The sequence below is a fragment of the Somniosus microcephalus genome, unplaced genomic scaffold (genome assembly GCF_052327205.1).
Source record: "Somniosus microcephalus isolate GS21.2 unplaced genomic scaffold, FLI_Smic_1.0 unresolved_chr3, whole genome shotgun sequence".
In the NCBI taxonomy this organism is placed as follows: Eukaryota; Metazoa; Chordata; class Chondrichthyes; order Squaliformes; family Somniosidae; genus Somniosus; species Somniosus microcephalus.
Window position 1 is genome coordinate 72,171,823 of NW_028225181.1, and position 257,371 is coordinate 72,429,193.

Here is a 257,371-nt window from a genome sequence, read left to right on the forward strand (position 1 = left end):
CAATTATGCGGACAAAGCCAGACCCCTCATGAAGTCCACCTCCTTCCCCCTGACGGCAGAAGCATGCGCAGCCTTCTCCCTCATAAAAAATGGAGACATTGCTAAGGCCACAATGCACGCGGTGGATGAGTCTATCCCTTTCCAAGTGGAGAGCGATGCATCCGACTTCGCCCTAGCTGCAACCCTTAACCAGGCGGGGAGACCTGTGGCCTTCTTCTCAAGGACCCTACAGGGCCCTGAGATCCGACACTTTTTGGTCGAGAAGGAGGCCCAGGCGATCGTGGAGGCAGTACGACGCTGGAGGCATTACCTGGCGGGCAAACGATTTACCCTCCTCACCGACTAGCGCTCGGTCGCTTTTATGTTTAATAACAAGCTGAGGGGCAAAATCAAGAATGACAAGATCTTGAGGTGGAGAATCGAGCTCTCCACCTACGATTATGATATCTTGTACCGGCCTGGTAAACTGAACGAACCCCCAGATGCTCTATCACGAAGTACATGCGCCAACGCGCAAATTGATAGACTGCAGACCCTCCACAACGACCTCTGCCACCCCGGGGTCACCAGACTTTACCACTTCATTAAGGCCCGCAACCTGCCCTACTCCATCGAGGAGGTCAGGACCATGACCAGGAACTGCCAAACCTGTGCCGAATGCAAACCGCATTTCTTTAGGCCGGACAGAGCAAGCCTGATCAAGGCCACCCGCCCCTTCGAGCGCTTGAGCATCGATTTTAAGGGGCCCCTCCCGTCCTCTGACCGTAATGTGTACTTCCTCAACATTATTGATGAGTACTCCCGTTTCCCCTTTGCCTTCCCCTGCCCAGACATGACCAGTACCACGGTCATCAAATGCCTGAATGACCTCTTCGCCTTGTTCGGGTTCCCGAACTATATACATAGCGACCGGGGCTCATCATTCATGAGCGAGGAACTTCGCCAGTTCCTACTAGCGAGAGGTATTGCTGCAAGCAGGACCACCAGCTACAACCCCCGAGGGAACGGCCAGGTGGAAAGAGAGAATGCGACTGTCTGGAAGGCCGTTCTCTTAGCCTTAAAGTCTAAGGGCCTGCCAACCTCTCGCTGGCAGGAAGTCCTCCCGGCAGCGCTGCATTCCATCCGGTCACTGCTTTGCACTGCCATTAACGCCACCCCCCATGAACGAATGTTTGTTTTCCCCAGGAAGTCGACTACGGGAACCTCGCTACCAACATGGCTGACTTCTCCGGGGCCTGTCTTGCTGCGAAAGCATGTGAGGGCCCATAAAACGGACCCCCTGGTAGAAAGGGTGGACCTCCTGCACGCCAACCCCCAGTACGCCTATGTGGCATACCCAGACGGGCGGGAGGACAGTCTCCTTACGAGACCTCGCACCCTCGGGCACCCCTGAAACACCACCGTTACCCCCCACCACCCCCCCCCCCCCAAATCCAGCCCAGGTAGACGGCATGCCGGAACCCCACGAGCCTTCGCCGACCACGCAGACACCAGCATTAACATCGGATACTGCACCACCGCCGCCGCTGCTGCGCCGATCAGAAAGGCTTACGAGGCCTCCGGACAGACTGACATACCCGAACTGGTAGTACACTTCACTCCGCCGGACTCAAATCTAAACAAGGGGTGAATGTGGTAAACCACTTTTATCGTTCACTATCGTTACACTATGGTTATCACTGTTTATATCGTTACACTATGGTTATCACTGTTTACACTGTTGTATCACTACACAAGGTCACCTCTTGCCACGCTGTTATACCTGGGCTGACCACAGCTGACTCCGCCCATGGCTCCGCCTGCTTGCCCGGGTATAAAGGTGGTCGACTGGCTGGTATTCCTCCTTGTTGGATCCGATCACCCACGAGGGTGGCCTCTGTTATTTAGCCAATAAAAACCAATAGTTACTAACTTAACTCGTCGCTTTTCATGAACTGAATTGATAGGTATATCACAAGCCTCAACTATTTCCTGATTGATACTCCGTCCAACAGAGTTGCCACTGTTCGGAGGCCTATAGACTACGCCCACTAGTGTTTTTTTCCCCTTATTATTCCTTACCTCCACCCAAACTGTTTCATTATCCTGATCTTTTGACCCAATATCATTTCTCTGTATTAGTGATTCCTTCCTTTATTAACATAGCCACCCCACCTCCCCTTCCTTCCTGCCTGTCCTTCCTGATCGTTAAATAACCTGGTATGTTTAATTCCCAGGCATTGTCACCCTGCAGCCATGTTTCTGTAATGGCCACAAGATCATACCCATATGTAGTTATTTGTGCCATTAACTCGTCTATTTTGTTACGAATGCTACGTGCATTCAGATAGAGAACTTTCAAAGATGTTTTGTGACACTTAGTTCCTGCTTTTGCCCTTTTTATTACTTTACCTTTTACTCCATACCTTCTGCCCCTTCCTGACACGCTCTGGTTTTTAATTTCCCCACTGCTACCTAAGTCTATTACCTTCTCTGTTGTCATTTTTATTATTTGCGCTCTAGGAACCACCCCCCCACTAGTTAGTTTAAAACCCTCTCTACAGCCCTAGTTATATGAAAGGGAAATCGTGTTTGACAAATTTATTAGAGTTATTTGAGGATGTAACTAGCAGGGTATATAAAGGGGAACCAGTGGATGTAGTATATTTGGATTTCCAAAAGGCATTCGACAAGGTGCCACATAAAATATTATTACACAAGATTAGGGCTCACGGGGTTGGGGGTAATATAGTAGCATGGATAGAGGATTGGTTAACAGGCAGAAAACAGAGAGTAGGGATAAACGGACCTTTGTCAGGTTGGCAGGCTGTAACTAGTGGGGTGCCGCAAGGATCAGTGTTGGGGCCTCAGCTATTTACAATCTACATTATTTACAGCTACTTGTAGGAAAATCCGCATCGGAGCAATGGGAGGCTTTCAGAAGGGAGATTGAGATCATACAATGGCAACATGTTCCCGTAAAGGTCAAGGGTGGTTCCAAAAACCACAGGGAACCTTGGATGTCAGGGGATATACGAGAATGGATTAGGAAAAAAAGGAGGGCTTTTGGCAGATACAAAAGGCTAAAGACGGAGGAAGCCCTAGAGGAGTGCAAAAAGTGCAGGGAGATACTTAAAAAAGAAATTAGGAGATCAAGGAGGGGCCATGAAATAACACTGGCGAGCAAAATAAAGGAAAATCCTAAGATGTTTTATAAGTATATTAAGGGTAAGAGGATAACTAGGGAAAAAATAGGGCCCATTAGGGACAAAAGTGGCAATCTGTGTGTGGAGCCGGAAGATGTAGGAGGGGTTCTAAATGAATTTTTTGCATCTGTTTTCACTATGGAGAAGGACGATGTAGACATAGAAATAGGGCGGGGGGACTGTGATATGCTCGAACATATTAACATCGAGAGGGAGGAGGGTATTGGCGGTTTTAGCTGGCCTAAAAATGGATAAATCACCAGGCCCGGATGAAATGTATCCCAGGCTGCTGTGTGAGGCAAAGGAAGAGATTGCGGGGGCTCTAACACATATATTCAGGACCTCTCTGGCCACAGGGGATGTGCCAGAGGACTGGAGAACCGCTAATGTAGTACCATTATTCAAGAAGGGAAGTAGGGAAAAACCGGGGAACTACAGGCCAGTGAGCCTAACATCAGTGGTAGGAAAATTATTGGAAAAAATTCTGAGGGACAAAATTTGTCTCCACTTGGAGAGGCAAGGATTAATCAGGGATAGTCAACATGGCTTTGTCAAGGGAAGATCATGTCTGACTAATTTGATTGAATTTTTTGAGGGGGTGACTAGGTGTGTGGATGAGGGTAACGCAGTGGATGTGGTATACATGGATTTCAGTAAGGCCTTCGATAAAGTCCCGCACAGGAGACTGGTCAAGAAGGTAAGAGCCCATGGAATCCAGGGTGCCTTGGCACATTGGATACAAAACTGGCTTAGTGGCAGAAGGCAGAGGGTGATGGTCGAAGGTTGTTTTTGTGACTGGAAGCCTGTGGCCAGTGGGGTACCACAGGGATCGGTGCTGGGTCCCTTGCTGTTTGTGGTCTACATTAATGACTTGGATATGAATGTAAAAGGTATGATCAGTAAGTTCGCGGATGATACAAAAATTGGTAGGGTGGTAAATAGCGAGGAGGGTAGCCTCAGTCTGCAGGACGATATAGATGGGCTGGTCAGATGGGCGGAACAGTGGCAAATGGAATTTAACCCGGAAAAGTGCGAGGTGATGCACTTTGGGGGGACTAACAAGGCAAGGGAATACACAATGAATGTTAAGACCCTAGGCAAGACGGAGGGTCAAAGGGATCTGGGTGTGCAAGTACACAGATCCCTGAAGGTGGCGGAACAGGTGGATAAGGTGGTTAAAAAAGGCATATGGGATACTTGCCTTCATTAGCCGAGGCATTGAATATAAGAGCAAGGAGGTTATGATGGAGCTGTATAAAACACTGGTTAGGCCACAGCTGGAATACTGTGTGCAGTTCTGGTCGCCACACTACAGGAAGGATGTGATCGCGTTGGAGAGGGTGCAGAGGAGGTTCACCAGGATGTTGCCAGGGCTGGAGCGCTTCAGCTATGAAGAGAGACTGGGCAGATTGGGTTTGTTTTCCTTGGAGCAGAGGAGGCTGAGGGGGGACATGATTGAGGTATACAAAATTATGAGGGGCATAGATAGGATGGATGCTGAGGAGCTTTTTCCCTTAGTAGAGGGGTCAATAACTAGGGAGCATAGATTCAAGGTAAAGGGCGGGAGGTTTAGAGGGGATTTGAGAAAGAACTTTTTCACCCAGAGGGTGGTTGGAGTCTGGAACTCACTGCCTGAAAGGATTGTGGAGGCAGGAACCCTCACAACATTTAAGAAGCATTTGGATGAGCACTTGAAATGCCACAGCATACAAGGCTACGGACCAAATGCTGGAATATGGGATTAGATTAGACAGGGCTTGATGGCCGGCGCGGACACGATGGGCCGAAGGGCCTCTATCCGTGCTGTATAACTCTGACTCTCTATGACTCTAATGACCTAGATGAAGGGACCGAGTGTAATGTATCCAAGTTTGCTGATGATACAAAGCTAGGTGGGACAGTAAGCTGTGAGGAGAACACAAAGACTCTGCAAAGGGATATAGATAGACTCAGTGAGTGGGCAGTAAGGTGGCAGATGGAGTGTAATGTGGGGAAATGTGAGGTTATTCACTTTGGTAGGAAGAATAGAAAAACAGAATATTTTTTAAATGGTGAGAAACTTTCAAATGTTGGTGTTCAGAGAGATTTGGGTGTCCTCGTGCAAGAAACACAGAAAGCTAGCGTGCAGGTACAGCAAGCAATAAGGAAGGCAAGTGGCATGTTGGCCTTTATTGCAAGGGGGTTGGAGTATAAGAGTAAGGAAGTCTTGCTCCAATTGTACAGGGCCTTGGTGAGACCACACCTGGAGTACTGGGCACAGTTTTGGTCTCCTTATCTAAGGAAGGATATACTTGCCTTGGAGGCGGTGCAACGAAGGTTCACTAGATTGATTCCTGGGATGAGAGGGCTGTCCGATGATGAGAGATTGTGTAGAATGTGCCGATACTCTCTGGAGTTTAGAAGAATGAGAGGTGATCTCATTGAAACATACAAGATTCTGAAGGGGATTGACAGTGTAGATGCTGCGAGGTTGTTTCCCTTGGCTGGAGTGTCTAGAACTAGGGGGCACAGTCTCAGGATAAGGGGTCAGCCATTTAAGACTGAGATGAGGAGGAATTTCTTCACTCAGAGGGTTGTGAATCTTTGTAATTCTCTGCCCCAGAGGGCTGTGAATGCTGAGTCTTTGAGTATATTCAAGGCTGAGATCGATAGATTGTTGGACTCTAGGGGAATCATGGGATATGGAGATCGATGATCAGCCATGATCTTATTGAATGGTGGAGCAAGCTCGAGGGGCCAAATGGCCCACTCCTGCTAATTGGCTAAGGGAGAGGAGGCAGTGAGCTGTGCTGAGGGATGTTTTTCTGACTGGAGGGAAGTATGCAGTGGGTTCCCCCAGGGGTCGGGATTAGGACCATTGCTTTTCTTGTTATATATATAACTGACCTGGACTTGGGTATAGGTGTACAATTTTGAAGTTTGCAGATGATACAAAACTTGGCAACGTAGTAAATAGTGAGCATAGTAGTAGCAGACTTCAGGAGGACAGAGACAGACTGTGAAATAAGCAGACACAAGGCAGATGAAATTAAATGAGGATAAGTGTGAAGTGATGCACTTTGGGAGAAACAACAGGGAGAGGCTGTATAATCTAAATGGGACTATTTTGAGGGGGTGCAAGAGCAGAGGGACCTGGGGGTCCATATTCACAAATCTTTGAAAGTGCCACGGCAAGTTGGTGAGGCGGTTCAGAAAGCGTATGGGATACTTGGCTTTGTAAATAGGGCCATTGAATACAAAAACAAGGAAGTTACACTAAACCTTTACAAATCACTAGTGAGAAACATAGGACAGGAGGAGGCCATTCAGCCCTTTGAGCCTGTTCCGCCTTTCAATGAGATCATGGCTGATCTGCGACCTAACTCCATACACCCGCCTTTGGCCCATATCCCTTAATACCTTTGGGTAACAAAAACCTATCAATCTCAGATTGAAAATTAACAATTGATCGAGCATCAATTGCTGTTTGCGGAAGAGAGTTCCAAACTTCTACCACCCTTTGTGTGTAGAAGTGTTTCCTAATTTCACTCCTGAAAGGTCTGGTTCTAATTTTTAGACTATGCCCCCAGTCCTAGAATCCCCAACCAGCAGAAATAGTTTCTCTCTATCTACCCTATCTGTTCCCCTTAATATCCTGAAAACTTCGATCAGGTCACACCTTAATTTTCTAAATTCCAGGGAATACACCCCTAATTTATATAATCTCTCCCCGTAACTTAACCCTTGAAGTCCGGGCATCATTCTGGTAAACCTACGCTGCACTCCCTCCAAGGCCAATATATCCTTCCTAAGGTGTGGTGCCCAGAACTGCTCACAGTGCTCCAGGTGTGGTCTAACCAGGGTGTTGTACAGCTGCAGGGTTTTGGCCTCAGCTGGAGTCTTGGGTACAGTTCTGGGCACCACACTTTAGGAAGGATGTCAAGGCCTTGGAGAGGGTGCAGAGGAGGTTGACCAGGATGGTACCAGGGATGAGGGACTTCAGTTATGTGGAGAGATTGGAGAAGCTGGGATTGTTCCCCTTAGAGCAGAGAAGGTTAAGAGGAGACCTAATAGAGGGGTTCAAAATGATGAGGGGTTTTGATCGAGCACGTAGGGAGAAACTGTTCACTCTGGCAAGTGGGTCGGTAACCAAAGGTCACAGATTTAAAATAGTTGCTAAAAGAACTAGAGGGGAATGAGGAGAATTGTTTTCACACAGAGGGTTGTTAAGATCTGGAACGCACCATCTGAAAGGATGCTGGAATCAGGTTCCACAGGAACTTTCAAACAGTAATTGGACATGTCCTTGAAGAGGACTAGTTTGCAGAGTTCTGGGGATAAAGCCGGGGTTTGGGACTAAATTGGACAGCTCTTTCAAAGAGCCGGCACAGGCTCGATGGGCTGAATCACCTCCTTCTGTGCTGTTAGATTCTATGATCAGTGTGAACACGCTGGTGTCTCTTAAGGCTCTTCGAGCTTTTATTGCTCTTCCCACAAGTCAGAACATTTAAAGGGTCTCTCGTCAGTGTGAACAAGCTGATGTGACAGGAGGGTGGATGACTGAGCGAATCCCTTCCCACACACGGATCAGGTGAACGGTCTCTCCCCAGTGTGCAGGTGTTGGTGTCTCTTCAGCTCCCCAGGGCTTTTAAAGCTCTTCCCACAGTCAGAACATTTAAAGGTTCTCATCAGTGTGAACTCGCTGTTGTGTCTGCAGGGTGGATAACTGAGTGAATCCCTTCCCACACACGAAGCAGGTGAACGGCCTCTCCCCAGTGTGAACTCGCTTGTGTTGCTTGAGCTCCTGGGGGATTTTAAAGCTCTTCCCACAGTCAGAACCTGTAAATGGCCTCTCATCAGTGTGAACAAGCTGGTGTCGCTTCAGATGCCCGGGGCTTTTAAAGCTCTTCCCACAGTCAGGACATTAAAATGGTCTCTGCCCAGTGTGAACTCGCTGGTGTGTTTGCAGGTGGGAAGAACAAACAAATCCCTTTCCACACACGGAGCAGGTGAATGGACTGTCCCTGGTGTGACTGCGCCGTTGAACTTCCAATGCAGACGGGGAACTGACTCCCTTCCCACTGTCCCCACCTTTACCCAGTTTCTCCCCGGTGTGACGGTGCACGTGTCCCACCAGGTCAGGCGATCGGCTGAATCTGTGTCTACACACTGAACATGTGTGCGGTTTGTCATCGCTGCTTTCTCCTTCCATGTGCAAAGGCCGATGATATTCAGGTCCTGATGAATCGAGTGACTCTGTCAGATTTTGACGTGATGTTTGGTCTGAGCTTCCCGCCTGTAACTGCTCCACTTCTATAACCCTGTAAATCGAGTTCAGAAAAGGATCAGAGGCAAACTGTTGTTTAATTTTCCCCTTTCCGAACCTAGGGGCAGTGAAGCTGATTTTCAGGCCCCAGCTGCTGCACAGGTTGGTTGAAAGGATCAGCAGTAATGGCGGCTGTAATACCCACAAGCCCCCGGCACTGCAGAAAGCGTTCTGTTGACTCTGAGTCCCGCGCATGTGCTCATGGCCCCCACGCTCTCCCTCCTGCTCCACAATCGCCCATCCCGATCGGTCCGCAATGCGCATGCTCAGCGCACAAAACCCCGCGGTTGGAACATCGGGCACGCATGCGGAGCCGCAACATCTGGTATGCATGCGCGGCTCAGGTGGGGGCGAGTCGGTGTTTCGCCTCAGCCGCCAGGGAGGTGCGCATGCGCAGGGCGACCCAACATTCTTCCCATCAGCAATCACTCCCTCGTTTCTTTAATAAAAACAGAAAATGCTGGAAAAACTCAGCACGTCAGGCAGCATCTGTGGAGAGAGAAACAGAGGTAACGTTTCAGGTCGATGACCTTTCGTCAGAACTGCTTCGTCTTTAGTGTCAGCTGTGGCTCAGGTGGTAGCACTCTCGCCTCTGAGTCAGAAAGTTGTGGGTTCAAGTCCCACTCCAGAGATTTGAGCACAAAAATCTACGCTGGCACTGCAGTGCAGTACTGAGGGAGTGCGGCACTGTCAGAGGTGGCATCTTTCAGATGAGACGTTAAACTGAGGCCCCGTCTGCTCCCGCAGGTGGACGTCAATGATCCTATGGCACTATTTCAAGAAAGAAAGGCTTGCGTTTATATAGTGCCTTTCATGACCACCAGACGTCTTGAAGTGCTTTACAACCAATGAAGTACTTTTGGAGTGTAGTCGCTGTTGTAATGTGGGAAAGAGCAGGGAAATTATCCCCGGTGTCCAAGTCAATGTTTATCCCTCAATCAATGTAAGAAAATGATAGATTATCTGGTCATCACATTGCTGTTTGTGGGAGCTTGTGCGCTAATTGGCTGCCGCGTTTCCTACATTACAACAGTGACAGCACTTCATTGGCTGTAAAGCACTTTGGGATGTCCGGTGGTGGTGAAAGGCGCTACAGAAATGCAAGTGTTTCTTTCTTCACTAGTCTCACCAGCGACCTCTTCTGGCTGTTGGTTGATTGACAGCCAAGAGTCCACGCATGCGCACAGGGAGCGGCGGTTTGGGCCGAGTCCGGCACAGCGACCCCTCCCGGTCACCAAGGGTAATAACCGCGCATGCCCAGAGGACACCAACCCCCTCCCCCACTCGGAGCTGCGCCTGCGCACTCGGATCCTGCCGGACGGAGTCGGCGCGGGCCATTCCAGGGAAAGGCCTTGGTGTCAGTTCCAGAGTCGCGATCGGTGACGCAAAGTGAGTTTTCTCCGCTCCGATTGGGTGGAGAATCGCGCGGGGTAGGGGGGAGGGGTGGATCAGGAGAGAATAAAGAGAAATAGAAAAACCTGAGAGTCCGCGAGGCCCCGGACCGAGCGCCATCAGTTGGACGGAGCACGTGATCTCCTCGGGGACACGTGACCCGGGATTGACGGGAGCTTCTGACCAATAGGGAACGAGCGGGGCTGGAAGAGCGTTCCGGTGGCGGGTCCTCCAACCAATCGGTGAGCCCGAGGGGCGGGACTAGCGCCGGCTGATAGTCTGATCCGCAGGGCAGCGAGTTTCTCCAGTCCCTTGTTCAGGGCCCGGGGCCAGGGGAGGCTGTGGGCCTTTATTCCCCTCATTGGACACAAGGCTCTTTGGCTCACAACACACTGGCTCAGGTTTTAATAGAGACTTTTTAAATTCATCAATAAAAGCAGATAAACCTCGTGCTTCTGTGGAACAAACTCTAATATTTTATAAAATCATAGAATGGTTACAGCACAGAAGGAGGCCATTCGGCCCATCGAGCCCATGCCGGCTCTCTGCAAGACCACTTCAGCTAGTCCCACTCCCCGCCCTTTCCCCGTAAACCTGCAAATTTCTTTCCTTCAGGTACTCGAGGGGCCGAATGGCCAACTCCTGCTCCTATCTTCTATGTATCTATTATCCGAGGCACAGGTAGGCCCCACAGCGGCGGTGGCGGCGGACCTGTGAGGAGCGGCGGTGCTGATATAAAGTGAGGTGGTGGAGCAGGTAGGCCCCACAGCAGCGGACCTGTGAGGAGCGGCGGCGGTGATATAAAGAGTGAGGCGGCGGAGTTTATAGGGTGTCTGTAATTCTTGTGACACTTCCTGTGTCCCTGATAACCATGTGTGCGGGAAGTGTATTCAGCTGCAGCCTCTGACAGAACACATTGCAGCACTGGAGCTGCGAGTGGATACATACTGGAGCATTCACAATGCTGAGGACATCGTGGATAGCACGTTTAGGGAGTTGGTCACACCGCAGGTAAAGGCTGCACAGGCAGGAAGAGAATGATTGACCACCAAGCAGAGTAGTAGGCGCAGGCAGGTAGTGCAGGGGTCCCCTGTGACCATCCCCTTCTCAAACAGATATACCACTTTGGATATTGTTGCGGAAGATGGCTTATCAGGGGAAGGCAGCAGCAGCCAACTTCCTGGCACCATGGGTGGTTCTGCTGCACAGGACGGGAGGATAAAGAGTGGGAGAGCTGTAGTAATAAGGGATTCTATTGTAAGGGGAATAGATAGGCGTTTCTGCGGCCATAAACGTGACTCCAGGATGGTATGTTGCCTTCCTGGTGCAAGGGTCAAGGATGTCTCAGAGCAGCTGCAGAACATTTTGGAAGGGGAGGGTGAACAGCCAATTGTTGTGGTGCATGTAGGTACCAACGATATAGGTAAAAAAACGGGATGAGGTCCTAAAAGCTGAATATAGGGGGTTAGGAGGTAAATTAAAAAATAGGACCTCCAAGGTAGTAATCTCAGGATTGCTACCAGTGCCACGTGCTAGTCAGAGTAGAAATAGAAGGATATTTCAGATGACTACGTGGCTAGAGGAATGGTGCAAGGGGGAGGGATTCAAATTCCTGGGACATTGGAACCGGTTCTGGGGGAGGTGGGGCTAGTACAAACTGGACGGTTTGCACCTGGGCAGGACCGGGACCGATGTCCTAGGGGGAGTGTTTGCTAGTGCTCTGGGGGAGGGTTTAAACTAAAATGGCAGGGGGTTGGGAACCTGAGCAAGGAGACAGAGGAAAGGGAAACAAGGATAGAAGCAAAAGACAGGAAGGAGAAAAACAAAGGTGGCGGTCAGAGAAATCATGGGTTTAAATCAAACATAGCCACAGTAAATAATAATTCTAAAAGGTGTAAGAGTGTTAAAAAAACAAGCCTGAAGGCCTTGTGTCTTAATGCGAGGAGCATTCGTAATAAGGTGGATGAATTAGTTGCGCAAATAGAGGGAAACGGATATGATCTGATTGGGATTCCGGAAACATGGCTCCAGGGTGACCAAGGCTGGGAACTCAGCATCCAGGGGTATTCAATATTCAGGAAAGATAGGCAAAAAGGAAAGGGAGGTGGGGTACCATTGCTTTTTAAAGAGGAGATTAACACAATTGAAAGGAAGGATATTGGCTGTGATGATGTGGAATCTGTATGGGTAGAGCTGAGAAATACCAAGGGGCAGAAAACGTTAGTGGGAGTGTTATACAGACCGCCAAACAGTAATGCGGAGGTTGGGGATGGCATTAAATGGGAAATTAGAGACGCGTGCAATAAGGGCACAGCAGTTATCATGGGTGACTTTAATCTACATATAGATTGGGCTAATCAAATTAGTAACCATATACTGTGGAGGAGGAATTCCTGGATGGTTTCCTGGACCAATATGTCGAGGAACCAACTCGAGATCAGGCCATCTTAGACTGGGTATTATGTAATGAGAAAGGATTAATTAGCAATCTTGTTGTGCGAGGCCCCTTGAGTCAGAGCGATCATAATATGATAGAATTCTTCATTAAGATGGAGAGTGAAGTAGTTGACTCAGAGACTAGGGTCCTGAATTTAAATAAAGCAAACTACAATGGTATGAGGCGCGAGTTGGGTAGGATTGATTGGGGAATGTTACTCAGGGTTGATGGTGGATAGGCAATGGCAAACATTCAAAGATCGCATGGATGAACGACAGAATTTGTTCATCCCTGTTTCGCATAAAAATAAAACAAAAAATGTGACTCAACTGTGGCTAACAAGGGAAATTAGGGATAGCATAAGATCCAAGGAGAGGAGATATAAATTGGCCAGAAAAAGTAGTAAAGCTGAGGATTGGGAGCAGTTTAGGATTCAGCAAAGGAGGACAAAGGGATTAATTAAGAGGGGGCAAATAGAGTATGTTAGTAAGCTTTCAGGGAACATAAAAACTAACTAGATATGTGAAGAGAAAGAGATTGGTGAAGTCAAGCATAGGTCCCTTGCAGTCAGAATCAGGGGAATTTATAATGGGGAACAAAGAAATGGCTGGCCTATTGAATACATACTTTGGTTCTGTCTTCACAAAGGAGGACACAAATAACCTCCCAGAGATGTTGGAGTAACATAGGGTCTAATGAGAGGGAGGAACTGAAAGAAATCAGTATTTGTAGGGAAATGGTGTTAGGGAAATTGACGGGATTGAAGACCGATAAATCCCCAGGGCCTGATAATCGACATCCTAGGGTACTTAAGGAAGTAGCCCTAGAAATAGTAGATGCATTGCTGGTCATCTTCCAAAATTCGATAGACTCTGGAACAGTTCCCATGGGTTGGAGGGTAGCTAATATTACCCCACTATTCAAAAAAGGTGGTAGAGAGAAAACGGGGAATTATATCGGTAGTGGGGAAAATGCTAGAGTCCATTATAAAAGATGTAATAGCAGAGCACTTGGAAAACAGTGACGGGATCGGACAAAGTCAACATGGATTTACAAAAGGTAAATCATGTTTAACTAATCTACTGGAATTTTTTGAGGATGTAACTGGTAGAATAGATAAGGGAGAACCAGTGAATGTGGTGAATTTGGACTTTCAGAAGGCTTTCGATAAGGTACCCTATAAGAGATTAGCGTGTAAAGTTAAGGCACATGGGATTGGGGGCAAGGTATTGACTTGGATAGAGAACTGGTTGGCAGACAGGAAGCAAAGAGTTGGAATAAACGGGTCTTTTTCCGAGTGGCAGGCAGTGACTAGTGGGGTACCGCACGGATTGGTCCTAGGACCCCAGCTATTCACAATATATATAAATGATCTAGACGAGGGAACTAGATGTAACATCTCCAAGTTTGCAGACGACACAAAGCAGGGTGGGCGTGTGTGAGGAGGATGCCGAAAAACTCCAGTATGATTTGGACAGGTTGGGTGATTAGGCAGAAGCATGGCAGATGCAGTATAATGTGGATAAATGCGAGGTTATCCACTTTGGTGGCAAAAACAGGAAGGCATATTATCTGAATAGCAATAGATTGGGAGAAGGGGAAGTGCAACGAGACCTGGGTGTCCTTGTGCACCAGTCGCTGAAGGTAAGCATGCAGGTGCAGCAGGTGGTTAAGAAGGCAAATGGTATGTTGGCCTTCATAGCGAGAGGGTTTGAGTACAGGAACAAAGATGTCTTGCTGCAGTTGTACAGGGCCTTGGTGAGACCACATCGTGAGTATTGTGTGCAGTTTTGTTTGCCTTATTTGAGGAAGGATGTTCTTGCCGTGGAAGGAGTTCAATGAAGATTCACCAGGCTGATACCTGGGATGGCAGGAATGACGTATGAGGAGAGATTGGGGCTGTACTCACTGGAGTTTAGAAGAATGAGGGGATCTCATTGAAACTTATAAAAATCTGACAGGACTGGACAGACTAGATGCAGGATGGATGTTGCCGATGGTCGGGGAGTCCAGAAGTAGGGGTCACAGTCTAAGGATACGGAGTAAGCCATTTAGGACAGAAATGAGGAGGAATTTCTTCACCCAGAGTGGAGAACCTGTGGAATTCTGTACCACAGAAGGCAGTAGAGGCCAATACATTAAGTATATTCAAGAAGGAGTTGGATATATTTCTTACAGCTAAAGGGATCAAGGGGTATGGGGAGAAAGCAGGGACCGGGTACTGAATTTTGATGATCAGCCATGATCGCATTGAATGGCGGAGCAGGCTAGAGGGGTCGAATGGCCTACTCCTGCTCCTATCTTCTATGTTTCTATGTTTCAGTTTGAGATGGAGGAGAAGCTGCCGGGTTTAACCCCCAGTACTTCTGAGCCCAGGAGGGCCCAAAAATTTCCAATGTGAGACTGTCAAGGGAGGTGGATTCTAGGGGAGATTAGGTTGTTACACAGACACTGTCCGTACAATGTAAAAGAGTATTGTTTTAGGAACAAGTATTTCTGCACAGGCTTTTAATCCAGTTTACATCTACAGATTTGTTTTAATTCATTCTTGGGATGAGGGCGTAGCTCGCAAGAGCAGCAAATATTGCCAATCCCCAGTTTCCCATTGAGAAGGGGGTGGTGAGTCACCTTCTTGAACTACTGCAGTCCGTGTGGTGATGGTATTCCCACAACGTTGTTCGGTAAGGAGTTCCAGGATTATGACCCAGCAACGATGAATATATCTGAGTCAGGATGATGTGTGACTTGGAGGGGAACTTGGATGTGATGGTGCTCCCATACAACAGCTGCCCTTGTCCTTCTAGGTGGTGGACGTTGTGGGTTTTGGAGGTTTTATCAAAGTTCTGGTCGAGTTGCAGATGTATAAATTTCCTTTCCTTCGCCCCCTCCCCTTCCCCCTCCCACCCCTCTCTCTCTCTCTCTCTCTCCTCCCATAGAGGCCAGAGTCTTGTGTAGGCCCAGACCAGGTGGCAGATTCCCTTCCCTGAAGGACAGTAGTGAACCAGTTGGGTTTTTATGGCAATCCGGCAGCTTTCATGGTCACTTTTTTCTAGTGCCGGCCCCACAAATGACCAGATTCACTGAGCTCAATTTCACAACCTGCCTTTGTTTTCTTGTGGGTTGTCTCTCACGCTCCCTGTTTTAAATTAATTTTACAGGGAACTGGAAGGGGAGGATTTACAGACGGTAAGCTCAAACCAAACATCACTTCAAGATCTGACAGAGTCACTCGACTCATCGGATCTGAATACCACCGGCCTCTGAACATGGAAGCAAAAAGCACCGTTCACAGCGGGGAGAAACCATACACGTGTTCTGTGTGTGGACGAAGCTTCAGCCAACCCTCTGACCTATCGAGACACAAGCGCATTCACACAGGGGAGAGGCCGTTCACCTGCTCTGAGTGTGGGAAGGGATTCACTCAGTCATCCCACCTACTGACACACAAGCAAGTTCACACTGGAGAGAGGCCATTCACCTGCTCTGAGTGTGGGAAGGGATTCACTCGGTTATCCACCCTGCTGACACACCAGCGAGTTCACACTGGGGAGAGACCGTTCACCTGCTCTGAGTGTGGGAAGGGATTCACTGATTCATCCAACCTGCTGAGACACCAGCGAGTTCACACTGGGGAGAGACCGTTCACCTGCTCTGAGTGTGGGAAGGGATTCACTGAGTCATCCACCCTGCTGAGACACCAGCGAGTTCACTCTGACGAGAGACCTTTTAACTGCTCGGACTGTGGGATGTGCTTTAAAAGTTCCGGGGATCTGATACGCCATCAACGTGTTCACACTGGGGAAAGACCATTCATGTGCACGCACTGTGGGACTGGGTTCAGGCTGTCATCTGAGCTCACTGTACACCAGCGCACTCACACTGGGGAGAGGCCGCTCACCTGCCCTGAGTGTGGGAAGAGATTCCCTTGTTCATCCACCCTGCTGAGACACAAGCGCATTCACACTGGGGAGAGACCGTTCACCTGCTCGGAGTGTGGGAAGAGATTCACTCAGTCATCCAACCTGCTGAAACACCAGCGAGTTCACACTGGGGAGAGGCCGTTCACCTGCTCGGAGTGTGGGAAGGGATTTACTCAGTCATCCATCCTGCTGAGACACCAGCGAGTTCACAACTGACTGCAGGGGTTGGACTCTGTTGTTGCTGCTGTTAATCACATCCAGGACTGAACCATGTTCATTCTGACAGTTGGGGTTTGTTTCTGCTGATGTTAATAACCCCTATAACTGGGCTGGAGTTTAATATTTTGGATAGATGTCAAATAAATCAACTTTGTTTTAAACACATTGTTGTAGATTTTTGTCTTTCCCACCTGAGTGTTTAGCATCACTTGGCTTGAGCTCAGAAAGGACAATCTTGGGAAGGATCGTACGGCGGGAACAGAACTCTAGCCTGGACACAGTCCTTCAGGGCCACACTGAGAGGGGCAAACGGCAGTTTGGTCTTTCTCATCTCTCTTCACTGACAGCAAAGTCCCCATGAGGGTTAATCTCGAGACGTGTGAGAAATGTGTCCCAGCCGCTCTCTGCCATGGTTCAGAGCTCCTAGGCACGGAACAGAAGGCTCCTTTAGGAATGTACCCCAGTCCCTTTTTTTTAATGGCCTTTTTAACCTGTGTTGCTACTTTTAGTGATTTGTGTATCTGTATCCCTGGATCCCTCTGCTCCTCCAGCCCATTTAGCACTGCGCACACCGGGGTCCTGCTGGACCACCGGGGAGCGGGATGTCGGATCAAGAGGAGCGCCGGGCTGAGCGATCGCGGCCGACACCCCGAAGAAGAAAGGGGAAGGGGGTTGCAGCCGGGGTGCTGCGCATGGCGATGACATCATTGCCGGCGGTGCAGTGCTGCGGGGTGCTACCGGCTACCGCCGCCACTAACCTCCCATTGAATATTGCGGGAGGCACAAAGCAACCCAATTTCACCCCCTTGTCCAAGTAGTGTGTGGCCTCCTTATTCTTCCCACCAAAACACACCACCTCACACTGATCTATAGTGACATTCATTAACACACCACCTCACACTGATCTATAGTGTAATTCATTTGCCAATTACACGGCCATTCTGAAATTTATTAATGTCTTCTTGCATTTTGTCTTCCTCAGGATTAACTCTCCCTCCCAATTTGGTGTCATCGACAAATTTTGAAATTGTACCTCTGATTCCCGAGTCCAAATCGTTTCTGTAAATGGTGAACAAAACTGGTCCCAGCGCCAATCCCTGTGGAACACCACTTCCCACCTTTTGCTAGTCTGAGTAGCTAGTCCCAACCCCTACTCTCTGTTTTCTGTTTTGTAACCAGCTTGCTATCCATAAACAGTATGTAAGATCGACAAGATGACCCAGGTCAGTCTGTGTGGAGGGAAGGGCCAGGCAGCAGAATGGATGGAAAGCTGGCTACAAAACAGAAATCAGAGGGTTGGAGTTAAGGGAAGTTTGTTGCGATCTTTCCATCCATTCTGCTGCCTGGCCCTTGACTCCACACGGCCTGACCGTGGTCGTCTTGTAGACCGTACATACTGCAGACACAGTGCACCAGTGGTGGAGGGGGTGGATATTGAGTCCTGTGGCAGGGGCGCTGATGAAGTGGATTTCTCTGTCCGTGAGTTTTGAGGCATCGCTAGTTGCATTTTTCACCACTTTCCACCTTTTTAAAAAAAAAACCTTGCTGCCAGTTTATTAAAGCCATTAACAGCCGCTCGGGTGGGACACACCAATAAATGAGGCCTTGTTTCCCTCAGAATGACAGGCCTGAACCTGAGTTAGAAAACATTTAGTAATTAAACCAGACTGGGTGGGGCCTGAGGTGTGAGTTAGTAACGGAAAATTGGTGGCCAGCGTACTTCACACCAGGGCTGAGGACCCGGGGACTTGGGTTTCTGTATAATTTATTGATTAATTTTGTTTATTGCCCAATCTCAATCAGACGGGCGGGTCATCTTGCTGTCCGGCGGAGGCGAGGTTCCCCAGTGGAGGGCTCTCTATGCGGGAGTCCTTCCCTGCACCATTGCAAGTCCAGATGTGTTTTTTGCGGCCTAGAGGAGTCCACGGGCCGTGTATATATTTAGCGTGAGAGGTTACAGCCCCTGTGTAGTTACCTGAAGGGGCTGCTCCTCAACTCTTGGTTACACTTTAGCCCCACGCTCCTAATCTTTGCCCGCCCGGTGCGGAGGCGGGTGGGTAAGTGGGAGGATCTTCTCCTGGACCTGCTCTTGGGCCTGGTGAAAACAGCAATTTGTAGGTCCAGGATGGGCAGGGCCCATGGGGTGGGGTCACTCTGGCTGCCTGCCTCTCTCCCGTGGTCTTGTCCGTGCGTGGGTGGCCCTGGAGAGGGAGCAGGCGGTGTTTTGACCGGTACGCTTGATGCCTTCCGTGACTGATGGGCGCCTCAGGTTAAAGAGGGTATGAGTAAGAAGTTTGCAGATGATACTAAAATTGGCTGTGTGGTTGATACTGAAGAAGGAAGCTGTAGACTGCAGGAAGATATCAATAAATTGGTCAGGTGGGCAGAACAGTGGCAAATGGAATTCAATCCGGGGAAGTGTGAGGTAATGCATTTGGGGAGGACTAACAAGGAAAGGGAATACACATTAAATGTTAGGACACTGAGTAGTGTAGAGGAGCAAAGGGACCTTGGAGTGCATGTCCACAGATCCCTGAAGGTAGCAGGCCAGGTAGATAAGGTGGTTAAGAAGGCATACGGAATGCTTGCCTTTATTAGCCATGGCATCGAATACAAGAGCAGGGAGGTTATGCTTCAACTGTATAAAACACTATTTAGGCCTCAGCTAGAGTACTGCGTGCAGTTCTGGTCACCACATTACAGGAAAGATGTGATTGCACTCGAGAGGGTACAGAGGAGATTTACAAGGATGTTGCCGGGAGTAGAGAATCTTAGCTCTGAGGAAAGACTGGATAGGCTGGGTCTGTTTTCCTTGGAACAGTGGAGGCTGAGGGGAGACCTTATTGAGGTGTATAAATTTATGAGGGGCATAGATAAAGTGGATAGAAAGGACCTATTTCCCTTAGCAGAGGGGTCAAAAACCAGGGGGCACAGATTTAAAGTAATTGGGGGAAGGTTTAGAGGGGATTTGAGGGGAAATGTCTTCACCCAGAGGGTGGTGGGGGTCTGGAACTCACTGCCTGAAAGGGTGGTAGAGGCAGGAACCCTAACCACATTTAAAAAGTACTTGGATGTGCACTTGGGATGCTTTACCCTGCAGGGCTACGGACCAAGAGCTGGGAAGTGAGATTAGGCTGGATCGCTCTTTGTTGGCTGGCGCGGACACGATGGGCTGAAATGGCCTCCTTCCGTGCTGTAACTTTCTATGATTCTAAGTGGCAATAATCGATCCTCACAGTCACATTATGATTGAATTATTATTTGTGAGTGTCGCTGTATTGTACAGTTATTATTCATAGAATAGATTCACAGAGACTTACAGCACAGAAGGAGGCCATTCGGCCCATCGTGCCTGTGCCGGCTCTTTGAAAGAGTCGTCGTGTTTAGTCCCACATCCTCACTTTTTGTCCGTAACCCTGTCAGTTGCTCAAGTTCCCGTCCAACTCTGCTTTACAATTATTAACGGAATCAGCTTCCACCATCTTTTCAGGTCGAGTGTTCCCGATCCCCACAACTCTGAGTGGAAACATTTCTCCTCATCTCTCCTCTAGATCTTTTGCCAATATTTTTGAATCTTTGACCTCTAGTTATTGACCCACTCACCAGAGCGAATGCTTCTTTCCCAATTTATTCTATCAAACTCGCTCACCATCTTGAAAACCTCTATTAAATGACCTCTGAACCTTCTCTGTTCCAAGGAGGACAGTCCGAACTTAGAACATAAGAAGTAGGAGCAGGAGTCGGCCATACGGCCCCTCGGGCCTGCTCCGCCATTCAATAGGATCATGGCTGATCCGAACCTAGACTCACGTCCACTTCCCTGCCAGCTCCCCGTAACCCCTAGTTCCCTTATCAGCTAGGAAACTGTCTATCTCTGTTTTAAATTTATTTAATGTCGCAGCTTCCACAACTCTCTAAGGTAGCAAATTCCATAGATTTACTACCCTCTGAGTGAAGAAGTTTCTCCTCATCTCAGTTTTGAAAGGGCAGCCCCTTATTCTAAGATTATGCCCCCTAGTTCTAATCTCACCCATCAGTGGAAGGATCCTCACCGCATCCACCCGATCAAGCCCCCTCACAATCCTATATGTTTCGATAAGATCGCCTCTCATTCTTCTGAACTGCAATGAGTAGGGGCCCAACCTACTCAACCTTTCCTCATAAGTCAACCCCCTCATCTCCAGAATCAACCGAGTGAACCTTCTCTGAACTGCCTCGAGAGCAAGTATATCTTTTCTTAAATATGGAAACCAAAACTGTACGCAGTATTCCAGGTGTGGCCTCACCAGTCTGTCAATATGCTTCTATTATGATCTCTTGATCTGAGGCCATAAAAACCTTCAGTCTCAGCCCTTATTATAGAATAATAGATGGAGTATATTCTTTGTGGCTTACACAGTACTGCTTGAGTAATTTGGACTTCTGCTTAAAGCCCAAATCATAAGGCAGTAGAATGTACCAGGACAACCCTACCGGATTATTAATTTCAATTAATTTTATTACTTTTCCTCAAGTGTGGGGCCCAGACTTGTCCACAACACTCCAGCTGAGGCCTAACCTGTGATTTATGAAGTTCCAGCATCATCTCTTTGCTTTTATATTCTATTCCTCTGTTTATAAACCCAAGTAACCGGTTATTGGTTGTTTAATATCTGTGGGGCACTGGGGCACTTGGCTTTGCTCCAGTCTGGTGTCACTGGGGCAACTCAGAGTCACCCCTACAGGTGGTGAACAATGGCACAATCTCAATCGGATGACAAACATGAGGAGAAATGTTTTCACTCAGAGAGTTGTTGGGATCTGGAACGCTCAGGGAACGGGTTAATGAACCCCGGGATCCCTGATAGCCAGCCAGGATCTTGTGCTGCTGCTGTGCCAGAAGAGAGGAGAGGAGAGGACAGGTGAGGTCTCTCTCTCTCTCTCTGTGTCCAGGAGGAGAGACCACATCAGTTGCTGCTGCAGCTACTATTGGGGTGCCAGAGGAGAGGAGAGACCAGGAGACTAGACCAGAGCTAACAACAAAGGGAAGCCATCCCATCATTGTTTCCCCAACTGGTCTCCATTAGAGGAGAGGGAGAGAGGGGAGAGAAACGAACATCCTACATCTGCTCAGAAGGAGGGAGAGCCGTTGGAGAACTTCTACAGGTGGGTGTCTCATGGTGCACTCTCATAAAGACTTTGTATTTAAGTGGGGGGAGGAAAGAAGAAGGAGAAGAAAACATCTAGGGGTGAGTGTGTGTGGCTCTTGTAAAAACTAGGCCACACACACCACTAGCAAACACCCCTCCCTATTGCTTGACTTGGGACAGCTGGAGCTGCCCAGGCAAAGTCATCATTTAATTATCACATCGTTAAGACCTGGTGGTGGACTGAGCCTGGGCATCTCCAGCTTTATTTTCGAAGGTGAAGACATCTTCTCCCCCCACAAGAAGACCATCAATAGAGACTTATTTTTCGGAGAGTGCACCCCTGCGAACACCCACCCACCATCTTGAGTGGCGACCCAGCCCCTGCGGCCCCTGCGTCATCTGTATTCGGCAGGAGTTGCCTGTCCCTCGGGAGGGTACGACAAATGAGTCTGTCCCGCCTGCGCCTCCTGGGGATGGGGAAGAGACCCTGCGCATGGGGGGGACCGCGGATCTACCCGCGGAGGAAATAACAGAAGAACCGTTACATCTCGCCATGTTGGCACGCTCGAGACTGGGGTGGGCGAGGCCAGTGAGGCTGGGCTCGCGCAGTACAGTACAGACCATTCCCAGCCGCTGCTCGACGTGGCCGATGAATGTATTCAAGCTCCCCAGTCTGCTGGGTTGGTGGCTGATGGCGGTGAGGGGGAAGAACCCCTGACACCGTCTCCGATGCTGTCGCCGGGGATGTTGGTGGAAATGGGGATAGTGTTCTCCCTGGTTTCCCCGTGCACCGCAGTGCCTGGGGCAGAGGGGGGCACCGAACCACTGCCGCCTCCTGACCTGGCACCTCCGGAGGAGCCCAGGGAGGAATCCTCTGCTGCCGATCCTGGGGGTGGGATCGAGACAGAGGCAGGGCTGGCTGATGACGACCTCCCGGCGGAGAGCACCGGGGACGAGTCAGACTCCGTCGCCAGTGAGGTGGCAGATACCCTCGTGCCCCCCTCCGGGTACCCCCTCATCCCCGTTGTGGAACTCCAGGACTTTCTGGCTGCATGCCAGGGTCGCCCTGGCAAAATCCGGCTGGCCCTAGACAGATGGTCAGATCTGGCGCTGCTCGTCGGCTCCGTCCGTGCCACTGTCAAATCCATGGGCGCGGACGAGAGAGCGGGGCCACGCGAGCAGCATCGCATCAACAAGTTCCTCGCTGGGCTGCTGAGGGAGTGGCAGTCGAATAGTGGCCACTCTCCCTCCTCCCATTAGGTTAAGTAGAGGTTGCACTATGCTCTTGTCATGAAGATAACCATCGCCAGCCTCAACATCAACGGCAGCAGAGATGCACGCCGTAGATTTAATAACTTCTCGGTCCTCCGGGATGGGAGGTATGCGGTGTGCTTCCTGCAAGAAACCCACACCATTCCGGAGGATGAGGCCACGTGGCTCCTGGAGTGGCAAGGAGGGGTCAGCATGAGTCACCTCTCCAACTATTCCAGTGGGGTGGCTATCTTGCTGGCCCCGCATTTTCAGCCAGAGATCTTGGGGGTCAAGGAGTACGTGCCGGGCCGTTTGCTCCAGGTCACTGTTCACCTGGGGGGCATGCCGCTCCATCTAGTGAACATGTATGCCCCCGCGGCCGGTGCGAAGCAAGTGCGATTCTTTGAAGAAGTGTCCGTTCTTCTGGGCTCCATCGACGTCGGCGAGTGCGTCATCCTCGGGGGGGATTTTAATTGTACCCTCGAGGCGAGGAACCGTTCAGGTCCCCCATACAGCCTGGCGGTGATGGAGAAGTTGAGGGACCTGGTCGGGTCCTTCGACTTGGTGGACGTCTGGCGAAATCTCCATCCCGACTCCAGCGCCTTCACTTATGTGAGGTCTGGAGGAGGAAGGTCCAGAATCGACCGCCTTTACATTTCCCGGGCGTACGTCTCCTGCATTCCGGCGGCTTCCATGCGGCTGGTGCCATGCACGGACCACCACCTGGTGTGGGCGGAGCTCGTTCTGTTACACACACGGGGGGGTGGCCTGCGTACTGGCATTTTAACAAACTGCTGCTGGAGGACGAGCGGTTCCGGGATTCGTTTCGTCAGTTCTGGGCCGACTGGAGAAGGAAGCGGGGGGGGCTTCCCCTCCTTGAGGCTATGGTGGGACATGGGCAAGGCTCACGTCCATCTCTTCTGTCAGGAGTATGGGAGGGAGTCGACCAAGAGGCGGGAGGCCCAGGTCGGGCGGTTGGAGAGGGTGGTGCTCGACCTGGAGTCCCGTCTCGGTCAAGTCGTCGAGGACTCAGCCCTGCGGAAGGTGTACGAAGAGAAGAAGGGCGCACTGAAGGACCTGCAGCCCGTCGGGTCCCGAGGCGCGTATGTGAAGTCGTGGATCCAGATCCTCCGGGACCTGGACCGCGGCTCCCCCTTCTTCTACTCGCTGGAAAAAAGACGGGGGGTCCGTAAGCAGCTCTTGGGGCTGCTGGCCGATGATGGATCTCTTGTCTCGGATCCGGAGGAGATCAGTGTGGAGACCCGGGCCTATTACGGTACTCTGTTCTCTCCGGATCCATCCAGCGAGGATGCGCGCAGAATTTTGTGGGAGGACCCACTGAAGGTCGGCCCGGAGGGCGCCGAAAAATTGGATGCTCCGCTAAGCTTGGCGGAGCTGACCGGTGCCCTCGGCCAGCTCTCGAGTGGAAAGTCCCCAGGGCTGGACGGGCTGGCTGTGGAGTTCCACAGGGCATTCTGGGATGTCCTGGGGGGCGACAATGCGTGGGTCCTGGGGGAAAGTCTGGCGACCGGGGAGATGCCCCTCTCGTGGTGCAGGGCCTGCTGCATAAGAGGGGTGATCTCCGCTTTTTAAAAACTGGCCCCCGGTCTCCCTCCTTAGAATGGATTATAAAATTTTTGCCAGGGCCATGTCCGCCTGCCTTGGCACCGTGCTGGCCCACATGATCCACCCCGACCAGTCCTACACGGTCTCGGGCCGGACTATCCACGATAACATCCATCTGGTTCGGGAACTTGTCCACCATTACCAGAGGGCTGGTCTGTCGGTTGCCTTCCTTTCCCTGGATCAGGAGAAGGCATTCAACAGGGTGGATCACGAGTATCTCTTCGGGACTCTGCGCGCATTCTGGTTCGGGACGCATTTTGTCACCCGGATCTGACTTCTGTACGCCGCCACGGAGTGTCTGATAAAAGTTAACGGGTCTTTGACGGCGACCCTTCGCTTCGGGAGGGGGGTGCGTTAGGGATGCCCCATGTCCGGTCAGTTATATGCCGTCTGCGTGGAGCCTTTCCGGCGTCTCTTGCCGAAGAGGTTGACGGGACTGGCTCTGCAAGGGCCGGGCATGGAAGTCGTCCTCTCGGCGTACGCCGATGATGTGCTCCTCATGGTCACAGATCCTGCTGACTTGCGGAGGATGCGAGAATGCCAGCAGATTTACTCGGACGCATTCTCCGCCAGGATCAACTGGGAGAAATGTTCTGGACTCCTGGTGGGCCAGTGGCGGGTGGACTCCCTGCCGGGGGAGTTCAGGCCCTTCGCCTGGAGCACCACGCACCTCCTCTACTTGGGAGTCTACCTCAGCCCCGCTGAGGATGCCTGGCCAGTGAACTGGCAGGAGCTGGTGGCCAAAGTCACCGCTCGCCTAGGGCGCTGGACAGAACTGCTCCGAGTGTTGTCCTACAGGGGTCGAGCACTGGTCATAAACCAACTGGTGGCCGCCATGTTGTGGTACCGGTTGGTCACTTTGATCCTGCCCCCTGCGTTTGTCACCAAGATGTAGAAGAAGCTCATCGACTTCTTCTGGGACAGAGGGAAGCACTGGGTCTCTGCCGCGGTTCTGAGTCTCCCGCTTAGGGAGGGCGGTCAGGCGCTGGTGTGCCTTTGCACCTGGGCGGTGACTTTCCATCTTCAGACCCTGCAGAGATGCCTGTACGTCGAGAATCTTCCTCGATGGTGTGCGCTGGTGACGTATTTCTTCCGCCAGCTGCACGGCCTCAACTATGACACACAGCTCCTGTTTGTGGAGTTGGGCTGTACCCGTGCCTACCTGTGGGAGTTGCCTGTCTTCTACCAGGAACTGCTATGGGTCTGGAACAGCATCGCCTCCAGGCGGAGTTCTCCCCCGTCAGGAGTGGCGGCTCTCCTTCAGGAGCCACTGCTCAGGAATCCGCACCTCCGTGACCGCTGGATCGGGCAGCTGGCGGAGGGCAGGGCTGTGCCTGGTAAGGTGACCAGGTTCGGGGACCTGCTCGATGGCGGAGGAGCGGGCTGGATGGTGCCGGGGGAGCTGGCACAGCGCCTGTCCTGGGCCAACGTCCGGCTCGTGGCCAAAGCCATCGAGACGCTGAAAGTGGCGCTGGGCCCCGACTCCAATAGGTGTATCGAGGAGGCTCAGGCATGTGGGGCGATCCCGTCCGAACTGACCCCTGTTCGGACGGAATTCCTCATCGGCGCACGGCCCTGAAACCCCTCTCGGGAACTGGCGCCTCACAACTTGAGCCATCTCGAGGAAATGCCCTCCGTGCCTTTTAGTTCTGCGCGGAGGGGTTTCCTGTACGGGCTGCTCCTGCACACTCTCCACTTTGTCATCTTTGCCTGCCGTCCGGACACGCCTTGGCGTGCCATTTTGCCATCAGGCGGAGGTCCCCAATGGGGGTCGCTCTATGCGGGAGTCCTCCCTTTATCTATTGGGGACTTGGCCTGGACGGTGTTGCATGGTGCAGTCCCGTGCAATAAGATTTTAGATAAGTTCACGGACTCCCAGGCCTCTTGCTATTTTTGCGGCCTAGAGGAGTCCGTGTTCCATGTTTATGTGGAATGTGAGAGTTTCCAGCCCCTGTTCCATTATTTGAAGTGGCTGCTTCTCGGTTTTTGGCTGCACTTCAATCCCACGCTCCTGATCTACGGCCACCCAGTGCGGAGGAGAGAGGGCAGGTCAGAGGACCTCCTTGTGGGATTGCTCCTGGGCCTGGCCAAAGTGACCATAAACAGGTCCAGGCAGCGGGCGGTCGGGGGGGGGGTCGTTCGGCCCGATTGCCTGCCTCTCTTCCGCGGCTATGTTCGCGCCCGTTGGCCCTGGAGATGGAGCACGCGGTGTCTGCCGGCACACTTGAGACCTTCCGAGAGCAGTGGGTGCCGCGGAGACTGGATTGCATCATCACCCTGGCCAATGTGATTTTAATTTAATTTGCTAAGTTTTTTTAATTAATCCAGTGTTTTTAAGCTTCTTTACAGTCCATTTGTTCGGCTGGGAGAGTGGGAGGCTGCGCTCAGCGATGCAGTGAGCCCTGCAGATGGAGAAGAATGTCGACCAGAGTCTGCTGGATCTGCACAAACTCTCCATTGGGAGCGCCGACCCTCAACTGTGTGAATTCCTGGAGACCCACTATCTGGATGAACAAGTGAAGATGATCAAGAAGCTTGGAGATCACATCATTAACTTGAAGAGGCTGGGACCCCTGCCTTGCAGGCATGAGGCCTTGTGACTTTGTACCAAGAGCCGAGACTTGAGCTCTGTGAATGTCATTAAAATAAATAAATAAATAAACAAACTGCGGGTAGGCCGCTCCGCAGGGTTAATAAAGTTGGAGAGCGGTCTCAGGCCCGAATGAGATCCAGCGGCCGAATGTGTTCCGCCGGACGGCAGCGGTGAGGCTTTTTCTCAGTGACAGGCCTGGGTTACGCGCCGCCATCTTGGTGAAGGAAAGACAGACCGGTTCTACCTGCAGCAGGGTGCATGCACGGCCATCTTTGTACAGGAACAGAGAGTGGGCAGGGCTTCAGGGTCCCAGTGACCAAGAGAGGCAATCATTGACTCATTGATTTTATTCTCACTCTGCACACAGCGGGTGGAGAACTGAACCCAACCAGAGTAGAGGGAGGGGGAAAACTGGGAGTGGAGGAAAGAAATGTTGGAGATGGTGCGATGGGTTTGGATTTCAGCACAGGGAGGAGGGAGAGTGTGTGGGACAGGGATTTACAGCTTTGGGGTCAAATGTGTTATTTTGGTCATATTTCTAGATTTGCCATTTTCTGCCCACAGGGCAATCACAGTGCACTGACCAACACCTCAGCTTGTCAGAATAGGGCAGGTGGAACCGAGCCAGAGGCAGCTCTGGGACTTCATCTTCTGAGCATTGGGTTGGGAAAGAAGAATTCCATTTTTTATTGGGCCCTGGCGAGCACTGACCCCCCTCCCACAATTTTAATATTTTGATGCATCTGTCTATTTATATACTAGGAATGTTTTAATTGCTTTCACAGCAAAATGCATTTATTATTAAACCTCCACAGAAACAACTGTGGTAACAATTGAATAAAACTCAGAGAGTTGTCAGGATCTGGAACGCTCGACCTGAAAAGGTCATGAGCTGATTCCATCAATGAGTTTAAAAGGGAGTTGGGCGGGTACTTGGGGATGAGGATCTTACAGGGTTACGGACAACAAGCAGGGATGTGGGACTAAGCACGAGTGCTCTTTCTAAGAGCCAGCACAGGCACGATGGGCCGAATGGCCTCCTTCATGCTGTACTTTTCAATGATTCTATGAAAACTAACAGAACCAAACAAAGAAATGATCTTCCTTGGTTATTGATCATTTCACTAAATTTCAACAGAGTTCTCTATACACCAACAACAACTTACCTTTATATAGAGCTTTTAAAACATCTTGTTGCAGTTGTACAGGGCCTTGGTGAGACCGCACCTTGAGTATTGTGTGCAGTTTTGGTCACCTTATCTGGGGAAGGACGTTCTTGCCATGGAAGGAGTGCTGCGAAGATTCACCAGGCTGATACCTGGGATGGCAGGAATGACGTATGAGGAGAGATTGAGTCGATTGGGTTTATACTCACTGGAGTTTAGAAGATTGAGAGGGGATCTCATGGAAACCTATAAAATTCTGTCAGGCCTGGACAGGCTAGATGCAGGAAGGATGTTTCTGATGGCCGGGGAGTCCAGAACCAGGGGTCATAGTCTAAGGATAAGGGGTAAGCCATGTAGGACTGAAATGAGGAGGAATTTCTTCACCCAGAGTGGTGAACCTGTGGAATTCTCTGCCACAGAGGGCGGTGGAGGCCAGTTCATTAAATATATTCAAAAAGGAGTTGGATATATTTCTTAAGGCTAAAGGGATCAAGGGATATGGGGAGAAGGCAGGGACAGGGTACTGAATTTGGATGATCAGCCATGATCTCTTTGAATGGCGGAGCAGGCTCGAGGGGCCGAATGACCTACTCCTGCTCCTATCTTCTATGTTTCTATATAGAGCTTTTAAAACATCTCAAGGCACTTTACAGTAGGGTAATAAGACAATAATTGACACACATACTTTGTTTGTGGTCCAGTGCACTGACACAAAGTTCCTTCACAACTGTAACAATTTTATTGCAGTTGCTGTGAAGGCTGCGCTCACTCTGCTCGTACACCTGGTCTCCAAAGGAGGCAAAACAGGACTAATGCTGCCGAGCTCAGCTCTTTTTGATCAGAAAATATCAACTGTTTCGCCTCGCCAGGAAATGCACAAAAGAGGCAGCAGTGCTGATTGGCTGCCCAGGAAAGTCCTATTTAGATTAAACTCCTTCACCCAGAGGGTGCTGAGAATGTGGAACTTGCTGCCACAGGGAGTAGTTGAGGTGAAGAGCATGGATGTATTTAAGGGGAAGCTGGATAAACACATGGGAGCAAGGAATAGAAGGAGATGCTGATAGGGTGAGATGAAGAGAGATGGGAGGAGGCTCGTGTGGAGCATAAACACCACATGGACCAGTTGGGCCGATTGGCCTGTTTCTGTGCTGTACAATCTGTGTAATTCTATGTAATAAGAGAGGAGAGAATGTTCCATGGAAACTAGAATTATCTGTTCTGAATTTTAATCCTGAACTTACAGTGATGTCTTTTGTAAACTACTTTTACAGGGAATATCATCGGCCTTTGAATGTGGAAGGAGAAATGTTTGCCTGTTCTGTCTGTGGGAAAAGATTTCAAAGATCGGTGTGACTGGAAAAGCACCGAGACACACACACCCGAGTGAGAGTGTTCCAGTGCACTGACTGTGGAAAGAGCTTTAACCAGTTACACAGTCTGAAAAAACATCACACCGTTCACAGCGGGGAGAAACCATACACGTGTTGTGTGTGGATGAGGCTTCAACCGATTGTCCAACCTGGAGAGACACAAGGACACCCACACCACGGAGAAACTGTGGGAATGTGGGGACTGCGGGAAGGGATTCAGCTCCCCGTCCTGGCTGGAAACTCATCGATGCTGTCACACCAGGGAGAGGCTGTTCACCTGCTCCAAGTGTGGGAAGGGATTTAGTCAGTCATCCCACCTTCTGACACACCAGTGACTTCACACTGAGGAGAGACCATTCAATTGCTCTCACTGTGGGAAGAGGTTCAGCCAGTCATCTCACCTCATTGAGCACCAGTGCATTCACACTGGGGAGAGGCCATTCACCTGCCCTGTGTGTGAGAAGGGATTCACTAATTCATCCACCCTTCTGATACACCAGCTCATTCACACTGCAGAGAGGCCATTCACCTGCCCCGTGTGTGAGAAGGGATTCACTAATTCCTCTGACCTTCTGAGACACGAGCGCATTCACACTGGGGAGAGGCCATTCACATGCTCCGTGTGTGGGAAGGGATTCAATCAGTCATCCAACCTGCTGACACACCAGCGAGCTCACACTGGGGTGAGGCCGTTCACCTGCTCCATGTGTGGGAAGGGATTCACTCAGTCATCCAACCTGCTGACACACCAGCGAGTTCACACCGTGGAGAGGCCGTTCACCTGCTCAGTGTGTGAGAGGGATTCAATCAGTCATGCAACCTGCTGAGACACCAGCAAGTTCACAAGTGACTGCAGAGGTTCGATTCTGCTGTTATTGCTGCTGTTAATCACATCCAGGACTGAACCATGTTCATTCTGACAGTTGGGGTTTGTTTCTGCTGATGTTAATAACCCCTATAAATGGGCTGGATTTTAATATTCTGGATATATAGCTGATTGAGTTGTCGGGGCTGCAGTGTCCCTTTAAGTACTGCTGTCTGAACTTTCCCCTTAATTTCTGATGAGTGTTCCTGAAATATTTTACAATAAAATTATGAACTTTTACTTCAATCGTATATTAATCTTTGCTATAAAATCTATAATTCATTGTCTGAAAGATTCCATTGATTATCATCTCCAATTAGAAAGTGCTGATTAATCCTCGCTGACAACTCTTACTCACTTGCACATTACACACAGTGGACCTCCATTATCCACCAGAAAGAAGGGGAATGGGAATTGGTGGAGAATCGAGAGTCCCCAAATGTTGCCCCTCCCGTCTGGTACAGCAATCCCCTCGGCACGGGAATAGAGACAAGTCCAGTTATAGTGATGGGATGAGTTAAAGGTATTTACTCAGACGGGCGGAAGGTGGGAAGTGATGTTCCATGGGGATTGGTGCTGGGACCACTGTTGTTCACCATTTACATGAATGATTTGGACTTGGGAATCAGAAGTACAATTTCAAAATTTGCTGATGACACTAAATTGGGGGGTGTATTTAATACTGAGGAAGACTGCGTTAGCATCCTTGTAGAATTATTCAGTTGTGTTCAGTAAATAGCACCATCTTTTAATTTGCTTTGACTGATCACATCACTATATAGTTATGTGAAAAACAGAAATCATTAAAAGCTCCCAATTTCAGAATTGTTAGATTCAAACTCAACTTCTTCCAAGTATAATCTAAAATTTCAAAAATTGTAATGGATGTAGGCGAGATATTAGGACTGTTGTCTAACACAATCCAAACACAGTGACACACAGACAGATGGGCAGGTGTAGCTTCACAGCAAATCCTTTCAAGCCTCAGTAAAAAGTGGCAGACTGGCAATCCATTGTTCACTAATGGAATTGTGATCTTTGTAAATTAAGAAATGGAAATGTGTCAAAGAGTTGATTAACAGAGTGGGGCATCATCTTCCTTTGATTTCTATTTCTGACACCAGGCAACAGAAAAAGGTCATTACAACACGACAGAAACAGACTCTTCAGGTGTGAGACATCAGACTTCAGAACAACACGTCTGCCAGCTCTGGCCACTAACCCCAGTACAGTCAACCTTTCAGCAGCTGCAGCCCTGATTAAATAACTAGTAGTTTAACATGTCTAGTAGAGCTTTTGTATCAAAATAGAAGAAATGTATTTGTGACACACACACAATTAATAATTAAATCACAATGTGATTGTGAGGATCGATTATCGCCTCTTCATACCTTCCGTGTCCACCGGTCGAGGAAGGTATCAAGTGAACCGGTGGACACCGCCTGCCCCCTCTCCAGGGCCACCCAGGCAGGGGCAAGACCATGGGAGAGAGGCAGGCAGCCAGAGTGACCCCCCATGGGACCCGCCCATCCTGAGTCTACAAATTGCTGTTTTTGCCAGGCCCAAGAGCAGGTCCAGGAGAAGATCCTCCCATTTACCCACCCAACTCCGCACCGGGCGGCCAAAGATTAGGAGCGTGGGGCTAAAGTGTAACCAAGAGTTGAGGAGCAGCCCCTTCAGGTAACTACACGAGCTGCAACCTCTCACACTGAATATATAAACGGCCCGTGGACTCCTCTAGGCCGCAAAAAACACATCTGGCCTTGGAGTCTGGAAAGGAGCTTATAATCTGTTGCACACGACAGCTCCCTGCAACAGTCTCCACCCCAGATCCCCAATGGTGCTGGGAAGGACTCCCGCATAGAGAGCCCTCCATTGGGGACACTCGCCTCCGTCAGACAGCAAGATGACCCGCCAGTCTGATTGAGATTGGGCAATAAACTAAATTAATCAATAAATGACACAGAAACCCCAGTCCCCGGGTCCTCAGCCCTGGTGTGAAGTACGCTGGCCACCAATTTTCCGTTACTAACTCGCACTTCAGGCCCCACCCAGTCTGGTTTAATTACTAAATGTTTTCTAACTCGGGTTCAGGCCTGTCATTCTGAGGGAAACAAGGCCTCATTTATTGGTGTGTCCCACCTGAGCGGCTGTTAATGGCTTTAATAAACTGGCAGCAAGATTTTTTTTAAAGGTGGAAAGAGGTGAAAAACGCAACTAGCGATGCCTCAAAACTCATGGACAGAGAAATCCACTTCATCAGCGCCCCTGCCACAGGACTCAATATCCACCCCCTCCACCACTGGTGCACTGTGTCTGCAGTATGTACGGTCTACAAGATGACCACGGTCAGGCCGTGTGGAGTCAAGGGCCAGGCAACAGAATGGATGGAAAGATCGCAACAAACTTCCCTTAACTCCAACCCTCTGATTTATGTTTTGTAGCCATCTTTCCATCCATTCTGCTGCCGGGCCCTTCACTCCACACGGCCTGACCTGGGTCATCTTGTCGATCTTACATACTGTTATGGATAGCAAGCTGGTCACAAAACAGAAAGCAGAGAGTAGGGGTTGGGAGCAGCTACTCAGACTGGCAAAAGTTGGGAAGTGGTGTTCCACAGGGATCGGAGCTGGGATCACTGTTGTTCACCATTTACAGAAACGATTTGGACTCGGGAATCAGCACAATTTCAAAATTTGTCGATGACACCAAATTGGGAGGTAGAGTTAATCCTGAGGAAGACAAAATGCAAGAAGATATTAATAAATTTCAGAATGGGCGTGTAATTGGCAAATGAATTTCACTGTAGCTCAGTGTGAGGTGGTGTGTTAATGAATTTCACTATAGATCAGTGTGAGGTGGTGTGTTAATGAATTTCACTGTAGATCAGTGCGAGGGGGTGTGTTTGGTGGGAAGAATAAGGAGGCCACTCACTACTTGGACAAGGGGGTGAAATTGGGTTGCTTTGTGCCTCCCGCGAATTTCAGCGGGAGGTTAGCGGCGGAGCTAGTCAGTAGCTCCCCGTGGCACTGCACCGCCGGCAATGACGTCATCGCCACGCGCAGCACCCCGGCTGCAAACTTGGGTTGCAACCCCTGACCTATCGCCGGACGATATGACTGACAGAGTCAGGGGTCCTTTCTGCAGCCGCGGCGACGCCACTTAAAGGGCAGGTGTCGGGCGGCAACTTTCTATTTTGGCCGACTGGCAGCACCTGCCCCCTTCCCCTTTCTTCTTCGGGGTGTCGGCCGTGATCGCACAGCCCGGCGCTCCTCTTGAACCGACACCCCACTCCCCGATGGTCCAGCAGGGCCCCGGCGTGCGCAGTGCTAGGCCCCTCCCCTTTAATCAGGGAGGGAGGTCTGCTATGACACGGTGCTTTGTGCCGATGGGTGTGGCACTTTTACACGAAGAGCCGTGAAATTCACTGGTAGCGCCTCAAGACGGAGGGGAGCGCTTCCAGTAGCACCCTGCCTCCTGCTTGGGGCGCTACCGCTGAATTTAATGCGCTGGGGCGCTAACTTTTTCAGGGCGCTAAAATTAGCCGTGGTGACGTTAGCGACCCAAAGGGGGCGCCACCGAATTTCCCCCTAAGAGTCTAAATGGGCTGGAGGAGCAGAGGGATCCAGGGACACAGATACACAAATCACTAAAAGTAGCAACACAGGTTAATAAGGCCATTAAAAAAAAAAGCACTGGGGTACATTCCTAAAGGAGCCTTCTGTTCCGTGCCTAGGAGCTCTGAACCATGGCAGAGAGCGGCTGGGACAAGTTTCTCACACACCTCGAGATCAACCCGCACGGCAACTTTGCTGTCAGTGAAGAGAGACAAGAAAGACCAAAGTGCCGTTTGCCCCTCTCAGTGTGGCCCTGAAGGACTGTGTCCAGGCTGGAGTTCTGTTCCCACCGTATGATCCTCTCCCAGATTGTCCTTTCTGAGCTTCGGCCAGGTGATGCTAAACACTCAGGTGGGAAAGACAAAAATCTACAACAATGTGTTTGAAACAAAGTTGATTTATTTGACTTCTATCCAGAATATTACACTCCAGCCCAGTTCCCGGAGTTAATAACATCAGCAGAAACAATCCCAAACTGTCAGAATTAACATGGTTCAGTCCTGGATGTGATTAACAGCAGCAACAACAACAGAATCCAACCCCTGCAGTCACTTGTGAACTTGCTGGTGTCTCAGCAGGTTGGATGAATTAGTGAATCCCTTCCCACACACGGAGCAGGTGAACGGCCTCTCCCCAGTGTGAACTCGCTGGTGTCTCAGCAGGTGGGATGACTGAGTGAATCCCTTCCCACACATGGAGCAGGTGAACGGCTTCTCCCCAGTGTGAGTGCGCTGGTGGACAGTGAGCGCAGATGACTGCCTGAACCCAGTCCCGCAGTGAGAGCACCTGAACGGCATCTCCCCAGTGTGAGTGCGCTGGTGTACAATGAGCTCAGATGATCGCCTGAACTCAGTCCCGCAGTGAGAGCAGGTGAACGGTCTCTCCCCAGTGTGAACACGTTGATGGCGTATCAGTTCCCCGGAACCTTTATAGCACTTCCCACAGTCCGAGCAGTTAAAAGGTCTCTCCTCAGTGTGAACTCGCTGGTGATTCAGCAGGGTGGATGAATCAGTGAATCCCTTACCACACTCTGAGCAGGTGAACGGCCTCTGCCCGGTGTGAACACGCTGGTGTGTCAGCAGGTTGGATGAATTAGTGAATCCCTTCCCACACTCAGAGCAGGTGAACGGCCTCTCCCCGGTGTGAATGCGCTTGTGTCTTGATAGGCCAGAGGAATGGCTGAAGCCTCGTCCACACACAGAACACGTGTACGGTTTCTCCCTGCTGTGAACGGTGCTCTTTGCTTTCATGTTCAGAGGCCCGTGATGTTCAAATCCAATGAGTCGAGTGACTCGGTCAGATCTTGAAGTGAGGTTTGGTTTGAGCTTACCATCTGTAAATCCTCCCCTTCCAGTGTCCTGTAAAATTAATTTAAAACAGGGAGCGTGAGAGACAACCCACAAAGGTAGGTTGTGAAATTGAGCTCATTGAATCTGGTCATTTGGTGGGCCGGCACTAGAAAAAAGTGACCATGAAAGCTGCCGGATTGTCATAAAAACCCAACTGGTTCACTAATGTCCTGCAGAGAAGGGAATCCACCACCTGGTCTGGGCCTACACAAGACTCTGGCCTCTATGGGAGGAGAGAGGTGGGAGGGGGAGGGGGCGAAGGAAAGGAACTTTATACATCTGCAACTCGACCAGAACTTTGATAGAACCTCCAAAACCCGCAACCTCCACCACCTAGAAGGACAAGGGCAGCTGTTGTAGGGGAGCACCATCACATTCAAGTTCCCCTCCAAGTCACACATCATCCTGACTCAGATATATTCATCGTTGCTGGGTCATAATCCTGGAACTCCTTACCGAACAACATTTTGGGAATACCTTCACCACACGGACTGCAGCAGTTCAAGAAGGCGACTCACCACCCCCTTCTCAATGGGAGACTGGGGATTGGCAATATTTGCTGCTTTTGCGAGCGACACCCACATCCCAAGAATGAATTAAAACAAATCTGCAGATGTAAACTGGATTAAAAGCCTGTACAGAAATACTTGTTCCTAAAACAATACTCTTTTACATTGTACGGACAGTGTCGGTGTAACAACCTAATCTCCCCTCGAATCCACCTCCCTTGACAGTCTCACATTGGAAATTGTTGGGTCCTCCTGGGCTCAGAAGTACTGGGGGTTAAACCCAACACCTTCTCCTCCATCTCCACTCCAGTTCAAACTGAAGCATAGAAACATACAAACATAGAAACATAGAAGATAGGAGCAGGAGTAGGCCATTTGGCCCCTCTAGCCTGCTCCGCCATTCAATGCGATCATGGCTGATCATCAAAATTCAGTAACCGGTCCCTACTTTCTCCCCACACCCCTTGATCCCTTTAGCCTTAAGAAATATATCCAACTTCTTCTTGAATATATATTAATGTATCGGCCTCTACTGCCTTCTGTGGGAGAGAATTCCACAGGTTCACCACTCTCTGGGTGAAGAAATTCCTCCTAATTTCTGTCCTAAATGGCTTACCCCGTATCCTTAGACTGTGACCACTGATTCTGGACTCCCCGACCATCGGGAACATCCTTCCTGCATCTAGTCTGTCCAGTCCTGTCAGAATTTTATAAGTTTCAATGAGACCCCCTCTCATTCTTCTAAACTCCAGTGAGTACAAGCCCAATCCTCCCAATCTCTCCTCATACGTCATTCCTGCCATCCCAGGTATCAGCCTGGTGACTCTTCGTTGAACTACTTCCCCGGCAAGGACATCCTTCCTCAGATAAGGCGACCAAAACTGCACACAATACTCACGATGTGGTCTCACCAAGGCCCTGTACAACTGCAGCAAGACATCCTTGTTCCTGTGCTCAAACCCTCTTGCTATGAAGGCCAACATACCATTTGCCTTCTTAACCGCCTGCTGCACCTGCATGCTTACCTTCAGCGAGTGGTGCACAAGGACACCCAGGTCTCGTTGCACTTCCCCTTCTCCCAATCTATTGCCATTCAGATAATAATCCGCCTTCCTGTTTTTGCCACCAAAGTGGATAACCTCGCATTTATCCACATAATACTGCATCTGCCATGCTTCTGCCTAATCACCCAACCTGTCCAAATCATACTGGAGTTTTTCGGCATCCTCCTCACACACGCCCACCCTGCTTTGTGTCGTCTGCAAACTTGGAGATGTTACATCTAGTTCCCTCGTCTAGATCATTTATATATATTGTGAATAGCTGGGGTCCTAGGACCGATCCCTGCGGTGCCCCACTAGTCACTGCCTGCCACTCAGAAAAAGACCCGTTTAATCCAACTCTTTGCTTCCTGTCTGCCAACCAGTTGTCTATCCAAGTCAGTACCTTGCCCCCAATCCCATGTGCCTTAACTTTACATGCTAATCTCTTATACGGTACCTTATCGAAAGCCTTCTGAAAGTCCAAATACACCACATCCACTGGTTCTCCCTTATCTATTCTACCAGTTACATCCTCAAAATATTCCAGTAGATTAGTCAAGCATGATTTACCTTTTGCAAATCCATGTTGACTTTGTCCGATCCTGTCACTGTTTTCCAAGTGCTCTGCTATTACATCTTTTATAATGGACTCTAGCATTTTCCCCACTACCGATATAATTCCCCGTTTTCTCTCTACCACCTTTTTTGAATAGTGGGGTAATATTAGCAACCCTCCAACCCATGGGAACTGTTCCAGAGTCTATTGAATTTTGGAAGATGACCAGCAATGCATCTACTATTTCTTGGGCCACTTCCTTAAGTACCCTAGGATGTCGATTATCAGGCCCTGGGGATTTATCGGCCTTCAATCCCATCAATTTCCCTAACACCATTTCCCTACAAATACTGATTTCTTTCAGTTCCTCCCTCTCATTAGACCCGATGTTCCCCGACATCTCTGGGAGGTTATTTGTGTCCTCCTTTGTGAAGATAGAACCAAAGAATGTATTTAATTGGCCTGCCATTTCTTTGTTCCCCATTCTAAATTCCCCTGATTCTGACTGCAAGGGACCTATGCTTGACTTCACCAATCTTTTTCTCTTCACATATCGACAGTTAGTTTTTATGTTCCCTGAAAGCTTACTCTCATACTCTATTTCCCCCCTCTTAATTAATCCCTTTGTCCACCTTTGCTGAATCCTAAACTGCTCCCAATCCTCAGGTTTACTACTTTTTCTGGCCAATTTATATGTCCTCTCATTGGATCTTATGCTATCCCTAATTTCCCTTGTTAGCCACGGTTGAGTCACATTTTTTGTTTTATTTTTATGCCAAACAGGGATGAACAAATTCTGTAGTTCATCCATGCGATCTTTGAATGTTTGCCATTGCCTATCCACCATCAAGCCTTTGAGTAACATTCCCCAATCAATCCAACCGAACTCGCGCCTCATACCATCGTAGTTTCCTTTATTTAAATTCAGGACCCTAGTCTCTGAGTCAACTACTTCACTCTCCATCTTAATGAAAATTACTATCATATTATGATCGCTCTGACCGAAGGGGCCTCGCACAACATGATTGCAAATTAATCCTTTCTCATTACATAATACCCAGTCTAAGATGGCCTGATCTCTAGTTGGTTTCTCGACATATTGGTCCAGGAAACCATCCCGTAAACACTCCAGGAATTCCTCCTCCACAGTATGGTTACTAATTTGGTTAGCCCAATCTATATGTAGATTAAAGTCACCCATGATAACTGCTGTGCCCTTATTGCACGCATCTCTAATTTCCCATTTAATGCCATCCCCAACCTCCGCATTACTGTTTGGAGGTCTGTATAACACTCCCACTAACGTTTTCTGCCCCTTGGTATTTCTCAGCTCTACCCATACAGATTCCACATCATCAGAGCTAATATCCTTTCTTTCAATTGTGTTAATCTCCTCTTTAAAAAGCAATGCTACCCCACCTCCTTTTCCTTTTTGCCTATCTTTCCTGAATATTGAATACCCCTGGATGTTAAGTTCCCAGCCTTGGTCACCCTGGAGCCATGTTTCCGGAATCCCAATCATATCATATCCGTTTACCTCTATTTGCGCAACTAATTCATCCACCTTATTACGAATGCTCTTCGCATTAAGACACAAGGCCTTCAGGCTTGTTTTTTAAACACTCTTACACCTTTTAGAATTATTATTTACTGTGGCTATGTTTGATTTAAAACCATGATTTCTCTGACCGCCACCTTTGTTTTTCTCCTTCCTGTCTTTTGCTTCTTTCCTTGTTTCCCTTTCCTCTGTCTCCCTGCTCAGGTTCCCAACCCTCTGCCATTTTAGTTTAAACCCTCCCCCAGAGCACTAGCAAACACTCCCCCTAGGACATCGGTCCCGGTCCTGCCCAGGTGCAGACCGTCCAGTTTGTACTAGCCCCACCTCCCCCAGAACCGGTTCCAATGTCCCAGGAATTTGAATCCCTCCCCCTTGCACCATTCCTCTAGCCACGTAGTCATCTGAAATATCCTTCTATTTCTACTCTGACTAGCACGTGGCACTGGTAGCAATCCTGAGATTACTACCTTGGAGGTCCTATTTTTTAATTTACCTCCTAACCCCCTATATTCAGCTTTTAGGACCTCATCCTGTTTTTTTACCTATATCATTGGTACCTATATACACCACGACAATTGGCTGTTCACCCTCCCCTTCCAAAATGTTCTGCAGCCGCTCTGAGACATCCTTGATCCTTGCACCAGGAAGGCAACATACCATCCTGGAGTCACATTTGCGGTCGCAGAAACGCCTATCTATTCCCTTTACAATAGAATCCATTATTACTATAGCTCTCCCACTCTTTTTCCTCCCGTCCTGTGCAGCAGAACCACCCACGTTGCCAGGAAATTGGCTGCTGCTGCCTTCCCCTGATAAGCCACCCTCCGCAACAATATCCAAAATAGTATATCTTTTTGAGAGGGGGATGCCCACAGGGGACCCCTGCACTACCTGCCTGCGCCTACTACTCTGCCTGGTGGTCACCCATTCTCTCCCTGCCTGCGCAGCCTTTACCTGTGGTGTGACCAACTCCCTAAACGTGCTATCCACGATGTCCTCAGCATTGCGAATGCTCCAGTATGTATCCACTCGCAGCTCCAGTGCCACAATGCGGTCTGTCAGTAGCTGCAGCTGGATACACTTCCCGCACACATGGTTATCAGGGACACAGGAAGTGTCAAAAGAACTACAGACACCCAATAAACTCTGCCACCTCGCTCTTTATATCACCGCCGCCGCTCCTCACAGGTCCGCTGCTGTGGGGCCTACCTGCTCCACCACCTCGCTTTATATCACCGCCACCGCTCCTCGCAGGTCTGCCGCCGCCGCCACTGTGGGGCCTACCTGTGCCTCGGATAAGATACATAGAAGATAGGAGCAGGAGTTGGCCATTCGGCCCCTCAAGTACTTAGAGGAAAGAAATTTGCAGGGTTACGGGGAAAGGGCGGGGAGTGGGACTCACTTAAGTGGTCTTGCAGAGAGCTGGCACGGGCTCGACGGGCCGAATGGACTCCTTCTGTGCTGTAACCATTCTATGATTCTATAAAATATTAGAAAGTTTGTTCCACAGAAGCACGGGGTTTATCTGCTTTTATTGATGAACTTAAAAAGTCTCTATTAAAACCTGAGCCAGTGTGTTGTGAGCTAAAGAGCCTTGTGTCCAATGAGGGGAATAAAGGCCCACAGCCTCCCCTGGCCATGAACAAGGGACTGGAGAAACTCGCTGCCCTGCGGATCAGACAATCAGCCGGCGCTAGTCCTGCCCCTCAGGCTCCCCGATTGGTTGGAGGACCCGCCGCCGGCTCGCTCCGCCAGCCCCGCCCCGCTCGCTCCCTATTGGTCGGAAGCTCCTGTCAATCAGGCCGCGAGCCCGGGTCACGTGTCCCTGAGGACATCACGTGGACCGTCCAACTGACGCCGCTTGGTCCGGGGCCTCGTGGATTCTCAGGTTTTTCTATTTCTCTTTATTCTCTCCTGATCCACCCCTCCCCCCCACACCGCGCGATTCTCCACCCAATCGGAGCGGAGAAAACTCACTTTGCATCACCGATCGCGACTCTGGAACCGACGCCAAGGCCTTTCCCCGGAATGGCCTGCGCCGACTCCGTCTGGCAGGATCCGAGTGCACAGGCGTAGCTCTGAATCGGGGAGGGGGGTTGGTGTCCTCTGGGCATGCACGGTTATTACCCTTGGTGACCGGGAGGGGTCGCTGTGCCGGACTCGGTCCAAACCGCCGCTCCTTGTGCGCATGCACGGACGCTCGGCTGTCAATCAACCATCAGCCAGAAGAGGTCACTAGTGAGACCAGTGAAGGAAGAAAGACTTGCATTTCTATAGCGCCTTTCACCACCACCGGATGTCCCAAAGCGTTTTACAGCCAATGAAGTAGTCACTGTTGTAATGTAGGAAACGCAGCAGCCAATTAGCGCACAGCGCGCTCCCACAAACAGCAATCTGATAATGACCAGATAATCTATGTTTTTTGTTATGTTGATTGAGGGATAAACGCATTGGCTAGGACACCAGGGATAACTCCCCTGCTCTTATTCAAATAGTGCCATAGGATCGTTGACGTCCACCTGAGAGAGCAGACAGGGCCTCGGTTTAACGTCTCCTCCAAAAAACAGCACCTCCAGCAGTGCCGCACTCCCTCAGTACTGTACTGCAGTGTCAGCCTAGATTTTTGTGCTCAAGTCTCTGGAGTGGGACTTGAACCCACAACTTTCTGACTCAGAGGCGAGAGTGCTACCCACTGAGCCACTGGCTGACACTAAAGAACAAGCAGTTCTGATGAAGGGTCATCGACCTGAAACGTTAACTCTGTTTCTGTCTCCACAGATGCTGCCTGACCTGCTGAGTATTTCCAGCATATTCTGTTTTTATTAAAGAAACGAGGGAGTGATTGCTGACAGGAAGAATGTTGGGTTGTCCTGCACATGCGTACCTCCCTGGCGGCTGAGGCAAAACACCGACTCGCCCCCACCTGAGCCGCGCACGTGTACCAGATGTTGCGGCTTCGCATGCGCGCCCGATGTTCCAACCGTGGGGTTTTGTGCGCTGAGCATGCGCGTCGTGGACCGATCAGGATGGGCGATTGTAGAGCAGGAGGGAGAGCGCGGGGGCCATGAGCACATGCGTGGGACTCAGAGTCAACAGAGCGCTTTCTGCAGCGCCGGGGGCTTGTGGGTATTACAGCCGCCATTACTGCTGATCCTTTCAAGCAACCTGTACAGCAGCTGGGGCCTGAAAATCAGCTTCACTGTCCCTAGGTTCGGAAAGAGGAAAATTAAACAACAGTTTGCCTCTGATCCTTTTCTGAACTCGATTTACAGGGTTATAGAAGTGGAGCAGTTACAGGCAGGAAGCTCAGACCAAACATCACGTCAAAATCTGACAGAGTCGCTCGATTCATCAGGACCTGAATATCATCGGCCTTTGCATATGGAAGGAGAAAGCAGCGATGACAAACCGCACACCTGTTCAGTGTGTAGACATGGATTCAGCCGATCGCCTGACCTGGTGAGACACGTGCACCGTCACACCGGGGAGAAACCGGGTAAAGGTGGGGGACAGTGGGGAGTCAGTTCCCCGTCTGCATTGGAAGTTCAACGGCGCAGTCACACCAGGAACAGTCCATTCACCTGCTCCGTGTGTGGAAAGGGATTTGTTTGTTCATCCCACCTGCAAACACACCAGCGAGTTCACACTGGGGAGAGACCATTTCAATGTCCTGACTGTGGGAAGAGCTTTAAAAGCCCCGGGGAACTGAAGTGACACCAACTTGTTCACACTGATGAGAGGCCATTTACAGGTTCTGACTGTGGGAAGAGCTTTAAAAGCCCCGGGATCTGAAGGGACACCAGTGCCTCCACACTGTGGAGTGGCCATTCACCTGCTCCGTGTGTGGGAAGGGATTCTTGCAGTCTGTTCACACTGCAGACACACCAGCTTGTTCACACTGATGAAAGGCCATTTAAATGTTCTCACTGTGGGAAGAGCTTTAAAATCCCCCGGGAGCTCAAGCAACATCAGCGAGTTCACACTGGGGAGATACTGTTCACCTGCTTCATGTGTGGGAAGGGATTCACTCAGTCATCCACCCTGCAGACACACCAGCTTGTTCACACTGACGAGAGACCCTTGAAATGTTTTGACTGTGGGAAGAGCTTTAAAAGCTCCTTGGAGCTGAAGAGACACCAACACCTACACACTAGGGAAAGGCCATTCACCTGCTCCGTGTGAGGGAAGGGATTCGCTCAGCCCTCCAACCTGCTGATACACCAGCGAATTCACACTGACGAGAGACCCTTTAAATGTTCTGACTGTGGGAAAAGCTTTAAAAGCCCTGGGGAGCTGAAGAGACACCGGCTCCTACACGCTGGGGAGAGGCCGTTCACCTGATCCGTGTGTGGGAAGGGATTCGCTCGGTCCTCCAACCTGCTGGCCCATCAGCGAGTTCACACTGGAGAGAACCCCTTTAAATGTTCTGGCTGTGGGAAAAGCTTTAAAAGCTCCAGGGAGCTGAAGAGACACCGGCTCCTATACACTGGTGAGAGGACTTTCACCTGCTCCATGTGTGGGAAGGGATTCACGCAGTCATCCCACCTGCTGATACACCAGCGAGTTCACATTGACGCGAGACCCTTTAAATGTTCTGACTGTGGGAAGAGCTTTAAAATCCCGAAATGCCTTAAGAGACACCACCGTGTTCACACTGATCGTAGAATCTAACAGCACAGAAGGAGGTGATTCGGCCCATCGTGTCTGTGCCGGCTCTTTGAAAGAGCTGTCCAATTTAGTCCCACACCCCAGCTTTATCCCCAGAACTCTGCAAACTAGTCCTCTTCAAGGACATGTCCAATTACTGTTTGAAAGTTCCTGTGGAACCTGATTCCAGCATCCTTTCAGATGGTGCGTTCCAGATCTTAACAACCCTCTGTGTGAAAACAATTCTCCTCATTTCCCTCTAGTTCTTTTAGCAACTATTTTAAATCTGTGACCTTTGGTTACCAACCCACTTGCCAGAGTGAACAGTTTCTCCCTACTTGCTCGATCAAAATCCCTCATCATTTTGAACACCTCTATTAGGTCTCCTCTTAACCTTCTCTGCTCTAAGGGGAAGAATCCCAGCTTCTCCAATCTCTCCACATAACTGAAGTCCCTCATCCCTGGTACCATCCTGGTCAACCTCCTCTGTATCCTCTCCAAGGCCTTGACATCCTTCCTAAAGTGTGGTGCCCAGAACTGTACACAATACTCCAGATGAGGCCAAAACCCTGCAGCTTTACAACACCCTGGTTAGGCCACACCTGGAGTACTGTGAGCAGTTCTGGGCATCACAGCTTAGGAAGGATATATTGGCCTTGGAGGGAGTGCAGCGTAGGTTTACCAGAATGATACCCAGACTTCAAGGGTTAAGTTACGAGGAGGGATTACACAAATTAGGGTTGTATTCCCTTGAATTTAGAAGGTTAAGGTGTGATCTGATTGAAGTTTTCAGGATATTAAGGGGAACAGAGGGTAGATAGAGATAAACTATTTCCGCTGGTTGGGGATTCTCGGACTGGGGGCATCGTCTAAAAATTAGAGCCAGACCTTTCAGGAGTGAAATTAGGAAACACTTCTACACACAAAGGGTGGTAGCAGTTTGGAACTCTCTTCTGCAAATGGCAATTGATGCGAGATCAATTGTTAATTTTCAATCTGAGATTGATAGGTTTTTGTTACCCAAAGGTATTAAGAGATATGGGCCAAAGGCGGGTGTATGGAGTTAGATCGCAGATCAGCCATGATCACATTGAATGGCAGAACAGGCTCGAGGGGCTGAATGGCCTCCTCCTGTCCTATGTTCCTAACTAGTGATTTGTAAAGGTTTAGTGTAACTTCCTTGTTTTTCTATTCAATGGCCCTATTTACAAAGCCAAGTATCCCATACGCTTTCTGAACCACCTCCCCAACTTCCGTGGCACTTTCAAAGATTTGTGAATATGGAGCCCCAGGTCCCTCTGCTCTTGCACCCCCTCAAAATAGTCCCATTCAGATTATACGGCCTCTCCCTGTTGTTTCTCCCAAAGTGCGTCACTTCAAACTTATCCTCATTTAATTTCATCTGCCTTGTGTCTGCTCATTTCACAGTCTGTCTCTGTCCTTCTGAAGTCTGCTACTACTATGCTCACTATTTACTACATTGCCAAGTTTTGTATCATCCGTAAACTTCAAAATTGTACACCTAATCCCAATTCCAGGTCAGTTATATATAACAAGAAAAGCAATGGTCCTAATCCCGACCTCTGGGGGAACCCACTGCATATTTCCCTCCAGTCAGAAAAACATCCCTTAGCACTGCTCACTGTCTCCTATCCCTCAGCCAATTATATACCCAAATTACCATCATCCCTTTAATTTCCTGTGCTTCTATTTTCCGAATAAGTCTCTTATGTGGTACTTTGTCAAATGCCTTTAGAAAGTCCATGTATACAACATTTGCTGCACTACCTTCATCAACCCTCTGTTACTTCATCAAAGAACTCAATCAGGTTAGTCAGACACGATTTACCTTTAACAAATCCATACTGGCTGCCCCTTATTAACTCATGCTTCTCCAAGTGAGAATTAATTTTGACCTTGACAATGGTCTCTCGTCGTTCACCCACACTGACATTAGACTGATTGGCTTGTAGTTACCAGGTTTATCCCTCTCCCCTTTTTTAAACAGGGTGTAACATTTGCAATCCTCCAGTCCTCTGGCACCCCTCCCATATAACTGAGGGAGATTGAAAGATTGTGGTCGGAGCTTCTGCTATCTCCACCCTAGCTTCCCTCAACAACCTAGGATGCATCCCATCCGGACCGGGTGACTTTTTAACTTTGAGTGATGACAACCTATTTAGCACTGCCTTTTATCCATTTTTATCCAATTTCTCTACTCCCCCCTCCTCTACTGCGACATGAACTTCATCCTCTTCTTTTGTGGAGACAGATGCTAAGTACTCATTCAGTACCTCAGCCATGCCCTCTGCCTCCGTATGATGTGCTCCTATTTGGTCCCGAATCGGCCTCACCATTCATTTAACTATCCTTTTACTTTTCATATGTTTATAGAAGATTTTTGTGTTCTCTTTTATGTTACCCGCTAATCTTTTCTCATATTCTCTTTGCCCTTATATCCTGCTTCAATTTCCCCTGCACTCTCTGTATTCTCCTGGTTTTTGACTGTATTCTGTACCTGACTGATACGCTTATCAATTATTCCATAAAAGGCGATGAATTAGGATAGTAATGAGAAGGTTTTTATTAACTAAAGAACAGAGCATGCCTCTCGTGGACGACTGGTTCCAAGAAAGAAGTGGGTTACCGAGCAGCCACCTTTATACCAGGTCATGTAGGCGGAGCCATGGGTGGAGCCAGCTGAGGCATGCATTGGTACACAGTGAGTAGCAAGAGGTAACAATGTGCAATAACAATAACAGTAGTGAACAACAGTGAAAACAATAACAGTGGTTTACCACATTCACCCCTTGTTTAAAATTGAGTCCGGCGGGGTGAAGTGTACAAAAAGTTCGTGTAGGTAAGTCTGTCAGGAGGCCTTGTATGCCGTCCTGATCGTCGGAGCAGCGGCGGCGGTGGTGCAGTATCCAACATCGAATCTGGTGTCTGAGTGGTCGACGAAGGGTCCTGGGGCTCATGCATGCTGTCTACAGGGGTTGGGTTGGGAGAAGTGGTGGAGAATAACGGTGGTGAATCGGGTGCGCCCGAGGGTGCGAGGTCTCGTATGGAGACCGTGTCCTCCCGCCCGTCTGGGTATGCCACATAGGCATACTGGGGGTTGGCATGTAAGAGGTTCACCCTCTCGACCAGGGGGTCCATTTTATGGGTCCTCACGTGCCTCCGCAGTAGGACGGGCCCAGGAGAAGTCAGCCATGTTGGTAGCGAGGTTCCCGATGTGGACTTCCTGGGGAAAACGAACATTTGCTCATGAGGGGTGGCATTAGTGGCAGTACAAAGCAGTGACCAGATGGAGTGGAGCGCCGCAGGGAGGGCCTCCTGCCAGCGAGAGGTCGGAAGGCCCTTAGATTTTAAGGCTAAGAGGGCGGCCTTCCAAACCGTCACGTTCTCTCTTTCCACCTGGCCGTTCCCCCGGGGGTTGTAGCTGGTGGTCCTGCTCATAGCAATACCTCTCGTGAGCAGGTACTGATGAAGTTCGTCGCTCATTAAAGATGAGCCCCGGTCGCTATGTATATAGCTAGGGAACCCGAACAAGGCGAAGAGGTCATTCAGACATTTGATGACCGTGGTACTGGTCATGTCTGGGCAAGGGATGGCAAAAGGGAAACGGGAGTACTCATCAACTATGTTGAGGAAGTACACGTTGCGGTCAGAGGAAGGGAGAGGCCCCTTAAAGTCGATGCTCAAGCGCTCGAAGGGGCGAGTGGCCTTGATCAGGCGTGCTCTGTCTGGCCTATAAAAATGCGGTTTGCATTCGGCACAGATTTGGCAGTTCCTGGTCATAGTCCTGACCTCCTCAATGGAGTAGGGCAGGTTGCGGGACTTAATGAAGTGGCAGAATCTGGTGACCCCGGGGTGGCAGAGGTCATTGTGGAGGGTCCGCAGTCTATCAACTTGCGCGTTGGCGCATGTACCTCATGATAGAGCATCTGGGGGCTCATTGAGTTTCCCGGGCCGGTACAAGATATCGTAATTGTAGGTGGAGAGTTCGATTCTCCACCTCAAGATCTTGTCGTTCTTGATTTTGCCCCTCTGCTTATTATTGAACATAAAAGCAACTGAACGCTGGTCAGTGAGAAGGGTAAATCGTTTTCCGGCCAGGTAATGCCTCCAGTGTCGCACTGCTTCCACAATAGCCTGGGCCTCCTTTTCGACAGAGGAGTGTCGAATCTCGGGGCCCTGGAGGGTCCTTGAGAAAAAAGCCATGGGTCTCCCCGCCTGGTTAAGGGTTGCAGCTAGGGCGAAGTCGGATGCATTGCTCTCCACTTGGAAAGGGATGGACTCATCCACTGCATGCATTGTGGCCTTCGCAATATCACTCTTGATAAGAGTGAAGGCTGCACCCGCCTCTGATGTCAGGGGGAAGGAGGTGGACCTGATGAGGGGTCTGGCTTTGTCCGCATAGTTGGGCACCCACTGAGCATAGTAGGAGAAAAACCCCAGGCATCTCTTCAGTGCTTTTTGGCAGTGGGGGAGGGGGAGCTCCATAAGGGGGTGCATTCTGTCGGGGTCGGGCCCGATGACTCCGTTCTCCACTACGCAGCCGAGAATGGCAAGGCGCGTGGTGCAAAACATACATTTCTCCTTATTGTATGTTAGATTCAGCCGCTGGGCCGTACGGAGGAATTTCGCTAGATTAACGTCATGGTCCTGCTGGTCGTGGCCACAGATGGTGACGTTATCCAGATAGGGAAAAGTGGCCTGCAGCGTGTTCTGGTCAACCATCCGGTCCATCTCCCTTTGGAAGACCGAAACCCCGTTGGTGACGCCGAAGGGAACCCTAAGGAAGTGGTAGAGGCGGCCGTTTGCCTCGAAGGCAGTATACTGGCGGTCCTCATGGCGGATAGGGAGTTGGTGGTATGCTGACTTAAGGTCAATGGTGGAGAATACCCTGTATTGCGCAATCTGATTGACCATATCAGATATGCGGGGGAGGGGGTATGCGTCCAGCTGAGTGTACCGGTTTATGGTTTGGCTGTAGTCAATGACCAGGCGGCGTTTATCGGCGGTCTTAACGACCACAACCTGGGCTCGCCAGGGGCTGGTGCTCCCTTCGATAATGCCCTCCTTCAGGAGCCGCTCCACCTCAGCGCTAATAAAAGCTCTGTCCCCGGCGCTGTACCGCCTGCTCTTGGTAGCGATGGGTTTACAGTCGCGGGTGAGGTTAGCGAACAAGGGAGGGGGGGTACTTTGAGTGTGGAAAGACTGCAAGTGGTGCGCGGCGGGCGATTTAAAAGCTGTTGGTTGCAGACTGTGAGTGGGGGGAGGGGTCCACCGTATGCCAATGTGACACTTTTGAGGTGGCACTGAAAATCCAACCCTAGCAGAATGGCAGCGCAAAGACGGGGCAGGACAAGAAGTTTAAAATTTTTATATTCAGTGTCCCTAACCGAAAGGGTCACCACACAGTAGCCGCCGACATCCGTTGAATGGGACTTGGACACCATAGAAATCTGATGGCACATTGGCAGGACCGTGAGGGAGTGGCTACGCACCGTGTCGGGGTGAATAAAACTCTCCATGCTCCCGCTGTCAAACAGGCAAGTAGTGGCGCGGCCGTTTACCGTGATGTCCATCATGGACCTGGACAGATGATGAGGGAGAGCTTGATCCAGCGTAACGGAGGCCAGTGTATGGCTGAGTGAGTCGATATGGTCGTCCGACGAGACGGTGGTCGAGTCCGGAGACAAATTGGCGGTTGAGTGCGGCGGGCAAAATGGCGGCGGCCATGATTCCGATCCCCACGCGGCCGGAGGTGCACGAAATGGCGGAGAAGGTGGCTGCCCCCACGGTTCACATGTGGCGCTGCTGGCGTTCACGGGTTTCCCTCTGCAGGCGGTGGCGTAATGGCCTTTCTTCCCGCAGCCAGAGCAGGTAGCGGTCTTCGCCGGGCAGCACGCTCTAGGGTGTTTTAACTGGCCACAGAAATAGCATTTTTGGGCCTGGTTACGGGACATCGTTGCAGTAGTTGGTACCGGGGGCGGCGGTCCCAGTTGATTTCGGGACATCACTGCAGCAGTTGGTACTGGGGGCGGCGGTCCCATGTCCCAAGGTCGCGATGACCATGGCGCGGCCCCGTTACGTGAGTGTGCTTCGAGGTTTCGGTGGGCCACATCTAGTGAGAGCGTGAGGGCTACGGCTGTCTTCAGGTCGAGCTCCTTGCTTTCGAGCAGTCTCTGCCGGGAGTAGTCGGACTGGAGGCCCTTAACGAAGGCATCACAGATAAGTCCCTCCGCGTGCGCCGCAGCCGTTACCACCTTACAGTCGCAGTCCCTGCAGAGCATCTGCAACGCCCGTAAAAATGCCTCTACCGATTCCCCCGGTTGCTGCCTGCGGGATCCCAGGAGGTGTCTGGCGTAAATCGTATTCACTGGGCGCGTGTATTGCCCTTTTAGCAGGTCGAGAGCCGCCGTGTACATAGTAGCATCCCGGATGAGGGTATATACTTGAGGGCTCACCTGGGCGGTCAGAACTTTTAATTTGTTCTCCTCTGATATCACGGCGGAGGCTTCTAGGAAGGATTCAAAGCAGCTCAGCCAGTGCTCGAAATTGGTAGCTGAACCCGCCGCTTGAGGGTTGAGGTCCAGGCATGCTGGTCTGAGGGCTCGCAGCAACGCCTGCTGCTGTTGCTGTTGTTGCTGCTCCGATCCCGACATTTTAATTTTAGTTAATAAAATTGATACGCTTATCAATTATTCCATAAAAGGCGATGAATTAGGATAGCAATGAAAAGGTTTTTATTGACTAAAGAACAGAGCATGCCTCTCGTGGACGACTGGTTCCAAGAAGGAAGTGGGTTGCCGAGCAGCCACCTTTATACCAGGTCATGTAGGCGGAGCCATGGGTGGAGCCAGCTGAGGCATGCATTGGTACACAGTGAGTAGCAAGAGGTAACAATGTGCAATAACAATAACAGTAGTGAACAACAGTGAAAACAATAACAGTGGTTTACCACACTGACATTTGTCGTAAACCTCCTTTCTCTGTTTTATTCTAACTTCGATATCCTTTGTCATCGGGAGCTCAAGCTTTGTCATAGAGTCATAGAGTCATAGAGTCATAGAGTAATACAGCACGGATAGAGGCCCTTCGGCCCATCGTGTCCGCGCCGGCCATCAAGCCCTGTCTAATCTAATCCCATATTCCAGCATTTGGCCCGTAGCCTTGTATGCTATGGCATTTCAAGTGCACATCCAAATGCTTCTTAAATGTTGTGAGGGTTTCTGCCTCCACAACCCTTTCAGGCAGTGAGTTCCAGACTCCAACCACCCTCTGGGTGAAAAAGTTCTTTCTCAAATCCCCTCTAAACCTCCCGCCCTTTACCTTGAATCTATGCCCCCTAGTTATCGACCCCTCTACTAAGGGAAAAAGCTCCTCAGCATCCATCCTATCTATGCCCCTCATAATATTGTACACCTCAATCATGTCCCCCCTCAGCCTCCTCAGCTCCAAGGAAAACAAACCCAACCTGCCCAGTCTCTCTTCATAGCTGAAGCGCTCCAGCCCTGGTAACATCCTGGTGAACCTCCTCTGCACCCTCTCTAACGCGATCACATCCTTCCTGTAGTGTGGCGACCAGAACTGCACACAATATTCCAGCTGTGGCCTAACCAGTGTTTTATACAGCTCCATCATAACCTCCTTGCTCTTATATTCAATGCCTCGGCTAATGAAGGCAAGTATCCCATATGCCTTTTTTACCACCTTATCCACCTGTTCCGCCGCCTTCAGGGATCTGTGTACTTGCACACCCAGATCCCTCTGACCCTCCGTCTTGCCTAGGGTCTTTCCATTCATTGTGTATTCCTTTGCCTTGTTAGTCCCCCCAAAGTGCATCACCTCGCACTTTTCCGGGTTAAATTCCATTTGCCACTGTTCCGCCCATCTGACCAACCCATCTATATCGTCCTGCAGACTGAGGCTACCCTCCTCGCTATTTACCACCCGACCAATTTTTGTATCATCCGCGAACTTACTGATCATACCCTTTACATTCATATCCAAGTCATTAATGTAGACCACAAACAGCAAGGGACCCAGCACCGATCCCTGTGGTACCCCACTGGCCACAGGCTTCCAGTCACAAAAACAACCTTCGACCATCACCCTCTGCCTTCTGCCACTAAGCCAGTTTTGTATCCAATGTGCCAAGGCACCCTGGATTCCATGGGCTCTTACCTTCTTGACCAGTCTCCTGTGCGGGACTTTATCGAAGGCCTTACTGAAATCCATGTATACCACATCCACTGCGTTACCCTCATCCACACACCTAGTCACCCCCTCAAAAAATTCAATCAAATTAGTCAGACATGATCTTCCCTTGACAAAGCCATGTTGACTATCCCTGATTAATCCTTGCCTCTCCAAGTGGAGACACATTTTGTCCCTCAGGATTTTTTCCAATAATTTTCCTACCACTGATGTTAGGCTCACTGGCCTGTAGTTCCCCGGTTTTTCCCTACTACCCTTCTTGAATAATGGTACTACATTAGCGGTTCTCCAGTCCTCTGGCACATCCCCTGTGGCCAGAGAGGTCCTGAATATATGTGTTAGAGCCCCCGCAATCTCCTCCTTTGCCTCACACAGCAGCCTGGGATACATTTCATCCGGGCCTGGGGATTTATCCATTTTTAGGCCAGCTAAAACCGCCAATACCTCCCCCCGCTCGATGTTAATATGTTCGAGCATATCACAGTCCCCCCGCCCTATTTCTATGTCTACATCGTCCTTCTCCATAGTGAAAACAGACGCAAAAAATTCATTCAGAACCCCTCCTACATCTTCCGGCTCCACACACAGATTGCCACTTTTGTCCCTAATGGGCCCTATTTTTTCCCTAGTTATCCTCTTACCCTTAATATACTTATAAAACATCTTCGGATTTTCCTTTATTTTGCTTGCCAGTGTTATTTCATGGCCCCTCCTTGATCTCCTAATTTCTTTTTTAAGTATCCCCCTGCACTTTTTGTACTCCTCTAGGGCTTCCTCCGTCTTTAGCCTTTTGTATCTACCAAAAGCCCTCCTTTTTTTCCTAATCCATTCCCGTATATCCCCTGACATCCAAGGTTCCCTGTGGTTTTTGGAACCACCCTTGACCTTTACGGGAACATGTTGCCATTGTATGTTCTCAATCTCCCTTCTGAAAGCCTCCCATTGCTCCGATGCGGATTTTCCTACAAGTAGCTGATCCCAGTCCATTTTGGCCAGATCCTGCCTTATCCTATTAAAATCGGCCTTCCCCCAATTTAGAACCTTTATTTCCGGCCCATCCCTGTCCTTTTCCATGGCCACCTTAAATCTTACCATATTATGGTCACTATCACCAAAGTGCTCACCTACTAGCACTTTTTCCACTTGGCCGGCCACATTCCCGAGAATTAGGTCCAGTACCGCCCCCTCTCTTGTAGGACTTTCTACATGCTGGCTCAAAAAGCTCTCCTGGATGCACTTTAAGAATTCTACACCCTCTGAGCCTTTCACACTCTGACTATCCCAGTTAATATTGGGGAAGTTGAAATCCCCCATTATTATTACCCTATTATTTGCACATTTCTCTGAGATTTGCCTACATATCTGTTCCTCTATCTCCCCCTGACTGTTTGGAGGCCTATAGTACACTCCCAGCAAAGTGCTTGCCCCCTTTTTGTTTTTAAGCTCCACCCATATGGCCTCATTAGAGGACCCTGCTAATATATCATCCCTCCTTACTGCAGTAATTGACTCCTTAATTAATATTGCGACACCCCCTCCTCTTATACCTCCCCCTCTGTCTCGCCTGAAGATTCTGTACCCCGGAATATTGAGCTGCCAGTCTTGCCCTTCCCTCAACCATGTCTCCGTGATAGCAACAATATCATACTCCCATGTGTTTATCAACACCTTCAGTTCATCCACCTTATTCGCAAGACTCCTTGCATTAAAATAGATGCCATCCAGCCTTGCCCTTATATATTTGCCCTGTCTACCAAGCTGACTTGTTTTTTTCTCTATAATTGGCAGCACATCCCCCCCTATTTCAGCTCCCCTCTGTATCCCATCCCCCTGCCAAGTTAGTTTAAACCCCCCCCAACAGTGCTAGCAAACCTCCCCGCAAGGATATTTGTCCCGCTCTGGTTCAGGTGCAACCCGTCCGACTTGTACAAGTCCCACCTTTCCCAGAAGCAGGCCCAGTGATCCAGGAAAGTAAAACACTCCCCCCTACACCAACTCTTTAGCCACGCATTCATCTGCTCTATCCTCCCATTCCTATACTTACTAGCACGTGGCACTGGGAGTAATCCAGAGATTACAACCTTTGAGGTCCTGCTCTTTAATCTGTTACCTAGCTCCCTAAATTCTTGATGCAGGACCTCATCCCTCTTTTTACCTATGTCGTTGGTACCAATGTGGACCACGACCATTGCCTGTTCACCCTCCCCCTCCAGAATGCCCTGCAGCCGCTCAGTGACATCCTTGACCCTGGCACCAGGGAGGCAACAAACCATCCTGGATTGACGTCTACGGCCACAGAAACGCCTATCTGTTCCCCTTACTATAGAATCCCCTACCACTATTGCTCTCCCACTCTTTTTCCCCCCTTCCTGGGCAGCAGGAGCACCCCCAGTGCCAGGAAGTTGGCTGCTGCTGCCTTCCCCTGGTGAGTCATCCCCCTCAACAGTATCCAAAGCGGTATACTTGTTATACTTTGGATGCCCATCTTTCCTCCTTATGGGAATATGCTTGGTTTGTACCTGAACTATCTGAGCCTTGAAGGCCTGCCATTGGTCATTCACTGTTTTCGTGGACAATCTTTGTTTCCAGTCCACCTGTGCTCGATCCCTTCTCAAATCACTGAAATTGGCTCTCTTCCAGCTGGGTATTTTCACCACTGATTCTTCTTTGTCCCTTTCCATAACTACTTTAAACCCAATGATATTGTGATCACTGTTAACCAGATCCCTCCTGTCCCAGAACCGATGAGAGACCCTTTAAATGTTCTGACTGTGCAAAGAGGTTTCAGAGTTCATCCAACCTGCTGAGTCACCAGCGAGTTCACACAGATTTTCAAAAAAAGGAAGATGTTTTAGAAAGGCTGGCGGCACTAAAAGTTCACAGCCATCTCAGATTAGTGTCCCTTTAATTACAATCTCGCGGAACAAGAAGAATCGCTGTCCCTTTAACTACCACAAATCCCTGTGTGGAGGAGAGGGGGAGATACAGTCTGTCCAGTAACTGTCGCAGAACAGAATTAGCGACCCTGTCCCATAAGGGCTTGACCCACCCCCACTCCCTGCTTTTCCTCGTGTCTTATCCTTAAAATTCTCAGCCTTGTTTCCAAATCCCTTTGTGGCCTCGCCCCTCCCTATCTCTGTAATCTCTTCCAGCCTCTACAAACCCCCCCCCCCCCGAGATATTTGCGCTTCTCTAATTCTGACCTCTTGAGCATCCCCGATTTTAATCGCTCCACCATTGGTGGCCGTGCCTTCAGCTGCCTGGGCCCTAAGCTCTGGAATTCCTTCCCTAAACCTCTCCATCTCTCTACCTCTCTCTCCTTCTTTAAGATGCTCTTTGACCAAGCTTTTGGTCATCTGCCCGAATATCTCCTTATGTGGCTCGGTGTCAAATTTTGTTTTATAACGATCCTGTGACGAGCCTTGGGATGTTTTACTACATTAAAGGTGCTTTATAAATACAAGTGGTTGCTGTTTCCTGAAATTAATAATAAATTCCCCAGAGGGAAAAAAACTTGTACTTTTACTCCCAAATATTAGAGTTTGTTCCACAGAAGCACGGGGTTTATCTGCTTTTATGGATGAAATTAAAAGGTCTCTATTAAAACCTGAGCCAGTGTGTTGTGAGCCAAAGAGCCTTGTGTCCAATGAGGGGAATAAAGGCCCACAGCCTCCCCTGGCCCCGGGCCCTGAACAAGGGACTGGAGAAACTCGCTGCCCTGCGGATCAGACAATCAGCCGGCGCTAGTCCCGCCCCTCGGGCTCCCCGATTGGTTGGAGGACCCGCCGCCGGCACGCTCCTCCAGCCCCACCCCGCTTGCTCCCTATTGGTCGGAAGCTCACGTCAATCAGGCAGTGGGCCCGGGTCATGTGTCCCTCACCGACTTTACAAAGAAAGCCCCGCGCGGTCGCCGGGCAGAGCTGCAGGTCGGCAGGAGCAGGTTTGGGAGATTAATAAACTGCGGGTAGGCCACGCCTCAGGGTTTATAAAGTTGGAGAAAGGTTTCAGGCCCGAATGAGATCCAGTGGCCGAATGTGTTCCGCTGGACGGCAGCGGTGAGAGTTTTTCTCAGTGACAGGCCCGGGTTACCTGCCGCCATCTTGGTGAAGGAAAGACAGACCGGTTCTACCTGCAGCAGGGCGCATGCGCGGCCATCTTTGTACAGGAACAGAGAGTGGGCAGGGCTTCAGTGTCCCAGTGACCAGGAGAGACAATCATTGACTCATTGATTTTAATCTCACTCTGCACACAGCAGGTGGAGAACTGAAGGTTTCAGAGTCCCAGTGACCAGGAGAGAAAATAATTATCACATTGATTTTATTCTCACTGTGCACACAGCAGGTGGAGAACTGAAGGTTTCAGAGTCCCAGTGACCAGGAGAGAAAATAATTATCACATTGATTTTATTCTCACTCTGCACACAGCAGGTGGAGAACTGAACCCAACCAGAGTAGAGGGAGGGGGAAAACCAGGAGTGGAGGAAAGAAATGTTGGAGATGGTGCGATGGGTTTGGATTTCAGCACAGGGAGAAGGGACAGTGTGTGGGACGAGGATTTACAGCTTTGGGGTTAAATGTGTTATTTTGGTCATATTTCTATATTTGCCATTTTCTGCCCACAGGGCAATCACAGTGCACTGACCAACACCTCAGCTTGTCAGAATAGGACAGGTGGAACCGAGCCAGAGGCAGCTCTGGGACTTCATCTTCTGAGCATTGGGTTGGGAAAGAAGAATTCCATTGTTTATTGGGCCCTGGCGAGCACTGACCCCCCTCCCACAATTTTAATATTTTGATGCATCTGTCTATTTATATACTAGGAATGTTTTAATTGCTTTCACAGCAAAATGCATTTATTATTAAACCTCCACAGAAGCAACTGTGGTAACAATTGAATAAAACTCAGAGTTGTCGGGAGCTGGAACGCTCGACCTGAAAAGGTCATGAGCTGATTCCATCAATTATTTTAAAAGGGAGTTGGGCCCTTCGTGCTGTACTTTTCAATGATTCTATAAAAGCTAACAGAACCAAACAAAGAAATGATCTTCCTTGGTTACTGATCATTTCGCTAAATTTCAACAGAGTTCTCTATACACCAACAACAACTTACCTATAAAAGAGTTTTTAAAACATCTCAAGGCACTTTACAGAAGGGTAATAAGACAATAATCGACACACATATTTTGTTTGTGGTCCAGTGAACTGACACAAAGTTCCTTCACAACTGTAACCATTTTATTGCAGTTGCTGTGAAGGCTGCACTCACTCTGCTCGTACACCTGGTCTTCAAAGGAGGCAAAACAGGACGAATGCTGCCGAGCTCAGCTCTTTTTGATCAGAAAATATCAACTGTTTCGCCTCACCAGGAAATGCACAAAAGAGGCAGCAGTGCTCATTGGTTGCCCAGGGAAGTCCTATTTAGATTAAGCTCCTTCACCCAGAGGGTGCTGAGAATGTGGAACTTGCTGCCACAGGGAGTGGTTGAGGCGAAGAGCATGGATGTATTTAAGGGGAAGCTGGATAAACACATGGCAGAAAGGAATAGAAGGAGATGCTGATAGGGTGAGATGAAGAGAGATGGGAGGAGGCTCGTGTGGAGCATAAACACCACATGGACCAGTTGGGCCGATTGGCCTGTTTCTGTGCTGTACAATCTGTGTAATTCTATGTATTAAGAGAGGAGAGAATGTTCCATAGAAACTAGAATTATCTGTTCCGAATTTTAATCCTGAACTTACAGTGATGTCTTTTGTAAACTGCTTTTACAGGGAATATCATCGGCCTTTGAATGTGGAAGGAGAAATGTTTGCCTGTTCTGTCTGTGGGAAAAGATTTCAAAGATCGGTGTGACTGGAAAAGCACCGAGACACACACACCCGAGTGAGAGTGTTCCAGTGCACTGACTGTGGAAAGAGCTTTAACCAGTTACACAGTCTGAAAAAACATCGCACCGTTCACAGCGGGGAGAAACCGTACATGTGTTGTGTGTGTGGATGAGGCTTCAACCGATTGTCCAACCTGGAGAGACACAAGGACACCCACACCACGGAGAAACTGTGGGAATGTGGGGACTGTGGGAAGGGATTTAGCTCCCCGTCCTGGCTGGAAACTCATCGATGCTGTCACACCGGGGAGAGGCCGTTCACCTGCTCCAAGTGTGGGAAGGGATTTAGTCAGTCATCCCACCTTCTGACACACCAGCGACTTCACACTGAGGAGAGACCATTCAGTTGCCCTCACTGTGGGAAGAGGTTCAGGCAGTCATCTCATCTCATTGAGCACCAGTGCATTCACACTGGGGAGAGGCCATTCACCCGACCTGTGTGTGAGAAGGGATTCTCTAATTCATCCACCCTGCTGATATACCAGCACATTCACACTGCAGAGAGGCCATTCACCTGCCCCGTGTGTGAGAAGGGATTCACTAAATCCTCTGACCTTCTGAGACACCAGCGCATTCACACTGGGGAGAGGCCATTCACCTGCTCCTTGTGTGGGAAGGGATTCAATCAGTCGTCCAACCTGCTGAAACACCAGCGAGTTCAAACTAGGGTGAGGCCATTCACCTGCTCCATGTGTGGGAAGGGATTCACTCAGTCATCCAACCTGCTGACACACCAGCGAGTTCACACCGTGGAGAGGCCGTTCACCTGCTCAGTGTGTGAGAAGGGATTCAATCAGTCATCCAACCTGCTGAGACACCAGCAAGTTCACAAGTGACTGCAGAGGTTCGATTCTGCTGTTATTGCTGCTGTTAATCACATCCAGGACTGAACCATGTTCATTCTGACAGTTGGGGTTTGTTTCTGCTGATGTTAATAACCTCTATATCTGGGCTGGATTTTAATATTCTGGATATATAGCTGATTGAGTTGTCGGGGCTGCAGTGTCCATTTAAGTACTGCTGTCTGAACTTTCCCCTTAATTTCTGATGAGTGTTCCTGAAATATTTTACAATAAAATTATGAACTTTTACTGCAATCGTATATTAATCTTTGCTATAAAATCTACAATTCATGGTCTGAAAGATTCCATTGATTATCATCTCCAATTAGAAAGTGCTGATTAATCCTCGCTGATAACTCTTACTGACTTGCACGTTACACACATTGGACCTCCATTATCCACCAGAAAGAAGGGGAATGGGAATCGGTGGAGAATCGAGAGTCCCCAAATGTTGCCCCTCCCGTCTGGTACAGCAATCCCCTCGGCACGGGAATAGTGACAAGTCCAGTTATAGTGAAGGGATGAGTTAAAGGTATTTACTCAGACGGGCGGAAGGTGGGAAGTGGTGTTCCACGGGGATTGGTGCTGGGACCACTGTTGTTCACCATTTACATGAATGATTTGCACTTGGGAATCAGAAGTACAATTTCAAAATTTGCTGATGACACTAAATTGGGGGGTGTAGTTAATACTAAGTAAGACTGTGATAGCATCCTTGTAGAATTATTCAGTTGTGTTCAGTAAATAACACCATCTTTTAATTTGCTTTTACTGATCACATCACTATACAGTTATGTGAAAAACAGAAATCATTAACAGCTCCCAATTTCAGAATTGTTAGATTCAAACTCAACTTCTTTCAAGTACAATCTAACATTCAAAAATTGTAATGGATGTAGGCGAGATATTAGGACTGTTGTCCAACACAATCCAAACAGAGTGACACACAGACAGATGGGCAGGTGTAGCTTCACAGCGAATCCTTTCAAGCCTCAGTAAAAAGTGGCAGACTGGCAATCCATTGTTCACTAATGGAGTTGTGATCTTTGTAAATTAAGAAATGGAAATGTGTCAAAGAGTTGATTAACAGAGTAGGGCATCATCTTCCTTTGATTTCTATTTCTGACACCAGGCAACAGAAAAAGGTCATTACAACACGACATAAACAGACTCTTCAGGTGTGAGACATCAGACTTCAGAACAACATGTCTGCCAGCTCGGCCACAAACCTCAGTACAGTCAACCTTTCAGCAGCTGCAGCCCTGATTAAATAACTAGTCGTTTAACATGTCTAGTAGAGCTTTTGTATCAAAATAGAAGAAATGTATTTGTGACACACACACAATTAATAATTAAATCACAATGTGATTGTGAGGATCGATTTTCGCCTCTTGATACCTTCCGTGTCCAGCGGTCGAGGAAGGTATCAAGTGAACCGGTGGACACCGCCTGCTCCCTCTCCAGGGCCACCCGGGCAGGGACAAGACCATGGGAGAGAGGCAGGCAGCCAGAGTGACCCCATGGGCCCCGCCCATCCTGGGCCTACAAATTGCTGTTTTCGCCAGGCCCAAGAGCAGGTCCAGGAGAAGATCCTCCCACTTACCCACCCCCACTCCGCACCGGGCGGCCAAAGATTAGGAGCGTGGGGCTAAAGTGTAACCAAGAGTTGAGGAGCAGCCCCTTCACTTAACTATCCAGGGGCTGTAACCTCTCACACTGAATATATACACGGCCCATGGGCTCCTCTAGGCCACAGAAACCACATCTGGCCTTGGAGTCCAGAAAGGAGCTTAAAAACTGTTGCACACGACAGCTCCCTGCAACAGTCTCCACCCCAGATCCCCAATGGTGCTGGGAAGGACTCCCGCATAGAGAGCCCTCCATTGGGGACCCTCGCCTCCGTCAGATAGCAAGGTGACCCGCCAGTCTGATTGAGATTGGGCAATAAACAAAATTAATCAATAAATGACACAGAAACGCAAGTCCCCAGGTCCTCAGCCCTGGTGTGAAGTACGCTGGCCACCAATTTTCCATTACTATCTCGCACCTCAGGCCCCGCCCAGTCTGGTTTAATTACTAAATGTTTTCTAACTCGGGTTCAGGCCTGTCATTCTGAGGGAAACAAGGCCTCATATATTGGTGTGTCCCACCCGAGCGGCTGTTAATGGCTTTAATAAACTGGTAGCAAGGTTTTTTAAAAAGGTGAAAAGAGGTGAATAACGCAACTAGCGATGCCTCAAAACTCACGGACAGAGAAATCCACTTCATCATCGCCCCTGCCACAGGACTCAATATTCACCCCCTCCACCACTGGTGCACTGTGTCTGCAGTATGTACGGTCTAAAAGATGACCACGGTCAGGCCGTGTGGAGTCAAGGGCCAGGCAGCAGAATGGATGGAAAGATCGCTACAAACTTCCCTTAACTCCAACCCTCTGATTTCTGTTTTGTAGCCAGCTTTCCATCCATTCTGCTGCCTGGCCCTTCCCTCCACACAGCCTGACCTTGGTCATCTTGTCGATCTTACATACTGTTATGGATAGCAAGCTGGTCACAAAACAGAAAAGAGAGAGTAGGGGTTAAGAATAGCTACTCAGACTGATGAAAGGTGGGAAGTGGTGTTCCACAGGGATCGGCGCTGGGATCACTATTGTTCACAATTTACATAAACGATTTGGACGATGAATCAGAAGAACAATTTCAAAGTTTGTCGATAACACCAAATTGGGAGGTAGAGTTAATACTGAGGAAGACAAAATGCAAGAAGACATTAATAAATTTCAGAATGGGCGTGTAATTGGCAAATGAATTTCACTGTAGATCAGTGTGAGGTGCTGTGTTAATGAATTTCACTATAGATCAGTGTGAGGTGGTGTGTTAGTGAATTTCACTATAGATCAGTGAGAGGTGGTGTGTTAATGAATTTCACGATAGTTCAGTTTGCGGTGATGTGTTAATGAATTTCACTATAGATCAGTGTGAGGTGGTGTGTTAATGAATTTCACTATAGATCAGTGTGAGGTGGTGTGTTAATGAATTTCACTGTAGATCAGTGTGAGGTGGTGTGTTAATGAATGTCATGATAGATCAGTGTGAGGTGGTGTGTTAATGAATTTCACTATAGATCAGTGTAAGGTGGTGTGTTAATGAATTTCACTGTAGATCAGTGTGAGGTGGTGTGTTAATGAATTTCACGATAGATCAGTGTGAGGTTGTGTGTTAATGAATTTCATTGCAGATCAGTGTGAGCGGGTGTGTTAATGAATTTCACTGTAGGGCAGTAGGAGGTGGTGTGTTTTGGTGGGAAGAATAAGGAGGCCACTCAGTACTTGGACAAGGGGGTGAAATTGGGTTGCTTTGTGCCTCCCGCGATATTCAGTGGGAGTTAAGCAGCGTAGGTAGTCGGTAGCTCCCCGCGGCACTGCACCACCGGCAATGACATCATTGCCAAGCGCAGCACCCCGGCTGCAACCTTGGGTTACGACCACTGACCTATCACCGGACGATATGTCCGACAGGGTCAGGGGTCGTATCTGCAGCCGCGGCGATGCCACTTAAAGGGCAGGTGTCGGGCGGCAACTTTTTATTTTGGCCGACTGCCAGCACCTGCCCCCTTCCCCTTTCTTCTTCGGGGTGTCGGCCGCAATCGCACAGCCCGGCGCTCCTCTTGATCCGACACCCCACTCCCCGGTGGTCCAGCAGGGCCCAGGTGTGCGCAGTGCTGCGCCCCTCCCCTTTAATCAGGGAGGGAGGTCTGCTATGGCATGGTGCTACGTGCCGACGGGCACGGTGCTGTGACATGAAGCGCCGTGAAATTCACTGGTAGCGCCTCAAGAGGGAGGGGAGTGCTTCCAGTAGCACCCTGCCTCCTGCCTGGGGCGCTACCACTGAATTTAATGCACAGGGGCGATAACTTTTTCAGGGCGCTAAAATTAGCTCCAGTGACGTTAGCGACCCAAAGGGGGCATCACTGAATTTCCCCTTAAGAGTCTAAATGGGCTGGAGGAGCAGAGGGTTCCAGGGATCCAGATACACAAATCACTAAAAGTAGCAACACAGGTTAATAAGGCCATTAAAATAAAAGCACTGGGGTAGATTCCTAAAGGAGCATTCTGTTCCATGCCTAGGAGCTCTGAACCATGGCAGAGAGTAGCTGGGACACGTTTCTCACATGCCTCGAGATTAACCCGCACGGCAACTTTGCTGTCAGTGAAGAGAGACAAGAAAAACCAAAGTGCCGTTTGCCCCTCTCAGTGTGGCCCTGAAGGACTGTGTCCAGGCTGGAGTTCTGTTCCCACCGTACGACCCTCCCCCAGATTGTCCTTTGAGCTCCAGCCAGGTGATGCTAAACACTCAGGTGGGAAAGAAGAAAATCTACAATAATGTGTTTAAAACAAAGCTGGTTTATTTGACATCTATCCAGAATATTAAACTCCAGCCCAGTTATAGGGGTTATTAACATCAGCAGAAACAAACCCCAACTGTCAGAATGAACATGGTTCAGTCCTGGATGTGATTAACAGCAGCAATAACAGCAGAATCCAACCCCTGCAGTCACTTGTGAACTTGTTGGCGTGTCAGCAGTTTGGATGCCAGAGTGAATCCCTTTCCTCACACGGAGCAGGTGAACGGCCTCTCCCCAGTGTGACTGCGCTGGTGTTTCAGCAGGTTGGATGACTCAGTGAATCCCTTCCCACAAACGGAGCAGGTGAACGCCCTCTCCCCAGTGTGACTGCGCTGGTGTACAGTGAGCTCAGATGATCGCCTGAACCCAGTCCCGCAGTGAGAGCACCTGAACGGTCTCTCGTCAGTGTGAACACGTTGATGGTATGTCAGTTCCCTGGAACTTTTAAAGCACTTCCCACAGTCCGGGCAATTAAAAGGTCTCTCATCAGTGTGAACTCGCTGGTGATTCAGCAGGTTGGATGAATTAGTGAATCCTTTCCCACACTCGGAGCAGGTGAACTGCCTCTCCCCAGTGTGAACTCGCTGGTGATTCAGCAGTTTGGATGAATTAGTGAATCCCTTCCCACACTCAGAGCAGGTGAATGGCCTCTCCCCAGTGTGAACATGCTGATGATTCAGCAGGTTGGATGACTGAGTGAATCCCTTCCCACACTCAGAGCAGGTGAACGGCCTCTCCCCGGTGTGAATACGCTGGTGTCTCAGTAGTTCAGATGACTGAGTGAATCCCTTCCCACACTCAGAGCAGGTGAATGGCCTCTCCCCAGTGTGAACTCGCTGGTGTGTCAGTAGGTGGGATAACCGAGTGAATCCCTTCCCACACTCAGAGCAGGTGAACGGCCTCTCACCGGTGTGAATACGCTGGTGTCTCAGTAGGTGGGATGACTGAGTGAATCCCTTCCCACACTTAGAGCAGGTGAACGGTCTCTCTCCAATGTGAACTCGCTGGTGATTCAGCAGGCTGGATGAATTAGTGAATCCCTTCCCACACTCAAAGCAGGTGAACGGTCTCTCCCCGGTGTGAACACGCTGGTGTGTCTGAAGGTCAGATGACTGAGTGAATCCCTTCCCACACTCACAGGTGAATGGCCTCTCCCCAGTGTGAACTCGCTGGTGTGTCAGCAGGTTGGATGACTGAGTGAATCCCTTCCCACACTCAGAGCAGGTGAATGGCCTCTCCCCAGTGTGAACTCGCTGGTGTCTCAGCAGGCTGGATGACTGAGTGAATCCCTTCCCACACTCAGAGCAGGTGAATGGCCTCTCCCCGGTGTGAATGCGCTTGTGTCTCGATAGGCCAGAGGGTTTGCTGAAGCCTCGTCCACACACAGAACACGTGTACGGTTTCTCCCCGCTGTGAATGGTGCTTTTTGCTTCCATGTTCAGAGGCCGGTGAGATTCAGATCCGGCGAGTCGAGTGACTCTGTCAGATCTTGAAGTGATGTTTGGTTTGAGCTTACTGTCTGTAAATCCTCCCCTTCCAGTGCCCTGTAAAATTAATTTAAAACAGGGAGCGTGAGAGACAACCCACAGGAAAACAAAGGCAGGTTGTGAAATTGAGCTCAATGAACCTGGTCAATTGTGGGGCCGGCACCAGAAAAAAGTGACCATGAAAGCTGCTGGATTGTCATAAAAACCCAACTGGTTCACTGATGTCCTTCGGGAAGGGAATCCGCCACCTGGTCTGGGCCTACACACAACTCTGGCCTCTATGGGAGGAGAGAGAGGTGGGAGGGGGCAAAGGAAAGGAACTTTATACATCTGCAACTCGCCCAGAACTTTGATAGAACCTCCAAAACCCACAACCTCCACCACCTAGAAGGACAAGGGCAGCTGTTGTATGGGAGCACCATCACATCCAAGTTCCCCTCCAAGTCACACATCATCCTGACTCAGATATATTCATCGTTGCTGGGTCATAATCCTGGAACTCCTTACCGAACAACATTGTGGGAATACCTTCACCACACGGACTGCAGTAGTTCAAGAAGGCGACTCACCACCCCCTTCTCAACGGGAAACTGGGGATTGGCAATATTTGCTGCTCTTGCGAGCTACGCCCACATCCCAAGAATGAATTAAAACAAATCTGTAGATGTAAACTGGATTAAAAGCCTGTACAGAAATACTTGTTCCTAAAACAATACTCTTTTACATTGTACGGACAGTGTCTGTTTAACAACCTAATCTCCCCTAGAATCCACCTCCCTTTACAGTCTCACATTGGAAATTGTTGGGTCCTCCTGGGCTCAGAAGTACTGCGGGTTAAACGCAGCAGCTTCTCCTCCATCTCCACTCCAGCTCAAACTGAAACATAGAAACATAGAAACACAGAAGATAGAAGCAGGAGTAGGCTATTTGGCCCCTCAAGCCTGCTCCGCCATTCAATGCGATCATGGCTGATCATCCAAATTCAGTACTCGGTCCCTGCTTTCTCTCCATATCCCTTGATCCCTTTAGCTTTAAGAAATATATCCAATTCCTTCTTGAATATATTTAATGTATTGACCTCTACTGCCTTCCACAGGTTCACCACTCTCTGGGTGAAGAAATTCCTCCTAATTTCTGTCCTAAATGGCTTACCCCGTATCCTTAGACTGTGACCCCTGGTTCTGGACTCCCCGACCATCAGGAACATCCTTCCTGCATCGAGTCTGTCCAGTCCTGTCAGAATTTTATAAGTTTCAATGAGATCCCCTCTCATTCTTGTAAACTCCAGCGAGTACAAGCCCAATTGTCCCAATCTCTCCTCATACGTCATTCCTGCCATCCCAGGTATCAGCCTGGTGAATCTTCGTTGAACTCTTTCCACGGCAAGAACATCCTTCCTCAGATAAGGCGACCAAAACTGCACACAATACTCAAGATGTGGTCTCACCAAGGCCCTGTACAACTGCAGCAAGACATCCTTGTTCCTGTACTCAAACCCTCTCGCTACGAAGGCCAACATACCATTTGCCTTCTTAACCGCCTGCTGCACCTGCATGCTTACCTTCAGCGACTGGTGCACAAGGACACCCAGGTCTCATTGCACTTCCTCTTCTCCCAATCTATTGCCATTCAGATAATAATCTGCCTTCCTGTTTTTGCCACCAAAGTGGATAACCTCACATTTATCCACGTTATATTGCATCTGCCATGCTTCTGCCCAATCACCCAACCTGTCCAAATCATCCTGTAGTTTCTCGGCATCCTCCTCACAGCACACACGCCCACCCAGCTTTGTGTCGTCTGCAAATTTGGAGATATTACATCTAGTTCCCTTGCCTAGATCATTAATATATATTGTGAATAGCTGGGGTCCAAGGACCAATCCCTGCGGTACCCCACTAGTCACTGCCTGCCACTCGGAAAAAGACCCGTTTATTCCAACTCTTTGCTGTCTCTCTGCCAACCAGTTCTCTATCCAAGTCAATACCTTGCCCCCAATCCCAGGTGCCTTAACTTTACACACTAATCTCTTATGCGGGACCTTATCGAAAGCCTTCTGAAAGTCCAAATACACAACATCCACTGGTTCTCCCTTATCTATTTTACTAGTTACATCCTCAACAATGAAGCAACAAAAAGACCTACACAGGCGGCCAGGGACCTACCTTCCGTCAGCCTGCAATAAAACTCTTCCCCACAGCCGCTGACTAATGGCGGCCGCAGCACCCACAATTCCCGCGCCCGAGAAACCGCTCGATGCAACGCGCCGATTTCCCCGCTGAGAGTGCGCATGCTCCCCAGGGCCGTGGGCCATTCTGGGAGCCTGGCTGTAGTCCTTTGTCCCGAGTCAGACTCAGTGGTACCAGCTGAAGAAACCGGGAAGCGGCGGCTCGGATCGGAGAGGCGCTGCACCCTGGGTTCCCTGGTGCCGGGGCCCTGGCCGCACGTCCGCACCGCACTTTATGAAGGATGTGAAGGCCTCAGAAAGGGTGCAGAAAAGATTTACAAGAATGGTTCCAGGTATGAGGGACTTCAGTTGGGTGGATAGACTGGAGAAGCTGGGGTTGTTCTCCTTAGAGCAGAGAAGTTGAGAGGAGATTTGATAGAGGTGTTCAAAATCACGAGGGGTCAGGACAGAGTAGAGAGAGAGAAACTGTTCCCATTGGCGGAAGGGTTGAGAACCAGAGGACACAGATTTAAGGTGATTGGCAGAAGAACCAAAGGCGACATGAGGAAAAACTTTTTACGCAGCGAGTGGTTAGGATGTGGAATGCACTGCCTGAAAGGCTGGTGGAGGCAGATTCAATCATGGCTTTCAAAAGAGAATTGGATAAGTACCTGAAGTAAAGAAATTTGCAGGGTTACGGGGAAAGGGCGGGGAGTGGGACTAGCTGAAGTGGTCTTGCAGAGAGCCGGCATGGGCTCGACGGGCTGAATGGCCTCCTTCTGTGCTGTAACCATTCTAGGATTCTATAAAATATTAGAGTTTGTTCCACAGAAGCACGAAGTTTATCTGCTTTTATTGATGAATTTAAAAAGTCTCTATTAAAACCTGAGCCAATGTATTGTGAGCCAAAGAGCCTTGTGTCCAATGAGGGGAATAAAGGCCCACAGCCTCCCCTGGCCCCGGGCCCTGAACAAGGGACTGGAGAAACTCGCTGCCCTGCGGATCAGACAATCAGCCGGCGCTAGCCCCGCCCCTTGGGCTCCCCGATTGGTTGGAGGACCCGCCGCCGGCTCGCTCCTCCAGCCCCGCCCGCTCCCTATTGGTCAGAAGCTCCCATCAATCAGGCCCTGGGCCCAGGTCACGTGTCCCCGAGGAGCTCATGTGCTCCGTCCAACTGACGCCGCTCGGTCCGGGGCCTCGCGGACTCTCAGGTTTTTCTGTTTCGCTTTATTCTCTGCCGCTCCACCCCTCCCCCACCACCCCGCGCGATTCTCCACCCAATCGGAGCGGAGAAAACTCACTTTGCGCCACCGATCGCGACTCTGGACCCGACACCAAGGCCTTTCCCCGGAATGGCCCGCGCCGACTCCATCCGGCAGGATCTGAGTGTGCAGACGCAGCTCCGAGTGTGGGAGGGTGTTTGGTGTCCTCTGGGCATGCGCGGTTGTTGCCCTTGGTGACCGGGAGAGGTCGCTGTGCTGGACTCGGTGCAAACCGCCGCTCCCTGTGCGCATGCGCGGACTATCGTCTGTCAATCAACCATCAGCCAGAATAGGTCCCTGGTGAGACCAGTGAAGAAAGAAAGACTTGCATTTCTATAGCGCCTTTCACCACCACCGGACGTCCCAAAGTGCTTTACAGCCAATGAAGTACTTTTGAAGTGTAGTCACTGTTGTAATGTAGGAAATGCGGCAGTCAAATAGCGCACAGCAAGCTTCCACAAACAGCAATGTGATAATGACCAGATAATCTATCTTTTTGTTAACTCTGTTTCTCTCTCTACGGATGTTGCCTGGCCTGCTGAGTGTTTCCAGCATTTCCTGTTGTTATTTCAGATTTCCAGCATCCACAGTATTTTGCTATTATCCTTTTGTTACATTGATTGAGGGATAAACATTGACGAGGACACCTGGGATATTTCCCCTGCTCTTTCCCACATTACAACAGTGACTACACCTCAAAAGTACTTCATTGGCTGTAAAGCACTTCAAGACGTCTGCTGGTCATGAAAGCACGATATAAATGCAAGTCTTTCTTTCTCAAAATAGTGTCATGGGATCTTTTACATCCACCTGAGAGAGCAGACAGGGCCTCAGTTTAATGTCTCATCCGAAAGACACCACCTCTGTCAGTGCCTCAGTACTGCACTGGAGTGTCAGCCTGAATTTTTGTGCTCAAGTCTCTGGAGTGGGACTTGAACCCACAACCTTATGCCTCAGAGGCAAGAGTGCTACCATAGAGTCATAGATTTATACAGCACAGAAAGGGGCCCTTCGGCCCATCGTGTCCGCGCCGGCCATCAAGCCCTGTCTATTCTAATCCCATTTTCCAGCACTTGGTCCATAGCCTTGTATGCTGTGGCGTTTCAAGTGCTCATCTAAATGCTTCTTGAATGTTGAGGGTTCCTGCCTCTACCACCCTTTCAGGCAGTGAGTTCCAGATTCCAACCACCCTCTGGGTGAAAAAGCTTTTCCTCAAATACCCTCTAAACCTCCTGCCCCTTAACTTGAAACTATGACCCCTGGTTATTGACCCCTCTACTAAGAGGAAAAGTTCCTTTCTATCTACCCTATCTATGCCCCTTATAATTTTGTACACCTCAACCTGGTCCCCCCTCAGCCTTCTCTGCTCTAAGGAAAACAACCCCAGCCTGTCCAGTCTCTCTTCATAGCTGAAGCGCTCCATCCCAGGTAACACCCTGGTGAATCTCCTCTGCACCCTCTCCAATGCAATCACTTCCTTCCTATAGTGTGGCAACCAGAACTGCACACAGTATTCCAGCTGTGGCCTAACTAGCATTTTGTACAGCTCCATCATAACCTCCCTGCTCTGATATTCTATGCCTCAGCTAATGAAGGCAAGTACCCCATATGCCCTTTTAACCACCTTATCTAGCTGTCCTGCTGCCCTCAGGGATCTATGTACATGCACACCAAGGTCCCTCTGGTCCTCTGTCCTTCCTAGGGTTCTGCCATTCATTGTGTATTCCCTTGTTAGTCCTCCCAAAATGCATCACCTCACACTTTTCAGGGTTAAATTCCATTTGCCACTGTTGTGCCCATCTAACCAACCCGGCTATATTCTCCTGTAGCCTGAGGCTTCCCTCCTTGCCACTCCACCAATTTTCATGTCATCTGTGAACTTACTGATCATACCTTCTACATTCATATCTAAATCATTGATGTACACTACAAACAGCAAAGGACCCAGACCCTGTGGTACACCACTGGACACAGGCTTCCAGTCACAAAAACAACCTTCGACCATCACCCTCTGCCTCCTGCCACTAAGCCAATTTTGGATCCAATGTGCCAAATTGCCCTGGATCCCATGGGCTCTTACCTTCTTGACCAGTCTCCCATGTGGGACTTTGTCAAAAGCCTTACTGAAGTCCATGTAGACTACATCAACTGGACTGCCCTCATCCACACACCTAGTCATCCCCATCGAAAAATTCAATCAAATTGGTTAGACATGATCTCCCCCTGGCAAAACCATGCTGACTATCCTTGATTAATCCTTGCCTCTCCAAGTGGAGACTAATTCTGTCCCTCAGAAGTTTTTCCAATAATTTCCTTACCACTGATGTTCGTCTCACTGGCCTGTAATTCCCTGGTTTATCCCTACTACTACCCTTCTTGAATAATGGTACTACGTTAGCTGTTCTCCAGTCCTCTGGCACCTCCCCTGTGGTCAGAGAGGTTCTGAAAATTTGTGTCAGAGCCCCTGCAATCTCCTCCCTTGCCTCACACAGCAGCCTGGGATACATCTCGTCTGGGCCTGGGGGTTTATCCACTTTTAAGCCCGCTAAAACCACTAGTACCTCCTCCCTCTCAATACTAATTTGTTCAAGTATATCACAATCCCCCTGCCTGATTTCTATGCCTGCATCGTCCTTCTCCATAGTGAACACAGATGCAAAATATTAATTTAAAACCTCACCTACATCTTCTGGCTCTACACACAGATTGCCACTTTGGTCCCTAATGGGCTCTACTCTTTCCCTGGTTATCCTCTTGCCCTTAATATACTAATAAAACACCGTGGGATTTTCCTTTATTTTGCCTGCCAGTGTTTTTTCATGACCCCTCTTCGTTCTCCTAATTTCTTTTTTAAGCACCCCTCTGCACTTTCTATACTCCTCTCGGGCTTCCTCTGTTTATAGTCCTTTGTATCTGCCAAAAGCCTCCCTTTGTTTCCTAAACCATTCTTGTATGTCCCTTGACATCCAGGGTTCCCTGGGCTTGTTGGTCCCACCCTTGACCTTTACGGGAACATGTTGCCGTTGTACTCTCTCTATTTCCTTTCTGAAAGACTCCCACTGCTCTGATGTGGATTTTCCTACAAGTAACTGATCCCAGTCCACTTTGGCCAGATCCTGCCTTATCATATTAAAATCGACCTTCCCCCAATTTAGAACCTTTATTTCTGGTCCATCTTTGTCCTTTTCCATAACTACTTTAAATCTCACCGAATTATGGTCACTGTCACCAAAATGCTTTCCTACTAATGCTTCTACCACATGCCCTGCTACATTCTCTCTAATTAGGTCCAGTACCGCCCCCTCTCTTGTAGGACTTTCTACATGTTGGCTGAAAAAGCTCTCCTGGATGCACTGTAAGAATTCCACACCCCCTAAGCCTTTCACACTCTGACTATCCCAGTTAATATTGGAGAAGTTGAAATCCCCAACAATTATGACCCTATTATTTCTACACTTCTCTGAGATTTGCCTACATATCTGTTCCTCTATCTCCCCCTTACTGTTTGGGGGCCTATAGTACACTCCCAGCAAAGTGCTTGCCCCCGTTTTGTCTTTAAGTTCTACCCATATGACCTCATTAGAGGAACCTGCTAAGGTATCATCCCTCCTTACAGCAGAAATTGACTCCTTGATTAATATTGCTAACCTGATTTTTGGTCAACTCTTGGAGAATTCACCTTTAATAAATCTCCGGGAGAAGGAGTCACTTCACTTGTACTGGTTCTTGGGGCCTGATCAACTTCCCCAGGAGCAGGGCCTTGACCCTGACTTTATTCATTTGTACTGGTTCCTGGGGCCTGATCACCTTCCCCAGGAGCAGGGCCTTGATTCTGCGGGTGTTTTATTGCACCGCTTGGTTTACTTGAGGAGAGCCCCATCAGGACGAGGGCGGGAGGGTCCGGGGGCGAGGGCGGGAGGGTCCGGGGGCGAGGGCGGGAGGGTCCGGGGGCGAGGGCGGGAGGGTCCGGGGGCGAGGGCGGGAGGGTCCGGGGGCGAGCGCGGGAGGGTCCGGGGGCGAGCGCGGGAGGGTCCGGGGGCGAGCGCGGGAGGGTCCGGGGGCGAGCGCGGGAGGGTCGGGGGGGTGAGTGCGGGAGGGTCGGGGGGGTGAGTGCGGGAGGGTCGGGGGGGTGAGTGCGGGAGGGTCGGGGGGGTGAGTGCGGGAGGGTCGGGGGGGTGAGTACCTGAGTCAATGGGACTCTCTGACCTTTCTCCCCAATCCATCTCCAGGACCAGTGTGTATCTGAGTCAATGGGACTCTCTCTGACCTTTCTCCCCAGTCCATCTCCAGGACCAGTGTGTATCTGAGTCAATGGGACTCTCTGACCTTTCTCCCCAGTCCATCTCCAGGACCAGTGTGTATCTGAGTCAATGAGACACTCTCTGAACTTTTTCCCCAGTCCATCTCCAGGAAAATTGGTGGGGTGGTAAATAGCGAGGAGAGTAGACTCAGTCTGCAGGACGGTATAGGTGGGTTGGTCAGATGGGCGGAACAGTGGGAAATGGAATTTAACCCTGAAATGTGTGAGGTGATGCATTTTGGAGGGGGAAACAAGGCAAGGGAATACACAATGAATGGTAAGACCCTAGGAAAGACAGAGGATCAGAGGGACCTTGGTGTGCATGTACATAGATCCCTGAAGGCAGCAGAACAGGTGGTTAAAAAGGCGTATGGGATACTTGCCTTCATTAGCCGAGGCATAGAATATAAGAGCAGGGAGGTTATGACGGAGCTGTACAAAACACTGGTTAAGCCACAGCTGGAATACGGTGTACAGTTCTGATCGCCACACTATAGGAAGGATGTGATTGCTTTGGAGAGGGTGCAGAGGAGATTCACCAGGATGTTACCTGGGCTGGAATGCTTCAGCTATGAAGAGAGACTGGACAGGCTGGGGTTGTTTTCCTTGGAGCAGAGAAGGCTGAGAGGGGACCTGATTGAGGTGCACAAAATTATAAGGGGCATAGATAGGGTAGATAGAAAGGAACTTTTTCCCTTAGTAGAGGGGTCAATAACAAGGGGGAATAGATTCAAGGTAAGGGGCAGGAGGTTTATAGGGGATTTGAGGAAGAACTTTTCACCCAGAGGGTGGTTGGAATCTGGAACTCACTGCCTGAAAGGGTGGTAGAGGCAGGAACTCTCACAACATTCAAGAAGCATTTGGATGAGCACTTGAAATGCCATAGCATACAAGGCTACGGACCAAATGATGGAAAATGGGATTAGATTAGACAGGGCATGATGGCCGGCGCGGACGCGATGGGCCGAAGGGCCTCTTTCTGTGCTGTATAACTCTATGACCAGTGTGTATCGGAGTCAATGAGACTCTCTCTGACCTTTCTCCCCAGTCCATCTCCAGGACCAGTGTGTACCTGAGTCAATGGGATTCTCTCTGACCTTTCTCCCCAGTCCATCTCCAGGACCAGTGTGTATCTGAGTCAATGAGACCCTCTCTTACCTTTTTCCCCCAGTCGATCTCTGGAAGCTCTTTGAATCGGAAGGGTTCTCTCTGGTTGGTGCTCACAATCCTGTGCTGGTTCACCTGCTGGTGTTCCTCAGTCTACAATCCCTGTTTACTTTGAGCTGAGCACCTTCCTCAATCACACCATCATTCACCGGGAGATCTAATTGTGGCAAAGCAGAAAATAAGAACAATATTGAAAGCGTGAAATAATGTAATGTAGACTTTTAATCTGCTTACTAATAATTCAATTTCAAGGCCGAGTATTAGTTTGATTTTGTCCCTTTCCTCAGATCCCCAGTTCGAGGGCTGTGTGCTTAGTTTGGAGATTTTCCTCACTGTAAATTTCCGGCCTCCTGAGACTCCCCCATTTTCACTGCTCTGGGCGGAAATGCGCCATTTTCTGTGCGGAGTTACTAACCGGAGCGGTGACCCTGTGACCTTCCCTCGCTGTGATCTAAACTCGGGGCTGAGCAGCCGCTGTCGGGCCGGGTGCTGAATGGAGCCGAATTCCCACAGGCACAGAGGGGCCCTGTAACCCGGGCAACCAGCCTGTTACTGACCGCCCGGCCCAGCACACAGCAAACCCATGATCAGCAGGGGAGCGGCACTGCGCCTGCGCGGGAGGGCAGTGGAGCGGCACTGCGCCTGCGCGGGAGAGAGAAAGTGAGCGGCACTGCGCCTGCGCCGGAGTGAGAGAAAGGAAGCGGCACTGCGCCTGCGCGGGGGGCGAGGGCGCGGCACTGCGCCTGTGCGGGAGAGAGAACGGGAGCGGCACTGCGCCTGCGCGGGAGAGGGAACGGGAGCGGCACTGCGCCTGCGCCGGAGTGCAAGGAGCGGCACTGCGCATGCGCGGGAGAGCGATGTCGCACGAACGCATCACTATCGCTCCCAGTGGTGGGAGGACTACATCGGAGCATATTGTCAGGAGGCGGCCATTCAGCCCCTCCAGCCTGTTCCACCAGCCAATTCCATTCACTCCACCTGATTTCAAGAAAGGGTTGAGCATACTGGATACAGCAAACACCTGACAACACCCCGAACTAGCCGCGCCTCTAGCCAAGCTGTTCCAGTACAGCTACAACACTGGCATCTATCCGACAATGTGGAAAACTGCCCAGGTATGTCCTGTCCACAAAAAGCAGGACAAATCCGACCCGGCCAATTACCGTCCCATCAGTCTACTCTCAATCATCAGCAAAGTGATCGAAGGTGTCGTCGACAGTGCTATCAAGCGGCACTTACTCAGCAATAACCTGCTAACTGATGCCCAGTTTGGGTTCCGCCAGGGCCACTCAGCTCCTGACCTCATTACAGCCTTGGTCCAAACATGGACAAAAGAGTTGAACTCAAGAGGTGAGGTGAGAGTGACTGCCCTTGACATCAAGGCAGCATTTGACCAAGTATGGCATCAAGGAGCCCTAGCAAAACTGAAGTCAATGGGAATCAAGGGGAAAACTCTCCATTGGTTGGCATCATACCTAGCACAAAGGAAGTTGGCTGTGGTTGTTGGACGTCATTCATCTCAATCACATGACATCACTGCAGGAGTTCCTCAGGGCAGTGTCCTAGGCCCAACCATCTTCAGCTGTTTCATCAATGACCTTCCCTCCATCATAAGGTCAGAAATGGGGATGTTTGCTGATGATTGCACACTGTTCAGCACCATTCAAGACTCGTCAGATACTGATGCAGTCCATGTCCATATGCAGCAAGACTTGTACAACATTCAGACTTCGGCTGACAAGTGGCAAGTAACATTTGCACCACACAAGTGCCAGGCAATGACCATCTCCAACAAGCGAGACTCTAACCATCTCCCCTTGACATTCAATGGCATTACCATCGCTGAATCCCCCACTATCAACATCCTGGGGGTTACCATTGATCAGAAACTGAACTGGACCAGCCATATAAAGACTGTGGCTACAAGAGCAGGCCAGAGGCTGGGAATTCTGCGGCGAGTGTCTCACCTCCTGACTCCCCAAAGCCTTTCCACCATCTACAAGGCACAAGTCAGGAGTGTGATGGAATACTCTCCACTTGCCTGGATGAGTGCAGCTCCAACAACACTCAAGAAGCTCGACACCATTCAGGATAAAGCAGCCCACTTGATTGGCACTCCATCCAGCACCTTCAACATTCACTCCTTCCACCACCGGCGCACCGTGGCTGCAGTGTGTACCATCTACAAGATGCACTGCAGCAACGCACCAAAGCTCCTTCAACAGCACCTTCCAAACCCGCGACCTCCACCACTTAGAAGGACAAGGGCAGCAGACGCATGGGAATATCACCGCCTACAAGTTCCCCTCCAAGCCACACACCATCCTGACTTGGACCTGCATCGCCGGTCCTTCACTGTCGCTGGGCCAAAATCCTGGAACTCCCTTCCTAACAGCATTGTGGGTGTACTTACACCATATGGACTGCAGCGGTTCAAGAAGGCGGCTCACCACCATCTTCTCAAGGGCAATTAGGGATGGGCACTAAATGCAGGCCTAGCCAGCGACGCCCACATCCCATCACTGAATAAACATTTTTTTTTTTTAATTAGCAGGGAAAAATATGTCTGGATCAATGTGTTTAATTCTCCCTATGGAATTATTGCCCCGATAAGAAATGGTGATCCCATCAAACGCTCATTCTCGGTTTTTAACATTCGTTTATTTTCGGCTCTCCAAACAGTGTGTTCAAAGATGGCTGCTCTCAGGTTAAGATTCTGTTAGTTTTGCTTTTCTCTGAAGCCAGTCTCTCTCTATATTGAATAACTGATCTGATTTTCTGCTTATTGCAATCTCCCTGCAGTGTTTGTGGATCTAGATCTCTACATGATCGACAAAGTGTCTTGTTTATAACCAAAAATGGCTGAGGATCATTTCTGATCAGGAAACTCCCTGCTTAATTGCAGAGATTTAACATATTAAATTAATTCTGGGCTATCTGTGCTCCATCGGACAGAACAGGAACCAGCCCTTTCCTAGAAAGTGTGGGTGGCTCTGAAAAGCGCCTTTGGGTTATTAGATTGAATCTTCTTTTCCTCAACCATTTTCAAACTCGATTTCAAACACAAAGTGATGCAAAGCCGCTCCGCGCTCGGAATATATAGGCAACCCCAAAGCCCTATGCTAATGACGGATTGGTGAAGGCAATGATTGTGAATGGCTGGTTAGGAATTATGTCAATTTTCATTATTCTGCATCTTTCTGATTGGCTTTTTCATCTATCCAATCAGATTGTGTGTTTGCCACCAGCACGTCCTCTGCAGTCAGTAAGGTCATCCCAAGAGCAGAGGGAGAATCATCTGCCCATTCATCGATTCCCAGACCATTATATGCAATGCCCCAAGCACACCTTCTCAGATGGGACAACAACTTAGATGTACTCCGCTGCCGCGGCAGTGAAGCTAGAACTGGGAGTCCATCTGTGAAAAGAGAGGGAGAGAGTGTTCAAACTGACCCCGTTCTGGTCTCCATAAGAACTCCCATTCTGGGTTGTTACACTGCAGGAAATCTCAATTAATAAACGGATTGACTCCCAAATGGAATTAAAAAAATTGGAAAGGCCTTGACAAGAGTACAAGATGATTGAAATCAGTGTCTCGTCCCTTAAACAAGCTTTTAATTCGTCGGCAGGCGCTGTAGACGAACGGGACTGAGAGCAAAGGGAAAGAGCGACCACGACCGTGTTTGTAGTTCTTATCAGTCGAGCCCAGAGGAAACGGCATCCGCTGGGGGAGCGGTGCTCGCAGGGGCCCTTCCCATGGGTTTAAAAAGTGTGGGGGAGGCCGAGGCGAGGGTTGTATTTTAGCGCAAGATCAGTCTTCTTTTTAGCACACTTAAATCAGCCAAAATGTGATCGTTTCACAAATCACTTTTATCATTCATTCAATGGGCCTCATGGAGATGATGTTAATTATCATCCGAATTACTGATAAACCGAGTGTGTGACCCGCAGGCTGGAGTGGGAGTTCCTGAACAGGTTCACACATTCCGTCAGTTGAGATTTTATTTTCACCCACAGGGTGGTGGGGGTCAGGAACTATTTGCCTGAATGGGTTGTAGAGGCAGAAACCCTCATCGCTTTTTAAAAAGTTCATGGTCATATCCAAGCAGTGCCGTAAACTGCAAGGCTGCGGACTAAGAGCTGTAAAGTGGGATTTGGCTTTATAGATTGTTTATGGCCGACACAGACACGATGGGCCGAATGGCCTCCTGCTATACTATACATCGCAGAGACAGAGAGCTAGAAAGACACACTCACATACTAGACCCTAACAAATACACAGTAACTCAGTCAGATCCCAGAAAGTGACAGATATAGAGTAAAATCAACACCCACATAAATCCCAGAGCAGAAACTGACAGGTACTGAAATGCCGCTACCGACAAGGCTATGGCCGGCAGAGACGAAGGGTCGAATAGCCTCCTTCACTGCCGTAAATGTCTACGATTCAACAACTGAAGGCCATTCGACCCATCGTGCGTATGCTGATTTAAAACACCTCCACACCTAAATTTGATCTTGGAATTAAATATAGATCTTCACCGATCACAATGTAAATCATCAATCTATCCCCGTTCCCAGGTCACTGCTCCCTCTGTGAGGTGTTGGTTGGCTCTTAAAAGAGCCTTTGTGTTGTGTTTGGTTGAAAGGGTCGAGTTGTTCAGCCGCCGAATCCATAGAGAGTGCGGCCCTGCCGTTTCAGAGCGTACACCACATCCATGGCAGTGACCGTCTTGCGCTTGGCGTGCTCAGTGTAGGTGACCGCATCCCTGATCACATTCTCCAGGAAAACCTTCAGCACCCCGCGGGTCTCCTCGTAGATCAGCCCCGAGGTCCGCTTGACACCGCCACGGCGAGCCAGGCGGCGGATGGCTGGTTTGGTGATGCCCTGGATGTTGTCACGGAGCACTTTACGGTGCCGCTTGGCTCCGCCTTTGCCCAGTCCTTTGCCTCATTTACCTCGTCCAGTCATGATGATTCTTCACTGAAATCATCACTGAATGAGATTCCCTCGCCTTACAACATTACTTATGCAGCTTGAGCGGACCTGGCTGAGAAAGGCAGACTGTACGTGAGGCGGAAGTGAGGGGATTGAAAGAGAGGGAGCAGAGAGAGCGGGAAGGTAGAAGACAGATGCAGAGTGAGAGAGAAAGGGCTCTGAGCTACCAGCAACCTCTCCACATTGACGTTACAGTCCTCTGTAAAAATCTTCACAAACGCTAAATACACATTCAGAGAAATCCTGATAATCAAGGATTTCTATAAAAACAATAAACGCTGTATATAATTAAAATTCAACAAATGGGGCATGCTGCCCTTCAAATCGATTGCAGAATCGTTACAGCACAGTAGGAGGCAATTCGGCCCATCGAGCCCATGTCGGCTCTCTGTAAGAACACTTCAGCTAATCCCACACACCTGCCCTTTCTCCGTAGCCCTGCATTTTTCCCCTACAGGTACTTATCCAATTCTCTGTTGAACGCTACGATTGAGTCCGCCTCCACCTCCCTCTCAGTCAGTTCATTCCAGACCCTGACCACTCGCTTCCCAGAAAAGCAACAGGCGGACAATATAATTAAAATTCTTTAAAAGAGGCACTCTGCACTTCAAATCTATTACAGATTCATTACAGCACATTGGCGGCCATTCGGCCCGTCTCATATCCGAGTCTCATCCCGGAAACAAGCTTTTAATTCCTCGGCAGGTACTGGAAATAGACGCAGAGTCTGAGTGCAAAGGGAAATAAAGACCACAGACCGTGTTTGTAGTTTACTGGACAGGAAATTCAACAGCGGCGCTAAGGTCGATCGGGTCAGTGAACCTGCTTATCTGAGAATTCAAACCTAAATCTACAGCTGGAACTTCAAAAGTTCTCAAACACACTTGTTCAGTAAATAATTACAGTAAATTGAGTCTAAAGGGAGATGTGATTGTGCAGCTCTTTCAGAGAGATTGTGGGTAGCTCTTCAAAGAGCCGTTGTGTTTTGGGTTTGTTCTTTCAGGACAGCGTGGAGTTTTACTTGGAGTTGGTGTAGTTGGTCACCGCCTTTGTCCCTTCCGACACGGCGTGCTTGGCCAGCTCCCCGGGCAGCAGCAGGCGCACGGCGGTCTGGAGCTCCCGGGAGCTGATGGTGTGCCGCTTGTTGTAATGGGCCAGGCGGGAAGCCTCACCCGCGATGCGCTCGAAAATATCGTTCACAAACGAGTTCATGATGCTCATGGCATTGGAGGAGATGCCGGTGTTGGGGTGAACCTGCTTCATCACTTTGTAGATGTAGATGGAGTAACTCTCCTTCCTCGACCTTCTGCGCTTCTTGCCGCCCTTCACTGCCGGTTTAGTGACGGTTTTCTTGGCGCCCTTCTTGGCCACTGTTTTCTTTTCCTCAACCATTCTCAAACTCGATTTCAACACAAAATGACGCAAATCCCGCTCCACGCTCAGAATAAATAGACTGCCCCACAGCCCTATGCTAATGAGGGATGGGTGAAGGCAATGATTGTGATTGGCTGGTTCACCAATAGGAATCATTCACTCTCTGATTCCTCATTTGCATACGGCTAGCTATTAAATAGCGCGTCCGGGAGACTTTCTCCATCACAAACCCTCGCGTCCATTCACCAGGCCTGAAGCGGCGTCCAGGGGCATCGCCCCGAAAAAGGGGCCGAAGAAAGCGGCCACCAAGAAGCGGGCCAAAGGCGACAAGAAGCCCAGGAAGACCAGGAAGCAGAGTTACAGCATCTACATCTACAAGGTGCTGAAGCAGGTCCACCCCGACCCGACACCGGCATCTCCTCCAAGGCCATGAGTGTCATGAACTCGTTCGTCACCGACCTCTTCGAGTGCATCGCCTGCGAGGCCTCCCGCCTGATCCGTTACACCAAACGCCAGACCATCTCCTCCCGGGAGATCCAGACCGCCGTCCGCCTCCTGCTGCCCGGGGATCTGGCCAAGCACGCCGTCTCGGAGGGGACGAAAGCTGTCACCAAATACATCAGCTGCAAATAAAGCCTCTCGTTCCTCCCACCTTAAAAACTCAACCCAAAGGCTCTTTTCAGAGCCACTCACCAGATCCAGAAGGGACTATTTATTTTCATTTGACTAATGACATTTGAAATATGGACAGCATAAAGAATGAAACTCTTTTAAAAAATGTTTTATCATCCTTTCTTTATTTAACCCTCACTTTCATTTTTTTGTCGTATGTTCAGATTTTGCTGGTGTGTTTTTGTAATACAGTATATCGTTAATTTAAAATAGATTGAAATTTAACAAATATATAACAAAATGATGCATTGTCACTGCCCTGTTTTGTACAAAGCACTCATTTATAAGCGGGTCGCTGAAAAGCTAAAATGAAATTAAATCTGTCAATTCAGGAACCAGTAATTTTAAAGGATCAATTTGCCATAATTCACAATTTAATAATGAATTATTCAGTCTCACAGATGCCATTTTAATGATTATTCAGTCCCACAGACGCTATAATTTTAATTAAAATGATTATTCAATCCCACAGATGACAATCTTTAGCAGTAATGATTATTATTTAGTCTCACAAATGCCATAGTTTTAATTATTATTCAGTCCCAGATACCATAATTTTAACGATTATTATTCAACCCTACAGATGCAATAATTTTATTAACTGGTTAATATTCAGTCCCACAGAGGCAATGATTTTAATAACTGGTTAATATTCAGTCCCACAGAGGGCCATCACTTTAACAATAACGAGTCTGATTCACAGACGAGCTCTTATTCTATAAGCCGCCTTTTTCGTTGGTGTCCGAGGTTGGAGCGGATTGAAAAACGCGCCAATCAGAGGCGGAGATTTGCCGGGTTTTCAGCCAATCAGAAGGCGCGGCTGGGCTGGGCGGGGCCGGCGGCTGCTATAAAAGCCGCAGCCCGGAGCGGGGAGGAGCAGTTGGAGAACAGAGTTAGAGAGGAGTCCGCTCCCCCGGGGGAAGGACAGCCGCCGCCCGCCCGGGGAGAAGGGACAGCAGTCGGCCGGCACCTTGGGCAACAAGGGCTCGCCGGTGGGCGGGGCTATGACCTCACCGCGCGCTGAGGCGGTTGAACGGCCGATCAGGAGCCACGTGACCCCGGAGCTGGCGGCGGCCTTTTAACAGTGGGCGGGGCCCCGAGGCGTTGCGGGCTGCGATTGGTGAGCGCAGCTGTCAATCTACGAGTCGCAGCCAATAGACTAAACGGACTCAGTGAGGGACTTTAAGCGCGCGCTGTGTGCCCGCAGTGCGCAGCTCGGTGCTGCTCACAGTCCCCGGATGAGGCTCCGGTTTGAGGAAGGAGATAAAATGGCGGCGGGACTGAGGAGCGGCGGATGGTGCGGTGAGTGTGGATCAGAGAATCTCCGACATTTACAGCAGCGCCGGCCTCTCTTAGGCAATCTCTGGGAACCTTGAGGCGCGGGTGGAAGCGGGCGCTCGGGGGAGAGAGAGGCGGGCGCCCGAGGGAGGAAGGGGGGTTGTGAGAGCGGGGGCGAAGTGAGTGGGGGGGAAAGGGAGAGGGAGCCAGCAGACCCTGTCTGGGCCGGAAGCCTGGGACTGGAGTTGCGTTGCCGGCTGTTGGAGAAGCCTAGGCCTCGGGCCCCTACACTGACATGGCCCAGCTTACCTTTTAATACCTTGAAACATGAAACTTAAAGTACTTATAAAACATTTTTGGTAAATCTTTCTATAACATACACTTTACAACCTCACCAACCTTTTTATTACCTGTCAGTGTGTTGTATCACAAACAACAATGGCCGCTGCTTGCTGTTCAGTTGGAAAGATTAGGCCCCGCCCACACACTCGATTGTCTCTCCAGGACCCGATTGGGAGCACTGAAGCCCCACCCACTCTATGTTCCTGTACTAAGATGGCCACACATGCACTCTTACACACTGAATCAAAATGGCGACAAACTTTTCGCCCTCCTTGACAAAGATGGCTGCTGTTAACCTGGGGCTGTCAGCAGAAGAAATCCCCTCAGCTGCAAACACAGGACCTTCAGATAATTATTCAAGGCTTGCGACCTACCCCAGTTGCTTATGAAGCCTCCCCACCTACCAACCCCTGGAATGGAGCGGAGGCAGCAGACCCTCTCCCCTCTGCCAGTGTTGGTCCCTGTCCAGGCCGGGAGCCTGGGACTAGAGTTGCGCTGCTGGCGGTTGGAGAAGCCTAGGCCCCGGGCCCCCGCACTGACATGGCCCCGAGAAATAAATCACACACTGGACTCATTTATTACGCGCAAATTATATAATGAGCTATTTGGGCTCCTAAGTACCAAATTTGTGCTGGATAAAATCCCCTCCACACACACAGAAAGTGGGAAAATAAATCAATAGCTATTAGCTAGGAATCAAGATGGCTGACACTCACCTCGGTTCAGAATGATAAGGCCCGCCCACACACGCACCGATTGGTCAACCGTCAGGTCACTGAAGTGTAGGATTGGTTAATGGTCCTGTCACTCGACTGTAGGATGGCCCGCCCGCGCACACAATGAACCCGCCCCCGCTCGATGCTAATGAGCGGAATTTTGAAAGTTTTTTGGATACCGTTGGCACATCTTTTGTCCGAGCAAAAAGTAAATACGCCTACAAGAGTCCCCTAATGATGAGCTTTCTTTTGATATAACATATGTGTAGGTACGCTCTATAACTTTTGATTGTATAGCCGGACAGAGAGACATATCCTTTTATATATAGATATAGATAGATAGAGATATATATATATAATATATATATTAATCAAGAAAAGCAGTGGTCCTAGTACCGACCCCTGGGGAACACCACTGTATACCTTCGTCCAGTCTGAAAAACAACCGTTCACCACTACTCTCTGTTTCCTGTCACTTTGCCAATTTCGTATCCATGCTGCCACTGTCCCTATTATTCCATGGGCATCAACTTTGCTGGTAAGCCTAGTATGTGGCTCTTTGTCGAACGCCTTTTGGAAATCCATGTACACCACGTTAACCGCATTGCCCTCATCAACCCTCTCTGTTACCTCCTCAAAAAACTCAATCAGAATCAGAGCGGCCTGGCGGATGTGCGGCCAGGGCTCCGGCACCAGGAAACCCATGGTGCAGCGCCTCCCCCATCCGAGCCGCCGCTTCCCAGTTTCTTCAGCCGGTTCCACCAAGTCCGACTCGGGACAAATGACAGGAGCCAGGCGCCCAGAATGGCCCGGGGAGCATACGCACTCTCAGCGGGGAAATCAGCGCGTTGGATAGAGCAGTTTCTGGGGCATGGGGGATTGTGGGTGCTGCGGCCGCCATTAGTCAGCAGCTGTGGGGAAGAGTGTGTCGGTCTTTTTGTTGCTTCAGTTTGAGCTGGAGTGGAGATGGAGGAGAAGCTGCTGGGTTTAACCCCCAGTACTTCTGAGCCCAGGAGGACCCAACAATTTCCAATGTGAGACTGTCAAAGGAGGGGGATTCTGGGGAGATTAGGTTGTTAAACAGACACTGTCCCTACAATGTAAAAGAGTATTGTTTTAGGAACAATATTTCTGTAGAGGTTTTTAATCCATTTTACATATACAGATTTGTTTTAATTCATTCTTGGGATGTGGGCGTTGCTCGCAAGACCAGAATATGTTGCCAATCCCCATCTTCCCGTTGAGAAGGTGATGGTGAGCCGCCTTCTTGAACCGCTGCAGTCCGTGTGGTGAAGGTACTCCCACAATGCTGTTGTGTAAGGAGTTCCAGGATTTTCACCCAGTGATGATGTAGCAACGGCGATATATGTCCAAGTCAGGATGGTGTGTGACTTGGAGAACTTGGAGGTGATGGTGCTCCCATGCACCTTCTGCCTTTGTCCTTCTAGGTGCTGGAGGTTGCGGGTTTTGGAGGTTCTGTCAATGTTCTGGTCGAGTTGCAGATGTATAAAGTCCGTCTCCTTCGCCCCCTCCCACTCTCACCTCTCTCTCTCTCCTCCCATAGAGGCCAGAGGCCCAGACCAGGTGGCAGATTCCCTTCACTGAGGGACATTAGTGAACCAGTGGGATTTTATGACAATCCGGCAGCTTTCATGGTCACTTTTTTCTAGTGCCGGCCCCACAAATGACCAGATTCATTGAGCTCAATTTCACAACCTGCCTCTTTAGTGGGTTCTCTTTCACGCTCCCTCTTAAATTCATTTTACAGGGTATTAGAAGGGGAGGATTTGCAGACAGGAAACTCAAACCACACATCACGTCAAGAGCTGACAGAGTCACTCGATTCATCAGGAACTGAATATCATCGGCCTTTGAATATGGAAGGAAGAAGCACTGTTCACAGCGGGGAGAAACTGTACACGTGTTCTGTGTGTGGACGAGGCTTCAGCCAATCATCTGGCCTATCGAGGCACAAGCACAGTCACACTGGGGAGAGGCCATTCACCTGCTCTGAGTGTGGGAAGGGATTCACTAATTCACCCAACCCGCTGACAGACCAGCAAGTTCACACTGGAGAGAGGGCGTTCACCTGCTCTGACTGTGGGAAGGGAGTCACTCAGTCATCTGACCTTCAGACACATCAGCGAGTTCACACTAGGGAGAGGCCGTTCACCTGCTCCGAGTGTGGGAAGGGATTCACTAATTCATCCAACCCGCTGACAGACCAGCAAGTTCACACTGGAGAGAGGGCGTTCACCTGCTCTGACTGTGGGAAGGGATTCACTAATTCACCCAACCCGCTGACAGACCAGCAAGTTCACACTGGGGAGAGGCCGTTCACCTGCTCTGAGTGTGGGAAGGGATTCACTAATTCACCCAACCCGCTGACAGACCAGCAAGTTCACACTGGAGAGAGGTCGTTCACCTGCTCTGACTGTGGGAAGGGATTCACTCAGTCAGCTGACCTTCAGACACATCAGCGAGTTCACACTAGGGAGAGGCCGTTCACCTGCTCCGAGTGTGGGAAGGGATTCACTCAGTCATCCCACCTGCTGACACACCAGCGAGTTCACACTGGGGAGAGGCCGTTCACCTGCTCCGAGTGTGGGAAGGGATTCACTAATTCATCCAACCTGCTGACACACCAGCGAGTTCACACTGGGGAGAGACCTTTTAAATGCCTGGATTGTGGGAAGTGCTTTAAAGGTTCCGGGGAACTGAAACGCCATCAACGTGTTCACACTGGGGAGAGACCGTTCAGGTGCTCGCACTGCGGGACTGGGTTTAAGCAGTCATCTCAGCTCACTATACACCAGCGCACTCACACTGGGGAGAGACCGTTCAGGTGCTCTCAATGTGGGACTGGGTTCAGGCGATCATCTGAGCTCATTGTACACCAGCGCACTCACACTGGGGAGAGACCATTCAGGTGCTCTCACTGTGGGACTGGGTTTAGTCGATCATTTGAGCTCACTGTACACCAGCGCACTCACACTGGGGAGAGACCGTTCAGGTGCTCTCACTGTGGGACTGGGTTCAGTCGATCAACTGAGCTCACTGTGCACCAGCGCACTCACACTGGGGAGAGGCCGTTCACCTGCTCCGTGTGTGGGAAGGGATTCACTCGTTCATCCACCCTGCTGAGACACCAGCGAGTTCACACTGGGGAGAGGCCATTCACCTGCTCTGAGTGTGGGAAGGGATTCACTGAGTCATCCCACCTGCTGAGACACCAGCGAGTTCACACTGGGGAGAGACCGTTCACCTGCTCCATGTGTGGGAAGGGATTCACTCAGTCATCTACCCTGCTGACACACCAGCGAGTTCACAAGTGACTGCAGGGGGTGGATTCTGTTGTTGCTGCTGTTAATCACATCCAGGACTGAACCAAGTTCATTCTGACAGGTGGGGATTGTTTCTGCTGATGTTAAACTCCAGCCCAGTTCCTGGAGTTATTAATATTCTGGATAGATGTCAAATAAACCAGCTTTGTTTTAAATACATTATTGTAGATTTTCTTTCCCACCTGAGTGTTTAGCATCACCTAGCTGGAGCTCAGAAAGGACTATCTGGGGGAGGAGCGTACAGTGGGAACAGAACTCCAGCCTGGACACAGTCCTTCAGGGCCAGACTTTCTTGCCTCTCTTCACTGACAGCAAAGTTGCCGTGCGGGTTAATCTCGAGGCATGTGAGAAACGTGTCCCAGCCGCTCTCTGCCATGGTTCAGAGCTCCTAGACATCGAACAGAAGGCTCCTTTAGGAATGTACCCCAGTGCTTTTTTTTTTAATGGCCTTATTAACATGTGTTGCTACTTTTTAGTGATTTGTGTATCTGTATCCCTGGATCCCTCTGCTCCTCCAGCCCATTTAGACACTTGGGGGGAAATTCGGTGGCGCCCCCTTTGGGTTGCTAACGTCACCGGGGCTAATTTTCGCCCCCTGAAAAAGTTAGCGCCCCTGCGCATTAAATTCAGTGGTAGCGCCCCAAGCAGGAGGCGGGGTGCTAGTGGAAGCGCTCCCCTCCCTTTTGGGGAGCTACCAGTGAATTTCCTGGAACTTCGTGTAACAGCGCCATGCCCGTCGGCACATAGCACCGTGTCATAGCAGACCTCCCTCCCTGATTAACGGGGAGGAGCCTAGCACTGCACACACCGGGGCCCTGCTCGACCACCGGGGAGCAGGGTGTCAGATCAAGAGGAACGCCGGGCTGAGCGATTGCGGCTGGCACCCCAAAGAAGAAAGGGGAAGGGGGCAGGTGCTGGCAGTCAGCCAAAATAAAAAGTTGCCGCCCAACACCTGCCCTTTAAGTGGCGTCGCCACGGCTGCAGGAATGACCCCTGACCCTGTCAGACATATCGTCCAGCTATAGGTCAGGGATCGCAACCCAAGGTTGCAGCCGGGGTGCTGAGCATGGCGATGACGTCATTGCCAGCGGTGCAGTGCCACAGGGCGCTACCATCTACTGCCACCGCTAACCTCCCGCTGAATATCACAGGAGGCACAAAGCAACCAAATTTCACCCCCTTGTCCAAGTAGTGTGTGGCCTCCTTATTCTTCCCACCAAAACACACCACCTCACACTGATCTACAGTGAAATTCATTAACACACCACCTCACGCTGATATATAGTGAAATTCATTAACACACGACCTCACACTGATCTATAGTGAAATTCATTTGCCAATTACACGCCCATTCTGAAATTTATTAATATCTTCTTGCATTTTGTCTTCCTCAGTATTAACTCTACCTCCCAATTTGCTGTCATCGACAAATTTTGAAATTGTTCTGATTCCCGAGTCCAAATCGTTTATGTAAATGGTGAACAAGACTGGTCCCAGCACCGATCCCTGTGGAACACCACTTCCCACCTTTTGCCAGTCTGAGTAGCTACTTTTAACCCCTACTCTCTGTTTTCTGTTTTGTGACCAGCTTGCTATCCATAAACGGTGTGTAAGATCGACATGATGACCCAGGTCAGGCTGTGTGGAGTGAAGGGCCAGGCAGCAGAATGGATGGAAAGCTGGCTACAAAACAGGAATCAGTGGGTTGGAGTTAAGGGAAGTTTGTTGTGATCTTTCCATCCATTCTGCCTGGCCCTTGACTCCACACGGCCTGACCGTGGTCATCTTGTAGACCGTACATACTGCAGACACAGTGCACCAGTGGTGGAGGGGGTGGATGTTGAGTTCTGTGGCAGGGGCACTGATGAAGTGGATTTCTCTGTCCGTGAGTTTTGAGGCATCACTAGTGGCGTTTTTCACCTCTTTCCACCTTTTAAAAAAAAAAACCTTGCTGCCAGTTTATTAAAGCCATTAACAGCCGCTCAGGTGGGACACATCAATAAATGAGGCCTTGTAAGTTTCCCGTAGAATGACAGGCCTGAACCGAGTTAGAAAACATTTAGCAATTAAACCAGACTGGGTGGGGCCTGAGGTGCGCGTTAGTAATGGAAAATTGGTGGCCAGTGTACTTCACACCAGGGCTGAGGACCCGGGGACTTGGGTTTCTGTGTCATTTATTGATTAATTTTGTTTATTGCCCAATCTCAATCAGACTGGCGGGTCATCTTGCTGTCTGACGGAGGCGAGGGTCCCCAGTGGAGGGCTCTCTGCGGGAGTGCTTCCCAGCACCATTGGGGATCTGGGGTGGAGACTGTTGCAGGGAGCTGTCGAGTGCAACAGTTTTTAAGCTCCTTTCTGGACTCTAAGGCCAGATGTGGTTTCTGTGGCCTAGAGGAGTCCATGGGCCGTGTATATATTTAGTGTGAGAGGTTACAGCCCTTGGATAGTTACCTGAAGGGGCTGCTCCTCAACTCTTGGTTACACTTTAGCCCCACGCTCCTAATCTTTGTCCGCCCGTGTAGAAGTGCCTTACTTCTTAGCTCTGGGTAATGACTCAATACACACTTGGATTCGTCAGACGGACAGGCCTTTTATTTAACTTCACTTGCAAGGGGAATCAGTACCTCCACTCAAGGGGTGAGGCTACTATTCCAATGATACAGTGTAAACGTTCTATATTTATACAGTGTAACAAACAAGTTTGATTGAAATCCCTTTGTTCCTCTATCAGGATACATTTTAGATTAATCATCAGGTAGAAATAACATATTGACAGAAGGATCCTGGACACATAAGTCAACCGTTAATCTATAACAGGGCATGAATCGTGTAACCGGAGGTCCTCTTTAATCATATATAAGGGAGGCAAGCTTTGCTTTCGGTCACAAGTTATCAGGTCATTGGTACATCAAAGAAACTCATTATTCCACTTCTACATTCTCATTAGGTGGGTAGACATCTGTTCCTGGCTGCAGTCCGAGTACTTACAATAGCTCTAGTTACACATCGACACTTGCCCAGTGTCAAGTCTGAAAACTTTTACCCAGCAAGCACTTGAAATTAACCCCTTATATCATGTAGATTTCCTCATTCCCCCCTTTTGTCCTTTCTAAGGACAATCTATTTCGCTAAGTTTAAGAAACTCTACATCAAAGGTCTCACCCTTAATATCCTCATATTCAGACATCATTGGTACTGGAGGAGTTGACGTTAATAAGGAAAGGACTTTTGTACACAATAATTTTAAACAACCAATCAATAAACTAATTAAAATTATTATCATCACAATTGCGATTAAGGTTTCCAAAATTTGCTTTCCTAGTGCTCCTCCCCATCCTGAAATCCAATCCCACATGGACCATGGTTCAGGTTGACGTAGTTTCTCTACAGCCTCCTTTATGTGGTTTACCAGGTTGGTGATATTTTCTGAGCTATCTGGGATATAGGTGCAACATTCGGTTTTTATGATTGCACATGTGCCCCCTTTTGCCAACAATTAGTCCAGAGCCATGCGGTTTTGTAAAGCAACAGTGCGCATAGCCACCATTTCTGCGTTTATCATTGGCTATTTGTTCCAGCACTGCTGCCATGTTTATAGATTCTCTTGCCAGCTTCCCTGTTCCATACCAGGGAAATGCTATAGCAAAGAACCTTTCAGTTTCTGTAATGGCTCGTTTTACTCGTGTCCCAGGGTGGCTATCCAAAGATGAAATATGATGTATATAGGGCACTACATATCCCAAGTAACATGACCCAGTCCAATTTTGTGGTAACCAAGGGTATGCTCTATGCCCACAGATGAAATAGGTGTTATTATAGGCTTCAAATTTGTTCCATATCTGGTGCATCATTCCTATTCCGTATTCTCCTTTCCAGATTTTTTTGCTAGTCAAATTTTGTACTGTGGACAGATTCCACCATCCCCAATAAGGCCATTCGATTGCACCTGGTGGTTTAGTAGTAGTTTTAGTCAAAGTGTAGTTACATTTGCACTCACTCCATCCAACCATCAATCCTTCTCCATTGTCGTTTACAAGACAGACTTCTCCTTTTGTTTTATTTATGGTTCCCATTGACGTAACTAATAGACTCTCTGGATTCCTTCGATTATCATATAGGGGATGAAACCACCCTTCAAATTTTATAAGGTTGTATCCTGCATCTTTCCATTCATTTTCCAACTGATCTGGGTTTAAACTATTTTGGGTCTGAAATGTACTGGCTGCCTCCTTATTCCAGGTGGTATTAGACTGTAATAACCACCCTACCATCTCTTCTATCTCGAAGGGAATGGGCCTTAGAGGTATTCCACCCTCTGCATGCACAGGGATGTGGCTGCATATCCAGCATTTGGCAAGGTTCTGTTTTTTTAGCATACAGATAGCTCATGTATACAAAGGTATTAACTTGATGATAGTTATGCTTATTTAACAGTCTTCTACTTCTCCCTCCTTGTTTCCTAGCGGTCCTATTAATTTTTCTTTTCTGAGTAATTGATGTTGAAACGAGGGGTTGTGTAAAAGGATTATCACAAAACATTAACTTAGCTGTCAGGGCCAGTCCTCCTCTTGAATTACCATTGCAGAAAACCCCTCCGTTCGCAGTTTTGTCACTTGGTAATACAGTATCAGGGCATGTGACCCACAGCTTATCAAGCCTCTGTCCACTATCTTCTTCTTCTATCTTACTGATGCGCCATCAATTACTCAAAAGACTGAAGTTGAGCGAGTAACAATCAGGCTTTTATTAACTAAAGAATGAAGGTCTTGTCTCGAGTGGTCGACCCGTCCAGAATACTAAGGGACTGGGAGGTAGTCACTTATATACCTGGAATAGTGGGAGGAGTCAGCCGAGGCATGTCCAGACCTGTACCTAGTGGAATACACATACAGACACAGACAGGTATGACAGTGGTTTACCACACTTACCCTGTCTTATCCTAAGATTTAGGGGTTGATATGGGGGTACCTGCATAGTATGGTCCTGAAGCTGAACTTTCATGGTCTCATTATAGCATATAACATAAAAGAGATTTTTGGTTAAAAGTACACATTCTTCTATACATGGTTTGCCTTTCAGAGGATCTGGGTAAATCCATATGGCAGTTTCAATTATCGTTAACAAAAGGAACAATCTCATCAGAGTCCAAATCCAGTTCATCTTGGCAGTGTATTGTCTTCAACTGATGCCTTCTTACAATGGGACGCGTGTATCCATGTTGGTCGCTCCTTTACTTTTACAGCGGTGTTTGTGGTCAGGAGTACTTGGAAGGGTCCCTCAAATCTGGGTTGAAGGCCATTCTTTCGTTTGAAGATTTTTATGTAAACGTTATCTCCTGGCTCGAAAGTATGGCACTTTCCTTCAGCGGGATCGACCTGGGCTTCCTTCACCTGTTGATGGAAACTAGAAATGCATTTGGTTAGTGCAATGCAATAACTCAACATATCTTCCTCCATTTTATGAATGTCCATTTGTTTAGCTGTTAAAGGTGCCGAAAAAGGCAATCTTTGTGGTCTTCCCATGACGATCTCGTGAGGCGACAATCCTGTAATTCTGTTGGTAGCAGACCGCATTGTCATTAAAGCTATGGGTAACAAATCAACCCATTTAAGTCCAGTTTCTTTACACAGTTTTGCAAGCTTGTTTTTCAGCATCCCGTTATATCTTTCCACTAGTCCAGCCGACTGTGGATGATAACTACAATGAAGGTGCTGGTTAATCTGTAAAGCTTTGCATAGTTCCTTAATCACTGTTCCCGTAAAATGGGACCCATTGTCACTTGACAGTTTTGCTGGTATCCCAAAGCGAGGTACAATGTCCTTCAATAAACATTTAGCAACAGTAGTAGCGTCATTCTTTCTACAAGGAAACGCTTCAATCCATCTTGAAAACATATCAATAATAACTAATATATATTTAAAGCTCATACATACAGGTAATTCAATAAAATCCATTTGTAAGTGTACAAAAGGGCCCATGGGGTTTGGGTGGGATGCGGGCTGTACCTTCTTTATTTTCCCTGCATTTATGGTCTGGCAGATAGTACAATTTTCACATATTTGTTTTGCCAACTTTGAGATTCCTGGTGCATACCAGGTCTTGAGGATATAGTCCGCCATCCCCCTTTTGCCCGCATGGGTGAATTTATGAACACATCGGGCAATTGGTGATAGTAATGATTTGGGTGCCACCATGCGGCCGTCATGATGAACCCATAAGCCGTCAGTGTTTTTTAAAACAATGATTAACAACCCATTCCTTTACTTCATCAGAACTGGCCCTATCTTGATGGGTCAGCACATCATCTAAGGACGGGGGCTGCGGTATCTCTGGCTTTTCCCTAACAGGGAAGGCTGAAACTTGTCGTTCAGTACTTGATATAGCTACTGACTTAGCAGCGCTATCTGCAGCAGCGTTTCCAAGCGCAACCTTGTCCAAATGCCCCGTGTGCGCTTGGCACTTAATAATTGCAATCTGTTTACGTCTCTGAATAGCTAGTAAAAGATTTTTCACTTCTTGTGCATTTTTAATCTGGGTTCCCGAGGAAGTCAGGTAACCGCGAATTTTCCAAATTTGTCATGCTCATGTCCAATAGTGGTCTGGTTATTTCTAAATAGTTCAATATCCATTGTCTACAATAGCCAGTCATTCCTAGAAAATGCTTCATTTCTCTTTTAGTTTTTGGCAACGATGTGTTGCAAACGACCTTTATTCTATCCGGCGTTAACTCCCTGTTTTAACAATGATTCCATCACTGGCTCAATTCCTTTTTCTGCTTTCTCTGACAATGGATACTGTGACCTTTTGGGTAATGGTGCAGCTGGATTAATTGTAACTTTATAGGGCTGTGCAGTCTAATAGTTAGGAGGTATTTTAAATTTAAAAACGGCTGATAATCTTGTCCTGTTTTGTCATAGCAGGCCGTGCAGTGCAATTTTGAATGCCATTTCCCTAGTTTCAGGGATTCCTGGTATTGTTTTATGGAGCTTGTAATGAATCCCCACGCTCCTAACAGACTGACAAGTTTGGGACTCAAACTTGGGTCGGCAATTTCCCATGCGTAAAGAACAGGGTGTTTTATTTCTGTTACTGGGTACGCATATGCCTTATCTACTTGGATTTCTACTGTTACTCCTGATGCGGAGCAAATGATTGTAGCATTCATTTTGCACAGCAAGTCTCTTCCACATAAATTCATAGAGACATCTCCTGATAACAGAAAGGAGTGTTCTTCCTCAAATTCTTCTACTTTTACTGTGAGGGGAGTCAATTGATTCAAGCATTGTAGTATTCCAGCCAATCCAGCTATCGGGGTCTTTTTCCCATTAATAGGCATTCCTTCAGAATATCCTTTCCCTAACACCGAAAAGGTTGCTCCTGTATCTACTAAAATGACATAGGTCTCCCAGCTATTTGCATTTTAATTTCAGGTTCGCTGCGTGAATTTAAAGAAACAACGGGCATTTGGTGGTCTGTGGCGCCTGGGGCTGCTGGTGTCAGTCAGTAATTCTGATCTCTATTTCTCCTAAATCCCTGTCCGTTTGTAGGGTAACCTCCTGACTGGTCCGAAAAAGGGTTATGGACAGTGAAATTAGGACCTTTATTCTCTAACGGAGGTCCATTATTGGAGGTTTTGTTCTGACGATTTTTCACAGGGCATTGGTTTGCCCAATGTCCGGGTTGTCCGCAATTGTAACAATTACCAGATCGTCCATACCCTCTTACTCTACCACGTCTTCCTCTATATTCCCCTCTATTCATCCTTCTATAGTTACCTTGTTATCCTACCATAATAGAGGAGAAAGGTGTTTCTTCGGGGTAATTTTTTTTTTCTGACTCAACAAACATAGAGGCAGTCTTTTTATCTGGCTGTTCTCTATTTCTCTCTCGTCCGTTAAACATTTCTCGAGGCAAGTAATTCTTTCTATGTTAAATGACTATCTGAGGGAAAGGGTCTAGTCTTATTTACAGTCCATTTGGACCAATTTGGTAGGTGATCAATGGATGATTGACCAGTTCTTTAACATAAAGGCTGCTGGCGTGCCTTTCTCGGGTGGCTTACTGGCGCTAGCACTCATTTTAGCAGCTTAAATGGTTCACTTAAAACAATCTAAACTCCCGTGACAATCCATGATCTGCGTTGTACGCCCCTACAGATCAGATTAATAAACTATACATACGTATAAAACTCGAGGGTTCTCAACCCTCGTGGAAGGTATTTCTAACTGGGGAAAATACTGAATCCACAATAGCTTAGTGGATCATGTAAAAGACATCACTATTTTCTCAACCATACATTCCGCCGCGGGACTCACTTCCCCGGCTTGGGTCTTTTCCAACCCCTTCTGCAGTTTTTTTTCAGCTTAAATATTTTAGTTAAAACATACAACAATTCCGTAACACTCTATGATCTGCGTGGGACGCCTCTACAGATCAGACATGACTAAACATTAATACATATAACAATAAACAATAAACAATACACTTGTTAAACAACAACCAAAGTGTTACTAAATCCCCAACCTATGCAGCCTTACTGGACAAAGCTGCAAAGTTGATTGATAATAACAAGTAGTTAAATACTCACTCTCATAAACATTAAACATTGACACTGTGTTTCAGACAATCGCCCACTCTTCTCTCCTTTTACCATATTCCCTTTAGCCAAATCTTTAGCAAAAAGGGCCTTCAATTTGTCCCAGCTAACTTCAAGCTCTTCTCTCCTTCTACCCTACTCCCTTTAGCCAAATCTTTAGCAAAAAGGGCCTTCAATTTGTCCCAGCTAACTTCAAGCTGGAACCTTGCTAGTTCAATTTCCAGTAAATCGCTAGCTCCTTAGTTAATCAAATTCCTGACTTAACCTTCTCTCTCAGCAAGCTGGAACCTTGCTAGTTCAATTTCCAGTAAATCGCTAGCTCCTTAGTTAATCAAATTCCTGACTTAACCTTCTCTCTCTGGTACCTTTATTTCAGCGCTTCCTACAGTCCTTTTCTGCACGATCCTGTTCGCGGGGCGTCAGCGCCTCATGGCTGGTCCTCTGTTCCGTTTCTGAAAGGGAAGCAGTCACAACGGCAGTTTAACCCCCGAACCTTGTGAGTCAATTACCCGATGGCAGTGCTGTCCAATGGAATAAACAGACTGTGCGCAGCTATGCTTATGGCAGGGAAAGTCCCAAAAATGTGGCAAAACACCACCTTCGGCCGATGGGATTTTCCCAACCGAGCAACGTACTCGGCGTCTGTTAACTCACCAATTGGTACAGCAAGCCATCTCGGTGGAACCTCCAAATTGTAGAAGTGCCTTACTTCTTAGCTCTGGGTAATGACTCAATACACACTTGGATTCGTCAGACGGACAGGCCTTTTATTTAACTTCTCTTGCAAGGGGAATCAGTACCTCCACTCAAGGGGTGAGGCTACTATTCCAATGATACAGTGTAAACGTTCTATATTTATACAGTGTAACAAACAAGTTTGATTGAAATCCCTTTGTTCCTCTATCAGGATACATTTTAGATTAATCATCAGGTAGAAATAACATATTGACAGAAGGATCCTGGACACATAAGTCAACCGTTAATCTATAACAGGGCATGAATCGTGTAACCGGAGGTCCTCTTTAATCATATATAAGGGAGGCAAGCTTTGCTTTCGGTCACAAGTTATCAGGTCATTGGTACATCAAAGAAACTCATTATTCCACTTCTACATTCTCATTAGGTGGGTAGACATCTGTTCCTGGCTGCAGTCCGAGTACTTACAATAGCTCTAGTTACACATCGACACTTGCCCAGTGTCAAGTCTGAAAACTTTTACCCAGCAAGCACTTGAAATTAACCCCTTATATCATGTAGATTTCCTCACCCGGTGCGGAGTGGGGTGGGTAAGTGGGAGGATCTTCTCCTGACCTGCTCTTGGGCCTGGCGAAAACAGCAATTTGTAGGCCCAGGATGGGCGGGGCCCATGGGGGGCGGGGTCACTCTGGCTGCCTGCCTCTCTCCCATGGTCTTGTCCCTGCCCGGGTGGCCCTGGAGAGGGAGCAGGCGGTGTCCACTGGTTCACTTGATACCTTCCTCGACCGGTGGACACGGAAGGCATCAAGAGTCGATAATCGATCCTCACAATCACATTGTGATTTAATTATTAATTGTGTGTGTGTCAAATACATTTCTTCTATTTTGATACAAAAGTTCTACTAGACATGTTAAACTACTAGTTATTTAATCAGGGCTGCAGCTGCTGAAAGGTTGACTGTACTGGGGTTTGTGGCCGAGCTGGCAGACGTGTTGTTCTGAAGTCTGATGTCTCACACCTGAAGAGTCTGTTTATGTCGTGTTGTAATTACCTTTTTCTGTTGCCTGGTGTCAGAAATAGAAATCAAAGGAAGATGATGCCCCACTCTGTTAATCAACTCTTTGACACATTTCCATTTCTTAATTTACAAAGATCACAACTCCATTCGTGAACAATGGATTGCCAGTCTGCCACTTTTTAGTGAGGCTTGAAAGGATTTGCTGTGAAGCTACACCTGCCCATCTGTCTGTGTGTCACTGTGTTTGGATTGTGCTAGACAACAGTCCTAATATCTCGCCTACATCCATTACAATGTTTGAAATGTTAGATTGTACTTGGAAGAAGTTGAGTTTGAATCTAACAATTCTGAAATTAGGAGCTTTTAATGATTTCTGTTTTTCACATAACTATATAGTGATGTGATCAGTAAAAGCAATTTAAAAGATGCTGCTATTTACTGAACACAACTGAATAATTCTACAAGGATGCTATCGCAGTCTTCCTCAGTATTAACCACATCCCCAATTTAGGGTCATCAGCAAATTTTGAAATTGTACTTCTGATTACCAAGTCCAAATCATTCATGTAAATGGTGAACAACAGTGGTCCCAGTACCAATCCCCGTGGAACACCACTTCCCACCTTCCGCCCATCTGAGTAAATACCTTTAACTCATCCCATCACTATGATGCGCTATCAATTACTCATAAAAGACGGAGAGTTAGGAGAGTAACTAAGGCTTTTATTAACAAAGAACAGAGCATGCCTCTCGTGGTTGACTGGTTTCCAAGAAGGCAGGGGGCTGCAGAGCAGTCACCTTTATACCTGGGCGTGTGGGTGGAGCCAGGGGCGGAGCCAGCTGAGGCATGCATAGACACTACAGTGTGCAACAACAACAACAACGGTGAACAACAATAACAGTGGTTTACCACATTCACCCCTTGTTTAAAATTGAGTCCGGCGGGGTGAAGTGTACTAAAGGTTCGTGTAAGTAAGTCTATCAGGTGGCCTTGTATGCCGTCCTGATCATCGTGGTGGCGGCGGTGATGGTGCAGCATCCAACGTTGAATCTGGCGTCTCATTGAGTGGTTGGGTGGTCAAGGATGGGTCCTGGGGCTGCGGCATGCTGTCTACAGGGGTTGGGTTGTGGGTGGTGGTGGATGGCAATGGTAGTGTTTCAGGGGCACCCGAAGGTGCGAGGTCTCGTATGGAGACTGTGTCCTCCCGCCCGTCCGGGTACGCCACGTAAGCATACTGGGGGTTGGCGTGGAGGAGGCTCACCCTCTCGACCAGGGGGTCCATTTTATGGGACCTCACGTGCTTCCGCAGTAGGACGGGTCCTGGAGACGTCAGCCATGTCGGTAGCGAGGTCCCCGATGTGGATTTCCTGGGGAAAGTGAACATTTTTTCATGGGGGGTGGCATTGGTGGCCGTACAAAGCAGTGACCGAATGGAGTGGAGCACTGCAGGGAGGACCTCCTGCCAGCGAGAGGTCGGAAGGCCCTTAGATTTTAAGTTTAAGAGGATGGCCTTCCAAACCGTCGCGTTCTCTCTTTCCACCTGGCCGTTCCCCCGGGGGTTGTAGCTGGTGGTTCTGCTTGTAGCAATACCTCTCGTGAGCAGGTACTGACGGAGTTCGTCGCTCATAAAGGATGAGCCCCGGTCGCTATGGATATAGCTAGGGAAGCCGAACAAGGCGAAAAGGTCATTCAGACATTTAATGACCGTGGTACCGGTCATGTCTGGGCAAGGGATGGGAAACGGGAGTACTCATCAATTATGTTGAGGAAGTACACGTTTCGGTCAGAGGAGGGGAGGGGCCCTTTAAAATCGACGCTAAGGGGCGAGTGGCCTTGATCAGGCTTGCTCTGTCTGGCCTTTAAAAATGCGGTTTGCACTCGGCACAGATTTGGCAGTTCCTGGTCATGGTCCTGACCTCCTCGATGGAGTAGGGCAGGTTACGGGATTTGATGAAATGGAAGAAGCTGGTGACCCCCGGGTGGCAGAGGTCATTGTGGAGGGTCTGCAGTCTATCAACCTGCGCGTTGGCGCATATACCACGTGATAGGGCATCTGGGGGCTCATTGAGTTTCCCGGGCCGGTACAAGATATCGTAATTGTAGGTGGAGAGTTCAATTCTCCACCTCAAGATCTTGTCGTTCTTGATTTTGCCCCTCTGCTTATTATTAAACATAAAAGCTACTGAACGCTGGTCAGTTAGCAGGGTAAATCGTTTTCCGGCCAGGTAATGCCTCCAATGTCGCACCGCTTCCACAATGGCCTGGGCCTCCTTTTCGACAGAGGAGTGTTGAATCTCGGGGCCCTGGAGGGTCCTTGAGAAAAAGGCCACGGGTCTCCCCGCCTGGTTAAGAGTTGCAGCTAGGGCGAAGTCGGATGCGTCGCTCTCCACTTGGAAAGGGATGGACTCATCCACTGCGTGCATTGTGGCCTTCGCAATATCTCTTTTTATGAGAGTGAAGGCTGCACATGCCTCTGCTGTCAGGGGGAAGGAGGTGGACTTGATGAGGGGTCTGGCTTTGTCCGCATAGTTGGGCACCCACTGAGCATAGTAAGAGAAAAACCCTAGGCATCTCTTCAGTGCTTTTTGGCAGTGGGGGAGGGGGAGCTCCATAAGGTGGTGCATTCTGTCGGGGCCGATGACTCCGTTCTCCACTACGCAGCCAAGAATGGCGAGGCGCGTGGTGCGAAACATACATTTGTCCTTGTTGTATGTTAGATTCAGCCGCTGGGCCGTACGGAGGAATTTCTCTAGGTTAACGTCATGGTCCTGCTGGTCATGGCCACAGATGGTGACGTTGTCTAGATAGGGGAAGGTGGCCTGCAGCGCGTTCTGGTCAACCATTCGTTCCATCTCCCTTTGGAAGACCGAAACCCCGTTGGTGACACCGAAGGGGACTCGGAGGAAGTGGTAGAGATGACCGTCAGCTTCAAAAGCTGTGTACTGGCGGTCCTCAGCCCTGATGGGGAGCTGGTGGTATGCCGACTTCAGATCAATCGTCGAGAACACCCGGTATTGTGCTATCTGATTGACCATGTCAGATATGCGGGGGAGTGGGTATGCATCTAACTGGGTGTAGTGATTGATCGTCTGGCTGTAGTCAATAACTAGGCGGTTTTTCGCCAGTCTTTACTACCACCACTTGTGCTCGCCATGGGCTAGTGCTACCCTCAATAATCCCTTCCTTCAGGAGTCTTGCTACTTTGGATTTAATGAAGCTCCTATCCCTGGCACTGTACCGCCTGCTTTTGGTAGCGATGGGCTTACAGTCGCGGGTGAGGTTAGCGAACAAGGTGGGGGGGAGACTTTAAGCATGGAGAGGCTGCAAATGGTGCGCGGCGGGCGATTTAAAAGCTGCTGGCTGCAGACTGTGAGTGGGGGGAGGGGTCCGCCGTACGCTAATGTGACACTTTTAAGGTGGCACTGAAAATCCAACCCCAGTAGAACGGCAGCGCAGAGATGGGGCAGGACAAGCAGTTTAAAATTTTTGTATTCTGTGCCCCTTACTGAAAGGGTCACTACACAGTAGCCACCGACGTCTGCTGAATGGGATTTGGAAGCCATGGAGATCTGATGGCATGTTGGCAGGACCGGGAGAGAGTAACTGTGCACCGTGTTGGGGTGGATAAAGCTCTCCGTGCTCCCGCTGTCGAAAAGGCAGGTAGTGGCGTGGCCGTTTACCGTAATGTCCATCATGGACCTGGACAGTTGGTGAGGGAGAGATTGGTCCAGCGTCACGGAGGCCAGCGTATGGTCAAGCGAGTCACTGTGGTTGTCAGGCAAGGCGGTGGTTGAGTCCGGGTCATCCGTGATTGGAGTTGGAGGCGTCCAAGATGGCGGACAAGATGGCTGCCCCCACGGTTCACACGCGGCGCTGCTGGCGTTAGCGGTTTTACCTTTGCAGGCGCTGACGTAGTGTCCTTTCTTCTCGCAGCCAGAGCAGGTAGCGTTTTTCGCCGGGCAGCGTGCTCTGGGGTGTTTTGCCTGGCCACTAAAGTAACATTTTGGGCCCTTGGACATCGCTGCAGCAGTTGGTGCCGGGGGTGGCGGTCCCATGACCCAAGGCTGCGGCGTCCACGGTGTGGAGCGGTTAGGGGAGAATGCGTCCATATTCCGGTGGGCCGCGTCTAGCGAGAGCGCGAGGGACACTGCCTTCTTCAGGTCGATTTCGCCCTTCTCCAACAGTCTCTGCCGGGAGTAGTCGGACTTGAGGCCCGCAACTAAAGCATCTCGGATAAGTCCCTCCATGTGTGTCGCGGCCGATACCTCTTTACAATCGCAGGCTCGGCCGAGTATCTGTAGTGCCCGTAGGAATGCCTCCACCAATTCCCCGGACTGCTGTTTGCGGGATCTCAGGAGGTGTCTGGCATAAACCGTATTTACCGGGCGTGTGTATTGTCCTTTTAGCAGATCGATAGCCGCTGCGTAGGTAGTCGCGTCCTGGATGAGCGTGTAGACTTGGTGGCCCGGATTTTTAGTTTGTTTCCATCTAGTGTCACGGCTGAGGCTTCCAGGTAAGCTTTGAAGCAACGCAGCCATTGTGCGAACTTGGTAGACGAACCCGCCTCTTGAGGGTCTAGGTCCAGGCATGTTGGTCTGAGGGCATGCAGCAGCGCCTGCTGCTCAGCGTTTGGTGCCGACATTTTGTCTTTGTTAATAAAATTGATGCGCTGTCAATTACTGATAAAAGACGGAGAGTTAGGAGAGTAACTAAAAGGCTTTTATTAACAAAGAACAGAGCATGTATTAACAAAGAACAGAGCATGCCTCTCGTGGTTGACTGGTTTCCAAGAAGGCAGGGGGCTGCAGAGCAGTCACCTTTATACCTGGGCATGTGGGTGGAGCCAGGGGCAGAGCCAGCTGAGGCATGCATAGATACAACAGTGTGCAACAACAACAACAATGGTGAACAACAATAACAGTGGTTTACCACACACAATAACTGGACTTGCCTCCATTCCCGTGCCGAGGGGATTGCTGTACCAGATGGGAGGGGCAACATTTGGGGACTCTCGATTCTCCACCAATTCCCATTCCCCTTCTTTCTGGTGGATATTGGAGGTGCCACTTTGTGTAATGTGCAAGTGAGTAAGAGTTGTCAGCGAGGATTAATCAGCACTTCCTAATTGGAGATGATAATGGAATCTTTCAGACAATGAATTGTCGATTTTATAGCAAAGATTAATATACGATTGAATAAAAGTTCATAATTTTATTGTAAAATATTTCAGGAACACTCATCAGAAATTAAGGGGAAAGATCAGACAGCAGTACTTAAAGCAACACTGCAGCCCCGACAACTCAATCAGCTACATATCCAGAATATTAAAATCCAGCCCAGTTATAGGGGTTATTAACATCAGCAGAAACAAACCCCAACTGTCAGAATGAACATGGTTCCATCCTGGATGTGATTAACAGCAGCAATAACAGCAGAATCGAACCTCTGCAGTCACTTGTGAACTTGCTGGTGTCTCAGCAGGTTGGATGACTGATTGAATCCCTTCTCACACACTGAGCAGGTGAACGGTCTCTCCCCGGTGTGAACTCGCTGGTGTGTCAGCAGGTTGGATGATTAGTGAATCCCTTCCCACACACGGAGCAGGTGAATGGCCTCTCCCCAGTGTGAATGCGCTGGTGTCTCAGAAGGTCAGACGAATTAGTGAATCCCTTCTCACACACGGGGCATGTGAATGGCCTCTCTGCAGTGTGAATGTGCTGGTGTATCAGCAGGGTGGATGAATTAGTGAATCCCTTCTCACACACAGGGCAGGTGAACGGTCTCTCCCCAGTGTGAATGCACTGGTGCTCAATGAGGTGAGATGACTGCCTGAACCTCTTCCCACAGTGAGAGAAACTGAATGGTCTCTCCTCAGTGTGAAGTCTCTGGTGTGTCAGAAGGTGGGATGACTGACTAAATCCCTTCCCACACTTGGAGTAGGTGAATGGCCTCTCCCCGGTGTGACTGCATCGATGAGTTTCCAGCCGGGACGGGGAGCTAAATCCCTTCCCACAGTTTCTCCGTGGTGTGGGCGTCCTTGTGTCTCTCAAGGTTGGACAATCGGTTGAAGCCTCATCCACACACACAACACGTGCACGGTTCCTCCCCGCTGTGAACGGTGCGATGTTTTTTCAGACTGTATAACTGGTTAAAGCTCTTTCCACAGTCAGTGCACAGGAACACTCTCACTCGGGTGTGTGTGTCTTGGTGCTTTTCCAGTCACATCGATCTTTGAAATCTTTTCCCACAGACAGAACAGGCAAACATTTCTCCTTCCACATTCAAAGGCGATGATATTCCCTGTAAAAGTTGTTTACAAAAGACATCACTGTAAGTTCAGGATTAAAGTGCAGAACAGATAATTCTAGTTTCTATGGAACATTCTCTCCTCTCTTATTACATAGAATTACACAGATTGTACAGCACAGAAACAGGCCAATCGGCCCAACTGGTCCATGTGGTGTTTATGCTCCACACGAGCCTCCTCCCATCTCTCTTCATCTCACCCTATCAGCATCTCCTCCTATTCCTTTCTCCCATGTGTTTATCCAGCTTCCCCTTAAATACATCCATGCTCTTCGCCTCAACTACTCCCTGTGGCAGCAAGTTCCTCATTCTCAGCATCCTCTGGGTGAAGGAGTTTAATCTAAATAGGACTTTCCTGGGCAGCCAATGAGCACTGCTGCCTCTGTTGTGCATTTCCTGGCAAGGCGAAACAGTTGATTTTTTCTGATCAAAAAGAGCTGAGCTCGGCAGCATTAGTCCTGTTTTGCCTCCTTTGGAGACCAGGTGTACGAGCAGAGCGAGCACAGCCTTCACAGCAACAGCAATAAAATTGTTACAGTTGTGAAGGAACTTTGTGTCAGTGCACTGGACCACAAACAAAATATGTGTGTCGATTGTTGTCTTATTACCCTACTGTAAAGTGCCTTGAGATGTTTTAAAAGCTCTATATAAAGGTGTCGTCGACAGTGCCATCAAGCGGCACTTACTCAGCAATAACCTGCTAACTGACGCCCAGTTTGGGTTCCGCCAGGGCCACTCAGCTCCTGACCTCATTACAGCCTTGGTCCAAACATGGAGAAAAGAGCTGAACTCAAGAGGTGAGGTGAGAGTGACTGCCCTTGACATCAAGGCAGCATTTGATCGAGTGTGGCATCAAGTAGCCCTAGCAAAACTGAAGTCAATGGGAATCAAGGGGAAAACTCTCCATTGGTTGGAATCATACCTAGCACAAAGGAAGTTGGCTGTGGTTGTTGGAGGTCATTCATCTCAATCACATGACATCATTGCAGGAGTTCCTCAGGGCAGTGTCCTAGGCCCAACCATCTTCAGCTGTTTCATAAATGACCTTCCCTCCATCATAAGGTCAGAAGTGGGGATGTTCGCTGATGATTGCACACTGTTCAGCACCATTCGAGATTCATCAGATACTGACGCAGTCCGTGTCCATATGCAGCAAGACCTGGACAACATTCAGACTTGGGCTGACAAGTGGCAAGTAACATTCGCACCACACAAGTACCAGGCAATGACCATCTCCAACAAGCGAGACTCTAACCATCTCCCGTTGACATTCAATGGCATTACCATCACTGAATCCCCCACTATCTACATCCTGGGGGTTACCATTGATCAGAAACTGAACTGGACCAGCCATATAAATACTGTGGCTACAAGAGCAGGCCAGAGGCTGGGAATTCTGCGGCGAGTGTCTCACCTCCTGACTCCCCAAAGCCTTTCCACCATCTACAAGGCACAAGTCAGGAGTGTGATGGAATACTCTCCACTTGCCTGGATGAGTGCAGCTCCAACAACACTCAAGAAGCTCGACACTGTTCAGGATAAAGCAGCCCGCTTGATTGGCACTCCATCCACCACCTTAAACATTCACTCCCTCCACCACTGGCGCACCGTGGCTGCAGTGTGTACCATCTACAAGATGCACTGCGGCAACTCGCCAAAGCTCCTTCAACAGCACCTTCCAAACCCGCAACCTCGACCACTTAGAAGGACAAGGGCAGCAGACGCATGGGAACATCACCACCTACAAGTGCCCCTCCAAGCCACACACCATCCTGACTTGGACCAGTATCGCCGTTCCTTCACTGTCGCTGGGCCAATATCCTGGAACTCCCTTCCTAACAGCATTGTGGGTGTACCTACACCATATGGACTGCAGTGGTTCAAGAAGGCGGCTCACCACCATCTTCTCAAGGGCAATTAGGGATGGGCACTAAAGGCAGGCCTAGCCAGCCAGCGACGCCCACATCCCATCAATGAATTTTTAAAAAAGTTGTGGTTGGTTTATAGAGAACTCTGTTGAAATTTAGTGAAATGATCAATAACCAAGGAAGATCATTTCTTTGTTTCGTTCTGTTAGCTTTCATAGAATCATTGAAAAGTACAGCACGAAGGAGGCCATTCGGCCCATCGTGCCTGTGCTGGCTCTTAGAAAGAGCACTCGTGCTTAGTCCCACATCCCTGCTTGTTGTCCGTAACCCTGTAAGATCCTCATCCTCAAGTACCCGCCCAACTCCCTTTTAAAATCATTGATGGAATCAGCTCATGACCTTTTCAGGTCGAGCGTTCCAGATCCCGACAACTCTGAGTTTTATTCAATTGTTACCATAGTTGCCTTCTGTGAATGTTTAATAATAAATGCATTTTGCTGTGAAAGTAATTAAAACATTCCTAGTATATAAATAGACAGATGCATCAAAATATTAAAATTGTGGGAGGGGGGTCAGTGCTCGCCAGGGCCCAATAAACAATGGAATTCTTCTTTCCCAACCCAATGCTCAGAAGATGAAGTCCCAGAGCTGCCTCTGGCTCGGTTCCACCTGCCCTATTCTGACAAGCTGAGGTGTTGGTCAGTGCACTGTGATTGCCCTGTGGGCAGAAAATGGCAAATCTAGAAATATGACCAAAATAACACATTTTAACCCCAAAGCTGTAAATCCCCGTCCCACACACTCTCCCTCCTCCCTGTGCTGAAATCCAAACCCATCGCACCATCTCCAACATTTATTATCTCCACTCCCAGTTTTCCCCCTCTCTCTACTCTGGTTGGGTTCAGTTCTCCACCCGCTGTGTGCAGAGTGAGAATAAAATCAATGAGTCAATGATTGCCTCTCTTGGTCACTGGGACCCTGAAACCTTCAGTTCTCCACCTGCTGTGTGCGGAGTGAGAATAAAATCAATGAGTCAAGGATTGTCTCTCCTGGTCACTGGGACCCTGAAACCTTCAGTTCTCCACCTGCTGTGTGCGGAGTGAGAATAAAATCAATGAGTCAATGATTGTCTCTCCTGGTCACTGGGACCCTGAAACCTTCAGTTCTCCACCTGCTGTGTGCAGAGTGAGAATAAAATCAATGAGTCAATGATTGTCTCTCCTGGTCACTGGGACCCTGAAGCCCCGCCCACTCTTTGTACCTGTAGAAAGATGGCTGCGCATGCACCTTGTTGCAGCAGGAACCGGTCTGTCTTACCTCCACCAAGATGGCAGCGCCTAAGCCAGGCCTATCACTGAGAAAAAGCCTCACCGCTGCCATCCGGTGGAACACATTCAGCCGCTGGATCTCATTCGGGCCTGAGACCATTTTCCAACTTTATAAACCCTGCAGTGCGGCCTACCCGCAGATTATTAATCTCCCGACCCCACTCCCACCGACCTGCAACTCCGCCCAGCGACCGTGCAGAGCTTTCTCTGTAAAGTCGGTGAGGGACACGTGACCCGGGCCAGCGGCCTGACTGACGGGAGCTTCCGACCAATAGGGAGCGAGTGGGGTGGGGCTGGGGGAGCGAGCTGGCGGCAGGTCCGCCAACCTATCAGGGAGCCCGAGGGGCAGGACTAGTGCCGGCTGTTTGTCTGATCCACAGGACAGCGAGTTTCTCCAGTCCCTTGTTCAGGGCCAGGGGAGGCTGTGGGCCTTTATTTCCCTCATTGGACACAAGGCTCTTTGGCTCACAACACACTGGCTCAGATTTAAAAAAACAGGTTTACAGGAAATGAGTGGAATCGACCCACCACAGTCACAATGTGGACACTCTGGTGTGTCAGCGGGTGGGATACACCAGGGAATCCCTTTCCACACACTGAGGTTGACTCTAATGATCGGGAGTCCCAGGGTTTCAGATACCAGACAGTCAAGCTCAGAAGAACACAAATTGTCTCTCCAGGCTTTATTAAGAGCGCTGCATAACACAGATCGGGTGGTAATTCCCTCAATCTGGAGAATAGAAGTACAGTGGATTCACGCACGATCTTCTCGAGTCTGTTCCAACTGACAACGGCTTAACTGGCCTGTTCTTATACACAAGCTTGGTTACCGCTCAGGAAATGGGATTGTTTGGACCCGTCTGTTGACCGCCTCCTGAACTCCTGCTAATTCAGGGAATTTTGTCCATCTGTGACCAGACTATAACCACAAGCCCGTCTGGTTATCACACCTATACGGTCCGTGAGGTTATTATTAGATTCACACCCAGACATTGTGTCTTTACTTGTCTGGCACTACATCCCATAACATGGGTACAGGGGCTCAGTAATGTTTCATTCATCAGAAAAAGACAAAGTACAACAACATACTGGTCAGCTTAACAGAATCTCATCATATTTAAGTGGCCATAAATATAATAGTCACTAATAAATTCAGTAATCAATTCAGGAGACTTAAGCTGTTGTCAGTTGGAACAGACTCGATCATTAGAGTCAACCTAAGTGTGTGGAAAGGGATTCCATGGTGTATCCCACCCGCTGACACACCAGAGTGTCCACATTGTGTCTCAATTTCTCTGGTCCCCTCACTCACTCCAAACTACCTCCCTCTGAGCTTGCAGGATCCCGTTCGCTCTGATCCAACCCTAACATTGTCATTAAACCTGCTGACAAGGGTGGTGCTGTTGTTGTTTGGCGAACCAACCTCTACTGTGCAGAGGCTGATCACCAACTCTCTGACACCTCCTCCAGCTCCCCCTGGACCATGACCCCACTACCACATCAAGCCATTGTTTCCAGGACTGTCACTGACCTCGTCTCCTCTGGAGATCCTCGCTCCATGGCTGTCAACCTCATAGACCCCCAACCCCGCACAGCCCGCTTCTACCTCCTTCCCAAGATCCACAAACAGGGCTGCCCTAGTAGGCCCAGCGATTCAGCCTGTTTTTGCCCCACGGAACTTATCTCTTCCTATCTCAACTCTATTTTTTCTCCCCTTGTCCAGTCTCTTCCTAACTACATTCATGGGAACTAGATGTAATATCTCCAAGTTTGCAGACGACACAAAGCTGGGTGGGCAAGTGTGCTGTGAGGAGGATGCTGAGAAACTCCAGTAAGGTCCCGCATAAGAGATTAGCGTGCAAAATTAAGGCACATGGGATTGGGGCAGGGTATTGACTTGGATAGAGAACTGGTTGGCAGACAGGAAGCAAAGAGTTGGAATAAACGGGTCGTTTTCTGAGTGGCAGGCAGTGACTAGTGGGGTACCGCAAGGATCGGTCGAAGGACCCCAGCTGTTCACAATATATATTAATGATCTGGACGAGGGAATTGGATGTAATATCTTAAATTTGCAGAGGACACAAAGCTGGGTGGGAGGGTAAGCTGTGAGGAGGATGTCGTGAAACTCCAGTATGATTTGGACAGGTTGGGTGATTGGGCAGAAACATGGCAATTGCACTATAATGTGGATAAATGTGAGGTCATCCACTTTGGTGGAAAAAACAGGAAGGGAGACTATTATTTCAAAGGCAATAGATTGGGAGAAGGGGAAGTGCAAAGAGACCTGGGTGTTCTTGTGCACCAGTCGCTGAAGGTAAGCATCCAGGTGCAGCAGGCAGTTAACAAGGCAAATGGTATGTTGGCCTTCGTAGTGAGAGGGTTTGAGTACAGGAACAAGGATGGTTTGCTGCAGTTGTACAGGGCCTTGGTGAGACCGCACCTTGAGTATTGTGTGCAGTTTTGGTCACCTTATCTGAGGAAGGACGTTCTTGCCATGCAGGGAGTGCAGCGAAGATTCACCAGGCTGATACCTGGGATGGCAGGAATGACGTATGAAGAGAGATTGGGTCGATTGGGCTTATACACACTGGAGTTTAGAAGATTGAGAGGGGATCTCATCGAAAGCTATAAAATTCTGTCAGGCCTGGACAGACTAGATGCAGGAAGGATGTTCCCGATGGTCGGGGAGTCCAGAACCAGGGGTCACAGCCTAAGGATAAGGGGTAAGCCATTTAGGACTGAAATGAGGAGGAATTTCTTCACCCAGAGAGTGGTGAACCTGTGGAATTCTCTGCCACAGAGGGTGGTGGAGGACAGTTCGTTAAATATATTCAAGAAGGAGTTGGATATATTTCTTAAGGCTAAAGTGATCAAGGGATATGGGGAGAAGGCAGGGACAGGGTACTGAATTTGTTTGATCAGTCATGATCTCACTGAATGGTGGAGCAGGCTCGAAGGGCCGAATGGCCTACTCCTGCTCCTATCTTCTATTTTTCTATGTTTCTATGAGTTGGACAGGTTGGGTGATTGGGCAGAAGCATGGCAGATGCAGTATAATGTGGATAAATGCGAGGTTATCCACTTAGGTGGCAAAAACAGGAAGGCAGATTATTATCTGAACGGCAATAGATTGGGAGAAGGGGAAGTGCAACAATCCAAATTCAGTATCCTGTCCCTGCCTTCTCCCCATATCCGTTGATCCCTTTAGCCTTAAGAAATATATCTAACTCCTTCTTGAATATATTTAATGAATTGGTCTCCACTGCCTTCTGTGGTAGAGAATTCCACAGGTTCACCACGCTCTGGGTGAAGAAATTCCTCCTCATCTCTGTCCTAAATAGCTTACCACTTATCCTTAGACTGTGATCCCTGGTTCTGGACTCCCCCGACATCGGGAACATCCTCCCTGCATCTAGTCTGTCTAGTCCTGTTAGAATTTTATAAGTTTCAATGAGATCCCCTGTCATTCTTCTAAACTCCAGCGAGTATAAGCCCAGTCGACCCAATCTGTCCTCCTACGTCATTTCTGCCATCCCAGGTATCAGTCTGGTGAATCTTCGCTGCACTCCCTCCATGGCAAGAACATCCTTCCTCAGATAAGGTGACCAAAACTGCACACAATACTCAAGGTGTGGTCTCACCAAGGCCACGTACAACTGCAGCAAGACATCCTTGTTCTCGAAATCTCTTGCTACGAAGGCCAATGTACCATTTGCCTTCTTAACTGTCTGCTGCACCTGCATGCTTACCTTCAGCAACTGGTGCACAAGGGCACCCAGGTCTCGTTGCACTTCCCCATCTCCCAATGTATTGCCATTCAGATAATAATCTGCCTTCCTGTTTTTGCCACCAAAGTGGATAACCTCACATTTATCCACATTATACTGCATTTGCCATGCATCTGCCCAATCACCCAACCTGTCCACATCATACTGGAATTTATCAGCATCCTCCTCATAGCACACACGCCCACCCAGCTTTGTGTCATCTGCAAACTTGGAGATATTACATCTAGTCCCCTTGTCTAGATCATTAATATATATTGTGAATAGCTCGATTCCTGCGGTACCCCATGAGTCACTGCCTGCCACTCGGAAAAAGACCCATTTATTCCAACTCTTTGCTTCCTGTCTGCCAACCAGTTCTCTATCCAAGTCAGTACCTTGCCCCCAATCCCATGTGTTTTAACTTTACACGCTAATCTCTTATGCGGAACCTTATCGAAAGCCTTCTGAAAGTCCAAATACACCACATCCACTGGTTCTCCCTTATCTATTCTACCAGTTACATCCTCAAAAAATTCCAGTTGATTAGTCAAGCACGATTTTCCTTTTGTAAATCCATGTTGACTTTGTCTGATCCTGTCACTGTTTTCCAAGTGCTCTACTATTACATCTTTTATAATGGACTCTAGCATTTTCCCCACTACTGATGTCAGGCTATAATTCCCTGTTTTCTCTCTAACACCTTTTTTGAATAGTAGGTGAAAGGTTATCGGGGATAGGCCGGGAAAGTGGAGTAATCAGATCAGCCATGATCTTATTGAATGGTGGAGCAGGCTCGAGGAGTCAAGAGGCCGACTCCTGCTTCTAATTCGTATGTAACCTGTGCAGCAGCTGGGGCCTGAAAATCAGCTTCACTGCCCCTGGGCTGGGAAAGGGGGACATGAGACAACATTCTCCTTCTTACCCCTTTTACAGGGTTTTAGAAGTGGAGCATTTACAGACAGGAAGCTCAGACCAAACATCACGTCAAGATCAAACAGAGTTGCTCGATTTATCAGGATCTGATTCAATTGCTCCTCCAATCTGCTGATACACCAGAGAGTTCACACTGATGAGAGACCTTTTAAATGTTCTGGGTGTGGGAAGAGCTTCAAAATCTACAAGTACCTGAAGTGACACCAGTGTCTACACACTGGGGAGAGAACATTCACCGGCCCCATGTGTGGGAAGGGATTTACTCAGTCATCCGCTCCGATGGTATTATGTCCGTGTGTAATTGAGACACGGACTGCAGGAGCTGGTTACAACAGGTGTTTACTGAGTGGAGACAAAACTGGAACTACTATGCAAAGTTACTTCACAGGCTTATATACAGGGATGGTCACTACTGGTACTGCAGTATACAGGGGCTGCAGAATATAGTTCCTTCTGCAAAGTACATACACTACAATTCCTCCCCTTTTAGCTAAACAGTACATAACATTTGATTAATAATTAAACAACATATTTACAATTACAGTTGTTAGATATATTAGCTGAAGTTAAGCAATTATAAGTTCAGTCTTTGAGGAGGCTTCCTGATTCTGTCCGGATAACGCCTTTTTGGGGTATCAGGTTCTTCTGGCAAAGTTGATTCGGGATCAACGTCATTGTTTGGTTCGTCTGCTTCCAATATAACCGATTCTGAGGTAGTTGCAATTGGTATTTCGGTTTCATCACCAGGTGTATCAGATCATGGTGTGGATTTGATGTTTTCCAGTAACTCTAGAATCTGGTCAGCATGGCGTCTTACAATGCTCTCTCCAACGTCCACGGTATACATTAGAGGTCCTTGCCGTATGCAGATCGTTCCTGGCTGCCATTTCTCTGTGCGGTAGTCCCGGGCCAAAACTGGTTGACCTATCTTAAAACTCCTGGTCGGCCTTTCATTCATATTCTGAAACTGCCTGTTCTCCACATCTCTTCTGATGTTTGGCTTAACCAAATCCAAGCGGCATCTTAGTCTTCGATTGAAGAACATCATGGCTGGAGTTTGGTTGGTAACCGCATGTGTCGCATTCCGGTAGGCAAACAAGAAGTTATCCACCTTGTGTTGTAGGGGTATGTCTTCATTACACATTGCCTTGATAGCCTTCTTGAATGTTTAAACGAACCTCTCAGCCAATCCATTGGTGGCTGGATGATATGGGGCGGATGTGTAATGCTTAACACCATTGTTCTATAAGAACCTCCGGAACTCTTCAGACACAAACTGTGGTCCATTGTCGGAGCAAATCTGTTCAGGCAGCTCATTTCTGGCGAATATGGTTCGTAAGATTGTGATAGTTTTTTCTGTGGCGGTTGAGGACATTTTTATTACCTCTGGCCACTTTGAATGTGCATCCACCGCAATTAAAAACATCGAGTCCATAAATGGACCAGCAAAATCAACGTGCACCCTTTGCCATGGAGATGAGGGCCACTCCCATGGATGTAGAGGGGCTTGTGGTGGGGCGTTTTGGACCTTCTGGCATCCTGTACAGCTCTTGGTCATCTCTTCGATTTCTCTATCGATTCCCGGCCACCACACAAATGCTCTGGCTAAGTTCTTCATTTTCACCCCTCCCAGATGACCCTCATGAAGCTCATTGAGCACTCTATCCTTCAATTTGGTTGGAATTACTACTCTGGATCCATACATCAAGGTTCCTCTGCACACTGACAGCTGTTCTCTTCTCGGCGAGAATGCTGGCAACAGTGGTTCGCCATGTGCTGGCCATCCCTTCACCGTTAAATCATAGACCCTGGAGAGTGTCGGGTCATTTCGTGTTTCCTTTTCTATGTTTGCATTCGTCACAGGTAGACATTCGACTATGGTCGAGTGGAATATCTCCACAGGATCCACTGCAGGTGCTTCTTCCACCATCGGCAATGGTAGGCGCGACAATCCATCAGCATTCCCATGCTGTTTAGTTCCTTTGTACTCAATGTCATATTGGTGTGCCCCTAGGAAAAGGGACCACCTCTGTAGCTGTTGTGCTGTCATTATTGGGACGCCCTTCTGAGGGTTGAAAATGGAGACAAGAGGTTGATGATCAGTTAGTAGAGTAAATTTCTGACCGTGCAGGTAGTGATTGAACTTCTTCACCCCCCACTCCAGGCTCTCGGTCAATCTGGGCGTAGTTACGCTCAGCTGAAGTTAACGAGCGTGACGCAAAAGCTATCGGCCTCTCTGAACCATCAAGGAGTTTATGTGACAGTACCGCTCCAATGCCGTAGGGAGACGCATCACACGCCAGTCTTATCGGTAGTGATGGGTTGTAGTGAGCCAATACTTCTCTTGAAGTGATTAGGTCTTTACTCTTCTGAAAGGCCCGCTTTCATTCATTGCTCCATTTCCAAGCTACTCCAGTTTGTAGTAGGGCAGTCAGTGGGTGCAGAATTGTGGACAAATTCGGCAAAAACTTATGGTAGTAATTCACCAATCCTAGGAATGACCTCAGTTGCGACACATTTTCAGGCGCTGGAGCCTTAACTACCGCTTCAATTTTGTATGGGGACTTATGTAACCCCTCTTCGTCAATCACGTGGCCACAATACGATATCTGTTTCTTAAAAAACTCGCACTTAGGGCGATTGGCTCATAGCCCGTGTTCTCTTAGTCTAGTGAGCACCTGCTCTAGGTTGGCAAGGTGTTCACTGTCATTTTCACCTGTCACTAGGATGTCGTCCAAGTAACACTGGGTCCCCGGACTCCCTTGCAGGACTTGTTCCATCGCTCTTTGCCATATCGCCGGAGCTGATGCTACTCCGAATACCAGTCGATTATACTGGTAAAGACCTTTGTGAGTGTTTATCGTGAGATACTTCCTAGAGGATTCTTCAACCTCCATCTGCAAATATGTTTGTGCTAGGTCAATTTTTGTAAAATGCTTCCCTCCAGATAGTGAGGTGAAAATATCTTCTATCCTTGGAAGAGGATACTGTACTGTGTGAAGCACTGGGTTCACCATCACCTTAAAGTCCCCACAGATGCGAACCTTCCTTGGCTCCTCAGACTTATTGTTTAACGTTTTTTTCATGACAGGAACGATGGGTGTCGCCCACTCGCTCCAGTCTACCTTAGATAACACGCCTGCATTCTCCAGCTCTGCCTCGACAGCTGGGCGAATTGCATATGGTACCGGTCTTGCTTTGAAAAACTTGGGGATTGCATTCTCTTCTATTTTTATCGAGGCGGTTACACCTTTAAGAGTTCCCAGTTCTTGATCCTTTTTACCAGCCACAGTCAGTGCCTGAATGGAGTGCCAGTCTAAACTTATCTTTCTGATCCATTCACGTCCCAATAACAGTGGTCCACCATCTTGCAGTATGTACAGATACAATTTCTGTATTTCTTTGCTGTTGTATTCGACAGGCACCCTTATTTTCCCTCTGGGGTATACTTTCTGCCCCGTATATGTCTTCAAGACAATGGATGTCTCTTTCAAGGGTATGTGTGAGAATAGCCGCTCGTAGTCTCGTCGATTCATGGCGGTCAGGGCTGATCCTGTATCCAATTCCATTTTGACTTGGGACCCTGCTATCATGAGGGTGACCCAAATGGTTCGGTGATCCTCTTTCGCGATTACGTTGTGAAGTTTGAGACAGCTTAGTCTCTTGTTCCCGGATTCACTATCGCTCTTCTGGTCTTCGGAACTACTGTCCGTCATCTTTTATACTTTCCTGTACTGTTCCTTAGTAGCCTTTTTGTTGTCGTTAGTCTTCTTTCCAGAGCTGCAAACTCATGCAATGTGTCCCATCTTCCCACATTGCCTGCATATTTTGTCCTTGGACCAGCAGTCCTTCTGGTCATGGGTTGTTCTGCCGCAGCGATAACATTTTTCAAATCCCCATGTCATTTCATGGGTGCCGTATTCCTGTGGCTTTTGCTGTATTTCCGCAGCTCCCCTTGCTGCTGCTTCGTACGATACTGCCAAGCTGAAAGCCTTATCCAGCGTCAGCTCTTTCTCTGAGAGTAACCTCTTCTGGGTTCCTTCACTCAGGAGTCCACAGACAAATTTGTCCCGTAGAGTGTCTGTCAGTCCTGCTCTGAACTGGCAGTGCTTTGATAGCTTGCGTAGTTCCGTAAGGTCATCAGCATTGCTCTCATCTTTATGCTGATTTCGCCTGTGGAATTTAATTCTTTCTGCTATCAGCAGCAGTGTAGGATTTAGGTGTTCCTGTAGGATATCAACAATTTCGTTAAAACTCTTCGCCATCGGTTTGGCTAGAGTGATCAGGTTCCGCAATAGGCCATACGTTCTTGCACCCATTAAGTTTAGGAGTACCGATGCCTTTTTCTCATCGACTACTTTGTTTGCCTTGCAATATACTTCGACTCTTTCCACATACGTGGTCCAGTCTTCTATTGCATTATCGAAGGCGGTGATATTGCCAGTCTTCGGCATCTTGGAAATCTAAGATGGCGCCTCCCACACTTTGCCTTCTTCCCCGATTTAACAAAATGGCGCCTCCCGCGCTTTGCCTTCTTCCCCGCTGGATTAAGATGGCACCTCCCGCGCTTTCTGTCTTCTCCGCTGCTGCTAACGCTGTTGCTGGCATTTTTATGCCTTGATGGCGACACCCTATGGTCTTCGCGCACTTCCCCCTGCGCTGCTGCTAACACCGCTCTCCGCGGTCCCCGTGGCAAACTGCAGCTCCTCGCGGCTTTCTGCGCTTCTAATTTCTTTTATTTTCCCATCGTCATAGCAAACCCTACGGGACACTTTCCTCCCTCTTCTCGGGTCTGTACGCTGCCCGGCTTCATAGCACCGGCCGCGCCCTGAGTGCTCCACCCTCTCTCTCTCTTTCCTCTTCCCAACAACGCTGCTCGGCCCCGTTGAAAAGCCAGCCGATCGAGCTCTAGCCTGCCACAGCCCAGGAAGGATCACTGTACTACCTGCCACCAGCCCGATTAGCTGGAACACCATAGACAGGATAACCAAGCCCCGCTCTCGACAGCCTCTCCTGCAATCTTCAAATCCAATGAATCAGAGGCGGTTGCCCACGGTCGATGCTCGTTTCTTCTGTTTGTTTGTTTTTTTTCTTTCGTTCCTTCTTCCTTCTGGCCTCGACCTCTGACAACTTCGCTTCAGGGATGGATCCCCATGAGGTGGTGCAGACTGTAGGTAAGTTCGGATCTGCTCGTCACCAGTATTATGTCCGTGTGTAATTGAGACACGGACTGCAGGAGCTGGTTACAACAGGTGTTTACTGAGTGGAGACAAAACTGGAACTACTATGCAAAGTTACTACACAGGCTTATATACAAGGGTGGTCACTACTGGTACTGCAGTATACAGGGGCTGCAGAATATAGTTCATTCTGCAAAGTACATATACTACAGATGGCATACCAGCAAGATCACACTAGAGAGAGACCTTTAAACCGCTCCGTGTGTGGGCAGGGATTAATTGCACCCTCCGTGCTGCTGAGACACCAGCTTATCCACACCAATGAGAGACCATTGACCTGCTCCGTGTTTTTGAAGCGATTTTCTCATTCTGCCACCCTCCTGAGACACCAGCTTGTTCACATTAAATCTTCTGACTGTGGGAAGAGCTTTAATAGGTCCCAGGATCTGAAGAGACACCAGCTGGAGAGAGCAGGAGAGATTCTGTTCACCTGCTCAGTGTGTGGGACGGGATTCACTCGGCCCTCGAATCTGCTGGCACACCAGCGAGTTCACACTGGGGAGAGGCCGGTGAAACATTCCGACTGTGGGGAAAGCTTTAAAAGGTCCCAGGAGCTGAAGGGGCACCAGCTGGAGAGAGCAGAAAAGAGGCCATTCACCTGCTCTGTGCATGGGAAGGGATTCACTCAGTCATCCCACCTACTGACACACCAGCGAGTTCACACTGGGGAGAGACCATTCACCTGCACTGTGTGGGAAGCGATTCACTCAGTCATCAAGCCTGGTGAGACACCAGCGATATCACACTGGGGAGAGACCATTTAAATGTTCTGATTGTGGGAAGAGCTTTAAAAGCTCTGGGATCTGAAGGGACACCAGCGAGTTCACACTGATGAGAGACCGTTTACATGTTCTGTCTGTGGGAAGAGCTTTAAAAGCTCCAGGAATCTGAACGGACACCAGCGAGTTCACACCGGGGAGAGGACGTTCATCTGCTCCATGTGTGGGAAGGGATTCACTCGGTCATCCCACCTGCTGACACACCAGTGAGCTCACACTGATGAGAGACCATGTAAATGTTCTGACTGTGGTAAGAGCTTTAAATGGCCGAAGGACCTGAAGAGACACCAGCGAGTTCACATTGTTCTGTTGCGCAGGGCCCTGTAGACAGCTGGGGTGATATGAATGTGGAATGGATGAATGTTTTATAAATTCTTGTACTGCTGTTTAATCTTTAAGACTGTTGTGCTGATGATTCCCTTCGATTGACTGTTCATGGTGTTACATAGAATGTACAGCACAGAAACAGGCCATTCGGCCCAACTGGTCCATGCCAGTGTTTATGCTCCACACCCACTCTACTTCAATTAACCCGATCAACATCTCCTCCCACTCCTTTCTCCCTCATGTGGCTTCCCCATAAATCCATCTGTGCTGTTCACCTCAACTACTCCCTGTGGTAGCAAGTCCCACATTCTCACCATTCTCTGGGTAAAACAGTTTCTCCTGAATTCCCTCCTGGATTTATCAGTGACTTTTATATTTATAGCTCTTTCAAAGAGCTGACACAGGCACAATGGGCTGAATGGCCTCCTTCTGTGCTGTATGATTCTAGGAGCCACTCCTGGAGTGGAGTGGTGCCCGCAGGGAGCGCTTGGCAAGAAATTGGGAGGAGGTGGTGCACACGCAGACAGCACCCGATTTCGAGACGCTGTCCTTTTAAAATTGGTCCTCCACAGGCAAGGAGGGTCCCGGTCCCTTTAATGAAAATCACATTGAAAAGGAGAGTCCCTGTCCCTTTAAGAGCCCTCTGCCCACCACTCCCACCTTTTTCTTAAAGTCTTTGAAATTAATAATAAAAGTTCATGCAGAAAAAATGTGTGTGTTGTCTGTATTTTAGTGAGTATCTGTGTCTGTGTGTCTGTCTGACTGTATGTGTGTGTGTGTCTGTGTAGAATAGCATCATAGAATGATACAGTATGGTATCTCCTCTTAATCTTCTCTGCTCCAAGAAGAACAACCCCAGCTTCTCCCGCCTCTCCACGTAACTGAAGTCCCTCATCCTTGATCAAATTCTCGTAAATTTCTTTTGCACCCTCTCTAAGGCTTTGACATCCTTCCTAAAGTGCGGTGCCCAGCGGAAGCCGAGCCAGTGTTTTATAAAGGCTTAGCATAACTTGCTTGCTTTTGTACTCTATTCCTCTATTAATAAAGTCAAGGATCCTGTTTGCTTTTTAACAGCCTTCTCAACTTGTCCTGCCACCTTCTAAGATTTGTGTACATACCCCCCGAGGCCTCTCTGTTCCTGCACCCTCTTTAAAACTGGACCATTTAGTTTATATTGCCTCTCCTCATTCTTCCTACCAAAATGTATCACTTCACACTTCTCTACATTAAATTTAATCTGCCACGTTTCTGCCCATTTCACCAGTCTGGCTACATTCTCCTGAAGTCTGTTACTATCCTCATTGCTTGCTACATTTAAGAGTTTCATGTCCTCTGCAAACTTTGAAATTATGCCCTGTATCTCCAAGTCCAGGTCATTAATATATATCAGAAAAAGCAGTGGTCCGAATCAATGTTCACGTTAAGTTGCACGGCCACGCAGCGGTATGGAGGTCCCGCGCAGCTGGCTCACCGCCCTATAAATGGAAAAAACGAGCATGCGCGGAAATTTGAATGGGCTGCACAGCCTGTTAAAGGGGCCACGCACCTCAAAAAAAATAAAGGGAACATTGGTCCTAATACCGACCCCTGGGGAACATCACTGTTTACCTCCCTCCAGTCTGAAAAGAAACCGTTCACCACTACTCTCTGCTTTCTGTCCCTTGGCAGAAAATTGGGAGGGGGCGAGAGCGAACAGCACCTGATTTCTCGCCAAGCACTCACGGGAGCAGGGGATTTGCCCTACTTTAAATGTCAGTCTCTTATATATACATTATATAGAAAAGGAGACGCTGTCCCTTTAAAATCAGTCATCCACAGGGACACGGTCCCTTTAATGAAAATCACATAGAAAAAGAGTGCCTGTCCCTTTAAGAGAACCCCCCACCCCATATTTCTCTTAAAGTGCTTGAAATTAATAATTACAAACGCTGGAAATTAATATTTTAAAAATTAATTCAGGGAGAAAAGTATTTTTACTCACAAGTATTTGCTCCAGAGGGTTTATGCTTCTGCTTCATCAATTTAAAAACAAACTGCTTTTTTAAAAGCTTATGCAAAACAAAATTAGTTTGAGCTGTAAAATGTGAAAGGAACATTAAAAATAAACGTTCCCAGGCTCACAGATCCTGACCAGGCCCCTTTACAAAATGGCGGCGGGCCGATCCGTCCAATGAGCCGGTTCCAGGTCCCGCCTCCTCCTTCGCCGCGATTGGTTGGAGGACCAAAGCCCCTCAGTCGGTCCTCCAGCCTCAGCCTCCCCTCGCTCATTGGTGGAGAGCTCAGTGTCAGTCAGTGCATGCTGGCAACGTCGTGACGTTGCAGGGTGGGCGGTTGGAGCAGGCGGGAAATTAAATTTAAATTAAATCTCCCGTCAGCCTCCTCTGTCCCAATCAGCCAGCGCAAGTCCCGCCCCTCAGGCTCCCCGATTGGTTGGAGGACCCGCCGCCAGCTCGCTCCTCCAGCCCCGCCCTGCTCGCTCCCTATTGGTCGGAAGTTACCATCAATCAGGCCCTGGGCCCGGGTCACGTGCCCTGGAGCGAGCTCTGCCAAACCGAAGAAGCTCCGCTCGGGGCCTGCATCGGCGGGCTCTCAGGTTTGGATTCCCCTTTAGTCTCTCCCCTCCTCTGATCTCAATCGGATCTGGGGGAAAACTCACTTTCCCTCACTGATTGCGGCTCTTAACCAACACCGACTTTACAAAGAAAGCCCCGCGCGGCAGCCTGGAGCTCAGGGGCCCAGGGGAGGTGCGGGCCGGGCGCCTGTGGAGCAGGAGACGGCAGGGCCATGGGGCGTATGCGCGATGTCAGCCACAACTCAGCGCGGCGGCCGGAGCGCTTTCTGGAGCGCGGGGCTTGTGGGCATTGCAGACGCCATTACTGTGGATCATTTCAACCAACCTGTGCAGCAACTGAGACCTGAAAATTAGCTTCTCCGTCTTCGCCGCGTCTGTTCTGACGATGCGACCTTCCATACCAGTGCTTCCGACATGTGTTCCTTTTTCCTCAACCGAGGATTCCCCTCTACTGTGGTTGACACGGTCCTTGACTGTGTCCGTTCTATTTCCCGCACTTCTGCTCTCGCCCCTTCCCCTCCCTCCCAGAACCACGTTAGGGTTCCCCTTGTCCTCACCTTACACCCCACCAGCCTCCTCAGTCAACGGATCATCCTCCGCCATCTCCAATGTGATCCCACCACCAAAACACATCTTCCCCTCACCTCCCCTTTCAGCATTCTGAAGGGACCGCTCCCTCCGCGACACCCTGGTCCACTCCTCAATCACCCCCAACAGCCCTTCTCCTTCACCCGGCACCTTCCCGTACAATCGCAGGAGATGCAACACATGCCCTTTTACCTCCTCCCTTCCCACTGTCCAGGGCCCCAAACACCCCTTCCAGCTGAAACAGCGATTTACTTGTACTTCTTGCAATTTAATATACTGTATTCGCTGCTCACATAGAAACATAGAAGATAGGAGCAGGAGTAGGCCATTCGGCCCTTCGAGCCTGCTCCGCCATTCAATGAGACCATGGCTGATCATCCAAATTCAGTACCCTGTCCCTGCCTTCTCCCCATATCCCTTGATCCCTTTAGCCTTAAGAAATATATCCAACTCCTTCTTGAATATATTTACTGAACTGACCTCCACCGCCCTCTGTGGCAGAGAATTCCACAGGTTCACCACTCTCTGGGTGAAGAAATTCCTCATTTCTGTCCTAAATGGCTTACCCCGTATCCTTAGACTATGACCCCTGGTTCTGGACTCCCCGACCATCAGGAACATCCTTCCTGCATCTAGTCTGTTCAGGCCTGACAGAATTTAATAGGTTTTGATGAGATTCCCTGTCAATCTTCTAAACTCCAGTGAGTATAAGCCCAATTGACACAATCTCTCCTCATACGTCATTCCTGCCATCCCAGGTATCAGCCTGGTGAATCTTCGCTGCACTCCTTCCATGGCAAGAACGTCCTTCCTCAGATAAGGCGACCAAAACTGCACACAATACTCAAGATGCGGTCTCACCAAGGCCCTGTACAACTGCAGCAAGACATCCTTGTTCCTGTCCTCAAACCCTCTCGCTATGAGGGCCAACATACCATTTGCCTTCTTAACCGCCTGCTGCACCTGCACCTCACGATGCGGTCTCCTCTACATTGGGGAGACCAAACGCAGATTGGGCAACCGCTTTACGGAACACCTCCATTCAGTCCGTAAGCGTGACCCTGAGCTTCCGGTCGCCTGTCACTGTAATTCACCGCTTCTCTCTCACTCTGATCTCTCGGTCCTCAGCCTCTTACATTGTTCCAATGAAGCTCAACGTAAGCTCGAGGAACAGCACCTCGTCTTTCGATTAGGCACTTTACAGTCTGCCGGACTCAACATCGAGTTCAACAATTTCAGATAATTATCCCTGCCCCCATTTTTCATGCAGTATAGACATAGAAGATAGGAGCAGGAGTAGGCCATTCGGCCCTTCGAGCCTGCTCCGCCATTCAATGTGATCATGGCTGATCATCCAAATTCAGTACCCGGTCCCTGCTTTCTCCCCATACCCCTTGATCCTTTTAGCCTTAAGAAATATATCCAATTCCTTCTTGAATATATTTAATGAATTGGCCTCTACTGCCTTCTGTGGTAGAGAATTCCACAGGTTCACCACTCTCTGGGTGAAGAAATTCCTCCTCATCTCAGTCCTAAATGGCATACCCCTTATCCTTAGACAGTGACCCCTGGTTCTGGACTCCCCGACCATCGGGAACATCCTTCCTGCATCTAGTCTGTCCAGTCCTGTCAGAATTTTATAAGTTTCAATGAGATCCCCTCTCATTCCTCTAAACTCCAGCGAGTACAAGCCCAATCGACCCAGTCTCTCCTCATGCGTCATTCCTGCCATCCCAGGTATCAGCCTGGTGAATCTTCGCTGAACTCCTTCCATGGCAAGAAAATCCTTCCTCAGATAAGGGGACCAAAACTGCACACAATACTCAAAAGATGTGGTCTCACCAAGGCCCTGTACAACTGCAGCAAGACATCCTTGCTCCTGTACTCAAACCCTCTCACTATGAAGGCCAACATACCATTTGCCTTCTTAACTGCCTGCTGCACCTGCATGCTTACCTTCAGCGACTGGTGCACAAGGACACCCAGGTCTCGTATGATTTTTGCCACTCCCATTTGCAACTTTTAATCTTTCCTGCCTCTTACAAAAGTACAGGATGTTCTTTCAATTCCTTCCTCCCCTCCTAACTCCCCCCCCTCTGCCGTCTCTGCACCTGCTTAATATCTGTTACATCTCCAGCTTTTTCCAGTTCTGATGAAGGGTCCCAGACCTGAAACGTTAACTCTGTTTCTCTCTCCACGGATGCTGCCTGGCCTGCTGAGTACTTCCAGCATTTTCTGTTGCCCTCCTGTTCCGTTCTGGGCCCCGCCCCTCAGGAAGGATATACTGGCCGTGGAGGGACGCAGCACAGATTTACCAGAATGATACCGGAGCTGAAAGGGTTAAGTTATGAGGCCAGGTTGCACAGACTGGGCCGGTATTCCCTCGAGTATAGGAGATTCAGGGGTGATCTAATGAGGTGTTTAAGATGACTAAAGGAGTTGATAGGGTCGAGAGAGAAACTATTTCCTCTGGTGGAGCTGTGGGGAGTCCAGAACAAGGGGGCACAACCTTAAAATTAGAGCTAAGCCCTTCAGGGGTGATGTCAAGAAGCACTTCTTCACACACAGGGTAGTGGAAATCTCAATCACACTCCCACAAAAAGCTGTTGAGACTGGGGGTCAACTGAAAATATCAAATGGAGAATGATAGAATTTGTTGGGTATGGGTGGTGAGGATTACAGAACCAAGGCGGGTAGATGGAGTGAGATACGGATTAGCCGTGATCTGATTGAATGGCGGAATAGGCTCGAGGGGCTGAATGGCCTCGTCCTGTTCCGAGGTTCCTTCCCCACCCTGTGCAGATTGTGAATCTCCATCTCCTGTTGTAGAGGTGAGTAAAGGGGATTTAGTCCATCTGTGACCAGACCATAACCACAAGCCCGTCTGGGTATCACACCTATACGGTCCGTGAGGTTATTATTAGATTCACACCCAGACGTTGTGCCTTTACTTGTCGACCTATTCTATGTGATAACATGAACAGTCCACCGGCGCACTCGAGGCCTTCCACAACCGGTGGGTACCGGAGGGACTGGCGTGCATCATCACCACCGAAAATAGAATTTTAATTTCATTTGTTAAGTTCCCTTTAAACTTTTTTTTGTTATGTTACACGTTTTATTGGTTGTGCGGGCACATGGTTGACTTTTAATAGGCAATTGCCTGTGATAAGGGAAAAAAATTACATGAACAGTCAAATCAAGGGAATCATCAGCACAACAGTTTGAAAGATTAAACAATAGTACAGGAATTTATAAAACATTCATCCATTCCATGTTCATGTCACCCAGCTGTCTGCAGGGCCCTGCACTACAGAACAGTGTGAACTTGCTGGTGTTGCTTCAGATGCCCGGAGCATTTAAAGTTCTTCCCACAGTCAGAACATTTAAAGGGTCTCTCATCAGTGTGAACAAGCTGGTGTCTCAGCAAGGTAGTTGACTCAGTGAATCCCTTTCCACACATGGAGCAGGTAAACAGACCCTCCCCAGTGTGAACTCGCTGGTGTCTGGTCAGAACCCCAGGTCTTTTAAAGCTCTTCCCACAGTCAGAACATTGAAACGCTCGCTCATCAGTGTGAGCAAGCTGGTGGCTGGTCAGCTCCCCGGAGCTTTTAAAGCTCTTCCCACAGTCGGAACATTTAAATGCTCTCTCATCAGTGTGAGCTCGTTGGTGTCTGGTCAGATTCCCTGAGTTTTTAAAGCTCTTCCCACAATCGGAACATTTAAACGGCCTCTCATCAGTGTGAGCAAGCTGGTGTTGCTTCAGGTCCCCGGGGTATTTAAAGCTCTTCCCACAGTCGGAACATTTAAACGGCCTCGCCCCAGTGTGAACTCGCTGCTGTATCTGCAGGGTGGATGACTGAGTGAAATGTTTCCCACACTCACAGCAGGAGAAAGGCCTCTCTCCAGTGTGAACTTGCTCACATTGCAGCAGGTTGGATGACACAGTGAAACCCTTCCCACACACAGAGCAGATGAACAGTCTCTCTCCAGTGTGAGACCGCTGGTGTGTCATCAGATTCGTGGAGCTTTTAAACCTCTTCCCACAGTCAGAACATTGAAACGGTCTCTCATCAGTGTGGACAAGCTGGTGTCTCAGCAGGTGGGATGTGCGAGTGTATTCCTTCCCAAACACGGAGCAGGTGAACAGACCGTCCCCAGGGTGACTGTGCGGATGAACTTCTGATGTAGACGGGGAACTGAATCCATTCCCGCCGTCCCCACCTTTACCCGGTTTCTCCCTGGTATGACGGTGCACGTGTCTCGACAGGTCAGGTGATCGGCTGAATCACAGTCCACGCACGGAACACGTGTGTGGTTTGTCCGCACTGTGATCGCTGCTTTCTCCTTCCATGTGCAAAGGCTGATGATATACAGGTCCTGATGAATCGAGCGACTCTGTCAGACCCTGACGTGATGTTTGGTCTGGGCTTCCCGTCTGTAAATGCTCCACTTCTAAAACCCTGTAAAAGGAGTGTAGAAAGGGGTAAGAGGGAGAATGTTGCCTCATGTCCCCCTTTCCCAGCCCAGGGGCAGTGAAGCTGATTTTCAGGCCCCAGCTGCTGCACAAGTTGGTTAGCCTGCCATCAGTAGTAGGGAAAATGCTAAAGAGTCTATTATAAAGGATGTGATAACAGGACACTTAGAAAATAACGGGATCAAAGTCAGCACGGATTTATGAAAGGGAAATCGTGTTTGACAAACCTACTGGAGCCTTTTGAGGATGTAACTGGTAGAATAGATAATGGAGAACCGGTGGATGTGGTGTATTTGGATTTTCAGAAGGCCTTTGATAAAGTCCCACATAAAAAGAGGTTAGTGTGCAAAATTAAGGCAATGGGATTGGGGGTAATATACTGGCATGGATTGAAAATTGGTTAACAATGGGTGGAGAACTGTTCGTACAATCGATTTCAAAATTCTCATCCTGGCGCAAATCCCTCCATGGCCTCACCCACCTCCCCATCTCTGCAATCTCCTCCAGCCACCACCCCCCAAAAAAGATCTCTGCACTCCTCCAATTCTGGCCTCTTGAGCATCCCTGATTTTTAATCGCTCCACCATTGGCGGCCGTGCCTTTAGCTGCCTGGGCCCTAAGCTCTAGAATTCCCTCCCTAAACCTCTCCGCCTCTCTTTCCTCCTTTAAGATGCTCCTTAAAACCCACCTCTGTGACCAAGCTTTTGGCCATCTCCCCTAATATCTCCTTATGTGGCTCGGTGTCAAATTTTTTGTCTTCTAAAACTCCTGTTAAGCACCTTGTGACGTTTTACTATTTTAAAGGCGCAATATAAATACTTCTTGTTGTTGGTGTAGACTTCTGTACTGTGAACCTGTCCATTTTGAGAGACTTCAGGCTTTCTTGAACAGTCTCTCTGTTTTCTGAAGATTAAGTTTAATTCCATTTCCCCCCCCCCACAGTTTCCACATGTACGCCGACGACACCCAGCTCTACATCACTACCACTTCTCTCAACCCCTCCACTGTCTCTAAATGGTCAGACTGCTTGTCCGACATCCAGTTCTGGATTAGCAGAAATGTTCTCCAGTTAAATATCGAGAAGACCAAAGCCATTGAGGTATGATATGATAGGGATTAGGGAAACATGGCTCCAGGGTGACCAGGGCTGGGAACTCAACATCCAGGGGTATTCAATATTCAGGAAAGACAGGCAAAAAGGAAAAGGAGGTGGGGTAGCATTGCTGGTTAAAGAGATTAACACAATAGTAAGGAAGGATATTAGCGCTGATGATGTGGAATCTGTATGGGTAGAGCTGAGAAATACCAAGGGACAGAAAACGTTAGTGGGAGTTGTATACAGACCCCCAAACAGTAATGTTAAGGTTGGGGATGGCATTAAACGGGAAATTAGAGACACGTGCAATAAGGGCACAGCAGTTATCATGGGTGACTTTAATCTACATATAGATTGGGCTAACCAAATTAGTAACAATACTATGGAGGAGGAATTCCTGGAGTGTATACAGGATGGTTTCCTGGACCAATATGTCAAGGAGCCAACTAGAGATCAGGCCATCTTAGACTGGGTATTATGTAATGAGAAAGGAATAATTAACAATCTTGTTGTGCGAGGCCCCTTGGGGCGTAGCGATCATATGATGATCGAATTCTTCATTAAGATGGAGAGTGAAGTATTTGACTCAGAGACTAGGGTTCAGAATTTAAATAAAGGAAACTACGATAGTATGAGGCGCGAGTTGGGTAGGATTAATTGGGGAATGTTACTCAAAGGGTTGACGGTGGATAGGCAATGGCAAACATTCAAAGATCGCATGGATGAACTACAGAATTTGTTCATCTGTGTTTGGCATAAAAATAAAACAAAAAAGGTGAATCAACTGTGGCTAACAAGGGAAATTAGGAATAGCATACGATCCAAGGAGAGGACATAAATTGGCCAGAAAAAGCAGCAAACCTGCGGATTGGGAGCAGTTTAGGATTCAGCAAAGGAGGACAAAGGGATTAATTAAGAGGGGGGAAATAGATTATGAGAGGAAGCTTGCAGGGAACATAAAAACTGACTTTAAAAGCTTCTATATATATTGTGAAAAGAAAAAGATTGGTGAAGTCAAGCATAGGTCCCTTGCAGTCAGAATCAGGGGAATTTATAACGGGGAACAAAGAAATAGTAGATGCATTGCTGGTCATCTTCCAAAATTCTATAGACTCTGGAACAGTTCCCATGGATTGAAGGGTAGCTAATGTTACCCCACTTTTCAAAAAAGGCGGTAGAGAGAAAACGGGGAATTATAGCCCGGTAAGCCTGACATCAGTACTGGGAAAAATGCTAGAGTCCATTAGAAAAGATGTAATAGCAGAGCACTTGGAAAACAGTGACAGGATCGGTGTTAGGGAATATATATATATATATATATATATATATATATATATATTATATTCATTTTAATAACATAGATTTTAATATGATTAAACTATGAACAATGAAAGTGCTGATTAAGCTTAATACTGAAAGTGCTGATTTAAGCTTAATACTGAAAGTGCTGATCTAAGCTTAATACTGAAAGTGCCGATTTAGCCTAACTGGAGAACAAAGGAATGAGTGATGTATCAGAGATCCAATCAGTGCGATGTAGCTGAACCAACCATAGCTCTGTATGCATGCTGCTGAGCCAATGGTAATAAAGGGGGCGGGTACATCTACTGCTGTATAAAGCCAGCCATTTTGAACATGCTTGTTAGTTGCTGAAGGAAGTCAAACAGTGTAAATCAAGTGATGCAATAAATCGACTATTTAAAACTTACCACCGGACTCGCAAACTTTTATTTTAGTGTGTTGACCTCAGATCAGTGTGGTCCACTGAAATTACCTTGATCTAACAATTTGGCGCTGCGAGCAGGGTCGCTGAAGGAAGAGACAGAATCTGAGACACCAGACCTATATCGGAGGTAAGGACTCCTCGTTATAAAAGTCCTCGGTTGGTTGTCTAGTCATCTCCCCTCCACGTGACTCTGCAAACCTCCTGGGTAGCGAACCCTCTGGGTGGTAAGATGGCTCGAGCTCCCCTATAGAGCTCTAATTTACTGACTCGGCTAAAAAGCCGACGACTTGAGACCCCCAAGTAAAGAAATCGATATTACGGCACCACTCGATAAACCTACAACTATTAAAGGGGGGCGTGCCCCACCTGAGATTTCAGAAGACGAAATTCTGTGGGAGTTGAAAGACTATATAGAATTACAGTTTGACTTACCTAAAACCTGGTTCGAAATCGAACAAAAGTACGGTACCTCCTCTGAACAGTGGTCTTTGGATGACAGAGGGTCTGGGGAAAAACAACCCGTATGAAAGATAAAAGACGGATCAGATGGTCCTTGGCAGTTATGGGCCAGATCCGACGGTGAAATGAGATTAAGACACAATCCCAACATAATCACGATTTGACCAATGCAAAACAGCAAAAAGATGCGATTTATGAACAATTGAAGAAGAAAACAAATGAGCTTGAAAAGTCAGAAGTGGAAGTTAAAAAAAACTTAAAAAGGTGAAGTTCAGGGCTGTAAAAAACAATTGGATAAACAACCGATAGTACCGGTAGTCCAAGTAAAGGGAAAATGTGTCGGGACCTGGAAGGGATACCCAGATCTAAATGAAATAAAGGAGGAAGGTCGTGGGAGACAAAGACAAGAAGGAGGTCAAGAGACCGACTCGGGATCCTCTAGTAATGTCAGTGAAAGTGAAGAAGAGAAAACGACCCCATTTGGCCCCATTGAGACAGAAAAGGAAAAGAGTAGAAAAGGAGTATGAGAAGAAAGAAGATGGGGAAGAAAGGGCGAAGTACCAACTCCACCCGTGGGATGGAGTCCAAATTCTGATTGTAATGATACCCAGGAGAGAGGGAAATATGTTACACAGCAAAGTAAAGACTGGCCTGGGAAATGATGAGCAAGAATTAGATGCCGGATGGGATGCGATCCAACAGTGGTTACAAGTGATTAGCCCTGCAAAAACGGATTGGGGAAAGATCATAGCCTGTCGACAGAAAGGGACGGAGGAAGTGTTAGAGTACGACGGGCGATTTAAAACTAACTGGTTGGAACACTCGGGGCTGAACACAGGAGAGATAAAGAAGGAAAAAGATCTCATTTGCAGGCTAACCAATCTGAGAACTCAGCAAAGGGAAAAAAAAAACAGGGATTTGGAAAGCCAGGAAATGCTGAGACGCCGATGGAAAAAGGAAAAAAAAAAGAGAAACTTAAAGTTTTACTGACATGGAAGTTATTAACATCTGTGCTGAGACAAATAAAACACAAGATTTGCTGAGTGAAAGGAACCTTAAAAAATGACTATGAATGTTTAAGAAGTTACAGTATTTCTTTTGTCTGATTAGATGTTCTTTAAAAGAAAGATTCTGTTATGTGTGTTTTAGCTCCACCCACTTCTCTGTGTTAAAAGCGTTTAAATCTTTTGTCTTGTCTTGGATTTTGGAAGTTTTAAGAATGTGCGAATAAGATTGTGCCCCAAGAATCGAAAAAAAACCTTTGAACTAATTTAAGTTAAGCTGGTGTGTAAAAACTGAGAAGTGCAACAAAAAGTTTGTTTAACAAAAGATTGCGATAGATTTTTGTACTTGCAGTGCAAACTGTACAAGGTTACATTAAGTTTCAGTCTAAGATTTAACCTTGGAGTCGCGGTTGCTATGGTGAAATCTTCTAAAGCAGTTTGATTTGATTTGTTTAAATGTGAAAAACTAATTTTTCTCCAGTTATATTCAATGTTTTTACAGTATTTTGGAAAGACATCTGAAGAAAGGAAAATAAGAAATATGATGTAATTTACTGTTTTCTGCAAGAATGTGCCATTTTGTTCTGTTTTATCTGTTCTGTTCGTGTTTAGTTAAAGTGTGAAAACACAACTGTCTTTTTCGATCAGAAAAGTTTTTTTTTTTAATTTACGTGAAGTGACGCAATTGCGCCTGATAATGTTTTGCTCCACCTTCTTAAAAACCTGCAAAGGAGTTAACCCTTTCCACTGACAGCTGTTTAAGTTCACCAAGCAACAATTTTAGTATGAAATTTAAAGATATGGGACATTATTAAATTTAAGTTTCTTAATTTTAAGTTAATATTTCCCCACAGTGATAGAAAGAAAATCATGATTTGATAAATGGAAGTTATCTTGTAAACTAATTGCATGATAATGTGCAACATGAACTTGTACTGCTGGCGCTAGATTTAACCGAAACGGCTTTACCTACGTGGTGTTAATGGGCTCCTAGGGTTGGTATTGGCAATACCGGTAATGGCACCCCAAGCCCAAGGACGAGAGGTGTACCGAATACAGAATATTAGGGTAGTGAAGGACGGAATGCACATATCCCACATGTAATTAAAGGAAAGTGATTGAGAGTGTAAGATTGAAACAGGAGAATTACACTACTGGATGGGCTCCTAGGGTTGGTATTGGTAATACCGGTAATGGCACCCCAAGCCCAAGGACGAGAGGTGTAATTACACTACTGAATGGGCTCCTAGGGTTGGTATTGGTAATACCGGTAATGGCACCCTAAGCCCAAGGACGAGAGGTGTACCGAACACAGAATATTGGGGTAGTGAAGGACGGAATGCACATATCCCACATGTAATTAAAGGAAAGTGATTGAGAGTGTAAGATTGAAACAGGAGAATTACACTACTGAATGAGAACTTGCAAAATGCTCTCAGGCAGTTTAAAAGAGCAGAAACAAAATTGAAGAAAAAAAAAAAATCAGTCTGAACTCGATGATCTGAAACAAGAAGAAAATAATTTGAACGACTGCTTACTAAATCTCCAGGTAGATTGCCAGACCAAGGAAGAACTGGTTTCAGACTTGGAGAATAAATTAATGAAGTCAAAGCAGAATGAAAATTCTCTTGCCTCCCTTCTAGCTGAGAAGGAAGATGCTTTACTTGAAAAAGTTGACAGGTTAAAGCAGTTTTCAGAAAACATTGAGAAAAGTCAGGCAACAATAGAGACCGTGGAAAAAGAAAAGTTGAATCTTGAGAATAACTTTAAGCAACAGATTATGCTTTTAGAGAGCCTAATAGCTGAGAAAACCGCATTAGTGAAAGCACAACGACAGGAAAGAGCACTTCAGGAGAAAGAAATGGAAGAGATTGATGTAGGGCTAGATACTGCTAAAAATCAGCTTGAAATCAAGCAGGCTGAAGTGGCCAGATTACAGGCAGAGGGCCAAGAGCTCAGGTCAAAGCTTAAATAGCAGCAAGTAAGACCTTGAAGAAGTATTCAGCCATTAGACGACTACAATCTTTCGATAAGATACCTGAAAGCCCGAGAAAGGCTTGTATCGGACGGTATGGGTGGCATGATATTGAGATACCGGTATGAGTGTGCAAATGTGATTTGTTACGTATGAAGTAATTACCATCCAGGAATGTATGGTGAATTTGCACTGAAGAATGGGTCTCAGACATGCTCAGTTACTTGACAACAGCAAAACATGAAATGGTTAATGTGGCTCAGGAGAGCGAGACAACTTTTAAAGCATTGACACATACTCCATCGAGAAACTATCTAATTGATGAAACAATCAGGATAGATTTAAACACACTGGTACCTGTTAGAGGGATTGAAATTGAAGTTGAAGTGGAGAGTTACATGGAATCTGGATTGGGACAATTGAGGGCTAAGGAGAAATCATGTTTAATAAGAATTATCCACAAGATGGATACGAGTAAAAGAGATCTGGAGAATCTTTTAAATCCATGATATGTTGATTAGATGTTAAACTGTAATGTCGCTTGAAATGATTGTAATACTGAATTTAACTGTGACTGTAATAATTGTGTTTTGTAGGTAACAGAGCGTGGGAAAAACCAGTACGAACCCAGTATGAGGTGGTTTTGGTGGTGCCTCCTGTGTCACTACTACTGCAATTACCATGCTTTACGGGTCTAACAGGACCTGTCCCATCAACCAACATGTTTTTAAGTATGAGCTACACAATTATGTGGCACAATTCGGATACTCGGATACGACATTCCCCTGTTGTTTGTGGGTTTCAGTGAGCTCATGATGCGACTGAACTCCTCCCTAAAGCATTTTTATGTTTTGGAGCAAGACAACTCGAGAATAGATATTGAAATTGACAGCATAGGGGACAACTCACACTGGTGGGATATTGGGCTTAATACATCAGCACACCCTTAGGTTCATATTATTTCACATGCTCTGGTAGCTATCCAACTTGTAATGATAGTGTATTTGATATATGTAACGTGTGTAGTAAGACTTGGATACATAAGCCAATTGGGTACTCATGCCCATGACTGACAAGCACTAACAAATTAATTGAGCACACCGAAAGAGAAGATCCGAAGTAATGTAGAGGAGACCCCAGGCGGGGTAACATCAGGAAAGACAGAAGAAACAGAGCATTCCCCAGGCGGGGCAGAATTGGAACACCGGAACAGTGAATTGAATTTGAGTAAGGGGTCAGAGGTTGCTCCTCCCCCTCAAAGGAATGGACTGTAAGGAAGGGAGAAATCTTTAAGACTCCCTACTAACTAACGCCCAAGTTGAGAGTGCAATAAGAGCTAGCTAGATTAGTCAAGAGCCGATTGTGAGAAATCAATAAGGATATTTCCTTCTCAAAGAAGGGAATTGCAAGAAATAGCTGTTAGATTCAAAGATGGGTTTTAATTCTTAGACCAGGGACTGACAACAGGCAAGCGGAAAAAGATAGCATATATGCCAGCAAGGTCGAATATCAAGCATCAAAAGACAAACATAGAAATGATAAGGGAATGGTAAAATGCAAGGAAACAGGGAGGATAGCACCTGCTAGATAACAAGGAGCCACGAAGCCATAAAATGCCGTTGAAGAATCTTGACAAAACACTCCTCAGAAAGATAAGAGGGAGGCCTTGTACAATAGGATGGGGATCAAATTGTGTGTTTCTGTTGATTAAATGTGCTTGCCACCAGGCGGCTGCTGCCCCGCGGCCAAGACGCCTTGCAGGTCGCCGCAGACCGTTTTTACATCTTAAAGAGGCATGTTATATTTAGTTGCTAGATTGTTTTGTACCTTTTTACCTGAATGTATTTTTCAAAGCCATAAGCTGAGGGGAGTTCCTCCCACTTTTTAAGATGCACTAATTAATTTAAGATCATGAAATCAATTAACTTATTAAAGCCAGGCTTTTACTGTGGCCACGTAAAATCCTGGTTGATGTAAATTTGTGCAAAAGCCACTGATCCGGACAGTGGCAAAACACAGCAATGATTGATTATATTTGTAATCTGACTTTATTTTTATGATTCAATGTTTGAAAGAATCAAAGGGGGGGGGGGGGGAAAGTGTGTTAGGTATATTTTAAAATAACAGATTTGAATATGATTAAAATCTAATGATTTAAAGAAATCAGATTATGCTTAAGCTGACCACATGCCAAAGGATGGTGTGATGTATCAGATCCAATCACAGCTGGTAACGTCACATCGGCTGACTTAAAAACAGAACAATGAAAATGCTGATTTAGCTTAAACTGTGAAAGTGCTGATCTTAGCTTAAAACTGAAAGTGATGATTCTGCTTAACTAGAGAACAAAGGAATGATTGATGTATCAGAGATCCAATCAGTGTGATGTAGTTGAACCAACAATAGCTCTGCATGCATGCTGCTGAGCCAATGGTAATGAAGGGGTGGGTACATCTGCTGCTGTATAAAAACCAGCCATTTTGAATATGATGTTAGTCGGATGAAGGAAGTCAAACAGTGTAAATCAAGTGATGCAATAAATCGACTATTTAAAACTTACCACCGGGCTCGCAAACTTTTATTTTAGTGTGTTGACCTCAGATCAGTGTGGTCCACTGAAATTAATTACCCGATCTAACACCCAGTGATCCAGGAAACTAAAGCCCTCCCTCCTGCACCAACTCTTTAGCCACGCATTCATCTCCTCCTATTCCTATAATCACGAGCACGTGGCACCAGGAGTAATCCAGAGATTACAACCTTTGAGGTCCTACTCTTTAATCTGCTACCTAGCTCCCTAAATTCTTGCTGCAGGATCATCCCTCTTCCTACCTATGTCGTTGGTCCCAATGTGAACCACGGCCTCTGCCTGTTCACCCTCCCCCTTCAGAATGCCCTGCAGCCGTTCAGTGACATCCTTGACCCTGGCACCAGGGAGGCAACAAACCATCCTGGAGTCACGTCTATGGCCACAGAAACGCCTATCTGTTCCCCTTACGATAGAATCCCCTACCACTATTGCTCTCCCACTCTTTTTCCTCCCTTCCTGAGCAGAAGCACCCCTGGTGCCAGGAAGTTGGCTGCTGCTGCCTTCCCCTGGTGAGTCATCCCCCTCAACAGTATCCAAATTGGTATAGCTGTTTGAAAGGGGGATGGCCACAGGGGTCCCCTGCACTACCTGCCTGCTTCTATTGCTCCGCCTGGTGGTCACCCATTTCCCTTCTGCCTGTGCAGCCCTACCCTGCGGCGTGGCCAACTCATCAAACGTGTAATCCACGACCCTCTCAGCATCGTGAATGCTCCACAACCCATCCATCCGCAGCTCCAGTGCCTCAATACGGCCCGTTAGTAGCTGCAGCTGGATGCATTTCTGGCACACGTGGTCATCAGGGACACTGGCAGTGTCCCTGATTTCACACATAGAGCAAGAGGAGCATAACACAGGGCTGGGCTCTCCTGGCATGACTTACTCCTTTAATTAATTTAAATTAATTCAATACCACCAGTTAAAGATATACTCTAGGGCACTTATTTACCAACTGTCCCCACTCCACCACAGAGACCCAAGAAAATATAAACCGCCAGAATTTAACCCTGTCTCACTGCTCCCGACACAGCCTCTGTAAAGAAGGCCGAGGAGCGGGGCCACAGCGGGGGGGGGGGGCGCCAGCGCGGGAGGGGGGGGGCCAGCGCGGGAGGGGGGGGCCAGGCGCGGAGGGGGGGGCCAGCGCGGGAGGGGGGGGCCAGCGCGGGAGGGGGGGGCCAGCGCGGGAGGGGGGGGGGCGCCAGCGCGGGAGGGGGGGGGCAGCGCGGGAGGGGGGGGGGGCGCCAGCGCGGGAGGGGGGGGGGCGCCAGCGCGGGCGGGAGGGGGGCCAGCGCGCGCGGGAGGGGGGCCAGCGCGGGAGGGGGGGGCGGCCAGCGCGGGAGGGGGGGGCGGCCAGCGCGGGGGGGGGGGGGGGGCAGCGCGGGGGGGGGGGGGGCCAGCGCGGGGGGGGGGGGGGGGCCAGCGCGGGGGGGGGGGGGGGCCAGCGCGGGGGGGGGGGGGCCAGCGCGGGAGGGGGGGCCAGCGCGGGAGGGGGGGGGGCCAGCCGGTGAGGGGGGGGCCAGCCGGTGAGGGGGGGGGGGGCCAGCGCTGGAGGGGGGGGGCCAGCGCGGGAGGGGGGGGGGCCAGCGCGGGGGGGGGGCCAGCGCGCGCGGGGGCGCCAGCGCGCGCGGGGGCGCCAGCGCGGGGGGGGGGGGGGGGCGGCCAGCGCGGGAGGGGTGGGGGGCCAGCGCGGGAGGGGTGGGGGGCCAGCGCGGGAGGGGTGGGGGGCCAGCGCGGGAGGGGTGGGGGCCAGGCGCGGGAGGGGTGGGGGGCCAGCGGGGAGGGGTGGGGGGCCAGCGCGGGGAGGGGGTGGGGGGGCCAGCGCGGGAGGGGTGGGGGGCCAGCGCGGGAGGGGTGGGGGGCCAGCGCGGGAGGGGGGGGGGGCCAGCGCGGGAGGGGGGGGGGCCAGCGCGGATGGGGGGGAGGGGGGGGGGGGGGGGCCAGCGCGGGAGGGGGGGGGGCCAGCGCGGGAGGGGTGGGGGGGGCAGCGAGGGGTGGGGGGGCCAGCGCGGAGGGGGGGGGGCAGAGCGGGAGGGGGGGGGCAGCGAGGAGGGGGGGGGGGCAGCGCGGAGGGGGGGGGGCCAGCGCGGGAGGGGGGGGCCAGCGGGGGGGGGGGCCAGCGCGGGGAGGGGGGGCCAGCGCGGGAGGGGGGGCAAGCGCGGGGAGGGGGGGGCCAAGCGCGGGGAGGGGGGGGCCAGCGCGGGGGGGGGGCCAGCGCGGGGAGGGGGGGGGGCGCTGCGCGGGGAGGGGGGGGGCCAGCGCGGGGAGGGGGGGGGCCAGCGCGGGAGGGGGGGGGCCAGCGCGGGAGGGGGGGGGCCAGCGCGGGAGGGGGGGGCCAGCGCGGGAGGGGGGGGGCCAGCGCGGGAGGGGGGGGGCCAGCGCGGGAGGGGGGGGGGCCAGCGCGGGAGGGGGGGGGCCAGCGCGGGAGGGGGGGGCAGCGGAGGGGGCCAGCGCGGGAGGGGGGGGGCCAGCGCGGGAGGGGGGGGGCCAGCGCGGGAGGGGGGGGGGCCAGCGCGGGAGGGGGGGGGCCAGCGCGGGAGGGGGGGGGCCAGCGCGGGGAGGGGGGGCCAGCGCGGGGAGGGGGGGGCCAGCGCGGGGAGGGGGGGGGGGCCAGCGCGGGGAGGGGGGGGGGGGGCCAGCGCGGGGGGGGGGGGGGGGGGGGGGCCAGCGCGTGGGGGGGGGGGCCAGCGCGGGAGGGGGGGGGGGGCCAGCGCGGGAGGGAGGGGGGGGCCAGCGCGGGAGGGAGGGGGGCCAGCGCGGAGGGGGGGGGGCCAGCGCGGGAGGGGGGGTGGCCAGCGCGGGAGGGGGGGGTGGCCAGCGCGGGAGGGGGGGTGGCCAGCGCGGGAGGGGGGGTGGCCAGCGCGGGAGGGGGGGTGGCCAGCGCGGGAGGGGGGGTGGCCAGCGCGGGAGGGGGGGTGGCCAGCGCGGGAGGGGGGTGGCCAGCGCGGGAGGGGGGGTGGCCAGCGCGGGAGGGGGGTGAGTGCGGGAGGGTCCACCTCCAGGACCAGTGTGTATCTGAGTCAATGGACTCTCTTACCTTTTTCCCCCAGTCGATCTCTGGAAGCTCTTTGAATCGGAAGAGTTCTCTCCAGTTGGTGCTCTCACAATCCTGTGCTGGTTCACCTGCTGTCGTTCCTCAGTCTACAATCCCTGTTTACTCTCAGCTGTGGACCTTTCTCAATCACTCAGTCTTTCACCGGGAGATCTAATTATGGCAGGACTGAAAATAACAACATGAATAGTGTGAAGTAATGTAATGTAGACTTTTCTGCAGCTTAATAAAAATAAAAGTTTGGGTCCGAGTGCTTCTGTCTGATGTTGTCCTTTTCTCAGATCCCCGCCACGCCCGCCTGGGTTCCAGCATATCACCAAAGTTCTGGATGGAAATGTACAATTTCCCTGTGCTTTAGGCAAACGAAGCTGGGCCATCTTTCCCAGGTAACACACTGTTTGATCTCACTGGGCCCATTCTCCCTGGGTTACACACTGTCTGATCTCACTGGTATTTCTATTCTATAACTCCGTCCTCTCGCCAAACCCAGTTTCAAGGCAGAGTATTTAGTTTGGAGATGTTCCTCACAGTAAAATTCCAGCCTCCTGAGACTCCCCCATTTTCACTGCTCTGGGCAGAAATCCGCCATTGTGTGTCCAAACTGCTGATGAACCCCCCGTGCCCTCCACCCCCGGACCAGGCCCTGTATTGTCAGCTGGTTCAGCTCATTCCCCGGGACCTGATGAACCCACCGCAGCCTCCACCCCCGGACCAGCCCCTGTATTGAGAGTCAGGTCAGCTCATTCCCGGGACCTGATGCGGACAGGAATCTCCCCTCCATTACAAACCGGTTCTGTTGCACTTTACCCTCCCTCCTTGTGATGTAAAACATTAGAACTGAGACTTCTGCATTCTCACTCCTGTAGACTGAAACGCGCCATTTTCTGTGTGGAGTTACTAACTAGAGCGGTGACCCTGTAACCCTCCCTCACTCGCTGTGATCTAAACTCGGGGCTGAGCAGCCGCTGTTGGGCCGGGTGTTGAATGGAGCAGAGTTCCCTCAGTCACAGAGCAGGCCCTGTAACCCGGGCAACCAGCCTGTGTCTGACCCACACTCACCGATCAACCCGCGCCGCCCGGCACTGCGCCTGCGCGGGACGGCAAGGCCGCGGCACTGCGCCTGCGCGGGACGGCAAGGCCGCGGCACGGCAAGGCCGCGGCACTGCGCCTGCACGGGACGGCAACACAGCAGGAGAGAAGATGCTTGTCTCTTGTAGGGATCAGAGGGGATTCATCACCTGAGCTAAAATGGTTCAATTATTGCAAAGACTTGAACCATTTTAGCTCAGGTGATGAATCCCCTCTGCATCCCCTCCAAGGCCAACATCTCTCTCCTGAGGGGTGGTGCCCAGAACTGAACATGTGGAACAATATTCACTACTCAAAAATATAATGAGACAGAGTTTATCAAATTTAAAAAAGAAAGTTACTAAACCATAGCAAGAGGAAGTCTTACCAATTATATGTATCCACATACCCTACTGCTGAGAACCAACAGGTTCCTACTCCTGGACTGCCGAGTGCATAGACAGGAGTTTACACTGAATGTTTCACAGACTTTCAGATATAAATTGGAGCCAAGGCCTCTGGCACTGAGATCTGACAGATTGTTACCCTGACAACAGAGGAAATCACTCACCGACAATAACTGAAAACAGAAATAACAAAACCAACATCACATGTTCGGAGTTTAGTGAAGAACATTAACCCTGAACATTCAGCCAGTGTTTCTAACCATGAAGCTGCAATTCCAATAACGGATTTTTACACCACCAGACCTGACAGTGCGGGTTCACTGAATCCACCGTCAGTTCAATCTGTACAGAACATTAAGCAGTGCCACCTCTGCAGAAATAAATCAACACAATAGTCACATTGTTGGAGATTCACCCTGTGACCGCTGAAAATCAGATTGTCTTAAACCAGCTAAATCTGTTAGTTCTCGAATTGTATGTCTCCAGACACCTGGATCATGGGACCAACAAGAATCTTTTCTCTGACAACACAAAATAATTTTACTAATAATCATTAAAATATAAGATTTACGTATCATTTTATCAGTTTATACTTAAACGCTAATCATTTAATTCAACTGCCATCGCAAAATTCAGAAATAGATTTACTGATAGAAAATAACTCAGTAAATCCAGCGTCCAGTTCAGAATTGTAATTCACAACTGAGTGCCGTTTGTCACGGAGTGCAGCTTGGAACAGAAACATAGAAGATAGGAGCAGGAGTAGGCCATTCGGCCCCTCGAGCCTGCTCCGCCATTCAATGAAATCATGGCTGATCATCCAAATTCAGTACCCTGTCCCTGCCTTCTCTCCATATCTCTTGATCCCTTTAGCCTTAAGAAATATATCCAACTCCTTCTTGAATATATTTAATGAATTGGCCTCCACCGCCCTCTGTGGCAGAGAATTCCACAGGTTCACCACTCTCTGGGTGAAGAAATTCCTCCTAATTTCTGTCCTAAATGGCTTACCCCTTATCCTTAGACTGTGACCCCTGGTTCTGGACTCCCCGACCATCGGGAACATCCTTCCTGCATCTAGTCTGTCCAGTCCTGTTAGAATTTTATAAGTTTCAATGAGATCCCCTCTCATTCTTCTAAACTCCAGCAAGTACAAGCCCAATCGACCCAATCTCTCCTCATACGTCATTCCTGCCATCCCAGGTATCAGCCTGGTGAATCTTCGCTGCACTCCCTCCACGGCAAGAACATCCTTCCTCAGATAAGGCGACCAAAACTGCACACAATACTCAAGATGTGGTCTCACCAAGGCCCTGTACAACTGCAGCAAGACATCCTTGTTCCTGTACTCAAACCTTCTCGCTACGAAGGCCAACATACCATTTGCCTTCTTAACTGACTGCTGCACCTGCATGCTTACCTTCAGCGACTGGTGCACAAGGACACCCAGGTCTCATTGCACTTCCCCTTCTCCCAATCTATTGCCATTTAGATAATAATCTGCGTTCCTGTTTCTGCCACCAAAGTGGACAACCTCACATTTATCCACGTTATATTGCATCTGCCATTTTCTGTCCAATCACCCAACATGTCCAAATCATCCTGGAGTTTCTCGACATCCTCCTCACAGCACACACGCCCACCCAGCTTTGTGTCATTTGCAAATTTGGAGATATTACATCTAGTTCCCGCGTCTAGATCATTAATATATATTGTGAATAGCTGGGGTCCTAGGACCGATCCCTGCGGTACCCCACTAGTCACTGTCTGCGATTCAGAAAAAGTCCTGTTTATTCCAACTCTTTGCTTTCTGTCTGCCAACCAGTTCTCTGTCCAAGTCAGTACCTTGCCCCCAATCCCATGTGCCTTAACTTTACACCGACTGTAAACCTGTGCATTTGATGAGAAAGGGAGTTAGGCGAGGAGTGGAGGGAAGTGCTCCTTTATCTATCTTTCTCAGCCTCCAGGACAGCAGAAGTTAAAAAGCTGCACGAGGGGACAGAGAACCAGTGGGAGTTCAGCTCTGTGAAACCCCCCAACCGCATTCGGAGAAAAATAAAAGGTGACATCACAGGGAAACGGGTAAGTGATTGGTCGGTGAGTATTTTGCTCACTTCTCTTATCTTTTAATAGTAGCCATGGTGTGGAGATGCAGGTGTTGGACTGGGGTGGACAAATGTACGAAGTCACACACCAGGTTATACTCCAACAGTTTTATTTGAAATCACAAGCTTTCGGAGCGCTGCTCCTTCGTCAGGTGACTTCACTGGACTATAACCTGGTGTTGTGTGACTTCTTACACTTATCTTTTAAAGCCCAGGAAGTTTTAGTAACTGTACGGTTTCATTAGTATTAGTAAAGATTACTAGCAGTAATAAATCTTATTGGGTGTAGTAGGGTTATAAAATAAATTAATTAAGACTCAATAAAGATAGCAGGGCAGGTGATGTGTTGCGACTGCAGTATGTGGGAGCTCCTGGACGCCAGTCTGATCCAGGACGAACACGTCTGTGATAAGTGTCTGCGGCTCGAGGAGCTTCGGCTCAGAGTTGAGGAGCTGGAGGCCGAGTTGTGGACACTGCGATACATCAGGGAGGGGGAAAGTTACCTGGACACATTATTCCAGGAGGCAGTCACACCCCTTAGGATAGGGTCTTTGGATTTGGTCAGTGGTCAGGGACAGGAGGATGTGACTGCGAGTGAAACATAGAAGATAGGAGCAGGAGTAGGCCATTCGGCCCCTCGAGCCTGTTCCACCATTTATTGAGATCAAGGCTGATCATCCAAATTCAGTACCCTGTCCCTGCCTTCTCCCCATATCCCTTGATCCCTTTAGCCTTAAGAAATATAGCTAACTCCTTCTTGAATATATTTAATGAATTGGCCTCCACTGTCTTCTGTGGTAGAGAATTCCACAGGTTCACCACTCTGGTGAAGAAATTCCTCCTCATTTCTGTCCTAAATGGCTTACCCCTTATCCTTAGACTGTGACCCCTGGTTCTGGACTCCCCGACCATCGGGAACATCCTTCCTGCATCCAGTCTGTCCAGTCCTGTTAGAATTTTATAAGTTTCAATGAGATCCCCTCTCATTCTTCTAAACTCCAGTGAGTATAAGCCCAATCGACACAATCTCTCCTCATACGTCATTCCTGGCAACCCAGGTATCAGTCTGGTGAATCTTCGCTGCACTCCCTCCATGGCAAGAACATCCTTCCTCAAATAAGGTGACCAAAACTGCACACAATACTCAAGGTGACGTCTCACCAAGGCCCTGTACAACTGCAGCAAACATCCTTGTTCCTGTACTCGAAACCTCTCGCTACGAAGGCCAACATACCATTTGCCTTCTTAACCGCCTGCTGCACCTGCATGCTTACCTTCAGTGACTGGTGCACAAGGACACCCAGGTCTCGTTGCACTTCGCCTTCTCCCAATCTATTGCTGTTCCGATAATAATCTGCCTTCCTGTTTTTGCCACCAAAGTGGATAACCTCGCATTTATCCACATTATACTGCATCTGCCATGCTTCTGCCTAATCACCCAACCTGTCCAAATCATACTGGGCTTTCTCGGCATCCTCCGCACAGCACACACGCCCACCCAGCTTTGTGTCGTCTGCAAACTTGGAGATATTACATCTCGTCCCCTCGTCTAGATCATTTATATATATTGTGAATAGCTGGGGTCCGAGGACCGATCCCTGGGGTACCCCACGAGTCACTGCCTGCCACTCGGAAAAAGACCCGTTTATTCCAACTCTTTGCTTCCTGTCTGCCAACCAGTTCTCTATCCAAGTCAGTACCTTGCCCCCAATCCCATGTGCCTTAACTTTACACGCTAATCTCTTATGCGAGACCTTATCGAAAGCCTTCTGAAAGTCCAAATACACCACATCCACTGGTTCTCCCTCATCTATTTTACCAGTTACATCCTCAAAAAATTCCAGTAGATTAGTCAAGCACGATTTACCTTTTGTAAATCCATGTTGACTTTGTCCGATCCTATCACTGTTTTCCAACTGCCATTACATCTTTTATAATGGACTCTAGCATTTTCCCCACTACCGATGTCAGGCTTACCGGTCTGTAATTCCCCATTTTCTCTCTACCACCATTTTTGAATAGTGGGGTAATATTAGCTATCCTCCAATCCATGGGAACTGTTCAAGTCTATTGAATTTTGGAAGATAGACTATTTCTATGGCCACTTCCTTAAGTACCCTAGGATGTAGATTATCAGGCCCTGGGGATTTATTGGACTTCAATCCCATCAATTTCCCTCACACAATTTCCCTACAAATACTGATTTCTTTCAGTTCCTCCCTCTCATTAGACCCTATGTTCCCCGACATCTCTGGGAGGTTATTTGTGTCCTCCTTTGTGAAGACAGAACCAAAGTACAGGAAACTTCGCGATATCCGGCACCGACGGGACCGAGCTGCTGCCGATCTATCCAAACTTCCGGATAGACCAGCGCTAATGTTGTAGGATACGGAGGTTTTCATCTCCGTATCTGACAACAAACACTGTTGCTGAGCAACAGCTTGTAAACACTCGGCCCGTATCTTGGAAGCGTCTCTGAAGCTGTTGCTAAGCTAGAGATGCTTTCCAGAGCCTGCCTGTTAAAAGAATGCTAGAAGAAAAAAAACCTCACCAAAACGGCTGCTGATTTCTGCAGTTAGATTGAGGTTTACGGACATACAACCGCCGGATAAACCAAAGTTTCCTGTATGTATTTAATTGGTCTGCCATTTCTTTGTTCCCCATTATAAATTCCCCTGATTCTGACTGCAAGGGACCTACGCTCGACTTCACCAAACTTTTTCTCTGCAAAAGCTTCTATAGATATGTGAAGTCAGTTTTTATGTTCCCTGAAAGCTTACTCTCATACTCCATTTTCCACCTCTTAATTAATCCCTTTGTCCTCCTTTGCTGAATCTGAAACTGCTCCCAATCCTCACGTTTACTGCTTTTTCTGGCCAATTTATATGTCCTCTCCTTGGATCTTACGCTATCCCTAATTTCCCTTATTAGCCACGGTTGAGTCAACTTTTTTGTTTTATTTTTATGCCAAACAGGGATGAACAAATTCTGTAGTTCATCCATGCGGTTCATCTTTGAATGTTTGCAATTGCCTATTCACCATCAACCCTTTGAGTGACATTCCCCAATCAATCCTACCCAACTCACGCCTCATACCATCGTAGTTTCCTTTATTTAAATTCAGGACCCTAGTCTCAGTCAACTACTTCACTCTCCATCTTAATGAAGAATTCTATCATATTATGATGATCGCTCCGACCCAAGGGGCCTCGCACAACAAAATTGCTAATTAATCCTTTCTTATTACATAATACCCAGTCTAAGATGGCCTGATCTCAACTTGGTTCCTCGACATACTGGTCCAGGAAACCATCCCGTATACACTCCAGGAATTCCTCCTCCACAGTATTGTTACTAATTTGGTTAGCCCAATCTATATGTAGATTAAAGTCACCCATGATAACTGCTGTGCCCTTATTCCACGCATCTCTAATTTACCGTTTAATGCCATCTCCAACCTCCGCATTACTGTTTGGGGTTCTGTATACCACTCCCACTAACGTTTTCTGCCACTTGGTATTTCTCAATTCTACCCATAAGGATTCCACATCATCAGAGCTAATATCCTTCCTTACAATTGTGTTAATCTGCTCTTTAACCAGCAATGCTACCCCACCTCCTTTTCCTTTTTGCCTTTCTTTCCCAAATATTGAATACCCCTGGATGTTGAGTTCCCAGCCTTGGTCACCCTGGAGCCATGTTTCCATAATCCCAATCATATCATTCTGTTTACCTCTATTTGCGCAGCTAATTCATCCACTTTATTACGAATGCTCCTTGCATTAAGACACAAAGCCGTCAGGCTTGTTTTTTTAACGCTCTTAGACCTTTTAGAATTATTATTTACTGTGGCCATATTTGATTTAAACCCTTGATTTCTCTGACTGCCACCTTTGTTTTTCTCCTTCCTGTCTTTTGCTTCTATCCTGGTTTCCCTTTCCTCTGTCTCCTGCTCAGGTTCCCAACCCCCTGCCATTTTAGTTTAAACCCTCCCCCACAGCACTAGCAAACACTCCCCCAAGGACATCGGTCCCGGTCCTGCCCAGGTGCAAACTGTCAGTTTTGTACTGGTCCCACCTCCCCCAGAACCGGTTCCAATGTCCCAGGAATTTGAATCCCTCCCCCTTGCACCATTCCTCTAGCCACGTATTCATCTGAAATATCCTTCTATTTCTACTCTGATTAGCACGTGGCACTGGTAGCAATCCTGAGATTACTACCTTTGAGGTCCTATTTTTAAATTTACCTCCTAACTCCCTATATTCATCTTTTAGGACCTCATCCCGTTTTGTACCTATATCGTTGGTACCTATATGCACCACGACAACTGGCTGTTCACCCTCCCCTTCCAAAATGTTCTGCAGCCACTCTGGGGACATCCTTGACCCTTGCACCAGGAGGCAACATACCATCCTGGAGTCACGTTTGTGGCCGCAGAAACGCCTATCTGTTCCCCTTACAATAGAATCCCCTATTACTATAGCTCTCCCACTCTTTTTCCTCCCGTCCTGTGCAGCAGAACCACCCACGGTGCCAGGAAGTTGGCTGCTGCTGCCTTCCCGATAAGCCATCCTCCCCAACAATATCCAAAGCGGTATATCTGTTTGAGAGGGGGATAGTCACAGGGGACCCCTGCACTACCTGCCTGCGCCTACTACTCTGCCTGGTGGTCAACCATTCTCTTCCTGCCCGTACAGCCTTTACCTGCGGTGTGACCAACTCCCTAAATGTGCTATTCACGACATCCTCAGCATCGCGAATGCTCCAGTATGTATCCACTCGCAGCTCCAGCACCACAATGCGGTCTGTCAGTAGCTGCAGCTGGATACACTTCCCGCACACATGGTCGTCAGGGACACAGGAAGTGTCCCTGATTTCCCACATAGTGCAGGAAGACCATACGACGGCACAGAGCTCTCCTGCCATGCCTTACCCTTTAATTCATTCAAATTAAATTAAAAGTGAGGCAGCTATGGGGACCCAGGAGGTGGGGGAGCCTCAGCCTTTGCAATTGTCCAACAGGTTTGAGGTTCTTGCGGCCTGTATGCATGAAAGCGGTGGCTGCAGGGTGGATGAGGAAACTGACCGTGGCACCGAGGTACAGGAAGCGATTCAAGCGGGGGGAGTTAATAGGAATATAGTGGTAATAAAGGATAGCATAGTCAGGGCGATAGATACAGTTCTCTGCGGCCAAGAGCGAGAGTCCAGATGGCGGTGTTGCCTGCCCGGTGCCAGGGTTCAGGATATCTGCTCTGGGCTAGAGGAACTTGCAGTGGGAGGGGGAGGAGCCAATGGCCATGGTCCATGTAGGTACCAACACAGTTAGAACTAGGAAAGCGGTTCTGCTGAGAGACTATGAGCAGCTAGGGGCTAAATTAAAAAGCAGAACCTCAAGGGTAATAATGTCTGCATTATTACCTGAGCCACGAGCAAATTGGCATAGGGTAAATCAAATTAGACAGATGAATGTGTGGCTCAAAGACTGGTGTGGGAGAAATGGGTTTCGATTCCTGGGGCACTGGCACCACACTGGGGAAAGTGAGATCTGTGTCATTGGGACGGTCTTCACTTGAACCGTGCTGGGACCAGTGTTCTGGCGAGTCATATAACTAGGGCGGTAGAGAGGGTTTTAAACTAAATAGTGGGGGCAAGGGATCAAATTTGGGAAGATGTGGTAAATCAAAGAGTAGAGACAAGGCAATAGAGAAAGGTATTAATATGGGAAATGATAAACAGACCGTGACAGGAAGGGGTAGAGAGGACAAATCTAAGAGTAAATCAACAGTTAAGGCTAGAGGTTACAAAAATAAAAGGACAAAACTAAAGGCTCTGCATCTGAATGCACGTAGCATTCAAAACAAAACAGGTGAACTGATGGCGCAAATAGGAATAAATAAGTATGATCTGATAGCCATTACAGAAACATGGCTGCAGGATGACATAGATTGGGACCTGAATATTGAAGAGTACGTGACATCTAGGAAGGACAGAAAGCTAGGAAAAGGTGGAGGGGTGGCTCTGTTAATTAATGATGGTATTAGCACAATAGAGAGGGATGACCCAAGTTCAGGAAACCAGGATGTAGAAGCGGTTTGGGTAGAGATGAGAAATGATAAAGGCAAGAAGTCACTTGTGGGAGTGGTGTACAGGCCCCCGAACAGTAACCACACAGGATGGAGTATAAAGGAAGAAATAATGGGAGCTTGTCAGAAAGGTATGGCAATAATCATGGGGGATTTAATCTACATAGAGACCAGAAAAATCAGATGGGCAAAGGTAGCCTAAATGAGGAGTTCATAGAATGTTTTCAGGATAGTTTCTTACAACAGCACGTTCTGGAGCCAACCAGAGAGCAGGCTATACTAGACCTGGTATTGTGCAATGAGATAGGATTAAAGACCTCATAGTGAAGGAGCCCCTAGGTAGCAGCGATCATAATATGATTGAACTTTACCTTCAGTTTGAGGGAAAGAAGAGTGGGTCCAAGACTAGTATTTTAAAATTAAATAAGGGCAATTACGAGGGCATGAAAGCAGAGCTAGTTAAAGTGAACTGGCAAATTAGGTTAAGGGATCAGTCAATAGAGATGCAGTGGCAGACATTTAAGGGGATATTTCAGAATATATACATTCCAACAACAAAGAGAAATTCCAAGGGGAGGACCCACAATCCATGGTTAACTAAAAAATTAATGATAGTATCAAACTTAAAGAAAAAGCATATAATTGCGCAAAGATGGCTGGCAGGTCAGAAGATAGGACAGAATATAAAAAACAGCAAAGAGTGACTAAAAGATTAATGAGAAAAATTAGAGTACGAGAGAAAGCTAGCTAGAAATATAAAAACAGATAGTAAGAGTTTCTATCGATATTTATTGAAGAAAAGATTTAACAAAGTGAGTGTTGGTCCGATAGTCAGGGAATTAATAATGGAAAATAAGGAGATGGCAGTTGAATTGTACAGGTATTTTGTATCGGTCTTCACCATAGAGGATACAAGTAACATCCCAGATATAGCTGTAAATCAGGAAATGGAAGGGAGGGAGGAACCAGTGTGTATCCGAGTCAATGGGCCTCTCGCTGACCTTTCTCCCCAGTCCATCTCCAGGACCAGTGTGTATCTGTGTCAATGGGACTCTGACCTTTCTCCCCAGTCCATCTCCAGGAGCAGTGTGTATCTGAGTCAATGGGCCTCTCGCTGACCTTTCTCCCCAGTCTATCTCCAGGACCAGTGTGTATCTGAGTCAATGGGACTCTCTCTGACCTTTCTCCCCAGTCCATCTCCAGCACCAGTGTGTATCTGAGTCAATGGGACTCTCTCTGACCTTTCTCCCCAGTCTATCTCCAGGACCAGTGTGTATCTGAGTCAGTGGGACTCTCTCTGATCTTTCTCTCTCGCCCGCCCCTTCGACCCAAGGTTCCCAGAGATTGCCTGAGAGGCCGGCGCTGCTGTAAATGCCGGAGATTCTCTGATCCACACTCACCGCACCATCCGCCGTTCCTCAGTCCCGCCGCCATTTTATCTCCTTCCTCAAACCGGAGCCTCATCCGGGGACTTCGAGCAGCACCGAGCATGCGCACTGCGGCCACGCAGCCCGCGCTTAAAGTCCCTCACGGAGTCCGTCTTTGCTATTGGCTGCGACTCGTAGATTGACAGCTGCGCTCACCAATCGCAGCCCGCAACGCCTGGGGCCCCCGCCCACTGTGTTAAAAGGCCGCCGCCAGCTCCGGGGTCACGTGGCTCCTGATCGGCCGTTCAACCGCCTCAGCGCGCGGGTGACGTCATAGCCCCGCCCACTGCGAGCCCTTGTTGCCCAAGGTGCCGGCCGACTGCTGTCCCTTCTCCCCGGGCGGGCGGCGGCTGTCCTTCCCCCGTGGGTTGGACTCCTCTCTAACTCTGTTCTCCAACTGCTCCTCCCCGCTCCGGGCTGCGGCTTTTATAGCAGCCGCCGGCCCCGCCCAGCCCAGCCCAGCCGCGCCTTCTGATTGGCTGAAAACCCGGCAAATCTCAACCTCTGATTGGCGCGCTTTTCAATCCGCTCCAACCTCGGACACCAACGAAAAAGGCGGCTTATAGAATAAGAGCTCGTCTGTGATTCAGACTCGTTATTGTTAAAGTGATGGCCCTCTGTGGGACTGAATATTAACCAGTTATTAAAATCATTGCATCTGTGAGACTGAATAATAATCATTATTGTTTAAATCATTGCATCTGTGGGATTGAATAATAATCATTATTGTTTAAATTATTGCATCTGTGGGATTGAATAATAATCATTATTGTTTAAATTATTGCATCTGTAAGATTGAAAAAAATCATTATTGTTTAAATTATTGCATCTGTGGGATTGAATAATAATCATTATTGTTAAAATCATTGCATCTGTGGGATTGAATAATGATCGTTAAAATTATGGTATCTGAGACTGAATAATAATTAAAACTATGGCATTTGTGAGACTAAATAATAATAATTACTGCTAAAGATTGTCATCTGTGGGACTGAATAATCATTTTAATTAAAATTATAGCGTCTGTTTGACTGGATAATCATTAAAATGGCATCTGTGAGACTGAATAATTCATTATTAAATTGTAAATTATGGCAAATTGATCCTTTAAAATTACTGGTTCCTGAATTGACAGATTTAATTTCATTTTAGCTTTTCAGCGACCCGCTTATAAATGAGTGCTTTGTACAAAACAGGGCAGTGACAATGCATCATTTTGTTATATGTTTGTTAAATTTCAATCTATATTAAATTAACGATATACTGTATTACAAAAACACACCAGCAAAATCTGAACATACGACAAAAAATGAAAGAGGGTTAAATAAAGAAAGGATGATAAAACATTTTTTACAGAGTTTCGTTCTTTATGCTGTCCATATTTCAAATGTCATTAGTCAAATGAAAATAAATAGTCCCTTCTGGATCTGGTGAGTGGCTCTGAAAAGAGCCTTTGGGTTGAGTTTTTAAGGTGGGAGGAACGAGAGGCTTTATTTGCAGCTGGTGTATTTGGTGACAGCTTTCGTCCCCTCTGAGACGGCGTGCTTGGCCAGTTCCCCGGGCAGCAGGAGGCGGACGGCGGTCTGGATCTCCCGGCCGGGAGGAGATGGTCCGGCGTGCTTGGCCAGTTCCCCGGGCAGCAGGAGGCGGACGGCGGTCTGGATCTCCCGGCCGGGAGGAGATGGTCTGGCGTTTGGGGGACTCTTTTGGTTGGTGCTTAAACAAATTGACTGTAAATTAACAAAAGTTCAAATAAAACTTAAACAAATCAAATTAAAATTTGGTGGTCTGGGTTGATGATGCACTCCAGTCCCCACGGCGCCCACCAGTCGTGGAACTACTCAAGCGTGCCGGCGGACACCGCGTGCTCCATCTCCAGGGCCACCCGGGCGCGAACATGGCCGCGGAAGAGAGGCAGGCAATCTGGCTGGACGACCCCCTCGACCGCCGCTGCCTGGACCAATTGATGGCTTTTTTAGCCAGGCCCAGGAGCAGGCCTACAAGGAGGTCCTCCAACCTGCCCGCTCCCCTCCGCACCGGGTGACCGTAGATCAAGAGCGTGGGACTGAAGTGCAACCAAAAATCGAGGAGCAGCCCCTTCAGGTAATGAAAGAGGGGCTGCAACCTCTCACACTCCATATATACGTGGAACACGGACTCCTCCAGGCATGGCGTTTGGTGTAATGGATCAGGCGGGAGGCCTCGCAGGACTCAGTGATTGATAGGGAATAAGGCGGACGTCAACCCTTTATACCAGAGGGGAGAAGAAGCTCTCCCGGTTTACCCTTACACAGTCTTTCAGGTGAAATCTTCAGTTCGGGTGGATATAAGTCCCGTAGCAGTAATTGAAGAAGAAAAAGGTGTCTCCGTGTCCCAACCACCTTTGTAAGGATATCAAGGGATACGGAGCTAAGGTGGGTACATGGAGTTGAGGTACAGATCAGCCATGATCTAATTGAATGGCAGAGCAGACTGGAAGGGCTGAATGGCCAACTCCTGTTCCTATGTCACCAACATTTCACAACTCAGCCAACACCACCTAAAACAGATTGTCTGGCTGTTCCTTCATTGAAGAGTAATCTTAGGTTGTCAGGTGTTTTGAGATGTCCAGAGGATTTGAAAGGCACTATATAAATTCAAGGAGTGGCAAGGGAGAACTTGTAAACCCCTGAGCGTTTTTGAATTCACAGGAGAGCGGATGTTTGAGAAGGCCACGTCCTATAAATAGCGATAATCAGAGGGCTGCCTACCGCAAGTTTGGCCAGAGATCATGCACATTAGATCTGCGGCCGCCGTGCCCAAGAAGATCCAACAGGCAATAAGCAGCATTTTCATTTCAATGCGTTGAGGCAGCAGGTCATGTCATTTAGATGTCGATGCTATTTTGTGGCCTGTACCCCATAGGTTCTATTAATTTCGGCCATGGTCGCAGAGCTGTACTTTTGAAAATAAACATTTGAAAGGATCACCTGCAACTTCCATTCTCAAGCGTTGTGTTGAATGTTGCTGATAGGTTGTGGGGCTACTCATCGATCTGGGTCCGCACAATCACACACTGGTTCTTGGTGACCAAATCCTATTACCTGGGATGTTGGGAAGTCCCAAACATTTCACCAGTACGCTGGAGACCACATTCTAAAATTCCATGTGTTTATAAGTGGGGCCACCTGGTTTATGGTGCCTGAATTTTAGTACCACGTTTTGTAGGAATTTCCCCAGCGTTTTGGAGGTTGTATTCTGCGATACCATCCATTTCTTTACGTTAAAAGATGTAAATTGGTGGTCTTGACAAAGACAATCTCAGCTAGGCTATTAAAAGTGTATCGGAAGCACACAATGGAAGCGAAAATAGCTCATTATTGTTGTTTCAACGTTGATTCTTACACATTCAAGTGGCGAAGACGACTGACCTACTGAAATCGTGTCAATAACTAACAGAATTTAAATGCTATCTACGAGGCATCGCCGCAACCGCAGGAGTTCATAAAGACCTTTGTAGTTTCACGATATGCACATTGCAATAAATACTTGCAGCAACAATCGTCAGCTGCACGGCAGGATTGGATTTCAACCATTTATAATTTTCAGATAGTCTTATTGCTGAAGCGAGAAATATAACAAAATGAACAATTTGAGGCAAAAGCTGCGGTTGCGGAGCTGGCTGAGGACTGTTGAAAGTGGTGCCCAGGCTGAGGACTCCTGGTCTTCCGATTCTCCCGCCCTACAATCTATCACAGCTCTGCTGCTGTCAATTTAACCACCTTTAAAATAGGAGTTAAAAACCAATATTGGTTCATTTATTATATTATTCCTGGAAGGTATACTTCAGGAATTAAAACTCAATCGAATTTTTAATAATTTCCAGTATTGTAATGCGGAAATAATTGGTTTTCTATTTTTCAATAAGGATGATTTTGGTCTTATACCATCGGGCCAATTGCAATGTTCCTTTTTTTCACACACCCAACCCTCCGGTCCGCCTCTTTGTGAATGTTTTCTGTGGCTCTGAAAAGAGCCGTTTGATATTGAAGGTATTCATCCTCTGATTGGTCTCCCGTTTAGGAGCTGTCCTCTTGCTCTGAGCAAACTTGGCTTTCTTTCTCCGACAGGGAGGTCTCCTCCTGAGCGGGGGTTTGGTCCGCTTCCTGCTTCGGTTGTTTGGTCAGCTTTCTCGGCTTGGCACGCTGGCGTTTGCCTTTCCCTTCGGCCCTGGCCGCCTTCCTGCCCTTGGGGTTGCGGGCGGTGGCCCTCCTCGCCCCCTTCCTGGTGGCGCCCTGTTTCTGGGTCTTCCTGGGCGAGCCTCTGCTCCTGGGCACCGCTTTCCTGACCACACCTTGCTTCATAAGAACATAAGAAATAGGAGCAGGAGTAGGCCAATCGGCCCCTCGAGCCTGCTCCGCCATTCAGTAAGATCATGGCTGATCTGATCCTAACTGCCAATCCACTATCACAGAACCATCTCCTGCATCTAACAGAATTAGACACATGAAATAGGAGCAGGATCAGGCTACACGGCCCTTGAGCCCGCTCCACTAACCACAGGGCGATGACCGAGCCGAACCTAGACTCATGTCCAACTCCTCCTCCTCCTTTCCCTGGCGGCAGCGGCGGGCTCCCTCTTGGGTTTCTCCTCCTCCTCCCGGTCGCCCCACCTCTTGCTGAGCCTGAAGGAGCCCGAGGCACCGGTGCCGGTGGGCTGCAGCAGTGAACCTTTGGTCACCAGGTTCCGGGCCGCCTGGTGGACCCACCAGTTGTTTCTGGCCACGTCAGAGCCGCGGCCCGAGAGGATCTTCTTGAGAGCCGACAGCCCCCGGCACTCCTTGGTGTCCACCACCGCCTCCAGGAACTGCTGGGACACGGTGGCGCCAGGTCTCCTGGCCGGGGGTGCAGTCCTGGTCTTCCTCCTGGTGTTCCTGGCAGGGAGAGTGTCGGCCATGGCTTGGGCTGGGACCTGTTCTCTCTCTCTCTCTCTCTCTCTCTCTCTCTATCCGAGTGTGTGCTGGGGGATGAAGAGTTTCCAGCAGCCGGCGCTATTTAACCAGGCGAACCAGACGCTGCAGAGCCAAAGGTCTCATCTCCTGAAAAATGCCCTCCAACAAAACATAAAACAAAGTCGCCTTCTTTCCAAAGCGTGTATCACCTCAGAGCGATGATATATCCCCAGAGACATTCTCTCTCGCTCTTTACGGAGGTCACTGACCATCATCAAAGACCCTACCCACCCCAGCCACAGTCTGTTTGCCCCCCTGCCATCTGGGAGACGCTACAGATGCATTCGCACCCGAACGACCAGATTTAGGAACAGCTTCTTGCCCAGGGCTGTCGTCCTACTGAACTCCACAAATAAACTCTAAAGCCTGCACATCTGCCAATGCACTTTATTATGTTTATGTTTATGTATTACAAGCCAAATGAATGTTGAATGTTAAATGTCTTAATCTAAATGTACACTCTCGGGAGCCGCAAGCCTACATTTCGTTATACTGCACTTGTGCCCTAACAATGACAATAAAGTTGATTATTATTATTATTAAGTTCTTCTGAATCTTATGTTTTTTCATGTATCTTTAGCTCAACTCTCTGTAAAGACTTGAGCGTCTCTTCATCTCTTTCCCCCGTGAAACGTCTTGGGACGTGTTTCGACCTTAAATGTCATTTGTAAATGCGAGTTGTGCAGATTTCTTGATCTGGGGAAATGTGTCCGTCTTATCTCCTACTCCAAGTCGCGGTCTCAATGATTTCTTGTCTCCAAGTTCTCCCCTTCCCTGTACAAAACAAAGGTCTTCCTGAACCGAAATGTGGCGTCACTGAACATTAATGCTTGAGCGACCTCCTATTTTACCCGCTTTTTTCCACAATATTGGCGGTCCGGCAACATTGATCTTCGCTGTACTCCTGGGTTTCAATATCAAGAGTAAATTCTTCAACTGGCAGGGAAGAGCCTTGGTTTCAACCGAAATCCTTGTTCTCGGAGTTATTGAGCGCCGATTGCCCCCTTCCCCGTGAATTCCCCAATCCCTTCAGGGACTTATACTCAAAAGTAAGAAATGCGAATTAAAACAGCTTTCATAAATAGAATGCACCACATGTAGATGGATGAACCGGACGATTAATTTAGCAATTCATTGCATTAACATATAGCCTAACAGAAGTATTTGTTCAGGGGTCTCGGTTTTGTTTTACAGTTCCGTTTTAAGGCTTTGTGAAGTGGCTCTTAAAAGAGCCGTTTGGTGATTTAATTGCAGGTTTTATTTTGGGAGGGGGACTCTACTTGGAGCTGGTGTATTTGGTGACCGCCTTGGTCCCCTCCGAGAAGGCGTGCTTGGCCAGTTCCCCGGGCAGCAGGAGGCGGACGGCGGTCTGGATCTCCCGGGAGGAGATGGTCTGGTGTTTGGTGTAATGGATCAGGCGGGAGGCCTCGCAGGCAATGCGCTCGAAGATGTCGGTGACGAACGAGTTGATGACACTCATGACCTTGGAGGAGATGCCGGTGTCGGGTCGGGGTGGACCTTCTTCAGCACCTTGTAGATGTAGATGCTGGAACTCTGCTTCCTGCTCCTCCTGTGCTTCCTGTCCCCTCTCCTGGTCATTTTCATGGCGGTTTTGTTCGAGCCCTTCTTGGAGATGAAGCCCTTGGCAGCGGCTGTGGTGGAACTGGTGGAAACAGCAGCAGCAGCAGTCGGCATGGCAAGCCCTTCAATTCCTTCTCCACGGCGACTGGTTAATAAAAACACAAAGCAACATCGAAATGGAGCCCGCAACCCCTCCTTTATATACACAGCTTTATCCTAATGAAGGATGCCCAATTGTCTATTCCAATTGGCTGATCCTTGACACATCACATGTTCAGGCTGCACAAATCACAGTCACCTATCAAGTTTTTTTTGCCGGAAGCCGCTGCCACGCAAGGAATGGGGAAACCTTAATTTGCTGGAGCAAAATCCCAAAGCTATATATATATATATATAAAATCTCATACTCTCATGTGACACGTCCACATTAAATGTCTTATGCGAAATACATTCATTCGAGCCACAACAATTCTGGAACTCCCCATAATATACAAGTTAGACGGGTCCCAGAAACTACAAAAGAGATTGTCTAAGAAAAAAATATATGCACTTAATCGCTTCTGTTTAAGAAAGGCCACTGCAATATTAGCTATTTACTAAAACCCTTATGGCATAGTACACAAATGCTGAACCTGAGGCAATTTATTTGTTATTTAAAAAGATTCTCGGGATGTAGGCATCGCTGGCAAGGCCAGCTTTTATTGCCCATCCCTAATCGCCCTTGAGGAGGGGGTGGTGAGCCGGCTCCTTGAACCGCTGCAGTCCGTGTGGTGAAGGTACTCCCACAGTGCTGTTAGGGAGGGCGTTCCAGGATTTTGACCCAGCGACGATGAAGGATCGGCGATATGTTTCTAAGTCAGGATGGTGTGTGACTTGGAGGGGAACTTGGAGGTGGTGGTGTTCCCATGCGCCTGCCGCCCTTGTCCTTCTAGGTGGAAGAGGTCGCGGGTCTGGGAGGTGCTGCCGAAGAAGCCTTGGCGAGTTGCTGCAGTGCATCTTGTCGATGGTCCACACTGGAGAGTATTCCATCACACTCCTGACTTGTGCCTTGTAGATGGTGGAAAGGCTTGGAGTCAGGAAGTGAGACACTCACTGCAGAATACGCTGGAAACATGAGGAAAAGTAGGGCGACATGGATGATCGTATGGAGCAGAAACACCAACACAATTCCAACTCTTAATCCAATGAATACCAATCATTTCTGTGACTATTTTTTCTCCAACTCACTCTAGTCTGCAAGATGCTTCACGACGGCTGCAGCTGGTTGCAAAGGCTCCCGAGAGCTGGAGGACAACCGCCAGGATCATTCGAAGATTCTCGGGTTTATCGGCCGCAGCAATGATTTAAAAATAAAGATATTTATTGTATAATTCTGGAACAACCTCTTTCATCTGAAGGGTGTGGTGTCTCTGAAAAGAGCCTGTTGTTTTGGTTCACACGGGTGGTATTTCTGTTTGGGGTTTTCAGTCTTGGCCGCCGCCCGTGGGGCTGCTGCCGCCTTCTGGTCTCGGCAGCTCCCGGGCTTCCTGCCCCTGGAGGGGACCTGGGGCCCCCGACGGCTCCCGGGTCGCCCGGCGGGCCTCGCCCCCTTGCGGACCCCGCCCGCCCTCTTCTCGGCCTTTCTCCGGCGGGCGGCAGCAGCAGGATCACCGGCCCCGGCCTCCTTCCTCCTCCGCCCCCTGGGCTTGTTCTTGGCCGGCCGGCCGCACCAGTGAGGCCTCGGTCACCAGGCTCCGCACCGCCTGCTTCACCCGCCAGTTGATGCGCGGCAGGTCGTAGCCGGCGGCCGACAGCGCCTGCTTGACGGCGGCCAGCGACAGGCCGCGCCGCTCCCTGGAAGCCGCCACCGCCTGCAGGATGTGGCCCGACACCGTGGGCCCGCCCGCCGGCCGCGCCTTGGGCTGAGCTCCTCCTCTTCCTGGCGTTGCAGCCTCGGGCCGGGCCTTTGGTCTGGTCGCCCGAAGCCATTTTATTTTGTCGCTCGGTCAGCGCCTACCCCCCTCCTCCGGCTGCTCCGCGCTCCTCACCGCGCCGAGTCCAGCTGCCGAGCGGCAGCGGCGGCCGCGCCTTTTGTAAGCTCAAGGCGGACGGTCCAGAGGCAACTCCTCCACCGGGACCCGGCGCGTGGCCGAGCGCCGCCTGCGACTCTTTCTGTGTGAGTGTGAGCGTGAAAAGATTTGGTTGCATTCTTCAAACCTTCAACCCCTCCCTCTCCCTAGGCGGCTGCATCCCATTTTGTTGCATTCTTCAAACCTTCAACCCCTCCCTCTCCCTAGGCGGGTGCATTCCTTTTGGTTGCATTGTTCAAACCTTCAACCCCTCCCTCTCCCAAGGCGGGTGCATCCCTTTTGGTTGCATTCTTCAAACCTTCAACCCCTCTCTCTCCCGAGGCGGGTGCATCCCTTTTGGTTGCATTCTTCAAACCTACAACCCCTCTTTCACCCGAGGCGGTGCATCCATTACATTAACCATGCGAACTAAACTTTGAATTCGGGTTTGCCTCACACCGATTACTCCATTCCGCGACCGGTGGGCGCCGCGGGGACTGGAGTGCATTATCAACCCGGACAATCAAATTTTAATTTAATTTGTTAAGTTTTATTTAAAGTTTTATTAATTTACAGACATTTTGTTTAAGTACCCAATCAAAAGAGTACACCGATTACTCCTCAGATAACGAAGCAGTCCCTGCCCGCCTGCAGCAAGACCCGGACAACATTCAGGATTGGGCTGATAATTGACAAGTGCCAGACAATGACCAGCTCCAACAAGAGAGAGAGCCTAGCCACCTCCCCTTGACATGCAATGGGACAGCATTCTTCAAACCTACAACCCAACACCCACCTCCCCTCAATGGGCAGGTGCATCAAATTTGGCTGCATTCTTCAAACTTTCAATACCCCCCTCCCCCTCCCTGGGCAGGTGCATCCGATCTGGTTGCGCTCTTCAAACTTTGAATTTGGGCTTGTCTTACACCAATTACTCCTCAGGCAATGAAGCAGTCCTTGCCCGCATGCAGCAAGACCTGGACAGCATTCAGGCTTCGGCTGATAAGTGGCTAGTAACATTCGCAACTCACAAGTTTCAGGCAATGACCATTTCCAACAAGAGAGAGTCCAGCCACCTCCCCTTGACATTCAACGGGATTATCATCATGTCACAGTTCAAGAAGGCAGCTCAAGGGCAATTAGGGATGGGCAATAAATGCCGGCCTTATCAGTGACGCCCACATCCCATGAATGAATAATAAATAAAGATTGAACCATATTTTAAAACACATCACAATATTACTCAGCATACAGCAAACAAAGTCTATTTAACAAACTACAGAAAACATAACTCATGACCGAAACTACAGCAAAGTCTCCTGATAATAGAGAGTTTATTTCTCCAATGAAATGCCGTGAGTGGAGGATAGTTCCAAAATAGAAATGATATGCTTAAAATTAATCCCAGTCATTTACAGCTGTGTGCTCTCCAGGCATGATTGATGCAGGTATTTCCAAATCATCTCCATTCTGCCTGGTGCTTGAAATATCATTATATGCAGTCATGTGAAAATCGTGTTTCCTACATTACAACAGCGACTGCACTTCAAAATACTTCATTGGCTGTACAGCGCTTTGAGACATCCTGAGGTGGTGAAAGGCGCTGAGGGCGGTGTCAGGGATGCTTAAGTCCACTCCAGCTGAACTTGCTCCCGGTGCAGTCCCACATTGCCCCGCCTGCCATTCACCATGATGCCACCGTGCTCCATGAGGTGGAAGAAATCATGAGCAACGTTGACCTTCCCATTCACAAAGACTGGATAAACCCACCACGAAAGCGCTGAAAGTTGCACCGGCCATTCTGGGAAACAGCAGCCACTTTTGATGCAGCTGGTATCGACCCACTATCCAGATGGACAGATTCGTGGGATGCATGCAACATAAAGAACCGACACCTCATCGCTGACTCAACAGCAGAGGCCCCTGGCTTTGACCTCGCTCAAAGACAGCGGACAGCGCTCAACCCAATCCGCACAGGACATGGACGCTGCGGCCAGCCGCTCCACAAGTGGAAGATGAGGGACGACCCGATGTGCGACTGTGGCCATGAGTCCCAGACCATTGAACACATCACACATGCCCACTAAAGATCTGTTGTGGGAGGCCCCTCATTTCTCCGCTCGGCATCTCAGGAGGCCATCGGATGGACGGCCAAACTAGACATCCCATCATAAGCTTTACCCATCAGACCAAAGCAGTAGTAATGCAAGTCTTTCTTTGTTTCTTTTTCCAGCAACAAATTGTTTTGTTATTAATACAAAAGGACTTTTATATCGGTGGACAACTGAGGCCATACTAAGACCAGAGGCGGAGACCGAGATCTGGTTCAATGGTCAATATAGAATCTACAGCACAGAAACAGACCATTTGGCCCAACTGCTTGATGCCGATGTTTATACTGCACACAAACCTCCTACCACTCGAATTGCCCCTTCCCACCCTAGCTCTCTATTCTGCACTGTACTACAGTGTCAGCTGTGGCTCAGTGGGCAGCACACTCGCCTCTGAGTCAGAAGGTTGTGGGTTCAAGTCCCACTCCAGAGACTTGAGCACATAAAACTAGGCTGACACTGCAGTGCAGTGCTGAGGGAGTGCGGCACTGTCGGAGGTGCCGTCTTTCTGATGAGATGTTAAAACCAAGGTCCCGTCTGCCCTCTTAGGTCGATGTAAAAGATCCCATGGCACTATTTCGAACAGAGCAGGGAAAGTTCTCTCTGGTGTCCTGGCCAATACTTATCCCTCAGCCATCATAACAAAAACAGATTATCTGGTCATTATCACGTTGCTGTTTGTGGGAGCTTGCTGTAGGCAAATTGGCTGCCACATTACAACAGTGACGACACTCCAAAAGTACTTCATTGGCTGTAAAGCGCTTTGAGATGTCTGATGGTCATGAAATGTGCTATATAAATGCAAGTCTTTCCTTCTTAAGTCCCTTCTCCCTCATGTATGCATCAAGCCTCACCTTAAATGCACTGGTGCTCTCTGCTTCAACCGTTCCATGTGGCAGCCAGTTCCACATTCTCACCACTCTCTGTGTCAAAACAATCCTCCTGAATTCCTTATTTGATCTGTTAGTGGATCTCTTATGTTTAAGCCCACTTGTTCTGGACCCACAAGTGGAAACAATTTCTCCACATCCACCCCATAGAACCCCTTCCTAATTTGAAAGACCTTGATCGGGTCTCTTCGTAGTCATCACTTCTCCGGAGAAAAGAACCCCAGCCTGCTGATAGTTCCCATGCTCTCGATTCTGGAAACATTCTTGTAAGTCTTTCCTGCAGTTTTCCCAATGCTTCAGTATCCTTTTTGTAATATGGATACAAGAACAGTACACATTACTCCAGTGGTGGTCTAACCAAGGTTCTATATAAATTGGCATCTCTGCTTTTTTATTCAATTTCTCCAGCAATGAACCTCAGTAATTTATTTGTACTCTTTATGACCTTATCAAGGTGTGTTGCTTCAGTTAGCAATTTACGTACTGTATCTGTATTCCCAGGAATAAGTGGCCTCCTTATTCCACTTACCAAAATGAACCACCTCACACTTAGCTATAGTGAATTTCATTTGCCATTTATCTGCCCATTCTGCAAGCCTGTTTATATCTTCCTGTGTTTTGGTGTAGCTCCCCACATTATTAGTTCTACCCCCCCCCCCACCTCACCCCAATTTGGTATCAAATTGATCGATTTTTGTTAGGCAAAGTTATTAAGGGTCACGGGAACAAGGTTGGTAGAGGGGGTTGAGATACAGATCAGCCATGATCTCATTGAATGGCGGAACAGGCTCGAGGGGCTGAATGGCCTCCTCCTGTTCCTATATGCCAATCAGCAAATTTCGACTCTAGATCTCCGATTTCTGAGTCTAAATCATTTATATATATATATCTATAAGGTGAACAACGGTGGTCCCTGTAGGACACCACTTCCCATTTTCTGTCAGTCCATGAAACGTCCATTAACTCCTATCCTCCGTTTTATAGCCATCTTTGCTAAAATCACCAAAGTTTAGAACGCAAAGGAGACTGGGGAAATTCTCCAATTTTGCATTTTTAGATTCATTATAGATTTTCATGACTACATAAGACCAGGTTAAAATTTGGTCACAAACCAGTACAATGGAAGGATATGCTTTTTGTTCCAATTTCTGCCATTGGAGCTTTTGCCCTGCCAAGCACTACACCTAGGCACTGAAGAAAGCAACCTGGCCTGTTTGTCCAGTTCTCCCCAGGCTGAAGATGCATGGCAGTCTTGATCGCCCTGGACGGAATGGTTGAGCGTTCAGTATAACAGGCCGAACGAAAAGCCTTGTTTGTGACAAGTTAAAAAAAACATGTGATTAAGTAAAGAAAGACTTGCATTTGTATAGCGCCTTTCATGACCTCAGGATGTCCCAAAGCTCTTTGCAGCCAATGAAATACTTTTGAAGTGTAGTTACTGTTGCAGTGTAGGAAATGCAGCAGCCAATTTGCGCACAGCAAGCTCCCACAAATGGGCAATGTGATAAAGACCAAGTAATCTGTTTTTGTTATGTTGATTGAGGGATAAATATTGGCCAGGACACCGGGGATAACTCTCCTGCTCTTGTTCGAAATCGTGGCCCTTGGGATCTATTTACATCCACCTGAGAGAGCAGACGGGGCCTCGGTTTAACGTCTCATCTGAAAGACTGCACCTCCGACAGTGCAGCGCTCCCTCAGCACTGCACTGGAGTGTCAGCCTAGATTTTGTGCTGATGTTTCTGGAGTGGGGACTCTGAACCCCACAACCTTCTGATTCAAGAGGCAAGGGGGCTACCCACTGAGCCACAGCTGAAAGCAGGTCCCTCTCACAAATCACCCCTGCCCTTGCAGACCTACTTTGGCTCCTGGCTCCCTAACACCTCCAATTTAAAAGAAAAGAAATGTATATTAATGCAAGAGGCTTTCAAAACAATAAAAAAAACAATTCAAGATTCCCATGGATTTGGAAGAAATTTCTAACTTAGGAGTGAACCTGCTTTGTTAGTTCATAAATGTCATAAGGCTCAGTCTGGGGGTTGAATCTGGCGAGGCTTCCTGTTATAGAAGTCATCCAATTTTCACTACATTAAATTCAACGGAATGAAAATCGGGCGGTTTATTTAACAGGCAGCCGATCCGCAACACCCGTTTTACGCCTGAGTGCTAAGGTGAAAATCTACCCCCTGTAATGATATCGGCAAATAGTGATGGTGTTTGCCTGTTTGATTATGATGCCTTACCAGCATGTTTGCATGTATTGATTACTTATGCCTGACCAGCAGAGGGCATGTGACAGAGACAAGCAGTTTAGTTTTGGTTTCGTTCTAGAGGGATCTCAACATGATGTCTCCTGTAAATGCTGTTAAAAGAGTTGAACAAGCTTTAGATTAAAAGACATTCTCTTTCATAAATGTCTTGTCATTGAACCCACAAAGAAATCAATACATGGTGTCAGAAGTGATTGAAAGAGATGAAGAGGAAAAATCTGAAGTTAAATCAGCTCTCCACAGATTAGCAAGCCAAAAGAGAACATCGTTACTTACCATTAGAGAATAGCTAACGAAGTGAAAAATGGAAGGTTTACTCCCACCGGCGATTCTTCAGTTGACAGGCAATCTGGCTGAAAATTGGAGGACATTCAAACAACGTTTGGAGTTGTATTTATCAGCAATCAGAGCTGACGAGAAAAGTGATAAAATGAAAGCGTCACTGTTCTTACATGTCGTGGGTGATGAAGCGCTGGAGGTGTATAATAACTTCACATTCGCTGCTGATGGAGACAAAATGAAGCTAGATAAAATAATGGAACAGTTTGAGGCCTACTGCATACCTAAATGTAATGTGACGTTTGAGAGGCACAGATTTTTCACATGTGTACAGAAAACGGGTGAGACTATTGATCAGTATGTGACTGAACTGAGAAACAGAAGCAAATCGTGTGAATTTGGGTGACTGACAGACTCGCTGATAAATGACAGACTGGTGTGTGGTATTCCGAATAATGGTCTAAGGGAAAGACTGCTAAGAGAGCAAGATCTAGACCTGGGAAAAGCCATAGCACTGTGTAGGGCTACAGAGACTGTGAAGTTGCAGGCAAAGGAGCTGTTCAGTGACAGTAGCTGCAACGTGGATGCAGTGAGAAAGAACGGATACAAAGCGTTTAACAAAAAGAGCGCCAATGTGAAAAAAGAGGCGTGGCCAGCGAACGAAAATGAAAGGGACAATCGAAAGTCATGTAGTCGATGCGATACACAGCATACACCAAGAAAGTGTCCAGCATATGGGAAAACATGCAATAATTGCAACAAAAACAACCATTATGCCCGTTGCTGTAAGAACCAAGTGCAACAAAGCAAGGTCCATACAGTAGATGAAAGCGAGATAGAGGAGTTCTATGTAGATGTTGTGTCTGAAAACAAAAAAGAAGAAAGAGACTGGATGTTGACACTAAAAGTGAATGACATACACATTCCATTTAAATTGGATACTGGAGCACAAGTTAATGTGATATCAGAGACTGATTTTAAGAAAATTAGACCCAGACCAAAGATGCATGGAATAAAAGTGAAAGTGACAGGATACTCAGGTGAAAGGAAGATGCATTGTCAAAGTAACACACAAGGACAGAGAGCACACGCTAGCATTAATCGTGGTGCCAAAGGATGTGCAAGCTATAATAGGTTTAAAAGCCTGTGAGAGACTGAACCTGGTAAAGAGAGTCCTCGTTGTGGAAAGCGAAGGAGAGACAGTCTATGATGAACTGAATGTTGCGTACACACCGGGTAAGCTGATGTATACAGCAGACACGTTGTCCAGAGCTGTTGACCCAGGAGAGCCCGCAAACACAGTGAAAAGACTGATGTACAAGGCAAAAGACAGTGGAACTGACTTCTACCAGAGCATGCTTGTATACCGCACAACGCCGCTCGAGTGTGGTATGTCACCAGCCCAACTCCTTATGGGATGTTGGCTAAGGTCAAACCTACCCATCCCGGAGAACCTCCTGAAAACGGAAGAGGGGGAGAAAGTGAGGAAGTTCAAAGAGCAACAGAAAGAAAAGCAAAAGTACTACTATGACAGAGGAACACAAAACCTACCTGAACTCCACACTGGTGACCAAGTAAGGTTCAAAGACAAAACAAACACATGGACTCAGAAGGGAACTGTCCTGAGTGAAGTTCAACCAAGATCATACACCATTCAGACAGATGAGGGTGCTGTTCTGAGAAGAAATCGTCGAGATCTTCTCATGGGACCAGCCACAGCAGGTCAAAAGACTGATACTGTTGAACAACCTGATCACACAGCAGGTCGAAAGACTGATACTGTTGAACAACCTGATCACACAGCTGAGAACCAATCATCTGAGGCAACAACTCAGATTCAAGGACAATCAATCAGAAAATCCTCAAGACACGCGAAGCCTCCTGAGAGACTCATTGAGCAAATTTAAGGACTCTTGTTATAGAAGGAAGTAATGTTATCTTATTCTTTCTTCAAGTTCTAGTGTATTTACATATTTCAGGTGAACACACAAAGCAAGGTTAAAAAACCTTGATCATGATAATGATAATGTAAGTTCATTAAGTGTTACAGTTAAAATGCAGATTAATACAAAGAAAACATGTTGTTAGTTAAAAGTAAAATACTTTTGTTTTAAGAAAAGGAGATGTAATGATATCGGCAAATAGTGATGGTGTTTGCCTGTTTGATTATGATGCCTTACCAGCATGTTTGCATGTATTGATTACTTATGCCTGACCAGCAGAGGGCATGTGACAGAGACAAGCAGTTTAGTTTTGGTTTCGTTCTAGAGGGATCTCAACATGATGTCTCCTGTAAATGCTGTTAAAAGAGTTGAACAAGCTTTAGATTAAAAGACACTCTCTTTCATAAATGCATAGTGGTTAGCACTGTTGCCTCGCAGCGCCAGGGACCCGGGATCGAATCCGGCCTCGGGTGACTGTCTGTGTGGAGTTTGCACATTCTCCCCGTGTTTGCGTGGGTTTCCTCCGGGTGCTCCGGTTTCCTCCCACAGTCCAAAGATGTGCCGGTTAGGTTGATTGGCTATGATAAATTAACCCTTAGTGGTAGGGGGATTAAATATGTGGGGTTACGGGGATAGGGTGAGATATGTGTTGGTGTAGGGGTTACGGGGATCGGGTGGGATATGTGTCAGTGCAGGCTCGATGGGCCGAAATGGCCTCTATCTGCACTGTGGGGTTTCTGTGATTCTGTGATTCTGTGAAATGTCTTGTCATTGAACTAACAAAGAAATCAATACACCCCCTGGGTTTCTCCCCTTACTCTCCATCACGAATATCGCCTACTTCCACCCCTGTGGCATCACCTGCCTCCGCCCCTGCCTCAGACCATTTGCTGCTGAAAGTCGCATCCATGCCTTTGTCGCCCCCCAGGCACGGCTATTCCAAGGCTCTCCTGGGCAGCCTCCCTTCCTTCATCCTCGGCAAACTTCAGCTTATCCAAGACTCTGCTGCCTGTATCCTATCCCACACCAGGTCCCGCTCACAAATCACCCCTGCTCTTGTCGGCCTACTTTGGCTCCTGGTTCCCTACCGCTTCCAATTTCACAGGAAAGAAAGGAATATGCTGCATATTAACTTAAGAGGTGCACAAAACAACAACAATGTAGAAAAACGTCCCAAGGCGCTTCACAGGAGCGATTATCGAGCAGAATTTGACAGCGAGCCACATAAGGAGAGATTAGGGTGGATGACCAAAAGCTTGGTCAAAGAGGGAGGTTTTAGGAGTGTCTTAAAGGAGGAAAGAGAGGTCGAGAGGCAGAGAGGTTTAGGGAAACAATGGAAAACAATTACTGAGAAATAGACCAGAAAATATTAATGTTGCATCCATAGACCTTCCTATCTAGCAAAGATTGATTAGTATTGTAAACCATAGTAATCACATGCAATTGGAAATATGGGGAGATGGAGTAACATTTCTATTAGGAATGATTCCTAGTAGTCTTGTCTGTATATTGGCAAGTGGCTGTTTATTCTGTCATTTGCTCTTCTGATTAATTTTTGTGCTGGTAAAGCTGCTGATGGACAACGCACATACAGTGGCCCTTGCATTCTGAAACCCCTGGAGCTACTTTCTAAAGCAAAGGTTTCACCTCAGATCACAATTGGGATTTCACTGATTGCTGGTAGGTGCTCAAGTCTGAGGGTCAGGAGGACTCAGAGAGTAGCCATCTCCCAGTCATTATTATATTAAACCTTTGTGCTTATCAGCGATTACAACACTCTGTGAAAGAGGTGTCTAGGCTGCCTTCATCCAGGTTGCATCTAACTGAAGGCATCTCCCCACCCCCACCCTCCACCCCTGTTAACTTGTGAAAACCCGGGTGAACTGGAAACACCCCACAAAGGCGGAGGGCGGGGGTGGAGGGAACAGTGGTACAATGGAAAAGTCGTCTGCTGGAAGGACCGAAACATGTAATGGGAGATAAAAACTGGGAAGGACTTTAATAAAGCACAGCTGAAGGAGACAAAACTGTGTCCAAAACAAGGTCTGGCACAAGGAAGATCGATTCTATTTCCCTCTCTCTCTCTCCACAGGCGCTGCCCAACCTGCTGCGTATATTCCGTGCAGTTTCTGTTTTTATTTCAGGTTTGACAGCATTCGCAGTATTTTGCTTATCTCCCCCACGGGTGCAGTTCAATATCGGCTACTTGAGAAGGAACCGGGAGTCCTCATTTTCATCCTGACTCCGCCCATTTATGGGTTTCCAACCAGGTCCGCCAGCATTGTATAAAAGGAGTGTGCGGCGCCGTAAACTCTTCTTCCCAAGTCAATTACTGGGGTTGTTTGTTTTGCAATAGCTTAAGTTTCAGTTATGACCGGCAGAGGGAAAGGGGGTAAGGGGCTGGGGAAAGGCGGAGTCAAGCAGCACAGCAAAGTCCATCGTGACAGCATCCAGGGCATCACCAAGCCCGCCATCCACCGCCTGGCTCGGCGAGGCGGCGTCAAGCGCATCTCCGGTCTCATCTACGAAGAGACCCGGGGTGTGCTGAAGGTCTTCCTGGAGAACATCATCAGAGACTCGGTCACCTACACGGAACACGTGAAGCGCAGGACGGTCACTGCCCTGGACGTGGTGTACGCGCTGAAACACCAGGGGCGGACACTCTATGGATCGGTGGTTGAAAAGATTAAAATAAAATTATGGATCTGAACCAAAGAAAAAAGGCTCTTTTAATAGCCACCCATTCAATCGACAAGAGGTCTGTGAAATGTAAAAATTCTGGTAAACCTCACTGCGAGATTTGACAATGAGGGGCGTGGCAGGAGTAGGCACAGATAAGAACATAAGAAACAGGAACAGGAGTCGGCCATTTGGCCCTTCGAGCCTGCTCCGCCACCTCATCTCCACTTTCCTGTACTATCCCCTGATGCCCTTAATATTAAAACATCTATTTCTCTGTCTTGAATATACTCAATGACTGAGCCTCCTTAGCCCTCTGGGGTACAGAATTCCAAAGTTTCACAACCCTCTAGTGAAGACATTTCTCACCTCCATCCTAAATGGCCGACCCCTTATTTTGAGACTAACCTCTGGTTCTAGACTCCCCAGCCAGGGGAAACATCCTCCCTGCATCTACCCTGTCAAGCCCTGTCAGACTTGTGTATGTTTCAATGAGATCACCTCTCAATCTAATAAATGCTCGAGAATATAGGCCTAGTCTACACAATCTCTCGTCAAAGGACAATCTCCATATCCCAGGAACCAGTCTGGAGAACCTTTGTTGCACTCCCTTTATGGCGAGTATATCCTTCCTTAGGTAAGGAGACCAAAACTGTACACAATACTCCAGGTGTGTCTCACCAGGGCCCTATATAATTGCAGTAAGATGTCTTTACTCTTATACTCAAATCCTCTTGTAATAAAGGCCAACATACCATTTGCTTTTCTAATTGTACCTGCATGTTAACTTGGAGTGATTCGTGTACAAGGACACCCAGGTCCCTCTGAACACCAACATTTCCCAATCTCTCACCAATTAAAAAATACTCTGCTTTTTTATTTTTCCTATCAAAGTGGATAACTTCACATTTCTCTGCATTATATTCCAGTTGCCATGTTCTTGCCCACTCACTTAGCCTGTCTATATCTCTTTGCATCCTCCTCACAACTTACATTCCCACCCAGCTTTGTATCATCAGCAAACTTGGATATATTGGAGAAGGGAGTTGTTGCTCGGGGTCCTGCTGTATCCTTGCCATCCTGCTGAGCCAGAGAGTGCAATCTCAGGCAGCCGCTGCAGTGTTAGATGTGGCATTAACAGGGCAATCTTATGGCCCAGCAGAAGGAGGTAAAGAGTCATCTGTATCCAAGTAAACATTCAGTCACGTCCATCAGGTCGCTTACATTAGGTAGTTGGAGACACGCTGGACACAGAGAAGCAGTGGGATAAAGAGGCATTAATTCATAATGAATCCTGCACTGTTTATTGGAATCACGTTTTCACTCTTACTGGGGCACATTTCTGTAGCAGGAAATGAATGGGATTGATATGTTTGATGGCCAAGGTTGGGTAGAGCATAATGGTGTGGATGGGTTTGGTGCATCAGTTTCGTTGGGAACATGAGTTCAGCAATACTTGTGCTGAAGTGACCTTTGAATGTCTAATTGAAATGGTTGTCCATTAGAAGTTGCTGGGCTTGTCTTCCTTGCCGCCAGTCTGGTGGAGCAGCCAGCTATGAGCTCAGCCTCTGTCGATCCTGACTGTCCTTCCTGTCCCAACTACTGCATGGTGACGTGTCTTCTGAGAGCATAATTATGCACTGTGCAGCATACCACTATAATGGATAGCTTTCTAGCGCTGTGCAATAGGACAGCCCCCACCCTCCACCCTCCCAGACCTGTTCAAGCAGCAGAATCTTTGCTTCAGCGCGACTATGGTATGTTTTATGTGTATCTTTGTCAAGGAATGTGCCTCTTTATATTTGATTTCAGGCGTGGTTTATGGATGAAATATCGAGTCATGCTGCTAACGATAATCCCAGGTCTCCATGATCCATCTGCCTGGTCTAGGTATTCCAACAACAACTTGCATTCATATCGTGCCTTTAATGTAGTAAAACGTCCTAAGATGTTTCACAGGAGAGTAATCAGACAAACATTGACACCGAGCCACATCGGGAGATATTAGGACAGAAAGACGTAGGTTTTAAGGAGCGTTTTAAAGGTGGAGAGAGAGAGGTAGAGAGGATTTAATTTCATTAAATAACGGTAGAAACATAGAAAAAACATAGAAAAATAGAAGATAGGAGCAGGAGTAGGCCATTCGGCCCCTCGAGCCTGCTCCGCCATTCAATGAGATCGTGGCTGATCATCCAAGCTCAGTACCCGGTCCCTGCCTTCTCCCCGTACCCCTTGATCCCTTTAGCCTTAAGAAATATATCTAACTCTCTCTGGAATATACTTAATGAATTGGCCTCTACTGCCTTCTGTGGTAGAGAATTCCACAGGTTCACCACTCTCTGGGTGAAGAAATTCCTCCTCATCTCAGTCCTAAATGGCTTACCCCTTATCCGTAGATGGTGACCCCTGGTTCTGGACTCCCCGCCATCGGGAACAGCCTTCCTGCATCTAGTCTGTCTAGTCCTCTTAGAATTTTATAAGTTTCAATGAGATCCCCTCTCATTCTTCTAAACTCCAGCGAGGATAAGCCCAATCGACCCAATCTCTCCTCATACGTCATTCCTGCCATCCCAGGTATCAGTCTGGTGAATCTTCGCTGCACTCCCTCCATGGCAAGAACATCCTTCCTCAGATAAGGTGACCAAAACTGCACACAATACTCAAGGTGCGGTTTCACCAAGGCCCTTACAACTGCAGCATGACATTGTTGCTCCTGTATTCGAATCCTCTCGCTATGAAGGCCAACATACCATTTGCATTCTTAACCCTCTGCTGCACCTGCATGCTTACCTTCAACGACTGGTGCACAAGGACACCCAGGTGTCGTTGCACTTCCCCTTTTCCCAATCTATTGCCATTCAGATAATAATCTGCCTTCCTGTTTTTGCCACCAAAGTGGATAACCTCGCATTTATCCACATTATACTGCATCTGCCATGCATCTGCCCAATCGCCCAATCTGTCCAAATCATACTGGAGTTTCTCGGCATCCTCCTCACAGCACACATGCCCACCTAGCTTTGTGTGTGTGTGGGGGATGAGGGGGTGCGAGTCCATGGAGGAATTTGAAAAAAAGGATGAGATTTTTTTAATTGAGGCATTGCTTAACCGGGAGCCTCTGTAGGTCAGCGAGCACAAGGGGTAATGGTTGAACGGGACTTGGTGCACGTGCGGACACGGGCAGCAGAGTTTTGGATGACCTCAAGTTTATGTAGGGTGGAATGTAGGAGGCCGGCCAGGAGTGCGTTGGAATAGTCAAGTCTAGAGGTAACAAAGGCATGGATGAGGGTTTCAGCAGCAGATGAGCTGAGGCAGAGGCGGGGTCGGGTAATGTACCGGCGGCGGAAATAGGCGGTCTTAGTGCTGGCGTGGATATGTGGTCGGAAGCTCATATGAGGGGGGGTGGGGATTCAAATATGACACCACGGTTGCGAACAGTCTGGCTCAGCCAGCTGCCCAGGAAGAGGGAGGGAGTCGGTGACGTGGGGACACAGTTAGTGGCGGGGACCGGTCTTCCCAACATTCAGCTGGATCAATGTCGGGCAAGCAGTCTGCAATTTAACAGGGCAACTTATGGGACCAAAAATACATTTTTCAACAGAAAATGCTGGAAATACTCAGCTGGCCAGGCAGCATCCGTGGAGAGAGAAACAGAGTTAACGTTTCAGGTCTGGGACCCTTCATCAAGTATTTCCAGCATTTTCTGTTGTTATTTCAGATTCCGCAGTATTTTCCTATTGTAATATATTTTTCAAGCTGCTGCCATGTGGAGACTCTCCCCCACGTGCCTGAAACCAGCTGCAACACCATGAGCGTTTCTGATTGGCCAGGTGGCACCCCTTGTTCCTAACTCACAATAGATACTTATGCGCTGGTTCACCAATAGGAATCCTTCACTTTCTGATTCCTCATTTGCATACGGCTAGCTATTAAATAGCACGTCCGGGAGACTTTCTCCATCACAAACCCTCGCGTCCATTCACCAGGCCTGAAGCGGCGTCCAGGAGCATCGCCCCGAAAAAGGGGCCGAAGAAAGCGGCCACCAAGAAGCGGGCCAAAGGCGACAAGAAGCGCAGGAAGACCAGGAAGCAGAGTTACAGCATCTACATCTGCAAGGTGCTGAAGCAGGTCCACCCCGACCCGACACCGGCATCTCGTTTACAAGCGGGTCGCTGAAAAGCTAAAATGAAATTAAATCTGTCAATTCAGGAACCAGTAATTTTAAAGGATCAATTTGCCATAATTCACAATTTAATAATGAATTATTTAGTCTCACAAATGCCATAGTTTTAATTATTATTCAGTCCCAGATACCATAATTTTAACGATTATTATTCAATTCTACAGATGCAATAATTTAAACAATAATGATTATTATTCAAATCCCACAGATGCAATAATTTTAACAATAATGATTATTATTCAGTCCCACATGCAATGATTTTAATAACTGGTTAATATTCAGTCCCACAGAGGGCCATCACTTTAACAATAACGAGTCTGATTCACAGACGAGCTCTTATTCTATAAGCCGCCTTTTTCGTTGGTGTCCGATGTTGGAGCGGATTGAAAAACGCGCCAATCAGAGGCGGAGATTTGCCGGGTTTTCAGCCAATCACAAGGCGCGGCTGGGCTGGGCTGGCGGCTGCTACAAAAGCCGGAGCGGGGAGGAGCAGTTGGAGAACAGAGTTAGAGAGGAGTCCGACTCCCGGGGGAAGGACAGCCGCCGCCCGCCCGGGGAGAAGGGACAGCAGTCGGCCGGCACCTTGGGCAACAAGGGCTCGCGGGTGGGCGGGGCTATGACCTCACCCGCGCGCTGAGGCGGTTGAACGGCCGATCAGGAGCCACGTGACCCCGGAGCTGGCGGCGGCCTTTCAACACAGTGGGCGGGGCCCCGAGGCGTTGCGGGATGCGATTGGTGAGCGCAGCTGTCAATCTACGAGCCGCAGCCAATAGAAGAGACGGACTCAGTGAGGGACTTTAAGCGCGGGCTGTGTGCCCGCAGTGCGCATGCTCGGTGTTGCTCGCAGTCCCCGGATGAGGCTCCGGTTTGAGGAAGGAGATAAAATGGCTGCGGGACTGAGGAGCGGCGGATGGTGCGGTGAGTGTGGATCAGGGAATCTCCGACATTTACAGCAGCGCCGGCTTATCTCAGGCAATCTCTGGGAACCTTGGGTCGAAGTGGCGGCGGGTGCTTGGGTTGAAGTGGGCGACATGGGTGGGGGGCGCTTGGGTTGACGTGTTCCTTGCGCTGCCTGTTTGTCTTCCGATTGCTCCCGGCGAAGAGACTCGGTGTTCGGCACCTTCCCGGATTCTTCTCCTCCACTTTGTGCGGTGTTGGGCCAGGGATTCCCAGGTGTTGGTGGGGATGTTACACTTTTTCAAGGTGGCTTTGAGGGTGTCCTTGAAGCGTTTCCTCTGCCCACCTGGGGCTCTCTTGCCGTGCCAGTGCTCCGAGTCGAGCTCTTGTTTTGGGAGTCTCGTATCGGGCATGCGGACAATGTGACCCGTCCATCGGAGCTGATCGAGCGTGGTCAAAGCTTCGATGCTGGGGATGTTGGTCTGAGCGAGAACACCGACGTTGGTGCGCCTATCCTGCCAATGGATTTGCAGGATCTTGCAGAGGCAGCGTTGGTGGTACCTCTCCAGTGCTTTGAGGTGCCTGCTGTACATGGTCTATGTGTCTGAGGCATACAGCAGGGCGGGTATCACTGCTGCTCTGTAGACCATGAGCTTAGTGCGGGGTTTGAGGTCCTGGTCTTCAAACACACTCTTCCTCAGGCGACCGAAGGCTGCACTGACACAGTGTTGGACTTCATCATCGACGTCTGTCCTTGTTGACAGTAGGCTCCCGAGGTATGGAAAGTGGTCCACGTTGTGAGACTATGCCCTGAGACTCTGCCCCCTAGTTCTAGCCATTCCAGCCAGGGGAAACAACCTCGCAGCATCTACCCTGTCAATCCCCTTCAGAATCTTGTATATTTCAATGAGACTACCTCTCATTCCCCTACATTACACTCCATCTGCCACCTTACTGCCCACTCACTTAGTCTATCTGTACCCCTTTGCAGACTCTGTGTTCTCACAGCTTACCGTCCCACCTACATTTGTATCTTCAGCAAACTTGGATACATTACACATTGTCCCTTCATCTAGGTCATTAATGTAGATTGTAAATAGCTGAGGCCCCAACACTGATCCTTGCGACACCCCACTAGTTACAGCCTGCTAACCTGAAAAAGATCCGTTTATCCCTACTCTCTGTTTTCTGTCTGTTAACCAATCCTTGATCCATGCTACTATATTACCCCAACCCCATGAGCCCGAATCTTGTGCAATAACCTTTTATGTGACACCTTATCGACTGCCTTTTGGAAATCTAAATATACTGCATCCACTGGTTCCCCTTTATCTACCCTGCTAGTAACATCATCAAAAACTCTAATAAATTTGTCAAGCATGATTTTCCTTTCATAAAACAATGTTGACTCTGCCTAATCATGTTATGATTTTTCTAAGTGCCCTGATACCACTTCCTTAACACTGGATTCCAGTGTTTTCCGAATGACTGATGTCGGGCTAACTGGCCTGTAGTGCCCTGTTTTCTCTCTCCCCTCCTTTCTTGAATTGTGGCCTTCCAATCCGCTGGGACCATTCCAGAATCTAGGGAATTTTGGAAGATCAAAACCAATGTATCCACTATCTCTTCAGCCACCTCTTTTACAACCCTAGGATGTAGGCCGTCTGGTCCAGGGGATTTGTCGGTTTTCAGTCCTATTAGATTCTCTAGTACTTTTTCTTTACTTATATGAATTATGTTCAGTTCCTCACCCTCATTAGACCATTTTTGGTGTGCTTTTTGTGTCTTCTACTGTGAAGACAGATACAAAATATTTGTTTAACGTTTCTGCCATTTCCTCCTTCCCCATAATAATTTCTCCTGTCTCAGCCTCTAAGGGACCAATGTTTACTTTTGCTACTCTCTCCCTTGCTACATACTTGTAAATAATGTAGCAATCTGCTTTTAGATTTCTTGCTCGTTTTCTGTCATTGCATTTTTTCCCTTTTTTATCAATTTTTGGTCAATCTTTGCTGGTTTCTGAAACTCTCTCAATCCTCAGGCTTACTATTATTCTTTGCAACATTATAAGCTTCTTTCAATCTAATGCTATCCTTACCTTCTTTAGTTAGCCATGGTTGGATCACTTCCCGTGGAGTTTTTGTTTCTCAATGGAATGTATTTTAGTTGAGAATTATGAAATATTTCTTTAAATGCTAGCCACTGCTTATCTACCGCCATACCTTTTAATCTATTTTTCCAATCTACCTCAGCCAACTCGCCCCTCATACCTAATGTAATTGGCTTTATTTAAGTTTAAGACACTAGTTTTGGACTTAGGCAAGTCACTCTCAAAATTAATGTGAAGTTCTAACATATTATGATCACTCTGCCCCAGTGGATCATTTACTATGAGGTTGCTAATTAACCCTGTCTTATTACACAATACAAGTTCTAACATTGTTGGTTCCATTACATTTTGTTCCAGGAAACTGTCCCGAATGGATTCCATGAACCCGTCCTGCAGACTCTTGCTCCACAGCCCTGCAGGTTACGGCTCTTCAAGTGTACACCCAAGTACTTTTTAAATGTGCTGAGGGTCTCTGCCTCGACCATCCTTTCAGACAGTGAGTTCCAGACCCCCACCACCCTCTGGGTGAAAAAAATTACATCTGCTCTGCACCCTCTAGTGGATGGACTGGGGAGAAAGGTCTTTACTAGCTGAGGCATAGAATATAAGAGCTGGGAGGTAATGCGTGAACTGTATAGCTAGGCCGCAGCTAGAATACTGCATGCACTTCTGGTCAACACATTACAGGAAGGATGTGATTGCATTACAGAGGGTGCAGAGGAGATTTACGGGGATTTTGCCTGGGCTGGGGAATTTTTGCTATGTGGAAAGATTGGATAGGCTGGGGTTGTTTTCTTTGGAACAGAGAAGGCCAAGGGGCGACTCGATTGAGGTGTATCAAATTATTAGGGGCCTAGATAGAGTGGATAGGAAAGACCTATTTCCCTTAGCAGAAGGGTCAATAATCAGGGGGGCATAGATTTAAAGCAGATGGTCAAAGGATTAGAGGGGTTTTGAGGTGAGTTTTTTACACCCAGAGGGTGGTGGAGGTCTGGAACTCACTGCCTGAAAGGGTGGTAGAGGCAGAGAACTTCATCACGTTTAAAAACTGCTTGGATATGCACTTGAAGTGCCGTAAGCTACCAGGCTACGGACCAAGTGCTGGAAAGTGGGCTTAGAGTGGATAGATCTTTGTCAGCCGGCTCGGACAAGATGGGCCGAATGGCGGCCTTCTGTGCAGTAAATTTCTAAGATTGTGTAACCCGGGGAGGCTGGGCCCAGTGAGATCAGACAGTGTAACCCGGAGAGGATGGGCCCAGTGAGATCAGACAGTGTGTAACCCGGGGAGGATGGGCCCAGGGAGATCAGACAGTGTGTAACCCGGGGAGGATGGGCCCAGTGAGATCAGACAGTGTGTAACCCGGGGAGGATGGGCCCAGTGAGATCAGACAGTGTGTAACCCGGGGAGGATGGGCCCAGGGAGATCAGACAGTGTGTAACCCGGGGAGGATGGGCCCAGTGAGATCAGACAGTGTGTTACCTGGGAAAGATGGCCCCAGCTTCGGTTTCCTAACGCACAGGGAAATTGTGCATTTCTATCCAGAACTTTGGTGATTTGCTGGAAGCCCAGGAAGGTGTGGCGGGGATCTGAGAAAAGGGTCAACATCAGACAGAAGCACTCGGATCCAAACTTTTATTTTTATTAAGCTGAAGAAAAGTCTACATTACATTACTTCACACTATTCATGTTGTTAATTTCAGTCCTGCCATAATTAGATTTCCCGGTGAAAGACTGAGTGATTGACAAAGGTCCACAGCTGAGAGTAAACAGGGATGGTAGACTGAGGAACGACAGCAGGTGAACCAACACAGGATTGTGAGAGAACCAACCGGAGAGAACTCTTCCGATTCAAAGAGCTTCCAGAGATCAACTGGGGGAGAAAGGTCAGAGACTCCCATTGACTCCGATACACACTGGTCCTGGAGATGGACTGGGGAGAAAGGTCAGAGAGAGTCCCATTGACTCAGATACACACTGGTCCTGGAGATGGACTGGGGAGAAAGGTCAGAGAGTCCCATTGACTCAGATACACACTGGTTCCTCCCTCCCTTCCATTTCCTGATTTACAGCTATTTCTGGGATGTTACTTGTATCCTCTATGGTGAAGACCGATACAAAATACCTGTACAATTCAACTGCAATCTCCTTATTTTCCATTATTAATTCCCTGACTTTTTTTATCGGACCAACACTCACTTTGTTAAATCTTTTCTTTATTAAATATCTATAGAAGCTCTTACTTTCTGTTTTTATATTTCTAGCTAGCTTTCTCTCGTACTCTAATTTTTCTCCTTATTAATCTTTTAGTCACTCTTTGCTGTTTTTTATATTCTGCCCTATCTTCTGACCTGCCAGCCATCTTTGCGCAATTATATGCTTTTTCTTTAAGTTGGATACTATCGTTAATTTGTTTAGTTAACCATGGATGGTGGGTCCTCCCCTTGGAATTTTTCTTTCTCGTTGGAATGTATATATTCTGTGTATTCTGAAATATCCTCTTAAATGTCTGCCACTGCATCTCAATTGACCTGTCCCTTAACCTAATTTGCCAGTTCACTTTAACTAGCTCTGCTTTCATACCCTCGTAATTGCCCTTATTTAATTTTAAAATACTCGTCTTTGACCCACTCTTCTCTCCCTCAAACTGAAGGTAAAATTCAATCATATTATGATCGCTGCTACCTCGGGGCTCCTTCACTGAGGCCTTCAATTAATCCTATCTCGTTGCACAATACCAGGTCTAGTATAGCCTGCTCTCTGGTTGGCTCCAGAACGTGCTGTTGTAAGAAACTATCCTGAAAACATTCTATGAACTCTTCATTTAGGCTACCTTTGCCAATCTGATTTTTCCGGTCTCTATGTAGATTAAATCCCCCATGATTATTGCCATACCTTTCTGACAAGCTCCCATTATTTCTTCCTTCATACTCCATCCTACCATGTGGTTACTGTTAGGGGGCCTGTACACCGCTCCCCGTAACCCTTAATTCCCTTTACTTCTAGGAAACTGTCTATTTCTGTTTTAAATTTCTGTAATGATGTAGCTTCTACAGCTTTTTGGGGCAGCATATTCCATGGACCTACCACCCTCTGAGTGAAGTAGTTCCTCCTCATCTCAGTTTTGAAAGAGCAGCCCCTTATTCTAAGACGATGCCCCCTAGTTCTAGTTTCCCCCATCATCGGGAGCGTCTTCCCCGCATCCACCCGATCCAACCCCTTCACAATCTTATATGTTTCAATAAGATCGCCTCTCATTCTTCTGAACTCCAATGAGTAGAGTCCCAATATACTCAACCTCTCCTCATATGTTCATCCCCGGGATTAACCGAGTGAACCTTCTTTGTACTGACTCGAGAGCAAGTATGTCCTTTCTTAAGTATGGACACCAAAACTGTACGCAGTATTCCAGGTGCGGCCTCACCAATACCTTGTACAACTGAAGCAATACCTCCCTATTTTTATATTCTATCCCCCTAGCAATGAAAGCCAACATTCCATTGGCCTTCTTAATCACTTGCTGCACCTGCATACTAACCTTTTGAGTTTCGTGCACCAGGACCCCCAGATCCCTTTGTACTTCGGTACTTTCCAGTTTCTTGCCATTAAGATAATAACTTGCTCTACGATTTTTCCTGCCAAAGTGCATAACCTCACACTTTCCAGTATTGTATTTCATCTGCCAAATCTCTGCCCACTTACTTAGCCTGTCGATGTCCCCTTGCAGGTTTTTTATGTCCTCCTCACTCACTACTTACCCTCCCATCTTAGTATCATCTGCAAACTTTGATTTGTTGCACTCGGTCCCCTCCTCCAAATCGTTAATATAGATTGTAAAGGGTTGGGGAGCCAGCACTGACCCCTGCAGAACACCACTAGTTACTGATTGCCAGTCTGACAATGAACCATTTATCCCAACTCTCTGCCTTCTGTTAGATAGCCAATCCTCTATCCATGCCAGAATATTACCCCCAATCCTGTGATTTTTTATCTTAAGCAATAATCTTTTGTGTGGCACCTTGTCAAATGCCTTTTGGAAGTCTAAATACACTACGTCCACTGGTTCCCCTTTATCCACCCTATACGTTACTTCCTCAAAGAACTCCAGCAAATTTGTCAAACATGACTTCCCCTTCATAAAACCATGCTGACTTTGTCCTATTAAATTATGATTATCCAAATGTCCTGTTACTGTCTCCTTAATAATGGGCTCCAAAATTTTACCTACCACAGATGTTAGGCTAACCGGTCTATAGTTTCCAGCCTTCTGTCTACTGCCCTTTTTAAATAAGGGTGTTACATTAGCAGTTTTCCAGTCTGCCGGGACCTTTGCCGAGTCCAGGGAGTTTTGGAAAATTATTACCAATGCATCCACAATCCCTACCGCCACTTCCCTCAAGACCCTAGGATGTAAGCCATCAGGTCCAGGTGATTTATCCGCCTTGAGTCCCATTATTTTACCGAGTACCACTTCCTTAGTGATTTTGATCGTGTTTAGCTCCTCCCCCCCCCCCCCCCCCCCTTTAGCCCCCTGTTTGTCCAGTGTTGGGATATTCTTAGTGTCTTCTACTGTAAAGACTGATGTAAAATATTCATTGTGTTTTTGCCATCTCCATATTTCCCACCATTAATTTCCCAGTCTCATCCTCTAAGGGACCAACATTTACTTTAGCCACCCTTTTTCTTTTTATATAACTATAAAAACTCTTACTATCTGTTTTTATATTTTTTGCTAATTTACTTTCATAATCTATCTTCCCTTTCTTAATCAATCTTTTTGTTATTTTTTGCTGTCTTTTAAAGTTTTCCCAATCTTCTATCCTCCCACTAGATTTGGCTACCTTATATGCCCTTGTTTTTAGTCGAATACTATCCTTAATTTCTTTACTTAGCCACGGATGGCTGTCTTTTCTTTTACACCCTTTTCTTCTCAGTGGAATATATTTTTTTTGGAAGTTGTAAAATAACTCCTTGAATGTACACCACTGATCATGTATCGTCTTCCTTTAATCTATTTTCCCAATCCACTCTACTCAATTCCGCTCTCATACCTTCATAGTCTCCTTTATTCAAGCTTAGCACGCTTGTTTGAGATCCAACCATCTCACCCTCTAATTGAATATGGAATTCAACCATGTTATGGTCACTCATTCCAAGGGGATCCTTTACTAGGACATTTTTAATTAATCCCGTCTCGTTACACAGGACCAGATCTAAGGTTACTTGCCCCCTGGTCGGTTCAGTTACATACTGCTCAAGAAACCTATCCCTAATACACTCAATGAACTCATCCTCAAGGCTGCTCTGCCCAATTTGATTTGTCCAATTAATATGATAGTTGAAATCCCCCATAATTATAGATGTTCCCTTATTACAAGCCTCAACTATTTCCTGATTGATACTCCGTCCAACAGAATTGCCACTGTTCGGAGGCCTATAGACTACGCCCACTAGTGTTTTTTTCCCCTTATTATTCCTTACCTCCACCCAAACTGTTTCATTATCCTGATCTTTTGACCCAATATCATTTCTCTGTATTACAGTGATTCCTTCCTTTATTAACATAGCCACCCCACCTCCCCTTCCTTCCTGCCTGTCCTTCCTGATCGTTAAATAACCTGGTATGTTTAATTCCCAGGCATTGTCACCCTGCAGCCATGTTTCTGTAATGGCCACAAGATCATACCCATATGTAGTTATTTGTGCCATTAACTCATCTATTTTGTTTCGAATGCTACGTGCATTCAGATAGAGAACTTTCAAAGATGTTTTGTGACACTTAGTTCCTGCTTTTGCCCTTTTTATTACTTTACCTTTTACTCCATACCTTCTGCCCCTTCCTGACACGCTCTGGTTTTTAATTTCCCCACTGCTACCTAAGTCTATTACCTTCTCTGTTGTCATTTTTATTATTTGCTCTCCAGGAACCTCCCCCACCCCACTAGTTAGTTTAAAGCCCTCTCTCCAGCCCTAGTTATATGATCCGCCAGGACTCTAGTCCCAGCACTGGCCAAGTGAAGCCCGTCCCAACGGAACAGCTCCCTCCTGCCCCAGTACTGGTGCCAGTGTCCCAGGAAGCAAAACCCATTTCTCCCACACCAGTCTTTGAGCCACGCATTTAACTCTCTAGTTTTATTTGTCCTAGCCAAATTCGCTCGTGGCTCAGGTAATAATCCAGAGATTATTACCCTTGTGGTTCTGCTTTTTAATTTGGCCCCTAGCTGCTCAAACACCCTCAGCAGAACCTCCTTCCTTGTCCTATCTGTCATTGGTACCAACATGGACCACGACAACTGGATCCTCCCCCTCCCACTCCAAGTTTCTCTCCAGTCCAGAGGAGATGTCCTTAACCCTGGCACCGGGCAGGCAACACAGCCTTCGGGACTCTCGCTCTCGGCTGTAAAGAACTCTATCTATCCCCCTAACGATACTATCCCCTACCACTACAACATTTCTTTTAACTCCCCCCCACTTGAATGGCCTCCTGCTCCATGGTGCTGTGGCCAGGTTGCTCATCCTCCCTGCAGTCCCTGCTCCTGTCCCCACAGGGAGTAAGAGCCTCGAACCTGTTGGACAAGTGCAAGGGCTGCGGCTCCTCCAACACTACCTCCTGGATCCCCGTACCTGCCTCACTTCTAGTCACACCATCCTGACCCTGGCCACGGACTACATCTGAATTAATTAATCTAATTGGTGTGACTACCTCGTGATAGAGTCCAGGTAACTCTCCCCCTCCCTGATGTGTCTCAGTGTTTGAAGCTCGGTCTCCAGCTCTTCAACACGGAGCCGGAGTTCCTTGAGCAGCCAACACTTACTGCAAATGTGATCACCGTGAGCATCAATGGTGTTCACCAGCTCCCACATATTGCAGTAGCAACACATCGCCTGATCTCCCATTCTATGTAATTAATTAAATTTATTAATATTATTCTTAAATATCCTCTGTCCCGATTCTAGATGGTGAATATCGCACCTTAGAAACTATAAACCAAAGAGATTTAAGCTTAAAAATGAGAAATACTCACCAACCAATCACTTACCCGCTTTCTGGTGACGTCACACTTGGATTACTTTTTACCTCTCTCCTTCCCTCCGAGTTCAGAGACTGGTACGCCTTACCTGGTCTCTGGGGACTTTTATACCCCGCTCTGCCGCTCAGGATTCCCGCCGACGCTGTGAGGCCTTACCTGGTCTCTGGGGACTTTTATACCCCACTCTGCCGCTCAGAATTCCCGCCGATGCTGTGAGGCCTTACCTGGTCTCACAGCGTCGGCGGTCTGTTTATCATTTCCCATATTAATACCTTTCTCTATTGCCATGTCTCTACTCTTTGATTTACCACATCTTCCCAAACTTGATCCCTTGCCCCCACTATTTAGTTTAAAACCCTCTCTACCACCCTAGTTATATGACTCGCCAGAACACTGGTCCCAGCACGGTTCAAGTGAAGACCGTCCCAACGATACAGATCCCACTTTCCCCAGTGTGGTGCCAGTGCCCCAGGAATCGAAACCCATTTCTCCCACACCAGCCTTTGAGCCACGCATTCATCTCTCTAATTTGATTTGCCCTATGCCAATTTGCTCGTGGCTCAGGTAATAATGCAGACATTATTACCCTTCAGGTTCTGCTTTTTAATTTAGCCCCTAGCTGCTCACAGTCTCTCAGCAGAACCGCTTTCCTAGTTCTAACTGTGTCGTTGGTACCCACATGGACCATGACCATTGGCTCCTCCCCCTCCCACTGCAAGTTCCTCTCTAGCCCAGAGCAGATATCCTGAACCCTGGCACCGGGCAGGCAACACAGCCATCTGGACTCTCGCTCTTGGCCGCAGAGAACTGTATCGCCCTTACTATGCTATCCCTTATCACCACTATATATTCCTATTAACTCCCCCCGCTTGAATCGCTTCCTGTACCTCGGTGCCACGGTCAGTTTGCTCATCCACCTTGCAGCCACTGCTTTCATCCATACAGGCCGCAAGAACCTCAAACCTGTTGGACAATTGCAAAGGCTGAGGCTCCCCCCACCACCTGGGTCACCATACCTGCCTCACTTTTTTATTTAATTTAATTTGAATGAATTAAAGGGTAAGGCATGGCAGGAGAGCTCTGTGCCGTGATATGCTCCTCCTGCACTATGTGGGAAATCGGGGACACTTCCTGTGTCCCTGACGACCATGTGTGCGGGAAGTGTATCCAGCTGCAGCTACTGACAGACCGCATTGTGGCGCTGGAGCTGCGAGTGGATACATACTGGAGCATTCGCGATGCTGAGGACGTCGTGGATAGCACGTTTAGGGAGTTGGTCACATCGCAGGTAAAGGCTGCACAGGCAAGAAGGGAATGGCTGACCACCAGGCAGAGTAGTAGGCGCAGGCAGGTAGTGCAGGGGTCCCCTGTGACCATTCCCCTATCAAACAGATATACCGCTTTGGTTATTGTTGGGGAGGATGGCTTATCAGGGGAAGGCAGATGCAGCCAACTTCCTGGCACCATGGGTGGTTCTGCTGCACAGGACGGGAGGAAAGAGTGGGAGAGCTGTAGTAATAGGGGATTCTATTGTAAGGGGAACAGATAGGCGTTTCTGCGGCCATAAACGTGACTCCAGGATGGTATGTTGCCCCCTGGTGCAAGGGTCAAGGATGTCTCCAGAGCGGCTGCAGAACATATTGGAAGGGGAGGGTGAACAGCCAGTTGTGGTGCATATAAGTACCAATGATATTGGTAAAAAACGGGATGAGGTTCTAAAAGATGAATATAGGGAGTTAGGAGGTAAATTTAAAAATAGGACCTCCAAGGTAGTAATCTCAGGATTGCTACCAGAGCCACGTGCTAGTCATAGTAGCAATAGAAGGATATTTCAGGTGAATACGTGGCTAGAGGAATGGTGCAAGGGGGAGGGATTCAAATTCCTGGGACATTGGAACTGGTTCTGGGAGAGGTGGGACCAGTACAAAACTGACAGTTTGCACCTGGGCAGGACTGGGACCGATGTCCTAGGGGGAGTGTTTGCTAGTGCTCTGGGGGATGGTTTAAACTAAAATGGCAGGGGGTTGGGAACCTGAGCAGGGAGACAGAGGAAAGGGAAACAAGGATAGAAGCAAAAGACAGGAAGGAGAAAAACAAAGGTGGCAGTCAGAGAAATCAAGGGTTTAAATCAAATATGGCCACAGTAAATAATAATTCTAAAAGGTCTAAGAGCATTAAAAAAACAAGCCTGAAGGCTTTGTGTCTTAATGCAAGGAGCATTCGTAATAAAGTGGATGAATTAGCTGCGCAAATAGAGGTAAACAGATATATATGATATGATTGCGATTACAGAACATGGCTCCAGGGTGACCAAGGCTGGGAACTCAACATCCAGGGGTATGCAATATTCAGGAAAAAAGGCAAAAAGGAGGTGGGGTAGCATTGTTGGTTAAAGAGGGATTAACACAATTGTAAGGAAGGATATTGGCTCTGATGATGTGGAATCTGTATGGGTAGAATTGAGAAATACCAAGGGGCAGAAAACGTTAGTGGGAGTGGTATACAGAACACCAAACAGTAATACGGAGGTTGGAGATGGCATTAAACGGTAAATTGGAGATGCGTGCAATAAGGGCACAGCAGTTATCATGGGTGACTTTAATCTACATATAGATTGGGCTAACCAAATTAGTAACAATACTGCAGAGGAGGAATTCCTGGAGTACATACGGGATGGTTTCCTGGACCAATATGTTGAGGAACCAACTAGAGATTAGGCCATCTTAGACTGGGTATTATGTAATGAGAGGATTAATTAGCAATCTTGTGCGAGGCCCCTTGGGTCGGAGCGATCATAATATAGAATTCTTCATTTAACATGGAGAGTGAAGTAGTTGACTCAGAGACTAGGGTCCTGAATTTAAATAAAGGAAACTACGATGGTATGAGGCGCGAGTTGGGTAGGATTGATTGGGGAATGTCACTCAAAGGGTTGACGGTGGATAGGCAATTGCAAACATTCAAAGACCGCATGGATGAACGACAGAATTTGTTCATCCCTGTTTGGCATAAAAATTAAACACAAAAGTTGACTCAACCGTGGCTAACCAGGGAAATTAGGGATAGCGTAAGATTCATGGAGCGGACATATAAATTGGCCAGAAAAAGCAGTAAACCTGAGGATTGGGAGCAGTTTAGGATTCAGAAAAGAGATTAATTAAGAGGTGGAAAATAGAGTATGAGAGTAAGCTTCCAGGTAACATAACAACTGACTGCAAAAGCTTCTATAGATATGTGAAGAGAAAAAGTTTGGTGAAGTCGAGCGTAGGTCCCTTGCAGTCAGAATCAGGGGAATTTATAATGGGGAACAAAGAAATGGCAGACCAATTAAATACATGCAGGAAACTTTGGCTTATCCGGAGGTTGTATGTCCGTAAACCTCGATCTAACAGCAGAAATCAGCAGCCGTTTTGGTGAGGTTTTTTTTCTTCTAGCATTCTTTTACCAGGCAGGCTCTGGAAAGCATCTCTGTAGCTTAGCAACAGCTTCAGAGATGCTTCCAAGGTATGGGCCGAGTGTTTACAAGCTGTTGCTAAGCAACAGTGTTTGTTGTCAGATACGGAGATGAAAACCTCCGTATCCTACAACATTAGCGCTGGTCTATCTGGAAGTTTGGATAGATCGGCAGCAGCTCGGTCCCGTCGGTGCCGGATATCGCGAAGTTTCCTGTACTTTGGTTGTGTCTTCAGAAAGGAGGACATAAATAACCTCCCGGAGATGTCGGGGAACATCGGGTCTAATGAGAAGGAGGAACTGAAAGAAATCAGTATTTGTAGGGAAATGGTGTTAGGGAAATTGACGGGATTGAAGTCCAATAAATCCCCAGGGCCTGATAATCTACATCCTAGGGTACTTAAGGAAGTGGCCCTAGAAATAGTCTATCTTCCAAAATTCGGTAGACTCTGGAACAGTTCCCATGGATTGGAGGGTAGCTAATGTTACCCCACTATTCAAAAAAGGTGGTAGAGAGAAAACGGGGAATTATACACCGGTAAGCCTGACATCGGTAGTGGGGAAAATGCAAGAGCCCATTTTATATAAGATGTAATAGCACTTGGAAAACAGTGATAGGATCGGACAAAGTCAACATGGATTTACAAAAGGTAAATTGTGCTTGACTAATCTACTGGAATTTTTTGAGGATGTAACTGGTAAAATAGATAAGGGAGAACCAGTGGATGTGGTGTATTTGGACTTTCAGAAGGCTTTTGATAAGGCCCCGCCTAAGAGATTAGCATGTAAAGTTAAGGCACATGGGATTGGGGGCAAGGTACTGACTTGGATAGAGAACTGGTTGGCAGACAGGAAGCAAAGAGTTGGAATAAATGGGTCTTTTTCCGAGTGGCAGGCAGTGACTAGTGGGGTACCCCAAGGATCAGTCCTCGGACCCCAGCTATTCGCAATATATATAAATGATCAAGACGAGGGGACTAGATGTAATATCTCCAAGTTTGTAGACGACACAAAGCTGGGTGGGTGTGTGTGCTGTGAGGAGGATGTCGAGAAACTCCAGGATGATTTGGACATGTTGGGTGATTGGGCAGAAACATGGCAGATGCAATATAACGTGGATAAATGTGAGGTTGTCCACTTTGGTGGCAAAAACAGGAAGGCAGATTATTATCTAAATGGCAATAGATTGGGAGAAGGGGAAGTGCAACGAGACCTGGGTGTCCTTGTGCACCAGTCGCTGAAGGTAAGCATGCAGGTGCAGCAGACGGTTAAGAAGGCAAATGGTATGTTGGCCTTCGTAGCAAGAGGGTTCGAGTACAGGAGCAAGGATGTTTGCTGCAGTTGTACAGGGCCTTGGTGAGACCACACCTTGAGTATTGTGCGCAGTTTTGGTCGCCTTATCTGAGGAAGGATGTTCTTGCCATGGAGGGAGTGCAGCGAAGATTCACCAGACTGATACCTGGGATGGCAGGAATGACGTATGAGGAGAGATTGGGTCGATTGGGCTTGTACTCGCTGGAGTTCAGAAGAATGAGAGGGGATCTCATTGAAACTTATAAAATTCTAACAGGACTAGACAGACTAGATGCAGGAAGGATGTTCCCGATTGCGGGGGAGTCCAGAACCTGGGGTCATAGTCTAAGGATAAAGGGTAAGCCATTTAGCACAGAGATGAGGAATTTCTTCACCCAGAGAGTGGTGAACCTGTGGAATTCTCTACCACAGAAGGCAGTAGAGGCCAATTCATTAAATATATTCAAGAAGGAGTTGGATATATTTCTTAAGGCTAAAGGGATCAAGGGATATGGAGAAGGCAGGGACCGGGTACTGAGTTTGGATGATCAGCCATGATCTCATTGAATGGCGGAGCAGGCTCGAGGGGCCGAATGGCCTACTCCTATCTTCTATGTTTCTGTTCCAAGCTGCACTCCGTGACAAACGGCACTCAGTTGTGAATTACAATTCTGAACTGGACGCTGGATTTACTGAGTTATTTTCTATCAGTAAATCTATTTCTGAATTTCACGATTGTAGCTGAATTAAATGATTAGCGTTTATTTAAGTATAAACTGATAAAATGATACGTAAATCTTATATTTTAATGATTATTAGTAAACTTATTTTGTGTTGTCAGAAAAAAGTTTCTTGTTGGTCCCATGATCCAGGTGTATGGATACATACAATTCGATAACAGTAACAGATTTAGATGGTTTAAGACAATCTGATTTTCAGCGGTCACAGGGTGTATCTCCAACAATGCGACTATTTTATTGATGTATTTCTGTAGATGTGGCACTGCTTAATGTTCTGTGCACATTGAACTGACGGTGGATTCAGTGAACCCGCAGTGTCTGGTCTAGTGGTGTAAAATCCGTTCCTGGAATCGCAGCTTCATGGTTAGAAACACTGGCTGAATGTTCAGGGTTAATGTTCTTCACTAAACTCCCACTGACTCCCATTGACTCAGATAGACACTGGTCCTGGAGATGGACTGGGGAGAAAGGTCAGAGAGCGCCCCATTGACTCAGATACACACTGGTCCTGGAGATGGACTGGGGAGAATGGTGAGGGAGTGTCCCATTGAGTCAGATACACACTGGTTGTTGGAGGTCATTCATCTCAATCACATGACATCACTGCAGGAGTTCCTCAGGGCAGTGTCCTAGGCCCACCCATCTTCAGCTGTTTCATCAATGACCTTCCCTCCATCATAAGGTCAGAAGTGGGGATGTTCGCTGATGATTGCACACTGTTCAGCACCATTCGAGACTCGTCAGATACTGACGCAGTCCGTGTCCATATGCAGCAAGACCTGGACAACATTCAGACTTGGGCTGACAAGTGGCAAGTAACATTCGCACCACACAAGTGCCAGGCAATGACCATCTCCAACAAGCGAGACTCTAACCATCTCCCCATGACATTCAATGGCATTACCATCGCTGAATCCCCCACTATCAACATCCTGGGGGTTACCATTGATCAGAAACTGAACTGGACCAGCCATATAAATACTGTGGCTACAAGAGCAGGCCAGAGGCTGGGAATTCAGCGGCGAGTGTCTCACCTTCTGACTCCCCAAAGCCTTTCCACCATCTACAAGGCACAAGTCAGGAGTGTGATGGAATACTCTCCACTTGCCTGGATGAGTGCAGCTCCAACAACACTCAAGAAGCTCGACACCATTCAGGATAAAGCAGCCCACTTGATTGGCACTCCATCCACCACCTTCAACATTCACTCCCTCCACCACCGGCGCACTATGGCTGCAGTTTGTACCATCTACAAAATGCACTGCAGCAACTCGCCAAAGCTCCTTCAACAGCACCTTTCAAACCCACGACCTCTACCACTTAGAAGGACAAGGGCAGCAGACGCATGGGAACATCACCACCTACAAGTTCCCCCTCCAAGCCACACACCATCCTGACTTGGACCAGTATCGCCGTTCCTTCACTGTTGCTGGGCCAAAATCCTGGAATTCCCTTCCTAACAGCATTGTGGGTGTACCTACACCATATGGACTGCAGTGGTTCAAGAAGGCAGCTCACCACCATCTTCTCAAGGGCAATTAGGGATGGGCAGTAAATGCAGGCCTAGCCAGCCTGTGACGCCCACATCCCATCAATGAATAAAAAAAAGATACACACTGGTCCTGGAGATGGACCCTCCCGCACTCTCCCCCTCACCCTCCCGCACTCGCCCCCTCACCCTCCCGCACTCGCCCCCTCAAGTAAACCAAGCGGTGCAATAAAACACCCCCAGAATCAAGGCCCTGCTCCTGGGGAAGGTGATCAGGAACCAGTACAAGTGAAGTGACTCCTCCCGGAGATTTATTAAATGTGAATACTCCAAGAGTTGACCAAAAATCAGGTTAGTAATATTAATCAAGGAATCAATTTCTGCTGTAAGGAGGGATGATACCTTAGCAGGTTCCTCTAATGAGGCCATATGGGTAGAACTTAAAAACAAAAAGGGGGCAAGCACTTTGGGAGTGGGAACAGATATGTAGCCAAATCTCTCAAGTGTAGAAATAATAGGGTAGTAATTGTTGGGGATTTTAACTTCCCCAATATTAACTGGGATAGTCAGAGTGTGAAAGGCTTAGAGGGTGTGGAATTCTTAAAGTGCATCCAGGAGAGCTTTTTCAGCCAACATGTAGAAAGTCCTACAAGAGAGGGGGTGGTACTGGACCTAATTCGAGGGAATGTAGCAGGGCAAGTGGTAGAAGGGTTAGTAGGAGAGCATTTTGGTGACAGTGACCATAATTTGGTGAGATTTAAAGTAGTTATGGAAAAGGACAAAGATGGAACAGAAATAAAGGTTCTAAATTGGGGGAAGGCCGATTTTAATATGATAAGGCAGGATCTGGCCAAAGTGGACTGGGATCAGCTACTTGTAGGAAAATCCACATCAGAGCAGTGGGAGTCTTTCAGAAAGGAAATAGAGTACAACGCCAACATGTTCCCGTAAAGGTCAAGGGTGGGACCAACACGACCAGGGAACCCTGGATGTCAAGGGACATAGAAGAATGGTTTAGGGGAAAAAAGGGAGGCTTTTGGCAGATACAAAGGACTAAAAACATTAGAAGCCCGAGAGGAGTATAGAAAGTGCAGGGGGGTACTTTAAAAAGAAATTAGGAGAACAAAGAGGGGTCATGAAAAAATACTGGCAGGCAAAATAAAGGAAAATCCCAAGGTGTTTTATTAGTCTATTAAGGGCAAGAGGATAACCAGGGGAAGAGTAGAGCCCATTAGGGACCAAAGTGGCCATCTTGTGTGTAGTGCCAGAAGATGTAGGTGAGTTTTTAAATTAATATTTTGCACCTGTGTTCACTATGGAGAAGGATGATGCAGGCATAGAAATCAGGCAGGGGGATTGTGATATACTTGAACAAATTAGTATTGAGAGGGAGGAGGTACTAGTGGTTTTAGCAGGCTTAAAAGTGGAGAAACCCCCAGGCCCAGACGAGATGTATCCAAGCCTGCTGTGTGAGGCAAGGGAGGAGATTGCAGGGGCTCTGACACAAATTTTCAGAACCTCACTGGCCACAGGGGAGGTGCCAGAGGACTGGAGAACAGCTAACGTAGTACCATTATTCAAGAAGGGTAGTAGTAGGCATAAACCAGGGAATTACAGGCCAGTGAGCCGAACATCAGTGGTAGGGAAATTATTGGAAAAAATTCTGAGGGACAGAATTAGTCTCCACTTGGAGAGGCAAGGATTAATCAAGGATAGTCAGCATGGCTTTGTCAGGGGGAGATCATGTCTAACCAATTTGATTGAATTTTTCGATGGGGGTAGTGCAGTTGATGTAGTCTACATGGACTTCAGTAAGGCTTTTGACAAAGTCCCACATGGGGAAACTGGTCAAGAAGGTAAGAGCCCATGGGATCCAGGGCAATTTGGCACATTGGATCCAAAATTGGCTTAGTGGCAGGAGGCAGAGGGTGATTGTCGAAGGTTGTTTTTGTGACTGGAAGCCTGTGTCCAGTGGTGTACCACAGGGTCTGGGTCCTTTGCTGTTTGTAGTGTACATTAATGATTTAGATATGAATGTCGGAGGTATGATCAGTAAGTTCGCAGATGACACGAAAATTGGTGGCGTGGTAAATAGCAAGGAGGGAAGCCTCAGGCTACAGGAGAATATAGACGGGTTGGTTAGATGGGCAGCACAGTGGCAAATGGAATTTAACCCTGAAAAGTGTGAGGTGATGCATTTTGTGAGGACTAACAAGGGAATACACAATGAATGGTAGAACCCTAGGAAGGACAGAGGATCAGAGGGACCTTGGTGTGCATGTACATAGATCCCTGAGGGCAGCAGGACAGCTAGATAGGGTGGTTAAGAAGGCATATGGGATACTTGCCTTCATTAGCCGAGGCATAGAATAGAAGAGCAGGGAGGTTATGATGGAGCTGTACAAAACGCTAGTTAGGCCACAGCTGGAATACTGTGTGCAGTTCTGGTTGCCACACGATAGGAAGGATGTGATTGCATTGGAGAGGGTGCAGAGGAGATTCACCAGGGTGTTACCTGGGCTGGAGTGCTTCAGCTATGAAGAGAGACTGGACAGGCTGGGGTTGTTTTCCTTAGAGCAGAGAAGGCTGAGGGGGGACCTGATTGAGGTGTACAAAATTATGAGGGGCATAGATAGGGTAGATAGAAAGGAACTTTTCCCCTTTAGTAGAGGGGTCAATAACCAGGGGGCATAGGTTCAAGGTAAGGGGCAGGAGGTTTAGAGGGGATTTGAGGAAAAGCTTTTTCACCCAGAGGGTGGTTGGAATCTGGAACTCACTGCCTGAAAGGGTGGTAGAGGCATTAAATCCTCACAACATTCAAGAAGCATTTAGATGAGCACTTGAAGCGCCATAGCATACAAGGCTACGGACCAAGTGCTGGAAAATGGGATTAGAATAGACAGGGCTTGATGGCCGGCGTGGACACGATGGGCCGAAGGGCCACTTTCTGTGCTGTATAAATCTATGACTCTATGGTAGCACTCTTGCCTCTGAGGCATAAGGTTGTGGGTTCAAGTCCCACTCCAGAGACTTGAGCACAAAAATTCAGGCTGACACTCCAGTGCAGTACTGAGGCACTGTCAGAGGTGGCGTCTTTTGGATGAGACATTAAACTGAGGCCCTGTCTGCACGCTCAGGTGGATGTAAAAGATCCCATGACACTATTTTGAGAAAGAAAGACTTGCATTTATATTGTGCTTTCATTACCAGCAGACGTCTTGAAGTGCTTTACAGCCAATGAAGTACTTTTGAGGTGTAGTCACTGTTGCAATGTGGAAAGAGCAGGGGAAATATCCCCGGTGACCTAGCCAATGTTTATCCCTCAATCAATGTAACAAAAGGATAATAGCACAATACTGTGGATGCTGGAAATCTGAAATAACAACAGGAAATGCTGGAAACACTCAGCAGGCCAGGCAACATCCGTAGAGAGAGAAACAGAGTTAACAAAAAGATAGATTATCTGGTCATTATCACATTGCTGTTTGTGGGAGCTTGCTGTGCGCTATTTGACTGCTGCATTTCCTAAATTACAACAGTGACTACACTTCAAAAGTACTTCATTGGCTGTAAAGCACTTTGGGGTGTCCGGTGGTGGTGAAAGGCGCTATAGAAATGCAAGTGTTTCTTTCTTCACTGGTCTCACCAGCGACCTCTTCTGGCTGATGGTTGATTGACAAACGATAGTCCGCGCATGCGCACAGGGAGCGGTGGTTTGGACCGAGTCCGGCACAGCGACCCCGCCCGGTCACCAGGGGCAACAACCGCGCATGCCCAGAGGAGAACAGCCCCCTCCCCCACTCGGAGCTGCGCACGGGGATCCTGCCGGACGGAGTCGGCGCGGGCCATTCCTGGGAAAGGCCTTGGTGTCGGTTCCAGAGTCGCGATCGGTGACGCAAAATGAGTTTTCTCCACTCGGGGTGGGGTGGAGCGGGAGAGAATAAAGAGAAATAGAAAAACCTGAGAGTGCGCGAGGTCCCTGACCGAGCGGCATCAGTTGGACGGAGCACGTGATCTCCTCGGGGACCCGGGCCCCCGGCCTGATTGACGGGAGCTTCCGACCAATAGGGGATGGGCGGGGCTGGAGGAGCGAGCCGGCGGCGGGTCCTCCAACCAATCGGGGAGCCCGCGGGGCAGGACTAGCGCCAGCTGATTGATCTGCAGGACAGCGAGTTTCTCCAGTCCCTTGTTCAGGGCCCGGGGCCAGGGGAGGCTGTGGGCCTTTATTCCCCTCATTGGACACAAGGCTCTTTGGCTCACAACACACTGGCTCAGGTTTTAATAGAGACTTTTTAAATTCATCAATAAAAGCAGATAAACCTCGTGCTTCTGTGGAACAAACTTTCTAATATTTTATAGAATCATGGAATGGTTACAGCACAGAAGGAGGCCATTCAGCCCGTTGAGCCCGTGCCAGCTCTCTGCAAGACCACTTCAGCTAGTCCCACTCCCCGCCCTTTCTCCGTAACCCTGCAAATTTCTTTACTTCAGGCACTTATCCAATTCCCTTTTGAAAGCCGTGATTGAATCTGCCTCCACCACCCTTTCAGGCAGTGCATCCCAGATCCTAACCACTCGCTGCATAAAAACGTTTTTCCTCATGTCACCTTTGGTTCTTCTGCCAATCACCTTAAATCTGTGTCCTCTGGTTCTCGATCCTTCCGCCAATGGGAACAGTTTCTCTCTATCTACTCTGTCCAGAACCCTCATCATTTTGAATACTTCTATCAAATCTCATCTCAACCTTCTCTGCTCTAAGGAGAATAACCTCAGCTTCTCGAGTCTATCCACGTAACTGAAGTCCCTCATCCCTGGAACCATTCTTGTAAATCTTTTCTGCACCCTCTCTGAGGCCTTCACATCCTTCATAAAGTGCGGTGCCCAGAATTGGACACAATACTCCAGTTGAGGCTGAACCAGTGTTTTATAAAGGTTCATCATAACCTCCTTTCTTTTGGACTGTATGCCTCTATTTATTAAATAACCAGATTCATTGAGCTCAATTTCACAACCTGCCTCTTTAGTGGGTTCTCTCTCACGATCCCTGTTTTAAATTCATTTTACAGGGTATTAGAAGGGGAGGATTTGCAGACGGGAAACTCAAACCACACATCACGTCAAGATCTGACAGTCACTCAATTCATCAGGAACTGAATATCATCGGCCTTTGAATGTGGAAGCAAAAAGCACCGTATGCTTTTTTAACTGCTTTCTCAACCTGCCCTGCCACCTTCAATGATTAGTGCACACATACCCCTCCCACCTCTCTCTCTCTCTCTCTCTCCCCCCTCCCATAGAGGCCAGAGGCCCAGACCAGGTGGTAGATTCCCTTCACTGAGGGACATTAGTGAACCAGTGGGATTTTATGACAATCCAGCAGCTTTCATGGTCACTTTTATCTAGTGCTGGCCCCACAAATAACCAGATTCATTGAGCTCAATTTCACAACCTGCCTCTTTAGTGGGTTCTCTCTCATGCTCCCTGTTTTAAATTCATTTTACAGGGTATTAGAAGGGGAAGATTTGCAGATGGGAAACTTAAACCACACATCACGTCAAGATCTGAGTCACTCGATTCATCAGGAACTGAATATCATCGGCCTTTGAATATGGAAGCAAAAAGCACCGTTCACACCGGGGAGAGGCCGTTCACCTGCTCTGAGTGTGGGAAGGGATTCACTCAGTCATCTGACCTATCGAGACACCAGCAAGTTCACACTGGGGAGAGGCCATTCACCTGCTCTGAGTGTGGGATGGGATTCACTCAGTCATCCAACCTGCTGAGACACCAGCGAGTTCACACCGGGGAGAGACCGTTCACTTGCTCTGAGTGTGGGAAGGGATTCACTCAGTCATCTGACCTTCAGACACACCAGCGAGTTCACACCGGGGAGAGGCCGTTCACCTGCTCTGAGTGTGGGAAGGGATTCACTCAGTCATCTGACCTTCAGACACACCAGCGAGTTCACACTGGGGAGAGGCCGTTCACCTGCTCTGAGTGTGGGAAGGGATTCACTCAGTCATCCACCCTGCTGACACACCAGCGAGTTCACACCGGGGAGAGACCATTCACCTGCTCTGAGTGTGGGAAGGGATTCACTAATTCATCCCACCTGGTGAATCACCAGCGAGTTCACACTGGGGAGAGGCCGTTCACCTGCTCTGAGTGTGGGAAGGGATTCACTCATTCATCCAACCTGCTGAATCATCAGCGAGTTCACACTGGGGAGAGGCCATTCACCTGCTCTGAGTGTGGGAAGGGATTCACTAATTCATCCAACCTGCTGAATCACCAGCGAGTTCACACTGGGGAGAGGCCGTTCACCTGCTCTGTGTGTGGGAAGGGATTCACTCGCTCATCCCACCTGCTGAATCACCAGCGAGTTCACACTGGGGAGAGACCTTTTAAATGCTCGGACTGTGGAATGTGCTATAAAGGTTCCGGGGAACTGATACGCCATCAACGTGTTCACACTGACGAGAGACCGCTCAGGTGCTCCATGTGTGGGAAGGGATTCACTCAGTCATCTGACCTGCTAAGACACCAGCGAGTTCACACTGGGGAGAGACCGTTCACCTGCTCTGAATGTGGGAAGGGATTCACTCAGTCATCTGACCTTCAGGCACACCTGCGCACTCACACTGGGGAGAGGCCGTTCACCTGCTCCGTGTGTGGGAAGGGATTCACTCGTTCATCCAACCTGCTGACACACCAGCGAGTTCACAAGTGACTGCAGGGGTTGGATTCTGGTTGTTCCTGCTGTTAATCACATCCAGGACTGAACCATGTTCACCCTGACAGGTGGGGATTGTTTCAGCTGATGTTAATAACTCCGGGAACTGGGCTGGAGTTTAATATTCTGGATAGATGTCAAATAAATCAACTTTGTTTTAAACACATTGTTGTAGATTTTTTTCTTTCCCACCTGAGTGTTTAGCATCACCTGGCTGGAGCTCAGAAAGGACAATCTGGGGGAGGATCGTATGGCAGGAACAGAACTCCAGCCTGGACACAGTCCTTCAGGGCTACACTGAGAGGGGCAAACGGCACTTTGGTCTTTCTTGTCTCTTCACTGACAGCAAAGTTGCCGTGCGGGTTAAGCTCAAGGCGTGTGAGAAACGTGTCCCAGCCGCTCTCTGCCATGGTTCAGAGCTCCTAGGCACAGAACAGAAGGCGCCTTTAGGAATGTACCCCAGTGCTTTTTTTTTAATGGCCTCATTAACCTGTGTTGTTACTTTTAGTGATTTGTGTATCTGTATCCCTGGATCCCTCTGCTCCTCCAGCCCATTTAGACTCTTAGGGGGAAATTCGGTGGCGCCCCCTTTGGGTCGCTAACGTCACCGGGGCTAATTTTAGCCCCGTGAAAAAGTTAGCGCCCCGCACATTAAATTCAGTGGTAGCGCCGCAAGTAGGAGGTGGGGTGCTACTGGAGTGCTCCCCTCCCTCTTGGGGCGCTACCAGTGAAGTTCACGGTGCTTTGTGTAACAGCGCCATGCCCATCAGCACATAGCACCGCGTCATAGCAGACCTCCCTCCCTGATTAACGAGGAGGAGCCTAGCACCGCGCACACCGGGGCCCTGCTGGACCACTGGGGAGTGGGGTGTTGGATCAAGAGGAATGCCGGGCTGAGCGATCGCAGCCGACACCCCGAAGAAGAAAGAGGAAGGGGGCAGGTGCTGGCAGTCAGCCAAAATAAAAAGTTGCCGCCAGACACCTGCCCTTTAAGTGGCACTGCTGCGGCTGCAGGAACGACCCCTGACCCTGTCGGACATATCGTCCGGTGATAGGTCAGGGGGCGCAACACAAGGTTGCAGCCGGGGTGCTGCGCATGGTGATGACGTCATTGCCGGCGGTGCAGTGCCGCGGGGCGCTACCATCTACCGCCACCGCTAACCTCCTGCTGAATATCACAGGAGGCACAAAGTAACCCAATTTCACCCCCTTGTCCAAGTAGTGTGTGGCCTCATTATTCTTCCCACCAAAATACACCACCTCACACTGATCTGCAGTGAAATTCATTAACACACCACCTCACACTGATCTACAGTGAAATTAATTTGCCAATTTCACGCCCATTCTGAAATTTATTAATATCTTCTTGCATTTTGTCTTCCTCAGTATTAACTCTACCTCCCAATTTGGTGTCCTTGACAAATTTTGAAATTGTTCTTCTGATTCCCGAGTCCAAATCGTTTATGAACAACAATGATCCCAGCACCGATCCCTGTGGAACACCACTTCCCAACTTTTCCCAGTCTGAGTAGCTACTCCCAACCCCAACTCTCTGTTTTCTGTTTTGTAACCAACTTGCGATCCATAAACAGTCTGTAAGATCGACAAGATGACCAAGGTCAGGCCGTGTGGAGTGAAGAGCCAGGCAGCAGAATGGATGGAAAGATGGCTACAAAACAGAAATCAGAGGATTGGAGTTAAGGGAAGTTTGTTGCGATCTTTCCATCCATTCTGTTACCTGGCCCTTGACTCCACGCGGCCTGACCGTGGTCATCTTGTAGACCGTACATACTGCAGACACAGTGCACCAGTGGTGGAGGGGGTGGATATTGAGTCCTGTGGCAGGAGCGCTCCTGACAGGGTTACAGAGCCTTCAACCTCCAGGGATGGGCAATAAATACTGGCTTTTCCCGTGACGCCCACTCCTGAGAATTAATGAAAAAAAAATTCTAGACTGCAACAATGCAGACCAGTTGCCCAGTTTGATCAAAGTGCGGATGGCTGGTGCTGACAAGATACAGATCAGCAGGAGTCGGATCTGATGCAAGAGGAAGTGGCGAGGATGGATGGAGGACTGAGGGACCTCGGCAAGAGCCTGTGCATCATCATGGCCGCCTCCAGGGGTCTGGGGAAGAGGCTGTCCCTGATGCTGGCTCCCAGGCTGCGGGCTGGCTCCCACCTGGTGCTGATGGCCAGGTCCGAGGACGACCTGCAGGAGGAGGAGCACCAGGTGCTGGAAGCAGCGGCTCTGCTGGGCAGCGGGTTGAGGGCGAGTCGTGTGGAAGCCAAGCTCAGCAAGGCAGAGCCGGTGCGGTGGGTGCAGAGCTCGATCAGGTGGCCAGGACCAGGACGGGCCTCTGGAGCGGCTACTCCTCATCAACAACATGGGTGAGGGCCGGAGGCTTGTTGATCAAATTAAGGCTCATGGTATTAAAGGGAGTGGAGCAGCATGGATAGGAAGTTGGGTAAAGGGCAGAAAACAGAGAGTAGTGGTTAATGGATGTTCTTCAGACTGGAGGGATGTAAACAGTGGTGTGCCCCAGGGTCAGTGTTGGCACCATGGCTCTTAATATAGGGAAATGTTCTGGGCCTGAGTTTATGGGGCAAGATCAAAATCTCTAGATGATGCCAAAAAAGGGACCTTGGCCAACTGTGAAAGGCCTGTCAGTGACTTCAGTGCATACACAGGTTAGAAATGGGGCAGGGAGATGGCAGATGCAGATTAACGCAGAGAAATGGGAGCTGATACATTTTTCTTCCTCCTAAAATCTAAAAAATATGCATCAAATGGTAAAACTTAGAAAGGAGTAGAGAAGAGTCTTGGGGTGTAAGATTCTAGCGAACCCCTTGTCCTATTAATTAGCAGGTTCAGGTGTCCAGTGTCACCAACTTTAATTCTCTATTAAGAAGCTGATGCGTTTATATCACATTGGCTTTGGGTTAAATATTGTGGTCATCGAGACAAACACCACGTATCCCATCAAACTATCTCCAGTCAGGTACAGCACGGGTTAGATACAGAGTAAAGATCCCTCTACACTGTTCCATCGAACACTCCCAGGGCAGGTGCAGCACGGGTTAGATACAGAGTAAAGCTCCCTCTACACTGTCCTATCAAACAGTCCCAGGGCAGGTACAGCATGGGTTAGGTACAGAGTAAAGCTCCCTCTACACTGTCCCATCAAACACTCCCAGGGCAGGTACAGCATGGGTTAGTTACAGAGTAAAGCTCCCTCTACACTGTCCTATCAAACAGTCCTAGGGCAGGTACAGCACGGGTTAGATACAGTGTAAAGCACCCTCTACACTGTCCCTTCAAACAATCCCAGGGCAGATACAGCACGGGTTAGATACAGAGTAAAGCTCCCTCTACACTGTCCCATCAAACACTCCCAGGGCAGGTACAGAATGGGTTAGATAGTCACTGACACTAATCTCCTCCTGTCTGATATAAACCAACCCCACAGTCACTGACACCAATCTCCTCCTGTCTGATATATACCAACCCCACAGTCACTGACACCAATCTCCTCCTGTCTGATAAAAACCAACCCCACAGTCACTGACACCAACCTCCTCCTGTCTGATATGAACCAACCCCAGTCACTGACATGAATCTCCGCCTGTCTGATATAAACCAACCCCAGAGTCACTGACACCAATCTCCTCCTGTCTGATATAAACCAACCCCACAGGCCCAGAAAGATTAAACTCAGCCTGTTACTGGGATTGCACTTGTCTCCATTCCCGTGCTGAGGGGATTGCTGTACCAGACAGTGGAGGCAACACTTGGGGACTCTCAATTCTCTGCCAATTCCCATTCCCCTTCTTTCTGGTGGATAATGGAGGTGCCACTGTGTGTAATGTGCAAGTCAGTAAGAATTGTCAGTGAGGATTAATCAGCACTTTCTAATTGGAGATGTTAATCAGTGGAACTTTTCAGATACTGAATTGTAGATTTTGTACCAAAGGTCAATTTAGGGTTAAAGTAAAATTCATAATTTTATTGTCAAATAATTTCTTATGAAAGTCCTGAATTAAGGGGAACGATCACAGACAACGGTTCTTAATGGGACACTGCAGCCCCAACAAGTCAATCAGCTATATATCGAGAATATTAACCTCCAGCCTAGTAATAGTGGATATTAACATTAGCAGAAATAAACCTCAACTGTCAGAATGAACATGGTTCAGTCCTGGATGTGATTAACAGCAGCAATAACAGCAGAATCCAACCCCTGCAGTCACTTGTGAACTCGCTGGTGTGTCAGCAGGTTGGATGACTGAGAGAATCCCTTCCCACACACGGAGCAGGTGAACGGCCTCTCCCCAGTGTGAACTCGCTGGTGTCTCAGCAGGGTGGATGACTGAGCGAATCCCTTCCCACACACGGAGCAGGTGAACGGTCTCTCCCCAGTGTGAACTCGCTGGTGTCTCAGCAGAGTGGATGAATCAATGAATCCCTTCCCACACACAGAGCACGTGAACGGTCTCTCCCTAGTGTGAGTGCGCTGGTGTACAATGAGATGGGATGACTCCCTGAACCTTTTCCCACAGTGAGAGCAACTGAATGGTCTATCATCAGTGTGAACTCGCTGGTGTTGAATCAGTTCCTCAGAGCTTTTAAAGGAGTTCGCACAGTTGGAGCATTTAAAATGTCTCTTGTCAGTGTGAATTCGCTGGTGTCTCAGAAGGTGGGCTGAATTAATGAATCCCTTCCCACACACGGAGCAGGTGAATGGTCTCTCCCCAGTGTGAACTCACTGATGTTCAATGAGATTGGATGAACACCTGAACTTCTTCCCACAATGAGAGCAATGGAATGGTCTCTCATCAGTGTGAACTCGCTGGTGGTGAATCAGTTCCTCAGAGCTTTTAAAGCAGTTCGCAAAGTCGGAGCATTTAAAAGGTCTCTCGTCAGTGTGAACTCGCTGGTGTCTCAGAAGGTGGGCTGAATTAGTGAATCCCTTCCCACATGGAGCAGGTGTACAGTCTCTCCCCAGTGTGACTGTGTCGATGAGTTTCCAGCTCAGAAGGGTAATTGAATCCCTTCCCACAGTCCCCACATTTCCACGGTTTCTCCATGGTGCAGGTGTCCTTGTGTCTCTCCAGGTTGGACGATCGGTTGAAGCCTCATCCACACAGAAACTCCAATATGATTTGGACAGGTTGGGTGATTGGGCAGACGCATGGCAGATGCAGTATAATGTGGATAAATGCAAGGTTATTCACTTTGGTGGCAAAAACAGGAAGGCAGCTTATTATCTGAATGGCAATAGATTGGGAGAAGGGGAAGTGCAACGAGACCTGGGTGTCCTTGTGCACCAGTCGCTGAAGGTAAGCATGCAGGTGCAGTAGGCGGTTAAGAAGGCAAATGGTATGTTGGCCTTCATAGCGAGAGGATTCGAGTACAGGAGCAAGGATGTCTTGCTGCAGTTGTACAGGGCCTTGGTAAGACCACATCTTGAGTATTGTGTGCAGTTTTGGTCACCTTATCTGAGGAAGGATGTTCTTGCCATGGAGGGAGTGCAGCGAAGATTCACTAGGCTGATACCTGGGATGGCAGGAATGACGTATGAGGAGAGATTGTGTCGATTGGGCTTATACTTACTGGAGTTTAGAAGATTGAGAGGGGATCTCATCGAAGCCTATAAAATTCTAACAGGACTAGATAGACTAGATGCAGGAAGGATGTTCCCGAAGGCCGGGGAGTCCAGAACCAGGGGTCATAGTCTAAGGATAAAGGGTAAGCCATTTAGCACAGAGATGAGGAATTTCTTCACCCAGAGAGTGGTGAACCTGTGGAATTCTCTACCACAGAAGGCAGTAGAGGCCAATTCATTAAATATATTCAAGAAGGAGTTGGATATATTTCTTAAAGCTAAAGGGATCAAGGGATATGGGGAGAAGGTGAGGGAAGGGTGGAAATTTCCTGTCTACAAATCCTCCCCTTCGAATACCCTGTAAAATGAATATAAAACAGGATGAGAGAGAACCCACAAAAACACAAAGACAGGTTGTGAAATTGAGCTCAATGAATCTGGGAATTTGTGGGGGTGGTACTAGAAAAACAAGTAATGATAAAAGCTGCTGGATTGTCGTAAAATCCCAACTGGTTCACTAATGTCCCTCAGGGATATGGGGATCGGGCGGGAAAGTCAAGTTCAGGTCGAAGATCAGCCATGATCTTATTGAATGGCGGAGCAGGCTCGAGGGGCCGTATGGCCCACTCCTGCTCCTAATTCTTGTGTTCTTATGGAAGGGAACCTGCCGCCCTACTTGTCCCACGACTTCTACTGCCTAGAAGGAAAAGAGCAGCAGGTGCATGGGAAGACCATCATCTGCAAGTCACACACCATCCTGACTTAGACATATATCGTCATTCCTTCATTGTCACTGGGTCACAATCCTGGAACTCCCTCCCGAACAGCACTGTGGGAGCACCTTCACCACACGGACTGCAGCGGTTCAAGAAGGTGGCTCACCCCAACCTTCTCAAGGGCAACTAGGGATGGGCAATAAATGCTGGCCTTAACAGCGACGCCCACAACCCAAGAATGAATTTAAAAATCTGCATATGTAAAATAGATTAAAAGCCTCTGCAGAAATACCTGTTCCTAAAAACAATACTCTTTTACATTGTAGGGACAGTGTCTGTGTAACAACTTAATCTCCCCCAGAATCCACCTCCCTTGACAGTCTCACATTGGAATTTTTTTTTCAAAAAGGGTTCACCCGAAACGTCGACTTTTAATTTCTCTCCACGGATGTTGCCTGGCCTGCTGAGTTTTTCCAGCATTTTCTGTTGTTATTTCGGATTTCCAGCATCTGCAGTATTTTGCTATCATCACATTGGAAATTGTTGGGTCCTCCTGGGCTCAGAAGTACTGGGGGTTAAACCCAGCAGCTTCTCCTCCATCTCCACTCCAGCTCAAACTGAAGCAACAAAAAGACCTACACAGGCGGCCAGGGACCGACTTCCAAATCCAGCGCCCGCCCAGAAACAAGCCGGCTCTGGATTGGCAGCTCTGCTGTGTCGATCCAGTTGTGGTTTCTCCTGTCCGGGTCTCCTGGTGCTGCACTCATCAGTCACCTGACAACCCATTGTTAGCGGAAGCGTGTCATCCTCGGGCCCAGGGACCGCCTCAGGAGGAGAGAAGATGGCCGCGCATGCGCCGTGCTGCAGGGGGAACCGGTCTGTCTTTCCTCCACCAAGATGGCGGCACGTAACCCGGGCCTGTCACCAAGAAAAAGCCTCACCGCTGCCGTCCGGCAAAACACAGACCGGGCCGCGGGATCTCATTCGGGCCTGAGGCCGTTCTCCAACTTTATAAACCCTGCAGCGCGGCCTACCCGCAGTTTATTAATCTCCCGACCCCGCTCCCACCGACCAGCGGCTCCGCCCGGTGACCGCGCGAGGCTTTCTTTGTAAAGTCTGTGAGGGACGCGTGACCCGGGCCCGTGGCCTGATTGACGGGAGCTTCCGACCAATAGGGAACGAGTGGGGCGGGGCTGGAGGAGCGAGCCGGCAGTGTGTCCTCCAACCAATCGGGGAGTCCGAGGGGCGGGACTAGCGCCGGCTGATCCGCAGGGCAGCGAGTTTCTCCAGTCGCTTGTTTAGGGCCCGGGGCCAGGGGAGGCTGTGGGCCTTTATTCCCCTCATTGGACACAAGGCACTTTGGCTCACAACACACTGGCTCAGGTTTTAATAGAGACTTTTAAAATTAATCAATAAAAGCAGATAAACCCCGTGCTTCTGTAGAACAAACTTTTTAATATTTGGGAGTAAAAGTACAAGTTATTTCCCCTCTGGGGAATTTATTATTAGGTTCAGGAAACAACAACAACCACTTGTATTTATAAAGCACCTTTAATGTAGTAAAACATCCCAAGGCTCTTCACAGGAGCGTTATAAAACAAAATTTGACACCGAGCCACATAAGGAGATATTCGGGCAGATGACCAAAAGCTTGGTCAAAGAAGTAGGTTTTAAGGAGCATCTTAAAGAAGGAGAGAGAGGCAGAGAGATGGAGAAGTTTAGAGAAAGAATTCCAGAGCTTAGGGCCCAGGCAGCTGAAGGCACGGCCACCAATGGTGCAGCGATTAAAATCGGGGATGCTCAAGAGGGCAGAAATAGAGGGGCGCAAATATCTCGGCCGGGGGGGGCGGCGGGTTGTAGAGGCTGGAAGAGATTACAGAGATAAGGAGGGGCGAGGCCACGGAGGGAATTGAAAACAAGGCTGAGAATTTTAAGGATGAGACACTCGAGGAAACGCAGGGAGTGGGGGAGGGTCAAGCCCTTATGGGACAGGGTCATTAATTCTGTTCTGCGAGAGTTACTGGGACAGACTGTATCTCCCCCTCTCCTCCACACAGGGATTTGTGGTAGTTAAAGGGACAGCGATTCTTCTTGTTCCGCGAGATTGTAATTAAAGGGACACTACTCTGAGATGGCTGTGAACTTATAGTGCCGCCAGCCTTTCTAAAACATCTTCCTTTTTTTAAAGATCTGTGTGAACTCGCTGGTGACTCAGCAGGTTGGATGAACTCTGAAACCTCTTTGCACAGTCAGAACATTTAAAGGGTCTCTCATCGGTTCTGGGACAGGAGGGATCTGGTTAACAGTGATCACAATATCATTGGGTTTAAAGTAGTTATGGAAAGGGACAAAGAAGAATCAATGGTGAAAATACCCAGCTGGAAGAGAGCCAATTTCAGTGATTTGAGAAGGGATCGAGCACAGGTGGACTGGAAACAAAGATTGTCCAGGAAAACAGTGAATGACCAATGGCAGGCCTTCAAGGCTGAGATAGTTCGGGTACAAACCAACCATATTCCCATAAGGAGGAAAGATGGGCATCTAAAGCTAGAGCTCCCGATGACAAAGGATATTGAGGTTAGAATAAAACAGAGAAAGGAGGTTTATGACAAATGTCAGGTAGAGAATACAGTCAAAAACTGGGAGCATACAGAGAGTGCGGGGGAAATTGAAACAGGATATAAGGGCAAAGTGAATATGAGAAAAGATTAGCGGGTAACATAAAAGAGAACCCAAAAATCTTCTATAAACATATGCAAAGTCAAAGGATAGTTAAATGAATGGTGGGGCCGATTAGGGACCAAATAGGAGCACATCATACGGAAGCAGAGGGCATGGCTGAGGTACTGAATGAGCACTTAGCATCTGTCTCCACAAAAGAAGAGGATGAAGTTCATGTCGCAGTAGAGGAGGGGGGAGTAGAGAAATTGGATAAAAATGGATAGAAAGCAGGTGCTAAATAGGTTGTCATCACTCAAAGTTAACAAGTCACCCGGTCCGGATGGGATGCATCCTAGGTTGTTGAGGGAAGCTAGGGTGGAGATAGCAGAAACTCCGACCACAATCTTTCAATCTCTCTCAGATATATGGGAGTGGTGCCAGAGGACTGGAGGATTGCAAATGTTACACCCTGTTTAAAAAAGGGGAGAGGGATAAACCTGCTAACTACAGGCCAATCAGTCTAATGTCAGTGGTGGGTGAACGACTAGAGACCATTGTCAAGGTCAAAATTAATTCTCACTTGGAGAAGCATGGGTTAATAAGGGGCAGCCAGTGTGGATTTGTTAAAGATAAATCGTGTCTGACTAACCTGATTGAGTTCTTTGATGAAGTAACAGAGGGTTGATGAAGGTAGTGCAGCAAATGTTGTATACATGGACTTTCTAAAGGCATTTGACAAAGTACCACATAAGAGACTTATTCGGAAAATAGAAGCACAGGAAATTAAAGGGATGATGGTAATTTGGGTATATAATTGGCTGAGGGATAGGAGACAGTGAGCAGTGCTAAGGGATGTTTTTCTGACTGGAGGGAAATATGCAGTGGGTTCCCCCAGAGGTCGGGATTAGGACCATTGCTTTCCTTGTTATATATAAATGACCTGGATTGGGTATAGGTGTACAATTTTGAAGTTTACAGATGATACAAAACTCGGCAACGTAGTAAATAGTGAGCACAGTAGTAGCAGACTTCAGAAGGACAGAGACAGGCTGTGAAATGAGCAGACACAAGGCAGATGAAATTAAATGAGGATAAGTGTGAAGTGATGCACTTTGGGAGAAACAACAGGGAGAGGCCGTATAATCTAAATGGGACTATTTTGAGGGGGTGCAAGAGCAGAGGGACCTGGGGGTCCATATTCACAAATCTTTGAAAGTGCCACGGCAAGTTGGTGAGGCGGTTCAGAAAGCATATGGGGTACTTGGCTTTGTAAATAGGGCCATTGAATACAAAAACAAGGAAGTTACACTAAACCTTTACAAATCACTAGTTAGGAATCATAGGACAGGAGGAGGCCATTCAGTCCCTCGAGCCTGTTCTGCCATTCAATGTGATCATGGCTGATCTGCAATCTAACTCCATACACCCGCCTTTGGCCCATATCTCTTAATGCCTTTGGGTAACAAAAACCTATCAATCTCAGATTGAAAATTAACAATTGATCTCGCATCAATTGCCGTTTGCAGAAGAGAGTTCCAAACTTCTACCACCCTTTGTGTGTAGAAGTGTTTCCTAATTTCACTCCTGAAAGGTCTGGTTCTAATTTTTAGATGATGCCCCCAGTCCGAGAATCCCCAACCAGCGGAAATAGTTTCTCTCTATCTACCCTCTCTTCCCCTTAATAACCTGAAAATTTCAATCAGATCACACCTTAACCTTCTAAATTCCAGGGAATACAACCCTAATTTGTGTAATCCCTCCTCGTAACTTAACCCTTGAAGTCCGGGCATCATTCTGGTAAACCTACGCTGCACTCCCTCCAAGGCCAATATATCCTTCCTAAGGTGTGGTGCCCAGAACTGCTCACAGTGCTCCAGGTGTGGTCTAACCAGGGTGTTGTACAGCTGCAGGGTTTTGGCCTCAGCTGGAGTATTGTGTACAGTTCTGGGCACCACACTTTAGGAAGGATGTCAAGGCCTTGGAGAGGATACAGAGGAGGTTGACCAGGATGGTACCAGGGATGAGGGACTTCAGTTATGTGGAGAGATTGGAGAAGCTGGGATTCTTCCCCTTAGAGCAGAGAAGGTTAAGAGGAGACCTAATAGAGGTGTTCAAAATGATGAGGGATTTTGATCGAGCAAGTAGGGAGAAACTGTTCACTCTGGCAAGTGGGTTGGTAACCAAAGGTCACAGATTTAAAATAGTTGCTAAAAGAACTAGAGGGAAATGAGGAGAATTGTTTTCACACAGAGGGTTGTTAAGGTCTGGAACGCACCATCTGAAAGGATGCTGGAATCAGGTTCCACAGGAACTTTCAAACAGTAATTGGACATGTCCTTGAAGAGGACTAGTTTGCAGAGTTCTGGGGATAAAGCTGGGGTGTGGGACTAAATTGGACAGCTCTTTCAAAGAGCCGGCACAGACACGATGGGCCGAATCACCTCCTCCTGTGCTGTTAGATTCGATGATCAGTGTGAACACGCTGGTGTCCCGTAAGGCATTTCGGGATTTTAAAGCTCTTCCCACAGTCAGAACATTTAAAGGGTCTCTCGTCAGTGTGAACTCGCTGGTGTATCAGCAGGTGGGATGACTGACTGAATCCCTTCCCCCACACACGGAGCAGGTGAAAGTCCTCTCACCAGTGTACAGGAGCCGGTGTCTCTTCAGCTCCCTGGAGCTTTTAAAGCTTTTCCCACAGCCAGAACATTTAAAGGGGTTCTCTCCAGTGTGAACTCGCTGATGGGCCAGCAGGTTGGAGGACCGAGCGAATCCCTTCCCACACACGGATCAGGTGAACGGCCTCTCCCCAGCGTGTAGGAGCCGGTGTCTCTTCAGCTCCCCAGGGCTTTTAGAGCTTTTCCCACAGTCAGAACATTTAAAGGGTCTCTCGTCAGTGTGAACTCGCTGGTGTATCAGCAGGTTGGAAGGCTGAGCGAATCCCTTCCCTCACACGGAGCAGGTGAATGGCCTTTCCCTAGTGTGTAGGTGTTGGTGTCTCTTCAGCTCCAAGGAGCTTTTAAAGCTCTTCCCACAGTCAAAACATTTAAAGGGTCTCGCGTCAGTGTGAACAAGCTGGTGTGTCTGCAGGGTGGATGACTGAGTGAATCCCTTCCCACACATGAAGCAGGTGAACAGTATCTCCCCAGTGTGAACTCGCTGATGTTGCTTGAGCTCCCGGGGGATTTTAAAGCTCTTCCCACAGTGAGAACATTTAAATGGCCTTTCATCAGTGTGAACAAGCTGGTGTGTCAGCAGGGTGGAGGACTGCAAGAATCCCTTCCCACACACGGAGCAGGTGAATGGCCACTCCACAGTGTGGAGGCACTGGTGTCCCTTCAGATCCCAGGGCTTTTAAAGCTCTTCCCACAGTCAGAACCTGTAAATGGCCTCTCATCAGTGTGAACAAGTTGGTGTCACTTCAGATGCCATGGGCTTTTAAAGCTCTTCCCACAGTCAGGACATTGAAATGGTCTCTCCCCAGTGTGAACTCGCTGGTGTGTTTGCAGGTGGGATGAACAAACAAATCCCTTTCCACACACGGAGCAGGTGAATGGACTGTTCCTGGTGTGACTGCGCCGTTGAACTTCCAATGCAGACGGGGAACTGACTCCCCGCTGTCCCCCACCTTTACCCGGTTTCTCCCCGGCGTGACGGTGCACGTGTCTCACCAGGTCAGGCGATCGGCTGAATCCGTGTCTACACACTGAACAGGTGTGCGGTTTGTCATCGCTGCTTTCTCCTTCCAAATGCAAAGGCCGATGATATTCAGGTCCTGATGAATCGAGCGACTCTGTCAGATTTTGACGTGATGTTTGGTCTGAGCTTCCTGCCTGTAACTGCTCCACTTCTATAACCCTGTAAATCGAGTTCAGAAAAGGATCAGAGGCAAACTGTTGTTTAATTTTCCTCTTTCCGAACCTAGGGACAGTGAAGCTGATTTTCAGGCCCCAGCTGCTGTACAGGTTGCTTGAAAGGATCAGCAGTAATGGTGGCTGTAATACCCACAAGCCCCCGGCGCTGCAGAAAGCGCTCTGTTGACTCTGAGTCCCACGCATGTGCTCATGGCCCACGCGCTCTCCCTCCTGCTCTACAATCGCCCATCCCAATCGGTCCACGACGCGCATGCTCAGCGCACAAAACCCCACGGTTGGAACATCGGGCGCGCATGCGAAGCCGCAACATCTGGTACGCGTGCGCGGCTCAGGTGGGGGCGAGTCGGTGTTTTGCCTCAGCCGCCAGGGAGGTACGCATGTGCAGGACAACCCAACATTCTTCCTGTCAGCAATCACTCCCTTGTTTCTTTAATAAAAACAGAATATGCTGGAAATACTCAGCAGGTCAGGCAGCATCTGTGGAGGCAGAAACAGAGTTAACGTTTCAGGTCGATGACCTTTCGTCAGAACTGCTTGTTCTTTAGTGTCAGCCAGTGGCTCAGTGGGTAGCACTCTCGCCTCTGAGTCAGAAAGTTGTGGGTTCAAGTCCCACTCCAGAGACCTGAGCACAAAAATCTAGGCTGACACTGCAGTACAGTACTGAGGGAGTGCGGCACTGCTGGAGGTGCTGTTTTTTGGAGGAGACGTTAAACCGAGGCCCTGTCTGCTCTCTCAGGTGGACGTCAACGATCCTATGGCACTATTTGAATAAGAGCAGGGGAGTTATCCCTGGTGTCCTAGCTCAATCAACATAACAAAAAACATAGATTGTCTGGTCATTATCAGATTGCTGTTTGTGGGAGCGCGCTGTGCGCTAATTGGCTGCTGCGTTTCCTACATTACAACAGTGACTACTTCATTGGCTGTAAAACGCTTTGGGACATCCGGTGGTGGTGAAAGGCGCTATAGAAATGCAAGTCTTTCTTCCTTCACTGGTCTCACTAGTGACCTCTTCTGGCTGATGGTTGATTGACAGCCGAGCGTCCGCGCATGCGCACAAGGAGCGACGGTTTGGACCGAGTCCGGCACAGCGACCCCTCCCGGTCACCAAGGGTAATAACCGCGCATGCCCAGAGGACACCAACCCCCCTCCCCGATTCAGAGCTACGCCTGTGCACTCGGATCCTGCCAGACGGAGTCGGCGCGGGCCATTCCGGGGAAAGGCCTTGGTGTCGGTTCCAGAGTCGCGATCGGTCACGCAAAGTGAGTTTTCTCCGCTCCGATTGGGTGGAGAATCGCGCGGGGTGGGGGGGAGGGGTGGATCGGGAGAGAATAAAGAGAAATAGAAAAACCTGAGAATCCGCGAGGCCCCGGTCCGAGCGGCGTCAGTTGGACGGTGCACGTGATGTCCTCAGGGACACGTGACCCGGGCTCGCGGCCTGATTGACAGGAGCTTCTGACCAATAGGGAGCGAGCGGGGCGGGGCTGGAGGAGTGAGCCGGCGGCGGGTCCTCCAACCAATTGGGGAGCCCGAGGGGCGGGACTAGCGCCGGCTGATTGTCTGATCTGCAGGGCAGCGAGTTTCTCCAGTTCCTTGTTCAGGGCCCGGGGCCAGGGGAGGCTGTGGGCCTTTATTCCCCTCATTGGACACAAGGCTCTTTAGCTCACAACACACTGGCTCAGGTTTTAATAGAGACTTTTTAAGTTCATCAATAAAAGCAGATAAACCCCGTGCTTCCGTGGAACAAACTTTCTAATATTTTATAGAATCATAGAATGGTTACAGCACAGAAGGAGTCCATTCGGCCAGTCGAGCCCGTGCCAGCTCTCTGCAAGACCACTTAAGTGAGTCCCACTCCCCGCTCTTTCCCCGTAACCCTGCAAATTTCTTTCCTTCAAGTACTCGAGGGGCCGAATGGCCAACTCCTGCTCCTATCTTCTATGTATCTTATCCGAGGCACAGGTAGGCCCCACAGTGGCAGCGGCGGCAGACCTGTGAGGAGCAGCGGTGGTGATATAAAGCGAGGTGGTGGAGCAGGTAGGCCCCACAGCAGCGGACCTGTGAGGAGCGGCGGCGGTGATATAAAGAGCGAGGTGGCAGAGTTTATTGGGTGTCTGTAGTTCTTTTGACACTTCCTGTGTCCCTGATAACCATGTGTGCGGGAAGTGTATCCAGCTGCAGCTACTGACAGACCACATTGTGGCGCAGGAGCTGCGAGTGGATACATACTGGAGCATTTGCGATGCTGAGGACATCGTGGATAGCACGTTTAGGGAGTTGGTCACACCACAGGTAAAGGCTGCGCAGGCAGGGAGAGAATGGGTGACCACCAGGCAGAGTAGTAGGCGCAGGCAGGTAGTGCAGGGGTCCCCTGTGGGCATCCCCCTCTCAAAAAGATATACCACTTTGGATATTGTTGCGGAGGATGGCTTATCAGGGGAAGGCAGCAGCAGGCAATTTCCTGGCACCGTGGGTGGTTCTGCTGCACAGGACGGGAGGAAAAAGAGTGGGAGAGCTATAGTAATAATGGATTCTATTGTAAGGGGAATAGATAGGCGTTTCTGCGGCCGCAAACGTGACTCCAGGATGGTATGTTGCCTTCCTGGTGCAAGGATCAAGGATGTCTCAGAGCGGCTGCAGAACATTTTGGAAGGGGAGGGTGAACAGCCAATTGTCGTGGTGTATATAGGTACCAATGATATAGGTAAAAAAACAGGATGATGTCGTAAAAGCTGAATATAGGGGGTTAGGAGGTAAATTAAAAAATAGGACCTCCAAGGTAGTAATCTCAGGATTGCTACCAGTGCCACGTGCTAGTCAGAGTAGAAATAGAAGGATATTTCAGATGACTACGTGGCTAGAGTAATGGTGCAAGGGGGAGGGATTCAAATTCCTGGGACATTGGAACCGGTTCTGGGGGAGGTGGGGCTAGTACAAACCGGATGGTCTGCACCTGGGCAGGACCGGGACCGATGTCCATGGGGAAGTGTTTGCTAGTGCTCTGGGGGAGGGTTTAAACTAAAATGGCAGAGGGTTGGGAACCTGAGCAGGGAGACAGAGGAAAGGGAAACAAGGAAAGAAGCAAAAGACAGGAAGGAGAAAAACAAAGGTGGCGGTCAGAGAAATCATGGGTTTAAATCAAACATAGCCACAGTAAATAATAATTCTAAAAGGCGTAAGAGTGTTAAAAAAACAAGCCTGAAGGCCTTGTGTCTTAATGCGAAGAGCATTCGTAATAAGGTGGATGAATTAGTTGCGCAAATAGAGGTAAACAGATATGATATGATTGGGATTCCGGAAACATGGCTCCAGGGTGACCAAGTCTGGGAACTTAACATCCAGGGGTATTCAATATTCAGGAAAGATAGGCAAAAAGGAAAAGGAGGTGGGGTAGCATTGCTTTTTAAAGAGGAGATTAACACAATTGAAAGGAAGGATATTAGCTCTGATGATGTGGAATCTGTATGGGTAGAGATGAGAAATACCAAGGGGCAGAAAACGTTAGTGGGAGTGTTATACAGACCTCCAAACAGTAATGCGGAAGTTGGGGATGGCATTAAATGGGAAATTAGAGATGCGTGCAATAAGGGCACAGCAGTTATCATGGGTGACTTTAATCTACATATTGATTGGGCTAACCAAATTAGTAACCATACTGTGGAGGAGGAATTCCTGGAGTGTTTACGGGATGGTTTCCTGGACCAATATGTTGAGAAACCAACTAGAGATCAGGCCATCTTAGACTGGGTATTATGTAATGAGAAAGGATTAATTTGCAATCTTGTTGTGCGAGGCCCCTTCGGTCAGAGCGATCATAATATGATAGTAATTTTCATTAAGATGGAGAGTGAAGTAGTTGACTCAGAGACTAGGGTCCTGAATTTAAATAAAGGAAACTACGATGGTATGAGGCGCGAGTTGGGTTGGATTGATTGGGGAATGTTACTCAAAGGCTTGATGGTGGATAGGCAATGGCAAACATTCAAAGATCGCATGGATGAACTACAGAATTTGTTCATCCCTGTTTGGCATAAAAATAAAACAAAAAATGTGACTCAACCGTGGCTAACAAGGGAAATTAGGGATAGCATAAGATCCAAGGAGAGGACATATAAATTGGCCAGAAAAAGTAGTAAACCTGAGGATTGGGAGCAGTTTAGGATTCAGCAAAGGTGGACAAAGGGATTAATTAAGAGGGAGGAAATAGAGTATGAGAGTAAGCTTTCAGGGAACATAAAAACTAACTGTAGATATGTGAAGAGAAAAAGATTGGTGAAGTCAAGCATAGGTACCTTGCAGTCAGAATCAGGGGAATTTAGAATGGGGAACAAAGAAATGGCAGGCCAATTAAATACATTCTTTGGTTCTGTCTTCACAAAGGAGGACACAAATAACCTCCCAGAGATGTCGGGGAACATCGGGTCTAATGAGAGGGAGGAACTGAAAGAAATCAGTATTTGTAGGGAAATGGTGTTAGGGAAATTGATGGGATTGAAGGCCGATAAATCCCCAGGGTACTTAAGGAAGTGGCCCTAGAAATAGTAGATGCATTGCTGGTCATCTTCCAAAATTCAATAGACTCTGGAACAGTTCCCATGGGTTGGAGGGTTGCTAATATTACCCCACTATTCAAAAAAGGTGGTAGAGAGAAAACGGGGAATTATATCGGTAGTGGGGAAAATGCTGGAGTCCATTATAAAAGATGTAATAGCAGAGCACTTGGAAAACAGTGACAGGATCGGACAAAGTCAACATGGATTTACAAAAGGTAAATCATGCTTGACTAATCTACTGGAATTTTTTGAGGATGTAACTGGTAGAATAGATAAGGGAGAACCAGTGGATGTGGTGTATTTGGACTTTCAGAAGGCTTTCGATAAGGTACCGTATAAGAGATTAGCGTGTAAAGTTAAGGCACATGGGATTGGGGGCAAGGTACTGACTTGGATAGAGAACTGGTTGGCAGACAGGAAGCAAAGAGTTGGAATAAACGGGTTTTTTTCCGAGTGGCAGACAGTGACTAGTGGGGTACCGCAGGGATCGGTCCTAGGACCCCAGCTATTCACAATATATATAAATGATCTAGACGAGGGAACTAGATGTAACATCTCCAAGTTTGCAGACGACACAAAGCAGGGTGGGCGTGTGTGAGGAGGATGCCGAAAAACTCCAGTATGATTTGGACAGGTTGGGTGATTAGGCAGAAACATGGCAGATGCAGTATAATGTGGATAAATGCGAGGTTATCCACTTTGATGGCAAAAACGGGAAGGCAGATTATTATCTGAATGGCAATAGATTGGGAGAAGGGGAAGTGCAACGAGACCTGGGTGTCCTTGTGCACCAATCGCTGAAGGTAAGCATGCAGGTGCAGCAGGCGGTTAAGAAGGCAAATGGTATGTTGGCCTTCGTAGCGAGAGGGTTTGAGCACAGGAACAAGGATGTCTTGCTGCAGTTGTACAGGGCCTTGGTGAGACCACATCGTGAGTATTGTGCGCAGTTTTGGTCGCCTTATTTGAGGAAGGATGTTCTTGCCGGGGAAGTAGTTCAACGAAGAGTCACCAGGCTGATACCTGGGATGGCAGGAATGACGTATGAGGAGAGATTGGGACGATTGGGCTTGCACTCACTGGAGTTTAGAAGAATGAGAGGGGATCTCATTGTAACTTATAAAATTCTGACAGGACTGGACAGACTAGATGCAGGAAGGATGTTCCCGATGGTCAGGGAGTCCAGAATCAGTGGTCACAGTCTAAGGATACGGGGTAAGCCATTTAGGACAGAAATTAGGAGGAAGTTCTTCACCCAGAGAGTGGTGAACCTGTGGAATTCTCTCCCACAGAAGGCAGCAGAGGCCAATACATTAAATATATTCAAGAAGGAGTTGGATATATTTCTTAAGGCTAAAGGGATCAAGGGGTGTGGGGAGAAAGTAGGGACCGGTTACTGAATTTTGATGATCAGCCATGATCGCATTGAATGGCGGAGCAGGCTAGAGGGGCCAAATGGCCTACTCCTGCTCCTATCTTCTATGTTTCTATGTTTGTATGTTTCTATGTTACAGTTTGAGCTGGAGTGGAGATGGAGGAGAAGCTGTTGGGTTTAACCCCCAGTACGTCTGAGCCCAGGAGGACCCAACAATTTCCAATGTGAGACTGTCAAGGGAGGTGGATTCTAGTGGAGATTAGGTTGTTAAACAGACACTGTCCGTACAATGTAAAAGAGTATTGTTTTAGGAACAAGTATTTCTGTACAGGCTTTTAATCCAGTTTACATCTGCAGATTTGTTTTAATTCATTCTTGGGATGTGGGTGTCGCTCGCCAGAGCAGCAAATATTGCCAATCCCCAGTTTCCTGTTGAGAAGGGGGTGGTGAGTCGCCTTCTTGAACTACTGCAGTCCGTGTGGTGAAGGTATTCCCACAATGTTGTTCGGTAAGGAGTTCCAGGATTTTGACCCAGCAACGGTGAATATATCTGAGTCAGGATGATGTGTGACTTGGAGGGGAACTTGGATGTGATGGTGCTCCCACACAACAGCTGCCCTTGTCCTTCTAGGTGGTGGAGGTTGCGGGTTTTGGAGGTTCTATCAAAGTTCTGGTCGAGTTGCAGATGTATAAAGTTCCTTTCCTTCGCCCCCTCCCCCCTCCCACTCCCACCTCTCTCTCTCTCACCTCCCATAAAGGCCAGAGTCTTGTGTAGGCCCAGACCAGGTGGTGGATTCCCTTCCCTGAAGGACATTAGTGAACCAGTTGGGTTTTTATGACAATCCGGCAGCTTTCATGGTCACTTTTTTCTAGTGCCGGCCCACCAAATGACCAGATTCACTGAGCTCAATTTCACAACCTACCTTTGTGGGTTGTCTCTCACACACCCTGTTTTAAATTAATTTTACAGGACACTGGACGGGGAGGATTTACAGATGGTAAGCTCAAACCAAACCTCACTTCAAGATCTGACAGATTCACTTGACTCATCGGATCTGAATATCACCGGCCTCTGAACATGGAAGCAAAGAGCACCGTTCACAGCGGGGAGAAACCGTACACGTGTTCTGTGTGTGGACGAGGCTTCAGCCAACCCTCTGGCCTATCGAGACACAAGCGCATTCACACCGGGGAGAGGCCGTTCACCTGCTCTGAGTGTGGGAAGGGATTCACTAATTCATCCAACCTGCTCACACACCAGCGTGTTCACACCGGGGAGAGGCCGTTCACCTGCTCAGAGTGTGGTAAGGGATTCACTGATTCAGCCACCCTGCTGAATCACCAGCGAGTTCACACTGAGGAGAGACCTTTTAACTGTTCGGACTGTGGGAAGTGTTATAAAGGTTCCGGGGAACTGATACGCCATCAACGTGTTCACACTGGGGAGAGACCATTCACCTGCTCTCACTGCGGGACTGAGTTCAGGCGATCATCTGAGCTCATTGTACACCAGCGCACTCACACTGGGGAGATGCCATTCAGGTGCTCTCACTGCGGGACTGGGTTCAGGCAGTCATCTGCGCTGACTGTCCACCAGCGCACTCACACTGGGGAGAAGCCGTTCACCTGCTCCATGTGTGGGAAGGGATTCACTCAGTCATCCCACCTGCTGAGACACCAGCGAGTTCACACTGGGGAGAGGCCGTTCACCTGCTCCGTGTGTGGGAAGGGATTCACTAATTCATCCAACCTGCTGAGACACCAGCAAGTTCACAAGTGACTGCAGGGGTTGGATTCTGTTGTTGTTGCTGCTGTTAATCACATCCAGGACTGAACCATGTTAATTCTGACAGTTTGGGATTGTTTCTGCTGATGTTATTAACTCCGGGAACTGGGCTGGAGTGTAATATTCTGGATAGATGTCAAATAAATCAACTTTGTTTTAAACACATTGTTGTAGATTTTTGTCTTTCCCACCTGAGTGTTTAGCATCACCTGGCTGGAGCTCAGAAAGGACAATCTGGGGGAGGATCGTACGGTGGGAACAGAACTCCAGCCTGGACACAGTCCTTCAAGGCCACACTGAGAGGGGCAAACGGCACTTTGGTCTTTCTTGTCTCTCTTCACTGACAGCAAAGTTGCCGTGCGGGTTAATCTCGAGGCGTGTGAGAAACTTGTCCCAGCCGCTCTCTGCCATGGTTCAGAGCTCCGAGGCACGGAACAGAAGGCTCCTTTAGAAATGTACCCCAGTGCTTTTTTTTTAATGGCCTTATTAACCTGTGTTGCTACTTTTAGTGATTTGTGTATCTGTATCCCTGGAACCCTCTGCTCCTCCAGCCCATTTAGACTCTTAGGGGGAAATTCGTTGGCGCCCCCTTTGGGTCGCTAACGTCACCACGGCTAATTTTAGCACCCTGAAAAAGTTAGCGCCCCTGCGCATTAAATTCAGCGGTAGCGCCCCAAGCAGGAGGCAGGGTGCTACTGGAAGCACTCCCCTCCGTCTTGAGGCGCTACCAGTGAATTTCACGGCTCTTCGTGTAAAAGTGCCATGCCCATCGGCACAAAGCACCGTGTCATAGCAGACCTCCCTTCCTGATTAAAGGGGAGGGGCCTAGCACTGCGCACGCCGGGGCCCTGCTGGACCATCGGGGAGTTGGGTGTCGGATCAAGAGGAGCACCGGGCTGTGCGATTACGGCCGACACCCCGAAGAAGAAGGGGGAAGGGGGCAGGTGCTGGCAGTCGGCCAAAATAAAAAGTTGCCGCCCGACACCTGCCCTTTAAGTGGCGTCGCCGCGGCTGCAGGAACGACCCCTGACTCTGTAAGTCATATCGTCCGGCGATAGGTCAGGGGTCGCAACCCAAGTTTGCAGCTGGGGTGCTGCGCGTGGCAATGACGTCATTGCCGGTGGTGCAGTGCCATGGGGAGCTACTGACTAGCTCCGCCGCTAACCTCCCGCTGAATTTCGCGGGAGGCACAAAGCAACCCAATTTCACCCCCTTGTCCAAGTAGTGAGTGGCCTCCTTATTCTTCCCACCAAAACACACCCCCTCACACTGATCTACAGTGAAATTCATTAACACACCACCTCACACTGATCTATAGTGAAATTCATTAACACACCACCTCACACTGAGCTACAGTGAAATTCATTTGCCAATTACACGTCCATTCTGAAATTTATTAATATCTTCTTGCATTTTGTCTTCCTCAGGATTAACTCTACCTCCCAATTTGGTGTCATCGACAAATTTTGAAATTGTGCTGATTCCCGAGTCCAAATCGTTTCTGTAAATGGTGAACAACAGTGATCCCAGCTCCGATCCCTGTGGAACACCACTTCCCAACTTTTGCCAGTCTGAGTAGCTGCTCCCAACCCCTACTCTCTGTTTTCTGATTTGTGACCAGCTTGCTATCCATAAACTGTATGTAAGATCGACACGATGACCCAGGTCAGGCCGTGTGGAGTGAAGGGCCCGGCAGCAGAATGGATGGAAAGATGGCTACAAAACAGAAATCAGAGGGTTGGAGTTAAGGGAAGTTTGTTGCGATCTTTCCATCCATTCTGCTGCCTGGCCCTTGACTCCACACGGCCTGACCGCGGTCCTCTTGTAGACCGTACATACTGCAGACACAGTGCACCAGTGGTGGAGGGGGTGGATATTGAGTCCTGTGGCAGGGGCGCTGATGAAGTGGATTTCTCTGTCCATGAGTTTTGAGGCATCGCTAGTGGCGTTTTTCACCTCTTTCCACCTTTAAAAAAAATCTTGCTGCCAGTTTATTAAAGCCATTAACAGCCGCTCGGGTGGGACACACCAATAAATGAGGCCTTGTTTCCCTCAGAATGACAGGCCTGAACCCGAGTTAGAAAACATTTAGTAATTAAACCAGACTGGGCGGAGCCTGAGGTGCGAGCTAGTAACGGAAAATTGGTGGCCAGCATACTTCACACCAGGGCTGAGGACCCGGGGACTCGGGTTTCTGTGTCATTTATTGATTAATTTAGTTTATTGCCCAATCTCAATCAGACTGGCGGGTCATCTTGCTGTCTGATGGAGGCGAGGGTCCCCAATGGAGGGCTCTCTATGCGGGAGTCCTTCCCAGCACCATTGGGGATCTGGGGTGGAGACTGTTGCAGGGAGCTGTCGTGTGCAACAGATTATAAGCTCCTTTCCAGACTCCAAGGCCAGATGTGTTTTTTGCGGCCTAGAGGAGTCCACGGGCCGTGTATATATTCAGTGTGAGAGGTTGCAGCCCCTGTGTAGTTCCCTGAAGGGGCTGCTCCTCAACTCTTGGTTACACTTTAGCCCCACGCTCCTAATCTTTGGCCGCATGGTGCGGAGGGGGGTGGGTAAGTGGGAGGAAAATCTCCTGGACCTGCTCTTGGGCCTGGCGAAAACAGCAATTTGTAGGCCCAGGATGGGGTCACTCTGGCTGCCTGCCTCTCTCCCATGGTCTTGTCCCTGCCCGGGTGGCCCTGGAGAGGGAGCAGGCGGTGTCCACCGGTTCACTTGATACCTTCCTCGACCGCTGGACACGGAAGGTATCAAGAGGCGATAATCGATCCTCACAATCACATTGTGATTGAATTATTAATTGTGTGTGTGTCACAAATACATTTCTTCTATTTTGATACAAAAGCTCTACTAGACATGTTAAACTACTAGTTATTTAATCAGGGCTGCAGCTGCTGAAAGGTTGACTGTACTGGGGTTTGTGGCCAGAGCTGGCAGACGTGTTGTTCTGAAGTCTGATGTCTCACACCTGAAGAGTCTGTTTATGTCGTGTTGTAATGACCTTTTTCTGTTGCCTGGTGTCAGAAATAGAAATCAAAGGAAGATGATGCCTCACTCTGTTAATCAACTCTTTGACACATTTCCATTTCTTAATTTACAAAGATCACAACTCCATTAGTGAACAATGGATTGCCAGTCTGCCACTTTTTAGTGAGGCTTGAAAGGATTCGCTGTGAAGCTACACCTGCCCATCTGTCTGTGTGTCACTGTGTTTGGATTGTGTTAGACAACAGTCCTAATATCTCACCTACATCCATTACAATTTTTGAAATGTTAGATTGTACTTGGAAGAAGTTGAGTTTCAATCTAACAATTCTGAAATTGGGAGCTGTTAATGATTTCTGTTTTTCACATAACTGTATAGTGATGTGATCAGTCAAAGCAAATTAAAAGATGGTGCTATTTACTGAACACAACTGAATAATTCTACAAGGATGCTATCGCAGTATTCCTCAGTATTAACTACACCCCCCAATTTAGTGTCATCAGCAAATTTTGAAATTGTACTTCTGATTCCCAAGTGCAAATCATTCATGTAAATGGTGAACAACAGTGGTCTCAGCACCAATCCCCGTGGAACACCACTTCCCACCTTCCGCCCGTCTGAGTAAATACCTTTAACTCATCCCGTCACTATAACTGGACTTGTCTCCATTCCCGTGCCGAGGGGATTGCTGTACCAGACGGGAGGGGCAACATTTGGGGACTCTCGATTCTCCACCAATTCCCATTCCCCTTCTTTCTGGTGTATAATGGAGGTGCCACTGTGTAATGTGCAAGTAAGTAAGAATTGTCAGTGAGGATTAATCAGCACTTTCTAATTGGAGATGATAATCAATGGAATCTTTCAGACAATGAATTGTAGATTTTATAGCAAAGATTAATATACGATTGAAGTAAAAGTTCATAATTTTATTGTAAAATATTTCAGGAACGCTCATCAGAAATTAAGGGGAAAGATCAGACAGCAGTACTTAAAGGGACACTGCAGCCCCGACAACTCAATCACCTATATATCCAGAATATTAAAACCCAGCCCAGTTATAGGGGTTATTAACATCAGCAGAAACAAACCCCAACTGTCAGAATGAACATGGTTCAGTCCTGGATGTGATTAACAGCAGCAATAACAGCAGAATCGAACCTCTGCAGTCACTTGTGAACTTGCTGGTGTCTCAGCAGGTTGGATGACTGATTGAATCCCTTCTCACACACAGGGCAGGTGAACGGTCTCTCCCCAGTGTGAACTCGCTGGTGTGTCAGCAGGTTGGATGACTGAGTGAATCTCTTCCGACACACGGAGCAGGTGAACGCCCTCTCCCCGGTGTGAACTCGCTGGTGTGTCAGCAGGTTGGATGACTGATTGAATCTCTTCTCACACACAGGGCAGGTGAATGGCCTCTCTGCAGTGTGAATGTGCTGGTGTATCAGCAGGGTGGATGTATTAGTGAATCCCTTCTCACACACAGGGCAGGTGAACGGTCTCTGCCCAGTGTGAATGCACTGGTGCTCAATGAGGTGAGATGACTGCCTGAACCCCTTCCCACAGTGAGAGCAACTGAATGGTCTCTCCTCAGTGTGAAGTCGCTGGTGTGTCAGAAGGTGGGATGACTGACTAAATCCCTTCCCACACTCGGAGTAGTTGAACGGCCTCTCCCCGGTATGACTGCATCGATGAGTTTCCAGCCGGGACGGGGAGCTAAATCCATTCCCACATTCCCACAGTTTCTCCGTGGTGTGGGTGTCCTTGTGTCTCTCCAGGTTGGACAATCGGTGCGATGTTTTTTCAGACTGTGTAACTGGTTAAAGCTCTTTCCACAGTCAGTGCACTGGAACACTCTCACTCAGGTGTGTGTGTCTCGGTGCTTTTCCAGTCACACCGATCTTTGAAATCTTTTCCCACAGACAGAACAGGCAAACATTTCTCCTTCCACATTCAAAGGCCGATGATATTCCCTGTAAAAGCAGTTTACAAAAGACATCACTAAGTTCAGGATTAAAATTCGGAACAGATAATTCTAGTTTCTATGGAACATTCTCTCCTCTCTTATTACATAGAATTACACAGATTGTACAGCACAGAAACAGGCCAATCGGCCCAACTGGTGCATGTGGTGTTTATGCTCCACACGAGCCTCCTCCCATCTCTCTTCATCTCACCCTATCAGCATCTCCTTCTATTCCTTTCTCCCATGTGTTTATCCAGCTTCCCCTTAAATACATCCATGCTCTTCGCCTCACCTACTCCCTGTGGCAGCAAGTTCCACATTCTCAGCACTCTCTGGGTGAAGGAGTTTAATCTAAATAGGACTTTCCTGGGCAGCCAATCAGCACTGCTGCCTCCTTTGTGCATTTACTGGCGAGGCGAAACAGTTGATATTTTCTGATCAAAAAGAGCTGAGCTCGGCAGCATTAGTCCTGTTTTTGCCTCCTTTGGAGACCAGGTGTACGAGCAGAGCGAGCACAGCCTTCACAGCAACCGCAATAAAATTGTTACAGTTGTGAAGGAACTTTGTGTCAGTGCACTGGACCACAAACAAAATATGTGTGTCGATTGTTGTCTATTTACCCTAATGTAAAGTGCCTTGAGATGTTTTAAAAGCTCTATATAAAGGTGTCGTCGACAGTGCCATCAAGCGGCACTTACTCAGCAATAACCTGCTAACTGATGCCCAGTTTGGGTTCTGCCAGGGCCACTCAGCTCCTGACCACATTACAGCCTTGGTCCAAACATGGACAAAAGAGCTGAACTCAGGAGGTGAGGTGAGGTGAGAGTGACTGCCTTTGACATCAAGACAGCATTTGATCGAGTGTGGCATCAAGGAGCCCTAGCAAAACTGAAGTCAATGGGAATCAAGGGGAAAACTCTCCATTGGTTGGAATCATACCTAGCACAAAGGAAGTTGGCTGTGGTTGTTGGAGGTCATTCATCTCAATCACATGACATCACTGCAGGAGTTCCTCAGGGCAGTGTCCTCGGCCCAACCATCTTCAGCTGTTTCATCAATGACCTTCCCTCCATCATAAGGTCAGACGTGGGGATGTTCACTGATGATTGCACACTGTTCAGCACCATTCGAGACTCGTCAGATACTGACGCAGTCCGTGTCCATATGCAGCAAGACCTGGAAAACATTCAGACTTGGGCTGACAAGTGGCAAGTAACATTCGCACCACACAAGTGCCAGGCAATGACCATCTCCAACAAGCAAGACTCTAACCATCTCCCCATGACATTCAATGGCATTACCATCGCTGAATCCCCCACTATCAACATCCTGGGGGTTACCATTGATCAGAAACTGAACTGGACCAGCCATATAAATACTGTGGCTACAAGAGCAGGCCAGAGGCTGGGAATTCTGCAGCGAGTGTCTCACCTCCTGACTCCCCAAAGCCTTTCCACCATCTACAAGGCACAAGTCAGGAGTGTGACGGAATACTCTCCACTTACCTGGATGAGTGCAGCTCCAACAACACTCAAGAAGCTCGACACCATTCAGGATAAAGCAGCCCACTTGATTGGCACTCCATCCACCTTCAACATTCATTCCCTCCACCACCGGCGCACTGTGGCTGCAGTGTGTACCATCTACAAGATGCACTGCAGCAACTCGCCAAAGCTTCTTCACAGCACCTTCCAAACCCGCGACCTCTACCACTTAGAAGGAAAAGGGCAGCAGAAGCATGGGAACATCACCACCTACAAGTTCCCCTCCAAGCCACACACCATCCTGACTTGGACCTGTATCGCCGTTCCTTCACTGTCGCTGGGCCAAAATCCTGGAACTCCCTTCCTAACAGCATTGTGGGTGTACCTACACCATATGGACTGCAGTGGTTCAAGAAGGCGGCTCACCACCATCTTCTCAAGGGCAATTAGGGATGGGCACTAAATGCAGGCCTTGCCAGCCAGCGACGCCCACATCCCATCAATGAATTTTAAAAAAAGTTGTTGTTGGTGTATAGAGAACTCTGTTGAAATTTAGTGAAATGATCAACAACCAAGATCATTTTGTTAGGTTCTGTTAGCTTTCATAGAATCATTGAAAAGTACAGCACGAAGGAGGCCATTCGGCCCATCGTGCCTGTGCTGGCTCTTAGAAAGAGCACTCGTGCTTAGTCCCACATCCCTGCTTGTTGTCCGTAACCCTGTAAGATCCTTATCCTCAAGTACCCGCCCAACTCCCTTTTAAAATCATTGATGGAATCAGCTCATGACCTTTCCAGGTTGAGCGTTCCAGCTCCCGACAACTCTGAGTTTTATTCAATTGTTACCACAGTTGCCTTCTGTGAATGTTTAATAATAAATGCATTTTTGCTATGAAAGCAATTAAAACATTCCTAGTATATAAATAGACAGATGCATCAAAATATTAAAATTCTGGGAGGGAGGGCAGTGCTCGCCAGGGCCCAATAAACAATGGAATTCTTCTTTCCCAACCCAATGCTCAGAAGATGAAGTCCCAGAGCTGCCTCTGGCTCGGTTCCACCTGCCCTATTCTGACAAGCTGAGGTGTTGGTCAGTGCACTGTGCTTGCCCTGTGGGCAGAAAATGGCAAATCTAGAAATATGACCAAAATAACACATTTTAACCCCAAAGCTGTAAATCCCCATCCCACACACTCTCCCTCCTCCCTGTGCTGAAATCCAAACCCATCGCACCATCTCCAACATTTATTTCCTCCACTCCCAGTTTTCACCCTCCCTTTACTCTGGTTGGGTTCAGTTCTCCACCCGCTGTGTGCAGAGTGAGAATAAAATCAATGAGTCAATGATTGTCTCTCCTGGTCACTGCGACCCTGAAACCTTCAGTTCTCCACCTGCTGTGTGCAGAGTGAGAATAAAATCAATGAGTCAATGATTGTCTCTCCTGGTCACTGGGACCCTGAAACCTTCAGTTCTCCACCTGCTGTGTGCAGAGTGAGATTAAAATCAATGAGTCAATGATTGTCTCTCCTGGTCACTGGGACCCTGAAACCTTCAGTTCTCCACCTGCTGTGTGCAGAGTGAGAATAAAATCAATGAGTCAATGATTGTCTCTCCTGGTCACTGGGACCCTGAAACCTTCAGTTCTCCACCCGTTGTGTGCAGAGTGAGATTAAAATCAATGAGTCAATGATTGTCTCTCCTGGTCACTGGGACCCTGAAGCCCCGCCCACTCTTTGTTCCTGTAGAAAGATGGCTGCGCATGCACCTTGTTGCAGCAGGAACTGGTCTGTCTTACCTCCACCAAGATGGCAGCGCCTAACCCGGGCCTATCACCAAGAAAAAGCCTCACCGCTGCCGTCCGGCGGAACACATTCGGCCGCTGGATCTCATTCAGGCCTGAGACCATTTTCCAACTTTATAAACCCTGCGGTGCAGCCTACCCAGTTTATTAATCTCCCAACCCCGCTCCCGCCGACCTGCAGCTCCGTCCGGCGACCGCGCAGGGCTTTCTCTGTAAAGTCGGTGAGGGACATATGACCTGGGCCAGCGGCCTGATTGACGGGAGCTTCCGACCAATAGGGAGCAAGTGGGGCGGGGCTGGGGGAGCGAGCCGGCGGCGGGTCCGCCAACCAATCGGGGAGCCCGAGGGGCGGGACTAGCTCCGGCTGATTGTCTGATCCGCAGGACAGCGAGTTTCTCCAGTCTCTTATTCAGGGCCCAGGGCCAGGGGAGGCTGTGGGCCTTTATTCCCCTCATTGGACACAAGGGGGGAGAAATTCAGTTGTTAGCGCCACCGATTAGCGCCTAAAGAGGCCGCGAATTGGGGCGCTAGCCAATTTCCGTCCGGGCGCAAGGAGATTCGCGCCTCGCCCCATATTGAGCATGCATTTAGCACCGGCGCTAAATCGTAGCGCCCGCTCATGGGCACAGGCTGATTATGACGTCATTTCAGTGTGCAACGCCTTTTTAGCGCCCCAGAGCAGAAATTGGGTGGCGCCCGCCTCCGTAGCACCTGGTACTAATAGTGACAGCTTGCTGGAACGTTCCCAAGTCCTTCTCGGCCTGGGGGGGCGTTATTTAAAGGGGACTGGTGTGGTTTAAAAGCGGCAGCCATTTCTGGAGCACAACTTCTTCGACAATTACAAAGAGTTGCTGATCAGCACACAGAAAGCCTTTTGACCACTGAGCCCACGCAGGCAGAGGAACTTCAGCCTTCTGACCATCGCCTTGCTGTTGGTGAGCTTTTACAACGGGAAAACTTCCTGAGCGCACTTATTATGGGGGCTGCATTGGAGGGGAACGTCCTGCTGCTATATCATTTGAAAGGGCACTGAGATGCAGGGACAGGGGGGGAGGCATGGCCAGACAGAGGAGGGGCAACAGACGTCACCACACCAGACCTTACACTGGCAGGGTTTTCCGACAGCAGTTTTCCTACATGAACATGTCGGAGGAGCCGTGTGTCAGAAGGCTGCGATTTAGAAAGGAGGTGGTGACTGAGCTGTGCCACCTGTTTTGGCAGGATCTGCAGCCTCAGATAAGGTGCAGAACATCTCTGTCGGTGGCTGTGAGGATGACTGTTGCCCTGAACTTCTACACGAGCGGCTCTTTTCACGCTGCATCTGGGGACACAGCCAAAATCTCGCAGTTTGCGGAGCATTGCTGCAGCCGTCAACTGACTGATGCCCTGTTTTAAAGGAGGGGGCAGTACATCTCCTTCACATTGACCCCGGACAAGCAGCGGGAGCGCGCAGCGGGCATCGCTGCAATGGCGGACTTCCCCATGGTGGAGGGTGCCATTGACTGCAAGAACGTGGCTTTGCGGCCGCCTGTATTCAATCCGGAAGAGGCCCGCAATCACAAGGTATTCCATTCCTTGATTGTGCAGCTAGTCTGTGACCACCGACAGCTGATCCTCGCAGTGAATGCGCAGTTCCCAGGCAGCAGCCACGACGCCTTCATCCTTCGCAGGACTTCTGGAACAGACCTTTTCCAGGCCCCGACTCACCCAGGAGGCTGGCTTCTCGGGGACAAGGGCTGATGGCCCGTGGCTGATGACCCGCCCCTTTAAGAGCTGGCCGTGCCAGTGTGTGTTGTGGGGAAGTGATTATTGATAGCACCTTCACTGTGCCCCGCCGCCACAAAATTGGGTTGCGCCGCTTGGTTAGCGCCTTAAGAGTCCTGTGTAACGCCTGATTTAGCGCCGCAATCACCTTAGGGGCGCTAAAACCCAATATCGCGGTAGGTGGTGCTAAATTGCGCCTGGTGCTAAACTTTGCGCAGCGCCAGGTCTAGCGCCCCAAACGGGGCTATAACCAATTTCTAGGCCAAGGCTCTTTGGCTCACAACACACTGGCTCAGATTTTTAAAAACAGGTTTACAGGAAATGAGTGTAATCGACCCACCGCAGTCACACTGTGGACACTCTGGTGTGTCAGCGGGTGGGATACACCAGGGAATCCCTTTCCACACACTGAGGTTGACTCCAATGATCGGGAGTCCCAGGGTTTCAAATACCAGTCAAGCTCACAGGAACACAAATTGTCTCTCCAGGCTTTATTAAGAGCGCAGCATAACACAGATCGGGTGATAATTCCCTCAATCTGGAGAATAGAAGTGCAGTGGATTCACGCGCGATCTTCTCGAGTCTGTTCCAACTGACAACGGCTTAAGTGGCCTGTTCTTATACACAAGCTTGGTTACTGCTCAGGAAATGGGATTGTTTGGACCCGTCTGTTGACCGCCTCCTGAACTCCTGCTAATTCAGGGAATTTAGTCTATCTGTGACCAGACTATAACCACAAGCCCATCTGGTTATCACACCTATACGGTCCGTGAGGTTATTATTAGATTTACACCCAGACATTGTGTCTACTTGTCTGGCACTTCATCCCATAACATGGGTACAGGGGCTCAGTAATGTTTCATTCATCAGAAAAAGACAAAGTACAACAACATACTGGTCAGCTTAACAGAGTCTCATCATATTTAAGGGGCCATAAATATAATAGTCACTAATAAATCCAGTAATGAATTCAGGAGACTTAAGCCATTGTCAGTTGGAACAGACTCGATCATTAGAGTCAACCTCAGTGTGTGGAAAGGGATTCCCTGGTGTATCACACCCGCTGACACACCAGAGTGTCCACATTGTGTCTCCATTTCTCTGGTCCCCTCACTCACTCCAACCTCCCTCCCTCTGAGCTTGCAGTATCCCGTTCGCTCTGATCCAACCCTAACATTATCATTAAACGTGCTGACAAGGGTGGTGCTGTTGTTGTTTGGTGAACCAACCTCTACTGTGCGGAGTCTGAACACCAACTCTCTGACACCTCCTCCAGCTCCCCCTGGACCATGACCCCACCACCACATCAAGCCATTGTTTCCAGGACTGTCACTGACCTCGTCTCCTCTGGAGATCTTCCCTCCATGGCTGTCAACCTCATAGACCCCCAACCCCGCACAGCCCGCTTCTACCTCCTTCCCAAGGTGCACAAACAGGGCTGCCCTAGTAGACCCATCGATTCAGCCTGTTTTTGCCCCACGGAACTAATCTCTTCCTATCTCAACTCTATTTTTTCTCCCCTTGTCCAGTCTATTCCAACCTACATTCTTGGGAACTAGATGTAATATCTCCAAGTTTGCAGACGACACAAAGCTGGGTAGGCGAGTGTGCTGTGAGGAGGATGCCCAGAAACTCCAGTACGGTCCCGCATAAGAGATTGGCGTACAAAATTAAGGCACATGGGATTGGGGGCAAGGTATTGACTTGGATAGAAAACTGGTTGGCGGATAGAAAGCAAAGAGTTGGAATAAACGGGTCCTTTTCTGAGTGGCAGGCAGTGACTAGTGGGGTACTGCAAGGATCGGTCCTAGGACCCCAGCTGTTCACAATATATATTAATGATCTGGACGAGGGAATTGGATGTAATATCTCCAAATTTGCAGACGACACAAAGCTGGGTGGGAGGGTATGCTGTGAGGAGGATGTCATGAAACTGCATTACGATTTGGACAGATTGGGTGATTGGGCAGAAACATGGCAAATGCACTATAATGTGGATAAATATGAGGTTATCCACTTTGGTGGCAAAAACAGGAAGGCAGACTATTATTTGAATGGCAATAGATTGGGAGAAGGGGAAGTACAAAGAGACCTGGGTGTCCTTGTGCACCAGTCGCTGAAGGTAAGCATGCAGGTGCAGCAGGCGGTTAAGAAGGCAAATGGTATGTTGGCCTTCGTAGCAAGAGGGTTCGAGTACAGGAACAAGGATGTCTTGCTGCAGTTGTACAGGGCCTTGGTGAGACCGCACCTTGAGTATTGTGTGCAGTTTTGGTCACCTTACCTGAGGAAGGATGTTTTTGCCATGGAGGGAGTGCAGCGAAGATTCACCAGGCTGATACCTGGGATGGCAGGAATGAGGTATGAGGAGATTGGGTCGATTGGGCTTATACTCATGAGACAATCATGCTCCCCGCGCCTGCGCGCTGGGCCCCTGAGCTCCAGGCTGGGCCCCTGAGCTCCAGGCTGCGCCCCTGATCTCCAGGCTGGGTACCGGAGGGACTGGCGTGCATCATCACCACCGAAAATAGAACTTTAATTTCATTTGTTAAGTTCCCTTTAAACTTTTTTTTGTTATGTTACAGGTTTTATTGGTTGTGCCCCTTTAAAAAGGGGGCACATGGTTGACTTTTAATAGGCAATTGCCTGTGATAAGGGAAAAGAATAACGTGAACAGTCAAATCAAGGGAATCATCAGCACAACAGTTTGAAAGATTAAACAACAGTACAGAAATGTATAAAACATTCATCCATTCCATGTTCATGTCACCCCAGCTGTCTGCAGGGCCCTGCGCTACAGAACAGTGTGAACTCGCTGGTGTCTCAGCAGGTCATTGGAGTTTTTAAAGCACTTCCCACAGTCAGAACATGTAAACGGTCTCTCATCAGTGTGAACAAGCTGATGTTGCTTCAGGTCCCCAGTGCATTTAAAGCTCTTTCCACAGTCAGAACATGTAAACGGCCTCTCATCAGTGTGAACAAGCTGATGTTGCTTCAGCTCCCCGGGTCTTTTAAAGCTCTTCCCACAGTCAGAACATGTAAACGGTCTCTCATCAGTGTGAACAAGCTGGTGTGCCAGCAGTTTGTTGGACTGCAAGAATCCCTTTCCACACACAGAGCAGGTGAACGGCCTCTCCCCACTGTGAATAAGCTGGTGTGTGGTCAGAGCCCCGGAGATTTTAAAGCTCTTCCCACAGTCAGAACATCTAAACGGTCTCTCATCGGTGTGAACAAGCTGGTGTTCCTTCAGGTCCCTGGTGCTTTTAAAGCTCTTCTGACAGACAGAACATTTAAATGCTCTCTCATCAGTATGAACAATCTGGTGTCTCAGCAAGGTAGATGAATCAGTGAATCCCTTTCCACACACGGAGCAGGTGCACGGCCTTTCCCCGGTGTGACGAAGCTGGTGTCTGGTCAGGTCCCTGGTGCTTTTAAAGCTCTTCCCACAGTCAGAACATTTAAAGGGTCTCTCATCAGTGTGAACTTGGTGGTGTGTCAGCAGGTTGGATGATTCAGTGAAACGTTTCCCACACACAGAGCAGGTGAATGGTCTCTCTTGATTGTGAGAACGCTGGTGTTTTGTCAGATTCGTGGAGCTTTTAAACCTCTTCCCACAGTCGGAACATGTAAACTGTCTCTCATCGGTGTGAACAAGCTGGTGTTCCTTCAGATCTCTGGAGCTTTTAAAGCACTTCCCACAGTCAGAACATTGAAATGGCCTCTCATCAGTGTGGGCAAGCTGGTGTCTCAGCAGGTGGGATGTGCGAGTGAATCCCTTCCCACACACAGAGCAGGTGAACGGACTGTCTCCAGGGTGACTGTGCGGAATAACTTCTGACGTAGACGGGGAACTGGATGCATTCCCGCCGTCCCCACCTTTACCCGGTTTCTCCCCGGTGTGACGGTGCACGTGTCTCGACAGGTCAGGCGATCGGCTGAAGGCAAGTCCGCACACGGAACACGTGTGCGGTTTGTCCGCGCTGCGATCTCTGCTCTCTCCTTCCATCTACAAAGGCCGATGGTATTCAGGTCCTGATGAATCAAGCGACACTGTCAGACCCTGACGTGATGTTTGGTTTGAGCTTCCTGTCTGTAAATGCTCCACTTCTAAAACCCTGTAAAAGGAGTGTAGAGAGGGGTAAGAGGGAGAATGTTGTCTCATGTCCCCCTTTCCCAGCCCAGGGGCAGTGAAGCTGATTTTCAGGCCCCAGTTGCTGCACAGGTTGGTTGAAAGGATCAACAGTAATGGCGGCTGCAATCCCCACAAACCCCGTGCTCCAGAAAGTGCTCCGGCCGTCGCGCTGTGTTGTGGCTGACCCCGCGCATGCGCCCCATAGCCCCGCCCTCTCCTGCTCCACAGGCGCCCGGCCCGCACCGCGCATGCTCAGCACACACCGTGGGCCCCTGTCAATCATCCTTCCTGCGCGCTGGGCCCCTGAGCTCCAGGCTGCCGCACGGGGCTTTCTTTGGAAAGTCGGTGTTGGTGAAGAGCCGCAATCAGTGAGGGAAAGTGAGTTTTCCCCCAGATCCAATTGAGATCAGAGGAGGGGAGAGAATAAAGGGGACTCCAAACCAGAGAATCCGCGGATCCGGGCCCCGAGCGGAGATTCTTCAGTTTGGCGGAGCGCGCTCCAGGGACACGTGACCCGGGCCCAGGGCCTGATTGATGGGAACTTCCGACCAATAGAGAGCGAGCGGGGCGGGGCTGGAGGAGCGAGCCGGCGGCGGGTCCTCCAACCAATCGGGGAGCCTGAGGGGCGGGACTTGCGCCGCCTGATTGGGACAGAGGAGGCTGACGGGAGATTTAATTTAAATTAATTTAATTTCCCGCCTGCTCCTACCGCCCACCCTGCAACGTCACGACGTCGCCGGCGTGCACCGACTGACACTGAGCTCTCCACCAATGAGCGAGGGGAGGCGGAGCCTGGAGGACCAACTGAGGGGCTTTGGTCCTCCAACCAATCGCGGCGAAGGAGGAGGCGGGACCTGGAACCGGCTCATTGGACGGATCGGCCCGCCGCCATTTTGTAAAGGGGCCTCCTCAGGATCTGAGAGCCTGGGAAAGTTTATTTTTAATGTTCCTTTCACATTTTACAGCTCAAACTAATTTTGATTTGCGTAAGTTTTTAAAGAAGCAGTTCATTTTTAAATTGATGAAGCAGAAACAAAAAACTCTCTGGAGCAAATACTCGTGAGTAAAAATATTTCTTCTCCCTGAATTAATTTTCTTAATATTAATTTTCATCATTTTTAATTATTAATTTCAAGTACTTCAAGAGAAATATGGGAGTGGTGGGGGTTTCTCTTAAAGGGACAGACACTTTCTTTTTCTGTGTGATTTTCATTAAAGGGACTGCGTCCCCGTGGATGACTGATTTTAAAGGGACATAGAAACATAGAAGATAGGAGCAGGAGTAGGCCATTCGGCCCCTCGAGACTGCGATCATGGCTGATCATCCAAATTCAGTATCCGGTCCCTGCTTTCTCCCCCATACCCCTTGATCCCTTTAGCCTTAAGAAATATATCCAACTGCTTCTTGAATATATTTAATGAACTGGCCTCCACTGCCTTCTGTGGTAGAGAATTCCACAGGTTCACCACTCTCTGGGTGAAGAAATTCCTCCTCATTTCTGTCCTAAATGGCCTACCCTTTATCCTTAGACTGTGTCCCCTGGTTCTGGACTCCCCGACCATCAGGAACATCCTTCCTGCATCTAATCTGTCCAGTCCTGTCAGAATTTTATAAGTTTCAATGAGATCCCCTCTCATTCTTGTAAACTCCAGCAAGTACAAGCTCAATCGTCCCAATCTCTCCTCATACGTCATTCCTGCCATCCCAGGTATCAGCCTGGTGAATCTTCGTTGAACTCCTTCCATGGCAAGAACATCCTTCCTCAGATAAGGCGACCAAAACTGCACACAATACTCAAGATGTGGTCTCACCAAGGCCCTGTACAACTGCAGCAAGACATCCTTGTTCCTGTACTCAAACCCTCTCACTACGAAGGCCAACATACCATTTGCCTTCTTAACCGCCTGCTGCACCTGCATGCTTACCTTCAGCGACTGGTGCACAAGGACACCCAGGTCTCGTTGCACTTCCCCTTCTCCCAATGTATTGCCATTCAGATAATAATCTGCCTTCCTGTTTTTGACACCAAAGTGGATAACCTCGCATTTATCCATGTTATATTGCATCTGCCATGCTTCTGCCCAATCACCCAACCTGTCCAAATCATACTGGAGTTTCTCGGCATCCTCCTCACAGCACACACGCCCACCCAGCTTTGTGTCGTCTGCAAACTTGGAGATATTACCTCTAGTTCCCTCGTCCAGATCATTAATATATATTGTGAATAGCTGGGGTCCAAGGACCGATCCCTGTGGTACCCCACTAGTCACTGCCTGCCACTCGGAAAAAGACCCGTTTATTCCAACTCTTTGCTTTCTGTCTGCCAACCAGTTCTCCATCCAAGTCAATACCTTTCCCCCAATCCCATGTGCCTTAACTTTACACGCTAATCTCTTATGCGGGACCTTATCGAAAGCATTTTGAAAGTCCAAATACACCACATTCACTGGTTCTCCCTTATCCATTTTACCAGTTACATCCTCAAAAAATTCCAGTAGATTAGTCAAGCAGGATTTACCTTTTGTAAATCTATGTCGACTTTGTCCGATCCTGTCACTGTTTTCCAAGTGCTCTGATATTACATTTTTTATAATGGACTCTAGCATTTTCCCCACTACCGATGTCAGGCTTACCGGTCTGTAATTCCCCATTTTCTCTCTACCACCCTTTTTGAATAGTGGGGTAACATTAGCTACCCGCCAATCCATGGGTACCGTTCCAGAGTCTATCGAATTTTGGAAGATGACCAGCAATGCATCTACTATTTCTAGGGCCACGTCCTTAAGTACCCTAGGATGTAGATTATCTTCTATGTTTTTATGTATTCAATCTTTCCTTGTAGCTGAAATTCTCTAGTCCTGGCAACATCCTCGTAAATCTGCTGTCTTGAGCAGTCACATCTTTCCTGCAATGGGGCGAGCAGAACTACACGCAGTACTCTAGCCGGTGGCCTAACTGGTGTTTTGTACAGTTGAAGCAGAACCTCCCTGCTCTTACATGATACAGAAAGAGAGAGACACTGCCCCTTTAAATACCTGGGGACACCCATTCCCCTTTAAATGGCCAAGCAATTTTTTGTTGTTGAAAGGGGCCGCAGTCCCCTTTGACTCACCCCCCACCCTCTCACCCACCACAAATACTCACGAGAGAAAGAGAGGAGGAAGAATGCTGGTCTTTGTCCCTTTAAACGTGGCTGCCTACCAAAATGTTCACAGCACCAGGGCTCTTTCTTTTGGATAAAAGTCAAAAAGAGAAAAGGTTCACTTATTTTTAAATGAATGCAATTGATGAATAGCCTTGCAATAAAGGTAATGCAAAGGAATAAACACTCACAAGCTGGGGGTTTTTCCACCCTCCTCCCCTTCCCTTTAACAGCTCCTGCAGACAATGAAAGCAGGAAATAACAACAGAAAATGCTGGAAAAACTCAGCAGGCCAGGCAACATCCGGGGAGAGAAATTAGAGTGACGTTTCGGGTCGAACCCTTTTTTAAACTGGAAAGGAAATAAAATAATAGGAAATGAAAGCAGGAAAGCGGCCTGCAGCCCACCGAAGTACCGCCCCCCTCCCGCGCCGCCATTGGTTGGAGGACTGTCAGCCCGTCCGGTCCTCCCAGCGATTTCCGCGCTCCTGATTGGGGGGCGCCTCGCGTCAATCAACCCCCCTTCCGCTTACGAGCTGACGCATGCACGCAACGCCCAAGGGTCGATTGGATCGGCGCACGCAGCCCACTAAGGTCCCGCCCCCCTTCCACGCCGCCATTGCTTGGAGGACCGTCAGCCCGCCCGGTCCGCCCAGCCTTTTCCGCGCTCCTGATTGGTGGGCGCCTCGCGTCAATCAATCCCCCACCGCTTACGCGATGACGCCAGCACGCAACGCCCAAGGGTCGGTTGGGTCGGCGCACGCCACCGCAAGGTAAAAAAAAGACACGCCGCACAAATGAGGAAAACCAAGAATAATAATAATCGCACTTTAGAGGGGAGGAGAGTTCGGGCAATTAATGAGTGTTTTCAGTTTGTTTCGGGAAATTTTTGTTTTGAAAAGCTTCCCAACGGTGCGAGGCGGGCTGCGCATGAGCTCCAGCCAGCCTTTGACTCCCCCACGTGGGGCCGGGGGCCGGACACGCCCACTTGCCTTCCCCTGCACCAATCACAGCGCGGGCAGGCGCTTCTATCAATCGTCACCTGTCAATCACCCTCCCTTCCCCTCGTGGTGTCGATTGACAGCGGTGTCAGCCAATGAGGTGCAGGAAGGGGCGGGACCAGGGCCAGGACTGACAGCAAGCATCAACTAATTCAATTAAATACCTGCATGCAGCCAAAAAAAACTCTTTTATTTAGTCAGCCAAAAAACAGCAAAGCAAATGAGGTTTGCTGAGTCAGCAAAGCAAGCAAAGTCTATTTTAGAAACATAGAAGATAGGAGCAGGAGTAGGCCATTCGGCCCCTCGAGCCGGCTCCGCCATTCAATGCGATCATGGCTGATCATCCAAACTCAGTACCCGGTCCCTGCTTTCTCCCCATACCCCTTGATCCCTTTAGCCTTAAGAAATATATCCAACTCTTGAATATATTTAATGAATTGACCTCAACTGCCTTCTTAGACTGGGTATTATGTGACGAGAAAGGATTAATTAGCAATCTTGTTGTACGAGGCCCCTTGGGTCATAATATGATCGAAATCTTCATTAAGATGGAGAATGAAGTAGTTGACTCAGAGACTAGGGTCCTCAATTTAAATAAAGGAAACTACGATGGTCTGGGGCGCGAGTTGGGTAGGATTGATTGGGGAATGGCACTCAAAGGGTTGACGGTGGATAGGCAATGGCAAACATTCAAAGACCGAATGGATGAACTACAGAAGTTGTTCATCCCAGTTTGGCATAAAAATAAAACAAAAAAGGTGACTTTGTTGAAACGGATTCTTTTGCCCTCAATCTGGTTCAGTACAAACACTGAGTCGAATACTGGTTGAGTTCAACAGTTGTTTTATTCTGTTGTCCCGGGAGACTTACTCTGATACAGCACAGTTCTGACTCCAGCAGAGTCTCGACAGGTTCCACCAGAGCAAGTAATCTTTCATACAGAGTACCACATTATTATACTTGCTTTTGAGAAGACATTAACACATCTTACAGTCTGCACCAATCCTGAGCTGGGCACGTACACATTTTAAAGTGATTTCCTGGCCTGGCAGTTTGAAATAAAGAAGTCACAGTTCACTGAATGGTTTATAATATAGAAAATATGCAGGTAATGGTTTCACGATCACCTAATCATTATGGTAATGCATGGTAATGTGTTTTCGGATCGCCTATTGTCAGTATACCCTTTGCACTCCACCCTACATTGTTCCACCAGCAAGGTGTGACATCGTGGGTGCCAGCCATATTAGCATTTTACTTCCTGCTGCCTTCAGTTTCTTGAATTAACATGATCATCTCTCACAATATGCAAGTGACTCAGCGATGTCGACATTGCACCACCATTTTAGGCTAACAGGGTCCTCCATTTTAGATTGGCAGGGTCCTTGGCCATGCGGAGCGAGTTGTTACCTTATTTTTGCATTCTATATTCTCAACTTAACCGTGGCTAACAAGGGAAATTAAGGATAGCATAAGATCCAAGGAGAGGACATATCAATTGGCCAGAAAAAGCAATAATCCTGAGGATTGGGAGCAGTTTAGGATTCAACAAAGGAGAACAAAGGGATTAATTAAGAGGGGGAAAATAGAATATGAGAGTAAGCTTTCAGGGAACATAAAAACTGACTGTAAAAGCTTTTATAGATATGTGAAGAGAAAAAGATTGGTGAAGTCAAGCGTAGGTCCCTTGCAGTCAGAATCAGGGGAATTTATAATGGGGAACAAAGAAACGGCAGACCAACTAAATACATATTTTGGTTCTGTCTTCACAAAGGAGGACACAAATAACCTCCCAGAGATGCCGGGGAACATAGGGTCGAATGAAAGGGTGGAACTGAAAGAAATCGGTATTTGTAGGGAAATGGTGTTAAGGAAACTGATGGGACTGAAGGCCGATAAATCCCCAGGGCCTGATAATCTACATCCTAGGGTACTTAAGGAAGTGGCCCTAGAAATAGTAGATGCATTGCTGATCATCTTCCAACATTCGATGGAATCTGGAACAGTACCCATGGATTGGAGGGTAGCTAATGTTACCCCACTATTCAAAAAAGGTGGTAGAGAGAAAACGGGGAATTACAGACCGGTAAGCCTGACATCGGTAGTGGGGAAAATGCTGGAGTCCGATATAAAAATGTAATAGCAGAGCACTTGGAAAACAGTGACAGGATCGGACAAAGTCAACATGGATTCACAAAAGGTAAATCCTGCTTGACTAATCTACTGGAATTTTTTGAGGATGTAACTGGTAAAATAGATAAGGGAGAACCAGTGGATGTGGTGTATCTGGACTTTCAGAAGGCCTTCGATAAGGTCCCGCATAAGAGATTAGCGTGTAAAGTTAAGGCACATGGGATTGGGGGCAAGGTATTGACTTGGATAGAGAACTGGTTGGCAGACAGAAAGCAAAGAGTTGGAATAAACGGGTCTTTTTCTGAATGGCAGGCAGTGACTAGTGGGGTACCGCAGGGATCGGTCCTTGGACCCCAGCTATTCACAATATATATAAATGATCTGGACAAGGGAACTAGATGTAATATCTCCAAATTTGCAGACGACACAAAGCTGGGTGGGCATGTGTGCTGTGAGGAGGATGTCGAGAAACTCCAGGATGATTTGGACATGTTGGGTGATTGGTCAGAAACATGGCAGATGCAATATAATGTGGATAAATGTGAGGTTATCCACTTTGGTGTCAAAAACAGGAAGGCAGATTATTATCTAAATGGCAATAGATTGGGAGAAGGGGAAGTGCAACGAGACCTGGGTGTCCTTGTGCACCAGTCGCTGAAGGTAAACATGCAGGTGCAGCAGGCAGTTAAGAAGGCAAATGGTATGTTGGCCTTCGTAGCGAGAGGTTTTGAGTACAGGAAATAGGATGTCTTGCTGCAGTTGTAAAGGGCCTTGGTGAGACCACATCTTGAGTATTGTGTGCAGTTTTGGTCGCCTTATCTGAGGAAGGATGTTCTTGCCATGGAAGGAGTTCAGCGAAGATTAACCAGGCTGATACCTGGGATGGCAGGAATGACGTATGAGGAGAGATTGGGTCGATTGGACTTGTACTCACTGGAGTTTAGAAGAATGAGATGTGATCTCATTGAAACTTATAAAATTCTGACAGGACTGGACAAACTAGATGCAGGAAGGATGTTCCCGATGGGCGGGGAGTCCAGAACCAGGGGACACAGTCTAAGGATAAAGGGTAGGCCATTTAGGACAGAAATGAGGAGGAATTTCTTCACCCAGAGAGTGGTGAACCTGTGGAATTCTCCACCACAGAAGGCAGTGGAGGCCACTTCATTAAATATATTCATGAAGGAGTTGGATATATTTCTTAAGGCTAAAGGGATCAAGGGATATGGGGAGAAAGCAGGGACCGGGTACTGAATTTGGATGATCAGCCATGATCGGATGAGTGCGTAAACCTCTTCCCGCTCTCAAGGTCTTTCACATCCTTGCTAAGGTGCGGTGGCCGGGGGAATTGTCGCTGTCCCTTTAATCAGAAGAACGCATGAGAGGGGGGAGGGAGTCCCTTTAAATGTGGAGGGAGTGGTTCTCCCTTTAAATGTGGAGGGGGGTGGGTGTCCTTTTAAATGTGGAGGGGGTGGGTGTCCCTTTAAATGTGGAGGGGGTGGGTGTCCCTTTAAATGTGGAGGGGGTGGGTGTCCTTTTAAATGTGGAGGGGGTGGGTGTCTTTTTAAATGTGGAGGGGTTGGGTGTCCCGTTAAATGTGGAGGGGTGGTGGGTGTCCCTTTAAATGTGGAGGGGGTGGGTGTGTCTTTAAATGTGGAGGGGCAGGGCCGCGCATGCTCATTCGGCCCCACCAGAAAACGAGACTGCCAGTGCGCCTGCGCGGGGCCTGCAGAGCGCAGCCGGAAGGCCGGGCCCGGGAAGAGGCGGAATCAGCGGCCGGATAAAGTAAAGTGTTTGGGAATCGATTTAAATCGAGGTGAGGGGGGAGCGGAGATTGAGGTTATAAAGTAAAATACGAGAAAACCAAACCTGAGAGTCGGGGCGGGCGGGGCCTCCGCGGACACCGGACGGAGCGGATTGAACCGCGCGCTGTGGCGGAGTGAGCCGGAGTAAGGTGATTGTGACTGACGGGAGCGCTGACCAATAGGAAGAGGGCTGAGCTGGGAGGACTGAACTGGGCGGCCTGGTCCTCCAATCAATGGCGGCGCGGCTAGGGGGCGGGACCTTTCTACCCGGCGCTGAGGCTGGGGCCCGATTGAACGTCATCAGAGGAAGATGGAGGCCGGCCCACCTTGTGACTGACGGGAGCTCTGACCAATAGGAAGAGGGCGGGCCCGGGTCCGCCCACCAATGGTGGCGCGGCAAGGGGGCGGGGCCTCCTCTCCAGCTCAGGTGCGCTGGGGCCGATTGTGACGCGCTGTCCCCAGGTGAGAGCAGCTCAGTCAGCACAGAGCTGAGGCTGGAATCTGGGAGAGGGGCCGCAGGCAGCACAGAGCTGGGGCTGGAATCTGGGAGAGGGGCCGCAGTCAGCACAGAGCTGGGGCTGGAATCTGGGAGAGGGGCCGCAGTCAGCACAGAGCTGGGGCTGGAATCTGGGAGAGGGGCCGCAGACTGCGGGCCTGGCAAATTTTTTAAATAAATTTTAAAAAAGCTTATTTGAAGACAAATTTCCTGCAGTTTCAGAGACAGCCTTTGTCACTGCAATAATTTCTAAAATGTTTAAAAATTAAATCAAAAGCATCAAAGAGGAAGAGAGTAGCATAAGTAAAGAAAGACTTGCATTTATATAGCGCCATTCACGACCAGCGGACGTCTCAAAGCGCTTTACAGTCAATGAAGTACTTTTTGAAGTGGAGTCACTGTTGAAATGTGGCAGCGCACAGCAAGCTGCCACAAACAGCAATGTGATAATGACCAGATAATCTGTTTTTGTTATGTTGGTTGTGGGATAAATATTGGCCAGGACTCCGGGATAACTTCCCGACTCTTCTTCGAAATAGTGCCATGGGATCTTTTACATCCACCTGAGAGAGCAGACGGGGCCTCGGTTTAACGTCTCATCAGAAAGACGGCCCCTCCGACAGTGCAGCACTCCCTCAGCACTGCACTGGAGTGTCTGCCTAGCTTTATGTGCTCGAGTCCCTGGAGTGGGACTTGAACCCACAACCTTCTGACTCAGAGGCGAGTGAGCTACCAACTATTTTTTCTATAAATATACTTTATTGAACATTAAGAACATTTACAACATCTTGATAATGAGCTGCCAGCTGAGCTATAGCTGACAACGTTGGTCCCTTAGAGGCTGAGACAGGAGAAATTATTATGGGGAATAAGGAAATGGCAGAAACGTTAAACAAATATTTTGTACCTGTCTTCACAGTAGAAGACACAAAAGCATACCAAAGATGGTGGGGAACCGAGGGTTTAATGAGGGTGAGGAACTTAATGTAAAGTACTAGAGAAACTAATGGGACTAAAAGCCGACAAATCCCCTGGACCCGACGGCCTACATCCTAGGGTTCTAAAAGAGGTGGCTGAAGAGATCGTGGATGCATTGGTTTTGATCTTCCAAAATTCCCGAGATTCTAGAACGGTCCCAGCGGATTGGAAGGTCGCAAATGTAACACCGCTATTCAAGAAAGGAGGGAGAGAAAAAACAGGGAACGACAGGCCAGTTAGCCTGACATCAGTCGTTGGGAAAATGCTGGAATCCATTGTTACGGAAGTTGTATCAGGGCACTTAGAAAATCATAACATGGTTAGGCTGAGTGAACATGGTTTTATGAAAGGGAAATGGTGTTTGACAAATTTATTAGAGTTATTTGAGGATGCAACTAGCAGGGTTTATAAAGGGGAACCAGTGGATGTAGTATATTTGGATTTCCAAAAGGCATTCGACAAGGTGCCACATAAAATATTATTACACAAGATTAGGGCTCACGGGGTTGGGGTAATATAGTAGCATGGATAGAGGATTGGTTAACAGGCAGAAAACAGAGTAGGGATAAACGGACCTTTTTCAGGTTGGCAGGCTGTAACTAGTGGGGTGCCGCAAGGATCAGTGTTGGGGCCTCAGCTATTTACAATCTACATTAATGACCTAGATGAAGGGACCGAGTGTAATGTATCCAAGTTTGCTGATGATACAAAGCTAGGTGGGACAGTAAGCTGTGAGGAGAACACAAAGATTGCAAAGGGATATAGATAGACTGAGTGAGTGGGCAGTAAGGTGGCAGATGGAGTGTAATGTGGGGAAATGTGAGGTTATTCACTTTGGTAGGAAGAATAGAAAAACAGAATATTTTTTAAATGGTGAGAAACTTTCAAATGTTGATGTTCAGAGAGATTTGGGTGTCCTCGTGCAAGAAACACAGAAAGCTAGCGTGCAGGTACAGCAAGCAATAAGGAAGGCAAATGGCATGTTGGCCTTTATTGCAAGGGGGTTGGAGTATAAGAGTAAGGAAGTCTTGCTCCAATTGTACAGGGCCTTGGTGAGACCACACCTGGAGTACTGGGCACAGTTTTGGTCTCCTTATCTAAGGAAGGATATACTTGCCTTGGAGGCGGTGCAACGAAGGTTCACTAGATTGATTCCTGGGATGAGAGGGCTGTCCTATGAGGAGAGATTGTGTAGAATGGGCCGATACTCTCTGGAGTTTAGAAGAATGAGAGGTGATCTCATTGAAACATACAAGATTCTGAAGGGGACTGACAGGGTAGATGCTGAGAGGTTGTTTCCCCTGGCTGGAGTGTCTAGAACTAGGGGGCACAGTCTCAGGATAAGGGGCCGGCCATTTAAGACTGAGATGAGGAGGAATTTCTTCACTCAGAGGGTTGTGAATCTTTGTAATTCTCTGCCCCAGAGGGCTGTGAATGCTGAGTCTTTGAGTATATTCAAGACTGAGACAGATAGATTGTGGATTCTAGGGGAATCGAGGGATATGGAGATCGATGATCAGCCATGATCTTATTGAATGGCGGAGCAGGCTCGAGGGGCCATATGGCCTACTTCTGCTCCTATTTCTTATGGACTTTCAAAAGGCATTTGATAAAGTACCACAAGAGACGTACTCGGAAAATAGAAGCACAGGGAATTAAAGGGCTGATGGTAATTTGTGTATATAATTGGCTGAGGGATAGGAGACAGTGAGCAGTGCTGAGGGATGTTTTTCTGACTGGAGGGAAGTATGCAGTGGGTTCCCCCAGGGGTCAGGATTAGGACCATTGCTTTTCTTGTTATATATAACTGACCTGAACTTGGGTATAGGTGTACAATTTCAAAGTTTGCAGATGATACAAAACTTGGCAACGTAGTAAATAGTGAGCATAGTAGTAGCAGACTTCAGGAGGACAGACTGAAATGAGCAGACACAAGGCAGATGAAATTAAATGAGGATAAGTGTGAAGTGATGCACTTTGGGAGAAACAACAGGGAGAGGCCGTATAATCTAAATGGGACTATTTTGAGGGGGTGCAAGAGCAGAGGGACCAGGGGGTCCATATTCACAAATCTTTGAAAGTGCCACGGCAAGTTGGTGAGGTTTCAGAAAACGTATGGGATACTTGGCTTTGTAAATAGGGCCATTGAATACAAAAACAAGGAAGTTATACTAAACCTTTACAAATCACTAGTGAGAAACATAGGACAGGAGGAGGCCATTCAGCCCCTCGAGCCTGTTCCACCATTCAGTAAGATCATGGCTGATCTTGGGCTCAAAGCCATTTCCCTGCTCGCTCCCCATAACCCTTCACTCCCTTATCTTGCAAAAATGTGTCTATCTCCACCTTAAATGTATTTAATGACCCAGCCTGCACAGCTCTCTGCGGCAGAGAATTCCACAGATTTACGACCCTCTGAGAGAAGAAATTCCTCCTCATCTCGGTTCTAAAGGGGCGACCCTTTCATCTAAATCTGTGCCCCTGCGTTCTAGATTCCCCCACGAGGGGAAACATCCTCTCTGCATCTACCTTGTCGAGCCCCCTCAGTATCTTATATGTTTCAATAAGATCACCCCTCATTCTTCTAAATTCCAATGAGTATAGGTCCAGCCTGCTCAACCTTCCTTCATAAGTTAACCCCTTCATCTCTGGAATCAACCTCGTGAATCGTCTCTGAACTGCCTCCAATGCAAGTATATCCTTCCTTAAATAAGGAGACCAAAACTGTACGCAGTACTCCAGGTGTGGTCTCACCAATACCCTGTACAGTTGTAGCAGGACTTCCCTGCTTTTATACTCCAACCCCCTTGAAATAAAGGCCAACATCCCATTTGCCTTTTTGATTACTTGCTGTACCTGCATGGTAACTTTTTGTGTTTCATACACAAGGACCCCCAGGTCCCTCTGAACTGTAGCATTTTGTAATCTCTCTCCATTTAAATAATTTGTTTTTTTATTTTTCCTGCCAAAGTGTATAACCTCGCACTTTCCCACATTATACTCCATCTGCCAAATGTTTGCCCACTCACTTAGCCTGTCTATATCCCTTTGCAGGTTCTTTGAGTCCTCTGCACAACTTGCTTTCCCACCCATCTTTGTATCAGGACAGGAGGAGGCCATTCAGCCCCTCGAGCCTGTTCCGCCTTTCAATGAGATCATGGCTGATCTGTGACCTAACTCCATACACCCGCCTTTGGCCCATATCCCTTAATACCTTTGGGTAACAAAAACCTATCAATCTCAGATTGAAAATTAACAATTGATCTCGCATCAATTGCCGTTTGCGGAAGAGAGTTCCAAACTTCTACCACCCTTTGTGTGTAGAAGTGTTTCCTAATTTCACTCCTGAAAGGTCTGGCTCTAATTTTTAGACTCTGCCCCCAGCCCAAGAATCCCCAACCAGCAGAAATAGTTTCTCTCTATCTACCCTCTGTTTCCCTTAATATCCTGAAAACTTCGATCAGATCACACCTTAATCTTCTAAATTCCAGGGAATACACCCCTAATTTATATAATCTCTCCTCGTAACTTAACCCTTGAAGTCCAGGTATCATTCTAGTAAACCTACGCTGCACTCCCTCCAAGGCCAATATATCCTTCCTAAGGTGTGGTGCCCAGAACTGCTCACAGTGCTCCAGGTGTGGTCTAACCAGGGTGTTGTACAGCTGCAGGGTTTTGGCCTCAGCTGGAGTATTGTGTACAGTTCTGGGCACCACACTTTAGGAAGGATGTCAAGGCCTTGGAGAGGGTGCAGAGGAGGTTGACCAGGATGGTACCAGGGATGAGGGACTTCAGTTATGTGGAGAGATTGGAGAAGCTGGGATTGTTCCCCTTAGAGCAGAGAAGGTTAAGAGGAGACCTGATAGAGGTGTTCAAAATGATGAGGGGTTTTGATCGAGCACGTAGGGAGAAACTGTTCACTCTGGCAAGTGGGTCGGTAACCAAAGGTCACAGATTTAAAATAGTTGCTCAAAGAACTAGAGGGGAATGAGGAGAATTGTTTTCACACAGAGGGTTGTTAAGATCTGGAACGCACCATCTGAAAGGATGCTGGAATCAGGTTCCACAGGAACTTTCAAACAGTAATTGGATAGGTCCTTGAAGAGGACTAGTTTGCAGAGTTCTGGGGATAAAGCCGGGGTTTGGGACTAAATTGGACAGCTCTTTCAAAGAGCCGGCACAGACACGATGGGCCGAATCACCACCTCCTGTGCTGTTAGATTCGATGATCAGTGTGAAGACACTGGTGTCCCTTAAGGCTCTTTGAGATTTTAAAGGTCTTCCCACAAGTTAGAACATTTAAAGGGTCTCTCGTCAGTGTGAACAAGCTGGTGTGACAGCAGGTTGGAGGATTCAGTGAATCCCTTCCCACACACGGAGCAGGTGAACGGCCTCTCACCAGTGTACAGGAGCCGGTGTCTCTTCAGCTCCCTGGAGCTTTTAAAGCTTTTCCCACAGCCAGAACATTTAAAGGGTCTCTCGTCAGTGTGAACTCGCTGGTGTGTCTGCAGGGTGGATGACTGAGTGAATCCCTTCCCACACATGAAGCAGGTGAACGGCCTCTCCCCAGTGTGAACTCACTGGTGTTGCTTGAGCTCCTGGGGGATTTTAAAGCTCTTCCCACAGTGAGAACGTTTAAATGGCCTTTCATCAGTGTGAACAAGCTGATGTGTCAGCAGGGTGGAGGACTGCAAGAATCCCTTCCCACACAAGGAGCAGGTGAATGGCCTCTCCACAGTGTGGAGGCACTGGTGTCCCTTAAGATCCCCGGGGCTTTTAAAGCTCTTCCCACAGTCAGAACCTGTAAACGGCCTCTCATCAGTGTGAACAAGCTGGTGTCGCTTCAGATGCCATGGGCTTTTAAAGCTCTTCCCACAGTCAGGACATTGAAATGGTCTCTCCCCAGTGTGAACTCGCTGGTGTGTTTGCAGGTGGGATGAACAAACAAATCCCTTTCCACACACGGAGCAGGTGAATGGACTGTCCCTGGTGTGACTGCGCTGTTGAACTTCCAATGCAGACGGGGAACTGACTCCCTTCCCACCATCCCCACCTAAACCCGGTTTCTCCCTGGTGTGACGGTGCACGTGTCTCACCAGGTCAGGCGATTGGCTGAATCCGTGTCTACACACTGAACACGTGCGGTTTGTCATCGCTGCTTTCTCCTTCCATGTGCAAAGGCCGATGATATTCAGGTCCTGATGAATCGAGCGACTCAGATTTTGACGTGATGTTTGGTCTGAGCTTTCCGCCTGTAACTGCTCCACATCTATAACCCTGTAAATCGAGTTCAGAAAAGGATCAGAGGCAAACTGTTGTTTAATTTTCCCCTTTCCGAACCTAGGGGCAGTGAAGCTGATTTTCAGGCCCCAGCTGCTGCACAGGTTGGTTGAAAGGATCAGCAGTAATGGCGGCTGCAATACCCACAAGCCCCCGGCGCTGCAGAAAGCCCTCTGTTGACTGAGTCCCGCACCTGTGCTCATGGCTCCCACGCTCTCTGTCCTGCTCTACAATCGCCTGTCCCGATCGGTCCACAATGCGCATGCTCAGTGCACAAAACCCCGCGGTTGGAACATCGGGCGCGCATGCGGAGCCGTAACATCTGGTACACGTGCGCGGCTCAGGTGGGGGTGAGTCGGTGTTTCGCCTCAGCCGCCAGGGCGGTGCGCATGCGCAGGTCGACCCAACATTCTTCCTGTCAGCAATCACTCCCTCGTTTCTTTAACAAAAACAGAAAATGCTGGAAATACTCAGCAGGTCAGGCAACATCTGTGGAGACAGAAACAGATTTAACGTTTCAGGTCGATGACCTTTCGTCAGAACTGCTTGTTCTTTAGTGTCAGCCAGTGGCTCAGTGGGTAGCACTCTCGCCTCTGAGTCAGAAAGTTGTGGGTTCAAGTCTCACTCCAGAGAATTGAACACAAAATCTAGACTGACACTCCAGTGCAGTGCTGAGGGAGTGCTGCATTGTCGGAGGTGCTGTTTTTTGGAGGAGACGTTAAACCGAGGCCCTGTCTGCTCTCTCAGGTGGACGTCAACGATCCTATGGCACTATTTGAATAAGAGCAGGGGAGTTATCCCTGGTGTCCTAGCCAATGTGTTTATCCCTCAATCAACATTGTTTGTGGGAGCGCGCTGTGCGCTAATTGGCTGCTGCGTTTCCTACATTACAACAGTGACTACTTCATTGGCTGTAAAACGCTTTGGGACATCCGGTGGTGGTGAAAGGCGCTATAGAAATGCAAGTCTTTCTTCCTTCACTGGTCTCACTAGCGACCTCTTCTGGCTGATGGTTGATTGACAGCCGAGCGTCCGCGCATGCGTACAAGGAGCGGCGGTTTGGACCGAGTCCGGCACAGCGACCCTTCCCGGTCACCAAGGGTAATAACCGCGCATGCCCAGAGGACACCAACCCCCCTCCCCGATTCAGAGCTGCGCCTGCGCATTCGGATCCTGCCAGATGGATTCGGCGCGGGCCATTCCGGGGAAAGGCCTTGGTGTCGGTTCCAGAGTCGCGATCGGTCACGCAAAGTGAGTTTTCTCCGCTCCGATTGGGTGGAGAATCGCACGGCATGGGGGGGAGGGGTGGATCGGGAGAGAATAAAGAGAAATAGAAAAACCTGAGAATCCACGAGGCCCCGGACCAAGCGGCGTCAGTTGGACGGTACACGTGATCTCCTCAGGGACACGTGACCCGGGCCCGCGGCCTGATTGACAGGAGCTTCCGACCAATAGGGAGCGAGCGGGGCGAGGCTGGAGGAGTGAGCCGGCGGCGGGTCCTCCAACCAATCGGGGAGCCTGAGGGGCGGGACGAGCGCCGGCCGATTGTCTGATCTGCAGGGCAGCGAGTTTCTCCAGTCCCTTGTTCAGGGCCCGGGGCCAGGGGAGGCTGTGGGCCTTTATGCCCCTCATTGGACACAAGGCTCTTTAGCTCACAACACACTGGCTCAGGTTTTAATAGAGACTTTTTAAGTTCATCAATAAAAGCAGATAAACCCCGTGCTTCTGTGGAACAAACTTTCTAATATTTTATAGAATCATAGAAACATAGAAACATAGAGATAGGAACAGGAGTAGGCCATTCGGCCCTTCGAGCCTGCTCCGCCATTCAATGAGATCATGGCTGATCTTCATCTGAGATCTTAGCTGATCTTACCAGTTCAGTACCCCGTCCCCGCCTTTTCTCCGTAACCCTTAATCCCCTTAGCCTTCAGAAATATATCCAATTCTCTCTTGAAAATATTTATTGAATTAGCCTTCACAGCCCTCTGTGGCAGGGAATTCCACAGGCTCACCACTCTTTGAGTGAAGAAATTCTTCCTCATCTCTGTTTTAAATGATTTGCCCGCTATTTTTAGACTGTGGCCCCTGGTTCTGTGCTCCCCTGCCATTGGAAACATTCTCTCTGAATTCAGCCTGTCCAGGCCTGCCATAATTTTATATGTTTCGATGAGATCCCCTCTCAATCTTCTAAACTCCAGTGAGTACAAGCCCAAACTATTCAATCTCTCCTCGTAGGTCATTCCCGCCATTCCAGGTATCAGCCTGGTGAATCGCCGCTGCACTCTTTCCATGGCAAGAACATCCTTCCGCAGATGGGGCGACCAAAACTGTACACAATACTCCAGATGCGGTCTCACCAGCACCTTGTACAGCTGTAGTAAGGTATCCCTATTCCTATACTCGAACCCCCTTGATATGAAGGCCAACATACCATTTGCCTTCTTAATCGCCTGTTGCACCTGCATGCTCTCCTTCAGTGACTGGTGCACAAGAACACCCAGGTCCCTCTGCACTTCCCCATCTCCCAATCTATTGCCATTTAGATAATAATCTACCCTCCTGTTTTTACCCCCAAAGTGGATAACCTCGCATTTATCCACATTATAGTGCATCTGCCACGTATCCGCCCATTCCCCCAACCTGTCCAAATCGCACTGTAGCCTCCTGACATCCTCATCAGAGCCCACCCCTCCTCCTAGTTTAGTGTCGTCAGCGAATTTGGAAATATTGCATCCAATTCCCTGATCCAGATCATTTATATATATTGTGAACAGCTGGGGTCCCAGGACAGATCCTTGCGGCACCCCGCTGGTCACTGCCTGCCACTCCGAAAACGAGCCGTTTATTCCAACTCTCTGTTTTCTATCCGCCAGCCAGTTCTCTATCCACGTTAATACTTTGCCCCCAATCCCATGAGCCTTAATTTTGCATGATAATCTTTTGTGTGGAACCTTATCGAAGGCTTTCTGGAAGTCAAGGTACACCACATCCACTGGCTCTCCCCCATCTATTTTACCAGTTACTTCCTCAAAAAATTCCAGCAGATTAGTCAAACACGATTTACCCTTTGTAAATCCATGTTGACTCTGTCCGATCCTTTCCCCATTTGTCAAGTGCTCCGCTATTTTATCCTTAATAATGGACTCTAGCATTTTGCCCACAACCGATGTAAGGCTTACTGGTCTATAATTCCCTGCTTTCTCTCTACCCCCCTTTTTAAATATTGGGGTAACATTAGCTACCCTCCAATCCACGGGTACTGTTCCCGAGTCAATGGAGTTCCGGAAGATGATCCTTAGAGCATCTGCTATCTCCAGGGCCACCTCCTTAAGTACCCTAGGATGTAGTTTATCAGGCCCTGGGGATTTGTCGGCCTTCAGTCCCCTCAACTTACCCAACACCATATCCCTAGAGATACTAATTTCTGTCAGCTCCTCCCTCTCATTAGTCCCTATGTTTGCCGATATTCCTGGGAGGTTATTTGTGTCCTCCTTTGTGAATACAGAACCAAAGTATGAGTTTAATTGGTCTGCCATTTCCTTATTCTCCATTATATATTCTCCCGAATCGGACTGCAAGGGACTGACTTGGGATTTTACCAGTCTTTTCCTCCTGATATACCGATAAAAGCTTTTGCAGTCTGTCTTTATGTTTGCTGCAAGTTTACTTTCGTATTCTATTTTCCCCTTCCTGATTAATCCCTTTGTCCTCTTTTGCTGTATCCTGTACTGCCCCCAATCTTCCGGTCTGGTGCTTTTTTTTGCCAGTTGATATGCCCTTTTTTTTGATTTTATGCTGTCCCTAATTTCCCTCGTTATCCACGGTTGAGCCACCTTTTTAGGTTTATTTTTATGCCAAACCGGTATAAACATGTTCTGGAATTCTTCCATTCTATCTTTGAATGCTTGCCATTGTCTATCCACTGTCAATCCCCCCAGAAACACCACCCAATCAATCTTACCCAATTCCCGTCTCATACCCTCGTAATTCCCTTTATTTAAGTTCTGGACCTTAGTCTCTGATGCAATTTCCTCACTCTCCATCTCGACTGAGAGCTCGATCATATTATGATCGCTCTGACCCAAGGGGCCTCGTACAAGAAGATTGTTGATAAGTCCCTTCTCATTGCACAATACCCAGTCTAAAATGGCCTGATCTCGAGTCGGCTCCTCGACATATTGGTCCAGATAACCGTCCCGAAAACATTCCAGGAATTCCTCCTCCTCAGAATTTTTACTAATTTGGGTAGTCCAATCAATATGTAAATTAAAGTCACCCACGATGACAGCTGTGCTCTTATCGCACGCTTCTCTAATTTCCCTTTTTATGCCTTCCCTCACCTCCATATTACTATTTGGAGGCCTATATATCACACCCACTAACGTTTTCCTCCCCTTGCTATTTCTCATTTCTACCCATACAGATTCCGTTTCATCCGAGTTAATATCCTTCCTTTCCATTGCATTAATCCCCTCCTTTACCAGCAATGCTACCCCACCTCCCCTACCTTTTTGCCGATCCTTCCTAAATATTGTATATCCCTGGATGTTAAGTTCCCAGCCTTGCCCACCCTGCAGCCACGTTTCTGTAATCCCAATCAAATCATACTTGTTTACCTCTATTTCCACAACTAATTCATCCACCTTGTTCCTAATGCTTCTAGCATTAAGATACAAAGCCTTCAGGCTTGCTTTTTTCACACTCTCATTATGAATTAGTTTGGCCCTTTGTGTTTCTCTCCTTTGCTTATTGCTTCTCACCTTTCTACCATCTATTTCTGACTTCATATGACTTCCCTCTTTTCCACTATCTAGGTTCCCATCCCCCTGCCAAATTAGTTTAAATCCTCCCGAACCGCCCTAGAAAATATTACCCCGAGGACATCGGCTCCCTCACAGCTCAGGTGTAGACCGTCCCCTTGGTACAGGTCACTCCTCCCCAAGAACTGGTTCCAATGCCTCAAGAATTTAAATCCCTCTCCCTTGCACCACTGCTCAAGCCACGTATTTAGCTTATCTATCTTACTCTCTCTAAACTTATTAGCTCGTGGCACTGGTAGCAATCCAGAGATTACTACCTTTGAGGTCCTACTTTTCAATTTAGCTCCTAACTCCCTAAATTCAGCTTGTAGGACCTCCTCCCTCTTTTTACCTACATCATAGAATGGTTACAGCACAGAAGGAGTCCATTCGGCCAGTCGAGCCCGTGCCAGCTCTCTGCAAGACCACTTAAGTGAGTCCCACTCCCCGCTCTTTCCCCGTAACCCTGCAAATTTCTTTCCTTCAAGTACTCGAGGGGCCGAATGGCCAACTCCTGCTCCTATCTTCTATGTATCTTATCCGAGGCACAGGTAGGCCCCACAGTGGTAGCGGCGGCAGACCTGTGAGGAGCAGCGGTGGTGATATAAAGCGAGGTGGTGGAGCAGGTAGGCCCCACAGCAGCGGACCTGTGAGGAGCGGCGGCGGTGATATAAAGAGCGAGGTGGCAGAGTTTATTGGGTGTCTGTAGTTCTTTTGACACTTCCTGTGTCCCTGATAACCATGTGTGCGGGAAGTGTATCCAGCTGCAGCTACTGACAGACCGCATTGTGGCACAGGAGCTGCGAGTGGATACATACTGGAGCATTCGCGATGCTGAGGACATCGTGGATAGCACGTTTAGGGAGTTGGTCACACCGCAGGTAAAGGCTGCACAGGCAGGAAGAGAATGGGTGACCACCAGGCAGAGTAGTAGGCGCAGGCAGGTAGTGCAGGGGTCCCCTGTGGGCATCCCCCTCTCAAAAAGATATACCACTTTGGATATTGTTGCGGAGGATGGCTTATCAGGGGAAGGCAGCAGCAGCCAATTTCCTGGCACCGTGGGTGGTTCTGCTGCACAGGACGGGAGGAAAAAGAGTGGGAGAGCTATAGTAATAATGGATTCTATTGTAAGGGGAATAGATAGGCGTTTCTGCGGCCGCAAACGTGACTCCAGGATGGTATGTTGCCTTCCTGGTGCAAGGATCAAGGATGTCTCAGAGCGGCTGCAGAACATTTTGGAAGGGGAGGGTGAACAGCCAATTGTCGTGGTGTATATAGGTACCAATGATATAGGTGAAAAAACAGGATGATGTCCTAAAAGCTGAATATAGGGGGTGAGGAGGTAAATTAAAAAATAGGACCTCCAAGGTAGTAATCTCAGGATTGCTACCAGTGCCACGTGCTAGTCAGAGTAGAAATAGAAGGATATTTCAGATGACTACGTGGCTAGAGGAATGGTGCAAGGGGGAGGGATTCAAATTCCTGGGACATTGGAACCGGTTCTGGGGGAGGTGGGGCTAGTACAAACCGGACGGTCTGCACCTGGGCAGGACCGGGACCGATGTCCTAGGGGAAGTGTTTGCTAGTGCTCTGGGGGAGGGTTTAAACTAAAATGGCAGAGGGTTGGGAACCTGAGCAGGGAGACAGAGGAAAGGGAAACAAGGAAAGAAGCAAAAGACAGGAAGGAGAAAAACAAAGGTGGCGGTCAGAGAAATCATGGGTTTAAATCAAACATAGCCACAGTAAATAATAATTCTAAAAGGTGTAAGAGTGTTAAAAAAGCAAGCCTGAAGGCCTTGTGTCTTAATGCGAAGAGCATTCGTAATAAGGTGGATGAATTAGTTGCGCAAATAGAGGTAAACAGATATGATATGATTGGGATTCCGGAAACATGGCTCCAGGGTGACCAAGGCTGGGAACTTAACATCCAGGGGTATTCAATATTCAGGAAAGATAGGCAAAAAGGAAAAGGAGGTGGGGTAGCATTGCTTTTTAAAGAGGAGATTAACACAATTGAAAGGAAGGATATTAGCTCTGATGATGTGGAATCTGTATGGGTAGAGATGAGAAATACCAAGGGGCAGAAAACGTTAGTGGGAGTGTTATACAGACCTCCAAACAGTAATGCAGAGGTTGGGGATGGCATTAAATGGGAAATTAGAGATGCGTGCAATAAGGGCACAGCAGTTATCATGGGTGACTTTAATCTACATATAGATTGGGCTAACCAAATTAGTAACCATACTGTGGAGGAGGAATTCCTGGAGTGTTTACGGGATGGTTTCCTGGACCAATATGTCGAGAAACCAACTAGAGATCAGGCCATCTTAGACTGGGTATTATGTAATGAGAAAGGATTAATTTGCAATCTTGTTGTGCGAGGCCCCTTCGGTCAGAGCGATCATAATATGATAGTAATTTTCATTAAGATGGAGAGTGAAGTAGTTGACTCAGAGACTAGGGTCCTGAATTTAAATAAAGGAAACTACGATGGTATGAGGCGTGAGTTGGGTTGGATTGATTGGGGAATGTTACTCAAAGGCTTGATGGTGGATAGGCAATGGCAAACACTCAAAGATCGCATGGATGAACTACAGAATTTGTTCATCCCTGTTTGGCATAAAAATAAAACAAAAAATGTGACTCAACCGTGGCTAACAAGGGAAATTAGGGATAGCATAAGATCCAAGGAGAGGACATATAAATTGGCCAGAAAAAGTAGTAAACCTGAGGATTGGGAGCAGTTTAGGATTCAGCAAAGGTGGACAAAAGGATTAATTAAGAGGGGGGAAATAGAGTATGAGAGTAAGCTTTCAGGGAACATAAAAACTAACTGTAGATATGTGAAGAGAAAAAGATTGGTGAAGTCAAGCATAGGTCCCTTGCAGTCAGAATCAGGGGAATTTAGAATGGGGAACAAAGAAATGGCAGGCCAATTAAATACATTCTTTGGTTCTGTCTTCACAAAGGAGGACACAAATAACCTCCCAGAGATGTCGGGGAACATCGGGTCTAATGAGAGGGAGGAACTGAAAGAAATCAGTATTTGTAGGGAAATGGTGTTAGGGAAATTGATGGGATTGAAGGCCGATAAATCCCCAGGGCCTGATAATCGACATCCTAGGGTACTTAAGGAAGTGGCCCTAGAAATAGTAGATGCATTGCTGGTCATCTTCCAAAATTCAATAGACTCTGGAACAGTTCCCATGGGTTGGAGGGTTGCTAATATTACCCCACTATTCAAAAAAGGTGGTAGAGAGAAAACGGGGAATTATATCGGTAGTGGGGAAAATGCTAGAGTCCATTATAAAAGATGTAATAGCAGAGCACTTGGAAAACAGTGACAGGATCGGACAAAGTCAACATGGATTTACAAAAGGTAAATCATGCTTGACTAATCTACTGCAATTTTTTGAGATTGTAACTGGTAGAATAGATAAGGGAGAACCAGTGGATGTGGTGTATTTGGACTTTCAGAAGGCTTTCGATAAGGTACCGTAGAAGAGATTAGCGTGTAAAGTTAAGGCACATGGGATTGGGGGCAAGGTACTGACTTGGATAGAGAACTGGTTGGCAGACAGGAAGCAAAGAGTTGGAATAAACGGGTCTTTTTCTGAGTGGCAGGCAGTGACTAGTGGGGTACCGCAGGGATCGGTCCTAGGACCCCAGCTATTCACAATATAGATAAATGATCTAGACGAGGGAACTAGATGTAACATCTCCAAGTTTGCAGACAACAAAGCAGGGTGGGCGTGTGTGAGGAGGATGCCGAAAAACTCCAGTATGATTTGGACAGGTTGGGTGATTAGGCAGAAGCATGGCAGATGCAGTATAATGTGGATAAATGCGAGGTTATCCACTTTGGTGGCAAAAACAGGAAGGCAGATTATTATCTGAATGGCAGTAGATTGTGAGAAGGGGAAGTGCAACGAGACCTAGGTGTCCTTTTGCACCAGTCGCTGAAGGTAAGCATGCAGGCGCAGCAGGCAGTTAAGAAGGCAAATGGTATGTTGGCCTTCGTAGCGAGAGGGTTTGAGTACAGGAACAAGGATTTCTTGCTGCAGTTGTACAGAGCCTTGGTGAGACCACATCTTGAGTATTGTGTGCAGTTTTGTTCGCCTTATCTGAGGAAGGATGTTCTTGCCATGGAAGGAGTTCAACGAAGATTCACCAGACTGATACCTGGGATGGCAGGAATGACGTATGAGGAGAGATTGGGATGATTGGGCTTGTACTCACTGGAGTTCAGAAGAATGAGAGGGGATCTCATTGAAACTTATAAAATTCTGACAGGACTGGACAGACTAGATGCAGGAAGGATGTTCCCGATGGTCGGGGAGTCCAGAACCAGGGGTCACAGTCTAAGGATACGGGGTAAGCCATTTAGGACAGAAATTAGGAGGAATTTCTTCACCCAGAGAGTGGTGAACCTGTGGAATTCTCTACCACAGAAGGCAGTAGAGGCCAATACATTAAATATATTCAAGAAGGAGTTGGATATATTTCTTAAGGCTAAAGAGATCAAGGGGTATGGGGAGAAAACAGGGACCGGGTTCTGAATTTTGATGATCAGCATGATCGCATTGAATGGCGGAGCAGGCTAGAGGGGCCGAATGGCCTACTCCTGCTCCTATCTTCTATGTTTCTATGTTTGTATGCTTCAGTTTGAGCTGGAGTGGAGATATCGGAGAAGCTGCTGGGTTTAACCCCCAGTACTTCTGAGCCCAGGAGGACCCAACAATTTCCAATGTGAGACTGTCAAGGGAGGTGGATTCTAGGGGAGATTAGGTTGTTAAACAGACACTGTCCGTTCAATGTAAAAGAGTATTGTTTTAGGAACAAGTATTTCTGTACAGGCTTTTAATCCAGTTTACATCTACAGATTTGTTTTAATTCATTCTTTGGATGTGGGCGTAGCTCGCAAGTGCACCAAATATTGCCAATCCCCAGTTTCCCGTTGAGAAGGGGGTGGTGAGTCGCCTTCTTGAACTACTGCAGTCCGTGTGGTGAAGGTATTCCCACAATGTTGTTCGGTAAGGAGTTCCAGGATTTTGACCCAGTAACGATGAATATATCGGAGTCAGGATGATGTGTGACTTGGAGGGGAACTTGGATATGATGGTTCTCCCATACAACAGCTGCCCTTGTCCTTCTAGGCGGTGGAGGTTGCGGGTTTTGGAGGTTCTATCAAAGTTCTGGTCGAGTTGCAGATGTATAAAGTTCCTTTCCTTCGCCCCCCTCCCACTCCCTCCTCTCTCTCTCTCTCTCTCTTCCCATAGAGGCCAGAGTCTTGTGTAGGCCCAGACCAGGTGGTGGATTCCCTTCCCTGAAGGACATTAGTGAATCAGTTGGGTTTTTATGACAATCCGGCAGCTTTCATGGTCACTTTTTTCTAGTGCCGGCCCACCAAATGACCAGATTCACTGAGCTCAATTTCACAACCTGCCTTTGTGGGTTGTCTCTCACGCTCCCTGTTTTAAATTAATTTTACAGGGCACTGGCAGGGGAGGACTTACAGATGGTAAGCTCAAACCAAACATCACTTCAAGATCTGACAGAGTCAGTCGACACATCGGATCTGAATATCACCGGCCTCTGAACATGGAAGCAAAAAGCACCGTTCACAGTGGGGAGAAACCGTACACGTGTTCTGTGTGTGGACGAAGCTTCAGCCAACCCTCTGGCCTATCGAGACACAAGCGCATTCACACCGGGGAGAGGCCGTTCACCTGCTCTGAGTGTGGGAAGGGATTCACTAATTCATCCAACCTGCTGATACACCAGCGAGTTCACACTGGGGAGAGGCCGTTCACCTGCTACGAGTGTGGGAAGGGATTCACTAATTCATCCAACTTGCTGACACACCAGCGTGTTCACACCGGGGAGAGGCCGTTCACCTGCTCCGAGTGTGGGAAGGGATTCACTAATTCATCCAACCTGCTGACACACCAGCGTGTTCACACCGGGGAGAGGCCGTTCACCTGCTCCGAGTGTGGGAAGGGATTCACTAATTTATCCAACTTGCTGACACACCAGCGTGTTCACACCGGGGAGAGGCCGTTCACCTGCTCCGAGTGTGGGAAGGGATTCACTAATTCATCCAACATGCTGACACACCAGCGTGTTCACACCGGGGAGAGGCCGTTCACCTGCTCCGAGTGTGGGAAGGGATTCACTGATTCATCCACCCTGCTGAATCACCAGCGAGTTCACACTGAGGAGAGACCTTTTAACTGCTCGGACTGTGGGAAGTGCTATAAAGGTTCCGGGGAACTGATACACCATCAACGTGTTCACACTGGGGAGAGACCGTTCACCTGCTCTCACTGCGGGACTGGGTTCAGGTGGTCATCTGAGCTCATTGTACACCAGCGCACTCACACTGGGGAGATGCCGTTCAGGTGCCATCACTGCGGGACTCGGTTCAGGCAGTCATCTGCGCTCACTGTCCACCAGCGCACTCACACTGGGGAGAGGCCGTTCACCTGCTCCATGTGTGGGAAGGGATTCACTCAGTCATCCAACCTGCTGAGACACCAGCGAGTTCACACTTGGGAGAGGCCGTTCACCTGCTCTGAGTGTGGGAAGGGATTCACTCAGTCACCCAACCTGCTGAGACACCAGCGAGTTCACAAGTGACTGCAGGGGTTGGATTCTGTTGTTGCTGCTGTTAATCACATCCAGGACTGAACCATGTTCATTCTGACAGTTGGGGATTGTTTCTGCTGATGTTAAATTCCAGCCCATTTCCCGGAGTTCTTAATATTCTGGATAGATGTCAAATAAATCAACTTTGTTTTAAACACATTGTTGTAGATCTTTGTCTTTCCCACCTGAGTGTTTAGCATCACCTGGCTGGAGCTCAGAAAGGACAATCTGGGGGAGGATCGTACGGCGGGAGCAGAACTCCAGCCTGGACACAGTCCTTCAGGGCCACACTGAGAGTGGCAAACGGCACTTGGTCTTTCTTGTCTCTCTTCACTGACAGCAAAGTTGCCGTGCGGGTTAATCTCGAGACGTGTGAGAAACGTATCCCAGCCACACTCTGCCATGGTTCAGAGCTCCTAGGCACGGAACAGAAGGCTCCTTTAGGAATGTACCCCAGTGCTTTATTTTTATGGCCTTATTAACCTGTGTTGCTACTTTTAGTGATTTGTTTATCTGTGTCCCTGGATCCCTCTGCTCCTCCAGCCCATTTAGACTCTTAGGGGGAAATTCGGTGGCGTCCCCTTTGGGTTGCTAACGTTTCCGGGGCTAATTTTAGCCCCCTAAAAAAGTTAGCGCCCCTGCTCATTAAATTCAGTGGTAGCGCCCCAAGCAGGAGGCAGGGTGCTACTGGAAGTGCTCCCCTCCCTCTTGAGGCGCTACCAGTGAATTTCATGGTGCTTCGTGTAACAGCGCCACGCCCGTCGGCACATAGCACCGCGTCATAGCAGACCTCCCTCCCTGATTAAAGGGGAGGAGCCTAGCACTGCGCACACCGGGGCCCTGCTGGACCACCGGGGAGTGCGGTGTCGGATCAAGAGGAGCGCCGGGCTGAGCGATCACGGCTGACACCCCAAAGGAGAAGGGGGCAGGTGCTTGCAGTCGGCCAAAATAAAAATTTGCCGCCCGACACCTGTCCTTTAAGTGGTGTCGCCGCGGCTGCAGGAACGACCCCTGACCCTGTCTGACATATCATAAGAACATAAGAAATAGGAGCAGGAGTAGGCCAATCGGCCCCTCGAGCCTGCTCCGCCATTCAATAAGATCATGGCTGATCTGGTCCTAAACGCCAATCCACTATCACAGAACCATCTCCTGAATCTAACAGAATTAGACACACGAAATAGGAGCAGGATCAGGCTACACAGCCCCTGGGCCCGCTCCGCTACCCTCAGGGCCATGACCGATCCGAACCTAGACTCATGTCCAAATTCCTGCCCGCTCCCCGTAACCCTTAATTCCCTTTACTTCTAGGAAACTGTCTATTTCTCTTTTAAATTTATGTAATGATGTAGCTTCTACAGCTTTTTGGGGCAGCATATTCCATGGACCTACCACCCTCTGAGTGAAGTAGTTCCTCCTCATCTCAGTTTTGAAAGAGCAGCCCCTTATTCTAAGACTATGCCCCCTAGTTCTAGTTTCACCCATCATCGGGAACATCTTCCCTGCATCCACCCGATCCAACCCCTTCACAATCTTATATGTTTCAATAAGATCGCCTCTCATTCTTCTGAACTCCAATGAGTAGAGTCCCAATCTACTCAACCTCTCCTCATATGTCCATCCCCTCATCCCCGGGATTAACCGAATGAACCTTCTTTGTACTGACTCGAGAGCAAGTATGTCCTTTCTTAAGTATGGACACCAAAACTGTATGCAGTGTTCCAGGTGCGGTCTCACCAATACATTGTACAACTGAAGCAATACCTCCCTATTTTTATATTCTATCCCCCTAGCAATGAAAGCCAACATTCCATTGGCCTTCTTAGTCACTTGCTGCACCTGCATACTAACCTTTTGAGTTTCGTGCACCAGGACCCCCAGATCCCTTTGTACTTCAGTACTTTCCAGTTTCTTGCCATTAAGATAATAACTTGCTCTACGATTTTTCCTGCCAAAGTGCATAACCTCACACTTTCCAGTAT

The 257,371-nt window shown here is 48.5% G+C and overlaps 9 protein-coding genes and 5 pseudogenes across 11 annotated transcripts in view; 6 read left to right on the plus strand and 8 right to left on the minus strand.

Moving 5' to 3' along the window:
* LOC147091968 (uncharacterized) overlaps positions 1-16,587 on the plus strand; it is a 23,815-nt gene extending 7,228 nt beyond the window's left edge. The window contains exon 2 of the mRNA XM_085976967.1: positions 15,478-16,587. Within this exon, the coding sequence (XP_085833093.1) occupies positions 15,586-16,455 (870 nt within the window). The 5' untranslated portion in view covers positions 15,478-15,585 and the 3' untranslated portion in view covers positions 16,456-16,587. The remainder of the gene's footprint in view (positions 1-15,477) is intronic.
* Positions 16,588-34,494: 17,907 nt separating this feature from the next.
* On the minus strand, positions 34,495-36,789 carry LOC147091969 (uncharacterized; annotated as a pseudogene).
* A 26,301-nt stretch (positions 36,790-63,090) lies between these two features.
* LOC147091970 (uncharacterized) lies at positions 63,091-102,643 on the minus strand (annotated as a pseudogene).
* Positions 78,675-79,971, minus strand: LOC147091971 (histone H2B-like). Its single transcript, XM_085976957.1, has one exon. The coding sequence runs from the start codon at positions 79,867-79,869 to the stop codon at positions 79,495-79,497; it is 375 nt and encodes a 124-aa protein (XP_085833083.1). The 5' UTR covers positions 79,870-79,971; the 3' UTR covers positions 78,675-79,494.
* LOC147091972 (histone H2B 8-like) lies at positions 79,959-80,701 on the plus strand (annotated as a pseudogene).
* On the plus strand, positions 81,412-86,358 carry LOC147091973 (uncharacterized). Its single transcript, XM_085976956.1, has 2 exons — positions 81,412-81,825; positions 84,628-86,358. Exons 1-2 carry the CDS (start codon positions 81,818-81,820, stop codon positions 86,192-86,194), a joined length of 1,575 nt encoding a protein of 524 aa, XP_085833082.1. The 5' UTR covers positions 81,412-81,817; the 3' UTR covers positions 86,195-86,358.
* Positions 102,644-122,620: 19,977 nt separating the features above from the next.
* LOC147091974 (uncharacterized) lies at positions 122,621-148,089 on the minus strand. Of its 3 annotated transcripts, none has more exons than XM_085976969.1 (2): positions 147,660-148,079; positions 122,621-124,686 (listed from the first exon to the last, which is right to left on the minus strand). In XM_085976969.1, exon 2 carries the CDS (start codon positions 124,236-124,238, stop codon positions 123,534-123,536), a length of 705 nt encoding a protein of 234 aa, XP_085833095.1. In that variant the 5' UTR covers positions 124,239-124,686; positions 147,660-148,079; the 3' UTR covers positions 122,621-123,533. The 3 variants fall into 3 exon arrangements, 2 of the variants coding, with proteins under 2 accessions (XP_085833095.1, XP_085833094.1); XM_085976968.1 differs by lacking the exon at positions 147,660-148,079 and adding an exon at positions 127,955-128,042; XR_015075252.1 differs by lacking the exon at positions 122,621-124,686 and adding an exon at positions 136,586-136,764 and having other exon boundaries at positions 147,660-148,089.
* A 4,164-nt stretch (positions 148,090-152,253) lies between these two features.
* On the minus strand, positions 152,254-152,622 carry LOC147091975 (histone H1.1-like). Its single transcript, XM_085976654.1, has one exon. The coding sequence runs from the start codon at positions 152,620-152,622 to the stop codon at positions 152,254-152,256; it is 369 nt and encodes a 122-aa protein (XP_085832780.1).
* Positions 152,623-153,952: 1,330 nt separating this feature from the next.
* LOC147091976 (histone H2B type 1-A-like) lies at positions 153,953-154,453 on the minus strand (annotated as a pseudogene).
* An 11,716-nt stretch (positions 154,454-166,169) lies between these two features.
* Positions 166,170-166,508, plus strand: LOC147091977 (histone H4-like). Its single transcript, XM_085976655.1, has one exon. It carries the CDS (start codon positions 166,170-166,172, stop codon positions 166,506-166,508), a length of 339 nt encoding a protein of 112 aa, XP_085832781.1.
* Positions 166,509-171,139: 4,631 nt separating this feature from the next.
* LOC147091978 (uncharacterized) lies at positions 171,140-215,124 on the plus strand. The gene is made up of 3 exons (XM_085976978.1): positions 171,140-171,579; positions 193,176-194,398; positions 214,288-215,124. Exons 2-3 carry the CDS (start codon positions 193,281-193,283, stop codon positions 214,961-214,963), a joined length of 1,794 nt encoding a protein of 597 aa, XP_085833104.1. The 5' UTR covers positions 171,140-171,579; positions 193,176-193,280; the 3' UTR covers positions 214,964-215,124.
* LOC147091979 (uncharacterized) lies at positions 198,650-201,510 on the minus strand (annotated as a pseudogene).
* A 10,596-nt stretch (positions 215,125-225,720) lies between the features above and the next one.
* LOC147091980 (uncharacterized) lies at positions 225,721-232,335 on the minus strand. The gene is made up of 2 exons (XM_085976960.1): positions 232,250-232,335; positions 225,721-229,087 (listed from the first exon to the last, which is right to left on the minus strand). The coding sequence occupies exon 2, from the start codon at positions 228,976-228,978 to the stop codon at positions 227,767-227,769; it is 1,212 nt and encodes a 403-aa protein (XP_085833086.1). The 5' UTR covers positions 228,979-229,087; positions 232,250-232,335; the 3' UTR covers positions 225,721-227,766.
* A 21,903-nt stretch (positions 232,336-254,238) lies between these two features.
* Positions 254,239-257,371, plus strand: part of LOC147091981 (uncharacterized) — an 11,907-nt gene continuing 8,774 nt past the window's right edge. Inside the window, exon 1 of the mRNA XM_085976980.1 lies at positions 254,239-255,368. Within this exon, the coding sequence (XP_085833106.1) occupies positions 254,343-255,368 (1,026 nt within the window). The 5' untranslated portion in view covers positions 254,239-254,342. The remainder of the gene's footprint in view (positions 255,369-257,371) is intronic.

Excerpts from the sequence above, each read along its gene's own strand:
- LOC147091977 (XM_085976655.1), top strand. The coding sequence starts at position 166,170 with ATGACCGGCAGAGGGAAAGGGGGTAAGGGGCTGGGGAAAGGCGGAGTC.
- LOC147091980 (XM_085976960.1), bottom strand. The coding sequence starts at position 228,978 with ATGGAAGGAGAGAGCAGAGATCGCAGCGCGGACAAACCGCACACGTGT.
- LOC147091978 (XM_085976978.1), top strand. The coding sequence starts at position 193,281 with ATGGAAGCAAAAAGCACCGTTCACACCGGGGAGAGGCCGTTCACCTGC. Across the intron at positions 194,399-214,287 it reads ACACACCAGCGAGTTCACAA|CGGGGAGAAACCGTACACGT; the intron begins GTGACTGCAGGG and ends CACCGTTCACAG.
- LOC147091971 (XM_085976957.1), bottom strand. The coding sequence starts at position 79,869 with ATGGTTGAGGAAAAGAAAACAGTGGCCAAGAAGGGCGCCAAGAAAACC.
- LOC147091974 (XM_085976969.1), bottom strand. The coding sequence starts at position 124,238 with ATGACACACCAGCGGTCTCACACTGGAGAGAGACTGTTCATCTGCTCT.
- LOC147091975 (XM_085976654.1), bottom strand. The coding sequence starts at position 152,622 with ATGGCCGACACTCTCCCTGCCAGGAACACCAGGAGGAAGACCAGGACT.